Below are 288,358 nucleotides of genomic sequence, written 5' to 3'. Positions count from 1 at the left end.
CAGTCCAAAAGAGGCCTCTGACCTCTCATCCCATGGTACTGCCTTCACACCTGGATACATTCAATTAAATTGCTCAACAGTCAGAGGAAGGCACCCACTATGTGCCAATGTATTGAGGGCTCTGAGCATCTTGTATTAAATAAGACTAGCCTCTGCTCTCAGAAAGGCAGTGTAATTAAAGAACAGAAAAGTAAATCAAAGGTTTTCACAAGATCTGACAAACAGAATGATAGTAATAATAACAAGAATGATGAGAGTCACTAAAATTTTTTGAATTTTTACTACATAGTAGTCAGGCATTCTGTTTTATGTATTAACTCAAGCCCTGATTTGAACCCAGACAATCTTACTCATATCCTGGGCATTTAAATTAGACTGAGTGACCCAGGATCCCGTTCCTTAACTCTACCCTAGATTGATAGATCCATCCGGCAACCTCTGCTCTTGACTTGTTGGCAATCACTTCTGTGGCACACAAACTACTCACTGTGTGCCACACACAAAGCCTGCCTAAAACATTCACAATTGAAGGGGAGTAGAGAGTCATGTAAAGACATAATACTAAAATGGTGCACTTTGCCCATAAAGAAAGGTATAAATAAGGTAGAAAAGAGGCAGAGGGCAGCAAGTAGACATGTATCTGTGATCAGGATTACAGAGGACATCACAAGGGAGGAGTTTGCCTAACCACAAGCAGGAAGGACTTTTGGGAAGACATTCAGGGCAGATTTGAAATCTGATGATTACTTAAAGTTACAAAGCAAAGTTCTGGTTCAAATCCAGGATGTCTGATCCTCATTCAAAGGTGCGGCTTCTCCCTTCACCTGTAGCCAGATCTTGCTGCCAGAAGCAGGGCTGAAGCTGGGGAGGGAGAGTGTGGTTGGCTCCTCCCTTCCTCTCTCATTTTCTCCCTCAACAGCCAGCTGCTCTTACTGATGCCTCTAGCTTTGCAAATACAGGTGTGGGGAGTGAGAGGGAGAAAACAGAAGGAAGACATCAAAGTTCTCATCTGACTGGCCTGATGATAAGCTGGCCTAGAGCATTCAGAGCCTGGAAGATCAGAGCTGGCTTTTCCTTTGTTGGGCACATTCACTGATTGTTCAGAAAACTTCCATTACCAGGATGGTCTCCCTGAAGTTTTATTGATATTAGAGGTTACATCTCTAGTCCACTTAGTCACTTAGATCCTAGGAATTTGACCATATCTTCTGCATTTTTTTCAAAAAATCTGAGGCCTGTTTAGTCAGTGGGGGGTCTTCTGGACCTAAGACAACTCTAGTCCTGCAATTTTTCTGCATGTGGTGCACATCTGAAGCAAAGGAAACACATGGGCATGTTTCAGAGCAACCCTGTTGTAGCAGGCCAATTCTAGAACACTGATCCATCAGCTCATCCATCAGCAGCTAGACTTTTGCTCACTGTATTTTCAGGCAAAGTCCCTAAATAGTAACTGTGAACCACTGAAACTACCAGTGACTCATAGTAATCTTGATAGACTCTCAGTGATCTCTTTAGAGCACATGTGTTCATCTATCCAGGCTGCTATAGCAAAATACCACAGACTGGGTAACTTATAAAAAAGAAATTTATTTCTCCCTCTTCTGGAGGCTGGGAAGTCTAAGATCAAGGTGCTGAAAGATTCAATGTCTGGTGAGGGCCTGCTTCTGCACAGAGGGACATCTCACTCTAACTTCACATGGCAGAAGAGCAAGAGGTCTCTCTTGGGTCTCTTTTATAAGGGCACTGATCCTATCATAAGGGTGACCTTAATCACCTCCCAAAGGCCCCATTTCCCAATACTATCACCTTGGGGGCTAGAACTTTAACATATGAATTCGGGTGAACATAAACATTCAGTCCATTGCAATACCTCCCTTGCATTGAAATGAAAGGGAAAACCCCATCCATCCTTCTTCTTTGGAGGAAGGTAGGGCTCACAACACATAAACAGTTATCTCCCAAAAGTGCTTTCGTCCCTCAAATCCTCTTTTATCTGGCCATATGTCAACTAGTTCTCGGCCACCTACATTTTTCAAATTCAATCACTGTTCTCTTTCACAAGTCACTTAGTTATCTGATGCTTCTATTTCAATATCCTGTTATGCAACCATTACATAGCTAGATCCAGCTTTAATGAATAGCTCAGCTGAGTTTGGCCTTAATGAACAGATAAGAGTGACCGTAGTTACCTTATCCAAACATCACAGATTCAGAGCTTATACTGGCATTTTTACTAAATACTTCATCAAATCTTACTTATAGTCATTGCTCTTCCATGCTCATGAGCTTAATAAATGCCTATAACTTGTAATTCTTCAAACTCAAAATTAGATTAGATCATGTCAATGAGGATATTCAAACAGACCTCCATATGGCAAGCTGGCTCCTTCCATGAAAACACAGTGGGAAAGTAAACTTCTGTTTCTCAGAGATTGTCTGAGTTTACCATGGAATCCTTTAGTGCTACTTGATTTCTCATCAATCAAAGCACAAGGAGATAAACACAAGAAAAGATATTAGGAGGCAGGTAAAATAATATCTGTGTTCTTAGTTATCCTCTAAGCAAGTCATTCTCAAACTTCATTGTGCATATGAACCTCCTGGGGAATTTGTTTAAGATGCATAGGCCAAGACTGATCTCAGAGCTTCTGCATCAGTAGGTCTCAGGTGGGGCTGAAGAAGAATGGTGACAAGTACCTAGGTGATGCTAATGCAGGTGTTTGATTCTCAGATCACAGTAGGAAAGCTCTCTATGCACTCCTATTTCTCCTTTCCTAAGCAGGAATTCTAAACATACAACATAGTGTGTGGCATAATTATCCTGTTACATTTTCTCTGGTTCAGGAATAGTGTTCATTGGGGTTCTAATTGTCCCCATACTATAGTCACACCACTAGGATGACAATGTAAGGATGCTTCCTCAACCCCCTGCTTTGTATCTTTCCTCTTATTTCTGTTGTTCCCCTGAACTTTTTTTCTCACATTATTTTATCTCATTTCTCCCCATTTCTGTTTATGAAGCAGAGTGCTGATTCTGGGACTATAGCTGTGAAGAAGAGAGTGTAGGGATTTCCTTTCATCTTTAAATGCCTTTAGTGCCTACTGATGTTCTGAAGACCCAAAGCCATTACCCAGACCTCTCTCTTTTCTTTTCTTTTCTTTTCTTTTCTTTTTTTTTTTTTTTGAGACGGAGTCTCACTCTGTTGCCCAGGCTGGAGTGCAGTGGCACAATCTCGGCTCACTGCAACCTCTGCCTCCCGGGTTCAAGGGATTCTCCTGCCTCAGCCTCATGAGTAGCTGGGAATACAGGTGCGTGCCACCACACCCAGCTAATTTTTGGTATTTCTAGTAGAGACGGGATTTCACTATGTTAGTCAGGATGGTCTCCATTTCTGACCTTGTGGTCTGCCCGCCTTGGCCTCCCAAAGTGCTGGGATTACAGGTGTGAGCCACTGCGTCCAGCCAACCTCTGATTTTTATTATTAAAGGTCTTTCAAAAGGACATTAGGACTGATGAGACCATATTTCTCTTGACCAATTGATTGAAAAGATTTCACATCATTAGGAATCTTAGCCTGAAGTAAGGCAAGGGAGAAAGCCAAGAGGGGTCAAAGTTTCATAAAGCAGTGGTTATACCCTCTTAATGAATCTGACTGGGCTTTAGCTAAAAAATAAGTAAAATTCTGATTTGTCCATTAAAGTAAATTGGCTGACATTTGCCCTTTAAGTTAAAGAAATTTTGAGTCTGAATATCTGCAGTTCCAAAAGTGAGCTTCCCATGACTACTGATGTAGAGATAGCTCTCAATGCCACCTTTGTTATTATGTTCCAAACCCTATACTCACATCTGCTTTTTTTTTTCACTTTGAAATTCTAAGACAGACAAATGCTCATCCATCATCATTTTGTATATATGTGCATTTTATTTTTACTTACTCCTTCAAGGTATCTCCTCATCATCATTTTCTTTTCATTATTTCTAGCTTTGTTCCATACCCACCTTTTCTTAATTCTCTGTCTTTCTCTCTCTCTCTCTCTCACAGACACACACACACAGACACAGACACACACACGCGCGCGCACACACACACACACAGGTGCCCCCAAAACAATCCTTTTCAGCCTCTGCCCTCCAGAGATGAAGCCCGATGTCTCTGCATAGGCAGCAGTGATCACACGGGAGAGCACGACCTGACAGATTCGTGTGGGAAGCTACCAGAAGCAGAAGAGTGGACACACAGCTAAATTTGTGAAAAACCAGGAAGTGCTTACAGGAATAGAGGGAGATGAAAAGGAAGAACTGCAGATAAATTGAATTTAGGGGTTCTGTAGTGATGAAATAGGTTCTAGTCAACTGGACTTAAAAATTCATAGGCCCAAGGCAAAAGTAAAAATGGAGACTCATACATTGTATGTCCAATTATTATGAAAATAGAACTCAAGCCAAAATGCTATCAAATATAATATGTTCTATCCTCCTATCTCAATAAATATGGATTCAAAACAACAAAATAAAAAATGTGTGTGAAGCTATGTCTAGAATATGACTGAAGATGACTGAATTTAATTGTTATAGCACAAATCTGGGTGTTCTGTAGATGGTGGCTCAGTCTGAGTGAGTCAGTGATGTGCGATTGGGTAATAAAATAAAGACAAAATTTTTATGTTATTAATATCTGCTCTTTAAAATTGTTTATACTTATTTGCTTTGTTTCAGCAAAATCATTATGTTGTTATAGTCAAGATTATCTATATAATTTGGGTTCTATTAACGGTGACCATCTAAAAGTGTTATGGAGTAAAAGGCGCTCACTGCCCAATGCATTAGAAGTCAATATTATATCTCTGGGAAGCAGAAGCTGGCAGATCACAAAGTCAGGAGATCAAGACCATCCTGGCTAACACGGTGAACTCCCGTCTCTACCAAAAAATACAAAAAAAAAAAAAAATTAGTCAGGTGTGGTGGTGCCTACAGTCCCAGGTATTCAGGAGGCTAAGGCAGGAGAATGGCATGAACCTGGGAGGCAGAGCTTGCAGTGAGGTGAGATCGTGCCACTGCACTCCAGCCTGGGTGACAGAGTGAGACTCTGTCTCAAAAAAAAAAAAAAAAAAGAGGTCAATACTATGACATCAGGTTTTTGAGAAAAGAAAAGCTTTATATTGAAAGTCGAACTTCCCCAATCTAGCAAAACAGGCCAACATTCAAATTCAGGAAAAACAAAGAACACCACAAAGATAATCCTCGAGAAGAACAACCCCAAGACATACAATCGTCAGATTCACCAAGGTTGAAATGAAGAAAAAAATGTTAAGGGCAGCCAGAGAGAAAGGTCGGGTTACCCCCAAAGGGAACCCCATCAGACCAACAGCAGATCTCTCTGCAGAAACCCTATAAGCCAGAAGAGAGTGGGGGCCAATAATCCACATTCTTAAAGAAAATAAATTTCAAACCAGAATTTCATATCCAGCCAAACTAAGCTTCATAAGTGAAGGAGAAATAAAATCCTTTACCGACAAGCAAATACTGAGAAATTTTTGTCAACACCGGGCCTGCCTTACAAGAGCTCCTGAAGGAAGCACTAAACATGGAAAGGAAAAACCGGTACCTTTTGGTATGCTTTCCCAAAAACATACCAAATTGTAAAGACCATCAACAATTGGTCTTATGAAGAAACTAAATCAACTAACAGGCAAAATAACCAACTAGCATCATAAAGACAGGATCAAATTCACATATAACAATATTAACCTTAAATGTAAATGGGCTAAATGCCCCAATTAAAAGACACAGACTGGCAAATTAAATACAGAGTCAAGACTCAATGGTGTGCTGTATTCAGGAGACCCATCTCACGTGCAAAGGCACAATTAGGCTAAAAATAAAGAGATAGAGGATTATTTACCAAGCAAAGGGAAAGCAAACAAACAAACAAACAAAAAAACAGGGGTTGCAATCCTAGCCTCTGATAAAAGCGACTTTAAACCAACAAAGATCAAAAAAGACAAAGAAAGGCCATTACATAATGGTAAAGGGATCAATGCAACATGAAGAGCTAACTATCATAAATATATATGATATATGCACCCAATACAGGAGCACCCAGATTCATAAAGCAAGTTCTTAGAGACCTACAAAGAAATTTAGACTCCCACACAATATTAGTGGGAGACTTTAACACACCATTGTCAATATTAGACAGAACAACCAGACAGAAAATTAACAAGGATATCCAGGACTTGAACTCAGCTCTGGACCAAGCGGACCTAATAGACATCTACAGAACTCTCCACCCAAATCAACAGAATATACATTCTTCTCAGCACCACATCGCACTTATTTTAAAATTGACCACAAAACTGGAAGTAAAACACTCCTCAGCAAATGCAAAAGAATGGAAATTGTAACAAACAGTCTCTCAGACCACAGTGCAATCAAATTAGAACTCAGGATCAAGAAACCCACTCAAAACCGCACAACTGCATGGAAACTGAACAACCTGCTCCTGAATGACTACCGGGTACGTAAGGAAATTGAGGCAGAAATAAATACATTCTTTGAAACCAATGAAGACAAAGATACAATGCACCAGAATCTCTGGGACACATTTAAAGCAGTGTTTAGAGGGAAATTTATAGCATTAAATACCCATAGGAGAAAGTAGGAAAGATCTAAAATTGACACCCTAACATCACAATTAAAAGAACTAGAGAAGCAAGAGCAAACACATTCAAAAGCTAGCAGAAGGCAAGGAATAACTAAGATTAGAGCAGAACTTAAGGAGATAGAGACACCAAAAACCCTTCAAAAAATCAATGAGGCCAGGAGCTGTTTTTTTGAAAAGATTAACAAAGTAGATAGACCACTAGCCAGACTAAAAAAGAATAAAAGAAGAATCAAATATACACAATAAACAATGATAAAGGGGATATGACCACTGATCCCACAGAAATACAAAGTACCATCAGAGAATACGATAAACACCTCTACACAAATAAACTAGGAAATCTAGAAGGAATGGATAAATTCCTGAACACATACACTCTCCCAGACTAAATCAGGAAGAAGTCGAATCCCTGAATAGACCAATAACAAGTTCTGAAATTGAGGCAGTAATTAATAGTCCACCAATGAACAAAAGCCCAAGACCAGACAGATTCACAGCCAAATTCTACCAGAGGTACAAAGAAGAGCTGGTATCATTCCTTCTGAAACTATTCCAAACAATAGAAACAGAGTGACTCCTCCCTAATTCATTTTATGAGGCCAGTATCATCCTGATACCAAAATCTGACAGAGATACAACAACAAAAAAAGAAAATTTCAGGGCAATTTCCCTGATGAACATTGATGCGAAAATCCTCAATAAAATACTGGCAAACCGAATCCAGCAGCACATCAAAAAGCTTATCCACCACGATCAAGTTGGCTTCATCCCTGGGATGCAAGGCTGCTTCAACATATGCAAATCAATAAACGTAATACATCACATAAACAGAACCAATAACAAAAACCACATAATTATCTCAATAGGTGCAGAAAAGGCCTTTGATAAAATTCAACACCCCTTCATGCTGAAAACTCTTAATAAACTATGTATTGATGGAAATGTATCTCAAAACAATAAGAGTTATTTATGACAAACCCACAGCCAATGTTATACTGAATGGGCAAAAACTGGAAGCATTCCCTTTGAAACTCAGCATAAGACAAGATGCCCTCTCACCACTCCTATTCAACATAGTATTGGACATTCTGGCTAGGCCAATCAGGCAAGAGAAAGAAATACAGGGTATTCAATTAGGAAAAGAGGAAGTCAAATTGTCTCTGTTTGCAGATGATATGATTATATATTTAGAAAACCCCATCGTCTCAGCCCAAAATCAATGCTACCCCCATCAAGCTACCATTGACTTTCTTCAAATAATTAGAAAACACTACTTTAAATTTCATATGGAACCAAAAAAGAGCCTATATACCCAAGACAATTCTAAGCAAAAAGAACAAGCTGGAAGTATCATGCTACCTGACTTCAAACTATACTACAAGGCTACAGTAACCAAAACAGCATGGCATTGCTACCAAACCATATATATAAACCAATGGAACAGAACAGAGGCCTCAGAAATAACGCCACACATCTACAACCATCTGATCTTTTGACAAACCTGACAAAAACCAGCAATTGGGAAAGGATTCCCTATTTAATAAATGATGTTGGGAAAACAGCCATATGCAGAAAACTGAAACTGGATCCCTTCCTTACACCTTATACAAAAATTAACTCAAGGTGGATTAAAGACTTAAATATAAGACCTACAACCATAAAAATTCTAGAAGAAAACCTAGGCAATACCATTCAGGACACAGGCATGGGCAAAGACTTCATGACTAAAACACCAAAAGCAATGGTAACAAAAGCCAAAATTGACAAATGTGATCTAATTAAACTAAAGAACTTCTGCATAGGAAAAGAAACTATCATCAGAGTGAACAGACAACCTATAGAATAGGAGAAAATCTTTGCAATCTACCCATCTGACAAAGGGCTAATATCCAGAATATGCTGAAAAGGATGTGGAGAAATAGTAATGCTTTTACATTGTTGGTGGGAGTGTAAATTAGTTCAACCGTTGTGGAAGACAGTGTGTCAATTCCTCGAGAATCTAGAACTAGAAATACCATTTGACCCAGCAATCCCATTACTGGGTATATACCCAAAAGATTATAAATCATTCTACTATAAAAACACATGCTCACGTATATTTATTGCAGTACTATTCACAATATCAAAGACTTGGAACCAATCCAAATGCCCATCAGTGCCTCCAGCCTGGGTGACAGAGCGAGACTCTGTCTCAAAAAAAAAAAAAAAAAAAAAAAAAAGAAGTGTGGCACATATACATCATGGAATACTATGCAGCTATAAAATAGGACAAGTTCACGTCCTTTGCAGGAACATGGATGAAGCTGGAAACCATCTCTCTCAGCAAACTGACACAGGAACAGAAAACCAAACACCTCATGTTCTCACTCATAAGTCGGAGTTGAACAGTGAGGAAACACGGACCCAGGGAGGGGAACATCACACACTGGGGCTGGTCAGGGTGTAGCAGGGTAGGGGAGGGATAGCATTAGGAGAAATAGCTAATGTAGATGACAGGTTGATGGGTGCAGTAAACCACCATGGCACGTGTAAACCTATGTAACACACCTACACATTCTGCACATGTATCCCAGAACTTAAAGTATAATTTAAAAAAAAGAAAAAAAAGAATTTCAGCAAATGTTTACAGTTTCCTTCATATAGGTCTCACACATCTTTGTTTTATTCCTACAATAAATGATTTAAAAAAAAAAAGTATGGCTCAAAAGAAAAGAAAGAAAGGCAACTCTCAAGTTGACAGGAGTCAAGCTCAAATCTGTCTCCCTCTGCTGGCTTTAAGGCAGTATTTTTAATGGAAAAGGTTAGAGGGTGGATTCTGAGATTAGTGGGTAATTAGTGGGAACAAAGGAGAAGTACGGAAAGTCCTTGAGTGTGCACAGTTATTTCTTCATGTTACTTCCTGGGTTTCATGTGCAAATGTGAGGGGAGTTAGTATAAAACATGCGGTGTAAATACAGGCTCTGACATCAACAAGCTCCTTCTGCCCAAACTCCAGGTGGCCATCTTGGTTCAATTTCAGCAAGTTCTTTTATTTCACAAGTGGAGGGAGTTTCAGTGTTACAGCGAGTTGTTTCTTCTCTTATTTGCCATCCTGCAAACTCAAGAATTTCTGTTAGTCATAGATTTCTTCAATTATTTGAGACATGGTTTCAAAAGTCTAAAAATTAAAGCATAATTATATTTTCAGTGGAAACAATGTGCCTCTCTAATAGTTGTCGCAAAAGGCCATGGTTTGATGCTTATTGACCTGACTTGGGTCATATGATTACCCTTGAACCTACCTCTGTGGCTGGGGGATGGAACACTCTGATTTATCAGTCCTGTATCACCTCACAAGCACAGAGTCAAGGAAGAGGTGTGCTCCCTCCCTATCTCCTTCCCTCTCCCTCTCCAGCTTCATCATCCCTCCACCCCCTGCAACACACACACCCCACGGACTTGATGAGTCCATAGTTGCAACGAGAAACATTCAGCATTGCTATTGCTTTTTTTTCCTTCAAATTTACACTTAATAGAAGCAGAAGAAAAGAACATTTTCTGAAATGAGATGTCTTTGAAGTTTTCTAAAAATTATGTTTGTGGTAACACTTTGAAATGGGACATGGAATCATAGTAAACAGCTAAAAAAAATCTTGTTTCCTATTTTTATGTAGTTCAAAAACATGTAAAACTAAAAGTATATGATTTAGTATACATACTTATGCAGTAAAACCTATGAAGAAAAACAAGGAGATTTTAAAAACACAAAATTCTGGGCAGTGATTACTTTTGGGGAGAGAACAAAGGAGGGATTGGATCAGGAAGGGCACATAAGAAGTGTCAAAATGATATTGATACTCCATTTTTCAAACAGGGTCTATGGATATTCATTTTATTCTTATTCTTTATGTTTTATATATGTTATTATACAAATATCATTGTAGGTGTATTTAATTTTAATTTTTGAAATTAAAGAAAAAGAAAATTTAACATGTTTAATTTGAGAATTTTGTAACTAGGAGTTATAGAGTTTAAAAGGAGTGTGACTTGGCTAGAATATCATATAATTTGCAGGAGCTATTTGAGAGGCCCAGCGCTCTGCATTTTCTTCACCTTTTCCCTTCTATTTAGCTGCTAGAACCTGCCCAATTCCATGAATAAAGCTGGAACTGAATTAGACAGTCATGCCACCACCTTCTCTCCAGTGGTCTCCTCACCACCCATGGCAATGGGACTGCTTATGAAATATTCATGAAAGGCCTACACTAAATACAGCACAATTTCAGAATCTATGGCACTGTGCAGTTGCTTTGGATTTAGAAAGAAGAAACAAGAAAGTTTGAAGGGCATTCTGTTCTGCAGGCTTTTTCCCAACACCCCTGTGAACTCTGGGTGCCATGTGTAAAACAGATACTCTAAAATCTCAGGTGTTTCATCAGAGATGAGACCATGTGTTGCAGACGAAATGTTTGTAACACCCAAAATTCACATGTTGAAGCCCTGTGCCCCAGTGTGATGATAGTTGGAGACAGGGCCTTTGCAATAGAATTAGGGTCAGATGAGGCCGTGACGGTGAGTCCTCTATGGTGGCATTAGTGCCCTCATAAGAAGAATCATCGGTGAGCTTGCTTGTGCATTCTCTCTCTCTCTCTCTCTTTCTCTCCCTTTCTCTCTCTCTTTTTCTCCCTCTTTCTCTCCACGTGCACCAAGAAAAGGCCATATGAGCACATAGCAAGAAGGCAACTGCCTATAGATTAAGAAGAGCACCTTCACCAGAAGCTGAATTCTGCTGGAACTTGATCTTAGACTTTCCTGCCTCCAGAACTGTAAGAAAATAAATTTCTGTTGTTAAAGCCACCCAATCTATTGTATTTTGTTATGGCAGCTTGGGCTGACTAATATAATGACTGATTATATACTAATATGCTAAAATATTAATATAATGACAAACTTTATGTTGGTATACTGACTAATGATAACGAAGTCGTTATCATTAGTTACACAGAAACAGGATATGTTTCCATGGATTTCATAGTACTGAATATATGCAAATCTCTCCTCAAAAAAAAAAAAAAAAAAAAAGCTGAGTTTTTTGGCTGGGTACAGTGGCTCAAGTTTGTAATCCCAGCACATAGGGAGGCTGAGGTGGATAGATCACCTGAGGTCAGGAGTTCGAGACCTGCCTGGCCAACATGGTCAAATTCCGTCTCTACTAAAAACACAAAAAATTAGGCAGGCATGGTGACCCATGCCTAGAGTCCCAGCTATTCTGGAGACTGAGACAGGAGAATCTCTTGAACCCACGAGGCTGCAGTGAGCCGAGATTGCGCCACTGCACTCTACCCTGGGCAACAGAGTGAGACTCCATTTCAAAAGAAAAAAAAAAAAAGTTAGTTTTTAAATGATAAATTTCAGCTATTGTTTTTGTTTCATTCTACATATGGCCAACCTTACTTGGAGTAAAATGAGGCAGTTTTGTGCACAGCCTGATCTCAGGGAGTTCAACCTCCTTGAAAGAACTCACGGAGGACTCTGAAGCTCTGCAAATCCTGTTTCTGCCACTCTCCAGCTGTGTTGATTTATCTTCTCTGAGCCTGAATTTTCTCATCTGTGGAAATAAAATAACAATTCTCACCTTGGAGGCTAAGGTATGGCACCCTTATATAGGTAATATATGTAAAGCATTGAGAGCAGTGCCAGACATATAATCAGTATGTAATACATGGCAGCTCCTATCTCAGCCAGACTTTTCTAGCCAGCAGTATACAGTCCATCTCAAATCACTAGTGTCTAGCAGTCTCCAGCACAAAGGAGGTGCTCAGAAAATGTTTGTGGGATGAATAAATGAATAAATGAACAAATGAATGGATACAGGAGACATAGTAATTTCTTAGATAAATTATACTGTTTTCAATGTCCTCTAGGCAAAGACCACAAAGAACACACCTGTAGCTGAACAAATTGGATTTCTTATCTCCATGGTCGGGAGGAATGTATGCCATGGGGAACAGTGGGGCATCTCAGTAAGAGTGTTAGAAAGAACTTATAGGATTCAGGCTTTGGGTTAGGAGACTTTGGAGAAAGGCTTAAGAAAGTGGGGATTTGATCTGAATTGGGTGTTTTCAGAAAGTGGATATAAATCTGTGATTGGCTTTCTTAATAAACCTTTATCTATAGTGAGGTAAGACTAGAACAAGGTTAATACTGTAATTAGTGAAAAAGTAACCATTGCTTGTATTAGGCAGGATAGAGGGACATGAAATCCAGCAGGCATACTCTTTAGTCACTAGAAAGGAATATCAGTTTGGGTTCTGCAGGTAGCAGACACCGAGACAGATTTAGAAACGCAAGAGGTTCATTGGGAAGCTGGTGGAGGGAAAGAATACCCTAGAAACACAGCGCAAAGAAGCAGGAATGGCAGAAAAAACCTTTCAGCCCTGATGCTTACCAGTCCTCTGTGAAAAGAAAGGGACGAGAAAGCAGGATTGGACTGCGGCAGCCTTAGGCCATGATGCAGATCTGACAAGCCTCTGCCAACCCAATGAGTCACTCAGAACCACTGGGCAGAAGCAACCTGGCCCTATGGACTCCATTCTGCCAATGCTTTCAGTATTGTCCAGAAAAAGCTTGACCTCAGCTGAAAAGCTTTGGTGGATCCTCAGTGTGCTGCAACTGGAGGCTGTCAGATAACTGCCCTCTCTGGAGTTGGAAGCAAAATATTTCATGAAAGGAGACCCAAGTGGGACAGCCCTTAGCTGTCTCAGAAGGTGTATTCGGCAAGGAGTAGGAGCTCTTCCTCAGGATCTGCTGCATCCAAGGGGAAGTATCTCCAAGTAATTCCGTTTAGTCCTGGATTCATGTGCATCGAGCAGCATTCAGATGGCTCTCTTTGTTTAGTAGGTGCCCTAATACTAGAAAACAAGTAACCAAGAAAGCCAATTCAAAGAATAACATCACTAGGGAAAGAGACAGCTCATTGAAATGAGCAAATAGACCATCCCAGCAGCATGGCTACTGGGTCACTTCCTGATTATATGTCTGACGAAACCCATTCACAGTGAGGTTAACTCACTTACCTAAAATCACAGAATCATGGAGCTAGAGAAGAACTGAGGTTCATTCTGCCTACGCACTCTCCTTAAGAAGCATCGGCACACAATAGATCCATCACCCCTGCATAACCAAATGAAAATTGTTTCTAAGCATGAAAAGCTAAGTACTTGTTTTGGATGCTGTTTAGCATATCACAGCTTAACAGCCCATGAAATCTCTACAGAAACAATCTGTTAAGTACTACTCACACATATCACACCTTGCATTATACCAGACGTTTTTAATGACTTTGGATTTTCAGTCCATTAATGTTGCTGCAATTGAAAAAGATTTACAGAGGTTAAGATAAAATTCTGTGCTCCTAAATGGAATATGGGTATCTTACACACTTTAGTGTTTGCCTCTACTTTGAGATTATGACCACAGGTCATGTATATTTTATAGAAAATTTCCATAAAGTATACAGTGAAGAGATAGAAAAATATTTAAATTATAAATCAGTTATTATTACTTTAAATCAGTCTCCTTACGAAATGTTTTTTGTTATTGTTGTTGTTGTTTGTTTGTCTGTAATTTTTTTGTTTTTTGTTTTTGAGATGGAGTCTAGCTCTGTTGCCCAGGCTGGAGTGCAGTGGCATGATCTTGGCTCACTGTAACCTCTACCTCCTGAGTTCAAGTGATTCTCCTGCATCAGCCTCCCAAGTAGCTGGGACTGCATGCGTACACCACCACACTCAGTTAATTTTTGTATTTTTAGTAGAGATGGGGTTTCACCATGTTGGCCAGGATGGCCTCGATCTCTTGACCTTGTGATCTGCCCCGCCTTGGCCTCCCAAAGTGCTGGGATTACAGGCATGAGCCACCGCACCCAGCCAAGAATTTTTTAAAAGTTCACTGTGGGCCGGGTGCAGTGGCTCACGCCTGTAATCCCAGCACTTTGGGAGGCTGAGGCAGGTGGATCACAAGGTCAGGAGATAGAGACCATCCTGGCTAACACAGTGAAACCCCATCTCTACTAAAAATGCAAAAAATTAGCCGGGCGTGGCTGAGGCAGGAGAATGACGTGAACCCGGGAGGCAGAGCTTGCAGTGAGCCGAGATCATGCCACTGCACTCCAGCCTGGGCGACTGAGCCAGACTCCATCTCAAAAAAAAAAAAAAGTTCACTGTGAGTCTATATTTATCAAATATAGACAATGGAGAGACAATCTCCATTTAAATGAGATAGTATCTCTACTGTCACACCCTCCTTGCTCACTCCCAACCTCAAATTAAAATCAAATCATTTTGTCATATTGGCAAAATTCATAGGCAGATATCTAACTATTGTCTAAAACAAAATACATAGAAATCCCATTTGGCAAGAGATGGCTCAAGTTTTAATACCCTGTAGTTAGAATTATTCGGCCTCTTCTGCTGTACAAATAACACTCCTAAGCTCATTCCTACATTTCTGGCCATTTCCCAGATCACCTACCTTACTCTTCTATTCTGTAGATCTATCTATTCCAGGTCTACTGAAGAAGCAGGCACAGGTTGACATTTTCTCTCCCTCCCTCTTATTCCACTGCAACCTGTATCTTTTTGCTATCTCATTTATCAGAATGTTAATTCATTATTATTTGGGCTCTTATTTGTAAAATGTCTGTCTCTCTACAAGACTATTAAGTCTCTGAGGGCAGAGGCTGTGTCTTCCTTGTTTTATGTTGTATTTCAGAGCTTGGTGTTCATAGTGTTTTGATAAATACAGTTTTCTTCCTTCAGACTCAGGTACACACAATTGGATCAATTATTTCTCTCTGCTCATGAAGCACAATCAATGCTGGCCCATGCAGGCCTTCCTTTAGTGTATCCTCCTCATGTTTCCCACTCAATTAGTTTATTCCTACTCACATTTCCCCCACACCGACCTGCCTTCTTCTAATTACTGGCAAGACATAAACTTTGCTGTATTTTGTATGTAATCTGCTACTTGACATCACTGGAAATTATCACTATTTTCTAATTCTCTAACTAGGCAATGGTTACTTAGACTGAAATGTATACTTGAAGATTATGTAATGGTATTTTATATATGTAATTATTTTTAATATAAATTTTATTCATGTGCGACATACATACTGAAAAGTATGCAAATCTTAGATGTACAGCTTAGTGAAGTCTCCAAAATGAGTACAGGCATATCAGCATCTGTGGAAGGAGCACCACCAGCTCCTCCAAGAGGCCCTCTGTACCTCCTTCCAGACACCTCTTTCTCAAGCAAGAGTAACCACTATCCTGATCTTTAAAACCATCGATTAAGTTTACCTAGTGTTGGGCCTTTTTTTCACTGAATCATATAGTGTATACTCTCTTGGGTCTGGCTTCCTTCACGTGATATTTGTGAGATTCCTCCTTACTATTGTCTGTACTTGTAGTTTATGTATTCTTATAGCTTTATCATATTCTATTATATAAATATATATCATTATTTATTTACATACTATAATTGGAAATATATATTATCTTCAGCTATTATTTATAGTGTCTATATAAACATTCTTGAACAAAGCTTTTGGTGAACCCACGTACACATTTTTGCTGTTTACTTACCTACGAGGGGAATTATAGATCTGTCTGATGTGAAGGTTTCTTTTTGAAACATACACTCAGATGTGGGATTGCTTGCTTAGAGAGTATTTTCATAGAGTTGTACTACATTGGTCTCCAGAGTGAATGTACCAGTTGTCACTCCCAGCACTATGCATGAGGGCTGCATATCCTACATACCTTTGCTAGCACTTAGTATTAGCTAACTTTCTAATTCTTGACAAAATGGTGTGTGGCAAGTGATATCTCTTTCTCATTTAATTAATATTTTCTTGATTAATAGTCAAGTGAAGCTTTTTGCGGTAGAGGGAGCACTTAAGTATTTATCAGTCATTTGGTTTTCTACTTCATGAATTGCCTTTCATGTCTTCTGCCATTTTTGTTTTGCATGTCTTTCCCTCATGTTGATTTGCATAAGTGTATTATATATACTAAATATGAATCACCTGTTAGTATTGAAAATATTCCCTTCCAAATATAAACTGTCTATGGGCGTCCCTTATTACACATACACACAAAAATATTTAATTTGACTTTATGTAGTAAACTTCTTCTTTTTTTTATCTTTTTTCTTTCATCTTTAGTGTTTGAACTTGTGAGGTCTTATGTAAGAATGCTTAACCGGTCATTAGATCAACAAAAGCTTTGCAGTTTTATCTTTTATCATTAAATCTTAAATCCATTTTTTCAGTATTGTGTAAGGAATCCAACTTTAATTCTCTCCATATAGTGAACTAATTTTTCCTCATATGTGATGCTCTCTGACATGTAATAAATATTCAAATAAATATAAATCTGTTCCTGGACTCTCTATTCCTGCACTAGTGCCACTTTAAGTATAAAATATAACTAGAAGTGAGAATTTCTACTCTTTGATTTTTCTTAGCTATTTATAGACTTTTACTCACCCATATAAATTTAAAAAACTGGTCAGCTTTCTTCCAAACAGCTCCTACTAGTACTGTTATTGAAATTATATTGAATTTATAGAATAATTTTAGCCAGACTGACATATTTACAGTATAAATTGTTCAATCCATGAATACGGTCTTTCTCTACATTATATTTTCTAAGATCTATCTGAAGACATTTTATAATAGTATGTTAAATTGTTATCGTACCTACTGTTATACACAGGAGTAAATAAAATGTTTTATGGGAAAGATACAAACATAAATGTATTATATTGTCACCCTTTTTCTTTGTAAACTGTACACAGGGATTGTGCTTGTTTATGGCTTAGAGAGCATAAAGATAGTGGGATAAAAAAACATGGACTAGAAAGTTATGAAGACAGGCAGACAAGGAGTTGAATTCCGGACTCTACTCACAGGCTATGAAATGTTGAGCAAATTACTTAATCTCTTGTGCCTGAATTTCCTAATCTCCCAAATAGAAGCAATGTCCATGCATAAGTGAGATGACGTATAAAATGCTTGGGGCATGGTAGGTGTACAGAAAATGCAGCTTTCCTTCCCTTTTCTCCATTTTTCTCCTAGGAATCGGTCCTATGCAAATGCTTTAAGTCTGTCATTCCCCAGCACCTTTGATACAGATAGACTCATTTTCAACACCCACCCACCCCCACCTCCACAGTCAGCTCTCTTGTTCCCAGGGTGACAAAACAAAATTCATTTTCATCCCAGAAGAAACTGCAGATAGACGTCTCCCCTTCCTTGTGTACTGTATCATTCAACTACTAAATCATCAGGCCCTGAACACAAATGATTATGACTTTAGCCAGGCGTGTATCACTGAAGTACAGATACAAAAGTGCCCTTCTTCTCCATTCTAGACATAAATCTCTGTGTATGCTCTATTTTTAGTCATACATGTAATTGCATTTGATATTTCACGTACATTTGAGTAGCCTTCTAGCTATCCTTTACCACTTTGCCCTGTGTAATTCCTGCGTGCATTTTTCCAGTTGCAATTATACCTTCATGTTAGTTTACACAATGTTTTCTCTCTCTTCCTTTATAGCATAAGCTCATGAAAACAGTAACTCTAATTGTTTCATTCATCAATGTATGCCCAGGACCTGCACCCAGGACAGCGTGTTCAATAAATACATGTTGAATGACTGAATTAGTTTCTTGATTAACTGAATGTCTAGGTTCGAGGGGCAATTTATTATCAACCAGATGAAGAATTTTCTTTAAAGACTTTAAACACTGATATACATTGTTTCTGCATATCCATGTTACTAAATTAGACCCTTTGATTTTTCAAGGTACTTAGAGATTTTCAATGATGAAACTACACAAGAAAACACTAGATATCACATCTTCAATAGAAATTAATTCTTCTCTTTCCATACCATTTTTTCATAAAGGAGGTATGACCATAAAGTATAATTCCATACACAGAGTAGGTATTCAATGATTTTTGTAAAACACACCAATTAAATTAGGATGAGTTCATGTCCTTTGCAGGGACATGGATGAAGCTGGAAACCATCACTCTCAGCAAACTAACACAGTAACAGAAAACCAAACACCACATGTTTTCACTCATAAGTGGGAGTTAAACAATGAGAACACATGGACAGAAGGAGGGGAACATCACACACCAGAGCCTGTCGGGGGGTTGGGGGCTAGGGTAGGGATAGCCTTAGGAGAAATACCTAATGTAGATGACAGGTTGATGGGTGCAGCAACCACCATGACACGTGTATACCTATGTAACAAATCTGCACATTATGCACAAGTATCCCAGAACTTAAAGTATTATTTAAAAAATTTAGACACTAAAGCTGAGATTGTTGCAAGACAGTTACATCAGAGTGTAAAGAGAATAAAACTTTAGACTTCTAGTGATTAATGATATATCAAGGAAACTTATAATTCTAGGAAAAGTAAATAAGATGGGGTACATGGGTCATGTTCTGCCTTGTAAGACATTAGTACAAATACTAGAAAATTCCCATCACATTTTCATAACACACACACAAGCTCCTCCATTAAAGTTTACATGGCTTTTACATATAAATAGCAAGGGACCAGATTTTTAGGGATCTTAATTGGTACAGCTTGTATTTGAGGGCTTGTGAATGCCAGGTTACAGAGTTTGGTGTGAGAAAATACAGTATTCCCCCTGGGAATCCCCAGATTCTCACACCCTCTGAGTTATGGAAGTCACCATAGCAACATCTGTGTACATCACTGCTCTGGTGCAGATAGGCCACAGCTGCTAAGCTTTACCAGGGATCTATCATGCCCTGTCTGGCTGCGACTAAGTCACAGTCTTAGTCTAAGCTTTCTGAGAATCTATGAGCCCTTGAACTCATCCCAGGAGAAATAATTAAAGTCACGCTGATTCGCGTAGCATACGGGGCAGCAGTATGTCATTAGCTATGTTATGGTTCTAGACTGACAGTCCTTGCAGAAGGCAGCTGACTGCATCCGAGAGTTGTGGCCCCTGAGTGGCCACAGAGTGGCCAAGAGGGAAATGCACTAAGCAATGAATTTTCTCAGACTGAATTATCTCGGCCAAGGAAACTGGACTAAACTTCATGATTCCAGGTCACTAACCACACTTTTTGTTAGGGGTCATAGGCCTTTTCTGATCACTGTGCCTTATATTAAGAAATCCAGGCTATTACTCATCTACCTCGGTAAATGCCTCTGGGATTGTCAAGTTCTGAAAATGTCTGAACACGATGGAGAAAATGTACACTATAAAGATATCCGAGTGGAGAAAAAGAGTCCACGTGTGCTTCTCATGGGCTGCTAGGTCTAATCTGTCACATGATCTGTCATCACTGAAAAGATGGATATTAGAATAATTTTTATTTCTCAGAAACTAGTAGTTATACGCTAAGTATCAGACCTAATATACCCCAAAGCCTACTTTGTTAGGACCCCCTACTCAGATATGTTAAAAATCCACTCTCCTTCCAGTACATATGTTCAGATTGTGCACTGTTCAGGTGTTATGTTCAGGTATGCCACAACTATGGGAGCACCATTCACATCATGGACACGTGATAACATTTGAGGGCATGTAGGCCAATGTAGAGATTTAACCTAATAGCCAAATCCTGGATCAGCAGGTGTATTAGCCAGGGTTCTCTAGAGGGACAGAACTAATAAGATAGATAGATAGATATATTAAGGGGAGTTTATTAAGGAGTATTAAACTCACATGATCACATGGTCCCACAATAGACTGTCTGCAAGCTGAGGAGCAAGGAAGCCAGCCCAAGCCCCAAAGCTGAAGAACTTGAAGTCTGATGTTTGAGGGCAGGAAGCATCCATCATGGGAGAAAGATGTAGGCTGGGATGCTAAGCCAGTCTAGGCTTTTCACGTTCTTCGGCCTGCTTTTACCCCAGCCATGCTGACAGCTGATTAGATTATGCCCACCCAGATTAAGGGTGGTCTGCCTTTCCCAGCCCACTGATTCAAATGTTAATCTCCTTTGGCAATTCCCTCACAGACACACCCAGGATCAATACTTTGCATCCTTCAATCTAATCACGGTGACAGTATTAACCATCGTAGCAGGCAAGACATCCTTTTACATAAACCCACACTCACACATGTGGTCATGCACATATCTGGGGGAATATGCATGCACACACGCTGTAGCACACACATATGTGTATGACTGTGCCTTATTATGAGCTCACTCTGGGTGTTCCCTGAAGTTACATTTCTTGCTCACTACTCTAAGAGGCTTCATTCCTACCCAACACCATGCCAACCTGCCCTGGTCATCTCACAGTTGGTGCAGAAAAAGTGTGCAAGTTTCTGGTGTCCAGGATGTGGCACTGAGTGTCCAGAATTCTACGAATCTCTCGGAGAGTGGGTACAAGTGCAAACAACAGTCAAAGATGTTTAGAGAAGCCAGATGTTCCAAAGGGTAACATCAAAAAATAAACTCTAAGAAACAAAATTCTAAGCATTTAATTACAAATAATCCATATGAAGAAAGAAAAGGAAGGCTTAGTAGGAAACTCCTGTTGCTCAAATAGTATGTCAGTGAGCCTGGGTTTAAAGAAAGGAGAGACATGAGGGATGCTCAGGATTGAGGGTGAATATCAGACAATAAGGAAACTTGTACCAACAGTATAAGGAAGGCAAACAGAAGCTTGAAAAAAAATCAAGTAAGTGAACAAGAAAGGGATGAGCCACTGAGGCATATGGAGAGAGGGTAAAGCTACTTGTCTAAGGTTACCTAGACACAGAGCATAAATGGCAGAGCCAGAGTTTGGACCCAGGTCCCTGCCAAACTATTGTAATACTGCTCCTCATGTTCAGTCCATCAGTGAGTCCTGCTGGTGTTACCTCTGGCCTTGTTCAGGCTCTCATCTAGATAATTACAATTTCCCCAGATCAATCTCTGCTGAAATCCATTCCCCAGGGTCTGCGTAGACTAATCTTCCATCTGACCATGTCATTCTTTTTCCGAAACCCCTTCTAGGGCTTTCCATTTTTTTCCTAAATATGATGGCTGGCTCTCCTTGATTTGACCCCCATATCCTCTGGAATTCCAACCCCTGGCCCTCCTCTTCCAATACTCAGCAGTGAGACTGCACATCTAAAGGGTCTGTAAACTTCATGTTTCCCTGCCTTTACTCACGTTGCTTCCTCTGCTAGGAATATCTTCTTCTCACCCTCTCATCACAGCATCTTTCAAAGCTTCGTATAAGCTCTACCTCCAACCTCAGGATACCTTTTCCGAACTGCCAGCCTCAGAGAGGCACCCTGTGTGAATTCCGACCATGGTACCTTGACCCTCTTATAATGCTTACATGGCACTGAAACTTCCTCAGTTACTTGTGGATCTTTCTCCCTCACTAGAGTTTGAACTTTTTAGGACACTAAACATGCCTGATTCATTTCCCCCCCAACATCTACACAAGCACATTGGTTGCTCAAAAAAATGTTTGTTCAACTCTATATTACATTGAGCATCATTTCCTCTGTGGCCCATAGAGCTGGGTTCCCTAAGCCCGAGGCCAGTACCGGTCTGTGGCCTATTAGGAACCAGGCCAACAGAGCAGGAATTGAGTGGTAGGCAAGTGAGCAAAGCTTCATCTGCATTTATAGCCACTCCCCATTGCTCTTATTACTGCCTGAGCTCCGCCTCCTGTCAGATCAGCAGTGGCATCAGATTCTCATAGTAGCGTGAACCCTATTGTGAACAGTGTATGTGAGGGATCTAGGTTGTGCACTCATTATGAGAATCTAATGCCTGATGATCTGTCACTGTCTCCCATCACCCCCAGATGGGACCATCTACTTGCAGGAAAACAAACTCATGATTCCTACTGATTCTACATTATGGTGAGTTGTATAATTATCTCATTGTATGTTACAATGTAACAATAATAGAAATAAAATGCACAATAAATGTAATGCACTTGAAACATCCTGAAACCATCCTCACCCTTCACCCCCACCCCCACTCCTGGTCTGTGGAAAAATTGTCTTCCATGAAACCGGTCCCTGGTGCCAAAAAGGTTGGGGACTGTTGCCATAGAGCCTTTCATTTATTTTTTTTTCATTTTAATATTTTATTTTATTTTATTTTATTTTATTTTATTTTATTTTTTGAGACAGCCTTGCTCTCTTGCCAAGGCTGGAGTGCAGTAATGCGATCTCGACTCACTGCAACTTCCACCTCCTGGGCTCAAGTGATCTTTCCACCTAGCCTCCTGGGTAGCTGGGACTGTAGGGGCACACCACCACATCCAGGTAATTTTTGTATTTTTTTTTTATTTTGTAGAGACAGGATTTCACCATGTTGCCCAAGCTGATCTTGAACTCCTAGACTCAAACAACCCACTCCCTCAGCCTCCCAAAGTGCTGGGATTACACGCATGAGCCACTATGCCCAGCCCCCATAGAGCCTTTTATTGTTTGGCCATCCAAACCAATCCAAAGTTTCCCCCGCTCCTCCCTTTTCTATGGAATGCACCTTACAGCTCTAGGCTCTCTGTTCTCCTCATAGTCCTAACTGCACACCCTTTCATTCCCATGGCTCCCTCTCCCTGAAACACCCTCTTATTGACTGTGGAGATTCCAATAAGATGCCATCTATCCTCCTTCATCCAGACCAAGGATAAACTTCTTCATAAATCCATTCATGACAGCACTGGTCTACTTTGTTCCTTTCCATACAGCAACAACACTCAATAACAGCCAAGTAGAGACTCTCTATGCTCAGGTAGGACTTAATGACTATTTAAGCTAACTCTAGGATAATCGGACAGTGGGTGGGCTTGTTGGTCAAGGGTTCTCAAATGTCAGCAGTATCTGCAGGTCTTCTCAGGCATGGAAGTTTCTTTCAGAAACTAACCTTTCACACTTCTGGCTGGAGGAGTACATCTGGCTGCAGCTTTTTGAAAGCAGAATTGGGAAAAGAGGATTGTGGAACTCACCACTCAGCAGGTAGACATTTATTTAATTTCCAGTTTTCACACTTGCTTTCTGACATGACCAATGTCCTCAGGTTTAATTTCTCTAGAAAGTAAACTCATGCTTTCCTTTCAGGGTAAAGGAAGGAATCTAAGGATCCACTTGTTCCATATAGAGTGTTTCAATCAATTCTCCTACTTCCAATCCTATCCCTTGCCATAACGTCTGAAATAACAGCTACTCCAACTCCTAAGCCCTTCTGGGGCTCTCTGGAGTGAATAGGTTTCCTGGTCTTTATCCTCCCCTGAAAGATGCCAACTTGCAAGATTCGTATTAAGTTTCAGGATCTGATCTGTATTTATTTTTTTTAAAAATTTATTTTCCACCTTCCTTCAAAATATAAGTCAATGGAAACTAGCAGAAATTCTGTTTTGTTTACTGCTAAGAAGAGTGGCTGGTAGTACTTTGTATGTGCTTTCCATTAAAGCCATGGGACTCATGATGTTTCAGTCAACAATGGGCTGTATATACAACAGTGGTCCCATAAGATTATAATGGAGATGAAAATTTTTTATTTCATCCATTTCTGTATGCTTTTTGTGATCAGATATATTTAGAAATACACTTACTATTGTATTACCAATTGCCTACAGTGTTCAGTACAGTAACATGCTGTACAGGTTTGTAGCATACGAACAATAGGCTATACCATATAGCCTAGGTGAGTAGTAGGTTATGCCATCTAGGTTTGTGTAAGTATATGCTAGGGTGTTTGCACAATGAAGAAATTGCCTAATGACATGTCTCAGAACGTGTACCTGTTAGTCATAAGACTCTGTATATATGTGTGTGTCTATATAATCTATCTAACTATGCATCTTGACTGCTGAAGTAGTTTCTCTCTCCCCACCTCTTTGTCTCCTGATGGGTTTATAATAGTTTTATTTATATACTACTATTTTAGTGGAATTTCAGGGGACACACAAGATAAATGCATGTATTCAGTCCACTGGGGTTAATGAGAAGTCTGTTCTTTCTCTTTTTTTTCCTACATCCTCTTGCAGTTTATTTTCCACAAGAATCCATGTAATTCTGTTGAAACTTAGGTATGACTGTATCTTTCTGTGCTCAGCACCATTCAGTAGCTTCCCAATTCACTCTGAGTAGAATCCAAATCCCTATCACGTTTACACAGCCCCACAATTTGGCTCCCTACTACGTCCCCACTGCCTCTTCACTCACAGCTCATGCTACTCCTCCCCTTCACTCTGCTCCAGCCACCTGGTCTCCTTGCTCTTCTAACAATACATAAAGCACATTCACACCTCAGAGGTTTTTTTTTTTTAATCTCTGTTCCCTCTTCCCAGAATGTTTTCCCTAGATAGTTACATTACTGACTCTCTCAACCTCGTCAAGCATTTCATTGAACAACCCTTTCTCAAAGAGTCTTGCATTGACTACCCTGTTTAAAACAGCAGCTATTGCTGTCCCCATCTCCTCCCCGACACTTGCTTTATTATCCTCCTTAGAACTTATGACAACCTAATGTTCTATGCATTCAATTTTTTAATAGTTTTTTTCCATCTTCCCTCAAAATACGAGTTGATGAAGACAGAATCTCTTTTGTAATCTGCTAATAATAGCGCTTAGAACACAATAAATGCAAAATTGATATTTGTTTCATGAGTGAATGAACAACTTCTACTCTTTGAGATTTCTAGTTAGGAAAAGCTGTCAGATAGCACAAGGTGGCCCTAACCAAAGTCTACTGCTAGAACATAACCCAAACGAGAAGTGAGAACTCCCCAAAAGGAAAGGGCAAGTCCACGATCAACATAAGACCCTAAGATTTTATGGGAGAAGCTGATTCCAGCACGACGTATGCCTGAGACTGAAAATATCTCCAGATCAACTACCTAGCATCCCTTACATGGCATCATAACAAAAAGAACACTAGCCAACCATGTGAATACGAACTGTGAAATAAGCATGGGATAAGACCACAGGTTTAGAAATACACTTACTATTGTATTACCAATTGCCTACAGTATTCAGTACAGTATTCAGTACATGGGGTAAGTTTGAAAACCTTCTGGAAAGGATTCACCACTCAGGATCCATTCAGAACCATTCACTCAAGCTTCAGCAAGAGTGTGGCTGCAGAGCAAGTGCCTACACGTGGGACCACTCAGAACCAATAGTCAACAATGTAGACACTATAGGGTTGAAAGCAAAACAACAATAGTGCTTGTGAACTGACAAGGCTCTGCAAGTTCCTCTTTCTGCTTGGCCTATGGGAGCTGAACTGACCTTCTTAAAACCAAATAAGCCCTCAGAATTCTGGAACAATCAAAAGAGAACTTCTTTATACCTGGGTGCTACAGTGATTAAGCTGGAAATAAAAGCGATTAGGCCAGTTATTTATATAAAGCTGGTGAAACAAGCCATGATGACTAGAGTATTATGTATTTAATAGAATGATAAAGATTATTAACTGTCTTTTAGACTTACTCTGATAACACAGGCACATATTCTTTTCTTGCACTTCACTTTATTGTGCTTCACAAATAATGTGGGTTTCTTAAACAAATTAAAAGTTGGTGACACCATTGTGTCTAGCAAGTCTATTGGCACAATTTTCCAACAACATGTGCTCACTTTGTGTCTCTGTGTCACATTTTGGTAATTCTTACAATATTTCTAACTTTTTATGTCTCCTATATCTGCTATGGTGATCTATATAATCAGTGATCTTCAATGTTACAATTAAAATTGTTTTGGGGCGCCATGAATCAAGCCTATATAAGACAGCAAACTTAATCAGTAAATGTTGTATATGTTCTGACTGCTCCACCAACCAGCTCTCTCTCCAACTTATCAGAAGCCTCTATTGTTTGACACACAATAACACTGAAATTAGGTCAATTAATAACTTTAGAGTGTCTTTTAAGTGTTCAAGTGAAAGGAGGGGTCACACGTTTTGCTATAAATCAGTGACTAGAAATGATTAAGCTTAGCGAGAAAGACATATCAAAAGTCAAAGTAGGCTGAAAACTATGCCTCTTGCAACACACAGGCAAGTTATTAATGCAAAGGAAAAATGTTTGAGAAAATTTAAAAAGTGCTACTTCAGTGAAGACACGAATGATAAGAAAGCAAAAATGCCTTATTGCTGATAAGGAGAAAGTTTTAGAGGTCGGAATAGAAGATCAAACCAGCCACAACATCTCCTTAGGCAAAAACCTAATCCAGAGCAAGGATAACTCTGCTCAATTCTGTGAAGACTGAGATAGGGGAGGAAGATGGAAAAGAAAAGTGGTAAGCTGGCAGAGATTCATTCATGAGGTTTAAGAAAAGAAGCCATCTCCATGACATAACAGTGCAAGGTAAAGCAGAAAGTGCTCATGTAGAAGCTGCTGCAAGTTATCCAGAAAATCTAGCTAAAATAGCAGATGAAGATGACTGTACTATAGAACAGATTTTCCTTTTTTTTCTTTTTGTTTTTTTAACTCTCTGTTTAGGTTCAGGGGCACATATGCAGGTTTGTTATATAGGGAAACTCCCGTCATGGGTGCTGTTGTGCAGATTATTTTGCCACTGAAGCACTAAGCCTAGTACCCAGTTGTTATTTTTTCTGATTCTTTTCCTCCTCCTGCTCTCCACCCTCAAGTAGGCCCCAGTGTTTGTTGTTCCCCTCTTTGCGTCCCTGTGTTCTCATTATTTAGCTCCCAGGTATAAGTGAGAACATGTGGTATTTGGTTTTCTGTTCCTGTGCTAGTTTGCTAAGGATAATGGCCTCCAGTTCCATCCATGCTCCCTCAAAGGACGTGATCTTGTTCTTTTTTATGGCTGCATAGTATTCCATGTTGTATATATACCACATCTTCTTTGTCCAATATGGCACTGATGGATATTTAGGGTGATTCCATGTCTTTGCAATTGTGAATAGTGCTTCAGTGAACATACGTGTGCATGTATATGGTAGAATGATTTATATTCCTTGGGATATACACCCAGTAATGGGATTGCTGGGTCAAATGGTAGTTCTGCTTTTAGCTCTTTGAGAAATTGCCGCAGTTCTTTGCACAATTTTAAACTAATTTACACTCCCACCAACAGTGTATAAGCATTCCATTTCTCCACAATCTTGCCAGCATCTGTTGTTTTTTGACTTTTTAGTAATATCCATTCTGACTAGTGTGAGATGGTATCTCATTATGGTTTTGATTTGCATTTCTCTAATGATCAGTGATATTGAACTTTTTCTCATATGCTTGTTTGACACATGTATGTCTGCTTTTGAAAAGTATCCGTTCATCTCTTTTGCCACTTTTTAATGGAGTTGTTTGGATTTTTCTTGTAAATTTGTTTAAGTTCCTTGTAGACTCTGGATATTAGACCTTGTTAGACAAATAGATTGCAAAAAAATTCTCCCATTCTATAGATTGTCTGCTCACTCTGATGATAGTTTCTTTTGCTGTGCAGAAGCTCTTTAGTTTAATTAGATCCCATTTGTCAATATTTGCTTTTGTTGCAATTGCTTTTGGTATTTTCATCATGAAATCTTTGCCCTTGCCTATGTCCTGAATGGTATTGCCTATACTACCTTTGTCGGATGCATAGTTTGCAAATATCTTCTTCCATTCTGCAGATTGTCTGTTTACCCTGTTGATAGTTTCTTTTGCTGTGCAGAAGTTCTTAAGTTTAATTAGATCTCATTTGTCAATTATTTCTCTTGTTGGAATTGCTTTTGGCATCTTTGACATGAAATCTTTGCCAGTTCCTATATCCAAAATGGTATTGCTTAGGTTGTTCTCCAGGGTTTTTGTTTTTTCGTTTTTGTTTTTGTTTGTGTTTTGAGATGGAGTCTTGCTCTGTCATCCAGGCTGGAGTGCAGCGGCACAATCTTGGTTCACTGCAAGCTCTGCCTCCTGGGTTTACGCCATTCTCCTGCCTTAGCCTCCCAAGTAGCTGGGACTACAGGCACCCGCCACCATGCCCGGCTAATTTTTTGTATTTTTAGTAAAGATGGGGTTTCACTGTGTTAGCCAGGAGGTCTCAATCTCCTGACCTCGTGATCTGCCCACCTCGGACTCCAGGGTTTTTATAATTTTGGGTTTTACACTTAAGTCTTTAATCTACCTTGAGTTGATTTTTGTATATGGTGTAATGAAGGTGTCCAGTTATAATCTTTTGCACATGGCTAACCAGTTATCCCAGCACCATTTACGGAATAGGGAGTTCTTTCTCTATTGTTTGCTTTTGTCAGCTTTGTCAAAGATCGGATGGTTATATGTGTGCAGCTTTACTTCTGGGCTCTCTATTCTGTTCCATTGGTCTATGTGTCTGTTTCTGTACCTGTACCATGCCAAACAACAGATTTTCAGTATAGACAAAACAACCTTCTATTGGAAGAAGACGTCATCCAGGATTTTTACCATTAAAGAGAACAAGTCAATGTCTGGCTTTGAAGCTTCAAAGTATAGGCTGACTCTCTTAGAGGATAATGCAATTAGTGACTTTAAAGTTAAAGCCAATGCTCATTTAACATTCTGAAAATCCTAGGGCTCTTAAGAATTATGCTAAATCTATTGTGTCTGTGCTTGATAAATGAAACAACAAAACCTGGATGACAGCTCATCTGTTTACAACATAACTTACTGAATATTTTAAGCATACTGCTGAGACCTACTACTCAGAAAAAGTCATTTAAAATTACTGCATATTGGCAATGCACCTGGTCACCCAAAAGCTCTGATGGAGATATACAAGAATATTCATGTTGCTTTTTTGCCTGCAAACATGGCTTTCATTCTGCACCCCATGCATCCAGGAGTAATTTTGACTTTCAAGTCTTGTTATTTAAGAAACACATTTTGTAAGGCTACAGCTGCCATAGATAGTGATTCCTCTGATGGATATTGGTGAAGTAAATTGAAAACCTTCTGGAAAGAATTCACCACTCGGGATCCATTCAGAACATCTGTGACTCCTCAAAAGAGGTCAAAATATTAATATTAACAGAAGTTGGTAAGAAGTTGATTTCAACCCTCATGGATGACTTGGAGGGGTTCAAGACTTAAGTGGAGGAAGTAACTATCGATGTGGTGGAAATAGCAAGAGAACTAGAATTAGAAGTGGAGCCTGAAGATGGGAGTGAATTGCTGCAATGCCGTGATTAAGCTCGAGTGGATGAGGAATTACTATTGCTTCTTATGGATGAACAAAGAAAGTGATTTCTTGACATGAAATTTAGTCCTAGTAAAGACACTGTGAACATTGTTGAAATAACAACAAATAACTTAGAACATTACCTAAGCTTAGTTGATAAAGAAATGTCAGAATTTGAAAAGATTGACACTCCAGTTTTGAAAGAAGTTCTAGTATGGATAAAATGTCTGGAAACAGCATCTCATGCTAAGAAAGAAACATTTAAAAAAGTCAGTTGATGCAGCAAACTTTAGCGCTGTGCAATTTTAAGAAACTGCCACAGCCAGCCGAGCCTTCAACAACTACCACCCTAATCAGTCAGCAGCCATGAACATTGGGCTAAAACACTACCAGCAAAAAGCATTACAATTTGCTGAAGGCTCATACGATCATTAGCATTTTTTAGCAATAAAGTATATTTAAATTAAGGTATGTACATTTTTTTTTTTTTTGAGACGGAGTTTCGCTCTGTCGCCCAGGCTGGAGTGCAGTGGCCGGATCTCGACTCACTGCAAGCTCCGCCTCCCGGGTTCACGCCATTCTCTTGCCTCAGCCTCCTGAGTAGCTGGGACTACAGGCGCCCGCCACCTCGCCCGGCTAGATTTTTTTTTATTTTTAGTAGAGACGGGGTTTCACCGTGTTAGCCAGGATGGTCTCGATCTCCTGACCTCGTGATCCGCCCGTCTCGGCCTCCCAAAGTGCTGGGATTACAGGCTTGAGCCACCGCGCCCGGCCTGTACATTGTTTTCTTAGGCATAATGCTATTGCACACTTAATAGACTACACTATAGTGTAAACACACATTTAATTTGCATTAGGAAACCAAACAATTCGCATGACTTGCTTTATTATCAATCACATTTGGTTTATTGTGATGGTCAGGAACCTAACTCTCAATGTCTCCCAGGAAAGCCTGTAATCACAAAGTACCTAGCAGTGTCCAGCACACGGAAGTGTTCAAAAACTAGGCAATACTATTAGAGCACCTGAAAAATATTAGTTACATTTAAATGACCATAGTGTTAAACACTATGACAATACAATGTTCTCAGTTACTCCTCATTGACAAATTAAAAAGTTGGACATCTTCCATCAAGGCACTCAAGTTGTGTCACTAGTATTATATGGGGGAAAGGTTACATCAGCTTCAAGGAAATTAGTATACATGACTTAATTGCAAACCCTAACAAAATAATACAGGCCTTTATTCAAGTGACCTTTTAACTATATTACTCTCATTTTTAATTCAATTCCCTCCTCTGTAAAAAGGAGGGAAGTACTACCTCACAAGCATTTTATGAGGATCAAATGAGATAATGTCTGTTGGCAACATACAAATGTAAGATTTACTGTTGTGATTGCTGATTCACTTCAGAGTGCACACTCACTGTATGCTTTCAAAAGGTACTCTTTGCACAATCCATGAAGCGATGTGTTTGGAAGCCTCCGAAAGATGGATTAAGCCAGACTTCTGGGCTCCCCTTCTGACTTCCTGGCATCTGTAACATGGGGACAATTTATGTGAATGTTCCATTTATAAAGTTCTGGAATGGTTTAATACAAAAGACACTGTATGGTAGCATAAGGACATCTTTACTTTCATCCTAGGGACAACTTGGAATTACAGACATTACTAAATCTGAATTGGTTGTGTAGTGCAAAAAACCATGTTGACAATGCAATCCCCAACATTTCTTCCATGTGTTACTCAGGTGTACATGAATAAAAGTGTGCTATATATATAATTCAATATAAATATTAAACTCATTATGAGTAATTCAGAAATCAAATAATCATGGATTCTTTGGGATTGGAATTTTATAATACATTTATGTAGTTTTTTTATTTTTTATTTTGTTTTTGAAGGAACTTTGAAGCATTTCCTGCTTTTGCCTTCAGAGTAGAGTTGCCAGATTTCACAAATGAAAATACAGCTGTGGCTCATGCCTGTAATCCTAACACTTTGGGAAGCCGAGGCAGGTGGATCACGAGGTCAGGGGTTCAAGACCAGCCTGACCAATATGGTGAAACCCCATCTCTATTAAAAATACAAAAAATTAGCTGGGCGTGGTGGTGGGCATCTGTAATCCCTGCTACTCAGGAGGCTGAGGCAGGAGAATTGCTTGAACCTGGGAGGCAGAGGTTGCAGGGAGCCAAGATCATGCCACTGCACTCCAGCCTGGGTGAAAGAGCGAGACTCCATCTCAAACAAAAAAAAAAAAAAAGAGAGAGAGAGAGAAAATACAGCCAATAAAATTTGAGTTTCAGACAAACAACAAATAATTATTTGCCTTTTATAGCGAGTTGATCACTGATTTTTGTTTTAATCCAAAGGAAATAGTTGTCTATAGTTATATTTGGGAAATCAAAAATGACTCATATTTTAAGGCAACAACAAACTTACACTTTCTACATAGATTTTTTCTTAGTATAGCCTGCAACTGGAAGAAACTGAATGTTTTAAATATGAGAGTCATATAATCAGAACTTTAGGACAAGCGTCCTGGCACATAGTGCATACAACAGATGAGGATAAGCAAACCCATTTAAGATTTTCTTGTTCAAGGAAAGACAGAAGTCTGAAACTCAAGCGATAGAAAGAGAAATAGAAAAGAAAAGAAACAGTGTGTGAGAGACATTGTGGGTGATGAGTCCACATGGCCAACCATTATTAAATGAGGAAGAAAAGAGAAAATTAAATGTCAAATGTAACTCTAGAGTTCTAAGAAGAATATGTCCCACTTGAGAAAAGTAGGGAAAATCAGAAGAAAAGGCTGAATTTGATGAAAAGAATTATATCTTTAGATCTTGCAAAGTTTAAAATGTCTTACTGATTAAGCATATCTAAAGCAAAAGGCATCTAAGTCTAGATGTGAATTTAGAATGCATGAAAGTGACCTTCCAATAAAAGTAGAAAACATACGTACTTGACCACATGTGCATGTATACATACAGAGAGCTTTAAACATAAAAATTTATGTACTCTTCCTGGCATGACACGTTCTGATTGTAATTTCATCAATTCAATTAATCTTCTTTCCAAGAAAAGCAATCATAGTATTGCTTCATTTGCTTAATCCAACCAATATTTATTAAAAGTATTGGCTTGGGTGCTGCAATGTCCCACATGCTGAAAATACAGAGGTGGACACAGACAGGCTTCTGCCTTCTAAAAGGAACACCAAAGACAAGAGTGATACCTAAATACACCATACCCTTTCATGGGGAGGTAAGCATCAGGAAGAAAAATAAAGCAGGATATATACTAGAGAATTACTGGGTTTCTGGGAATCTATCTCAGAGGGAGGTCAGGGAAGAATTTCTGATAAGATAATATTTGAACAAGAACCTAGATAAAACAAAAGAGAGAGAGAGAGACAGATGGGAGAAAGAGGACCAGGAAGAATAAATAGCAGCAGCAAAGTCCCTGAGGCCAATGGGGTAGAGAGTATTACTTATTCACAACTCTCCCCTCTGCTCCTGTTCATGACTCACTCCGGGCAGAGTTACGTCCCACCAACTTTAGGCTTGGGTGTGTGTTTTGCTTTGAGTCAAATGGTATGGGAGTGAATATAATAAAATCACATATGTCTAGAAGACTTGAATATTCTTGTGTGGTTTAGCCTTGCCTCCAATGCTCCTGCCACCTGCCATAAGAAGAGTATGCCCTGAGAGGTTGCTGCTCCCAGAAACACATGGACCCATCTGACTCTGACATAAATCAGAGATACCCCAATCAACACACAAAGCCATGAGCAAGAAAAAGGTTTTTGTTATAAGCCGCTGAGAATTGACGTAGTGAGGTGGTGTTACACAGAATTAGTATAGCAGAAACATGACAAGTACAACAGAAATGAGCTCGAATATCTTTGGAATGAGAAAAGGCCAGCATGGCTACAGCAGAGAACATAGCACGAAGAATGCATGGAGAAAAAGTTGGCAAAAAACAAAACAAACAAACAAAAAAACAATGGACTTTTGATGCCACTAGAAGGGGCTCAAGTTTGAAAGGTTCTCTAAGTGTGATAGAGGAGACTGTAAGGCTTATGCTTTAAAAAAAAACTTCTGGATGTTGTGTGAAGAATAGATTTAGAAGGAACAAGAAAGGGAAGAGCTACCATTAGGAGGTGTTGCAAATTGTCTAGGCAAGAGATGATGATGATTAGACCCAGAATGTAGCAGTGGAGAAGAGAAGAAGTGATTCTATTTGACACAATTTGAAGATTGAGATGGCAGGACTGACTAGGTTTTGGAGGTGGAATTGCAGGTCAGGAGGCATCAAGTGGTCCAGAGGTCCCTAAAGTTTGGGCCTGAGTAACTTCCTGGTATTTTTCCAAAACTGCCACATGCTCTAAGGGAGACAAAAGAAACAAAAGACATGGTTCCCATATACTGAAATCTTATAAAATAACCCATGAATTTTAAATTAAAATAGCCTTTGGTTTGGACAAAATAAAATTCAAATCCTATATTAAATGCTGAAGATGTCAAAGAACATGTTATATAAGAAATTGCATTGTTTACATGTATATGTAGATTTGTACACCTGTATTCACACACACACAATTGTAACTGCAATTTATATCTACCTTAAGGATTACATACACTGAGTTCTGTGTGATTTGCTGGCAACTCTAATTTAAATTACAATATTAATATCAGACTAATGAGAAGGGAAAGTGAGAAATGAGAAAGACATTACCTGGAATTCTTACATAGGAGAAAAAAAGTGCATCTTTTAGGTTTTAAGTATGGATGTCTTGGAGAGACATCAGTTCAAAAGTAGCAAAGCTGGGCTAATAGAGTCAGTCAATCTGATTCTAGAGCAGTGCTATACAGGCCAGAAGTTGGGGGAGTGTGTACAGAGCTTTATGAAGTCAGTGCATCTTTGGCTTCCCCTTTAGTCACACTTAGACTGGTTATCATTGGAACTGCTGCAGGTTATCTGCTTCTGGCTTGGTTTTCCTTTCCATCCTGGTTTTAAGCTCCTGGAGAAATTCCATATTCTAATTAATCTTTCGGAATGCTTAGCAAAATGTTAGACATGATTCATTCCTTCACGCATGCATCCATGAAACAAATATTTACTGGGCTCCAATGATGGAGCAGGGACTATGCTCGGAGAAGGAGAAGATACAAAGGATAACCTAAAGTCTTCACTTGTGAAAGGACAGGATGTAGTGGAAAAGCCAGAGATAGAAGTTCACCATTACAGTGTGCTGGGATGACAGATGTATAGAAGTGAAGTGCTGTGACTCACAGCAGGTGCTCAGAAAAGTAAGACATGCTTTTGTTCCCTTTGACCAGATATTAGAAGAGTGTATGGACATCCGAGGACTGACATCTTACAATTACTATGCGCTGGGTAGCTTAAAACAACAGAAGTGCTGTGACTCACAGCAGGTGCTCAGAAAAGTAAGACATGCTTTTGTTCTCTTTGACCAGATACTAGAAGCATTCTTCTAGTATGGATGTATGGACATCCAAGGACTCAGATCATAAAATTATCATGCACTAGGTACCTTAAAACAACAGAAATGTATCCTGTTCACAGTTCAGGAGCCTGAAGTATAAAACCAAGGTCTTAACAAGGCCACTTGCACTCCAAATGCTCTAAAGGAGAATCCTTCCTTGCCTCTTCCAGCTTCTGGTGGCTCCTGGTGTTCTTTGGCTTATGGAACCATGACACCAATCTCTGCCTCTGTCTTCACAAGGCCTTGTTCTGTGTGTGTGTCTCTCTGTCCTCTTCTTTTCTTATAAGGACATCAGTTGCTGGATGACTAGGCCCACCCTAAGTCCAGGATGATTTCTTTTTGAAATCCTAAACTAATTGTATCTGCAAATACCCTATTTCTAAATAAGATCACATTCTAGGTTCTGAAGTTCTTATTCTGAGAAAAATGAAAGCTCTTCTTAGGAACAACTTTGGTAGCAAGTGAGAAAAATTCAACACAAGATAACCAAAGCCAAGGGGAAATTTGGAACTCACATAAGCAAAAAGGGCTGTTTCACAAAGCAGGGGTTCAATACTGCCAAATCATTTCTCCTAATTTGCTGCTTATTCATCCTGGCTTATCTCAATGTCAGCTTCATTCTCTCTCCCCATAGACAGCCTCTCCATAAGGCTGGAGACAGGGCCACTAATATGATTTGGCTGTGTCCCCATCCATATATCACTTTGAACTATAATAATCCCCAAGTGTCAAGGGTAGGGCCAGGTGGAGATAATTGAATCATGGGAATGGTTTCCCCCATATTTTACTTGTGTTAGTGAATAAGTCTCACAAGAGCTGATGGTTTTATAAATAGGGGCTCCCCTGTACAATTTCTCTTGCCTGCTGCCATGTAAGATGTGACTTTGTGCCTCATTCACCTTCCACTATGATTGTGAGGCCTCCCTAACCATGTAGAACTGTGAGTCAATTTAACCTCTTTCCCTTATAAATTACCCCGTCTTCAGTGTGCCTTTATTAGTAGTGTGAGAACAGACTAATACAGCCACTGACTGCATCGGCACTCATGCCCTTCATCTACATGCTCAGAAGAGAAAGGGGCAGGTTACCAGCTCCAGCACAAAAAAAATCTCAGGGAAGAACTGACTGTGTAGGCTTTTCCCCCTAATAAATAGCCATGCTATATAAATCTTTAAAAAGAAAAAGAAAGTTCTCCTCAGATGGTCAAAAAGGAATAGAAAGGGCTGCACCTACTGCCAATCTAAAGAGTCAAACAGAAATGTTAATACTTAAAATTTTTGAAAATGATTTGTGAGTTTTTAACTGTCATTCTTCTAATAAAATAACAATTTAAGAATTTTTAAAACATTCGGAAGAAAATAAAAGGAACAATTCATTTAACTGATGGGACAATATGACAGGCATCCATCCATCTTGGAGAGAAGGGTAGAAAAGAACCTCTCTTTGGTAACGAAAGGTCACCATGAGATTTTTATTTTGAACTCTCTCTGTAGGATGTGAATAGTATGGGAGTAAACACATTTTTCTATGGAAAGTCAGATGTAAATAGATTAGGATTTTCAGCCTAAAAGAAGAAAAATTTGAGGTACTATGGAGGTATTTATATAACCATCTTTAATATAGTTATTTAAAACTATATTAAAGAGAAAAAATATCCTTAGCTTACAGATCATACAAAAGCAGGTGCCACGCTGGGTTTGCTCTACAAGGCCATGGCTTGCCAACCCTTGGTGTAGGCCATCAGGCAGCAAACCTTCAAAGTCTCCCATTGAGGCATAATCTTGGTTTTCTTTAAATTCATATCCAAATAACATTAAAGATGATTAAGACTCTAACAGCCATTTTTTTTTTTTTTTGAAATAGAGTCTCTTTCTGTCATCCATGCCGGAGTGCAGTGGCATGATCTCTGCTCACTGCAACCTCTGCCTCCTGGGTTCAAGCGGTTCTCCTGCCTCAGCCTCCTGAGTAGCTAGGATTACAGGCACCTGCCACCACACCTGGCTAATTTTTGTATTTTTAGTGGAGATAGGGTTTCACCATGTTGGCCAGGCTGGTCTGGAACTCCTGACCTCAAGTGATCCACCTGCCTCAGCCTCCCCAAGTGCTGGGATTACAGGTATGCGCCACCACGCCCAGGCTCCACCAGCCATCTTAGTTTGATTTTTTCATTTCACCCATAAGGAAACTAAGACCCAGGGATGTGAAGTAACATGTCTGTGGTCCTTGGGCTCATCTAGAGGAGAACCCGTACAAGAACTCAGGTTCTAACTTCTGGGTTCCAGGACTTTGTACTCTATACCAGGATGCCTCTTACAGGTTCATTCATCTCAAATAACCCAAACCAATGTACTCAAGCTTGAATACTCAAGTGTCTCTGCCTCAGCTAGGCTTGATCACATAGTTGGTCTCAACTCAAAGATTAATGCAAATGACATGGCAAACGAGTCAAACGACATGACAGTTGTGGGAAGGGAGATGTCCCTTTTGTGAAGTGCACTTTATCAAGTCTGCAAGGCATCTAGTGCTGCATGCAGCTTAGGCCACCAACCTCCCCACACTTTCACACACTGCAGTGACAATACCATTAACAATAACGAATAACATTTTTGAACACTTACTCTGTGCCAAGCACTTTTGTTACATTTTATAAGCATTGATTTATTGTTTTAAGATTCCAAAAGAAAAAATTCATCTTAGATTTTCTTTTGCATACTTTCAGGAGACATATACAGCCTGAACATATTAATAATGCACATGGCATGACTCAATTTATTTGTCATTATTGAGGCTGGTTTTTAAGGCTTGTAATTTATGGCTCTGACATTACACTATAAATTTAAAAAGGGTGGATGTCTAATATAACTCACAGGAATGACGTTCCACCCATGAAGCACAAATGCTCAAAGATGGAAAGCAGCCAGCATGACATGTAAAACCTTATGTATGATAACTTCTTATGTTCTTTGGCATGCAGCAGATTTACTTCACAATAGACACCTCTACCACCCTCTTCCATAGGTGATTTGCTCTCATCTGTTTTGGATTTTCAAGGCATTTCATCAAATCCCACACGTGGCACCAGAGATACTTACACTGAGACCACCATGGAAACAGAAAATATTGCGAAATGAATTTTGAAAATTCGACCTTGTTTACTGGCAGAAAAGACAAGGATGAATAAAAAGTTTATTTTGCACAATAAATACAGAAAAGTTCAGTTTAAAGTGTCTACATAAACACAATTATTCTAATAGCAATAAAATAAGCATTCACAGTTCTAACATCAGATGCCTAACTGCCTCTTCAGCCTGCCCTTCAGTCAATCCAGACTACTTGGGGGGATCTGGAACAGGAATAGGAACAGCTCCGGTCCACAGCTCCCAGTGAGACCAGTGCAGAAGGCAGGTGATTTCTGCATTTCTAACTGAGGTATCCTGTTCATCTCACTGGGACTGGTTAGGCAATGGGTGCGGCCCACAGAGAGCAAGCAGAAGCAGGGCATGGCATCACCTCACCTAGGAAGTGCAAGGAGTAAGGGGCCTCCCTTTCCCAGCCAAGGGAAGCCACGAGCAACTGTGCTATCCAGCCCAGATACTATGCTTTTCCCACAGTTTTTGCGATCCGCAGACCAGGAGATTCCCTCATGTGTCTATACCACCTGGGCCCTGGGTTTCAAGCACAAAACTGGGAAGCTGTTTGGGCAGACATTGAGCTGGCTGCAGGAGGGTATTTTTAATTATTATTTGTACCCTAGTGATACTTGAAACTCCAGCGAGGCAGAACCATTCATTCCCCTGGGAAGGGGGCTGAAGCAGGGGAGCCCAGAATGCTAAGAATCACTGGCTTGAAATTACCACTGACAGCAGAGAAGTCTGAAGTCAATCTGGAATAATAGAGCTTGGTGGGGGAAGGGACATCCGCCATTACTGAGGCTTCAGTAGGCAGCTTTCCTCTGACAGTGCTAAGGATTGGATGGAACTCAACACATCGCGGCACAGTGGATGTGGCCAGACTGCCTCTCTAGATTCCTCTTCACTGGGCACGGAATCACTGAAAGAAAGGCAGCAGCCCCAGTCTGGGGCTCATAGATAAAGCCCCTGGGACAGAGCACCTGGGGGAAAAGGCAGCTGTGGGCACAACTTCAGTGAACTTAAACATTCCTGCCTGCTGGCTCTGAAGGGAGCAGTAGATCCTGACAAGGAGTATTCTCCCAGCACTGCGCTCAAGCTCTGCTAAGGGGCAGACTGCCTCTTCAAGTGGGTCCCTGACCCCTGTGCCCCCTGACTGGAAGAGACCTCCCAACAGGTGTTGACAAATACCTCATACAGAAGAGCTCTGGCTGGCATCAGGCCAGCACCCCTCTGGGATGAAGCTTCCAGAGGAAGGAGCAGGCAGCAATATTTGCTGTTCTGCAGCTTCCATCAGACAAAAAAGCAAATAGGGTCTGGAGCAGACCTCCAGCAAACTTCAGCAGACCTACAGAAGAGGGGCCTGATTGTTAGAAAAAAAATTAACAAACAGAAAGGAATAACATCAATATCCACAAAAAGGAACCCCATACAAAAACAATTCCCATCCAAAGGTTGTCAGCCTCAAACATCAAAGGTAGAGAAATCCATGAAAATGGTCGGGGCGGGGGGGAGGGGGCGGGGAGGAACAGTACAAAAATGGCTAAAAATTCCAAAAACCAGAATGCCTCTTCTCCTCCAAATGATTGCAACTCCTCTCCAGCAAGGGCACAAAACTGGACAGAGAATCAGTGTGATGAACTAACAGAAGTAGGCTTCAGAAGGTGGGTAATAACAAACTCCTCTGAGCTAAAGGAGCATATTCTAACCCAAAGCAAGGAAGCTAAGAACCATGACAAAAGGTTACAGGAACTGCTAACTAGAATAACAAGTTTACAGAATAATATAAATGACCTGATGGAGTTGAAAAACAAAGCATGAGAACTTTGTGAAGCATCCACAAGTATCAATAGCCAAATAGATCAAGTGAAAGAAAGGATATCAGAGATTGAAGATCAACTTAATGAAATAAAGCATGAAGACAAGATTAGAGAAAAAAGGATGAAAAGGAATGAACAAAGCCTCCAAGAAATACAGGACTATGTGAAAAGACCAAACCTATGATTGATTAGGGTCCTTAAAAGTGACAGAGAGAATGGAACCAAGTTGGAAAACACACTTCAGGATATTATACAGGAGAACTTCCAACCTAGCAAGACAGGCCAACATTCAAATTCAAATATTCCCTATTTAATAAATGGTGCTGGGAACACTGGCTAGCCATATGCAGAAATTTGGAACTGGACCCCTTCCTTACACTTTATACAGCAGCATATCAAAAAGCTTGTCCACGACAATCAAGTCAACCCTGGAATGCAAAGATGGTTGAACATATGCAAATCAATAAACATAACACATCACATAAACAGAACCAATGACAATACAGAGAGCACCACTGAGACACTCCTCAAGAAGAGCAACCCTAAGACACACAATCATCAGATTCTCCAAGGTTGAAATGAAGGAGAAAAATGTTAAGGGCAGCCAGAGAGAAAGGTCAGGTTATCTGCAAAGGAAAGCCCGTCAGACTAATAGCAGATCTCTCTGCAGAAATCCTACAAGCCAAAAGAGACTGGGGTTCAATATTCAACTTTCTTAAATAAAAGAATTTTCAACCCAGAATTTCATATCCAGCCAAACTAAGTTTCACAGGTGAAGGAGAAATAAAATCCTTCACAGACAAGCAAATGCTGAGGGATTTTGTCACTACCAGGCCTGTCTTACAAGAGTGCCTGAAGAAAGCACTAAATATGGAAAGGAAAAAACAGTAACAGCCACTGGAAAAGCACACTAAAATATAAAGACCAAAGATACTATAAAAAAACCACATCAACTAATGTGCAAAATAAACAGCTAGCATCATGATGGCAGTATCAGAATCACAAATAACAGCATTAACCTTAAATGTAAATGGGCTAAATGCCCTAATTAAAGACACAGACTGGCAAATTGTATAAAGAGTCAAGACTAATTGGTGTGCTGTATTCAGGAGTCCCATCTCACATACAAAGACACACATAGACTCAAAGTAAAGGGATGGAGGAATATTTACCAAGCAAATGGAAAGCAAAAAAAAGAAAAAAGCAGCAGTTGTAATCCTGGTTTTAGATAAATCAGACTTTAAACCAACAAAGATCAGAAAAGACAAAAAGGGTGTTATGTAATGGTCAAGGGATCAATGCAACAAGAAGAGCTAACTATCCTAAATATATATGCATCAATACAAGATGACCCAGATTCATAAAACAAGTTCTTAGAGACCTATGAAGAGACTTAGACTCCCACACAAAAATAGTGGGAGATTTTAACATCCCACTGTCAGCGTTAGACAGATCAATGGAACAGAAAGTTAACAAGGATATTCAGGACTTGAACTAAGCTCTGAACCAAGTGAACCTAGTAGATATCTACAGAAATCTCCACCCCAAATCAACAGAATATACATTCTGCTTAGCACCACATAGCACTTATTCTAAAATCAACCACATAATTGGAAGTAAAACACTCCTCAGCAAGTGCAAATGAACAGATATTATAACAAACAGTCTCTCAGGCCATAGTACAATCAAATTAGAACTAAGGATTAAGAAACTCACTCGAAAGAACACAACTGCATGGAAACTGAACAATCTGCTCCTGAATGACTACTGGGTAAATAAGGAAATTAAGGCAGAAATAACAAAGTTTTTGAAAGTAATGAGAACAGAGGCATAATGTACCAGAATCTCTGGGACACAGCTAACGCAATGTTTAGAGGGAAATTTGCAGCACTAAATGCCCACATCAGAAAGTGGGAAATATGTAAAATCGACCTCCTAGCATCATAATTAAAAGGGGTGAGTGACAATTTCACTATCAGTGATAATTTCAAATCAGTGGTTCTTAGCTTTCTGGGCTCACTTGCTTCAGCCCCTTTCCCAGGAGAATGAATGGTTGTACCTCGCTGAAGTTCCAAGCATCACTAGGGTACAAATAATAATTAAAAATACCCTAAAATCACAATTAAAAGAGAAGCAAGAGCAAACAAATTCAAAAGCCAGCAGAAGACAAGAAATAACTAAGATCACAGCAGAGCTGAATGAGATAGAGATACAAAAAACAAAATCAAAACAAAAAAAAAAGTCAATGAATCCAGGAGCTGTTTTTTGAAAAAGTTAACATATGCATAGACCACTAGCCAGACTAATAAAGAAGAAAAGAGAAGAGAATCAAATAGACACAATACAAAAATGATAAAGGGGATATCACCATTGATCCCACAGAAATACAAACTACCATCAGAGAATATTATAAACACCACTACGCAAATAAACTAGAAAATCTAGAAGAAATAGATAAATTGCTAGACACATACACCCTGCCAAGACTAAACCAGGAAGGAGTCAAATCCCTGAGTAGACCAATAACAAGTTCTAAAATTGAGGCAGTAATTAATAGCCTGCCAACCAAAAAAAGCCCAGGACAAGATGGATTCACAGCCAAATTCTACCATAGGTACAAAAAGGAGCTGGCACTATTCCATCTGAAATTATTCAAAACAATAGAAAAAGAGGGACTCCACTCTAACTCATTTTATGGGGCCAGCATCATCCTGATTCCAAAACCTGGCAGAAACACAACAAAAAAAGAAAATTTCAGGCCAATATCCCTGAGGAATATCGATGAGAAAATCCTCAATAAAATACTGGCAAACCGAATCCAGCAATATATCAAAAAGCTTGTCCACGACGATCAAGTCATCCCTGGGATGCAAAGATGGTTGAACATATGCAAATCAATAAACATAATACATCACATAAACAGAACCTATGACAAAAACCACACGATTATGTCAATACATGCAGAAAAGGTCTTCAACAAAATTCAACACCCCTTCATGCTAAAAAATCTCAATAAACTAGGTATTGATGGAACATATCAGAAAATAATAACAGCTATTTATGACAAACATATAGCCAATATCATACTGAATGGGCAAGAGCTGGAAGCATTCCCTTTGAAAACCGGCACATGACAAGGATGCCCTCTGTCACCACTCCTATTCAACATAGTATTGGAAGTTCTGGCCAGAACAATCAGGCAAGAGAAAGGAATAGAGGGTATTCAAATAGGAAGACAGGAGGTCAAATGTCTATGTTTGCAGATGACATGATTGTATATTTAGAAAACGCCATTGTCTCACCCCATAAAATCCTTAAGCTATAAACAACTTCAGCAAAGTCTCAGGATACAAAATCAGTATGTAAAAATCACAATCATTCCTATATACCAATAACTGACAAACAGAGAGCCGAATCATGAGTGAACTCCCATTCACAATTGCTACAAAGAAAATAAAAAACCTAGGAATACAATTTATAAGGGACGTGAAGGACCTCTTCAAGGAGAGCTACAAACCACTGCTCAAGGAAGTAAGAGAGGACGCAAACAAATTGAAAAACATTCCATGCTCATGGATAGGAAGAATCAGTATTACCAAAATGGCCATAGTGCCCAAAGTAATTTATAGATTCAACACTATTCTCATCCTTGTACCATTGACTTTCTTCACAGAACTAGAAAAAAAACTACTTTAAATTTCATTAAGAAAGGCTGTATATTGTGATAAAAGATAACCCTAAGCAAAAAGAACAAAGCTGGAGGCATCATGCTACCTGACTTCAAACTATATTACAAGGCTACAGTAACCCAAACAGATGGTACTTGTACCAAAACAGAGATATAGACGAATGGAACAGAACAAAGACCACAGAAATAACACCACACATCTACAACCATTTGATCTTTGACAAACCTGACAGAAACAAGCAATGGGGAAAGATTCCTTATTTAATAAATGGTGCTGGGAACACTGGCTAGCCATATGCAGAAAATTGAAACTGGACCCCTTCCTTACACTTCATACAAAAATTAACTCAAGATAAATTAAAGACTTAAATGTAAAACCTAAAGCCATAGAAACCCTAAAAGAAAACCTAGGCAGTACCATTCAGGACATAGGCATGGACAAAGACTTCATGACTAAAACACCAAAAGCAATGGCAACAAAAGCCAAAATTGACAAATGGCATCTAATTGAGCTAAAGAGCTTCTGCTCAGCAAAAGAAACTATCATCAGAGTAAACAGGCAACCTACAGAATAGGAGAAAATTTTTGCAATCTATCCATTTGACAAAGGTCTAATATCCAGAATCTACAAAAAACTTAAACAAATTTACAAGAAAAAAAATCAAAAAGTAGGCAAAGGATATAACAGACACTTCTCAAAATAAGAGATTTATGTGACCAAAAAACATATGAAAAAAACTCATCATCACTGGTCATTAGAGAAATGCAAATCAAAACCACAATGAGATACTATCTTACACCACTTAGAATGGCGATCATTAAAAAGTCAGGAAACGACAGATGCTGGCAAAGATGCAGAGAAATAGGAATGCTTGTACACTGTTAGTGGGAGCGTAAATTAGTTCAACCATTGTGGAAGACAGTGTGGTAATTTCTCAAGGATCCATAACCAGAAACATCATTTGACCCAGCAATCCCATTACTGGGTATGCACCCAAAGAATTATAAATCATTCTCTTGGCGTGATCCCAGGAGGCGGAGCTTGCAGTGAGCCGAGATCGCGCCACTGCACTCCAGCCAGCAGGACAGAGCGAGACTCTGTCTCAAAAAAAAAAAAAAAGAATTATAAATCATTCTCTTATAAAGACACATGCACATGTATGTTTATTGGAGCACTATTTACAATATCAAAACTTGGAACCAACCCAAATGCCCATCAATGATAGACTGGATAAAGAAAATGTGGCACATATACACTATGGAATATGAGGCAGTCATAAGAAAAGATGAGTTCATGTCCTTTGCAGGGACATGGATGGTTTCCATGAAGCTGGAAACCATCATCCTCAGTAAGCTAACACAGGAACAGAAAGCCAAACACCACATGTTCTCACTCATAAGTGGGAGTTGAACAGTGAGAACACATGGACACAGGAAGGGGAACATCACACACCCAGGTCTGTTGTGGGCTGGGGGCCTAGGGGAAGGATAGCATTAGGAGAAATACCTAATGCATGTGGGACTTAAAACCTAAATGATGAGTTGATAGGTGGAGCAAACCACCATGGCTCATGTATACCTATGTAACAAACCTGCATGTTCAGCACAGGTATCCCAGAACTTAAAGTAAAATTAAAAACAAACAAACAACAAAAAAATCCAGGCTACCTTCTCTTCTACTATGTCTCCATGTTTTCTAGCCTTTGTCTCTTCCCTCAAGGGCTTCAATACTCATCTCAGATGATGCTGACTCACGTTAGTAGTGTGAGTGATAGAGGCACATCTCTAAAGGATCATATGCCATTAGAAAACTTTCCCCAGACTTGGGGAACGGTCAGGGAAGCTCCTAACTTAGAATCATTAGTCCACATAATTGCTTCTCAACTCTGCCTGCACAAGAGGATAACCTGAAGAGTTGAAAAAAAAAAAAAAAATAGCACCCAGTCCCAAACCCAGATCCATTGAATAAGTATCTTAAAGGTGATACAAGGCACTGCTGGATTTTAAGAGCTTTATGGGTGATTCAATCAGGTTTGAGAACCACTGACCTAAATTCTAAATTCTACCTTGTCCCCTAAGACCTCAGCTCTCTTAAACCCCCATTAATAAATACTGTTCTACAGTATCTCCTCTGAAGTTCTAGGATCAGATGTGTTTCAGAATTCGGATTTTTTTTTCATTCTGTGTGTGTGTAAATATGTAATACCTTCAGAAGAGTCTAGGGCAGCACCCCATAATCAAACATTAACCTTCTGCAGTGAAACAAACATCCATACTAAATGGAATCAATTAAGACTATAAATAGCCTTATCTTAGTTGAGGTCAATTTTTATTTCCAAACGAGTAAAGAAACATTTTCCATTTCAGAGCTTTGGAATTTTGGAATTGCAGGTAATAGACTGTAGACCTGGGCTAACACAGTAGCTCCCTTACCCAAAATACGTTTATTTATCACAAAGACTATCTCTTCTTTGACAATCTTACAATCTAACTGGGGGAATGGGGTAACAGGTATGTAAGCAGTCAATTATAATCAGGTCAACTTTTCTTAAAGCATGCTTACTATAATGGTTCTCCATCCTTGCTGCAAGTAAAAGTCACCCAGGAACTTGTAAAAATATTAATGCCACAGCCACACCCCAGATATAATTAAATCAAGTTTGGGAGTATAGGCACACTTAAGTTTGAATAGTAAAATTAAAAATAGTTATGAGACTGGGCGAATTGGCTCACACGTGTAATCCCAGCACTTTGGGTGGCCAAGGTGGACAGATCATGAGGTCAGGAGTTCGAGACCAGCCTGGCCAATATGATGAAACCCTGTCTCTACTAAAAAAATACAAAAATTAGTTGGGCGTGGTGGTGCGTGCCTGTAGTCCCAGCTACCCAGGAGGCTGAGGCAAAAGAATCGCCTGAGCTGGGAGGCACCTGAACCAGGGAGGCAGATGTTGCAGTGAGCCGAGATGGCACCACTGCACTCCAGCCTGGGTAACAGAGTGAGACTCCATCTCAAAAAATAAAATAAAATAAAATAAAATGCGAACAAAATATCATTAGAAGAAAGCAAGTAGATTGAGTGAGACTCCATCTCAAAAAATAAAATAAAATAAAATAAAATGTGAACAAAATATCATTAGAAGAAAGCAAGTAGATTGATGCTCTATTACTGAATATAAGTGAATGTGGTTTTGAAACTTGAAGTCTTTGGAGTTTGGACAGTTGGAAAGAAACTCAAGATAAAGGAGAAAGCTATTGAGAGATATGGAACAAAGATGAGGCATAATAGAATAGGAGATATTTGGTTTTGCTGAAAAAAATTAATATGCTTTCCTTTTAACCAGTGCTTTTCAGTCAGCTGGGGGATAGAAGATGGCAATGAAGAGCTTGAAGAAGTTTCTTCGCTTATTCTCCTATATCACCCTCTGTTCTCATATCCATATTCCCAACACCAGTTGAAAACAACATCTCTAAATCTTCTGCTGTAATGTGGCAATTCATCTTATGTCATTGTGTAACATCTCATTAATTTTTGTAGCTATAATTTAGGTATTTTGCTATGAATTAGATTGTTGCATATTTATGCCTTATTTTTCCTAACTAGATTATAAACTAGAGAACAGAGATTTTTAAAACAATTTCCTATATTTCCCCACAGTACTTACTCCTATGTCTTACATAATTTAGATTTTCAACCAATATGATTTTATTTTATACCCAAACCATGGACCTCCACTGGGGCTGATAAGGCTGGAAACAAGATAAATCAAAGAAAGTAAGAAATACATGAATGGCTATTTTTCCATATCTCAAATTTTGAATGGTCACTCTTGACCTAAGCAATGGAGTGAGAAATATAAAACCCAAACATGAACAGAAGTAGTATAAATCACTTAGCAAAAAGAGAAAGCTAATTAATAGGCAGATACATCTTTTCAATGCTCATTCTGAATCCAGATGACCTATGTATTCAGTGGTTTCAAAGGTAGCTGAATAAACAATCCCTAAGAAATGAAGAAGAAACTTTAACTAAGAGAACATCTTAATTAGACTAACTTCAAGCAAAAAGAGGAACTATCAGCTCAGCACACAAAACTGAAAAATGTAAGTACAGATTGATATCAATGAAATGGCACTTCAAAAAGATAATATAGGCCGGGCGCGGTGGCTCAAGCCTGTAATCCCAGCACTTTGGGAGGCCGAGACGGGCGGATCACGAGGTCAGGAGATCGAGACCATCCTGGCTAACACAGTGAAACCCCGTCTCTACTAAAAAATACAAAAAAACTAGCCGGGCGAGGTGGCGGGCGCCTGTAGTCCCAGCTACTCGGGAGGCTGAGGCAGGAGAATGGTGTAAACCTGGGAGGCGGAGCTTGCAGTGAGCTGAGATCTGGCCACTGCGCTCCAGCCTGGGCGACAGAGCGAGACTCCGTCTCAAAAAAAAAAAAAAAAAAAAAGATAATATAAACAATATTAGCCTTTATCCTCTTTTCTAAATCATATGAATTCACTCAGCACAGTGAGAAACATGTTGGACAATGTTTAGGAATATGCACAGAAAGAAAAAACTATATGGATGCACCACACTAGTAGCTGTAGGTCTCTCTGGAGAAAAGCCTAGAATTGGTGAAGGAGGACTCTCTCAAGATTTAGTCAGACAACTAGACCACTAGAGAAAGAATAAAGTATATGTAGAAAATCTATACATGTATATACATACACAAACATATATATGAATTTTCTTTCTACAAGAATGTTACCTGGCAGTTGGGAATGAAAGATGGCTGGAAAAGGGGGAACAGTAAAAACATTCTGGAATCTACAGACACAGCCAGAAGCAAAAGCATAAAGGAAAGCAAATTTTGGGAAATGTAATTTAGCCTAATCACATTACAAATGTGACACATTACAAAGCCACCACAGGGGCTTTAATTTATATTATTAAATACATTTTTGGAGGGCAAAGGTATTTTAAAAGTTCAAAATGACTTTTTTAGAGTTTTTAAAAATAAATCAAATCTAAACCATTAAACTATGTGATATAAACAAAAAATCAATAATTTATTTTTAAGGCTATTATGACACTGATAACATTCACTCTAATGATTTATGTAAACAATCAAAAACAAACAAAATGTATACAAGCTAGATGCTTTGAGAATATCTCTTCAGATATTGAGTGAGTTTTCTCAGCTGAGGGATCGTGTAATAGTGGCATGCCCTTTACAATGTCCAATATTCTTACATAGTCAAGGATGCAAAAGTTCTGAAGTGTAACATCAAGCATAACATCTTTTTCCCCTTAATTAACCACAGATAATTCTCAACATTCAGCAAATGGCTCATCACATTTTTGCTGGATTCCTTTTCTACTAATTCTATTCTTTTAAGTCATAAACTTCTTAAAGTAAATGAAAGTGAAAAAATAGCAATTGTCTGAAAGGGAGAGACCCTATATTTCCCCCAGCCGTTTTCTATGAAAAATCAGCTTTTTGTGGAATTTGAAATAAAATATTGGCATATCTGAAAACCTTTTAATTGTGACCTTGATAATATGGTGTTGCTGTTGTTTTTATGCAACTCAAATAAATGTTCAGACTGCATTAAGGTGGGGCAGTAGGAAAAACAACTCCAATAATGAGATGTTATTGTAGCCCTAGGAATCATAAGTCTCTTGTACATTTGTATAGCACTGACATACCAGCCTGAAGAACTTTGAAAATGAGGTTTTCCAAGCCATGGATCAACACACATTGGCTTTTGCCAAGTTGTAAAGTGTTGATCTAATTCTTTACATTTAAGCCCGTCCACCCTATGGCTGACAGCCAATGAAATCAGGCCACGGGCCTTTCATTCACGGATCTTTAGGCCTGTAACAAGAAGTGAAGTGTTAAGCATTTTATATACATTATTTAACTTCACCTTCACAGCAGACCAGTGAGGTAATTATTATCTCTGTTTTGCTAATAAAAGAAGAACTGAGTAACTTTTCCAAGATATGTCTGATTCCAAGCACATATGTAACTATTACATTAGCCTAGATTCATCTGGTTCTGTTCATGATGACAGCCCAGAATCTTCCTTGCCTTAGTAATAACAGCCAATATTTATGGAGTACCAACCTGTAACAGATGCTGGGCTAAATGATTTATGACATTTTAATCATTTGATCTTCACAGTCTGCCTATGAGATGGAGACTACTATTATCAGCAAAAGGAAAGTGAGTCTCAACAAGGTTTCTACAGTGAGAAATGGAAGGATTTGAATCCTATAGTGAGAAGAGGAGGAAGGGTTTAAATTATCAGATTGGTTCAAATCTAAGTGCTGCCAATTGCTACATCTTTATTTCAATTAAAATGAAACACCCCCAGCTCATGCACAATCTACTTTGTTTCTAGGCTTGCTCTCATTTCGATAAGTTGCCACTTTCAGCTCTCTCCAGTTTTTGAGACTGCTCTGACCTTTGATGTTATCAAATTTGGTTTCTCTTGCTTGACTCTTTATGCACTCTAAGAACTTTGGCTGACACTCAGCCTCCAAACTGAAAAGCCCTCCTGATGACCATGTGCAAGATATTCCACTTTAGCAACCAATGACTCTAACCCCGGATCTGGTTCTTGCCCCCTCATGAGAAGGATTAGGACTTGAGCCAGGCCAAACCTTCCTCAGTGCCCTTAGCATCCCAGACCCCCACCAGGAAATGTCAAAGACAATATATGTCAAGTCAAAGCATCAATATTTTTATATTTTTGTTATTTTTTAAATGAAAATACATTTTATGTCATATATATATATATGTATGGTTGTGTATATATATATACTGCTTAGTATTAGAAATGCTGTTGCCATATCAGAGCATTTGTCAGATCTAGCCTTATGCCTATCCTGTATTTTGTTTCCAATACAACATTCTATGAAAACCTTATTTTGCACCGGTATACGATAGCAAAGATAACATAAAACAAAGGTTTCTCAATATTTAGGTGGTTCTACATTTTGCCATGGACAAGATCTATTTCATATTGAAAAGCACAGTTCTCACCTTTTAAGAAAGCAAAGGCTACAATTGTTCACTTTATCAAGACTTGAGTTGTTTATTTAAATAAACTTGAATGCTCTTTAAAGCTTCTGAAAGGGCTTACACCTCATAAGGAATACATTTGGATAGTATGAGTGTTTAGCTCATTACATTGTGATAATATCACAAATTTGTTGAAAGTTCACCACTCCAGGCAACATAGACAAGAAATCTTAATTGGATTGCCTACATTAACCTAAAGAGGTATTTGTAAGTCCTCATTCTGCATCAGTGCATAAATCAAACCTCAGGGGTTTCTACAGGTAGCTTCCTAAAACTTTTGGCACACTTTTTTTTTAAGCAGATAATCTAAAAATAACGAGAACAGCCAAGAAAAATGTATGTAATTTGTTTTTTACATATACATTGTAAATACATTTTAGAAAAAACATTTTCAGAACTTCTCTCTTCCTAGAAGAGCAATTCACTATATCTTAAGGAGCACTAAAATTCTTTTTCTTCTTATTAAATTGATACAGAGTCTCTGTCTCCCAGGCTGGAGCGCAGTGGCACGATCATAGCTTACTGCAACCTTGAAATCCTGGGCTCTCAAGTGATCCTCCCACCTCAGGCTCCCAAGTGGCTGGGACTACAGGCGTGTGCCACCATGCCTGAAAGAGCACTAGAATTCTTAAGTATTATGAACAATCTGGGAAATTGTAGGTTAAAGTATTATTCCTTGACAGTAATATGTGTACATTCAAACTTCTGGGAGAATGCCTTAACTCAATGGCTTGAAAGATTCCTGCCCAGAATGCTAGCAACCAAAGTGGATCAGGGAACTTCTAGTCCGCTTTGGGTATTAATCCCACTAAAACAGCTTCCATTCTTGGGGCTTAGTTATCAGGAGTCTGAAGTGCAGTCATGGGTGTAGTTATGGCCAACTAGTAGAATGGAAGGATTCGGAGCTTGAGTCAAATAGTCCTGGGTTTGAATCCCTGTCATCTTTTAAAAGTCGTTCCCTCTTTGTTCCTCACCAGCTGTAGCATATACATAATAATAATACATGTGTGCATTTTAAATAAATAACATGAGTATCTATTACATGCCACGCTGTGTCCTAGATTATAATAATAGAGCTGTGAAAAAGACAGACCAGGTCCTTTTGGGAGTTTATAGCCTAGCAAGGAGAAGACAGATAATTAGGAAACAAGAAAACTAAAAAGATTATCATAGTTTGTGCCTAGTACTCTGAAGATAATAAAGCCAGCTAAGGCATTAAAGCTGTGCTATCAGATGTAGTAGCCATTGGCTACATGTGGCTATTTAAGTTGAAATTGATTAAAATTAAATAAAACTAAAAATTCAGTTTCTCAGTTGCAGTAGTCACATTTTAAGTCCTCAATGACCATATGTAACTAGATATAAAATTGTTCTATCATCACAGAAAGTTTTATTGGATAGCACTGTTAACGAGATAAGGAGAGGCTGAGGCAAGGGAATACTTTAAATGATATTTATTTATATAAATAGCTAGTTCAATGCAGGAAACAATCTGTAGTGGGATCCAATATATTGGAACTATTATTATGTTAAACATACCTTATGAGTCTCTACACTTTTTCCCACTTTATTCATCAATTTATAAGGCCTTGGAATAAATCCATTTAAATGTAGCTAATTTGTTATTTCCAATTTGTGGACTACTAATATCTAAAGTTCTAGGTTAATAGTTTAAGCTCAAGACACTTATGAAAAGTATTTTTTTCTGCATAGATTTCTTGATCCAAAAAAAAGAAAATTATTTACTTAAAATTGTGATGAATGATAAGCCTCAGAAAGTAGCCAAGTGCAGTAGGCAGAAAGGATAATGGAAACAATTTCTTAAAGGTTGAAATTATATTTGAAGTCAAAATAGATAAGGCTTACTAACAAGGGTCTAAATTCAAAAAGCAAATTATTCTGTCTCTGATTTTCTGTAACTCTGACACTGATGTACTCCACCTACCACAACTAAAAGATCTTTATGACAATCACAGAACTGGTATTATCGTCCCCAAAAGCGATGTGTATAGCAGTATTTGTGCATTGAATCATATTTCCCAGTGCATGTTACTTTGAGAATATGTTTTACTTAGATAAAAGAAAGTAGCACCAATACAGAAAAACAGCCTTTGAGGACGTACTGAATTCCTGAAACATGCCCAATGAAACATGCCAAAGAGAAACAACTACTTATAACTAAAAGTTTGTAATACTCACTTTAACACAGTGTGCTATGTAAATTATATTTTAATATGCTAAGATAATAGTCTGATTAATGTTTGAGCCCATTTGTATTTGTACATTTATTTAAGAAGTACACACAGGTTAATGTACACCAGCCAGATTTCATTTCTATTTCTTTGAAAATGACTAAGCAGAAACATTAACTATGTTTGACTGTAGAATTTAGCAGAATTAATTCAGTGAAAAATCTCTATGGAGATATATTTCCAGCTAAAGCTGGAGGATTAGTTGAATCTCTGTTTCCCAATCTAATAGTAATGGTGTTAATGTCTGTAAGTGTGAAAATTATAAACTACTCTATAACAGCCATTAAAATTTTGTTGACCAAATGGCTAAATGAAAAAAACAGGTTAACCATCTCATTAGGAGAACTGAAAAGTGTTGATTGAGCCAGCAGGGAGCTCTGAAAATGATTTCCTCTTCTTGGAGTTACCACCTGGTGCCCTTAGGGTAGACAGAAGTGACATGTTAACCATGTATATGGAAATCATGTCCAAATGTATTAAGTGAACAAATGTGAAACAGAAAGCTCTGTAGGAGGAATACCTTCTAGCTAGGTTTGGCTAGCCACACAGCTGCTCCTAGGACCCAAGGGCAGCTGCTCCTAGCTACATTTAAAGAAACCAGTGAAAGCGCCTTCAATCTTCTCTTTGTGGGCTAATTACCCAGTGAAGCAAGCAAAGCAGTCTATGTGTACCTTTTCATTGTACAAAGAAAAATCTCAAAGCTATGTCTTCAAAAAGCTTTAAGAAATGGACTGTGTCCAATTACAAAATAGAGCTCTGGTTACAGCACACACTGCACAGTGATTTGAATTGCATCATCTTCCACATCCCCACCAACAACTCTTGGAAGCAAAATATAAGCCTTAGAACAAATTAATAACTCTTTAGGGTCATGCAACAAATAACATGCTTTTTGTCTCAGCCACAAGACTCATTAGCAAATCTGAAGTGGCAGCTGCATGCTCTGGCTTCATGGATTATTCCTGATCCCAAGAACACTAAAGCAATTGTTCACGATCTTTTGCACCAATATTCTATAGGAGTATGTTTTTAAAAGATTTCTAGGATAGATATCCTAAAAGACGTGTTACTTTAAAAAAAAAAAAAGTTGGTACTAATACTCTGCTATGCAGGTAACCGTATGTATAAAATATTTATGGTGGCATTGCTTTCTGGTTCCCAAAGTATTATATGTTCATGCCTTTGAAAGGAGGAAATACACAGAAAGCCAAAATGGAGATTGTGAAGTTTTACTTGCTTTTTAACTGTTTTTGTTCACTTCATAATATAAACATTTTCCCATGTCATTAAATGTTCTTCTAAAGCATAAGTGAATGCGTAAGTGAATAGTGGTACAGAACACTCCAATTTTAACAATTCCTATTTTTGAACATTTGTGGGAGTTCCAAATTTGCTGTTATAAATAACACTTTGAGAAACATGTTCATACATAAATCTGTCTGCATATGTTTCTTTGAGATTATAAAAGTGGAAGCACTGGGTCAAAATATTTTAACAATTTTTAAAGATTTTGATAAGGGTGGTTAGGTTCAAAGAGCCACTCTGATTTATGAATAAGAGAAAAGGAAAAACAAATAATCATGCCGTAGAGTATTTACTGGAAAGAGCTGAACACAAAATGGCCAAGCCTTCGCTTTTATAGAGTTCTTCACTGCAAGGGCAGTGATTGATCCTTCTTGACCACCAGATGGCAGTCTAGAACACAGCAAACTGAACAAGACCTAGAGGGGAAGAAGAGGAATCCACTCTTACTTAGCCTTATATACTTAGCCATTGGTTTTTCCTTAGGCAGCTAGGAAGATTGGGCCTATCATATAAACAAAAAAAAAAAAATACTATCAATCAGATCAAGCACAAAGACGTTGGAGGAACAGATGCCTTTCATTGGACCTGGGATTAAGAGCCACTAATCTGTTTTGCTTTATGTTTTCTTAAAATTCTCTTCACACATAGGTCTCACTGCTGATCTTTTTCTGAAGTAGGTTTTGGTTTCTCTGGAAGCAGCCAAACATTTTATGTAAACCCCTGTACTTGCTCACTAGCTCACAATGAGGCAAAGTCTGGGTAAAATGAAATACTTTCATTAATGTCTTTGGGTTTGCTTGTTCAGTAGCTAAACAGGAAGTCACCAAGCAAAGAAGAGTAGTTGCTGTGAGATACCCCTCCACATTGACCTTAGACGGTCATTATTATTTATTCTGACTTTAGCGGAAAGAATACTTCTTTGCCTCCTTTTCCTGTCTCTGAGGGAAGGATATTCCAGACTGTAATGTATTTGGAGTTTCCAAAGATATGGTAGAGCTGTTCTCAAGATGCTTGAGACATGCAGAAAGCTTCATGATTGCTAGCACAGTGATGCCACAGCTGCACGAGTCAAATGCAGTTGGAGTCTCTATTCAGTTTACTAGTGCAGCTACCTGAGCAAAGGATAGAAAAAAAGGAAGTAACAACACAAGGGTGCCTCGTACTTCTGTCACCATTACGAAATTGAACTGAGACTTTAGTCTAGAATATGCAAAGGCCAATTAGAAGGAATTTTAAAAAATATTAGTGCTCTTATCATAAAAACATCTTTATGTATAACAAAAATATAAACAAAAAATGAGTAGTCTACTATTTAAGGGTAAGGATACTAACATCTGTTGAATAATAACCCCTTCTTAAAACACCTAATAAGGAAGTATTAAAGAAAAAAACGGAGATCAGGAAAAAGTCCTGAACCTACAATCAAAAATTAAATTGTACAATACATGAGGTTCATTAAGCCAAGTACTTTACATGACTTCAAGTTTCCCTTTAAACAATTGGGCAATGCAGCTAGCAGAATAGAAAAAGTGAGTGTTCTTTTGGCCTGCACTCATAGAAATACAGTGAGTGTAGTTACAGGAAACTTCTACCTCACAATCAGAACACATTTGAAATATTTCACTCAATTCAGAGGAGCAATGACAAACTGGACTCCATCTAGAACAGAGCAGTAGAGTATCAAAATCATGTCCTTTCTACAAGGAATGAAGGTTTCCCGGAAGAGAAGACTTAGGTAACAATATGATAGTTCTCTTTGAATACTGAATGACTCTTACATTAAAAAATGGAATTTATCCCTCCCTCTGTAGTTCACAGAACTAGATTCAATGAGTGAAAGTCATAACTTACCAGAATTTGCATATACCCAAAGGGAGTGCCTGTTTCCAATTCCCACAAAGGTACACTGCGGGCTAGTCAAGGCTATATTCAAAAATTACCATGAGATTCAATCAACAACGGAAGGGTTGCCTGGAATGCAATGAGCTCATGAAAGGCTTTGAGCAACCTGAGTAATTATTTTGGCAAGAATATTCTGAAAGGGGCTCTTAAACTTCAGGGTTTAAGACTTTCGTGGAGAAAGATGATCCATTTAAGTTCTTCCAACTCTAAGATTCTGTGATTCCTTAAAAGCCAGAAATAAATCAGGAATTGCAAAAATAAGCTAACATATTCAAAGGAAGTTTTCTTTTCAACTTTTATTTTAGGTTCAGGGGATATATGTGCAGGCCTTTCACCTGTGTTTATTGCAAGATGCTGAGGTATGGAGTAAAAATGATCCCATCACGCAGACACTGAGCATAGTATCCAATAGTTAGCTTTTTAACCCTTGTCCCTCTTCCTACCTCCCCCGTCTAGTAGTCCTTATTTTGTATTGTTTGCCATCTTTATGTCTGTGAGTACCAATGCTTAGTTCCCACCTGTAAGTGAGAACATGTGGATTTGGTTTTCTGTTCCTACATTAATTATCTTAGGATAATGGCCTCCAGCTGCATCCATGTTGCTGCAAAGAACATGGTTTCATTCTTTTTTATGGCTGCATAGCATTCCATGGTTTATATATACCACATTTTCTTTATCCAATCCATGGTTGATGGGCACTTAGGTTGATTCTGTCTTTGCTATTGTGAATAGTGTTGCCATAAACTTGCAAGTAAATGTATCTTTTTGGTAGGAAAATTTGTTTCCTTTTGGATATACACCCAATGATGAGATTACTGGGTCAAATGGTAGTTCTGTTTTAGGGTTCCCTGAGAAATTTCCAAACTACTTTCCACATCAGCTGAACTAATTTACATTCCCATTGACAGTGTATAAGCATTTCCTTTTCTCCACAGCCCCACCAGCGTCTATCGCGTTTTTACTTTGTAATAACAGCCATTCTGACTGATGTGAGATGATATCTCATTGTGGTTTTATTTGCATTTCTCTGATGATTAGTAATGTGAAACATTTCTTCATATGTTTGTTGGCTACTTGTATGTCTCAAGGGAAGATTTTTTAAATGAAGTTTTAAAATGTGATTTGGGAGTCAGTAGGGAGAACATTATTATTACATTGGCTTAGGTTAAGATACCAGATTCTTGAATTCCTAATGCAAGACCAAATCTTAAGCCAAGAGTTTCAGGAGTAAAGATGACGATAGGGACCTTGTGCAGCTTGAAGAAAACAGTATTGATTGACTTTCTCAGAGGCAGGAAGGGCCACACTGAAGTCAAGTAGAATCAAGTTTTTGGGGGCTGTTTTTTGTTTGTTTGTTTTGAGACAAAATTTCGCTCTTGTTGCCCAGGCTGGAGTGCGATGACATGATCTCAGCTCACTGCAACCTCCGCCTCCCAGGTTCAAGTGAGTTTCCTGCCTCAGCCTCCCAAGCAGCTGGGACTACAGGTGCATACCACCACACCCGGCTAATTTTTGTATTTTTAGTAGAGATGGGGTTTCATTGTGTTGGCCAACCTGGTCTCAAACTCCTGACCTCAGGTGATTTGCCCACCTTGGTCTCCCAACGTGCTGGGATTGCAGGCATGAGCCACTATGCCCAGCCAGAATCAGGTTTTAAGAGCCAAGAATGAAGAAGGATACCAAGCCATCTCCACAATGTGACTTGGGAACACTAGGAAAAGCCATATACATTTTAAAAACTTCTTTATATCACTGTTGATAACTGAATGTCAATAATTGAAGCTTTTAAAAAGAGCTGCACCCTCTCCATTTTGAAACTTTCTTTGTCCATTTTCTTTTCATGATTGTGCACTTACCCAGATCTCTTACAATTGTGCTGTATCTGTTTCCTAGGCTCCTATTTCACTGGCCATTCCCCAAATACTCATGTCCCACTAAGTTCCATCTTCTGCCTGCGGCTCTTTCTTCTCACAAGCAACCCCTGGGTGAAAAACAAAAAACAAAACAACAACAACAAAAAAAAAACTGCTCTTAGGTGTTACTAACCTTTGAATGGTGGTAATTTCCCAACTCTAAATCCCCAGGCCAGACTGATATAAACAAGCACCTGTTGGACAGCTCCACTACGGTGTCCCATGGGCCCAGCAAAAGTCAACATGTCCCTAAACAAAGGCAGAATATCCTTCCTCGCACTTCACTATCGCACCTGCTCTTCTTTCTATAGTGACCATTTCCATTAAGGACATCAGAATGCAACTAACCACTCAAGCTAACAATCTAAACATCCTAATTTTCCTCCATCTTTCTCATCTCCTATATCCAAGCATCAAGTTCCATGAATTCTAGGTTCTCTAAATTTTTCAGATTCATTTCAAATAAATTTTATCTGCTGTGTCCTCACATAGTCTTTTCTGTTTGCTCGCATCCCTAGCATCTGCTTTTGTGTGCAAATTTCCTCTTCTTCTTCTTTTTTTTTTTATTATTATACTTTAAGTTCTAGGATACATGTGCACAACGTGCAGGTTTGTTACATAAGTATACTTGTGCCACGTTGGTGTGCTGCACCCATCAACTCGTCAGCACCCATCAACTCATCATTTACATCAGGTATAACTCCAATGCCATCCTTCCCCCCTCCCCCTCCCCATAATAGGTGCCGGTGTGTGATGCTCCCCTTCCAGAGTCCAAGTGATCTCATTGTTCAGTTCCCACCTATGAGTGAGAACATGCGGTGTTTGGTTTTCTGTTCTTGTGATAGTTTGCTGAGAATGATGGTTTCCAGCTGCATCCATGTCCCTACAAAGGACACAAACTCATCCTTTTTTATGGTTGCATAGTATTCCATGGTGTATATGTGCCACATTTTCTTAATCCAGTCTGTCACTGATGGACATTTGGGTTGATTCCAAGTCTTTGCTATTGTGAATAGTGCAATAAACATACGTGTGCATGTGTCTTTATAGCAGCATGATTTATACTCCTTTGGGTATATACCCAGTAATGGGATGGCTGGGTCATATGGTATTTCTAGTTCTAAATCCTTGAGGAATCACCATACTGTTTTCCACAATGGTTGAACCAGTTTATAATCCCACCAACAGTATAAAAGTGTTCCTATTTCTCCACATCCTCTCCAGCACCTGTTGTTTCCTGACTTTTTAATGATTGCCATTCTAACTGGTGTGAGATGGTATCTCACTGTGGTTTTGATTTGCATTTCTGCAGAACCTACAAAGAACTCAAACAAATTTACTAGAAAAAAAAACAAACAACCCCATCAAAAACTGGGCAAAGGATATGAACAGACATTTCTCAAAAGAAGACACGCATACAGCCAACAGATATATGAAAAAATGCTCATCATCACTGGCCATCAGAGAAATTTACTCTTCTTATAAGGAAACTTGTCAGAGTGAATTTGGGGCCACCCTAACAGCCTCATTTTAACTTAGCCACCTCTTTAAATATATTTTCTCCAAATATAGTCACATTCCAAGGTACCACGGGTTAGGGCTACAACAAATGAATTTTGGGACAACACAGTTCAGCTCTTAACAAAAAACTGCACACTTATTATCTCCTCTGCTTGATAAAGGCTTTGCTAAAGAGGGCAGAGAGTGAGGATACAGAGGGCTTGGTCAGTGGAAGCGGGTGTGGTAGGGCAGAGTAGTAGAAGAAACATCAACACAGAAAGGAATGAAAATTACCAGGCCTCAGTAAATTCTACCAACACCCTCCCCCACCCCACACAAGCTTGCTAAAAAGAATATTCAAGAATACTTTCTACTTTGAATTATCAAAAAGGATATGAAGAGAGAATATCACAATCTCATGAGCAAAGGAAACAGGAGAACATAAAATAGGCAGGAAAGCAGCTTCTCCAACTAGACTGGGATTATGGCACACAGGCCAGAATGTTAACAGGGTGGCCCTAAGCCTGATACATGAACAAAACACCATACAAAATATGTAAAGATACATACTCATGGCCAGTATCAATGTTACCCCAGGTTGGCTTTGATAAAGTATGTCTGTTCAAATGAGTTAAGAGACATAAGAAACAATTTTTGCACACTTCCAAAAAGAGAACCTAAATGTAATTTAGCATTTCAAGAGTATTCTCAATGCTTTTAATCTATTGTTATTCTAGACAGAAAACTAAAAAATATGCCAGCCTGCTCAGGCATTAACAAAAAGCGAGACTTTTTATATATTAATCTTGAGTTTCAAACACTACTTAGCTGATGGATAAATGCATGTCATTGTTCCCAATTATAGCAAATGTACATTGTTGCCTGAAAGTCACTCATCAGTGCTCTTATTTTCATCAATGTTTGCTAATATCTAAGCATTGACCACAGTAATAATACCAGCCAACATTTGGATACATTTTAACAGCTTACAATGTGCTTTCCAATACATGTGAGGCTGAGGCTCACCACAGAGGGGTAGGACAGGGAGACCCTCTGCTTAAATGCACAGGTTAGTACATGATAAGAGTTTTAAAATACTCATATAAAATTAAGAATCACAAAGGTCAAATGACTTACCCAAAGTCACATAGCTGATAAAAGGTGGAGTTAACACCTAAGCCTCATCTTCTAAATTTAAATTCAGTGTTTTTGCACTCCACTAAACAGGAATTCACATATACATCCCTACAACTGCATGCCAAGCTTTATAGATGCTGTGAACTCACAGATGCATGAGGTTCAATCCCTACCTCCAATCCTTCAATCGCATTAGAGTCTAAAAGGGAGAGACAGACATATAAATAAGAAACTGCAATAAAGTGTGGAGAAACTTTGACATAAGTATATGGAAGTAGCACAAAAGAGGATAGACATTTTTCTCCAAAGAATGGGGAAGGGGTGAGGAATGTCTCTATAAAAGAAGGACTTCAGATAGGTAGGTAATCGTCAAATGATAGCAGAGGATATTGCTGGCCAAGGTGGCTATATTACCAAAGGCATATATATTTGAAAAAGACTGGATATATAGAAAACATTACAAATATTTTGATATAGCTAAAGCATAGGGTTATTGGAGATGAGAAAAGCAACAAGAGATAAGGCCTGAGAGACAGGGGCTTGACTATGCGGGGCCTTCATAGCAAACCAAAGACTGGAAGCTGTGTCCTGTTAATAGGAGTTTTCTGAAGCATGGATGTATATGAATTGATGGGCATTGTGATGTTAGTAATGTAGAAGATTGGAAAATGGATTGTATGGGTGTAAGACAAGAGATAGGGACATCAATTTGACCTGTTCCTCTAGACCAGGCAAAAAATCATATGAACCACAAGGAGCAATGGAAATGAAGGAAATTCAGCTTTAGAAACTCTTCAAAACATGGTGACCTCTCAGTGGGGGGAAAAAAAAGAACAGTGTCTGGGATGATGTAGGATTCATTTTTACTAGTGTAGGGATAAAGGAAAGAGAGAAAGAGAGAAAGAAAGAGAAAGAAAGAAAGAAAGAAGAAAGAAGGAAAGCAAGCAAGCAAGCAAGAAAGAAAGAAAGAAAGAAAAGAAAGAAAGAAAGAAAGAAAGAAAGAAAGAGACAGGAAGGAAAGCAGGTAATAAATTTTCTTTTGAGTAAGTTGAGTTTAAGATCCCTGTGGAATACCAGGAACCAGCATTCAGTGGGTAGTTTTGACACAATAATCAGAACTCAGGGGAGAGCTGGGTAGAGATTTGAGTCATGGTGAAAACAGGGAAGTAGACGCCCAGAGAGAGAATGAAGAACAAACAGAGAAGGAAGCCAAGAACAACCTCCAAGGAGAACACAACATTCAAGGTACATGTAAAAGAATAGAAGCCAGTGAAGTAGAGAAAGAAGGACAAATCGGAGAGGAGGAGAGCCAGGAGATACCACTCAGAAGCCATGGTATTAAACATTTCCAGTGCCCAAATTAAGTCAAATAAGGTGGGAAGTGGAAACTAAAGAAGTTTGTTGGACTTGATGCTTTGGAAGTCACTGGAAATTACCACCACAGAAATTTCGGTAGATTAGCAAGGTGTTGACTAGGGTACCATTAAGAGTGATTGAAAGGTAAAGAGATGAAGACAACAAATAAAGGCTATTCTTCTAAGAAGTTTATCATGAAGATAAGAAGAAAAGGTAAGAATGGTAGCCAGAGAATAACGTGTATATGTGTTGATAAAAGGATTTATATATTTGTTTGTTTGTTGGTGGAAGAAATTTGAATATACTTAAGGCTGAAAGAGGTAGTAGAGAAGGAAAGGATGAAAACAGGATAATGGAGTCCTCCATACAGCAGAATCCCAGGAGAGGCAGAGGAAACAAGATGAAGCGCTTATATTAGGGAATCACATTTGAACAAATGAAATGGGATAGAAGGAAGGTGAAAAACAGTGGAGTAAGAGAAAGGGTAGTTGAAACTGTTCACAATTAATTACCACAAGTTTTATAGTAAGAGTATGGGTAGCAGGCAGCAAGAGAAAAAGACGGTGAACGTTTGGAGTCGCCATGGCCGACAGATGAGGGAGCTGATCAGAGGTATGTAAAACTGTTTCAAAATAATGCTAAGGACCCCTTCAGGTGGAAACCATGATGTAGCAGTGGTTCCAGTTTGGAAGATGGTTTTTTTTCCTGGAGCTTTCACCAGTCCTGGGTCCTATAATAGGAAAGGCAGACATAAACCAAGGTTGGGGGCAACCAAAGTAGATGCAGCAGATAGAGTTGTGGTGAGGACACTAGGGGGCTTGTTATGAAGTGGCTGAAGATGGTGTGGTAGACAATATAGGCAGACTTAATTCAACACCCAGGCCCACCCCTCTTCTCCTTTGTCTTCCCCTCCTACTGAAGCTAGAAATACTTATTTCCCAGTTTTTATTTCAACTGAAGATGACCTCATGACAGGTTTTGCTTTCCTGATGAAAAGGAGCAGGTGTGGATGATATACAGCCCATTTTTGCTTCCTCCTGCTCCTAGTCTGGAGTATGGAGCAATCCTAGAGGTGTAGCAGCTACCTGTTACACCTGAGCAAAAACCATGAGAATCAAAGTCAACAGGGTGAGAGTGGTGAGAAGAAAGGTAGAAAGTGCCTGGGGCCATGTCGACATTATGGAATATCTTATGGGCTGAGTTGTGTCCCCTCAAAATTTAAATGGCGAAGCCCTAACCCTCAGTGCCTCACAAAGTGACCTTATTTGCAAATAGGGATTTTACATAGCTAAGCAAGTTAAAATGAGGTCATTGAGGTGAGTCCTCATCCAATCTGACTGTTGTTCTTAAAAAAGGGGAAATTTAGGGACAGACACACATGCAGGGAATGCCATGTGAGGATGTAGAGACTAGGGTGATGCTTCTATAAGCCAGAGAATGACAAAGATTGCCTGAAAACCACCAGAAGTTAACGGAGAGACATAGAACAGTTTCTTCCCCACAAAGCTCAGAAAGGACCAACCCTATCTACACCTTGTTTTTTTGTTTTTTGTTTTTGTTTTTGTTTTTTTTGCCCTAAAGCAATGAAATGCAGCTTGACATCTTGATTTTGGACATCCAGTCTCTAGAACTCTGGGGCAATAAATTTCTGTTGATTATATCCCTCAGACTGTGGTACTTTGTTACAGAATCTCTAACAAAACACTCCAGAGCATCTAAAACCCCTAAAGTAAACTTCTACCTCTAAATGTTCTATTACATGAGAAAAATAAGCAACTATTTATTTAAACTAAACTACTGGTTGAATTTTCTATTTCTTATAGTGGAATGCAATCTCAGCTAGATATAAATAGGCAAAAGAGATCTAAATAGGAGGGAATTTTGAGTTATTAAGGGGGTGAAAGCTAGGATGAAATGATTGGGTCAAGAATGTCAACGAGGTCAAAGGCAAATATAAATTAGGTTTAGAGGTTAGACTAAAATGGAATTCAGAATTCCAGAAGTGGAACAGTTGTATGTAACAATAAGATAACAGGTGTGCCCATGGATATAGATTGCTGTCATCAGATGATAATTAGTGAAGTTAAGGGTATCAGGAAACTCTAAAGCCAGGTTGGTATATTATTAAAAGCCAAGGGGCCTGACATCACACATGATGATGATAATGTGAAGAGATGAGTCTAAGACTATAAAGAAAGACCAGGAGTGAGCTAACTTGAATGATACCAAGGAAGATGATATAATCTGAAGGTAGGAGCCTCATGAAGAGAGAAGAATTTTGCTTGAAGGATGAAAAGTAATAATTTAGAAGGAATCATAGTGTTTGATGATTGATAGTATTCCAACACCATCACCAGACTCCATGGTAGATGAAATATGGAAAATAAAGTTCATTCATCTCAAGAAAGCTACCAGTAAAAGAGTGGCCTTGAACTTGGATAATACATACACCTTATCACCTGAATTTTTCAAATAATTCATGCCAAAGAAAATTTAAGAGCGTAAATTATATAAGTGAGTTTCAAATTTGGAAGGGATTTTGTGGGTATTCAGTTCAATCTCATACAACTGCAAGGGTACTCGTCCTCAAGTTTTCATCTCAAGTTGCAGGTACAGTCCTGGCCACACAGTTTCTCTTGATTATATAACCATACGTTAGAGAATAGAATGAGAGAAAGAATGGTTGATGACACATTGTTCCAAGTATGTTGGTTCAGCAGTTTATATTTAAATACACCCAATTTACACTCCCATTTTTTTCCTTCAGATTCCAGTACAAAGGGATCTCTCTCTAAAGAAAGAGCTCTTGTAACTATAAATATCAGCTGACAAATTGCATACCGAATGCTTCAGCAAATAGGTCAGAATATCAGAGCTACCATTATACAAATTGCAAAAGATAGTAATAAATGTATGTTTACTACACATCATTTTACTCCTTACACTTTTGAAATATTATTATCGTCCTTCAGGAGATAAAGAAAGAAAAAATTTGTACCTTTAAAATGAGGCATGATTCCTTGATGTGCTCAATGTGCTCCCTGACCTTTCAGAAATCTAACCAGACCTGGAGCTATAAAGGGAATAACATCTCTTTGCATTAGGGAAAACTATTGACTTAGAACTAAGTGACTGAACAAAGTGCATTACTATCGTTACCCCCTCCCCCTTCTCTCTCTTCCATTAGAAACAAGGGAAAAAACACTTAAAAGCAAAATGATCTGAAAAGTGCTCACTGCTGGGAGGAGAAGCTGCCCTGGATTTGGCAATTTGTCACCCTGACATTTACTGCCTGATGAACAGCCACTCGCTAAATTTTGCAGAGAGCTAGACTGAGTGAGACAGACCTCTCTGGCTATTAGGAGAGCTCATAAACACTGACATTCATAGGGATTGGATTTTTTTAATAATAAAAGTAAGATCCTGATTAAGTACATGCAAATTATGTGGTGGAGAGGCATACCTGAAACTATAAACACTTTTTAAAAATTACTAAAGTGAGAAAGCTTTACAGTAAGAAAACTTCCAGAAATAACAAAATTTGAGCAGCTCTCTTGACTCTCCTTGAAGCACAGAGGGTTAATGTGATAAGGGAAATATCTCTGTTAATACACATTAATCATTTTCTGCAAAAGGTACATTTTATTTTTCTGGAGTTAAAAAAATCAAATTACCCTAAAGGCAATAGTTTTTAGAAATATATGATTCTTAAATGAAGTAAAGTAGCTGAGATATACCAAACCATACAACTTTACTTTGCTAAATCCGGACTTACCAGCCCCAATTTTTACTGTAAATGGAAATGCTTAGTTGTACCATTTCAAGATAACTTAGTTCTTGTGGTTTACTTCTCTGGCTTTTTTGGTTAATTTCTCTTTGGTTCAGAGTTTTGTTTCTCCCTTACTTTCAGGCAGCATCTGGATGTAAGGGAAACTTACATAGCATCCCAGCCCTAGTTGGTGGGTAAAGAGGGTGCATGGGGTCTGTGTGCCCTCCCTTGTCCTACTAAAGAAAAAAATTATTCTCACACTTGTTAAAATAGTAAGGAAGACTTTATTCAAGACTATTGCAATAGAGGTTTGCAATAAAGGAAAAAGACTGGGCTCAACTCTGAATATAGCAAGGACAAGTACTTACAGCCAATGGGCAGAGTGAAGGAGTCATTAGACAGAAAATTATTAAGAGGAGAGATCAAGAGTAGGGGCCTTCTTGCTAAGCTAACATAACAGAATTCTTACTCTGAAGTCAGTCCAAGGACTTATACATCAAAGATGAGGGATAAAGTGTTTGATCAGATATCAAGGGTGGAGAGATGACTTAGCAGGATTCCTCACTAAGACTGAGCTAGGCAGACCAAAGACAGGATGGTTCTATGGTCAAGGCCTAGTCAAAAAGAGGGTTCAGAGGAGCCTAAGTTTGGTCAAGGAGGGAGTCTTTGTCAGTCCTTGCCAGTCTCCACTGAGGCACAGTTCATCTTAACTGGTCTTGGGCCTCAGTCATTTTCCTCTTAACACGTGATGCTGAGGACCTCAGCCCACCTTTTCCTCCACGTATCAGTCCACTCATTCTCATTCTGTCTTTCTAATTCCACTGTTGAGATCTTTCCTGACTAGCCACTTCTGCACCCTCCTTAGGAACTCAAGAATTCTAATCTGCATTTCCATACAATATTGGGATGCCTTGAACATAATCCACCTAGACATTTTTCATAGCTTCTGTTACTCTACAATGGGAAAGTCTTTGGGTTTATCTTCAAGACTAGCATTCTTTTTGACTAATTTTAGAAGGCTAAAAGTTGTCCATTTTATTTGAAAATCCCCATAATTTAACAGGAGCTTCCACTCATCTAGACTAATAATAAAGAAAACAATCAATCCCAATCTGCCAAGTTTTACCTCAGATTTGAAGAAACTACTGGGAAAATCCATACTGTAATTGAAGTATAAAGAAAAAAAAAGAAAGAAAGGGGGAAAAAAGAGTGAATCTTCTCTTCTGTAATTTTTTTTCAATTGACAACATTACCATCTAGAACTGGCAGACATTCCACATATATAGGATTGTCCTGAATTAAACTCTGCTGCCTCTTTTTAACACATGGGATATATAATGTTACTTGATTCCGAAACCAGAAAGTAGTTTTCTGAATATGATACTTTCTATATATAATTTCAGTATATCCTCATCTGGTAAAGACAGACAGAACTCTGAAGTGGAAAGAGCACTTGTCAAGATATCAGGAGATGAGGGCTTTGTCTGAGTTCTGTCACTAACCAGTGTATGTTCTTGACCAAATAATTTTACCTCTCTCAACTTTGGTTGCTCCATCCGCCAAACGATAGACATCTGAATACATCAGCTTTTTTTCTGTTACGACACTTGATTACTTCATCACCAGAAGCTGAGATCCCAGCTTGAGTATGCAACATGTCTAGACATGTTTGGCTAACTACTGTGGCAACCAGCCTGCTGGCCATTGCAGAATGACCCAGATGCTTCCTGAGAGAACTCAGGTTTAAGGAAGAGAAAAACAAACTCCAGGAGTCCGACAGCAACAAAGCCTTAGTTGACAGAAAGGTAGTTATTTTGGATGCATAACAGTGTTTATTATTCTTATTTGCCTCCTAACTCCATGTCTAAGTTCAAAGAAGAGCAAATTAATTAATAAAAACTGAAAGACTGGGTTTGCTGAACAACTTTTTAAAAATATAGGGTCAAAACTGTTTTGTACACTAATGAAAGAAATTATACATGACACAAACAGAAAAACATTTCATGCTTATGAATCAGAATTAATAGTGTAAAAATGACCATTGTACCCAAAGCAATCTAAAGATTCAGTGCTTTATCATTATCAAAATGCCAATGTTGTTTTTCACAGAATTAGAAAAATCAATCCTAAAATTTATGTGGAATCAAAGAAGAGCCCAAATAGCCAAAGCAATCCTATGCAAAAAGAACAAAGCTGGAAGCATCACATTACCTGACTTAAAATTATATTACAAGACTGTAGTAACCCAAACAGCATAGTACTGTTATAAAAATAGACACATAAATCAACAGAACAGAATAGAGAACCCAAAAATAAAGGCACATATTTATAGCCAACTGATCTTTGATAAAGTCAACAAGAAGATACATTAGGGAAAGGACACTCTTTTCAATAAATGGTGCTGGGAAAATTGGATAGTCACATGCAAAAGAATTAAATTGGACTCCTATCTCTCACAATATACAAAAATCAACTCAAGATGAATTGACAACTAAAACATAAAACCCAAAACTATAAAAATACTAGAAGAAAACCTAGTGAAAACTCTCCTGGACATTGATCTAGTCAAAGAATGTGTAATTAAGACCTCAAAAACACATACAACAAAGGCAAAAATAGACAAATGAGATGAATTAAAATGTTTCTGCACAACAAAAAAATAATAACAATCAATAGACTGAACCTATAACCTTCAGAATAAGAGAAAATATTTACAAACTATTCATTTGATGAAGGACTAATATACAGAATATATAAGGAACTCAACTCCAAAAAATAATCCCAGAAATAATCCAATTAAAAAGTGAGCAAAGAGGCCAAGCATAGTGGCTCATGCCTGCGATCCCAGCACTTCGGAAGGCTAAGGTGGGAGGATTGCTTAAGCCCAGAAGTGTAAGACCAGCCTGGGCAACATAGCAAGACCACCCACCTTCCCCCACATCACTGCAAAACATAAAAAACTAAGCAGGCATGGTGGTGCACACTATAGTCCCAGCTATTCAGGAGGCTGAGGGTGGAGGATATTTTGAGCCTGGGAAGTTGAGGCTTCAGTGAGCCATGATTGTGTTACTGTGCTCCTGTACTCTAGCCTGGGCAACAGAATGAGACCCTGTCAAAAAAAAAGAAAAAAAAAAAGGTGGGCAAAGAATGTGAATAGAAATTTTTTAAAAGAAGACATACAAATGGCCAATAGGTATATGAAAAAAATGCTTAACATCACTAATCATCACAGAAATGCAAATTAAGTCAGAATGGCTATTAATAAAAAATCAAGAAACAAGAAATACTGATGATGAGGCAGATAAAAGGGAATTCCTATACACTGTTGTTAGGAATGTAAATTAGTACAACCTCTATGAGAAATAGTATGGAGACTTCTCAAAGAGCTAAAAATAGAACTACCATTTGATCTACCAATCTCACTACTGGGTATCTACCCAAAGGAAAATAAATCAATATAACAAACAGATTCTTGTACTCACATTTATCAAAGTACCATTCACAATAGCAAAGTCATGGAATCAACATAAGTATTCATCAACAGGTAATTGGATAAAGAAAATATGGTATGTATACATAATGGAATGCTATTTGGCCATGTAAAGAATAAAATTCTGTTTTTTGTAGCAACACGGATGGAACTGAAAGTCATTATTTTAAGGGAAACAAGTTATACAGAGAAAGTCAAATATCACATCTTCTCATAAGTGGGAGATAAACAAAATGTATACACATAGACATAGAGAGTAGAAAGACAGACAACAGAGACTTGAAAAGATGAGGGAATACCAGGAGGACGGATGATGAGAAATTACCTAATGGGTACAATGTACACTGTTTAGGTGACAGATACCTGAAAAGCCCTGACTTGACCATTATACAATCTATGCATGTAACACAATTTAGTTTGTACCCATAAATCTAGAAATTAAAAAAACAAAAAACAAAAAAATAGTATTTTGTGATCCTTCTAACAAACTCTGACACAAAAGGAGAGAGGGCATTTCTTCACTTTGCCTCAGTCATAGCAGAATCCTGGCATCAAAAGGCCTCCTATGTTTTTGCAATGGTCATTGATGGAGGCCCAAAATTACACACAAAGAAGTTGGGATGCCCATAGAGCAACAGTTGTACCAAGTAAGACAAGGCGATATCAAGTAAATGGCCACCAGAATTTGGCAGTGTGTGGCCTCAGCACAGTAGTTTTGATGAGATATCTCTGATAGAGAAGTGAGGGTGTGGTAGCTCCAATGGGATTGTCCTGTGTTCCCAGGATTTCAGGGTGAAGAAAGCATTGGTATTTCCTGTGGATTATGCATGAGAAAGCTGGTGTGAAGCTTCTAAGATGCTGTCTAAGAAAACACCTGAAGGTCCGAGGGGACCTCAGCAGAAGGAACCTAGAAAGTTTCCACTGGGTTCTTGGGGATAAAGGAAGGAGTCATAACAACCAGATGGAATCATTGCTTCTCTTGTGCCAAATGGACTTCAGGCAAAAGATCCTAGTAAGAGAATCATTTAATTCTTCAGTCTCCTCAGTTGATTTGGACGTATTAGGTCTTGAATTGAAACTGCATTTTGGAACCAAGCAGGGTAACCAAAAAAGAGCTACCCCTACAAACGTCAAAGTGGGCTTGATGAGGTACACAGAAGGTAAAGTTGTTTTCTCATCACACTCCATGAGTCCTGCTTGGCCAACATAATCATTACATATTCATGAAGTCTTTATATTTTCTTGATCATTTAATGAAGGTATTCCCTGTGAGTTAAATGTTTCTGAAATCAGAACACACACCTTGCAATTAATACATACGTTTAACATTATGGAAATAGTGTGACTTTTTTCTTTCTAAAAATGAGTTATTAAGTTGATAGTGAGCCTTGGAATAAAAGAAATATGGTAATACAGAGAAGACACTACAGTCCATTAGCACTCCATCCCCACCACCAAGTCAGAAACTGCATGGGCCATATTTGTATAATAAAACATGACCGCCTGATCAGGAAGCAGTGGGCTTTCAGCCCCTATGTGGGCTACCCTCACTTTTCTAAAATCCTAAGAGCTGCATTAGCATGTACACAGTCATGAGATGAAGTGACAAACTTGTGATTGACCAAACTGTCCAGCTGAACAGACTTGAGAGACTGGCAGACTCCCTAATCTGCATCACTGATTTTGGCAGCATCACTGTCAGGGAACCCAAATGTCAGCACCAGCCTCATGTCCCCAGGCTCAAGGAACAGGGCAGGACAGAGTAGCAGAGAATGTCTGGGCCATGGAGGTTTCTTCAAAACAGAGGAATAGATTGTCAGTGACAGGTGGCCAGAAAGCTAACTGAACAGATCAGCTTTATTAAATTTTGAGAGCAACAAATGATTAAAATTTATTTCACAGCTATTTACATTTCTAAAGAAATTCTTTTTCTGGGTGAGGTAAACAGTGATGGCAAAGCATGCTGTTTTATGTCCCTTCCCCTGCATGTGTGCCTCTCTCCAGTCGAGCCAAGTATCTCTTTCCTCTTGGAGTGAGCCTCTCTGAGAAACTGATTAGCCAGCGGCCAAGGCTTCTTTCTCTCCATCTGCTCCACCTGGCCTGAGTGCCTTTCTCTGACACTAGGCTTCAGTCAGAGACATCCCTTTCACTTTGACAAATATGATGTCTGTAACGTTGAATTCAGGCTGAAAGGATTGGGTCTCAGTCCTTTCTCTGCTGGAATTTCACCAGGACCCTTTGCAAATTTGTCAATATCCTGCCCACAAAACTTCTATATATCAATAAATTTTGTGACAACAGGGATAATACTTTAAATGAGTTAAATTCATTTGGACTTTGCTCCACCCAGGAAGCATGTTTCTGGTAACTATTCCACCATTATACCTTTGGGGAAGGGTGAGGGCATTGCATGCCACTATGAAAATGAATCCAATATAATGTGAAGGAAATCCCTCTAAGAATAGGAATAAGGATGAGAAGGGATGTAAGAGAAAATCTGTTCAGTCCCAGCCCAGGAATATCTGTGAAGGAGAATGAACAGAGAGGAACAGACGCAGGAGTCAGCCCAGCATGTCTTGTGGAGACCCTGCACTGCCCCAGGCAGAAAATCTCTCTGTTACAGCATGTAAGTTAATAGGGGTGAAGGTTAAATAATTTTTGTGACATGTACTGGTTGAAATCCTGAAGGAGACGAAAGTGCAGTTTAGCCTCGTGGTAACAGCAACATGATACCAAAAAAGCACAGTGAAAATGATAGCACCACATATTTAAAGAGATAAACCATCTAAGCCAGCATGCCAAAGTGCTTGGTTCTCATGTAGAAGAGCGCTAAGACAGAACTCAGCAGCACTGCTGCACAAAACAACCTGACGGCCATGGGTGAATGGAGGTGCAACTTCACTGGCCACAACCTCTCCATCCAAGAAACCAGTCACAATAGCTTTCTAACCTGAGTTCCCTGCATTGCCTAATTTATTCATCCACCAAAGCTGTCATTTACAATGGAAGACTAATAAGTCACACAAGACTAACTTCTTACTTTATCTTTCCAACAGGAGACAGGGTAGTTAGTCTTACTGGGCAGAGTTATCACAATATTAGTCTTTTGTGACTCTTTCTGCTCCCCATCAATGGGAAGAGTGAGGAAGGGAATGGGCAGAAAGAAGACTTATAGGCATCTGCAATTTGGGGGTTTAGGGGAAAAGAAACAAGTCAACTTTTAAAGTTCATGACGGATTTATGCACATATATCTAAGTGTTAGCTCTCATTCCTTCTGATCTAACATAGAAAATAAAGCAAGTCTGTTTTTGTTTTGCATACCTGAATAGTAGAGCAAAAAAGCTTTATGATTTCATTTTACAACTGCTGAGAAAAGCAAAATGAGCTCTGTGTAACCAAAACTCTTACCACAACTAGATTGGTTATTATTGTTATTATTAATTTATTGTTGGTTTTCCTTGTCAAGGAATGGTCATCGTTGTCAAGGAATGGTCATTAGCATATTTATTAACTGAGATGAAAAATATAAGAGAAAGATCAGATCTGGGACAAGAAAGAAAGATCATGAAAAAGGTCAAAGTATTAAGTTCAGGGTTCATTCTTATCACGATTTTATGCCTGTAATTCATATGAGGTTAGAACTGGAAACACTAATTGGTAAAATTATCTGCATAAAGACCATTGTTGAAACTGTAGAACTGAATGAGACTGGCCTCATGAAAAGGTAAAAAGAAAAGATAATCTTGTGTGACAAGCTCATTTCAAGGACAAATGGCTGAAGATGAATAAGAAAGAGAAAAGTCAGTGAGGTCACCACCCCAGGAGCTATAGACACCAATAGAGAGCTTAAGAATAGCTCTACATTGAAACTTTATATAGCTCATTTCCTATTTTTTTAGGATAGGGAAGAGAGAATGAAGTTAGAGCATATGCTGAAATTGAGGGATATAGTGTTGCTATTGACACCTGGAGGAGAAAAGTTTTACAAAGACTATTATTTAATAGATGAGAATGAAAGAATTGCAGAGCAGTGGGAAGGATAAAGCTGAAATTACAGTTGGAGCTATAGGAGATCAAATGAGAATGATTCTTGTGGATCCCCTAAAAGACACCAGGAAAATGTAGCAAGCAAAACTAAGTTTATTAGACTTTCCTCAGTGACAGAGAAGAGCCTTTTGATACAGTCTTAGTAGCATCCTGGAAGAAGGAAATCAGAAGGGGATATGTATAGGCTTTAAGATCTGACTGGGTGGTTTTTAGGCAGGTCTTGCAAGGCAGGTCACTGGTTGGGATTATGGAGCATTATGACCCAGCAGCTTTAGAATAATGTGCACAGTAAGGCAAGGATCTCAAAGCAAATCTTGATGATTAAGCTGTTGGTTTAGTTGATTCAGAGTCTTATTTTGAGGAGTAAATATTTCCTGTGACAAGTAGCTAAGTTATTCTTGTTCTCGGCATTATTTGACATGAGACAGGAAAGCCAACAGTTATTGTTTAGCATAGAGACAGGAGATCGTTTTACTTTCAGTTCTCATTTTATAATTTTATCTGGGGATAGTAAGAAAGGAGCCAGAGGAAAAGGGAAATGTGGGGATTATCTAGCATTAATAATTGACAAGCTGAATTAGATAATGGTGAAAGAGGGAACAGTCAAGCCAGATCCAGAGGACATAGTTGAAATAGTGGATTGCAGGGTAGGAAAGCAGGAGCAGAGGTTGATAACATGTTGTAGCTTCAGAGAAAGAAAGGATCTGAAAATATTAAATAATAGACAATTAGGCTGAGAAAGAGTAACAACATTTTAATATATAAAGTGAAAAATGATTTATTATATTTTTTGCTAATTACAAATAATAGATTTACTTAATTATACCAGTATTTATACAGTACGCTAAAATAAAACATTCATCCTTTCCCCCAATTTTTTGACAGGTAAATTCATCCTCATACTTTAAAACCAGTTCAGATCTCATCTCTGGGAAGCTTTCCTGACTTTCTGAAGTACCTTCTCTGACTCCCACAGCACATAGCATGACCTAAGATCTCCACAGTGATTCCCAGCACAGTATATAGTTCACACATGTAAGGGAGGGGAAAACTGCATCACTGTTTAAAACCAACACTGACTGCAGCCACTTCAGCCCCTAAGGAAGTGTAAAAATTTTTCCGTAGAGTGGAAAGTCTTCTACTTAACAAAATTGGTTCCCAGTCCACTGTGGCTGTAAAAGGAGAGACCTCCAGAGTATGATTTGGAATGGTTCAGTGAAACAAAGAATAAAATTGCCTTGCATTCAAAATGAGCAAGAATTTAGGGAATTGGAAGCAAATTCCAAATGTAAGGACCCTATAGAGGGAGCAAAGGATCAGACAACACCCACATATGAGAGGTCATTAGATCAAAATTGGCCAGCTCCTGATAGTAGAATTGACCTAAGGAATTCTAAAAAGAGAGTAACACTCATGTTTAATTATTTTCCATGTGTCCTTTGTCATCACATCACCTGAAACCTTTAACAATGCATAGTACATGCATTAATGCCTTATGTTTTACAGGAAATCAAGAAAGGGGGCTGAATTCCACATATGGTCTGTGCATGGCATAGAAAATAGGATAGCCATGGAAGGCGAAAAACAAGTAAAATCAATTGTAGAATGAGATGACCATAGGACTATAAACCCATAGAGTCGGAAACAACAACCAAACCTTGCCAAGGGCCATGGGCTTCCTCTGGGATAAGCAATAAGTATCCGAACAATGTGTCTTAAATGTCCAAGGAAAGGAGTTGTCAGGTACCATCTGGTGTCCACTAGCTGACCTTGTGTTCCCCACTACAAGAGTGAGTCCTTCAGGGTAGGGAAATGTATCTTAAACGTCATTGCACCCTCAGTGCCTAGCAGAGTGTATGACATATGTAAGTAGTCAATAAGTACTTGTTAAATAAATGGATAAAAATATAAAGAAATCAATTCTTTTTTATTAGGGCAAGATGAGATAGTGTCTTGGTGGTATGAGAAAAGTATCAAAATGAAAAAAGGAGTGTGGGAGCAGGAGAGCAGTAAATTCATATTCAAAGACCTGTAATAGGAAAGGGCTCATGTCATGTTCTGCTCTTGGAAAGTATGAGTAATAAAACTGGAAGTGCAACACTGCAGTCATTAAAAAGAGATGGTAAAATGTAGAGGAACATGAAGTCCTCATGAAAGACTACAGAGATGTGCAAAGACTATAGAAAAAATTAACGATCAAGTTCAAAGCTTAGCCTCAACATTACAGTGTTACATAGGTGATCATTTCTTATATCATCTCTGCGAGCAGACAGCAGCAACAGTTATACAAACAAGAGACAAGAGGCAAAAGAAAAGAAAACAAAACAAAACAAAAAAACAGAATTGAATTAGTCTGTGACATTCTCAAAACCCGGTTTCCTATTCCACATTGGCAGTGAGGAAACCAAGACCTCAAAGGAAAGACCACTCCCCAGAATAAGGAGATTCTCTGCCAACCTCCCCGGAATTATAAAGCCCTGTGGGAATTTTATTTCACTCCCCATCTCTCTGCTGAAAGAACCACGCCTTCCCTACACTTGCTATTATTTTGAATAATAACCTTTTAGAATTTTTAGATAACACTGGAGGCATTTTAGAAAGTTAAGAATCACTATATTTGTGGTAAGTAGTGATTTTAAAATAATGTATTGCAACTTGAATTTCATACACCTAAGTCATTTTTTCCAAAATAAGCAGAAAAAGTACCATTCTGATAGGTCTAAAACAATAAATTTGGCTTCGAAGAATTAGATTTACAGGCCATATTTATAATATTAAGGCACTCTTCCATACTAAAGCAGAAGAACAAAGAGTATGGTACAGTTTTTCTTTTTATAAAATCAAGACAAGGGGACTAAATTCAATATGATAGAAAGTACTGCCAACAGGACTTGGGGGCTGGTGTGAGGATTACTTCAAGCCATAAAATTACTCCATAGAAATATGTAACCTTGGTAGTAGCTTTCTTTACATTGTAGGGAAAAACAGTCTAAATTTAAAATTCAGTAACTATTTATTGGGATTTGTTTTTATTGCTAGGAGTTGACATAGCATACACAGTATATAAAAACCTGTCATACAGACTAGCCAGAATAATTATCATACTATTTAATGAGAAAATACAAATCTTTCTTCTATTCTCCTAGAAAAACCAACAATGCTTGCACTTCTCATTTTTGAAAAAGACTTTATAATATTTGATACCAAATGACTTTTTCAAAGTGCTTTTAGAACCTATGTAAGAAGATCGCTCTCAGATACAAAGCACTGAACCTTTTCTTCTTTCTTTACTTGTAAAAAATAAAGACTCCATCTAGCTCATCAAGTCATTGTACAAAGCCAAACAAATCACTTATTTTCCTCTCCTTTATGCTTTTCAGAAGATTCCTAGGCAATTTTCCAAAACTATTTTTCCTTTATTTTAAACAAAAGAACCTTTTCTCACTATCCCCTCACAGTTACCTTTCATGTCTGAAACCGACTTGATATTTTACTACCTTTATAAGCATTGTTATAGATATTCTAAAACAAAGCTAAATCACAATGATTAGAAGCTGTAGAAATAAATGACGACTGCTGAAATGAGAACAAACAGAGGCAATTTATTTAGAGTTTGCTCTAGCAAGGAAGTCAGCCACCATCACTTGCATTTAGCAGAAATTCAAAACTGGACAACGAAGTGGGAAAGTGAACAAATTAGAAGGTTTTTTAATAGTGAATAAAAAAGAAGGCTTCAGGTATGATGTGATTGGAGACTCTTGCACTGGGAAGCTGGAACAGGGATAACTAAAATAAGGACATTATATATATGATATGCATCATATGCCTTACAGAATATAGTGTTTGGCTTTCTCTGGTTGCTCCTGAGTTGGAAGCAAAAGCAAACATAGGGAAGCTAGCAATGATTAACCACGTCCTGATCACTGCAGGACAGTTGCTGCAGAGCTGTGGCTTAGCTTCCTCGGCTGTTTGCTGCAGAGATTGGGGGTCAGAGTTCTATTGTGATATATGGTATGCCCACCATCTAATTTTATAGTCAGTTTCTCAATCTTCAGTTTTGATCAGTATCTCACTTGTAAAAGGTTGACTGCTTCACAAAAGGCTATATAGTAAACCTTCATTTTCAGGGATTGTTCACCCACTTCTACAATCAACTGCATAGCAAGCCTGTCTTGCCCTTTTTGTTATATCATCATGGCAATCACATAAGAAGAGAGAAGTTTATCTGGGCAGAATGGAATGAACTAGTATAATGACCACTATGGGAGAATCAAGAATAATTAATCGTCCCTGTAAGATGCACGGAACTGGAAACACCATCCAATTACCCAACCAAGGCCAAGAACAAATTTCATAGACCTGAGAATCAGCCTTAGAGAAACAAGTAGCTTTTTCATTATGGTGAGGTATGGCCTGTACTACCCTGTCTGTTTCACTGATACAAGTACAGTAAGAATTAACAATGGCACAGTTGCTACCACTACTAGGCAATAAGAGATCTAGAGCAATGTGATTGTCCATCACTACTCATGGCAATGAGTTGAGACTGGTCTGTATTTCATCTAAAGCAAAGGTGATATCATTAATAACTTTTGCCAGTCTTGATGATCAGTTTTTTACAGTGTTTCATGTCTGTATGATTCCCATGCATGGGAACACTACTCTGATTGTTTGCATAAACAATGAGTCAATAATTTCCCCAGCTAGGAAATCTGAATAATCAAAGGTGGCATTGTTTTGAAGCTTGTGTGTGAATCAGAATTTACAGTCTTGGTGATTTATAGAATCAGAGTCTCTAGGTTTGGAGACAAACAAGTCTCCAAATACTGTTCCTAAAGTGTATGAGGTGGTAGTCTGAGGCAAACAGGATCAGGCATCCTTAGCACAATGGAAGTGGTATTCAGTTAGGGACACAGGAAAAACCAGGAAAACAGAGTCATTTTGACATGAGGTCAGAACCAGGCCTTATGTTAATTGTATTACACATTTGGGTCCCTTTTGTCTCATAAGGTGGCCAAGCATTTGGCCCACTGCCCTGTGGCCCACACCCTGTGAAGGTTGTTAAATTAAAGTTTAGAATAACCTAGATTTTATCAGTAGATTATAATAATTAGTCATTTTTCTTAAAGAAAGGGACTCAGCAAAGTCATAGGTTGATTTGTTTAAAGTTATCTGTGCATGGCAGTGTAGGTGGAAACACCATCAGCTAAAATTCCCTCTGATTTCATTTCATGAAGCCAGAAATTATCCCAGAGGTTTTATTGTGCGGATTCAGTGATGAATGGGATGTCCAGCAATCAACAAGGGGGCAATGACTACTCTTTGGGGTAAACCTAATAAATGAATTAAAATGATTACATTCTGATCTGACAATTATCATAAAAAAGAAAGAAAAGTGAAAAGAGGCTATTATGAGTGGATGACAATCAGAGATCTGTAGAAAATGAGAAGAAGAATGATTGTAAGCAAGCAGTGACAAAACAAGTTATTCAGGGGTTCTGGTTCAAGGTCTTGTTTGGAATCTGTCTACTAGGAGGTCACTGACTTCTTCTGAAAGTCTTATGTCAGCAGTCAGCTTCTAAAGATGCTGAAGATGAACAGCTTCTAGAGGATCTCTGAAAACCCTCATTATTGAGATCCCCTGTTGGAGTAGACTTCTTATTGTGTGGAATTCTGGTTGCTTATTTAGTTATGAAATATAAACCTAAAGATTGGCTCCCTATCATTTCACTGCTGTGGTTGTTGCTAACAATACCTGATAATGTTCAATTCAATAAGTTTTGAGGGCAGTTTTTCTCTCATATCTCTTCCAATGGAAAAACACCTACTGATTGAAGATCACAAAGAGACTCTTTAGGAAGATGTGGGAAGGTGACCTTAACCTATTAACGACAGGATTGAATAAAGCATAGGCACTCCTTTCAATATTTTGTCATCTCTATGTGAAGCAGGGTGGGGTCTAGTACTGGAGGTGAAATTCCTCAATGTATGGGCCTTCTACTTACCAGTTCACAGAGGGAAAACCAATGTGTCCCTCCAGGAGTCAGTCATATGCCTGTAAGGGCCATTGAAGGTATTTTGGCCATGGGAGCGCCAGGATTTTTTCTGAAAGGTTTAGTAATTTTAATTTACAGATGACACTGGTTTTTTGAACCTTTCTAGAATATCATGGGTAGTAAAAGCAGTGTAGTTTCTGAGTAAGGGGTAAAACGTTACTGAGTTATTTTATAACAGTTCTCATAAAACGTGTAGGTTGGTCATTTGATATATACTTGGTATCTCCAAGTTGAAAGCATTAGCAGCTTTTTAACAACTGCAAGTGCTATAACTTTTTGGCAAGGAAATGCTGTTTTGTCCTATATTGAAAATAAACTTATAACAATAATAAGGTATTTGAATCCTAAAAAGGAGGAGAGTTGGATAAAATCCATCTGCTGGAGTTCAAAGGGCCATTAAAGTTCTATTCCTGACCATGTCTCACCTTTAGAGCTTTCCCAGGTTATGTTACTGACAGATGACAAATGACCTTCAGCTATCTTCTTAAAGCTTCCCAATTAATGTTGATTTAAGATGCTAGTAACCAACTTGTTCACATCAAGATGAGCAGTCTCATGGAGAAATTTAACAGTATAGATCTGAAATCATCTAATGCTACCAAACAGCGAACTCAAGAGCATCAGAGATCACCTAGCGAAAGGTATAACCATGTATTTTCCACTCTTCCTCTTACAAACCAGGAACTAAACACTGATATTTTATAATGATCTCTGATTTCCTCCAGAAGTTTCCTTTGAGGATTTGGTTAATATCATAACCTTGGTTAAGATTGCCTGTTTGGCATAATAATCTTCTTGAGCATTTCCTTTCGCTTCTCTGTGATCACTTTTGGCCCGGGTCTCAACCTTTTTAATAGGCACCTCTCTAGGAAGTAGGACTGCATTTACAGTTCCTTAACCTGGTGTTCATTTTTGATAGAGGTTCTAGCAGTGGTGAGAAATCCTTTCTGTTTCCAAAGCATCCCAAAGTCATATACCACTTCAAAGGTATACCTGTTCTCTGTGTATATATATACACAGAGAACTCTGCATATATATATACAGACAATCTCTGTATATATATATTACATATATGTTTACTCTCTAGTTTTTGACTAATTGACAGGTTCTAAAAAGTACAATAATTTCTGCCAGCCCGGTTTTACTTCAGGAGACTATATTCTAAAGGATAACTTAAATTAATAACATACCCTGTTTGATAACTTCCAGTTTTAGTTTTAATTTTGAGGTAGAATCTATCAACAAATAATATTAGATTGGGGTTCTCAGTGAGAGTCTCTAGTAAAGCTTAGTGAGGCACAGAAAGTTTTCTAACTAAGGTTATAAAAAGGAAAAGGACTGTGAGATTCCACTTCTTCTGGTAGAGATAGTAGAGTGGCAGGATTCAGGGTAATATAACAGTGAATTGTAACATAAGAGAGTGACAGTAACAAAATCTCAGTCAGTAGAAATGTCTATACTGTCTGAGGAACCAAGTAGAGAACAGAGGACTAGTTCACCAGAAGCATCAACAAATTTGGCAGTTTGCAGCTATCGTCCTGAGACAAGAGGGCCTTTGCAACAAGGTCAGGATTGAGGCTGTAAGGAATGGTTTTCATGGTTTACATGAAGTTTAGTTAAAGCCATAAGGGTTCATCTATTTTGTTTATGTACAAATAGACAAAGGAGTTTTGTCTGTTTGTTTGTTTGTTTTTAAGACAGGGTCTCACCCTGTCATTCAGGCTGGAATGCAGTGGCATAGTCAAAACTCACTGCAGCCTCAGCCTCACAGGCTCAGGTGATCCTCCCACCTCAGCCTCCCAAGTACCTGAGACTACAGGTGTTCCACCATCACATCTGGCTAATTTTTTGTATTTTTAGTAGAAATAGGGTTTTGCCATGTTGCCCAGGCTGGTCTCAAACTTCCAGGCTCAAGGAATGTGCCTGCCTCAGCCTCACAACGTGCTAGTATTACAGGTGTGAGCAACCTTGCCCAGCAGACAAAGGAGATTTCTGTAGTTAGGAATGCTGATAGGGGTACAATTGCTCTCACCATCACCAAAAGATATGTTGAAACTTTTACCTCTCTATCTCAGAACATGACCTTACTTTGAAATACAGTGGCTGCAGATGTAATCAGTTAAATTAAAATGAGGTCATACTGGGATACAGTGGGCTTTTAATCCAACCTGACTAAAGCCCTTATAAGATAAGGAGATGCTACAGGGAGAATATGGCCATATGACATCAGAGGCAGAGATTGGAGTGATGCATCTACAAGCCTATGAATGCCGAGGATTGCTAGAAAATACCAGAAGTTAGGAATAAGCAAAGAAAGGGTCTCTCTACAGGTTTCAGAGAGCATATTGTCTTGATGCCTTGATTTGACACTTCTGGCCTGCAGACAAGAGGCTGAAATAATAAATTTCTGTTGTTTTAAGCCATCCAAAGTATTTTGTGGTACTATTGTTATGGAATATTTAGGAAACTAACAAAGATGCCTAGGAAAGGACACTGTTGAAGAGTTCTCAGGTTACAGAAGACCTGTTCCTATTTGGGCTCCCAGAGGACAGAGTCTCTTACTAAGGATTCAGTCACTTCACAAAGAAGTGTCAAAATTTCGGAAAATCTTTGCACCCATTGTCTGCAATATCCAGTTAAACCTAGTAGTCCTCCAATTGTCATTTTGTGAGCAATCTATGATACATTTGGATAGTCTTTATCAGGAGAGGATGTTTTTCCATCCTTAGAGAGATCATGCCCTATATGTTGTTACATAATAATAAAAAATACTGCACATTGTACCTGAATAATCTTATTTCCTTTCCTTTCTAAGTTACTCCTTAAATAAGCAATTTTGTTCAGAACAAATATTCCCCCGAGTGGTCATTGAAGGTTCAAAGGATCCTTGATGAAGTTATACAACTTAGAGATGTGGTAGCATAAATAATGAGAGTACATGTAAGACACAGAAATTTTTCCTATAAGAGCAAAGGATTTAAACCTAGCAACTCAATGACAGCTAGCAACAGTCAGGCAAAAATGATGCTTATGTGCTTTGTGTCTCAGCTTTCCAACCTGATGTTGTCCCACTTGTATTTTTAAGGTTCTTTGGAGAAACAGAACAAATAGGATATACTATATATAAATATGTATGTGGAGACTTAGTGTAGAAATTAGTTCACACAATTATGGAGGCTGAGAAGTCCTGTGATCTGCTATCTTTAAGCAGGAGAACAGGAACAGCAGTGGTGTTATTCAGACTGAGGCCAAAGGCCTAAGAACTGATGGGTAGAGGAAAGGAGCTACTGGTGTAAGCTGTGGAGTACAAAGGCCTGAGAACCATAAACTCCAGTGTCTAGTAGCAAGAATAGATGGATGGCCCAACTCAGGAAAGGAACATGAATTCATCCTTCCTCCACTTTTTTTTTGTACTCAGTTACCCAATGGATGGGACAGTATCCAGTCACATTGGTGAGGGAAATCTTTACTCTCAGTCTACCATTCAAATGCTAATTTATTCTAGCAACAGCTTCACAGACACACTCAGAAATATTTTACCAGCTATCTGGACATCCCTTAGTCCAATCATTTTGACACATAAAATGACCCATCATACCACCTTTAAATGCAGATCCAACAACTTACCTTCCCCGTTCCTCTCACTGGCAGGTGGAAAGCTAGCGAGAGTGCTTTCTCTGAATCAAAGCCAAGTTCTCCAAACAGAAATCAAGGCAAAAGAAAAACTTTACCCAGTTTTATTGGAGACTCATAGCATAGTATGTCCAAACAGATGCCAGTGCCATGAAAATTTCAAGCTCACCAATCTGTAAGGCCAACTGGAACAACAGGCCTGGAGCTCCTATGCCAGTATTCTACTGTTTGATTCTCCTTATGGCAGACAACACTATTAGATCGCACAATACAAACAGGAAGCACAAAAAGAGCAAAAACAGATAAAAAGGAATGACTTGATTCTACCGAAGATGTCAAACAGAAAACAATAAGACAACTTGGCATCAAACTGTGAATAAATATGCAAGTAACACAATGCATAGGAAACAGAGTTCAGGTCTGTGCAGACTTACAGAGTCAGAATGGATTGGACAAGCCACGAGCAGCAAAGCACAGAGGCCTCTGTGAGCACTGCACTTGGTCAGAGCCTTGGGTCCACAGCATTAAGCGGTGCATACTGAATCTTGGTGGGATTTCAAAGAAAACACAAATAAACAGAGACTGCCGAGATGAGAACAAGCAGAGAGTATATATTCAAAGCTTATAGCAAAGGACTCAGCATCATCACGTGTTTGGGACACACTAAAAGACAGAGGGGGGAATATGGAAGTTTTGTAGTAAAATAGTAAAGAGATGGCTTCAGCTATGATTTGTTTGAAGGCTGTTTGGATGGGGAAACTGGAGAAAGGATAACTGGACGTGAGACATTTTATGTGATCGTTTTTGGGAGTACATTGTCTTTCCTTGTTTGGTCCAGATTTGGAAGCAGGGACAAAAAATAGAGAAGCTGGCAGTGACTGACCAGGTCCTGACTATTCTGGACTGGTCGCTGCAGAGGTCAGTGTTCTGCTGTCATATATGACTTGGTCATTGTTCCTTCAAACATTCAGTGTCTCAAAGCTAAAGTATCTATTTTCTTGTATCATTTTCTGTCTTTTCATAAAAAGTGTGTTATTGTACCACAGATATCAAAATTCAAGCAGTGAAGATGTCTTGTTAAAATAGTTGAAGAGAGAGTTAAATGGGATTTAAAAAAAACTTCATCTTTAAGAGGTTTATTTCTAGTTGTTCCAGTTAAAACTAGGTTGGTTGGCCTTTCAGACTATAAGATATAATTTTCGTGTAACACGATATTTACTAAACCAAGCTCTTGATAGTTAAATTTCTTGTTATGTTTGCTGAAATTCAGAGTAGCCACAGCACAAAGAAATTTAAGAATATATAATAAAACTTTATTAACTGACTTATTAAATTCAGAATATATGATAATTTGAATAAGTAAAATACTGAAGCTTTTAAATCCACAAAGAAATGTGTTGCTAAGTAATTCATAATGTATACCAGTAAGTCAAAGTAAGTTCAAAAAATTTTTTATTTCTTTTTAAATAAGTCATTAACCAGAATTTTCACTAATGCGGATCAGCTCCCAACCTCACTAGTTTAAATAAAGAGGACTTATAAATATGACATATTCTGCTTTAAGTAAAATAATGCGTGAATGTGAAAAACCATGTGATTTTAATAATGGTGTAAGTAAAGAAGTAGTTTCTATTGAGGTAGCTGAATCTTACTGCATTTAGTGTAAACGTAAGTCTCACAATTTGGTATGACATTTTCCCTATGAAACTCTACACTATTCAACAATACAGACGTTTTCTTACTATAATTACTAACTGAAAATAGAGAAGTAAGGGTTGTAGTTAGATCTGCATAAATAATAGTTCCCAGTATAATAAAACAGAGTTGAACTTGGTTACCTCAGAGATCTCTTTTAGACCCTGGGGTTTGATTGATAGCTCACCTTTGGGTAAAGTTTATTATGTGCCAAGCTCAGTGTTAATCACCTTAAAAATGTGAACTCTTTTAATGTGATTCTAACAATAATAGTTATTTATTGAGTGCCTGCTATATGCTGAATCCATGTAAAATTATTGTCTATTTAATCCTCATAATAATCTAGTAAACTGGGTATTATTATTTTCTTTTTATAAATAGAAGTGGAATTCCAGAAAGATTAAATACTTTGACTACAAGTCCATTCTCTTTCTATTTTACCAGTCTGTTCTTGCTCCCTCCTCTGGCAAATCCAGGGAAGGAAAAAAGGGGGCCTTGGGGTCTAGGATGGTGGACAGGAGACAGTGACCTGGGACTGGGAGTCTTGTCTCCATGTTCTGGGATGAGACAAGCCCTCCCAAGCCACAAATGGGGAATCCAAAATCAAATCCAAAGCAATCACACCATGGGTTAGAGAGCCAAGAAGCTAAGGCAGAAGCTACATTGCCAAATCCCAGCTAAAGAAACCTAAAGTAGCCAAGTTGAAAAGGTTATTTGACTTAAAATCCCAGACTGTAAGGTCATGGAGTGCAGCAAAGGAGCCCAGAGAAGACAGAAATAACTCCAGAGCAGGCAGCTGCCCTGGTTCATCCCAGCTCCTGCAGTTCCAGATGAGGAGGAATTAAATCAGATTGCATAGGTATGGAGCACATAACAGAGGGAGAGTGGTACCTTGATAAATGGTGGCCCTTGAAAATGGCAGCTGCAGGAAGCAGAACTGCTGGAGGAAAGAGCAAGGACTTAGGAACTATATTATTCTGTTCTCACACTACTGGGTACGTGATACTCGGTACTTTATAAAGAAAAGAGTTTTGATTGGCTCATAGCTCTGCAGGCTGTACAGGAAGCATGGTTGGGGAGACCTCAGGAAACTTACAATCGTGGGAGAAGGCGAAGGCCAAGCAGGCACGTCCTATATGGCTGGATCAGAAGGAAGAGGAAGAAGTGGGGAGGTCCTACACACGTTTAAACGACCAGGTCTCATGAGAACTCACTCACTATCACAAGAACAGCAAGGGGGGAAGTCTGCCCCCATGATCCAATCACCTCCCACCAGGCCCCTCCTCCAACACTGGGGATTACAATTCAACATGAGATTTGGGTGGGGACACAGAGCCAAACCATATCAGGAACTTTCTGGGCTCTGTTACTCACTAGGTGAGGGACTTTGGGGAAAGCCATTTAATTTTTCAGAGCCTTAGTTTCTTCATCTATAAAATGGAAATAATAAAACCAAAAAGCATTTTTTATGCAACCAAAAATAGCAACAGTGACTGAAAGTAGCTAGAGCAGAAGATGTCTTCCTATTACTGGGCTTCAGCCTATTCCTGACCCAAGATGCATCAAAACAGTGCTGTCTAAACAACCTGCTTTGTTGGAGAAATTCAATGCAATGGGTTCTGGAACGTAACAGGAATGTAATCACTGGTAGCTGTTACAATTATTGTTTTTGTTGTTATGTACAAAGCTAGAAGGAAACAGAAGAGATCTCTCTGGTAAGTAGTTCTCACTTAGGCTGGCAGGAGGTATTCAACTGGTGTCTCTTCATTACCTAAACCTAATCCAGATCTAGTAAAATTCATCTTGACTATCTTATTAGAGACAAATCTTTCAGCTACTTTGTGCTTCCATAGGTTGCAAATACTATATACTAAATACTATAGTACAGTATTCAGTAGAGACGTTTGCCAAATGGACTCACTTCCACTTTGAGTTCTATGCCTGTTTTGTACATGAGGAAACCAATGCCCAAAAAGATAATGTGTCATTGAAGAGAAAGAAGTCTCAAGAAGGAGTATTTTTTTATTACTATATCTGATATACAATCATACGAGTCTCCTAGATACTAGGTGAAATAAGGACTTCTTTGGTTCATTGTTTACTATATTTTTGTTCGTCATGAGTTTCTATTTATGTACAATACAGTATTACAATGTATTTTTGGCCTATAGTAATTTTTTCTCAAAGAAATCTTTCCAGAAGAAGGAGGAAGAGAAAGGAGAGAAGGAGGAGGAGCAAAGAATGGGAAAGGGGAAGAAGAAAGTAAAATCAACATGACCAATTTGGCTTCTGATTTGGAGGTGCATTTATATGAAAAAATAATAGGATAAAATACTTAAAACAGATACTTCTGAGGAATCAGAGATGCAACATTGCCACACCAGTAAAAGACAGCTGCTAAAAGTCTGTTCATAATTAGCTGGCTTGTTCCTAGCCTGACACAGCAATAGGATGGCTTACAGAAGAAAGATGCAGCTAATCAGTCCATACCAGTTTCTCTCATTAGTTTCACATTTTGGATAGCACTGAAACCAGCGTCTGACTGGAAAGAGCCATTATGCCAAACAACTTTGAAACTGTTGGTGCTTTAATTTGCTTGTTTACTAAAGAATGCTGTAAATGATTTTTAGCCAGTATATTCTTTTGGTTGCTGACTCATATATTTTTTCCCTAGTTGAAGGGCTTTTACACATGCTGCTCACTCTCCTTAGAATTCTCTGGCTCCCCACATCTACTCCCACCCCCTCAATTCTCAGCTCCTGTCTGGCTCATTCCTACTCAAATGCCTAATTCACAGAAACGCCTTTCTGACTCCCTAAGTTGAATGAGATTCCTGTACTCCTCTTTTTACTCATCATATTTACAAAGGATGTCTTGGGGTATCTGTCTTCTCATGCCCCTTCCTCCCATTCATTCCAATTAATCCAACCCCTACTCTACAAACAAAAGAGGATCCTGCTCATCTTTCATTGCCGATGCCTAGCATAGTTGCCTGGAACATTAAAAAAAAAAAACCTCAAAATAAATATTTGTTGAATGAATAGATGGATAGACAAATAGATGGATATAGAGACAGACTGAAAGATCACACACATATCTTGCTAAACATGCTATATTAATCAGAGTAACACTAGTTTTGATAACAAATCCCAAGATTCAGAGGCTTAACACAACAGATGTTGGTTGCTTGGTCGTATGATAATTTACTACAGGTTTTCTTAGTTGGGGAGAGACACTATCTTCTCCATGGAAAAGAGAGCCAAGACTCCTCCTATATTGGGGAGAGAGGGTGAGAACAAAGTAGAGAAGTCTCTTGTGCTTCTTACAAGTCTCAGTCTGGGAGGGACCCAGATAGACAAATTCTGGTTACATTCCCTTCAAAAGCACTAATCATTATCTGGAGGCAAAGAGGAGGTGCTGAAAAATGGAGTATTTTTCTGGACATCCTCCTTCCAGTGACAATACCATATGTGAAAAGGAGAGTTCAAACTTTTACTGGACAGCTTACATAAAACTGGCCACAAATATGTATAATGAACCAATCCAGATAACTCAAACTAAAGCACACTCCAGTCCCCTGATCTGTACATCACTTGTTAATTATGCAGACTTCTACTTCATTTTGCCTATCAAATTATGGCCCTAATAAGACCTTTCTTGCACTGATTTGAATTATTAAAAGTAAAGTCTACAAACCCCTTCTTAAATTTCTTGAAGTTTTTATAGCTTTCTTACATTATTATATAGCTTTATTAAATAGTATGTCAAAATTTTACATATAACAAAATGATCTAAGTATTTTTAATGTTGCCCTGACTGCCAAAATTCTCTTCTAATCACCAAGCCTACTCTTATTTAATTATAAGTATTATAATCTAAGGTAGCATGACTGCATACTCAGAAATAGCTTTGAAATAGTATTTTTAAATATAAATAATTTAAAATAGAACAATGCTGGGCTTTAAACTATAGATTAGTGTGTTTTTTTTTAATTAGCATCAAAGGGAAGAAATAATACAAGGATCTCTAATTGATTTTAAGGAATTCTTGCCACATCTAAAGACAAGGATTACTAGTTAATCTCTTTGGATGTTTTATAAGCACAGAATATTACCTGAATAATTGCAAGCATATACTCAAGTGACAGATGGAATAAACAGAAAAAAATTTTGCATGTAACCGTCAAAACAAATTCACAGAAGATCATAATCTTTACTTGGAAGTACTATAGGGAAATGGATTCCTATTTTAATGCAAATGCCAGTAGAATTATATTTCCACAAGATAATATTCTTGTGAGGGCACACTGATTTAATAAGTTGAACTTGTACTGGGGATGCTGATCCTGTGATGGTGACTACTATGTTGACTATTTCTGCTCTCCTGAATAATCAATATGCTCTGCTCCCATCTAATGGCTGTTGATGCAATGAAGAAACATTTATTCATTTCACCACCAGTGACCTCTTGCACCCTGATTGCTTCAGGCTGCAGATTTATTGTGCTCATCGCACAGATGGGTTGACCCAATAATTTACGTGGCCTTATTTTCCTTCCAGACAAGTGACTTGTTACTAATTTAAGGATTAAGTGATGTGGGAGTCAATTTTAGTAGAAAAGTTACACCGCTATAACTTTGCTTTCTACCATAAGATCTGTCTAGGATGAAAATAACATCAAAATTGGTTACATACTGAGATTGGGTTTACAACACTACTGGCATCCAGTGATTACCCAAAAGGGTATATTTTCATTAGTTTGAAGGCAACAAAGATATGCAAACAATTTCCATCCCAGGAAGGCTCTTTGGCCTCATCAGTTTCTTATTGGTCTAATATTGGCATCTGTTTTCCTTTGGGGACCTCCTTGGGTAAGGGGTGGCACTTAAGACAAGTTAAGCCAATCAGACTCATTTGCTCAAGATTTTTAATCTTATGTGGATAATTTAGCAACTAAAATGGATGATGATAATTCTTGAATATTCTGACAGGACTCATTAAAAAATAAAATGGTCCTTTCGCTCCTGCTGTCCTTTTTCTGGAGGGTTGCTAGTTCCTGAGGCTTGATGTTTCACTTTTCTTTCCATTTTGAACTATCTGTCAAATGAACACTTTTTTTTTTTGCTTAAATTAACTGGAATCAGTTTCTGTGGCTTGAAACTCAGGAATCTGGCAATAGAAAGACTTTAACATTTGTGATTAAATAGTCATTCAAAGTCATGATTTTCAGGATTCAACTGGATGTCACTTTTTACAGGTGAACACTTTTGCCACGTAGACAAATATGAAAGAAGGCCTCTCAAGTGTAAAGGATTTACAGCCATTTTAACTGCCAAAGAAGAGCTAAATTCAGGAGCCCTCTTCAGTGGGAATAGAGACATCCAAGAGCAAAGCAGGGAAGTGAACTGCATGGACTAGGAGACTAAGATTTATATTATGAAATCCTTCAGATAACTGAAGTTTCATCAGTATTGCAGACAAGAATCCAGTCATTACCTCAGCTAATATCTTTTAGTCATTACATATGTGAGGAAATATCCCCAAAATGTCTTGGAATTTGGTAAATGTTTTTGTGGTGGGTAAGCATATTTTAAAACCAGGAAGATTTAAAATTAAGTATAAAAATACTTCAGAGAACCAAAACTATAAAAAAACCATAATAAACATATTTTTGTGATTTAGTAATCTCTTCATATTTTGTAATTTATGTACTTCTAACACTTCAGAAAATGTGACCTGTTAGTAAAATAATTCTTATAATTTTATTTTAAAATACAAAGATTTGTAATTTACATTGGTGATTTTAAATGGAAAGATTTTAGTTTATATATTATATATTTTAAAAAACAAAAATTTTTCTGAGTTCTTGAATAAGTCTAATTTAATTTATTATATTTAAAGGAATTATTCAAGAATTCATGGAGGTTTTTTGTTTTCAGTAAGCCTGAAAACAGAAATACCTAAAAGAAAAAGAAAAATATTAAGCTTGTAATATTACAGTTTTTTAAATATATATTTTAAGTTCTGGGATAAATGTGCAGAATGTGCAAGTTTGTTACATAGGTATACACATGCCATGGTGGTTTGCTGCACACATCAATCCGTTATCTACATTAGGTATTTCTCCTAATGCTACCCCTACTCTAGCGCCCCAACTGCTGACAGGCCCCAGCATGTAATGTTCCCCTCCCTGTGTCCATGTGTTCTCATTGTTCAACTCCCACTTATGAGTGAGAACAAGCAGTGTTTGGTTTTCTGTTCCTGTGTTAATTTGCTGAGAATGATGGTTTCCAGCTTCATCCATGTACCTGGAAAGGACATGAACTCATCCTTTTTTATGGCTGCATAATATTCCATGGTGTATATGTACCACATTTTCTTTATCCAATCTATCATTGATGGGCATTTGGGTTGATTCCAAGTTTTTGCTATTGTGAACAGTGCTGCAATAAACATACATGTGCATGTTCTTTGTAGTAGAATGATTTATAATCCATTGGGTACCTACCCAGTAATGGGATTTCTGGGTCAAATGGTATTTCTGGTTCTAGATCCTTGAGGAATCACCACACTATTTTCTACAATGGTTGAACTAATTTACACTCCCAAAAAACAATGTAAAAACATTCTTTTTTCTCCACATCCTCTCCAGATCTGTTGTTTACTGACTTTTTAATGATTGCCATTTTAACTGGTGTGAGATGGTATCACATTGTGGTTTTGATTTCCATTTCTCTAATGATCAGTGACGATGAGCTTTTTTTTTATATGTTTTTTGGTCACATAAATGTCTTCTTTTGAGAAATGTCTGTTCATATCCTTCACCCACTCTTTGATTGGGTTGTTTGTATTTTCTTGTAAATTTGTTTAAGTTCTTTGTAGATTCTGGATATTAGCCCTTTGTCAGATGAATATACTGCAAAAATTTTCTCCCATTCTGTAAGTTGCCTGTTCACTCTGATGATAGTTTATTTTGCTGTGGAGAAGTTCTTTAGTTTAATTAGATCCCATTTGTCAGTTTTGGCTTTTGTTGCCATTACTTTTGGTGTTTTAGTCATGAAGTCTTTGCCCATGCCTATGTCCTGAATGGTATTGCCTAGGTATTCTTCTAGGGTTTTTATGGTCTTAGGTCTTATGTTTAAGTCTTTAATCCATTTTGAGTTAATTTTTGTATAAGGTGTAAGGAAGGGGTCCAGTTTCAGTTTTCTGCATGTGACTAGCCAGTTTTCATAACATTTATTAGATAGGGAATCCTTTCCCCATTGCTTTTTTTTTGTCAGGTTTGTCAAAGATCAGATGGTTGTAGATGTGTGGCATTATTTCTGAGGCCTCTTTTCTGTTCCATTGGTCTATATATCTGTTTTGGTACCAGTACCATGCTGTTTTGGTTACTGTAGCCTTGTAGTATAGTTTGAAGTGAGGTAGCTTGATGTCTCCAGCTTTGTTCTTTTTGCTTAGGATTGTCTTGGTTATATGGGCTTTTTGTTCCATATGAAATGTAAAGTAGTTTTTTCTAATTCTTTGAAGAAAGTCAATGGTAGATTGATGGGAATAGCATTAATATATAAATTACTTTGGGCACTATGGCCATGTTCACAGTATTGATTCTTCCTACCCGTGAGCATGGAAGTTTTTTCATTTTTTGTGTCCTCTCTTATTTCGTTGAGTAATGACTTGTAGTTATCCTTGAAGAGGTCCTTCACATCCCTTCTAAGTTGTATTCCTAGGTATTTTATTCTCTTTGTAGCAATTGTGAATGGGAGTTGACTCTTGAGTTGGCTGTCTGTTTGTCTATCATTGGTGTATAGGAAGGCTTGTGAGTTTTGCACATTGATTTTGTAACCTGAGACTTTGCTGAAGATGCTTATCAGCTTAAGGATATTTTGGGCTGAGATGATGGAGTTTTCTAAATGTACAATGATGTCATCTGCAAACAGAGACAACTTGACTTCCTCTCTTCCTCTTTGAATACGCTTTATTTGTTATTCTTGCCTGACTGCCCTGGCCAGAAATTTCATTACTATGTTGAATAGGAGTGGTGAGAGAGGTCATCCTTGTCTTGTGCCAGTTTTGAAATGGAATGCTTCCAGTTTTTGCTCATTCAGCATGATATTGGCTGTGGGTTTGCCATAAATATCTCTTACTATTTTGAGATATGTTCCATCAATACCTAGTTTATTGAGAGATTTTAGCATGAAGGAATGTTGAATTTTGTCAATGGCCTTTTATGCATCTATTGAGAGAATCATGTGGTTTTTGTCATTGTTTTTGTTTATGTGATGGATTAAATTTATTGATTTGCACATGTAGAATGAGATTTGCATCCCAGGGATGAAGCCAACTTGGTCATGGTGGATAAGCTTTTTGATATGCTGCTGGCTGGATTTGGTTTGCCAGTATTTCATTGAGGATTTTTGCATCAAAGTTCATCAGGGATATTGGCCTGAAATTTTCTTTTTTCATTGTGACTCTGCCAGGTTTTGGCATCAGGATGATGCTGACCTCATAAAATGAGTTAGAGAGGAGTCCCTCTTTTTCTGTTGTTTGGAATAATTTCAGAAGGAATGGTACCAGCTCCTCTTTGTATATCTGGTAGAATTTGGCTGTGAATCCATCTGGTCATGGACTTTTTTTGGTTGGTAGGCTATTAATTACTGGCTCAATTCCAGAACTTGTTATTGGTCTCTTCAGGGATTCAACTTCTTCCCTGATTTAGTCTTGGGAAGGTTTATGAGCCAAGGAATTTATCCATTTCTTCTAGATTTTCCAGTTTATTTGCATAGAGCTGTTTATAGTACTCTCTGATGGTAGTTTGTATTTCTGTGGGGATCGTTGGTGATATCCCCTTTATCATTTTTTATTGTATCTATTTGATTCTTCTATCTTTTCTTCTTTATTAGTCTGGCTGGAGGTCTATGTATTTTGATAATCTTTACAAAAAACAGCTCCTGGATTCAATGATTTTTTGAAGGGTTTTCTGTGTCACTATCTCCTTCAATTCTGCTCTGATCTTAGTTATTTTTTGTCTTCCAGTTTTTGAATTTGTTTACTCTTTCTTCTCTAGTTCTTTTAATTGGGATGCTAGGGTGTTGATTTTAGAACCTTCCCACTTTCTCCTGTGGATATTTAGTGCTATAAATTTACCTCTAAACACTGCTTTAGCTGTGTCCCAGACATTCTAATACATTGTATCTTTGTTCTCAGTGGTTTCAAATAAATTATTTATTTCTGCCTTCATTTCATTATTTACCCAGTAGTCTTTCAGGAGCAGGTTGTTCAGTTGCCATGTAGTTGTGAGATTTTGAGTGAGTTTCTTGATCCTGAGTTCTAATTTAATTGCACTGTCATCTGAGAGACAGTTTTTGTTATGATTTCTGTTCTTTCACATTTTCTGAGGAGTATTTTACTTCCAATTATGCTGGCAATTGTAGAATAAGTGTTATGTGTTGCTGATAAGAGTATATATTCTGTTGATTTGGGGTGGAGAGTTCTGTAGACGTCTATTAGGTCCACTTGGTCCAGAACTGAGTTCAAGTCCTCAATATCCTTGTTAATTTTCTGTCTCATTGATCTGTCTAATATTGACAGTGGGATGTTAATGTCTCCCACTATTATTGTGTGGGAGTCTAAGTCTCTTTGTAGGTCTCTAAGAACTTGCTTTATAAATCTGAGCGCTCCTGGATTGGATGCATATATATTTAGGATAGTGAGCTCTTCTTGTTCCATTGATCCTTTTATCATTATATAATGGACTTGTCTCTTTTGATCTTGGTTAAGTTTAAAGTCAGTTTTATCAGAGGCTAGGATTGCAAACTCTGCTTTTTACTCCTTTCCATTTGCTTGTTAAATGCTCCCCCATCCCTTTATTTTGAGCTTATGTGTGTCTTTGCATGTGAGATGGGTCTCCTGAATACAGCACGCTGATGGGTCTTGACTCTTTATCCAATTTGCCAGTCTGTGTCTTTTAGTTGGAGCATCTAGCCCATTTATATATAAAGTTAATATTGTTATGTGTGAATTTGATCCTGTCATTATGATACTAGCTGGTTATTTTGCTCGTTAGTTGATGCAGTTTCTTCATAGTGCCTATGGTCTTTACAATTTGGTATGTTTTTGTAGTGGGTGGTACTGGTTTTGCCTTTTCATATTTAGTGTTTCCTTCAGGATCTCTTGTAAGGCAGGCCAGTGGTAACAAAATCCCTCAGCATTTGCTTGTCTGAAGAGGATTTAATTTCCCTTTCGCTTAAGAAGCTTAGTTTGGCTGGATATGAAATTATTGGTTGAATATTCTTTTTTTTTTAAGAATGTTGAATATTGGCCCTCACTCTTCTGGCTTGTAGGGTTTCTGCAGAGAGATCCGCTGTTAGTCTGATGGGCTTCCCTTTGTGGGTAATTCAACCTTTCTCTCTGGCTGACTTAAAAATTTTTCCCTCATTTCAACCCTGATGAAATTGATGATTATGTGTCTCGGGGTTGCTCTTCTTGGGGAGTATCTTTGTGTTGTTCTCTGTATTTCCTGAATTTGAATGTTGGCCTGTCTTGCTAGGTTGGGGAAGCTCTCCTGGATAATACCCTGAAGAGTGTTTTCCAGCTTGGTTCCATTTCCCTGTCACTCTCAGGTACACCGATCAAACGTAGGTTTGGTCTTTTCATATAGTCCCATATTTCTTGGAGGCTTTGTTTGTCCCTTTTCATTCTTTTTTCTCTAATCTTGTCTTCATGCTTTATTTCTTTAAGTTGATCTTCAATCTCTGATATCCTTTCTTCAGCTTGATCGATTCAGCTATTGATTCTTGTGTATGCTTCATGAAGTTCTTGTGCTGTGTTTTTCAGCTCCATCAGGTCATTTATGTTATTTTCTAAACTGGTTACTTTAGTTAGCAATTCCTCTAACTTTTTTTCAAGGTTCTTAACTTTCTTGCATTGGGTTAGAACATGCTCCTTTAGCTCGGAGAAGCTTGTTATTATTCACCCTCTGAAGCCTACTTCTGTCAATTTGTCAAATTCGTTCTCCATCCAGTGCCTTTGCTGGTAAGGAGTTGTAATCCTTTGGAACTATTTTGCTATTGTTTTTCCTCATCTTTGTGGGTTTATCTACCTTTGGTCTTTGATGTTGGTGACCTTCGGATGTGGTCTTTGTGTGGACATCCTTTTTGTTGATGTTGATGCTATTCCTTTCTGTTTGTTTTCCTTCTAACAGTCAGGCCTCTCTGCTGCAGGTCTGCTGGAATTTGCTGGATGTCCACTCCAGACCCCATTTACCTGGGTATCACCAGCCAAGGCTTCAGAACAGCAATGATTGCTGTCTGTGCCTTCCTCTGGAAGCATCTTCCCAGATAGGCACCTGCCAGATGTCAGCCATGGTTCTGTCTCACTGGTGTTCCAGGCTCCTGTGTGAGGTGTCTGTTGACACCTGCTTGGAGGTATCTCCCAGTCAGGAGACATGGGGATCAGGGACCCACTTGAGGAGGCAGACTGTCTCTTAGCAGAACTCAAGTGCTGTGCTAGGGAGATCCGCTGCTCTCTTCAGAGCCGGCAGACAGGAATAGTTAAGTCTGCTGAAGCCTTATGTGCCCATAGCCACTCCCTCCCTCACGTGCTCTGTCCCAGGGAGATGGGAGTTTTATCTATAAGGCCCTGACTGGGGCTGCTGCCTTTCTTTCAGAGATGCCCTGTCCAGAGAGGAGGAATCTAGAGAGGCAGTCTGGCTACTCCAGCTTTGCCTAGCTGCAGTGGGCTCCACCAAGTTCGAACTTTCCAGCAGCTTTGTTTACATCATGAGGGGAAAACTGCCTACTTAAGCCTCAGTAATGGTGGACCCTTCTGCCCCCACCAAGCTTGAGCATCACAGGCCAACTTCAGAACACTGTGTTGACAGTGAGAATTTCAAGCCTATGGATTTTAGCTTGCTGGGCTCCATGGGGGTGGGATCTGCTGAACTAGACCACTTGGCTCCCTGGCTTCGGCCCCCTTCCAGTGGCATGAATGGTTCTGTCTCGCTGGTGTTCCAAGTGCCACTGGGGTATGAAAAAAAAACCTCCCACAGCTAGCTCAGTGTCTGCCCAAACAGTCGCCCAGTTTTGTGCTTGAAACCCAGTGTCCTGGTCATGTAGGCACCCATGGGAATCTCCTGGTCTGCAGGTTGCAAAGACAGTGGGAAAAGTATAGTATCTGGGCCAGAATGCACTGTTCCTCATGGCACAGTCCCTCATGGCTTCCCTTGGCTAGGGGAGGCAGTTCCCTAACCCCTTGTGCTTCCCAGGTGAGGTGACGCTACACCCTGCTTCAGCTCCCCCTCCATGGGTTGCACCCACTGTCTAATCAGTCCCAATGAGATGAGCCAGGTATCTCAGTTGGAAATGCAGAAAACACGCACCTTCTGCATTGATCTCGCTGGGAGCTGCAGACTGGAGCTGTTCCTATTCAGCCATCTTCTCTTTTCCAATATTACAGTTTTAAATGTCCTAAAATGTTTGACTTGCTCTGTATATGGGTCTAAGTATTATCCAAAAACTTTAAAAATTAATGAAATTTGACTAACAAATAGAATAAAATTTGTAAGTCAACTATAAAAATGTCAGCATTTATAACTCTAGTAGATTTTTTTTTTGCTCAAAAACAACCAACAAAAAGGTCACATTGAGAGAATTCAGAGTCTCTAAACCTGTTGTGTTAGCCATGTTAACAGTAAGTGTTTTCCTACAATGAAAATATATTATTTGATCTGCTGGTTTGGTTTTGTTTTTCTCAGCCTCAAAGTGAAACTTTTCCTGTGCTTTTCAAATACATAATTTGTCCTGAAGACACACACATAAAGTTATTAGAGCTTAAATTTATTTTTCTGAAGGAACTGGTCTACTACATTTTTTTTTTTTTTTTTGACACGGGGTCTCACTTTGTCACCCAGGCTGGAGTGCAGTGGCAGAGTCTCGGCTCACTGCTACCTCCATCTCCCAGGTTCAAGCAACTCCCTTGCCTCAGCCTCCCAAGTAGCTGGGACTACAGGTGTGTGCCACCATGCCTGGCTAATTTTTGTATTTTTAGTAGAGACAGGGTTTCATCATATTGGCCATACTAGTCTCAAACTCCTGACCTCAGGTGATCCACCTGCCTCAGCCTCCCAATATTCTGGGATTATAGGGGTGAGCCACCACGCCTGGTTTACTACTTCTTTATGTATTACCTAAACTCACAAAGGCAAGGAGAAGGAATTACATTAAATTAAAGAGTATAATGAAAAGAGTACTGAACTAGTCAGTTTGAGTTAACTATGAATTTTAATCTGAACATGGTTAACTACAATTTTGGATATATCACTTAACCACTCTGTGAAATGAGAAATTAAACGATAAAAACTTTTACAATTTTTACCCACCCTAATATAAAATTCTATTGTTCTAAATGGAATTTAGACCGAAGATACTAATATCTTAAACTATGATTGATCTGTCAAAAAACAGTTTTTAAAGAAAAAAATCATGATTCAAAAATTGAATTCATTTCAGAGGGCAGGGCTGGCTGGCCTTTTTACCTGTCCCAAGGACCTGACTTCAAATCTTTTCTTGCAGCTGCAGTAGGAATGTAGAGTATGAGCTTTGGTGCAGGAGTCTTGGCAGAACAAACATTTACAAAGTTGATTTCCCTGTCTGACCGAGTATTGGTTTAAAGAACTGTAGCTGAAACTGTAGCCAAAAGAGGCATGATGCTTCCAGAACAAATGTCAAAGAAAAGTATTACCTGCAGCAGTAGTAGCTGTTAGATTGGTCTCTAAAAGAAAGGGTGGAGAGATTCAACCAGTTAGCATCCAAGTTGGAGATAAAGTTATTTTCCCAGAATATGGAGGCATCAACGTGCTTTAGACAAGGATTATTTCTTATTTAGAGATAGTTTAGAGATGGTGACATTCTTGGAAAGTATGCAGACTGAAATAAATCACTATTGAAATGGCATAATCATGAAGCTGCCCATTCCAATAAAGTTCTGAAGTCTTTCATTATGTAAATAATTTCTATGTCTCTCTTTTGTAATAAACTAATAATAGCTAAACTAAAAGGAAAATGAATACAGTCCAGGAAGATCACTTGAGTTGGGGTTCAAACCCAGCCTGAGCAACATGGTGAGGCCTCATCTTTACAAAAGTGTTTTTAAAAATTAGCCAGTGTGGTGGCCCACAACTGTGGTCCCTGCTACTTGAGAGGCTGAGAAAGGAGAATCTCTTGAGCCTGGAAGGTCACAGCTGCAGTGAGCCATAATCGCATGAACACACTCCAGCCTGAGCAACAGAGTAAGACCCTGTCTCAGAAAAATAATAATAATACATGTCAAGGGTTTTATTTAACTCCTTGGTTAAATGGGCAACCAGTGAGATATTACAAGTGCTTCAAAGAACATGCAATATCATACATTTATAGGCAGAGAAGAAATGCTGAAATAAACTTACAAATGGATGCAAAATTGGCAAAAACTAGTCAGTATCCACAGGGTGATAATTAATTGTACTCCACTGCACAAAATTTGCATATCTGTAGACTAAGACAATTTATATTACTATGAATCTTGTACAGGTTTACAACTCTACAAAGTTGTAAAATAGTTTAAGTAGTTCACTCAAAAGCAAAAGTGCATACTGGCATGTCTTCAGTTAAAGGATATTTAGTAATTTCTTTCATCCATTTCAAAATCTTCGAGAGTTGAAATACAAACTGAGTGCTCAATGGAATTTTGTAGAGGATCAACGATGGCATAAGGTAGGAATAAAGGTCAGTTATTTACATCTTTAACTGTTATTCACTCTATTTATTGAATCATTTAGAATATGACCCTAATTTAAGTAGGAAAATGGATATAAAAGGGTTCTCAAAATACTTTATTTCTACAGAATTCCACAGCTCAATAAACAAGGCTCCAGAATTGGTCCAGCATGATCTGGAAGTCATACTTGATTCTTGCCTCTCCCTCAACTGCACATTGTGCCATTAGTTAGTAGTCCTGTTGTTTTTATCCTTAAAATGTATCTCAAATCTGTTTTTTCCTTTCTATCTTGACTGCCACTGGCTTAATCCAACCACCCTCAACTTTTGTCAGAATGATTATTATTACCTTTCAAATGTGTGGCAGAAAAATATTTTAAGCTAAAATACCTTTTTAAATATTTCTGTACTTTTTTCTTATCCTGTCTCCATTCAAACAAATTGATTCAGTTCTCACTGCCAGCCTGGAGGAGAGGGGCATGGAGGAAAGAGTTGTGGAAGAGCAAAACATCAGAAATTGCTTGGAAATCTTCCAGGCCTTTGTTTCTAAACAGCTAATTCTTAAAGCTGGGAGAAGATTAGGGTATAGACGGCATATTTAAGCAAGAATCATGATAGGAATATGATTTCCCCAAAACAAGAAGCCCCTGATGTTAGAAGGATAGGTTGAATAGTGAGAACAGAGAGTTCTGAGTGTGTAAATGCAGAGGAGACCCATGATCTACTTTGTAAGCATAACCCCTATAGCAGCTGGAATACTTCAGTAATAAAATGACTGTTTGGTGGGAATCTAGGCAACTTTGCAAAGAATTCTATACTTGAACCCTAGCAGAGAGCCCTTGGATCTGAAGAGCCATATTACAGAGAATAACTGATTCTTAGAAGTACACGGGGTTTCAGAATGAACAGACAACTCGATAACCAAATGCTCTCACTTAAACTCCAAATTTTAGCATTGCATAAGATTCTGCACCTACAGTTAATAAAAAATCCAGAAAGATAGGAGTAACTTATAATAACTAAGGTTAAAGTTTTCAACCAGCGTAATGATATGGGAAGCTTAAATTAGAAACTGAGTTAGAGAAAGTAAACAAAAAATAAAAAAAAGAAAGAAAAAACAGGGCTAAGAAAATACAAGGGACTTTTGCTTCTATGAATATAGAGGCGTGGCTATTCTGAAAAATCATATCTACTGCTATAAAAGATCTTTAAAGTGCTGGATAAACTATCCGTTTTTATAAACATACAGAAACACTTGAAAACAATCAAGGGAAATTTTTAGGACTACCAAAAAGAGGGAGAATGGAGCTGTAATTAGAGTGCCCAGCAGTAGTTAAAGCAGTAGATGCCCTAGGTTTAATGGCCACATGAGATACAAAAGATAAGCACTTACTTGGCTTCAATAAGCTGGAATAATGGAACTGAACTTGCATAAAGTCAGGGCCTTTGAAAAGTAGCTAGAGCTTAAATGAAAAGCTATGTTAGGAAAAAAATATGCCTCATGGTAAAAGGAGACACAGAAGATAATTTGTAAAAATGTCAACTAAGCTCCATAGTGAAAAAGGAAATAAAACAAATAAGGAAAATAGTCTATCTCATGAATCAGAATCATAGCCCTAATCTCACATGGATTTGGAGTTTGAATATACACTAACTAGCTCAAGAAACCCCAAGCTAATAATTTGAAGTTGTTACAGGATTGAACTAATCCAGGATATGTAGCAAAATCAAATGGAAATCTCTAGAGCATGGGTTGATAAACTATGGCCAGCAGGCCAAATCTCTTTTTGTACAACATGTGACCTCAGAATGTTTGGAAAAATGCCAAAGAATATTTAATGACATCTGAAAATGATTTGAAATTCAAATTTCAGATTCTATAACAAAAATTGTATTGAAACAGAGCTACAGTCATGTCTTTATTGCTTGTGGCAAATTTCATACAACAACAGCAGTGTTAGTGCTGAGTAGTTGTGACAGAGACTGTGGCACTTTCAGGGCTTTGCACTACTTTTTGGTGCACTCCAAATCACAGTGAAAAATTCATAGGTTGGAAGCATTTTGAGTGTCACACGTATTCCCTGTCTTTGTTTTGTGCTACTATAACAAAATACCAGACACTGCGTAAATTGTAGTGAGCATGAATTTATTAGCACATGTTTCTGGAGACTTAGGCCAAGCTCAAGGGGCTAGCATTGTGTGAAGGCCTTCTTGTTGTGTCATCTCATGGCTAAGGGCAAACGAGGGCATGACAGAGAGAAGGGGTTTGATCTTTTATATCAAACCCACTCTCATGATAATAATATTAATTCATTCACTTTACCCCCATGGTCTAATCATCTCTCATTAGGCCCCATCTCCCAATACAATGTACTAGGAATTGAAATTTCAATACATGCTCTTTGGAGGACACATTCAGCACACACCACTGCATTTTATCTTATTTTTTTTTTATTATTATTGCATACTCATCCTGCCAAAATAAAACAAACAAGAAAATGAAGAGAAAAACAGATTTTGAATATCACATTTTAAAAATAGAATGGAAAGTAGATTATTTTGGATCTAAATCAATGGTAAGCATTGTGTTTTATACATGTTATTACATCACTGCTACATTAAAAGAATACAACATAGGTCTACAGTACCAGACTAAATAATTGCCACACTATCTTTGATGTACATACTCCCTGAGTCAGAAAAATTTGAAACTTTAAAACAAAATATCTCAGTAGATTTTCCCCACAAAAGTCTGAAATAAATCTTCAACCAAAGTAAGTTTCCAAGTAATTTAGTTTTTAGTCAAGCAAGAACAGCCATTTACCAGATGTAAGTTAATTAAATTTTATTCAATTACAGCAACAACAACAAAAATAAGATGTCCAAAGAAAATAAACTTGTTTAGATTATTAATCTTTCTATGAGAACAGTTGCTTAATAAGTTGAGGATGTTGGGAGTCAATTTTGGATAAATTAAGAAACAAGGAAAATAATTTTGAATGTTTTTCTTTGACTCTTGATGAGTTGACAGTTGCTATCAAATACTATTCAGTTGCTGATGCTTATTTGATAATTTAATACCGACTTTGAAGTGAATAACATGAATTCATAGCCTCTGTGAATGGTCAGAGTAAAACTGTAGTCAGGAATATTTTCAAAGTTGAAAAAACTCAAATTCAGTGTAATCTGAAGTGGAATCTACTAAAATGTGTAACAACTGATGCTAGTAAAAATGTTCAGAAAAAAAGACAGTTGGACAAATTCATAAAGATTGTGAAAATATAAAGTGTTTAGAGGCAAGGGAAATTTATCAAAATGCTCACAGAGTAGCAGGAAGGGCAAGAGTGTGGCCAGGCCTCAGGGACAAGTGGAACCAGGAACTGGAATGCTACCAAGCCTTCTCCCATTTCTGATTCTCTCTGAGAGATGGGCTTCTTTATCTTATTTTAGCCTAGCTTTTTCTACATTTGGGTAATTCACCAAAATGCCAGAACTTCATAACTTTGTTCTCAGAAAGCAACTATTAGTGGCATTTTCTGGTTCCAAGTTTAAGAATTCTGAGAAAGTATACTGAATATACAGAGTCTGGTGTCTACCCTATAAGAGTCACCCATAGGGTAGGAGGCAACCTCCACAGGAAAATAGCCACCACCATTGAAACTAGTTGCTTAAAGCAGAGGAAAGAACACTTACCTGAAGAAAGGGATATTTTAGGCAGATAAAACAGTTAATGTCCTTCACAATTTGCTAACATATTTCTCTAAGCCAGCAGTTCTCAAAGTGTGGTTCACAAACTCCTAGGAGTCTGATCCTTTATATCTGCAAAGTCCGAGCTATTTTCATATTACTAAGATGTTATTTATCTTTTGTTCTGCATTTTGATTTTTCCATTGATACTACAAAAGCAATTCTGGATGAAACTTCTGGTGCTTTAACACAAATGTAGGCAGTGGCACCAAACTATACTAGTAGTCATTGTATTACTCACCACCATTCAGGTCTTTATGAATGTCCTTGATGAAGCAGAAAAAATTCTTAATTTTTATAAAATCTTGATCTTGAACACACATCTTTTTCATATAAATGAATGAAAAGTATGCATAAAACATTTTTGCTGAATACCAACGCAAGTGGTTGTTCCAAGGAAATGTATGTGTGTGATGATTTGAATTGAAAGCTAAACTAGCCATTTTTTTTATGAAACACTATTTTCACTTGAAAACATTACAACAGACAAACTATGATTATTTAGGCTTCAGTATTTTTGACACGTTTTCTCTATGAAGTTAGCATGTTGTGTCAAACAAAACAAGTGTGGCCAGGTGCAGTGACTCATACCTGTAATCTCAGCACTTTGGGAGGCTGAGTCTGAAGGATGGCTTGAGTTCAGGAGTTCAAGACCAGCCTGGGCAGCACACAGAGACCCCATCCCTACAAAACATTAAAAAAAAATTAGCTAGGCATGATGATGCACACCTGTAGTTCCAGCTACTCAGGAGACGGAAGCAGGAAGTTCAAGGTTACAGTGAGCCATGATCATGCCACTACACTCCATCCTGGATCTTGGGAGACAGGGCAAGACCCTGTCTCAAAAAAAAGAAGAAAAAAAAAGAAAAGAAAACAGAGAAAAATAAATGAAAGAAAGGAAGAAGGGAAGGAAAGAAGGAAGGAAGGAAGGAAGGAAGGAAGGAAATAATCTAATTGATGTCGTTTGGTATCAATAAGATTCAAGCTTTCAAGGGAATATTAGAATTCTGGGAAACTTGTATTTTTTACTATTAGTTTGACAGTTTCCAATGATTAAAGATTTTTCTGATGATATAGGTGAAGATGTTAACAAACGTGACTTTTTGACATTGTATAATGAAATATGTTAAAATTTGAATGAACTTGGTGAACCAATATTTTCTATGTGACTAATGCATTATGATACAAAATCATGCATGGATAAAAGATATATTCAATATATAAGATAGATCAATGGATTTTAATTTGACAGAATATGAAAATTACATTGAAATGCTTTTGGATTCTGTATTGCAACAAACTTTTAAGAAACTACTGCTTGTTGAGTGTTCATGTAGTATAAAAGAAGACAGATTCCAATTATCTGAAGGGGATCTTAAAATGTTCCTTCAACCTAAATAAACAGTTTGGCCAGGAGTCAGGGGCAAATTCTTAATAAGTGTTAGGGGTATAAAGGTTTTTTGGTCCTAAGACCAAAAAGTTTGAGAAATGCTACTCCAAACTATGCATATGTAAATTTCTAAGGATAAGGGATATTGTCAGTGTCTTTGAGTAGTAAGGAATCTAATTCTTCAAAATATTATAGAAATATTTGGCATGATTTTACTATTTTTATTTTTTATTTACTAAATGTATTTATTTGTTTTGAGACAGGTACTCACTCTGTTGTCAAGGCTAGAGTGCAGTAGCACTATCACAGGTCACTGCAGCCTCAGCCTCCTGGACTCAAGGGATTCTCTCATCTCAGCCTTCTGAGTAACTAGGACCATAGCATATACCACCACACCTGACTAATTTTTTTGTGTTTTGTAGAGTCAGGGTCTCCCTATGTTGCCCAGGCTGGTCTTGAACTCCTGGATTCAAGTGGTCCTCCCACCTTGGCCTCCCAAAGGGCTGGGTTTACAGACATGAGCCACCACACCCAGTCTGATTTTACTATTAATTACAATTTCTCAACATCATCATAATCATTTCTACCAAAAATAACAGCAAATATTTGTTAAGAGTCTACTCTGTTTAGGCTCAATTCCAAATAACTTCCATGCATTTAATACTTAAAACAATGCTTTGAAGTACTGGATTATTAATATCATCTCCATTTCACAAATGGAGAAACTGGGGGTTACAGGGGTTAATTAAATTGCCTCAGGCCATGCAGGTCAGCAAGTTTCAAGCTTTCAACTACTATAAAGTACTGTCAGCTGAGAAAGCCTCAGTAGCACTGTTTCTTACTTTTATAGAACATATTCAGAGGCATGGCAAAAGACTAGGTCCAGGTTCTAAAACTGCACTGTCCATTATGATTATTAGCCACGTTTGGCTTTTGAACACTCAAAATTGAGATGAATTCATGTCTGAATTGCAATTTCCTACAAGTATAAAATATACACTAGAATTTGAAGATTTTGAACTTTTTCAATGTAAAATATCCCAATTTTTTATATTTATTACCTGTCAAAATAATATTTTAGATATATTGAATTAAAGCATATTGTTAAAATTAATATAACTTAGTTTTACTTTTTTAAAATGTGTCTACTAGAAATGTTTAAATTTCTATGTGGCTTGTAATTTATTTCTATTGGATAGTACTGTATCAACTCAATTAAGTTTTACACTAGTTTAAATAAAGATTTCATTATGTGCATCACATCTAAGAAGGAGTTTCTTCCTTCCTGAAATATTGTCAGGGCTGTAAACCAAAAAGTATTTGAGACAGATCTTCATCAGTTTAGAAGTTTATTTTGCCAAGGTTAGGGACATGTCTATGACACAGCCTCAGGAGATCCTGAGAACATGTGCCCAAAGTGGTTCAGGCCATGACTTGGTTTTATACGTTTTAGGGAGACAGAAGACATCAGTCAATACATGTAAGATGTACATTGGTTTGGTCCAGAAAAGCAGGACAACTTGAACTAGGAGCTTCCAGGTCATAGGTGAATTCAAAGATTTTCCAATTGGCAATTGGTTGAAAGAATTGATCCAAAGACCTGGAATCAATAGAAGGGAGTGTCTGGGTTAAGATAAGGGGCTGTGGAGACCAAGGTTCTTATTATACAGATGAAGCCTCCGTGTAGCAGGCTTCAGAGAAAATAGATTATAAATGTTTCTTATCAGACTTAAAGAGTCTATTCTGTCAGTCTGAAGGTCTCCATTTTAATGTTAATGATGATCATCTATGCCTGAATTCCAAAGGGAGGAGGATTAATGAGGCATGTCTGACCTCCACTTCCCATCATGGCCTGAACTAGTTTTTCCGGTTAACTGTGGAATCCCCTTGGCCAAGAGGAAGGGTTCACTGGGTTGGTTGGGGGGCTTAGAATTTTATTTTTGGTTTAGAGGGCTTTATTCTTAGTTAAAATAAAAATTACTGACACATGGTTTATTGTCCTCAAGTACCTCATGCAGCTTCAAACAATGAACAATGTTATTTAAATCAGGGAAATTATCATGTTTCATCATGCTCTTTTAAAACTGCCCCATTCAAGCAGATATGTCTTAATTGAGTTCCAAATTTTCCCTTTTGCACATATTCCACTACTTCCTTTCATCTTTTTTGCCATTAAAATTAAAAATTGGAGTTAAGAAGAGAAAAGCAAAGTAATGGGGAGAAGTATGGCAGACCCAAAGAAAGTATTTTGCAATGCAGCTTGGAGAGAGAGAAATAAAGCCAAGACAAAATATATGAGGGTCTTGAGGCTGCTGCATTTTTGCCTTTCGGGAGGAGAGTGAGGTGGGGAAGGGGCTGACAGAGATAGTTTAGAACTTTCCACTGCAGCTCAGTTGTAGCAGGAGACTGATTACTAGAGGTAGACCCCAAGACACATAGTTCTGTGTGTCAAGAAATAGCCACAGCAGGTATTAATGTTTTCTTCTTGTATTTTTATTTTTTCTAAGACAGAGTTTCTCTCTTGTTGCCCAGGCTGGAGTGCAAAGGCACGATCTCAGCTCACTGCAACCTCTACCTCCTGGGTTCAAGCGAGTCTCCCACCTCAGTCTCCCAAGTACCTGAGATTACAGGCATGCGCCACCACGCCCAGCTAATTTTTGTATTTTTAGTAGACACGGGGTTTCACCATGTTGGCCAGGCTGATCTTGAACTCCCAACTTAAGGTGATCTGCCCACCTCAGCCTCCCAAAGCACTGGAATTACAGGCATAAGGCACCATGCCCAGCCATTTTCTCCTTGTATTTTAGAGCTTGTAATGCTTTAATGTACTCCAAAGCTTCTCCTCTAATAATGGCTGACATTCATTGGTACTTAGAACACACCAAGCCTATCACATATATAATCCTTTCAATCTTCCCTATAATGCCAGGAGGAAACTATCCTATGCTTGTACCACTATTATATTTTGGAAGCACAAAACTTGTCTGATTTCACAGGTTCACTGCTAGAGAGGAATTTTGCCTCACAATGATTATACCTCAAGTCTCACCCATACCTGATTTTTACAGTATTTCAATGAGACTTTGGATTTTAGATGCTGGAATGGGTTAAGGCTTTTGAGGCTGTTGGGGTGGATGGAGTGAATGTATTTTGCATGTGAGAGGACATGAATTTCGAGGGGGCCAAAGGGTGAAATGTTATGAATTGAATGTGTCCCCCAAAATTTACATGCTGAAGCCCTAACCCCCAATAGACTATAGTTGAAGATAGGGCTTTAAGTAAGTAATTATGGTTAAATGAGGTTATATAGACGGGACTCTAATCCAACAGGACAGGTATCCTTATAAGAAAAGGAAGAGATACCAGGAGTGTGCACATACAGAGAAAAGGTCAAATGAGAACATAGTGAGAAGAGAGCCACCTGTAAGACAAGGAGAGAGGTCTTACCAGAAACCAATACTGCCAGCACCTTTGAGACAGGAATAATACAGGGTGGTCGCAGGAGATTAGAAAATTCCAGACAGCAGTTTTGCCTGACTAGCAAAAGAAAACTGTTGAAATAGCTGCAGAAGCTAGGAACTGATAAGACCCTGAATACCCGAGGTATGGACCCAGCTGGCTAAGACCAACTGGACCCAACATGGCACTGGATTTGACCTAGATTTCTCCTAGGACCTCATTATATTATTGTTAACATTATTAATTACATACCCACTAGTGCCATGACAGTCTGAGAACACCCATATGTGGTGTAAAAAACAGGTGGTACCACAGTTCTGAGAAATTCCTAACTTTTTCCACGAATTTTAATGAATATTCCACCCCTTGGTTAAAGAAGCCCATAAAGATAGAAACTCCAAACTCCATTGAACAACTCTGTCTTAAGTACCCCCACAATCCCCTTATTGCAAAGTGCTTTTCACTTTGCAATAAATCTCCTACTGTCACTATTTCCTGACTCATCCTTGAATTCCTTCTTGCAATAGTGTCAAGAGCCTGAACACTGGTATTGCCTTGGCCTTAGACATCCAACTTCCATAACATGGAAAAAATACATTTATGTTGTTTAAGCCACCTAGTTGGTGATGTTCTGTTATGGCAGCCCTAGCAGACTGATATGGAAACAAAGAAATAGAGGTGCCAAATAATTAATTAGAATCACTCAGTTAGTAGATGGCAGAGGGGATTAGGACCCAACCTCTAACCACTGCAGCTCTCTCAGCCAAGTTATTCTCTCACTTAAGCCAAGAGACCAGATGAAACCATCTCATGATATCAAGAATCCAGAAATAATACTTCTATATTATCTAAAATTATAAAGGATAATATATTCAGGATGTAAAAATCTAAGTCAGCCAAGAGCAATTATTTTTGGTAAAATATTAAAAGTCCACAACACTAAAAATTCATTTTATCAATGATCAAAAAAGAGTCAAAGTCAGTAAAAGGTAGATTTATCTGAGATTTTATCCCAGTGGAGTATTATAAAAGAACTAAGAATTTTACTAAAAAAAATGGCTTTTGCTGTAAGTCAATGGGTTATATGCAAATTCCATCCCCGACTGCACTGAGGAATACTAGTTCCCCTGCTATTATATCTCATTGCATCCCTTAGTTTCCTTCAAAGTTTTATTCCGTATAAGTATTTCTCAGTCTTACTTTGTAAAATTTGGATAATAATAGTATTTGGGGGGAGAAAAGATAATTTTTCTCTCTACCCTTTATGAGTTCTAAGTTGGGACCCCCTATAACAAAAGACAGATTAACAACAACAACAAAAACCCCACAGATGTATTAACATGTGTATTTCATATATTTATATATACACATATATATCTATGAGATAGTCAGGGAATTAGTAATTTTCAAAGAGGTGGCTTTGAATTCAAACTTAAATATCATCTTCAGCTGAAACAAAGAAAGAGGAGTATGGGGGTAGGGGTGCAGTTATGAGGAAGTGACCAGGTAAAGCATGGTAAACAAAGTATGTTATGCAGATTTAAGTCAGTGCCCTCTCCATTAATGAGAGTTTCTAGTAATTTAGTGCCATCCTTTTCTTCCTAGTACTCAGAGGAAGACATTCTTACAAATGAAAATTCCCTTTATCGATTTAAATTCACCCTACAAAAAGGTAATTCCACTCTGTTCTCAGAGTTGCTCCTATAGCTGCTGTTTCTCAAACAAATACTTATACCAAAAAGACATATTTTGAAGTGCCATATTCCGGTCTTCTACAGTATCTGTCTCACAAAGTTAGAGTGTAGAAATTTAAACACATGACTGTACATAAAATGCTTGGAACAATTAATAAATTTTCATCATTATTATTATTGTGGCATTTAATATAATGCTATTGCATATGTCTTTGTGATTATTCATTCAATGTTTAACTCCCCACTACTAGAAAATAAGTTTCCTGGTGCAGAGACAATTAGCCCCTGTGGCACACATCACAGTGTTCCCTGCTATAGGTTCTCGTCTCTATCTGAGCACACAAAAATAACATGCTTTCTTGCTTTCCTGAAGTTGGGCATGACCATTGACTTGCCTTAACCCATAAAATACGAACAGAAGTGTCACTTTTAGATGGAAGATTTGAATACTTAATTCTCCACTTCTCTCTTCCCCTAACTCAGTGGATATGAAACTGTTAGCGGTGGAAGCTATCCAAGTCACTGGCGGGGAATCAGTACAGGTCTGCAGCAACCTCAATTCTTGCCTCAAAAGAAAAAATACAACTGAGGGGTGTAAGGCAGAAAAAGAGACTGAGGCAAGTTTCAGAGCAAGAGTGGAAGTTAATTAAAAACCTTTAGAGCATCAAGAAAGGAAAGTACAGTTGGAAGTGGCCCAAGCGGGCATCTTGGCGGTCAAGTGCCCCATTTGACCTTGGACTTAGAGTTTTACATGCTGGCCTACTTCTGGCATCTTGCATTCCTTTAATGCCCCACGAAGGTCATATCCCAGTTAAACTCCACCATGTTGCATCTTAATGCACATGCTTGAATTCAGTCGCCCAACTCCTGAGATTTTTTTTTTTTTTTTTTTTTTTTGAGGCAGAGTCTTGCTCTGTCGCCCAGGCTGGAGTGCAGTGGCCGGATCTCAGCTCACGGCAAGCTCCGCCTCCGGGGTTCCCGCCATTCTCCTGCCTCAGCCTCCCGAGTAGCTGGGACTACAGGCGCCCGCCACCTCGCCCAGCTAGTTTTTTGTATTTTTAGTAGAGACGGGGTTTCACTGTGTTCGCCAGGATGGTCTCGATCTCCTGACCTTGTGATCCGCCCGTCTCGGCCTCCCAAAGTGCTGGGATTACAGGCTTGAGCCACCGCGCCCGGCCCCAACTCCTGAGATCTTATCGGAAGCTGCTGATTACCAGTTTCAGGTGTTCCCTATTTATGGGGAGATGGCCATTCCCTCGTGCCAGCTGTAACCAATTATTATTTTAGAGAGATAGTTAATAACTGCCTGGCCACCACATGATGGTTTCCTGATTTTCCTGGTGGGGTGTGGGGGGAGCCCTCTCCTGCCCCACTCATGCCTGGCTAGCTACCTATTGTAACAAAAGCAGGTTTCGATATGGTGGTACAACACTGAATCCTGAGGACAGCTACTCTGAGGAGTAACCTGGATCCATAGCAGATTTTGATGAGCAAAAAATAAACCATTATTGCTTAAGCTTGGGAGACTTTGGGCTGGTTTATTACAGCAGCAAAACCTACACTACCCTGGCTATTACAACCATTATATTCCCATTGTCTAGCATAAGGGCTGGCTGGCATAAAATAAGTGATTAAATATGCTCTGACTAAATTAATAAATTAAAATTTTTAATCAGCAATTAAAATGAACTATTTTAATCAAACAAATTATTTCAACTCTATCCTGCGTACAATAGAAAAGTATTGGAAATTTTCACTGATTAGTGTGTCGGAGTCATGATTCTTTGAGCACCAAACCAGTATCTTAGATATCAAGGTTAGAGTTGCACATGCTTTGCACTCCAGAAAGACTCCTTAAAGTTTTGCTGAATTTCAATTGAATAAATTTTTCTTGTGAAGTGGTCTTCAGAAATCTTTATTTCTGCCATAGAGTCACTTACTTAACCTGCCCTATTTAAAGCGGCCAGTGCCTGATAGAATGTCACTACATAACTCCATCTGTGTGTGGTCCCTGCATCCATGACAACCAAAACCCAGATGCAGAAATTGTTCATAATCACATAGATTATCCTAGAAACCAGAAGAACCTTGAAGTCAAAAGCATTCAGAGAACATGTTGAACAAATTGAATTTGCAGTTTATCTGGCCAGGGAGGACGGAGAGGGGATGGGCACTTGGTTTGAGTATTTTTTGTTTCTCATTCCAACAGAAATTAATAGATTTACCAACACAAAGAGAAAAAAATTTGATCCAAATTTAATCTGGTTCTGGAAGTGTGAGCAAAATCTACAAGTGGTAGTGTGATAGAGTCAGGCAGAGGAATTGACCATAGACAAGGTGCTCAGGCCTCCTAGAGTCAGCTTCTGGTATGTGAGAAAGAAGTGAGAACAGAGCCCATGGCATATGAAGAAGATATCACAGAAAAAAGAAAGCTGTCTTCCACACAAATAATTTATTTACAAAGGCTTGTTAACTCCTTCAGTGCCCTAGCTCTGGTGACTAGGGGACCAACAGGTTCATTAATAACAGAATTGGGAGAGAACCTGGCATCTGCTTTGATCGAAGTGTGAGAATTAAGCAAGCCTAAAGTGTAGCAGGAGCAGGGAGGGAACTGAATGAAAGGTCAGTTCTAATCTGTAGGCTTTGGAGAAGCTTTGGGCTCTGGAGAGGGAGTAGAGTACAGAGGTTGAGCAGGGTGCCCGGGCAGGCATCTTATCACTACTTGCGAGTTGTTTGAACTCGGGCAAGTTAAACTTCTCTGTGCCTCCACTTTCTCCCCTGAAAACGAGGAAATAATCTCCAAGGATTGTTGTGAGAACTAAATTACTTGGTTGATTCTTGAACAGCCCGTTGTCCAGAGCCTAGCACATAGCAACCACTCAGGAAATGTCAGCCTTTGTTATTATGGGCCCAGTGCACAAACTATTCTTACCAGTTATGCGACCTTGAGAACATTGTCTTCTCTGTGCCTTCATTTTCTCATCTGTAAAATGAAATAATAATAATTCTTGGAAGGATTCATGAAACAACGCCTAGTAAGGTGTCTGGCTTAGTTATTCCACCATCAGTTACCTGACATTAGTATTTTCTTCTAGTAAGAAGCTGAATACAGCGGCAGACATCCTGGTTCAGGCCCCAGGAAACTCAGCCGGGTTGAATGTGGATGAGGGTTTAATATGTACACGCAGAAGTGTTTGGACAAATGAAGAAGGTCCTTATTCTTGGAACATGTGTCAGTTCTCCGAGGGAACACCTAAAATGACATAAGGTCACCTCTCTAAAGGCTGTAAGCTCATGTAAGAAAAGCTGAGCTAGATTCCTAAGGGTAGAGATGTGCTCACACTTCTTTTCATCCCTAGTTCCCAGCACAAAGCAAGGTGCTGCAAACATTTGCCGAACCCAGGGTCTCGGGTCCTGACTGTCCAGCAGAGGCCGCTCTGGGCCGGGGCTCTCGGGACCTGAGGGCTGAGAGAAGGAAGGCCAGGGGGTGGCCCTGTCATTGCCGCGGGGCCCGGGTGGGAGGGGTTTGGCAGCGGCAGGCGCGGCGGCGGCGGCGGAGGCGGCCCCGGGCTCGGGCGGCTGGGATGGAGCAGAAGCGCGCGGAGCACTGGAGGGAACGCAGTTGACGGAGCTGCGCTGCGTTCGCCTCGTCTGCCTCGCGCCTTCCACTGGAGCTGTCCGCGCCTCCCAGCTCCCACCACAGCCCACCCGGCAGAGGAGTCACTACCAGCGCCCAGTGCGCTCTGTCAGTCCGCCACGTCCCTGCTGCCCGCTCCGGGCTTGGCACCAAACACCAGGCTACCATGGTCTGCAAGACTCTCTTCGCTCTTTGCATCTTAACGTCAGGTAATTGGCGCCATCCTCCCGGAAGGGCAGGTCGCGGGGTGGGCCCCAGTGGCGAGCGCGGGGTCAGAGCTGAAGCTAGGAGACCCGGCAGCGAGTCGCCGCGCGCCGGCGCCTGGAGTGGTGCGAGTCTCCGGGTTGAGTGCGCAGGTGTGTGCGCACTTAGATTTGAGGTGATGTGCGCCTTTGGCGGTTCCGAACCGTGCCGAGGGAGGGGACGATGGGGTCCTTCCTGCCGCAGCCCGCGCCTGCACCCGCACAAACTCCAGCTTTGTGGAACAGGTGGCTGGCTGAGCTGCGCGTTCGAGCCCAGGGTGGGCAACACGGACTGCGCCTCAAGGCTTCTCTTTCTTCACCAGGGTTTTGGAGCGCACTCTGCCAGAGTACGGGACCAGACTTCTTGTTGCGGTTCGGCACTGGAAGGGATGAAAAAGCAGGGGAAGTGGGGGTGGGAGGTTCGCATCTGGGAAGGCTTCAGCAGCTGCTGCGCGCCTGGCGGGGCAGGTTTGCTTTCTGGAGTCTTGGCGGTCTCTGATCTCCGGCGTCCATTCCTAGTTACGCTTAGGATGATGTGGCACTAACAGCAGCGGCCCGGCCTTGGTCAGGCTCGCAATCGTCACTGGGGGTTGCAAGGCTACCTTCTGCCCCAGAGATCCCCAAAAACGTATCCCATGGAAGAAGCTATTAACTTAGATAAACTAGCATCCTCTCCCCTCCCCCTACACCACCTCTGAAAGGCTTCCTAGGAGCCACTCTCGGGTTTCGGGACCACAGACGGCGACGACCTCTGGCAGCGGGGATGGGGAAAAGGGGAGCCAGACGACTGAGCTCGGCTTGGCGGGGACCGGGGAGAGATTCAGAAAGACGCTTTGAATCTGGAGTTCAGGTACCCATTTTTTCGAGAAAATGTCTCCCGAAAAGGGACGACTGGCTGTGGATATGGTGCTGGTGGAAAAGGTAGCCCTACTGCGCGGCCACTGGCATTTTCAGTTAAATGTGACCCAAAGTCACATAGCGCAAACCGATTCTACTCGTGCTTGAGTCTGTATTTTCTCCCTCTGAGTTCGTCGGATTCCTGCAATTGTGGACACGAGTCGTCGCAATCCCTTGAAAAGAAGCTAGCGGTTTTCTGGCAGCTCACAATGGGTAATGCAGTTATAAGGAAAAGTTTCCCAATTTGAAACTATAGCGTATTTTCTCTACTTACTGAACGTCCGTCTGAGAAAAACTCTTTCGCGCTGGTATCTCGGCACGGTTTGGAGACGCGTCCGCGGACAGTTCCCGAATACTCGGAGGCGACTTTGGCTGCCCAGCCTCGGGCTGGGCTCAGAGAGCCTGGGTCAGGCAGATGTAATAGGCAGCGGAGCTCCTGGCTGGCTGCCGGTGGTAATCCCGTAATCCTCAAAGCAGGAGGTGCTTACGTAATGACACGGAAGGTACCTTTACTTCTCCTCACTCAAAAATCTTTTCTTGAGGTTCAGAAACCCTTGAGTGAGTCAGTAGAGGGGTTCGTTTGCTAATTTAATTTAGTGGCTTGTCTTATTTATTTAATCATTTCCTTTTCTAAACAGCTCTGGCAGTTGTCAAAACCGGGATTAACCCGAACAAGCTATGTATTGTAGCTTCCCCACCCCCACCCCCACCCCCAAGACCCTTTTCTCTTTCTTTCTTTTTTTTTTGGTTCAGCGTTACAGTTTAGTTTAACTCCGCTATTGCGGGAGGAATATCACCCTTGACCCACCGCCAGAGTGAGGAGACTGGTGGGCCAGGGACCAGCTGAGCACCACACCTACCCCCATACATTAATTAGGATCAGAGTCCAGATGGTCACAGCCTTCCACCTGTGAGGCTTGAGACTCAGGAAGACATACTGCCTCATTTCCCTAGTTATGTTTCGATGTGCATATCCCAAGCGGACAATGATGAAACTAATGGACGCTGCATTTTCGCTGAAGTTTGTGCCTCTGAAGGAATCTCTTTAAGACGTCAGTTGTTAGGGCTACTTTGCAATAAATTTCATGAAAAAATATGAAAACTGGCATAAATACCTCATGAGATTCTTTGCACCTTAATTTTAAGGTGTTTTCAGAATGTAAAATATAATTTTTAAAGAAAAAAATAGACGTGTTGGTAAAGAAGAAAAAGATGAGGGTTCTTGAAGTGAAAGTGGCACATGGGTTTTGGGGGCTTATCCCAGAACTCCCTAGCAAATCTCTAGTTAGTTTCACCAGGCCTTATTTCTTTTCTGTTTCCTTTTCTTTTTCCCCTTCTAGCCATAGGCTTCAAAAATATTTCTGTAAAATTCTTAAGGTGATACTTTCTTGAGCCAGGAAAAGCGTTACACAGGGGCTTATTTTTTGGCTCAATAAATCCTCTCAAAATATACATAATATTTCCTCCAGCACATATAATGAACACTTGCAAATATGTGTGCATTGTCAACAAGCCAGCAAGGGTAGATCTCCACATTTATTCACTCGGGTATATATAAACATATTTATATATTTATGGAGAAAGGGCCTAGCTCTGTCACCCAGACTGGAGTGCAATGGCGCGATTCCAGCTCCACTGCAACCTCGGCCTCCCCATCCTCTCACCTCAAGCTTTGGAGTAGGTGGGACTACAGGTTCACACCACCATAGACAGCTTTTTTTTTTTTTTTTTTTGTAGATATGAGGGGTATTCCTATGTTGCCCAGGTTGGTCTTGAACTCCTGAATGTAAGTGATCCTCCCACCTTGGTCTCTCAAAGTACGGGGATTACAGATGTGAGCCACTGTGCCCAGCCTCATTTGTATTTCTAAAAGGAGAGAGAAATCTTAGATGGTCTTCAGTTCTCTCAAGGTTGATTATAGTAGAAAACTAGCATGTCTATTGTACAAACCATTATCAAACACTTCTTATGCCAGTATAAGGCATATTGCAGTACTGATTCCAGATTAAAACACAAACCAGAGCCTCCAACGTTTGTCCCCAAAAACAAGAAGGGAATGAGAATGGCAGGCCACTGGTAGCTTCCACCTTTATCCCTCTCTTGCTCCCCATCTGGATTCTCTTCCTTTCTTCTTGCCACCATGGTTGTTACAGTCAAGTTTTTTATGGCCCTATTTATTTAAAAACTCCCTCAGTGAAGTATGAGATACATTAGAACTTTCAAAGGCATTTTCTGAATACTCAAGAAGGACAAAAAGGAAAGACACTAGGTAAGAGAGGCACAAACCTCATGGTCCTATTTCTCCTGCACTGGGTCTGCTCTGTTTGCCCCTGTCTCCTCTCGGGACCTTCCACCCGTTACCCAGCCACCTTGCGCAGACATATTGGTCCCTTGGTGATTAAGACGTAGATCACCAGAGAGCTAGATTCCCAGTCTGCCACACAGCTAGGGATCCTATTTGAATTCTGGTTCTGGTAGGTACCTCTTCTCCAGGTAACTAACACCTAGAATGTCCTTATCCTTGAAGGAAGACTTACTTCACCCTGCACATTTATGACTCTGTACTTGATATATGTCAGCTTAGTTGCCTTATCACACATATATTAAAATATACAAAATTGTGCACACATTTAAAGGAAACAGGAAGGCTGATTATGGTTTGTTGGGGGTGGTTGTGAAGAGTCACTTGCTTTCCTTAGCCTGAGAAACTCCTATTCCCCTGAAATCTGTGGTCACAGTCAAAGATGTGACATTTCCTTCACATGAAAACTGACCTGAGAAGGTGGATGAACACTCTTTGTTGTTCTCTTTGTTGTTAACTGATGCATTTACAGAGGTAGTGTTTCAAGATGGTAGGTGCGTAGATTCTGCAGCTAGATTGCCTAGGTAAAAATCTAAGCTTTACTACTTACTAATTGTGTGATTGAGGGCAAGTACATTAACCACTCTGCATTTTCTTATCTACAATATTTGGAGAATAAAAAATTGGAGTTATTGAAAGTGTTCAATAACTGAATATACCTATAGGTATACAGTGCTGGAGACATAGCAAATGCTCAATACGTGTTAGCTGTTGTTGTTGCTATTACTCTTATTAATGAAGTGTACTATATTCTACACTAATTAGGTCATCCTCTCCAAAAGCAGAGTTTATATGTTTGTACTTGGACTATGTAAATCTAAGATCTCAACTAATATTCCAGTGCAGTGCCAGCTGTTCCAGCAAACCAATGTGCAAATTAAGAAAATATTCAGCTGAGCCTACTAAATGCCTAATTTGAAAAGGTTAATAATATGCCAACTCAGATTTAGCACAAGAGTCCAAAAAATTCTCAGTAACAAATAGATGTAAAGTCTCACCAAGGAGTTTATTTCTTCCATAGAAACTTTTGCAAACTGGTGTGTTTCAAAAATTCAACTCAGCTAAACCTCAAAGGTCAGTTTCCCAGAGCTACAAACTTGAGATAATTCAGATTAACAACTTAGGAAAGACAGGTCATTTTGTCCGAATGCTCCAAAACAATAGCAATCATCAATAATTGCTGCATCTCTAATTTAACTTCAGCATTTGACCCCAGTCTAATTGTGCTTGTGTTTTTATGAGAAAAACATTGGCCAAATATTATACTGTTTAAGCAGACTTTCTTAAGCAATAATTTACCCTAAGGGGGTTATAACACCCCACCGGAAGCAATGGACAACAACATTTTTTAAGTGTTTTCAAAACGAATTTGACTGTCTTAAATCTAAATGAAGGAATCCTGCAATAGCAGTTAAGACAGTTTGCTTCCCTTTGGAAGTGTCTATCACTAAAATTGGGCACATTAGTTTAGAAATTAAACTTATTTGTCTTGTTCATAAGATATCAAGCGAAGCAGTTTCCTTGGAAAAATTGATGTTTTATGTAGAAGACAGTGGTAATTCTGAGAAGAGGTGGGCAGATATTGAATGTCTGCTTTATCCAATGTTTGCTTTTTACTTAGACATACAGAGCTATTAGGTTGTCATCTAGTTAATGTGCAAGCCGGGCAACTATTCAGTAAGACTGATTTGTGTATGTAGTTCATGACATTTATTTTTTTAGTTACAGCTTAAATTATTTAAATGACAGGATTGATGTAACATTGTATTTTCTAATGTGTGAATCTTTAAATGTTCCTCATAACCCTTTACGCCAGCATAACCAATTTCTTTCACCTGTTTTAACATGGCTTATAGATGTTGGGAACTTTGCCATTGGGTAAGTAATAGAAATCATTAAAATGAAATAGACAATTATAGAATTCATCTCATCTGTGCTTTTCATTGGTACAGGATGGTATAATGTCAGTTGAAAATAGTCTTAATTTTCCTTTGGCTAGTATTGCCGAATTTAGCAAATAAAAAACAAAGGTTGTCTGGTCAAATTTGAATGTAAAATGAACAGTGAATTCTAAGTACGTTCCATGCAATATTTGGGACGTACTTAGACCAAATCTTTCTTTTTTGTTTATCTTAAATTCAAATTCAACTGGTTGTCTTGTGTTTTAACTGCCAACCATACTTTTGGCCTTTCATCTGCAGTTCATTTATGCAGAGACTTTGATACAGGATTAGCTTTATTTTGAAGCCTGCCTCATGGGGCTTTAGTTACCCTGCACCATTTCATTAGAAATAATCTATTCATGGGAAAACATGGAGATTTAAGAGCAGCTCTCTGGGTTAGCAACTATATGGATTAGGATTTAGAGGCAGCACTCACACCAATGAGATATTTTGATTCTGATTATATATCCATTAACTGTGTATTTCTGAACATTGATGGGATTTATATAGCCCCTCTAAACGACTTTAACCCCTTTTGACTCTTCCTCTATATAAAAAAGTATATTTTTAATGGTAGCAATGGTCTTGCTATAGGGGCTGGGACTCGAAGCCTTCCGGACTCTAACTGGCATTTAATTTAAAAGGAAAGTTATGATTAAAACTGAAAACTTTGAATTTCAGTGCCGTCTTTTGTGCCAGGATCTTAAGAAATCTCACAAATATTAATTATATAAGGTTTACATAATCCCTGCTGGGTAAGTCTATTGGTATCACTTGGAAGCTGTGGCTATATAGAGCCTGAAGCACCATATTAGATAGAATTTTAAGACAGATGTTTAAAAAAAATCCATTGATCAATTGAACTGTGGTGGATATTTGTACCTTTTATACCTAAGGCAAAAATCTGTGAATACCTTACTGTTAAGTGGAAAAAGTATTAAGATAAATTACCAGGTGTGATATTTAGAAAACATGTCTATTCAATACAAAATAAGGTGAGTGGTGGAATACACCTTTGATGATAACATCTTCCACTTACATTTCAAATTCCAACATTTGATTTTCTTTTCAATGAACAAGGAAATAAGGACCTGGGAACTTCAGTGCAGGTGTTGAACATGAAAGGAATTAGATGACAGAGGGTTTTGTTTATTTGTTCTTTTTGTTGTTGTTGTTTTGGCCATGGTTATAAACTTGTAGCTACCATTCGGAATTCCCAGAGGTTAGAACACCTTATATTTCCTAATACGAAGTTAACAAAATACACGTTACCTTTTACGTTGTGATATTTTTACCAGGGGTAGTACACAAGCATAACTTCATTACTTACAGGGTTCATTCACCCACTATTGTATCCATAATGGATAGTTATTGGTCCTCTATTCTTTATGACATGGTTTTAGTTTTGTTGGAAAAGCTTTTGTGATCTGTCTTAGTTTGTCCAGGCCACTATAACAAAACACCATAAACAGGGAGGCTTATAAACAGTATTTATTTATTCCAGTTCTAGAGACTGGGAAGTCCAAGATCAGGGCATCTGCACGTTCTGTGTCTGGAGGGGGCTGTATTTCTGGTTCATTAGCTGTGTCCTCCTCATGTGGTGGAAGGGGTAAGGCAGCCCTCTGGGGCCTCTTTTATAAGGCACTATCCTCATGGTCTAATCACTGCCTAAAGTCCCTACCTCCTAATACCATCTTTACCTTGGAGATTAGGATTTCAACATATGAATTTTTTCAGAATGCAAATATTGAAGCCGTAGCATGATCCCACAGATAGACAGCAGATAGATACCATAACTAACTGGTGTTGACAATTATTTGATTGTTAGAACACTCCATACTATAGGACTCTTGCTTTGTGCTGTAATTGGATTCTTCAGGAAGAACAGTAACAATTATTGTAAAGGTTAAAGGCTGTCTGTTTATTTAGTATGTTAGTTACAATGCACTGACTATATGTATTTAGGACGATGTTTAAGATCCCAGTCATTCTATTGAATTAATGTAATGTGTCATATTAGGAGAGGATTTCAGTGTATCTTAGAATTACATGAGGTGACCTCACTGCCACTTGTTCATCAGAGGGTCCTAAAGAAAATCTGGTGGATTGAAGATGTCTTTCTTGGCCTTGAAAAGAGGCAAGTTATTGGTAGATCACACACTCCACTGATCATGGGAATTCTTGCTATTAATGAGCATTGCCGCCTGAAGGGCAACATCAAGACATACACTTTTACCACATTCAACTAGTGGGGAACCCTGGATGTTTTATCTTAAAAATTACAATGTTGATGGAAATGACATTCAGGAGGAGAGCCCAGATAGTCTCCTTTTTGGGGACCTATTCAGATAGGTTAGACCAGAAGTAAAAATATTCATCATTTACATGATAGGAAGTGTTGCTGGGGGCAGGAAGTGTGATATCAAATTACGTGCAGAAACGTGGTAAGAAATGCGCAGTAGGAAGGGGCAGTGACTGTTTCAGAATTTCTGCACAGATTACGGAGGAGAAGCTGGGGGCATAATGTTTCATGAGACCAAGAAAACATCAAATGGCTGAATCAGGGGAGGAGGAGGATTAAAATGATTTTGGAGTACTAAGTCTCAAATCAACACTAGATGCTACTTCTAGATATGAAAAATTCATTTGATTTCATTTTTAAAGGAATAAGGGATACCTCTTCAAATTTATATGAATATAATATTTGTTTTAGTATGCCTCCTTAGTTCTGTGAAAAGTTACAAAGTGAGCCTTTCAGATGAAATAATGTGTTAGACTTTATGGTGGGTAATTAAGATAACTTTGGCATCATGAAAGGAAGTGAAGAATAAGAAAATGCCCTGTGATGTAAAGATGAAAGCAGCTACATGGTTTGACTCAGTTAAGGAGGGCAAAGTGGTCTAGGGTTGCCTACTTCCAGGCGTCCTTCCTAAAACTGCTCTTCAAAAACAAACTGATTATGAGAAGACTCTCCTTTAGATGCTCATACGAAGAGAAACATAGCCCTGATATTTGTCAGGTGATGAAGGGATTTGTGTTATTTTATATGAGAAGCAATATGGTGTGGTAACAGAGGCTTTAGAGTAAGATAGACCAGCAAGCAATGCCAACTCTGTGCTCTCAGTTTCCTTCCTTGTAGGGTTATGACAATAGACATAGAGTGCCATGGGAGTAGACATTCAACCAGTCTCTATCAAGTATGTACACCAACAAGAAAAGGATTTATTTTATTTTACTTCATTTGCTTTCTCTGTCTCCCACTACGAGATTGTAAAGTGCATGAGAACAGAAATGATGGTGGGTTTTTTTTCCACTGTTGTATCCCCAGCATGTAGAACAGAGCAAGAAACATAGTGTGTGCTTTATAAATTTTCATTCAGTTAATTTTTAGTTGAGAATCAACATGTGCTAAACCCTGTCCAAGGCTCTGGATATACATTAACGAACAATGACAAAACTCTGCCCTCAGGGAATTTACATTCTTTGAGGATGATAAATTTTGACTTAGTCAAAAGGAAATCAGTAGTTGAATATCTAATAGTCATCTCAAACTCAACATGTCCAAAACTAGCTCCTAGGCTTTCTTCCCCTAAGGGGCTTACGTAAAGCCTTCTGCATATCAATGAATGGAAATGCCACTTTTCTAGCAGCTCAGACTAAAAATCACGAGTCATCCTTGAGTCCTCTTTTTCTCTCAACACTCCGCATTCCAACCTTCAAGAAAGTCTGTCTACTCTTGTTTTAAAATATGTACAGAATCCAACCACGTTTTGCCTCCTCAGTTTCTCCCACTCTGGTTCAAGCTACTACTGTCTTTCTCTAAGAGCACTGCAGTGGCCTCCTCTCAGATCTACTTGCTTTCAACCCTCCCCTCTCAGGTCTGTTTTCTGCATAGCATAGCAACAGCGAATTCATTGGAACTATGTCAGTCACTCCTCTGTTCAGAGCCCTGTAATGGCTCCTCATTGTTTTTAGAGTAAAGGCCAAAACCCTTAGAGTGACCATCAAGACCTCCGTGAGCTGGGGCTTTGTTGGTTCTTGAATTGGATCTTCTACACTCTTCTTTGCTCACTCTGCACCAGCCACAGGACTACCTAGTAGCACATAGTAACCAAGTCCTCTGTCTGGAATGTACTTTCTCCAGATATCCACATGACTAATTCCCTCACTTCCTTAAAACTTTTGTCAAATGTCACCTTCTCAATGAGACTTAACCCTGACCGACCTCTTAAAATTGTAGTCTGTTCCACTTGCCAACACCATATTCCTGGTGCCCCTTATCTGACTCTTGCCTCTACTTTTTCTTTAAAGTCTATCTCCCTCCATCCCTCCTTAACCCTCACTAAAACATAGCTCTAGGAGGACAGAGATTTTTGTCCCTCTTGTTTGCTGTGGTATCCCACTGTGTTAGAACACTGTGTGGGCACATGAGGATACTAAAAATCTATTTGTTGAATTGGATGATTAAAATACATTTCTGAGGGCTGGCAAAATGAAGACTTAATTCAGATTTTGCCTTAAATGACCCAAAAATGAGACACTGGCAAACTTGCTTACTATCAGGTGCTTATGTCTAGTGCTTCCAAAAAGCTTTTTAAAAAAATGAGTCAGGCCTTTAGTCTTCATTGAGGATTACAGAAGCTAAACTTTGAAAATCAGCTATTTTTGAACTATACACACACAAAATTCTTCTTCTTAAAATGTAAGCTTTATTTGGTGCCATAGCCATCATTTAAAAATAACTGAAACTTTGTAAACTCCCTGGACAATTAAGAAAATGTCACCTTTGAGCTCAGCTAGGGAAGATAAAGATACTTTCACCATTTGAGCATTTTTGAGAATTCCATATAACTAAAAATAACCTGGTGATGAAAAGTGATTTGAGTCTAAGGGAAGCACGATTGAAAGTTACCCAGTTACATCTGAGAAATTTAAGTAAATTAAGATGATGAGTGGTAAAGTTATAAGTTAGTCACTAATAAGCTGAAGAACAGAATGGGAGCTTTGTTGACCTTAGAGACCCTGTGCTACCATCTTTGGTTATTCTGAAATACGAATTGTGTTTTATACTAAGCAATGGATAGAAGGGATGCAGAAGTCTTGCCTCAAATAAAACCTGTACCTTAGCTGAGATTGGAGAAGGAAGCACTTGTCATCTACCCAGCAGGGCTGACACCTCTTAATGTGGCTGGTGTTAAAGTCCCCAAGGTTGGCATATCCCCCAGCTTCATCATGAAACAGATCCTCATGGTATACACTGACTTACTCAAAATAAGAATGTTTAATTATTTTTTGGCTGACAAAAAGAATATGAGCTTAAAAAATAACATGCTTGCCTTGCAGCCTTAGTAATCATGGTAAAATTTAAGATTATATCAACTTGAAGAGCAACCTATAAACAAACCAAAGAAGAGGATGACACTTTGTGTTTATTTAAAATATTTGCCTTGCTTGTTCCATGATATGTCCATTTGTCCATTCTTGAGAAGGGCAGGCTCTCAGCCATCTTGACATCAGCAGCCCTGACTGTAAACAGGGGTGTGTCCCCAGAGAGTAGCTCTGACCTGTGCTGGCGGCCCAGCAGGGAGCTGTGTCTGGTCTTGTGCTTGTGGCACTGGAAGACAGGTGACCATGGCCCCACCTCTTCTCCCATGGGAGTCACCATGTTCTCCGAGTGAAATGAAAAGCAGGGCCTAATTTCTCACCAGAAGGAAAAGAATTGCACATCAGCAAGAGCAGGCAGGCTTTCAATGCCTCCAATCTCAAAGACAAGTGTGGCTGCTCAGGAAGTGAAAATGGTTCCATCACTGAGAATAGAGTTTCAGATTGGAGGGGTAACAGAAAAGAGGAAAGTGTGGTTTTTGAGATTCAGAAATTTACAGCCAAGATTTTGGTTAAAAAAAATTAATGTCATAAGAAACAGCTGTCTCTTGTTTTATAATGGTTTTTTAAAGCCACATTACACAGAAATAGATAAGAATGTATCTGTCACCTACCCATACCTGATTCAAAGTCCTGTTTGTTTGCCTGTTTGGGTTAAGAACTGTTTTTAATAAAAAATAAGTTAGAAACAATGTAAATGTCTAACAATAATGTGCTGGTTAGATCAACCAACATAAATTAAACATTCATACTGGGCAATATTAGGCAACTGCTTAAAATAATGAAATGGTCCATGATGTACTGACATGCAAAAATGAATATAATATATTGGCATAATATATTGTAGCTTTATATTTCACAGTACATTGGAAAAGCAAACTACAAAATAAATGTACATTGTGTGTGCCTGTGGAGAAAGGGTTTAGAAGGATACAGTGGTATCTGATAAGGGAACCTTGGGTCACTTTTACTTTCTCTCCCTGTCTCTTTCATTGCCTGAACTTTCAAAAAACAGTCTGTATTTCCTTTACAATTTTAAAAGTTGAGATATTATGAATATTGTTAATCCCTCTTTACCAAAAGTTAATGTGGTTATAGTGACTGCTAGATGGCTACTTTGATGTTTAAAATCTTGATTCAAAATTCATTCTGCTGGAGCCCTCAAAAATAAGATTTTAGAGAAGCAAATAACCTCAAAAACGTTTACCAGGCATCACTGATGTAATGGTCAGAGGAGGTTCTGGGAAGGAATGGACTTAAAGAAATATTCCATTTTCTAAAACCAGATGCTGCATAAATCATTGATCAGGATAACCATATTGCATAGTATTTTAAGGGACTCTGTCCTAACTGATCAGTATTTAATATACTTTGTTAATTTTTTTGGTCTCCTCTCTTCATCATATATGGGAGCAATTTCTTAAAACATTATTCTGAGCTCTTCTAAAATGAAAGTGGCCAATACAGGTATCAAAAAAGAAAAACAGCCCTCAGAAGAATATACAATTTATTTTTCTTTTGGCAACGTTAAATTTGTTATATAATCTTTTCAATAAAATAATTGATAAAATGTGGTGTAGGCAAATTACGCTAGAGGATACGTTATTAATACTCTGTGACATTATCAGAGAGCAGCACAGGTGTGACTGGGGAGAGAGCCGGAGCAGAACTGACTGGAAGTTTTAGGGGTGATCTAGGCCAACCTCTCACGTTATAGATAAAACTAGATATTTGGGAGTGTCACATTTTTAAATTTTTAGTTTTACTAGGCATCACACATTGTGCTACATTCATTTCATCTGCCACTTCATCTAATCCTCTCAGCACCCTAGAAAGTAGGCTATTCCCATTTTGCCGTTCAGGTCACTGAGGTTCAGAAGTCAAGTAATGAGCCACAGATCACACAGTAGATAAGTAACAGAACTGGACTGGACGTTGAACCCAGGTCTCTAATTGTTTACCCACCTCTGCCCCATTCCCTTGAACTACCAAATCAGTTGCTAAATTCTCTTGCATAAATATAGTCTCTAGAAATTTTGCCAACTCTGCTTCTCTTCCCCATCCCCACAGCCTTGTTTGAGAGCCTTATCATCTCTTATCAGTAACTCCTAAACGGTCACCCCTTTTCCTCCCACAGTCTCTTGCCAGTCTTGGGACTCATTTAGGCCATGCCAAATTGCCTGCTCTCTTCCAAAGGAAGAGGATAATGTTATAGGTGCTCAGATTATGGTTTGTAAATTTTATTTCCGCTAAAAAGAATGAAGGCTCCTTGGAGAAGTGGCTAATTCCAGGTCTGGGTTAGGAAATACGTAAGATGAATCTGGAATATCTTGTTAGACCGGATAGTAAACATAGTCTCAAAGAATACTAGGATCCTGTCAGAAGGACTCAAAACCACTTAATGAGGCACTAACTGGCCAAAGGTGGGACGATTTGAGCATTGATGATGATTATAATTGTAATAGATTGAAACACATTAAATACGTTTAAACTCGTAAGTTCACAATAATACCAAAAGCCAAACAATAATAATACAAAATTCATTGATTCATTGGAGAATGCTAATAAGCAACACGTTATTTTGAAAACATAATAGATGACTAGAAAAACAGTCAAGTATTTTATTGATTTATTTATCTAAGCCTGCTTTTATTTTGTGAAGTGTACCATTGAGTGACCAAATATTAGATGATGGGATAATTTTCTCTATAAGATTATTCCAGCTAATAAATGAAGAAGACATGGAAAAAATAGAATATCACCATATTGTATGACCTACTGAGTTAGTGGGCTTGGGTACTAATCATCAGTGACTGCCAACACCATGGAGTGTGATGCTCTTGGGTACTATATCTCCTAATGGAGGAATGCACTATCCCCTATGAAGCAGTCTTGCCAAATTGAAAGAAACCTACATCTGATCAAGCTTCTACTTCCAACAATAAAGTCACAGGAAATACAGAGGACTGGGGAAGATGTTAAATCACACTGTGGGGATGATATCAGCAAACTCCAGACTCTGGAAAACTCTATGGGAAAAATAACCAGGTTTCTTCAATAAATAAATTGCAAGAAAAAAAAGAGATTGAGAGAAAGATTGACAGAGGTAGGAGGAATTTATAGACTAAAAAGAGACTTAAGAGATATAGCAGCCAATCACAATTATGAACCTATTTGAATCCTGAATCAAACCAAAATTGTAAAAATAAATGATGACATTTATGAGACAATTGTGAATTTGAACACTGACTAGATATATGATAACATTAAGGTATTGTTAATATTTTCAATATGATAATATAACCCTTATGTTTTCAACAACCCTTATCTTTTAGAGATACATACTATTTTATTTATAGAAGAAATGCTATGATGCTTGGGATTTACTTCAAAATAATATGGGAGTGGGAATATTATAGGAAAAATGACTGTGAGTTAATAATTGCTGAAACTGACTGAAAGGAACATGGGGATTCATTATACTCTTCTCTCCTACTTTGCAGATGATTACGTTCTTCCATTATAAGTAGTTTTGAAACAAGTCCTCTAGACCTCCTAATTGCTTGCAAAACCAGTCCACAGTGTTTAGCAAGTGACTTGGGATTTGAACTAGAGGTGGAACAAAAGAAGGGAGGTGCCTCTTGTCATGATGTGAAAGGCCAGAGAAGCAGAGGTCATTCTCGTTTGGAAAGTCTTCCCCAAGAAGACTGCTGGACGCTTTCAGGCCTCTCTGCCTTTGCTCATACCATTTCCTCATTCTAGAATGCCACAGTCCTCCATTCTCTGCCAACCAAAAGTCTCTTCATTTTGCAGGCTCAAATTTTTCCCTATGTTCTTCACATGTCAGCCCTACTAGTCTTTCAGCTTTTAGAGAATAGAGATCATGTCTCAGCTTCATATCCCTTCCTCCCAGGTATGAGCACATATGTGGTAAGTGCTCTGTGCTTGTCAAATTGAACTGCAGAAACTGGGGCTCAAAATGTGGACTCCAAGGTCTCACAGCTAGTTAGTGAAAGAACTTAACTAAAAATCTCATGTAAATGTTAGTCCCTTGACTTTAGGACCTCCAAAGCCTCTTCAAGCTTGTTCACCAGCATTCCTTTCCTTGGGAGTTAAGATTTAAAGGCTTTATGATCTCTGAGAGAAGTAACACATTAACTTAGAGTAGCTGAAAGTTATTATCCATCACCATGTACTGGCATGTAGAAAAGGAAGGCCCCGGGTGAGTGGCCTATAAGACAAATACATCTTATAGGGAAGAAGGAAGTAGGAAGTAGGCTGGAACCTGCAACACCACTTGGATCAGGAATTGCACAGTGAGAGGCATGGTGAATCCACTGGACATCAAAAAGACACAGAGGAAACACGGGAGAGATGACAGGTTCCAAGAGATCCAGTTGGCTGGTTTCCTGTGATTACACATCAGCAAATGGAATTTGAAAGGGCATTATAGGCCAGGCACCATGGCTCATGCCTGTAATCCCAGCATTTGGGGAGACTAAAGTGGGTGGATCACGAGGTCAGAAGTTCGAGACCAGCCTGGCCAACATAGTGAAACCCTGTCTCTACTAAAAATACAAAAAGTTAGCCAGACATGGTGGCAGGTGCCTGTAATCCCAGCTACTTGGGAGGCTGAGGCAGGAGAATTGCTTGAACCCAGGAGGTGGAGGTTGCAGTGACCCAAGATCATGCCACTGCACTCCAGCCTGGGCGACAGAGCGAGACCTTGTCAAAAAGAGAGAGAGAGAGAGAGAGAGGAAGAAAAAGAGGAATAAGAAGAAGGAGGAGGAAGAGGAGGAGGAGGAGGAGTGGAAGGAAGGAAGGAAGGGAAAGAAAGAAAGAAAAAGAAGAAGGAAGGAAGGAAAGGAAGGAAGGAAGGGAAAGAAAGAAAGAAAAAGAAAAAGGAAGGAAGGAAGGGAAAGAAAGAAAGAAGAAGGAAGGAAGGAAAGAAGGAAGGAAGGAAGGAAGGAGAAAGCAAAGGTATTATAATACATGTGCCATGGTGGTTTGCTGCATCCATCAACCCGTCATCTACATTAGGTATTTCTTCTAATGCTATCCCTCCCCTAGTCCCCTACCCCATGACAGACCCCAATGTGTGATGTTCCCCTGCTTACATCCATGTGTTCTCATTGTTCAACTCCCACTTATGAGTGAGAACATGCAGTGTTTGGTTTACTGTTCTGGTGTTAGTTTGCTGAGGATGATGGCTTCCAGATTCCTCCATGTCCCTGCAAAAGGACATGAACTCATCCTTTTTTTAAGGCTTCATAGTATTCCATGGTGTATGTGCCACATTTTCTTTATTCAGTCTATCATGGATGGGCATTTGGGTTGATTCCAAGTCTTTGCTATTGTGAATAGTGCCGCAATAAACATACGTGTGCATGTGACTTTATAGTAGAATAAGTTAAAATCCTTTGGCTATATACCCAGTAATGGGCTTTCTGGGTCAAATGGTATTTCTAGTTCTAGATCCTTGAGGAATTGCCACACTGTCTTCCACAATAGTTGAACTAATTTACACTCCCACCAACAGTGTAAAAGCGTTCCTGTTTTTCCACATCCTCTCCAGCATCTGTTGTTTCCTAACTTTTTTTTTTTTTTTTTTGAGACGGAGTCTCGCTCTGCCGCCCAGACTGGAGTGCAGTGGCCAGATCTCAGCTCACTGCAAGCTCCGCCTCCCGGGTTCACGCCATTCTCCTGCCTCAGCCTCCGGAGTAGCTGGGACTACAGGCGCCCGCCACGTCGCCCGGCTAGTTTTTTTTTTTTTTTTTTTTTTTTTGTATTTTTTTTAGTAGAGACGGGGTTTCACCATGTTAGCCAGGATGGTCTCGATCTCCTGACCTCGTGATCCACCCGTCTCGGCCTCCCAAAGTGCTGGGATTACAGGCTTGAGCCACCGCGCCCGGCCGTTTCCTAACTTTTTAATGATCACCATTCTAACTGGCATGGGTTGGTATGTAATTGTGGTTTTGATTTGCATTTCTCCAATGACCAGTAATGATGAACTTTTTTTCATATGTTTGTTGGCCACATAAATGTCTTCTTTTGAGCAGTGTCTGTTCATATCCTTTGCCCACTTTTTCATGGGGTTGTTTTTTCTTGTAAATTTGTTTAAGTTCCTTGTAGATTCTGGATATTAGTCCTTTGTCAGGTGGATAGATTGCAAAAATTTTCTCCAATTCTGTAAGTTGCCTGTTCACTCTGATGATAGTTTCATTTGCTGTGCAGAAACTCTTTAGTTTAATTAGATCCAGTTGGTCAATTTTGGCTTTTGTTGCCATCGCTTTTGGTGTTTTAGCCATGAAATCTTTGCCCGTGCCTATGTCCTGAATGGTACTGCCTGGATTTTATTCTAGGGTTTTTATGGTTGTAGGTCTTACATTTAAGTCTTTAATCCATCTTGAGTTAATTTTTGTGTAAGGTGTAAGGAAGGGGTCCAGTTTCAGTTTTCTGCATATGGCTAGCCAGTTTTCCCAACACCATTAAAAATATCTTCTTCTCAGTTCTGTGTAAGTATTACTGGATATGGGAACATAAGAAGTTACAAGAATCTTTCACTAAAAAATATAGAAAATGTGACCTTCTAGGACAGTGGTTTTCTGTTTGCCAGTGTGAAAAGTGTGTGTTTATGTGTGTGCGTATGCAAAATGTGTATATGCATATATTTGTGAGTGAGATATATGTTTTCCTCTTTCCTTACCTGCTTCATTCCTTACTAAAGTAATTAGAAGTCTTTAAAAGAAGGAGACCAAATAGCATTGAAATGATTTCTTAAGAGAAAATTAATATTCAATAGATTAATACATTTTCTGGAGCATCTAAAATTCACTTTCCCTCCCCACAAAAATAAGATAGTCTATATATTGAAGAGCCATAATCATATACATCCATTTCTTCTAATTAGTAACTACAATGTTTATTAGGTAAGCATGGACATTTGTTTGGCTCTGTAGCTACCTATTTCATGTTCTTTTGGAATCACAGCTTTCCTTATACGTCATAGTGAAAATCAATATTTGAAACTTCTTCCTCTGGAAAAAAATGTAATTTCCCTTATAGGAGATTTAACTGCTTAAATAGTTCTGCTTATATAGGCAAGAGAAATATTCTATGAAAAAATGAGAGATCTGCTGTCTAAAGCCTTTATTGATAAGAGTTATTATTTAAGGAATAAAAAAAATTAAAGCTCTGATGCTGCAAACAAAGCTCCTTGATGAGAACTGAGTTCATGCTGAGATAAAAAGTTACAAAGCAAGAGAACAACCTCATTATATTTTTAAAATTCCAGGGAAAATCATTGTTTTGCTAAAGCAATGTGGCAAGACAGCCTGGGACCCAACATTGGTGCCCAGGAGGGTAGGAGTAAAGAGCTTTAGAAGCTTTGAATCTTTTTCTAAAACAATTAAGATTAAAGGACTTAATCAGGAAATCTGAGGTTATGTAAGAGGTGAACAGGTCAACCAGCTCATATATCTGGTTTGGGGCACATGCTTTGGATGACCAAACTTTTCCATGGAAGATTGTACTTTATGATAATTCTCCAGAATGAAAGAACTGACAAGAAACATTAAAGTTTGAAAAGCGATCCCCACCTCCACTGACATCTGAGAACATCCTGGCCTCTCCAGAGACACCTGACTGAGGGAAACAGGTGAGCCAGCTTGGGCTCCAACCCCAGGAAGAGGAAGGGAAGTGGGTCACGCCTGGTGAAGTGGCCTGTCTCTCTTGGCAAGTCAAGCTGAGTGATTTGGAGACTACAGACTCTATCTTGGCTGGCCTGGCCACCTCACAACCTCCTCTCCAAAGGTGACATGTACTGCAGCTTAAGACATTACACGGCACCTGAAGCAAAAACTAAGAGTAGATATGGAATAAATCTTCTGAAGCTGTAAGGCTTGATATCCACAGTAAATTATTCTTAAGTTAGTGAGAAGAGAAAATTCACTATTTCAACAAGAACTACCCAGGAAGAACCAAAAGCCTTCTGAGATGGTGTGTTCAGGGACAGGAATTTAGGGAATAGACCCAATTTTTCTTTTACTTAATCAACATTAGGTTTTGGTGTTTCTAGGAGGGCACAGAAAACTTGAACTGGAGAAGCAAGGTTCATTGGCATGTGCCAGTTGATACTTCACTAAGTCTTTACTAGTAAAAATGATGACATTTATCTTCCTTCTTAAGCCATGTCTATTCTGTTCCAATTTTACCAAGAATGACAGCTAGGATTTGAAAGTGTGCCTGTGTTCTTTGCTGAGCACTTACTGCAAGGTTTCTAACAATGTAAACTTGACCTGTGTTTGACTCACAATGCCCAACAAAAAAATACTGCTGTTTTGAAATTATAGAGATAGCAAAGTGTAGATTGAATCTTGCTGTACACTCAGTGATTCTACCTGCCCGTTTTCTTTTCACTTATGATGCTGATGGCCCATTCTAGCATCGTGCCGCATCATGTTAAGAAAACACCAATCAATCCTGCACCTGTGGGAGAGCAATTTCTGCTGGTTTCAATGACAGTGGAAAAGTAATAGGTCTCAAATCCCATCTGCAATGAGAATGTTGGCCCTCTTCACCAAGGCTTCTAAATGTGCAAATTATATTGTTTATGCATTTTCTTGGTCTTATTGTTATAAAACTGCATTTTTCTTAGCATCAGACTTCAGTAACACTTGATTTTTCTTTTTAATGAGGAATTTGGCAGAACCTAGGCAATTATCTGGGAGCTGTGTAAATTCAGGAAACCTGATTAACAGATCATAATTCACCTAAGAATTTAGGCTTAAGCCATGGTGGATAAAGTTTCCTTCTAAAAGTATTTGGCAACTTGGCTTTAAAAGGAGCACTAGATTAATTCAGTCTGTGCTTTCTTGCCATACGACATCATTTCAAGATATAAATTCCATGTATATCGTTGAAAATGTATAAGATATGCATAAGTTTATTTTGATTTAACAGAGAGGATAAATGAAATGTTCTGCTAATAAACATATTCCAAATAACTAAGCTTACTCTATATAATGTAGGCTGCAGATTTTGAAAGATGAAAAAAAAAACTAATTAAAGCTATATTTAGCAGTGGTAAGGTCACTGATAAGCTCCATACCTCCAGTTATCATCTGTTAAATAAGAGGATGAAATGAGATGATCATTAGTGTCTGCTCTTCTTTATGATCTGAAACGGATTCTTAACCTGAGGTCTGTCTAAATATAAATGAACCACAAATGAGCAACAGAAAGCCCACAAAACACCTGAAATTGTATAAAACATTATGTGTATGTACTTATTTGCATTTTTTCTTGGATGATCCATAGATTTTATCCAAGACCTGAACTTTGTGCCCCTAGTAAGTTTAAGAGTATCTAACATTCATTCTGTGATTAATTTAACTGTTAAGTGATGTAGCCTTTCTTTGAAAATTCATAAGGCTTCTCAGGATATTCTAGTATTGGCTTTAGTTTTTTGTGGTCATAGCTTCCATCACGTAGATGACTCTTGCATGAATTCATCTCACCCTCAGATCACCCTTGAAGACAGACATTGTCCTCTCAAGTTACAGATGAAGAAATGGAGGGGCAGAATGTTCAGGTATGTCAGTAAACATAGGAGTCAGTTACAGATGTTTTGGTTTCCTGGTCTGGTGCTTTTCCCATTACAGTCCATTATGTAGAGTACCATAAAACTTACATTATAACGCACAAAGCTCAGTATTTTGGAAGCTACTTATGTATGCAAAGGTCTCCAAAGTTTAGGCCTCAAAAAGAAAAAAAAACTAATTCAAAAGAAATCAGACTAGTAGCAAGTATGAATTTTAATTTAAAAATGGAAAATACCAGCTGAACATACAGTTCTTCAGTTTCTGCTCTCTAAATTCTGATTTTTAAAATTTATATAACACAATGTGATTTCTTTTACAGAGCTTTCAGGTGGAACACTCAGTCATCAAAAGCTCTTGGTAGTCAGCTAATATCCCCGTTATAGAGATGACTAAAGTCAAGACTCATAGATTTGAGGTGACATGTACAAAGTCAGAGAGAAAAGTGCAGACCTAGAACTTGATGCTGATCTCATTACTCCAAGTCTGCACTTTTTCATTGCACCCACAGCTGTCTCTGCAGTGTCCTTAGGGCATCAGGGATAGGGGAGGGGTGCATGGGCTGGGAAATTGCCAGGTGAGACCATTTGTATAGACTCATGTGTTGGAGAGGGAACTGTCTGCAAAATAAATGCCATAGTAAGATAAACTACATTTTCTGGAGTCTAGATTTGAAAGTTTTTTCTGAAAGTTCAGAATCTTTCTCCATACCAAGCAAAGGACAAATGTATCTGTGAACAGCAAGAAAACAACTGAGACTGAAATCTTCCCCATTGTAAATGCAGCTTACAACTTTTTACAAGACCAATTTTTGTGAACTTGCATTTCTTTTCTTTCCAGGGGATGACATGGCCTGATTCAAAACAGGGGGACTGTGGGAGAGATTTAGCACAAGAAAGGCTATTGGTGTTCCCTGTGTCTTATTGGCTTTTTGTGAATTCCCTAGAACCTGAAGCCCAGTAATTACTCTTTAATCTTTTGCCAATGTTAAACTTTTTTTCTGAGTAGGTCTATGACTTTAAGTAGCTGGTATATATTTTTATGATCAGGCTGTACTGCAGGCACATTAGAATGCACTGGGAGATGCATGATTTATATATTTTGATTTTGACTTCTACAAGATTTACATCTGGGCTGAATACATAAAATAATAGTGGTTTGCCAGTATAAAGGAAAGAATCATTCAAGTTCAGCCAATCTGATTGTATCACCAGAGTGGTGGAGGAGGAACTCAGACAAGTTCTCATTACAGATGTGCCAGGAACTTGGGTTTGGAGACTCACCTCCCTGCTTTTAAATTACATCTCTGCCATATAGTGGGCAAGGGAAGAGGGAATGAACATTTAGTAAATCTAATAAGATGTCAACCATTGTGTTAGGCACTTTACAGACATTTTAATTTCTACTCTATACCAGCCCTGGAAAGTTGGTACTACTGGTCTCAATCTCCAGATGAGAAAACAGAGATTTAATGAGGTTTAATAATTTGTCCAAAGCCACAGAGTTACTGACACCCACATTGGAACTCAGGTGTTTCTGCCAATAAATTCATATTGTTTCTATTATTCAGCACTTCTTATCTGGGCTTTAATGTCTCCATTTGTAAAATAAGATTAGTAAGCATACCTTTTAAGACTGCTGGATTATAAGAGATTAATTTATCAACAACAATCCTAATATACAGGAGGTCTTGGATGAATAGTATTTCTCTCCCTACACTTTGTTCTGGTAATAGCTCTGATTTTGCTGTTTGATTTGTTTGTTTGCTAGCTTGATTGATTAGGGGTTTTTGTTCTTTTTAAAGATTTGGGCCTACCTCAGCTTTTTCTAAGATGCAGAAGCAAAATGATGATTCAATATAGAGGTGCCTATATGACATTAGAAGACAAGGAGAACCAGAATAACATTTTGTTCTTCTGTCACTTGTCTAGAGTAAAGAGCTGCAGGCAGGGAATGGGGTGGTGCTGTTCTGCACCCTGGGAGAGTGTGTGGGGTTTCCAGGTGTCTTCTTAACTGTGCACCAAGACCTTTGTGCACAACTTTAATATTCCTTCCTTAAGAAGCTGCAGTCTGTCACTTCAGGGAGGGGTTGAAGCTAGACAATGGCCAGGCTGCACCTTAATAGGCCTACAGTGTTCCAAATGGCCTCTCATTGCAGGCAGGTAGCCCAGAGTGCTGCCCATGCCTGGTGCATGGTAGGGAATGTGAACAGAACTTCACGAGAATTGGTAGGGAATGGCAATATTTTCTTGCCTGTAAATGACAGACGACTACTCATAGAGAGGCTTGGGAATAACTACTTATCTCAGAAATAATGATTATTTATTTATTTATACCTTGCTCCTGGCATGAAGGTGCTGGAGCTCTCTGCTTACAGATAATAATCTAAAACTGCATGTTCCAAGAATAATGGAAAGCATCTATATAAACCAGAGGGGTTGAAAGGGATGATGATGCTTAATCCTAGGAAGATATTTTGATATTTTTTTCAGCTAACCTTGACCCAGCACTTTCCTTGAACTAGGGATATACAAAAATAATTAAGACATAGCCTTCATCTTTAATGTACTAACAGTCTGGTAGGGGACCAGACATGTGTACTGAGACTATAAGGCAGCCTAGTAGGCTCTGTGCTGGAGGTATGAATGGAATATAGCAGGAACTCAAAGCAGACAGGGTGACTATTTTACTTGATGAAGAAGTAATATTTGAGTTACTTTTTAAAGGATAAATAGGAACTTGCCAAGCAAAGAAAATGAAAAGTGGGGGGTAGAGGAGTACTTTGACAAAGTATATACAAAGGTCCAGTGTCCACAAGAAAGATTGTGAGGAATTTATGAGGCTCGGCCATAGGACAGTAAGACCAGAGACCAAGGTTGGGGCCAAAGTGAAATATCTGGTACTCTGAGAAATGAGAGTTAACGGGATTAAGCCCTAGCACTGCCATTTCTAGAATGTGGCTCTGAAGAACTTACTAAGTCACTCTGAATCTTGTTTTTCTCATTTGTGAAATGGGCCTAATAATAGTTCCTATCTCCAAGAGTTATGAAGATTAAGTCAAAATACCCCTCTGGACAATTCTAGCACATGGTCATGCTCAATAAATGCCAACTCTTTGTAGTATTTTTAGTAGCAATAGTCAATTTTTATAATAAAATCAATAGCACTATCTAAGAACATAAATAATGTCCACATTAGGCTTCTCAAGAGTCTTTTTAAAGGAAAAGATCTGTAATAGGGCTATCCAATACAAAACTCTCTGTAATGATGAAAATGTTCTCTATCAATGTTGTCCAACTTATTAGTCATTATCTGACTACTGTATCTAACTACTGAGCATTTGAAATATGGCTAGTGCAATTGAGGAACTGAAGTTTTCATTTTATTTAATTTAAATAGCCATGTATCTTAGTGGCTGTTGTATTAGACACTAGAGACCTAGGTTTATAAAATCATAAAATGTTTTATCTGTCAAAGACCTTAGAAATTGATATAAAGCTCTTATCCTCCCCCCATCACCATTTTACAAATGTCTCTCAGAGGGAAATTGATTTGCACAGGGTTGCATAACTAATGACAAACCTGGTGCTAAACCCAGCAGCTCTTCTTGCATCCTAGGCAAAGTTCTCATTATCCTGAAGTCTGGTTGGATTATTCTTTCCACCTTAGAAAGTGTCTGTTGCAAATGCATCATGGGTTCTGATGTTCCACTCAGCCACCTTTCCTCCCCTCACCATGTTCATTTCTACTTCTTTTTTTAATAATATAATATGCATGCTACATCCAGTAAATCCCAAGTAATCCATAAGTCACTGATAGATATTTTAGCTTCCGCTCATGGGAACATTTTATATCAGCAGCAGCTCATTTAGTACAAAATTCTCGGCACCATTATTTTCATAACTAGTGTTTTGTTCTTTTTGTTGTTATACTATTATTAATTTTTGTTACTTTGCCTAAGTATTAAACTTGTGTCAACAAAAATATTGATCTTTTTTAGCATTTACAAAACATAAGTTCGGATTATTCATCATTAAGAAATTAGGATGATCAAACCATTTAGCAGAGTCATCGGTTAAGAAGGATTGATCAGAGCGCTATGGGAATATGGCAGAATAGGAAGCACCAGTTTCCCCATCTAAACAAAATTGCAGTTGCAGAATCTGTCTGGTCTATTTTGGAATTCTGGAATCTATTAGAATGATTGTAACTTCCAGGGGAATGATTGGTAATAGTAAATTTTGGTTAATTTCAGCTTGCAACATGGCAGCAGCTGTTCATTTTCCAGCCCCATGGCAGGCAGTCGTGCACATGTTTCATATGTAACTTGCAGGCAGTTTGTAGGCACCAGGGTGAGCAAAAAGGATCCTACAAAAACTGGAGCTATATATTCTGATTGCTGATTGCTGTGTCTAATCTTTGAGGTACACATATATAGGAGGAAGCCATTGTTGCACCCCTTTCTTCACTGTTGCAAGCCCTTCTCCCTTTGGCTAAAGCAAGTTCCATAAGATCTAAAGGACCAGTGCACTTTTATTTTATTTTTTCTTCTCCTCCTCTCACTTTATTTTTCTCTTCTTCCCCTTTTGGGAGACAGACATTTAAAGTCTAAGACTTCTAAAAACAACCACGTATATGGGGCATTCAGAAAGTCACAACATATGCCCAGGGAAAGACACAGTCTTAAAAACTAACCGAGAAGACCTTAAGTTTACATATTGGGCTTATCACCAGCACTGACACAGCCTATAGCAATTAAAAAAAAAAAAAAAAAATTAGCAAACCCCGGGGAAGGGGAAGAATCTAATTTTCAAAATCACTACATTATTATATTCAAAAGTCCAGCATTCAACAACAACAAAAATCACAAGACATAAAAACATAGGAAAGTATGTGGGGCCCATTCAAAAGGAAAAATAACCCAATAGGAACATACCTAAAAAATACCCAATGGAAGATCTGTGGTACAAAGACTTTAAAACAACTGTCTTAAAGATGCTCAAAAACCTGAAAAATGATGTGGAGAAAGTCAAGGAAACAATGTATGAACAAAACAGAAAGATTAATAAAGAGAGAAAAAAAAAAACTAAAACAAAACCAAAAGGCAGTTCTGGAGCTGTAAAGTACAATAACTGAAATAAAAAATTTGCCAGTAAGATTCAAAGACAGATTTGAGCAGACTGAAGAATCTGTGAACTTGAAGATAGGACAATGGAAATTGTCAATTCTGGAGAAAACAGAAAAAAATATCAAAGAAAAGTGAGCAGAGTGTAAAGAATCTGTGGGATATCATCGAGCAGACAAATATACACATAATGAAAGTCTTGGAAGGAGAAGAGGGATAGAGAAAAGGGAAGCCAGATTATTCAAAGAAATAATGACTGAAAACTTTCCAAATTTGATGAAAGACATGAATATAAACATTCAAGAAGTTCAACAAACTGTAACTAAAATGGACTCAAAGAGACCCACACCAAAGCACATTATAATCAGACTGTTGAAAGACAAAGACAAAGAGAGAACCTTGAAAGCAGCAAGGGAGAAGCAACTTGTCACATATAAGGGATCCTCAATAAGATTATCAGCGTATTTTTCATTCTAAACTTTAGAGGCCAGAAAGCAGAGGGCTGATATATACAAAGTGCTGAAAGAAAACACACAAACAAACCTGTCAACCAAGCATCCTGTATCTGTCAAAACTGGCTTTCAAAAGAGAAAGAGAAATTAAGACATTTCCTGAAAAACAAAATCTGAAAAAGTATATTACCACTAGACTGTCCCTAAAGAAATGCTGAAAGAAGTCCTTTCGGTTGAAATGAAAGAACACTAGGCAGTAATTTGAAGACATGTGAATAAATAATAAAGATCTCAATAAAGGTAAATACACGAACAATTATAAAATCTGGTAACTTTAACACTTTGGTTTGTAACTCCACTTTATGCATTTTATGTGATTTAAGAGACTAATGCTTATTTTTAAAACTATTATCAGTTTTAAAATCTAGTCTTATTTTAACTTTGGTTTTTAATTCTACATTTTGTTTTCTACATTATTTAAGAGATTAATGCATAAAAATTAGTTTATACCTTTAGACCCACAATGGGTAAAGATACAGTTTTGTAATATCAGTAACTAAAGAGAGGTGGGAGTGGAGCTGTATTGGAGCAGAGTTTTTGTATGTTATTGAAGTTAAGATGTATAAATTCAAATTAAAATGTGATAACATTAAGATGTTTAATATAATACCATAAAAACCACAAAGAAAATAGCTAAAGAATATACAGGTACACAGAAAAAGGCAGAAAAGAATTAATACATTTAACTGCAAAAAAAATCAACTAAGCAGAAAGGAAGACAGCAATGCAGGCAATTAGGAACAAAAAAAGCTGTAAGGAATATAGAACAGAAATAAAATTGCAGAAGTAAGTCTCTTCTTATCTGTGATTATTTTAAATCTAAATAGATTAAACTGCCCAATCAAAAAACAGAATGAGAGAATGGATTTTATAACAGTATGATCCACCTATATACTATCTACCAGAGACACTTCAGATCTAAAGACACAGATAGGTTAAAAGTGAAAACAGAGAAAAAAGTATGCCATGCAAATAAGAGAGCAGGGGTGAATAGGTAGGCCAGTCACAAAAAGAAAAATACTGTTTAATTCCATTTATTTGAGGTACCTAAAGTAGTCAAATTCATAGAAACAGAAAGTAGAATGGTGGTTGCTAAGGGTTGGGAAGAGAAAGAATGAGGCGTTATTCTTTAATGGGTATAGCGTTTCAGTTTTGCAAAATGAAAAGAGTTCTGGAAATGGATGGTGGTGATGATTGCTCAGAAATGTGAATATACTTAATGCCATAGATCTGTACACTTAAGAACAATTAAGACATTTTAAATTGCAATCCCCACATGTCAAGGGTGGGACAGGTGAAGGTAATCAGATCATGGGGGCAGTTTCCCCCACGCTGTTCTCATAAAATGAGTGAGTCTCACCAGATCTGATGGTTTTATAAGCATCTGGCATTTCCTCTGCTTGCACTCACTCCATCCTGTCATGCTGTGAAGAAGGTGCCTGTTTCTCCTTTGCCTTCTGCTATGATTGTCAGTTTTCTGAGGCTTCCCCAGCAATGCGGATCTGTGAGTCAATCAAACCTCTTTCCTTTATAAATTACCCAGTGTCAGATATTTCTTCATAGCAGTGTGAAAACGGATTAATACAGAAGGTAAATTTTATCTTATGCACATTTTACTTCAATTTTTAAAAATGTGTTATTTCTTGAAAAGGTACATTAAACCGAAAAGAATTGAACATATAATTCAAACAGATACTTTTAGCTAATGTTCTTAACAGCATTAGTCACAATAGCCAAAATATGGAAATAACCCATGTTCATTAGCAGATAAAGAGATAATCAAATATGGTATATACATGCAGTGAAATATTATCTAATCACAAAAGGGAATATAGTTCTGATCCATGCTACAATGTGGATGAACTTTGAAAACATTTTGCCGAGTGAATGAAGTCAGACATAAAAGGTCACATATTATATGATTTCATTTATATGAAATATCTAGAATAGGCAAGTCAAAGAAACAAAGTAGATAAGTGGTTGTCAAGGGCTAGGGAGAGGAAATAAATGGGAGTGATTGCTTAATGGTACAGAGTTTCTATTTGGGATGATTGAGAAGTTTTGGAAATAGATAATGGCAATGGTTGAACAACATTGTGAATATAATTAATGCCACCCAATTAAGCACTTAAAAATGTTTAAAATGGCACATTTTGTAATAATGTTTACATATTATAAAATTTACAAATCTTTCTATGTGCCAAAAAATAAAAATAAAAATGGGATAATCAAGTGTAGACAAAGACAAGATCTTTGCAGCAATCACTGTAGTTAGTTATCCTTGACCTGAGAGTCAGATGTGCTAATGGGACTGTTGTACCTGAGCTACACAAGTGTATCTCTTCCCTTCTGCAAAGAGAAATATCACTCTTTAGCTGTAAATGACCCTCGTTAGGGAATGGCGCATGGTGTCAGGGAGTTTAAGTAGACTTTGAAAGTTTGCTGCCTTCTCCTTAAGACATGGGCATGGTTGTGTAGGAGCAGGGCGGGATAGCTAAGGAAGAGAGGGACACGTCAATTAATATTATACTCACAGTTCAAATAATACTCTTCTTTTATGTGAAGGAGCTGTTATTAATACTTAGCTCTTGCCTTCCTGAGCAGTTACCAGTGAGCTCTACCTGGAGAACAGCATTCACAATGTTAATCTTGGTTTTAGGCTGGCCCGTGTGATTGATGAGGTCACATTAGTCCCCCCACTTCAGACATACTGTCATCTTAAGTTCCTAGAACAGGCCGGGCGCGGTGGCTCAAGCCTGTAATCCCAGCACTTTGGGAGGCCGAGACGGGCGGATCACGAGGTCAGGAGATCGAGACCATCCTGGCTAACACGGTGAAACCCCGTCTCTACTAAAAAATACAAAAAACTAGCCGGGCGACGTGGCGGGCGCCTGTAGTCCCAGCTACTCGGGAGGCTGAGGCAGGAGAATGGCGTGAACCCGGGAGGCGGAGCTTGCAGTGAGCTGAGATCCGGCCACTGCACTCCAGCCCGGGCGACAGAGCGAGACTTCGTCTCAAAAAAAAAAAAAAAAAAAAAAAAAAAAGTTCCTAGAACATTCCCGCAGGTCCTGCTTTCAGTATTGGTCTGTAATTTTCCTCCTATTAGCCAGTTTAGCTAATGCTTACTCAAGTCTTCAGATCATTTGCAAATATTGCTCCCTCAGATAAGCCTTCCTGACCCCTACTCTTAAAAAGTAAATCAACTCCTTCCACACCTGGCAAAACACACACACACACACACTCACTCACTCATTGCATCCTTCCTTGATCTTTTGTTTATGATTCTCTTCACAGCTTTTAATATACTTCATTTTTATTATTATTTGTTTAATATCTATCTCCTCCTTACACTATAGATTCTATGAGGGTAGAGACCCTATCTCTAGGGTCTAGTCTGTTCTCAGACATTCAGTAGGAGCTTAGTAAGTATCTGTTGAATTAAAACATAGGTAAATAAAAGAAAAACTCTATTAATGGGTAGTGACTAGCAACTAAACACAGTGAACTAAGTGAGTAAATGGATAAATTACCTGTCCTTATGAGAAATCTAGGTTAGTTTCTACTTCTCTTGAAAGTTTAGAAATAGAGTTGCTTAAAGACCAAGAACTAGAAAGAGACTGAGACTCAAACTACTAAAGCAAAATAATAAGTGAATTTGTGATACTTTGTGAATATGACTGTTAAGAAAGCCCAATGTTTAACACTTGATCAAAGTAAGCTCCTGTTCACTCATTCCACCCCCTAGATTCCAGCAGCAAGACAATTTGCTTCAACCTTCTAATTCGCTTCAACCTTCCAATTCATCATGGATGAGGGGCATTGTTCAGAACTCAGTTCTCACTGATAAATTGTGGAGTAAAAATGTTCTTAATAAACTTTTTTTTGTATAAATGAAAAAAGTTATTTGAGGTTGAAAAACTATATCTTAGTTATTAATACTATCTTCAGGTGTCTTCTGTACAGATAGTCTTCAGAAGGTCTTTTGCTGAACTAGATGATGGCATGCAGATGCATAGCAAGAAGAAGTGGGGATCTGGGGTACAGATGGGCTAGAGCAGGTGGATTCCAGAAACTTCCTGGGCAAGTGGAGGATACAGGTGCTGTCCTTCCTTTGTAAAAGGGCAAAACTGATATTAGAAGGGATTTTCATTAGCTTGTGCTCTGTTATATGTGGTGTAACTTTCTCCTCTTTTCCTTTTCCCACCTTCCAGTATGAAATCTTTAGTAAAATTCTTCACTAAAGCCTTGAGAGGTGGGTTTCACTTTGGTTAGCAATGAGGTATGAAGTATCCTGCTGTAAGGTTAATGAACAAAAATTGCCACATCAAAAAGTCATCTCAAAAACATGACCATGTGATTAGAAAAATACTTCACTTCTATGGTATTCTTTTCAAAAAATCATGGCCCATCTAATCATGGGAAAAGCATCAGACTCACCTAGACTGGGGACAGTCTCCCCAGTACCTGACCAGTGATTCTCAAGGGTGTCAAGGTGACGAAAACAAGGAAAGGCTAAGACATCACTATATAACAGAGTAGACTGGGAAAACCTTCCAACTGAATGCAATGGAGTTCCTGGATGAAATCCTGGAACAGAATGAAGGCATTAATTTTAAAAACTAGTGAAATTCAAATAAAATCTAGATTTAGTTAATAGCCATGTACCAATGTTGGTTTCTTAGTTTCGACAAAAGTAAGATGTTAACAATGGGAGTAAGTGGGTGAGGGGCACATAACAACTTTTCTATAAATCTAAAATCATTCAAAAATAAATAGTTTGTCTACAGGTAAAGCCTCAAAACTAAAATAGTCAATTTTGGCTTCTTGCTGAACTTAAGCTCTTTGCTAAGTGGACAGTGGTTGTCACCAAAGTCCCTTGACCTTTGGCTCCTATTAAACATAGTTATCATGTTTAAAAAAATGTTTTAATTCTTAAAATGGCAAGAAAGACTTTATTCAGGACTATTGCAATATGTGTGAAGACTATTTTAAGAGGGAAAAGCAATCAGGCTCAACTCTAAATACAATAACAACAAATGGGGGTTTATAATCAATGAGTAGAGTGAGGGATGAATGGACGACAGATCACTGACAGGAGACATCCAGGGTAAGAGGAAGTTGCTAAACCAACTGAAGAGGTTTTTTGAAGGCAAGCCAAGGACTTATACATCAAAAGTGTGGGGTGAGGAACTTGATCAGATATCAAGGGTGGGGGAATTCTCACTAAAATGACTTGGCAGAATTCTTGCTGAGACTGGGCTAGGCAAGCCACAGACAGGAGAGGCGCCAAGGTCGAGGCCTAGTCAAGAAGAGGGCTGAGGGTAACCCAACTGAAGTTCAGTCAAGGAGAGGGTCTTTGTCATCATCAGTCACACTGTTTGAATTTGAGTGGTGACTATCCTACCCACATTCACCTCATAGCTTGACTTGTATCCAGATGATTTGGTTGTATTAATTTTCTTGGCCTGGGAGCAGATTCCACCTAAGATTTCACATTCACCATCCAGAGTGTGGCCATTGGCATTACCAGTGTTGATGTTATTTGAGCCAATTTCCTCCCAAATTGATTGGTTTGTAGTCCTGGAGACAGTAAACCTTTGGGATTTGGCATGTGATTTTACAGATGGTTTGGTACCTGGAATCCACCAAGCCATTCTTTCACAGAGCCAAAGCCCTTGAAATATGTTGAACTTTCCAGTCAAAAGATCCTTATCCAGGTGTAAGAACTGTAAGAACTTTACATGTAATGAGAACATGAATTCCACAAATCTGCCAATTTAGGTATAAAAGATAAACTACAGAAGGACTTTATTTTCCTCAGGGCCAGTCCAGCACATTAATTCACATTAACATATTCAGGTATGGAAGGCTTTGAAAAATTAATAAGCTCAGTTTCCACTTTGCATTATTTATTCTTGAGAATGGGTGTTTGTTTGTTTGTTTGTTTGTTTTGGTCATTTGGGTAATTCCTGAAGCAATGTCTCTCCATGTAAAACCAAGTGACAAAATGAGTGCAGTCAGACAGTTTCAAACGGAACCAGTTTTGTTTTTTTGGCCTGTATTCTGACCTAAAATAATCTGCACAGTAACCCCATTTCTTCACCTGACTTTGGCTCTGGAGACGCTTTAGAGTTCTGTCTGCAGAGACACAGATTGCGTCATGGAGAGCACCAAAGCAGAAGCCTTGTTGGGGTAAGGCCAATGGAGGCTGATAGTGGCACATGGGCTGGGCTAGTGAAAACAAGTTCAAAGTTGGTTGGATTTTTTTGTTTTGTTTTGTTTCAGTTCCAAAAAAAATTTTCGTAGGCAAATGCATTCTGACTTTCCCAATTCCATAAATAAACTCTGAAAAGACATGAAAGAAGGTCACAAAATCCAACCAAATACACACCTACTTGTAACGTCTTGTTCTGCTGTTATTAAACTTGTGGTTTTTCCTTGGCAGATCTTTTAATATAGGGAGAAGGTGAAACCGTGGTTAAAATATTGAGCAAAATGTAACCATTATTAATAAGCAACACATAGATGGATTGTTAGCCAATACCTCACTGCTTTGGTGGGTTACTTAAGTATCCCACCAGCACAGTGGTAAAGTGGCAAACACAGAATTCTGTTGCCTTTAAAGAAACTGACCAGAAAATATAAGTGTTTCATTATTTCTGAAGTGTTTGCAGGTTCCTCCCCTTTTCATTTTCCTTCTTGCAAAACTTTTTAATTTTAACACCATCTCTTAGCCAGCTTTTAAAATAAAATTAATATATGTTTATGACTTCATTTCTTTTCAACAGTTTATGATATTTAAGGACAAGCCAACCACTATTTATTTATAGAACTTGATCCTATTTCTGTTTCTCTATTTTGTCTCCTGGAAAGCAGAGGAAAAGAACTCTAAATTTATCAGAGAAATTAGACATTGAACTTTACTTTCCCCAACTTCTACAAATAAACTTGAGCATTTGTTTCCAGATAAAATTAAGAGAAAAAAATTATATCATTTGAAAATAAGATTACTAAAACATTAAGTCTAGACAATTAAATCTGTATAGGTCAGGAAATATAAAAGTTGATTATTCTGATTTTAAGCATTATTGTTTATAAGGATGCTGTAATGCTAATAAGACTTCAGCACTTCCTGAATTCTATACCATTTCAACTTCAAATGAGATTTAAAATTTTTGCATGTCATGCCCTGATTATTTGTCAGTGTGCATAGAAGAAGAACGAGGAAGGGAAAATAATTCTGGAACTTAATTAATTGTGAAACCAGCCTCAGCCCCTGGACGTAGTCTTGTTGACTGCAGAGATAAGGCATTTTGGGGTCAGTTGTCCACTGTGCTTTCTTTTGCCAATGATTGTTCTATTCATTAACTCATTCATTGCATTTTTTATTCATTCATTCAAAACAAATGAAAGAACTTTTCCTTTTGGCCATTTACTTCTGTTCCCCTTTGCTCAAAGGTAGCAAAATACATGATGAAACTTCTTTGAACAGAATTAAAACAAGCCTGAGTTTGGGAAAGTGTCAAAATTAAATTCTAGAAATACGGGTAGATCTGTAGGATTTTTGGTTTCCAGGTTTTCTGAGAATAATAGTGATTTCCCATATTTAAGAAATGTTTTGAAAAACAGGCTTTGAAAGTTAGGCTATGGGCTGGTTTGCCAGAGTAGTTTAAGTTCAAAAATGGAAATAACCTTCTGACAGAGAAGCAAAATGGACTAACTACAAGCACATGGTAAACCAAGTTTTGGCTGCTTCTCTCTCCTTGCAGGTGGACATTGTGAAGGCAGGTGATGGTGTGTACATAGGGCTTCTCCTGATGATGAGGGAGAGGGTGCAGAAGGGCAGCTGACATCCCCTGCTGCTCTTTCTCATTTACAGAAGTACCCAGAGAGAGCCAAGCTCATGGGTCCCTTGTCATTGTGTTGGGGGGCAGGTGTCCAAGGCCCTTTTATGGCTGTGGTAAGCTGTTTAAGGAGGGTTTGTTGGCACTTAGAGGGAAAGCATGAACCCAAATTTCTATTTAACATGTAAGAAGGGACTTAAATGCCAGAATATATAGTACAGCACTCAGAATGTTGTATCACCCAAGTTGCAGACAACCAAGTCTGAATGTAGTTGCCACTCCATTGTACCCAGTGCTAGGACATGTGTCGTGCCTTCCTGACTCACCCAGTGGTCCCCTGCAGTCAGAGGAAGGCAGAGAGGGCACACAGCCTCACATTTCATGAGGAGAGCTAAAGGGCCCATCTTGCTGTGAAAACAGTCAGTGTTGCAAGACGAATGATGTGTTTCTCAAGCACCTGGTCTGGAGGCAGAGCTCTGGGGCTGTCTCCTTTCTTCATCAGGCAGGGAAGCCAGAGAAAATAAAAGTTAAAAGACTGAGTAGTGTTGCGATGAAACTGAATACCTAGTGAGAAAGCAGATGTCTTTGTTCCCCTCCCAGCATGGTCAGCTGGGCTGTTCCTTCTTTTCTGGGTGCCCTCAACACCTTACTATCAGCTGTCACCCAGTGGATAAGAATAAAGTAGCCGAGGAGCAGTAGGGGTTTTGTTTTTCACTGTTTTTGAGGTTGTAGAAATTGATAGCGCACTACACTCTCATCTTGAGATCTGTGGGCTGAGCTCCCAGGGTTCTTAACATGGGCCAAGTTAGTCTGGATGCAACCTTTTGTTATTGTCTAAGTCACTGGCAGACTTAAAAATCACAGCGGTTCACAGCCAGATGACCAGCCTAGGGATGGAGGCGGGACAGGGGGCAGTCAGTATCTCCACTCACATGTCATCTAGTCACGATGCAGAGGTTGAAACACTGAGTTAAAGGAAGCTTATCTTCATATGAAGAATTAGAGGCCACACCTCCTTAAGCTAAATTTAGAAGTGTTAGTATGTGAACAGGAGATATACAGTATCTCAGGTTTCCTGGGGCAGCAGCCTGATAAGACATTCCAGATAATTCTCTTCCTTGCCTAAATTGGGCCTCACCAGACAGGTCAGAGCAGGCACTGCAGAAGGAGCTATCCTCTTGTGTGGCTCTATCCTTCTCTTCAAGTTTGAGGGGTTTGTGGACCACATGAGGCTGGACGGCTCACATATCAGCTGCCAGGCTCTTAGTCACAGACATGGCAAACTTCCGTCATTTAAGCAGTGGCACAGGTGTTGTGGAGAAGTCCTAGAGCTCCAGCTGTGTGGCAGAGGGAAGGGTCAGGTCGGTGAGAAAATAAAATTATTCTCAGCCTCTCTCCCATATTCCAGTAAGTCTAGATAGAGCAAAATGTCTAATCTAACTGGATAAATAGCTATTCAATTGCCTGGCATGTGGATTACCTGCTTTATAGATTTTACTGAGCACGTTTCAAATCCAGAGACCCTGTCTTACCCTGGCAAACGTCTACCCAAGCTGCTTCCAGCCTGCCTGCATGTGTTCAGGGCAGCAATTTAATTTTTATGTTATCATAAGCTAAACCTAATCAGGAGGCAAATGTTCTGCTGACTAATTTAGCTCTGTTTTCCAGAGCAAGAGATAAATACCTTAGAGTGAGAAGCAATACAGAGTTGTGGGAGCCAGCACAAAGGAATCAGGGGTCTAGTGTCAGTCCTGGCTCTGCTCCTTCCTCACTCAGTGACTTTGGGATAGTTTCCCCATGCCTGGATTTTAGGTTTCTCATCGGAAATGAAGCTGCATGAGCATAGTGGGGAACAACAAGAGACCTAAGGACTGAGAAGTGAACATTTGGAGACAAGTTGCTTACTATGTCTCATCAAGATATCCCTTCTAAGACACTGTATTAGTTTGTTCTCACAGGGCAAATAAAGACATATCTAAGACTGGGTAATGTATAAAGAGAAAGAGGTTTAATGGACTCACAGTTCCACATGGCTGGGGAGGCCTCAAAATCATGGCAGAAGGTGAAGGAGCAAAGACATGTCTTACATGATGGTAAGCAAGAGAGTGTGTGCGGGGATGGGGGGCTGCCCTTTATTAAGCCATGAGATCTTGTGAGATTTATTCACTATCACGAGAACAGCACAGGAAAAAGCTGACCCCGTGATTCGATTACCTCTCACCCGGTCCCTCTACAACACATGGGGATTATGGGAGTTACAATTCAACATGAGTTTTGAGTGGGGATACAGCCAAACCATAGCAGATGTTTGGTTTTTTTTTTTTCAGCTTTTGTTTTGTTCTTTTGTTTTTGCTTTTACCACTTTAAAAATGAAATGTGTTTCACAATCAATGGCATATCCTATTTTATTAACAGCATTTTGTGTCACTCTTAACACTACATAAAATAACAATGTTTCTGATAGTTGGCACTTTTTAAATTTGATGAAATACGGTTATGTTTATGTTTCTGAGCTGAGTTTGCTTATCTGAAAATAAAGCATGTGGGCGAGGCACGTCCTCAGATCTCCTTCCTGTCTGAGATTCTGAGTCTTGCTTTGCTGAATTGCACATTCTGTCACCTACTTGGTACACTAGTGGGGTTAATGAAGAGTTGGCTTAACCTTTTAATATCTTACCTTTGATCCTAATCTTTTCCCAGCCTAGTCTAGACTATTCTTTCTAGAAGAAAGTTTTCAAGGTTTCTGAGAAGTTCAAGGTCTTGGGACTCATTCTTCCTGCAGCACTGATTAGCTGGATGGTGTCTGCTCCTAACAAGACCAGAAGACATCTTTCACAGCCACAAGCATAATAATTTTCTATCACACATACTTATTATTCATATGTAGCTCCTTGAAGTTGCTGGTAGTGAGGGTATGGCTGGAAGTCTGCAAGGATGAGCAAGGATATTGACAACAAGCATGCCCTGTCTCAGAGACAGGGAAGGGGTGAAAACACTGAAATTCCTGAGAATGCTCAGCGGAGCAGTGCTGCCCACGTCACCTTCCCATGAAACTACAGGGACAGAGGGAACATGAGCTGAAAACAGGGCCACATGGCTCTGGGATTGCCTAGGCATCTGCAAGATTGTGGTGTACTGTTGGAAAGCCCTCATTTTTGCCCTAAACATTGGATTTGCTTTGTTGTTTATAATGCAAAAAGAAAACACCTGTGGTAATACTTACCTTTCACTCATATTCATTCACTTACTTTTGAAACCTCTTTCTGTTTCTTTCAGAATCCCTTTATCTGGCACTGAGTTAAGTGTTTGTATGCTTCGTACAATAAAATAACTTCAGAAAGAAGCACAAATCTAAGTCAACACGTTTCTGATATCTTTACCTTTTTGAACATCTGCAGATGGATCTGAATGTTCTCAAAATTGTGTATTTTAGTGCAGCTCTTCGGTAGTAATATGTGAGTTTTGACATTCTGCTGTAAATAGCTTCTTGGAATCAAAAGTTATATTTGAGAGACTTGTTTCTTAGCACGCTTATGAAAATTCTTCTGGTAAATACACAAACTAGTACTTCATGATTTCTTTTTCTGGTCAGCAGAAAGTAACATAAGCTCAATCTGAGCCTAGTAACAGGTGAGCCTCTAAATTATTTGGGTTATTTTATTTTAAATGTTAAGTCCTTGACGGTGTCATCTTGCTGATGCCTCAATGTGTCCAGGCAGTAAGAGGAAATGAAGACTTACACTGTGGGGACAGGAGGCTTGAGGACATCTGCAAGCTGGTACAGTGCCGTGGAGAAGGCAAGGCTTTGCTTTTGAGTAGATGACAGTTGAAAACATTGGCTCTGCCCCTTATCTACCATGTGATGTTTAGTTCTCTGAGCATCATTGTCCTCACTTGCACATAATGAGTCAATCACACCTCACAATGTTATTCTGAAGATTAAACAAAATAACGTAAGAATGGATTTTCTACAACCCCATCACATGGGAGGTATTTAGATTTACTCCTCTTTCTCATGTCCACAATGCCTTTAGGAGCCTTGTTTAACATTTTTTGGGTTTGAATTTTGATTTTTGATTTTGTTTTTCCATCAATGAAATATAAAATCTGAATATTTTCACAGTGGTACACATATGTAATATAAACTTAAAATAGAAAAATTAGTGAAACTTGTCATCTGAAGATACTGGACAGTACATATGAATATATAAAAAAAGGTCCAATAAACATGAACAGACTTTTAAGGTGTTTAAAAGAGTAAATGATCTCAGAATATAAAATGCTTTTATTTCCTAAAAGTAATTTTATTTTCCCCATAAAGGTCTCAGCAACTTGTAAACAAGAAACTCTCCCTCCCAACCACCCCCCTGCCTGCCCCCAGTTGTATATCACAGTCCAGGGATAGAACTGGAGACATTCGTCTTCCGGAGGCCACTGGAGGATCCGGTCTCCTCATCTGCATCTGACTCCTGGAAGGCAGTACAAGTTGAATACAAAGTCCTGTCCGGAGGAATCCTTCCCAGGACCCTCTTGCAGTGGCACAAGCCTTAAGATGGCCATAAAGTTAAATAGACCATTTTTTTTAGGTAGATAAAACCCATACTTTCCACACTCTGTAGATTCTGGTTGTCTTCTCTCTCTTGACACAAGTTCCTGCAGAGGAACCCAGGACACCACCCTCAGATTTTAGGACACTGGGATCCTATATTGATCATGATTAGAGAATCAAATAATAAAATATGTTCCGCGTGTGTGTGTGTGTGTGTGTGTATGTGTGCGTGCGCGCGCGCACATAGAGAAAGAGAGAGATTTATTATAAAGAATTGGCTCGGATGAGTAATTACAGTGGCTGGGAAGTTCCACTATCTTCTGTCTGCAAGCTGGAGACTCAAGAAAGCCAGTAGTGTAATTTAGTTCAAATCTGAGGGCCTTAGAACCAGGGTTGTTGGCAGCGTAATTTAGTTTAAGGACCAGAGAAGATGAGGTGAGATGTCCCACATTATTCCATGAGGCAGAAAAAGAAGAGGCAAATCCCTCCTTCCTCTGTGTGTGCTCTGTTCAGGCTTGCCACAGATGGGATAATGCCCACACACTTTGAGGAGGGCAGTCTACTTTACTGAGTCCATGGATTCACATGCTAGTCTCATCCAGAAACACCCTCACAGACCTTACCCAGAAATAATGTTTAATCTGGGCACCCTTTGTCCCAGTCAAGTTGACACAAAGAATTACCCATCATGGGTCCCCAGGTCTCCACTGTCATAGCAATGACACCCTAGGAGGATGGGCCACTGGGAGTTGTTAAATAGCTTTCAACAGAAGACTTGTCCAGGTTTTCAGACTCCTGTATCTTTGTCAATATAATTTGGCTCATTCAAGCTCAGGAGGCATGGAGACATAAAGGCTTTTATTCCCAGCAATACTTCTGACTAGCCTGTCAGAAGTTTTCTATTCTCTACTATGGTTTGTTACTATAGAATGTAGAGGTGATTGCAGTCATAGTATAGAAAGGTAAATGTGAATGCAAATGTTATTGTGACCTCCTAAAATTTGGCCTGAGGGGGTGACTTTCAGGGGCAGTGCTATGGACTGAATTGTGTTCCCTTAAAATTCAGATATTGAGGCCCTTAACCTTCTATGTGATGGTATTTGGAGATAGGGCTTTAAGAAGTAATTAGGTTTAGATGAGGTCATGAGGATGGGGCCCTTGTAATGAGAGTAGTGCCCTTCTAAGAAGAAACACCAGAGAGCCTGCTCTCTGTCTCTCTCCATCATGTGAGGACACAGGCAAAAAGTGGTCATTAGCAACCCAGGAAGGGGAATCTCCCCAGAACCTGACCATTTGAGACCCTGATCTCAGACTTCCAGCCTCCAGAAATGTGGGCAAATAAATTTTTGTTGTTTAAGCCACATAGTCTGTGGCATTTTGTTATGGCAGCCAAAGCAAGTAATATGGACAGCATCAGACACTACATCAGACATTTGCACATTCCCTCTTTCACCTAACCTTTGGATATCAGTGCAGTCTCTGCAAAGCTAAAACAGGTGGACTTTGGCATCCAGTTTTTGGAACATTCCATCCCCTGTTAGATGTATTACACATTCTGATGTATCACTCTTTAAAAACCAAAGTATCTTTAGCCTGGCTTTAGAATTAAATGAACTCTAGTTAGTCATAACCAGACACTGCAGTTAATGAGAGTTTTGCTTTTCCCAATCATGTTAGAATGTGGTATTATTTTTTCTGTAAAACAAAACAAAAGCATAGGATGTGAAGCTCCACCTAGAAGTAGTTCAGTGATTTCAACTTCTGTAATTGACTTTGTGTGAGTTTTTGAGTAGTTGAAAGACGTAACCATGGCTGTGAATAGAAGGGAAGGCATATTCTTTACTAAGTTTTGGCATTTGCCAGAAATTTTACCAGAACATGCACACCAGAGAAGTTTATAAAATACATGTATTTCATGAACATGAAGTCACAGGTATATTTTATAAACATGTAGTTGCCTTTGACTACATTTGTTATATTAATTATATGCATGGGGCTAGGAGAGACAAGTAAATTGGTAGTTCAACAACTTCTGCATAATTATATAATCAACCTCACAATGGCTTGAGTATAATTTTTAATTAAGCTTTGCATTATTATAGTTGCAATATATAGCTATTGTAGAAAATTAGAACATTGAAGCAATAGGGAGGAGGGGCCAAGATGGCTGACTAGAAGCAGCTGCCATCAGTGGCTCTCATGGAGAAGGATGAAAATGGCAAGTAAATCCTGCACCTTCAGCACAGGTATCCAGGTTTTTCTCATTGAGGCCAACTAGACCGTTGGTACAACACCCAGAGAGTGAGAAAAAGCAAGGTGGAGCCACGGCCCACCTGAGAGCCACATAGGGTAAGGGGAATTCCTACCCCCAGCCAAGGGAGGTGGTGAGTGATTGTGCTACCTCATCAGGGAAACCATGCTTTTTCTGTGGATCAGGAAATCCCCCTGTGAGCCCATGGCACCAGGGCCTTGGGTCCCAAGCACAGAATCGTATAAACTCTTTGTGGCTGTTTGAGTTGTAGCCATTGGCAGCAGGCTAGAGACTGCCTAAGATGACCAAGTTCCTAGAGAGAGGGGTGACGGCCATCACTGTGGCTCCAGTCTGCCATTTTCCCCTGCTGATGCCAGGGAAGCTGGGCCGTTTGGACTGGGAGGAATTCCCACAGTTCTGTACAGCAGCTGTGGCAGATCATGGCCAGGCTGCTTCTTTAGGTAGGACCTGAATCCATTCCTCCTCACAGTGGGGGGCCTCCCTGGGAATTTCACCAATTCCAGCCAGGGCTTTACAGACAGAACTCTGAACTCTCTAGGATGGAGACCCTGGGGGCAGGGGTGGCCACAGTTTCCACAGTCTAGTGGACTTTGTCTTTCCTGCCTGCTTGCTCTGAAGAGGCTGGGCAGTCCAGATGAGGAGGACTTCCCCCAGTGCAGGGCACCTGCCCTGCCAAGGGGCAGCCAGAGTATATTATTAAGTGGGTCACTGATCTGGTGCCTCCTGACTAGGTGAGACATGCCAACAGGGATTGCCAGACACCTTATACAGGAGTGTTCCTGCCGGCATCAGATGGGTGCCCTTCTGTGACAGGATTCCAAGAGGAAGGAGCAGCCAGCCATATTTGCTGTTCTGCAGCCTCCACTGATGACACCTCCAGGTGCAGGAGGGACTCAAGTGAATAGGGTCTGGAGTGAACCCCCAGAAAAGCACAGCAGCCCTATGGAAGAGGGGCCTGACTGTTAAAAGAGAAACAAACAAATATAAAGTAACAACAACAATATCAAGAAGAAGACCCCACAAAAACCCTAACTGAACTAACTGAAGGTCATCAGCCTCAAAGATCAAAGGTAGATAACCTCACAAACATGGGGAAAAAATCAATGCAAGAATGCCAAAAACTCAAAAACCCTGAGTGCCTCTTTTCCTCCAAATTATTTCAGTACCACTCCAGTAAGGGAACAGAACTGGGCTGAGGATGACATGGATGAATTGACAGAAGTAGGCTTCAGAAGTGAGTAATAACAAACTTTACTGAGCTACCAGAGCATGTTCTAACCCAATGTAAACAAGCTAAGAACCATGATAAAACATTACAGGAGCTGTTAACCAGAATAACCAGTTTAGAGAGGAATATAAATGATCTGATGGAGCTGAAAAACACTACAAGAAAACTTCACAATGCAACCACAAGTATCAGTAGCCAAATAGACCAAGCATAAGAAAGAATCTCAGAGCTTGAAGACTATCTTCTGAAATAAGACAGGCAGACAAGATTAGAGAAAAAGAATGAAAAGGAATGAACAAAACCTCTGATAACTATGGAATTATGTAAAAAGACTGAACCTACGACTAATGGGAGTACATGAAAGAGACAAGGAGAATGGACCCAAGTTGGAAAACATTCATCAGGATATCATGCAGGAGAACTTCCCTAACCTAGCAAGACAGGCTGACATTCAAATGTAGAAAATTCTGAGAATCCCAGTAAAATACTCCATGAGAAAAATAAACTCCAAGACACATAATCATCAGATTCTCCAAAGTTGAAATGAAGGAAAAAATGTTAGGGGCAACCAGAGAGAAAGGCCAGGTCACCTACAAAGGGAAGTCCATCAGACGAACAGCAAATCTCTCAGCAGAAACCCTGCAAGCAAAAAGGAATTGGGGGCCAACATCAACATTCTTAAAGGAAAGAATTTCCGGCTGGGCGCGGTGGCTCAAGCCAGTAATCCCAGCACTTTGGGAGGCCGAGACAGGCGGATCACGAGGTCAGGAGATCGAGACCATCCCGGCTAACACTGTGAAACGCCGTCTCCACTAAAAAATACAAAAAACTAGCCGGGCGAGGTGGCGGGCGCCTGTAGTCCCAGCTACTCGGGAGGCTGAGGCAGGAGAATGGCATGAACCCGAGAGGTGAGCTGAGATCCGGCCACTGCACTCCAGCCCCGGCGACAGAGTGAGACTCCGTCTCAAAAAAAAAAAAAAGAATTTCCAACCCAGAATTTCATATCAGGCCAAACTAAGCTTCATAAGTGAAGGAGAAATAAAATCCTCTTCAGCCAAACAAATGTTGAGGGAATGAGTTACCACCAGGCTTGCCTTGCAAGAGCTCCTGAAGGAAGCACTAAATATGGAAAGGAAAAACCATTACAATCACTATAAGAACACACTGAAGTACACAGACCAATGACACTATGAAGCAACTACATTAACAAGTCTGCAAAATAACTGGCTAGATTCATGATAACAGGATCAAATTCACACATAACATCATTATCCTTAAAAGCAAGTGGGCTAAATGCCCCCAATTAAAAGACACAGAATGGCAAGCTGGATAAAGAGTCAAGAAATATCAGTGTGCTGTATTCAAGAGACCCATCTCATGTTCAAAGGGACACACATAGGCTCAAAATAAAGGGATGGAGGGAAATTTACCAAGCACATGGAAGCAGAAAAAATCAAGGGCTACAAGCGTCGTTTCAAACAAAATGGACTTTAAACCAACAAAGATCAAAAAATACAAAGAAGGTCATTACATAATGGTAAAGGGTTCCATTCAACATGAACAGCTAACTATCCTAAATATATATGCACCCAATACAGGAACACCCAGATTTATAAAACAAGTGCTTAGAGACTTACAAAGAGAATTATACTCCCACACATAATAGTGGGAGAGATTAACACCCTACTGTCAATATGAGACAGATCATCAAGACAGAAAATTAACAAAGATATTCAGGACTTGAACTCAGCTCTGGATCAAGTGGAGCTAATAGATATCTACAAAACTTTCTACCCCAAAATAATGGTGTATACATTCTTCTCAGAATTGCCTGACACTTTACTCTAAAATTGATCACATAATTGATAGTAAAACACTCCTCAGCAAATGCAAAAGAACTGACATCATAACAGTCTCTCAGACCATAGCACAATCAAATTAGAACTCAAGATTAAGAAACTCACTCAAAACCACACAGTTTCATCAAAATTGAACAACCTGCTCCTGAATGACTCCTGGGTAAATAATAAAATTAAGGCAGAAATCAAGAAGTTATTTGAAGCTAATGAGAACAAAGAGACAATGTACCAGAATCTTCGAGATGCAGCTAAAGCAGTGTTAGGAGGGAAATTTATAGCACTAAAATGCTCATATCAAAAATCTAGAAACATCTTAAATAGACACCCTAACATCACAACGAAAAGAACTAGAGAACCAAGAGCAAACAACCCTGAAAACTAACAGAAATAAGAAACAACCAAGATCAGAGAGGAACAGAAGGAGATAGAGACACAAAAACCCTTTGAAAAATCAATGAATCCAGGATCTGGTTTTTTGAAAAAAATGTTAAACTAGGCAGACCACTCACTAGACTAATATAGAAGAACAGAGAGAAGAATCAAATAAACACAATAAAAAGTGATAAAGGAGATATCACCACCGACCCCACTGAAGTACAAACAACCATCAGAGAATACTGTAAACACCTCTATGCAAACAAACTAGAAAATCTAGAAGAAAAGGATAAATTCCTGGACACATACACTCTCCCAAGACTGAACCAGAAAGAAGTTGAATCCCTGAATAGACCAATAACCAGCTGTGAAATTGAGGCAGAAATAAATAGCCTACCAACCAAATAAAGCCCAGGATCAGACAGATTCATGGCTAAATTCTACCAGAGGTACAAAGAAGAGCTGGTACCATTTCTACTGAAACTATACCAAAAATTTGAAAAGGAAGAACTTCTCCCTGACTCATTTTATGAGGCCAGCATCATCTTGATACCAAAACCAGGCAGAGACACAACAACAACACAAAAGAAAACTTCAGACCAATATCCCTGATGAACATCAATGCAAAAATCCTCAATAAAATACTAGCAAACCAAATCCATCTGCACATCAAAAAGCTTATCTGCTATGATCAAGTTGGCTTCATCCCCAGGATGCAAGGCTGGTTCAACATACACAAATTGATAAATGTTAAGTCATCACATAAACAGAACTAAAGACAAAAACCACATGATTATCTCAATAGATGGAGAAAAAGCCTTTGATAAAATTCAACGTCCCTTAATGTTAAAAACTCTCAGTAAACTAGCTATTGTAAGAACATACCTCAAAATAATAAGTGCCATTTATGACAAACCCACACCAACATCATACTAAATGGGTAAAAGCTGGAAGCATTCCCCTTGAGAACTGGCACAAGACAAAATGCCCTCTGTAACCACTTCTATTCAACATAGTGTTGGATTTTCTGGCCAGGGCAATCAGGCGAGAGAAAGAAATAAAGTGTTTCAAATTGGAAGAGAAAAAGTCAGACTGCCTCTGTTTGCAGATGACATCATCCTATATCTAGAAAACCTCATCATCTCCACCCCAAAGCTTCTTCAGCTGATGAGCAACTTCAGCAAAGTCTCAGGGTACAAAATCAGTTTGCAAAAATCACAAGCATCCCTATACACCAACAACACACAAGCAGAGAGCCAAATCATAAACGAACTTCTATTCACAATTGCTACAAAGAGAATAAAATACCTCAGAATACAGTTAATAAGGGAAGTGAAGGGCCTCTGAAAGCAGAGCTACAAACCACTTCTCAAGGAAATTAGAGAGGACACAAGCAAATGGAAAAACATTCTATGCTCATGGATAGGAAGAATCAGTGTCATGAAATTGACCGTACTGCCCAAAGTAATTTATAGATTCAATGCTATTCCCACCAAACTACCATTGACATTTTTCACAGAATTATAAAAAAACTATTTTAAAATTCATATGGAATCAAAAAATAGCCCATATAGCCAAGACAATCCTAATCAAAAAGAACAAAACTGGAGGTATCACACTACCTGACTTCAAACTATGGTACAAGGTGACAGTAACCAAAATGACTGGTACCAAAACAGTACTGGTACAAAAGCAGACACATAAACCAATAGAACAAAATAGAGAACTCAGAAATAAGACCACACATCTACAACCATCTGATCTTCGGCAAACCTGACAAAAACAAGCAATGGGGGAAAGGATTCCCTATTTAATAAATGGTGCTGGGAAAACTAACTAGCCATATGCAGAAAATTGAAACTTCCTTACATCTTATATAAAAATTAACTCAAGATGGATTAGATTTACATGTAAAACCCAAAACTATAAACACCCTAGAAGAAAGTCTAGGCAATACCATTCAGAACATAGGCACAGACAAAGATTTCATGATGAAAATATCAAAAGCAATTGCAACAAAAGCAAAAATTGAAAAATGGGATCTAATTAAACTAAAGAGCTTCTGCACAGCAAAAGAAACTATCATCAGAATGAACAGACAACCTAGAGAAAATTTTTGCAATCTATCCATCTGACAAAAGTCTAATATCCAGAATCTACAAGGAACTTAAACAAATTTACAAGAAGAAAACAAACAACCTCATTAAAAAGTGGGCAAAGGACATGAGCAGATACTTCTTTAAGACATTTATGTGGCCAAGAAACATGTGGAAAAAAAGCTCAACATCAACATCACTGATCGTTAGAGAAATGCAAATCAAAACCGCAATGAGATACCATCTCACGCCGTTCAGAATGGCAGTTATTAAAAGGACAAGAAACAACAGATGCTAGTGAGACTGGGAAGAAATAGGAATGCTTTTACACTGTTGGTGGGAATGTAAATTAGTTCAACCACTATGGAAGACAATGTATCTATTCCTCAAACACCTAGAACCAGGGCTAGTTGTGATGGCTCATGCCTGTAATCCCAGCACTTTGGGAGGCTAAGGCAGGTGGATCATGAGGTCAGGTGTTCAAGACCAGCCTGGCCAAGATGATGAAACCCCGTCTCTACTAAAACTACAAAAATTAGCTGGGTGCGGTGGAAGGCATCTGTAATCCCAGCTACTCAGGAGGCTGAAACAGGAGAATCGCTTGAACCTGGGCAGCAGTGAGCCGAAACCATGCCACTGAACAACAGTCTGAGCAACAAAGTGAGAGTCTATCTCAAAAAAAAAAAAAAAAAAACACCTAAAACCAGAAATATCATTTGACCCAGCAATCCCATTACTGGGTATACATTCAAAGGAATATAAATCATTCTATTATAAGATGCATGCACTCATATGTTTATTGCAGCACTATTCACAATAGCAAAGGCATGGAATCAACCCAAATGCCCATCAATGATAGACTGGATAATGAAAATATGGTACATATACACGATGGAATACTATGCAGTCATAAAAAGGAACAAGATCATGTCCTTTGCTGGGACATGGATGGAGCTGGAAGCCATTATTTTCTGCAAACTAATGCACGAACAGAAAACCAAACACCACATATTCTCACTTATAAATGGGAGCTGAACAATGTGAATACATAGACACAGGGAGGGGAACAACACACACTGGGGCCTGTCAGGGTCAGGAGTGAAGAGGGAGGGACAGCATCAGGAAAAGTAGCTAATACACGCTGGACTTAATACCTAGGTAATGGGTTGGTAGGTCCAGCAAATCATCATGGCACATGTTTACTTGTGTAACAAACCTGTACATCCTGCACATGTACCCCAGAACTTAAAATAAATAAAATTAAAATTAAGAAAATAAAATAATAAACACATTCACGTAACTTTTTTAAAAAGGAAAATTCAAGCAACAAACTTTTTTTAGTAGCAACTTCCTCTTCTCACCACCCAAAGATCACCACTGTACAACCTTAGTTCTTGAGTATATCTTTAAAATGAAGTCAGAGACTCCTAAGATTAGAGTTTGAAACTGTGCCACCATTGTTGAATATGAATGTATGCCAGAGGCAGGGCTCTTTATTTCCAGGGTAACTTTCAGAAACAGTTCCCTCCGGGAACATATTCAGAGAAGTTCTTTAAAAGAAAACATTCTAAAGCAATCTCCTTAGTGATATGCTTGAATTAAGTTGTCACTATTCCATGACACGTACCGTTTAGTCCTAATTCAGTTTATACACAAAATCATTATCACTCCTTCAGTCCATCAGCTCACTATTCAGAGGACAGCTCTCTGACCCCATGAAGTACACTTCCTAGTTTCTTGCGTCCTTCCGTACTTTTCTGTTAACACTGCAATAGGAAAAAAAAAAATTGAATCTCTACGGCCTTACCTCACCACTGACATCATTTGAAAAATTGTTCCAGGGACCAGATATTGCCTTGTATCTATAGTGACAACTCAGAGTCTTATACTAAGTTAGAGGGAAATTAGAGGAACTGATTACAACTCACGACCAGGACAGGTCTTACAAGGAGACACTAGAGCATTCATCTGACCCGTCCCTCATGTACTATGAGAGTCATTATATATCTCAATAGATAGTAGATTGTTGTGGCTTCAGTCACTGAATATGGTCTGGGAATAGGTTTTTCAGAAAACTAAAATACCCTTTAATGGAGAGAATGTCTGAAATCTTATAACTATTTTAAGGGGGAGATCTTTTAAATGTATGCTTTTCTGACTCAGGAGACCAAACAGACTGTGCATCATTCTTGCATCTGTGGATGACTCAAGGTCATTGTCACAGAACTTCAGTGATGTAGTGATGTCATAGGATGCTGGTACAGTGGATAGCACTACCAGTTATAAGACTTCAGTAGGAGTTTCTCCTCCTATCTGCAAAGCTGGCTATTCTGGTCACCATGACTGGACCTGATTTATATCATCCCTGTCAATGCTTCTCTCTTCTCTATCTTCTGCAGCCCATGGCTCTCTTCCTTCAACTTCTCCTCCTGCTCCCATGTACTTTATTCCACTACTTTTCCTCTCTTCTTAGATTTGGCCCTGGAGAGTTTACCTTTTTAACCAGAACGAGTGCTTGGACAGTTTTTGACACTCAATTATTATTGTAGTTCCTTTTAGCTTCCCTTTCCACCTCACCCCTTCACCTTCCAGTTCAGCAGTCCTTCAAAACTTCTTGTTGTCTTTATTCTTTGTATCATTGGTGCATTCTTGGCTGGTTTTTAAAGTTTATTTTTAGAGATGAGGTTCTCGCTATGTTGCCAGGCTGGACTTGAACTCCTGAGCTCAAGTGATCAATCACCTGAAATATTTCAGGAATTCAAGTCTAGCCTGGAAACATAGCAAGACCCCATCTCTAAAAATTGCCTCAACCTTCCAAGTAGCTGGAACTACAGGTGTGTGCCACCACACTTGGCTTTCTTGGCTATTTTTATCATCTTTTTCCTTAGAGGGTGTCTGGACCATTAAGAGTTAACCAATTAGTGTGACTTACTATCTCCTGTCCTGTGAGGAGAAATCATTCTGCAGTCACCTAGAATCAGTAAAGGAAACTGCATGCTCCTCTGAATTCCACACCAACCACACTCTAGTTGAAAATAGTGGTCTAAAAATTGAAAACTGTTCTGTTATACACCAAACCTGTACTTCACTAAGCGATAACTTAATGACCTGAAACAGGGTTTAACAACCTTTTTCACGCCTTGACCCACCTAGAAAATGATAATATTTGCACAGTGCTCTGGAATAAACAGATGAAGGTGACCATCTGCCCTGAAGGTGGAGGAGTTCAATATCTACACACATACCTGTAACCTATTCTTGGCACCATGTCGGGAAGCCTGACATAAGGAGTTGCCCTGTTTCCAAAGACACAGAATTTACTTAAAGGAGTGAGAATAACTAGTCACTGTGCACTGCATGTTTTCCAAAAGGTTCTTTATTGTTTTCTAATGTTATTTGGAGTACCAGGAGGGTTTCCTTAGGCTTAGAGATTAACAAAATAAAAAAGCATTAGGTGTAAGAATAGCTAATGTTTTTTTGAAATGTTGTTAACATAGCATAGACTGTTTTAAGTGTTTTACATGGATATCAGGGAAGATGCCAGCCTCCTAAGAGTTGAAGTCAAATCCAGCCCTCAGCCTATTTTTGTTCAACCTGTGAATTAAACTTTTTTTTTAATTTTTAAAAGGTTGTTAAAGAAAAAATACACTAAGAAGAATATGCAGTAGAAACTATGTGTGGCCCCAAAGCTTAAAATATTTACCTTCTGGCCCTTTAGAGAAAAAGTTTGCCAACCCTTGTCACAGAGGATGGCAGGGAGTGACAAAGCTCCAAAAAAGATCCAAAGGACATGAGTAAGCAATCAGGAAGGCTGGCTTTCCACAGCCCCATAGATTCCAAAAGTAGACAATGAGATTCAATGGATCTGAGCAAGACCATTTTTATTTACAGACAGAAAGCAGCAGGAACATCACATGATACTGCCAGTTCCTCTGCCATTACATCCCACATAACACAAAGGGCCCAGGTGGCAGCTATGCAGGCAGTTGTGCTGCAGCTGAGGAATCTAGGACCAAGCCCTCAGTACCTTTTACGGCAAGTAATGAACAAGCCAGAATCTTTCCCCTGAGGAGTTAGTAGTCATATGATTGTTCGTCTGTGTCACCATGACCTACTTAATTGGCTACGTGATTAGCTACAGAAATGGCTCAGCATCATAGGACAGCTAGGCCTTGCATTTTGGCATACTCAGCAAGGATGGGTGCAGATGCTGGGACCCATGACAGACTGCCTTTTCCAACAATGGGTTGTCCATTTCTTCCTTATGGCAATCCTGAGAAGATACTACTATTATCCAATTTCACAATGGAAGAAATTGAGGTTCAGTGAAAGGGAAGTAACAAAGCAACTTGCTTAAGGTCATAAGCAACTTGCCCAAGGTCAAAAGTAACTTTCCCAAGGTTGCAAAGCTGGTAGAGAGTGAGCAGTGATTTAACCCTACTCTGTCTGAATGCAGGGCCCAGACAACATACAACTGCCTCATTCCATTTGGCAGGAAATTGAGAACCACAAGGAACAGACTTAAATTATGTATCTGAGAGGATAATTCATTGGGGTTTTTTGTTTTGTTTTGTTTTGTCTTGTTTTTGAGTTGGAGTCTCACTCTGTCACCCAGGCTGGAGTGCAATGGCATGGTCTCGGCTCACTGCAGCCTCCACCTCCCAGGTTCAAGTAATTCTCCAACCTCGGCCTCCTGAGTAGCTGGGACTACAGGCATGTGCCACCATGCCTGGCTAATTTTTATATTTTTAGTAGAGACGGGGTTTCACTATGTTGGCCAGGCTGGTCTCAAACTCCTGACCTCACGATCCACCCGCTTTGGCCTCCCAAAGTGCTGGGATTACAGGCATGAGTCACCGCACCCAGCCCTAGAATAATTCATTGTTTTGTTTTTCTCTTTTAATGATAGTAATGCTGAGAGATGACATTTTGACAATACATGGAGTCTTTGGTGCATAAGAATTTTAAGATTTATATATGTTCAGATACTAGCAAAAGCTTGCTAAAATCTTTCCTGATTAACAAAGAAAAGGATTTGGCTAGATTTTACCTTTGCCAGTTGTTTGGAAAAGTTTCCTTTGCAGTATGAAAGGCAAAACACAGATTTAATTATCTTTCTCTAGCTAATGTTTGAACTGCCTGATTATACTCAAAGTGCCAATTACAGATATTACAAATTGCAACTCACAATAAAATATTTCTTCATGACTTAACCAGGCCCATCAATTAAATGAAGTCCCAGACATCTTCCTCCATACCCTTTGTGTTACTCTCTCTACATTTCCACAAACCAGTAACTGATTTGTATGGATAGTATAGAAACAGGTGCAGAGAGGCGTTGTGCATATGTGTCTATCTGTGAAAAACTAACACAAACAGCAGAAGAGGTTGCTGAAAACAAGAATGACAGAACATACACGTGAAACTTAGTGGCAATGCTAGGTCCAACACAAGGGGGTGGAAATGAAGGGGGCAGGGCTGTTGCAGGGGACTTTGGGGTTTCAGGTAACTGAAACCTCTGAAATTGTTTAAGCAAAGGAAAAAAAACGGAAAAAAAATGGCCTTCCTTGTAATATCCAGGGCAGAAAGTTCAGACAAGTCTTAGACAAGATCAGGAAACCTCTTGCTAAGGAAGCCTACCAACTCTCTGTGATCCCGTGGTCCCTCACACCTGCTCTACTGCTCCAGGGTAGTAGAATGTCAGTCAAAAGCTGGGCTCTGGAGTCAGACAGCTAGATTCACACCCCTGCTGTGCACTTCCATTAATCTCTCTTTGTGTCAGTTTCTTTGACTGTAAGCACTTGAGTTTAATTGAGTTCTATGAGAATTAATTGAGCTAGGACCTAACACATACTAAATGTTCAATATTATTAGTGCTTCTCTTTTATATTTGCTTTATCCTTTTCCATCATCAAATTGGCTTCCCCTTCTTTTTATGCATGTGATAAGATGTCTTCCTAATTTAATCATTGATTCTAACAGACTACCTAGTGCCTCAGTCACAAATACAATTTCCTAGAGGAAAGAATCTGGTCCGGCACTGGTAAGGTTCTATTCCTGGTCCAATCAGCTGTGGTTGAAGGACAGGATCACAGGGTTCAAGTGTGACTACAGAGACCCATTTCTTTGTTAACTAGGGGCATGAGGAGAGACAGAGAACTTCCATAGTACTTTTGAATTCGGTATAGATATTAATAGTTATTGATATTGAATGTTCTACTGTTTATAAATGGCAGAACATCTTAATATATAAGGAAAGATGCATGTAAATCAAAACCGGTTCTAAATGGTGTCTAAGAAGATCATCAAGTAAAATTATTTGTAAAAACTTCTTTTAAATTTGAAATAACATGCTGAATATTTATTTTGTATATTAAAAATGAAAATATTCAAGGTGTTTGTGAAGACAGGTTATGTCAACATCAAGAGATGAAACTGTGAAGTTTTAAAGTTTGCCATGCAATTTGCTTTATCTCCTTTTAAAGAAACTAAACTCGACAGATCCTGTGTTGTTTGTTATATTTTCTTATGGTTGATCAAGAAGGACAGAATTCTGTTCTTTTTTTGAAAGAGATTAAAATCAGATGTCAAGAAGCAAGTTGGCACCTACTTCCTCTGAGGATACTACGTGATCTTTGTTCTCCTTTCGATTATTTGAGATACAAGCAAATAGATCATGAGTATCCTTCTGATTCTTGATTGTGTTATTTCATTTATTCAGAAAAGTTTATTTCTGCTCAATTTTACATTTACTGTGTGTCATGTGAGGCTCTGGGCTAGTAGGCTTGTGAGTGAGGTCAGGAGGAATGAAATGTGCTCTTTTCCCTTGGGGACTTCATTATGGGAGAGATGGCTGTGTATGCAGGGGATACATTTATTTACACAGCTATGGTAGGCATGGCTGTGTATACAATCAGTACCTTTATGTAACTGTTGGAGAGATGGCTGTGTGTATGGTGGACACATTTACACAACTGTAGGAGAGACAGCCATGTACACAGTGGATAATTTACACAACTGTGGGAGATGGTCATGTGCACGGTATACATATTTACCCAGTGTGGAAGACATGGCTGTGTATACAGTAGACCTTTTTGCAACTATAGGATAAATGGTTGTTTATACAATGGACACATTTACACAACTGTAGGAGAGATGGCCATGTATAGAGTAGACACATTTACATAATGGTGGGAGAGATGGCAGGTATGCAGTATACATAGTTATGCTGCTGTGTAAATATGGGAGAGATGACGATTAGTGGGAGAGATAAGAGAGACATGGGAAAGATGACCATAATTCGATAAACTCTGTAGCATGGAACTTTCCACATCATTGGTGCTCAGTTCTTGTTGAATGAATAAACTAACTGGTGCATCAGGCAGGATGATAAAAGTTTTATTGGACAAGCAAAAAATACTATAAAAGTGCAAAAGAGAGCCATTCACTCATTAAATAAACACTTCTTGTATGCCTACTATATATCAGGTGCTGTTTGAAGCATAACTTATATGGCTATTACTTCTGGTTAGAAACTTTTAGAAAATGACAAAGGAGTTGGCATGCTAGAGTTGGTATGCTAGACCTTAAAATCCCAATTCATAAATTTAAACAGGCAAAATGGGCCTGAGAGAATTCTAAGATCAAAGTTAAGTTTGGCTGGAGATGGCAGATGTAAAGTGAGGCACAATGGTTAAGATTACAAAGGTAGCATAAGCCAAAACCACTGAGGAAAGGGCATTTGGTGCTGAAGGGTTAGTTTGGACTTAGTTTTGTGCACAGTGAAGAGTTGTTGAAACTTAGAAGTCCTATAAGCAGTTTGTCTTTGAGGGTGTCCAAAGACAGAGAGGAAAAAACTGAAGTATTTTTTCCTATTCTCTCTTATGTCTTAATACAACACAGCACCTCTGGTCACCAAAATGTGCAGGCATTTCTCCCCATTAGCAACCAACCCTCCTGCAGATACCAGCTGGGTCTCCTCTAATTCAATTTAATTCTTATACTATCTACCTGAAGATAGTGTCAGATCCCACAGCTTAAGGGCTCAGTCCCACAAGACTGCCCCTACTTCAGACAGCAATCCCAGGAAATAGGTTGTTATTTATATTTCTGACCCATTGGCTATACATCAAGATTCCTATACCCCCTCCTTGTGTTCAATTAATTTGCTAGAGCTGCCCACAGAATCCAGGAAAACACTTACATTTACCAGCCTATGTTCAAGGATATTACAAAGGATACAGATGAACAGCCAAATAAAGAGATGAATAGGACAAGGTGCTTAGGAAGGGATGTGGAATTCCCATGCCCTCTCTGGCAGCCACCCTCCAGGGACCTCCCTGTGTTCAGCTGTCAGGAAGCTCCTCAAACCTGTTCCTTTTGGGTTTTTATGGAGACTTCATTAGGTAGGCATAATTGATTAAATCAGTGGCCGTTGATGATCAACTCCACCTCCAGCCCTTCTACCCTCTGTAGAAGTTTTAGAGTAGGACTGAAAGTCCCAACCCTCTAATCCTGCCTTGGTCTTTTGGTGACCAGCCCCATCCTGACTGCTGTCTAGAGTTGCCAGCCACCAGTCATCTCGTGAGCATACAAAAGACACTGTTATCACTCTAGAGATTCAAAGTGTTTTAGGAGATATATGTCAGAAAATGGGATAAAGAGCAAGTATATATATCACAATATCACAGAGGAATTAACCTAGCAATGCCATGTGGATTGCATTGGTTGCCTCATCAGGAATGAGGCCTTGCAGCAAGGGAGTGATCATGGGAATGTAGAAAAAAATATGAATATGATAAACACTGGAGGGTTAGAAACTGTAACATACAAGAGACATTTCCATGTAAAACTTATGGAACTAGAAGACATATCAAGTAATAATAAGAGACCAAGGCATCATAGATGATTCCTGAGCTTCACAGTTACCTGTTTAGGAGATTGAAGGCACCACTAATGAAAATAAGGATCACAGGGAAGGATCAGATTGGCAGGGAAGATGCATTTTGGACATACTAGGCTTGAAATGAGAGCAGAGTATGCACATGGAAATGTGTAGTACATTCATTGCACAGGGTTATTTATTCAAACAAGCAAGGCCTGGGAACAACAGCAGTAGGTCCTTGAAGGAGTGACTTTCACCTATTAGATAGTAATCTCATTGATATCTTCATCTACAATATCAGTGTTTCCAGCTGGAAGGAGGAAGAGTTTTGCAGCTGCAATGTAAATAGGGATTAGTGAGCTCCTCCAAAATATTGTTGGCTTCAGCACAACACAGAGCTGGCCAGAGATGAAACTTAGATATGCAGGCACAGTACCAGAAACAGCAAATGGACTTCAGGCTCTGTCTGTGATCCGAGAGACAAGAACTTAGGACCATCCAGGGAAAGTCTTGGAAAGTCACAGTTGCTACTGGCTGAGTTGGGAAGATACCAAAAATCCCAGCAGAGAGTGGGATGTGAGGATCAGAAAATAGGGAGTTGGCCAAAATAATGTGTGTCAACCAAGCATAGTAAATTAGGATAATCAGACTAATTTTGCCAGATGGCAAAATTTTTCACTTAAGTTCACCTTTAAAACACTGTATTTGGCACATAAATGCCAGTTGGAGGCCCTCCAGTGTTATAAAGTCGCTGGTAAGTATTTGACAAAGATAATAGCTTAAACTGTCAGATTGGATGACATTTCAAAGGTGTTTTCTCGTATTTATGGAATGGTAAGAGGAGCTAGACGTGAAGAAGACAGAGATAAGAGAAAGACCAAAAGGATGTAGTGTTTTTGAAGCAAAGGAAACAGACTTCACAGCCAACTTTTCCAAGAGAACAAGTAAAGATAAATATATATTTTCAACATGTACATAGCACTGTGTTAAGTGTAAAAGAAGTCAGATAACATGGGTTCTGCCCTGCAGAAGCACTTTTTCTTGAGCATAAAGGATATATAAAAAGTTTGGGGGGTAAGTTGTGTTACAGGTTATTAAAGCAAATGGGAAAGATTTCCACCTCTGAACATGATGGAGTAATGGAAACCAGATTCAACTTTCTACCTTAAACAACTAAACAAAAAACAAATCACAGACAAAATATATGAATCAGTGGTTTTCCAATATTGGTCAACAGGCAGTAATTTCTAACAAGAAAAACAAAGTGAGCCCTACAATTGCCTCAACTTGATACCTAGACAGTTTCCAGGCTAGCGTTTCAGGGAAAAGGAATCTAGGCAGAGCCAGGCAAGCTTCCTGAGTTGAGAGGCACAGTTGAGAATGTTAAGGTAGGCTAAAGCAGCTAGGATTCCTGAGGCAGAATACCAGAGATGCAGAGATAGCGAGCTCTAGAACCTGAAGGGGATTCCTTTTAAGTCCAAAGGTGAGTACTGATTAGCACATGCTTATGTAGAAACATCACCAGAAAAAAATTAACAGAACAATTCCTGACAGTAATTCAGGGCTGGAAATAATTCACATTTCCAGCAGCCAGAGGAAAGAACCCTTGTAATACAGGGGGCATTAGGTTGAGTCCTCAAAAGGGTGTTACGTAAGTAGAGGGGCCAAATTAATGAAAGCTGCTGTGGTCTCCACATAACAAAATTTAACTGCAAGCTAAGAGAATCAAAATGTTTCTAAGTAACTTAAGCATGTCCCAGAACAAAGTTCAAAAACAGTAAAAGTAATGCAAAAACAACAAAAAAAATTAACACCAAGCAGCATTGTCACAATGTCTCTCACCTAATAAAAAATGAGTAAATTTGAAGGCAAAGTAATAGAATGTTTTCAAAATAAAACAAAGAAAACAAAAAATAAACAAAATAACAGAGCAGCAATGAGTTGTTGAACAACTTCAAGAGGCTTAGGACACATGTCCTCAAAGAAAGAGGCAGTGCAGAAAAAATATTTGAAGACCTAATGGCTTACATTGTTTCAAATTTGATGGAAACTATAAATTTAGAAATCCAAGAAACTCAACAAAGTCAAATAAAAGAAACATGAAGAAAACTGCATCAAGGCACATTTTAATGATATTTTTTAAGGTCAGTGGGGCAGGGGAAGTCTTTACCTCAGCCAGAGGGGAAATAAAACCACAGTATAGAGCAACAAAGAACAGTAACAGCAGAGTTCTCAATGGAAACAATGCAAGTGAGAAGAAAGTGAAGCAACAGCTTTAAAGTACTGAAAGAAAACAAACATTCAATTTAGAATTCTATACCCAGCAAGAATATGTTTTTTAAAATAAAGGCAAAGTCTCTTTCAGACATACACAATCTGAAAGAATGCACTGTTATCAGATAAGCAATGCAAGAAATTCTTCAGGTAGAGGGAATGTGACGCCAGATGAAAACCTGGATATAAACAAAGGAATGAAGTGCTCCAGAAAGTGTATTTTTAAAATAAAAATAATAATAGCGTGTTGTAAACTTTATAACATATATACAAATAAAACATAGTAGCAGACAGTTTCTAAATAGCTTCTAATTATCCCCACCTCCTGATGTAATGCCCTTCCCTGGTATGTGAGATAGACTAGAGATTTATTTCTAATGAATAGAATATGCCAAGAGTATTAAGATGTCAGTTCTGAGATTAGGTTATAAAAGACTGTGACTTTCATTTTGCTTAAACTCTTTCCCTGTTTCTTCTGGCTTGCTTGCTTGGATGAAGCAATCTACCATTTTGTGTACTGCCCTATACGGAAGCCCATGTGGCAAAGAACTGAGGGTAGCCTCTGGCCAGTAGCCATGAAGAAACTGAGGTCTTCCATTCCAAGGTCACCAGGACCTGAATTCTGCCAACCACCATATCAATGAGCTTAGTAGCAGTTTCTTCCCCAGTTGAGCCTAAAGATGACTGAAGCCCTGGCTACACCTTGTTTGCAGCTTTATGCAAGGCCCTAAGAGAGGATCCATCTGAACTGCTCCCAAATTCCTGATCCACAAAAAACTGTGAAATAATAAATGTTGTTTTAAGCTACTAAGATTTGGGATAATTTGTTATGCAGCCATATATAACTGATAACACCAGGAGAAGTGAAATAAAAGTATATATGAGGATCAAAATAAAATATTTTCCCTTATTTTTTACCTGTCTTTAAAAGATAATTGAGTGTTTAAGATAAAAATAATAACAATGGATTATGATTTTATAACAAATGAAGAAGTGAAATGTATGACCATTTTTTATTTTTGATGACAGAAAGCAGATAACTGGTTGTTTGAGACAAGGCTAGGCATGAAGAGTGGAATTGCAAAGGGGTATGAGAAAACCTTTGTAGGTGATGGGTCTGTTCATTATTGATTGTGGTGATGTTTTCATAGGTAGGTACATATGTCAAATCCCATCTATTTTGTACACTCCAAATATGTACTTTATTATACATCAATTATACCTCAAAAATATAAATAAAAGTCTAAGGAACAGACAATAGAAGTTTACAAAAGAGAGAAGTTGATGTAGGTGTAATTATTACAAAAGACTTCACAGAGGACACACCAATAGAATCAGGCTTTGATAAAATGGCAGAAGAAATGTAAGGAAGGAATTAAAGTGGAGGACAGCAGACTAACAGGGCCAAGAAGGAGGAATTGGTGTGATATGTAGAGGGAAAGAACATTGAGCAAAGCATGCCTTCTGAAGAAAACCAGCTTGCAAGGGTAATTTTTTCCTGAAAACTCCCAAGAGGCAAATTCTTATAAATCAAAAACATAATTACTATTAGTTTCAAGAGATGTTGATGCATCCTGAGACCCCAAATTAAGCCACTCATATTAAAACAACACCAAATTGCCTTAAAATGGGCACTGTTGCTTCAGCAGATAACATTCATCAGCATGGCATGGCCTTCCCAAGCAATTTCCCTTCATTAATTATCTTGTAATAAGGCTGAATGTATTTGCTCAGCTCATTTATGGCTACTGCATAACATAAACTTAAACCTTTGCTGTCCTTTTTTAGGCCACAAAAAGCTAAATAAATCAATTAAAAAACAATGCTGGCCAGGCACGGTGACTCACACCTGTAATCCCAGCACTTTAGGAGGCCGAGGCAAGTGGATCACCTGAGGTCAGTACTTCAAGACCAGCCTGGGCAACATGGTGAAACCCCATCTCTACTAAAAATACAAACACTTGCCAAGTATGGTGACACATGCCTACAGTCCTAAGGCAGGAGAATTGCTTGAATCCAGGAAGCAAAGGTTGCAGTCAGCTGAGATCGCACCACTGCACTCTAGCCTGGGTGACAGAGCAAGACTCCATATCAAAAAATATGAATAAATAAATAGCAATGTAAATGATGCATAAGATTGTCACTACAATAAACTTAAAAACCAAAAATACTGGGAACACTTCAGAACTGGGAAGATGACCTCATAAGGGCTGTTGTTTCCTGGCGCTCAGCTACTTGGGAGGTACACACAATCCAAAACAGCTCTCATAAATGTGGGTGCATGCATCATAGGCCAAAGCAGATATTATATAAAACTCCTCGCAAATTTAAATTTTTGTAAACTAAAGGGCATATCCTGGGATATAACTGTAAAGTGAAATACACTTAGAGAAGATTAAATATGACCAGTCTGGGGAAGTGTTTGTAAGGTTGGATTAAGGATTTGGAGCTTAATTGGGAGCCTTATAACATCTGAATAAAGAGAGTGACATGATGAAAGATGTCTTTAAGATTAATCTAGAAGTCATGTGCAGAGTAGAATTAGGCAGAGTACAAATAGAAGGAAAGGTGATTTAAGAGGCCATCATGGGGTAGATTGAGTGAGATGTGGTGAGATTGTGGATAAAGGAAATGACAGTACAATCCTGAACACATTTACTACTAATTAACACTTATTGAGTATTTTCATGTGCCTGGCACTGTTCTACGTGTTTACATGTATTAACTGCCCATTTACTAAGTGTTTACTATGGAATGTATACCATTATTATCCCTACTTCACTTTTGAGAAAACTGAGACACAAGAGAGAGCTAGTGAGGAACCCGGTCAGGGTTTGAATGGGGTAGTCTGGCTCCAGAGTTTCACACATACTCTGTGCCCTCTTAAGGATCTATTCACTCTGCATGGGTCCTATGAGAAGTACTCAGAGTGCCATTAAAGAAGGAGCCAAGGCCAAGAGAGATCCTAAGTGCATTCACTTTTCTCCATGGCTACTACCTTAGGCCAGGACAATGTCTTCTCTCAGCGTCAGCCACTAGCAGCTTTTCCTGCCTCCAGATGTATCCTCCTCCATCAATCAGTTGTCTGCCCTCACCAGAGTGATCTTCCAAAAGCATCACGCTTATCACATCATCGCTTGGTTCAAAATCACTGAGATGAAGTTCAGAGCTCATATGTGTCTTACAAGGTCATACATGATTTGGTCCTGGATGATTTTTTTAGCCTTGTCTCTCATCCCTCTCCATTTTGCATCCTGAGTCCCAGATATAAGACTTCATATGCAATTATATCTGGAATTTTTGACATAATGCTTTTAAAGCTGGAAATATTATTCCCCCTTCCATCCACACCACTGTTCTTCCTGGACTGACTCTTACTCACCTTTTCCATCCAATCTGAGAGGTCACGTCCCTTAGAAAGTCTACTCTGACACCCTGACCTGCATCTGTTGTAGGCCTGCCCCGCGATGTGCTTGGACAGGCCCCTGTGTTGTCACTAATTATACCACATTCTAACTTCATACTCTGCAGTGGCTCACTCCACTGAATATTGGTGCTGTGAGGGCAGTGACTCTGTGCATTATTTTATTCCCAACACTTAGCATGGTACCTGGTACCTAGTGGGCTCTAAATAATTTTTTAAATTGAAGAATAAATGAGGATTGAGTTTGACAGTACATAGAAAAGAAAAGCAAGAAACAAATCAAACTTTCTTCAAATACATTAAACCTGACCAGTGCTATTGGCAGAATCAGGGAGCATTTAGGAAAATTGTTTTGGAGGTGGGCAGTGGGGAACTGCTTAGTGTAGATTGATGTATTGAATTTGATGATAAAATGTCATCCAAGAAGAAATGAATGCCCTGTGTGCAGCTGGAATGATGGCATCAGGGACTCATTTGAAAATGAGCCTGGAGATTCAGACTTGCTAATTCCTGGAGATTTTACTTTTCTCTTAGGGAATTTTGCTGTTCTCCCTTTGCTCTGTAGTTTTTATGGGATTGATTGATTGTTTTATTACAGTGAAACAGAAATCAAAATTATTACCAGACCCACTCCTTCCCAGATTGTGTGGGGAGTCATACATAGAAAGGAGAATTAATTTTCTCTACATCTTTCAGAAAGTTTGCTTGTAGTTTTTATATGATGCTCATACTTGCTTAGCTAGTGAACAAAAGGATAGATTTCAGAGAGAAGAACCAAAGCTGAAATGCTTTTGATTCAATTACATAGGAAATAGAAATGCTATTTCTGATTTTCCAAAAAATAATTTTGGCTTTTCTATATGTGACTATTTGATAAGGACTTAATAAAAGGTAGATTTTCTGGATGAAGACTAGTGAATGCAATTACAGCCCCCTAGCTACACCAGGCTGACATGCTTGTGTTTCCAGCTGCAGAGACCTGACTCTCAGCTGATAAGTGCCTTTAGGATGAGATAGGAACCCATCATGTTAAAAGCAGCCTCTGAGCTAGAGAGAAGGTGTATCCATAGTCTGACTGGCAGGTAGTTTCTACCAAGCGACATGTTGGCATCTATCCTACGGTCTGAAGAGTGGCACACCCATTTCCTTCTGGGTGGCTATATGAAGAATGTGCACATTTGGCTGGACAGAAAAAGTTCTCTCTCTCTCTGATGGATCATTTAGAAGGGTATAGGTGTGGATAATATTTCACCCCACTGAAAATGAAGTGCTTTCCTTAATGGAAAAGGATCCTCCATTTTTATAGAAGTTTATAGAAGTTTATAGAAGTAGGATCCTCCTTCAAAAAGACCTGAGGGATTACTGGAATTGTCAGACACATCTGAGCTCAAATCCCAGCTCTGCCTCTTGTGAGCTGTTTGACTTTGAATTAGAACTTGGATAAGGTGCAGGATAATGACAGAAATAAGGGAGCTGGTGTGATGAGGGAAAGATAAGCTAGATATGTTAGATTTACTGACTTTGAATGTAAAGCCCAAAAGACAGAGGACTGGAATACAGGAGAGAGCACAAAGCTGGATATCCAGATTTGAGACTCACCTTTAAAGTAAAGTCAGGCAGCAGAGGTGACTCTGCCTCAGATGAAGCATGTGTATATTTGGGGTGTCACTGTATAATCCCAACATTGCCAGAGGGAACATAGGAATATATTAAAAAGTGGTTTATAAGGTTTAAAATGGGCAGAGTTATTTTTTGAATATTTTTTCTAAGCAGCGACACATATAGATTTATTCTAAATAAGTGCACCAAAAGTAAAATTATTCTTTGAGTTGAGCTCAACAGAGCCAATTTTTATACAGCTTCCGCAATTCACCCAAGTTAGCTCATGTCGCCAGATTCTGTCCTTCCAGATTGATGTGTTTAATAGCATCTGTCAGCAATGGTTGCAGAGTACCATTTTAATAGTTCCCACAGATTTTCATCAGAATGTGCTGTACTCCAATCACAGTGCCAATGACAACTCCCCAGTTGGCGTTGCAAACACTTTCTTTAGCAGAGGTGGCCATGCTGCAGGCGTTTGAGAGATACTGACGGTTGCAGCAGTTGGAGGTTGGTTAACAAATGAAACACCGAAGATGGTGTTTATGTGTCTATGTGTACCCAAGTAGTGATTTATGTTATTTTCAGCAGAGATGCAAACTCTGTAAGAGCAAGCTGCCTCTTTCTGGAATAGTGAATGTGTTAGGTAACAAAAGCATAAGAGAGTCTGGACTTTTAGGCAAATTAAAAGTCTAAAAGCTTCTTGCACAAGAGACAAATTGGAAGGTAATTAATTACACGAAATGAGGATTCACCATGGAGTTTCTTCAAACGTCCAGTTTCCCTTGTCACTTAAAGTATTTGATTAAAATTCATTACCCACAACATCTCTTACATAAAGTATGGCTCCCCACATTGATTTCAACTGATTTAATTCATTATGAGGAATATTTTTGCAGAGGGTATTCATTCCTACAAAATTAATAGGTTACCTTAATAACATCTGAACTGGAAATCAGATTTGTTCCAGCTTAGCTTTATGCTATTCATATTTTGGTGTGAGCTACAAGCATGCATGCATTACAGTACTCTCCCAATAATTGACTTCCATTCTCTAGCCCCCCTTTCTTTATTCAGAGAAAGAATGAATACATGGTTCCTACTCCCCTCGGATTGCCTGCCTATCTTTGATGATATATCAGGACTTAGGAAATATTCCACAAGAAAGTAAAACCCAAAGGCTCTCCTGGAGTCTCTGGTGATAAGTTAGGTCCTGCTGTACGTTGTGGCTCCATCAACAGCCTCCTTCCTCCACTCAGTCCTAGTTTTTAAAATGACCACACAGCATAGAGTGTCCGTGATGGGAAAGAGTATTAATTATCAGGGGCGCTGGGTCTCATAGACGAGAAGCTGCTTACCTAAAGATCCACAAAGCCAGATGGAGACTTCAGAGATCCAAACTCTGCCTCAGTACATCCAGCCTGGTACCCTCAAGGGAGCAACCAACTTCATTCTTATTTAGATGTCTATAGAGGACAGTGACTCTCGGATTCTAAGAACCGCATCCCAACACTGTAAGTTTTAAAAGCTGCTGTTTAGAAGACAGTTTAGGAGGAAGAAAAAGAGCTGAATGGCAGATATCATAATTAATGAAAACTTTACATTGGTGCATTACTTAATTACTTACCAATCCCTTCCTCTCAGCATGCTTGACGAAACAGACCATCTGTGGGGAGAATAGGTGGTAGAAGAGAAAACATGACTATTCCACTATCAGAGACCTTTATTCAGAGAGGTCAGGTGCAGGAGACATTAAGCATCAAAATCCATGAGGGGTAAATAGGGCCAAATTGCAACAATCATGGAAAGATTGTATGAAATATATTAATAAAACAAATGCATATGTTTTTCCAGTATGCCTTCCTCCATATAATTTAGATGCCTGGGTTCCCTGTGTACAGCAGGCACTGTATACACAGTTGTTGAACTTAAACACATAAAAATCTAAAAGAATATTTAAAAAGTAAACTAAACAATGCATGAAATAAATAGTATAATAGGATGCCATTCTAATCAGTGTGTGCAAGCTTATGCCTCACAGCACTGATAAATTCAAGCCAGGTTTTCTAAAAACAAAGTGTGGTTCCTGATTGTTGTTGAGTGCTGTTTCCTCTGCTTCTTCAGCCTCCGGGAGCCATTCAGCCTGATGCATGTCATACCATGACTCATTTTGAAAACTGCCCCAGAAGTTTCTGAACTTTTTTTTAATAAGGTGGAAAACCACAATCATATTTATCTGGGTTTTTGTCTTTTTTTTCCTGGATGCATCTGCGGGTGTGTGCAGCAGCTTGGCTTTCCTGGGCATCAGCTTGGAGAGTACCTCTGGGACACTGATGGATCCAGCTGCCTCTTGCTTTGTTGAAGGATGTGGGAAGCACTCCATTCCTGACGCTCACAGCTGATACCATGAGGAGTAATCATGTCCCTCTGATAGTGGCCGCAAAGCACTTTTAGAAAAGCATTAGCAGATTACAAGAGGTGAGAGCCTTTGGGCCCAGGTTCCAATTAGACAGAGGTTAACATAGTAACCTCATATTTATTGAGCTCTTTGTGTCAGGCATTGTGATTAGCTCTTTACATGGCCTAACATTTATTTATATTGCAAATAATGAGAAACCTAATGAACCATGCCTTAGCTCCCAAGGTATATAGCATTTATTTAACAGGAAGTCTGGAGATAGACATCCCACGCCTGGCCGAGCAACAATATCATCAAGGAGAAAGTCTCTTTCTGTCTTTCATTCTCATCATTCTTAGTGGGTTTACTGGCATCCTTGGCTTCACAGAATGGCTGCCACTGTGCTAGACATGGTTGCGAGAAGGAGGAAGAAAGAATAGTCACCAAGACTATTCTTAGTTGTCCTTTCTTATACATTGCTTTTATAAAGAGGCAAACACTTTTCCAGATGTCTCATAGCATATGTTCCATCAATCTCATTTTACAGAACTGGGGCACGTAGACGCCCTTAGTTGCAAAGAAGGCCACAAAGAGAGCATTTAGCTTGGAAATGGATTGGAAGTGGCTGTCGGATTACCCAAGCAATAGTATCTGCCTTAGCATTTATTTAATTCCTAAAGTATCCCTTTGACTGGAGATATTGTTGTTATTTCATGTTTGTAGATGAGGAAGCAGAATGATTAATGAACTTGTCCAAGATCACAAAGCTAATAAGTGGTTTGACCTATAGTTTTAACCATTGCAGGTAGCTATATGGCTTGGTGGTTGAGGGGGCAAGAGATAATTCAAGGTATACTACTACTTAGTCCAAGGTGTACTATTTTCTAGCTGTATATCTTGGGATGTTATTTAACCTCTTTGTGCCTCAGTTGGTTCTTGTAAGATGGAGATATAATAATACTTCCCATAGGTTTATTGTAAAGATTAAGTGACTTATTACTTGTAAAATACACAGAACATGGCATGTAATAAGCATTAGAAAAGAGTTACTAAGAAGCCATGAAGCAAGCAGCTTGGTTTGTAATAACCCTGAATCAAAAACAGCCTAAATGCTCATCATTTGTAGAATGTGAAAAAAATGAGGCATATTCATACAACCGAGTACAATGTATCAATGATAAATGATGAGTTAGTAATACACATAGCAACACAGGTGAGTCTCACAGTGAGTGAAAGAATTGAGACGAAAGAGAATACACTGTATAATTCCATTTATGTGAAGTTCAGATACAGAAAAACCTAATCTATTGTATTAAAAGTCATAATGTTCCATCAGAATAAGCATTACCTTTGGAGAATTAAGTGTTGAGAGGACATGATGGGGTGTTCTGGGGTGCTGAAAAGGTTCTGTATCTTGATCTTGGTGCTGGTAGCATAGGTGTACACATGTAAAAATTCATTGTTTTGTACAGTTAAGACGTGTGCATTTCACTGCATGCAAGTTATATTTTATTTTTAATAGTAAATAAAAATAAAGAAAAGAAACCATGAAGTATACCCATTCATGCTGACTGGCATCTTCAGTGAAAACCCTTAGAAGAAAATGGTGGCAGAGAGAAGAGAAAGGGGCACATCAATATTACAGATTATTTGCCTTCTCTCAGAAAATCCCTAGTTTCCTCTCTCCCATCAGAGGAAACACCCTGTAAGTTTGAGCCGTTTTCCCAGTTGTGGAGATGTGTTTGCACTGGAATCATCTCTGTCCCCTTCCCTGTTCCCTGGATGGTCAGCAATGAACTTTGGCAGTGAAGCCAACATGAATACAAAGCCTGCTTGCATTTTCTGAACATTATCCTGTAATCAGTCAAATTGCCTACTGATTCACCAAAAAGGAGGCCAGGATGCATTAGCCTGGGATGCCGCTGAGAACCGTCCTTTCAAAGGCAAATTGCCATGGAGCTGACCACTTAAAGGGCTCCAGCTCTCTGGGGAACAAGGAGTCATGGATGGTGCAATTAGCTGAGGTAGAGACATCAGGAAAAGAAGTGGACAAGTGGCTACAAGAGCATTAGGCTACAAGAGCAGCCTCAGTCATTTGGGCAATTCTAAGCCTAGAAAAGATCCTCTGAAGGAAGAGGTTCAGAATCAAAACAAGGCAACATGTGGGCTTTGTTAAATTCTGGTTGTTGCCAGGGGCTATAGGGCTTGAGAAATGACTTGATAGCAGTTTGTGCTTATAAGAGGTGGGTTTCTAGAAGGGTATGCCACCCCTCGACTAGGCAACAGATGCCTGAATTTTACAAACACCCAAATTCAAAGAATTTTTATCTTTTTGAACCCATGAGAATTTTTTTTTTAATTTCAGTGAATGATTGAGCAAACAAGAGAAGTATACAGGGAGTAAACAGGTCCCCCAGGCCAGTGTGTGTGACCTGCAGGCACAGGAGTGAGGGTAGGAAGGAGAAAATCACCACCATGGCTCTAGAGAATCAGAGGGCCTGTCTTTGTTTAAAGCTGGTCACTGGCAAAGCATTCAAAGTGCTGCCTGAGTTCTCTCCCTCCCTTCTGCTTGAAAATGCCTGAAAATTCTGCCAGAAAAGTGAGGCATAGAGAAGGGAAACTGCCCACCAAAGCTGCCCAGGAAGCATGTCCAGGTCAGTCTCCATCTTGGCTCCTGGTGGACCCAGCCGCAGCTTTGGCCTACACTGCCCCAGCAGATCCCTTGTCCCATTAGCCTTGGGTCTGCAGAGGGTTACCCTGGGAGCAGGCTGCAGGGCCCAGGATGGAGCGCAGGCTGAGCCATGGGCACATCTTAATTTGTAAGTTACATATTTAGACATGCTTTGTGTGGGCCTTTGTTTGTACTCTTGCCCTGGGCCCCACAAATGTTGGGGCCGGGCCTATGAAAGGAAAGAACCAGAGAACCTGATGTTGTCCTTCAGAAAATCTCCTTTCCACTCCCCACCACCATGTCCATATCCACCTTCAGCCACAAAGTGATGGAAGAGAAGCTACTTGCCCTCCTGCATTGTCTCTCTTTATCTCCTTCGCCCCACCATGAGAAACCCCAATATGGGGATTGCAGGCATTCGTTGGCATCCTTGCTCCGCTCGGCTTCCTTCTGACGTGACCACCATAGTCCCTCCCAACCTAGAAGCAGTAAGTTTAAGGGACTGAGAAAGACAGATGTTACATCTAAGGAAAAAAAAGAAAGAAAGAAAGAAAAATGGCATATTTTTCTCCCAGGAAGTACAGCATTCTTCACAAATGTTATTCTTTCATTAGAATTCACAGCACCACGGGGAGCCTGCTGATATCATTAGAACTGATTTTATGGATGGAGAAATTGAGTCATTCACCAGGTCTGCAGGTTGTGATTCAGTGGCTAGAAAACAGAAGCTCTTTCCTCTTTTTGGATTGAATTATGTCTCATTTCCATAAGCAAAATACTCAGGAGAATATGGCTTTCCTACTTCAAACAAGTATCTTCTTAGACACAGTTTGATGGCTTTGGGGCATACGCATTCTGTTTTGACATATGATAGCTTTCAAATACCATATGGTTGGACCACACTCTAATTAGGAATGGTTTTGCAGATGTTAGATGAGCCTTCTGGAGCACTGGCTGCCCTCAGCAGACCCCACCAAAGACAACATGGGAAACTTTGTAGGTGCGAAACTTTTGTAGGTCCCTAATAGTGGTTCAACCTAAAACACACTAAAACCTAGCTTTGAAATGTAAATAAATAATTATCGTTTTAACATTCTCTCTCTCTCTTAAATACCTGCTGAAATTCAATTCATTCAATGTGAAGATGTTAAAACTAGCCTGGGTTTGGCCCAACTGATAGGTGGTCACCAAAAGCTGCTGACTTTGGTCTAGATCATGCATAAAGAAAGGAAATCCATGCAGTCTCCAAAGTAAAAACAAGCAAACAAATATAACAAAAGTCTGTCTGGAGGCCCATCCACAATTTTGTGTTAACAGGTCATTTTCATGGAGCTTACAGACAACTCAAAGGGAGGATACATTTCTGCTATCATTACTCAGCATATAAGCCAGAGAACATTTCTGTTTTCAAAGGGTAGAAAATCCATGTTGCTACTCAATGAATATTTATTGAGCGCTTTCTCTGTGCCACGCACTAAGACACAAAGAACAAGTTTAGTTTTTATTATCGGGGCTCCCAGCCTGAATGGGGACAAGCGTGGAGAAAGACTATGGCTCAATATGATGTGTGCTGCCATTAGAGTCTGTGGGAAGTGAGGTGGCTGCACACAGGGGGAAGGGTCTATCAAGTTGGAGAATATTTCATAGAGAAGGCAAGGCTCTGGATTTCTCAGAACTGGGATGGCAAGAGGGGAGACATGGAGAGCGGAGTCAGGGTAGAAAGAGCAGCGGTGCAAAGGCAGAGAGGCAGATGGTCATGGGATACTTCAGGAGCTTACGGTGATTCAGACTGACAAGACCGCAGGCTCATGAGGGGTAAACTGGAGAGACTATGAAAGGTGGCATGTCTTGTGCCAAGGAGCTCAGGTTTTATCCCAAAGACAGTAGGAATTCTGTGATCAGATTAAAGGGGAGGGGAAGGGTTCATACAGTCTAATAACTTTTTAAAAGTCACTTATTTGCCCACACTAGGGAATGTACTAGGGAAGATAGAAGCAAACTGGTTACTGACTGCCTCACAAACATGGAGCCCAGACTTCGAAAACACCTTTGCATTTCCCAATTCAATTCTATAGAATCATTAAAAAGCTGATGGTTAAAAGTCAAATGGTGTTATATTCAAGCTTCAGCTGTACCGTGTACTAGCAGTGTGACCTTAGGAAAATTACTGAACTTTTCTGAGCCTCTGTCTTATCATCTGTGAAACTGAGATAAAAACAGTGCCTACCTAGCAGAGGTTATATTTCGACTAAATGAGATGATGCATGTAAAGTGCTCAGTACACTTGTTAATATATATGTTAAACAGTCCCGCTGGCCTTTTCAGCAGTTCACTATGGTGGCCGTAACAGGTGGAGAAACTGGTAGCAATTACTCAGCACACAGACCTTCAGCAGCTGTGGGGCCTCTGCCAGGCGACCACAGGCAATGCTCCCGGCTAACTTGGCAGCAGCAGGAAAGGGCTTGACTGCATTTTGATCAGGTTTCACCAAGTTTGCCAAAGCTTTGTCACATGTTTTCTCACGTGCTTGACAAGCTAAGAGCAGGGAAAGACATGGCCGGGGCAAAAAAAAAAAAAAAAAAGAATAGGTGAGCAACACAGAAAATCAGTCTGTCTGCAACTCTGCCACTGACCCAAGTTGTTGCTCATGGAATCCAGGAAAAGGTGGCAGAGTTCAGAGCACTCACTGCCCATATTCCTGACACCCAGTCAGGTCAGGAGGCACAGAAGGTAGACTCTGTACGCTACAATGCCTTTAACTCCTCTCAGCACCATAAGAACTCGCCTGCATATCCCAACAATCAGCCCCTACATCCCTCCTAGCAGGTCTAGAAACTGAGGACCAAGCCACATACTAGCTCTTTTAAATATCGAAGAGATGTAAACTATAATAGTGGTCTCCCCATAGAGGACAATACACGTGGAAACAAATAATTTTCTATCCAACTAAGAATCTGGTTTTCTTCAGAGCAACAATCTGTCAGCTATTCTTGCCACAAAATGCTTGAACCTGACCAAACTTCAGGAACCACTGCTAATTGTAAGCTTACAAGGAGGAATTCCAGATTGAACTGGTCATGAAGCTTTTCGGCTGCACACATGGGCTAAGTCTAAGAGATGCCCTTCCCTGAATCTGTCCCTTCCACGTGTGTGGGCCTGTCACCCAGCCCCGGCAGGGCATACCATCCCTGGCAATGTCACTGTGTTCTGAAACAATGCTCATTCACCTCTAACTGAGAAATTAATGGGTTCAGTTTCTTCATCCTATCTTCTCAAGGAAATACTAAAACTAATTCTTTTCTTCCAAGAAAAGTGGCTGTGCTTTGGGTGGGAAGATGTATGGAGGCATGACTTTTTAATTTTTTTTTAATTATACTTTAAGTTCTAGGGTACATGTGCACAACGTGCAGGTTTGTTACATATGTATACGTGTGCCATGTTGGTGTACTGCACCCATTAACTCATCATTTACATTAGGTATATCTCCTAATACTATCCCTCCCCACTCCCTGCACCCCACAACAGGCCCCGGTGTGTGATGGCCCCCATCCCGTGTCCAAGTGTTCTCATTGTTCAATTCCCACCTATGAGTGAGAACATGCAGTGTTTGGTTTTCTGGCTTTGTGATAGTTTGCTCAGAATGATGGTTTCCAGCTTCATCCGTGTCCCTACAAAGGACATGAACCCATCCTTTTTTATGGCTGCATAGTATTCCATCGTGTATATGTGCCACATTTTCTTAATCCAGTCTATCATTGATGGACATTTGGGTTGGTTCCAAGTCTTTGCTATTGTGAATAGTGCCACAGTAAACATACGTGTGCATGTGTCTTTATAGCAGCATGATTTACATTCCTTTGGGTATATACCCAGTAATGGGATGGCTGGGTCAAATGGTATTTCTAGTTCTAGATCCTTGAGGAATCGCCACACTGTCTTCCACAATGGTTGAACTTAAATGTTAGACCTAAAACCATAAAAACCCTAGAAAAAAACCTAGGCAATACCATTCAGTATGTAGGCATGGGCAAGGACTTCATGTCTAAAACACCAAAAGCAATGGCAACAAAAGCCAAAATTGACAAATGGGATCTAATTAAACTAAAGAGCTTCTGCACAGCAAAAGAAACTACTATCAGAGTGAACAGGCAATCTACAGAATGGGAGAAAATGTTTACAATCTACCCATCTGACAAAGGGCTAATATGCAGAATCTACAAAGAACTTAAACAAATTTACAAGAAAATATCAAACAACCCCATCAAAAAGTGGGTGAAGTATATGAACAGACACTTCTCAAAAGAAGACATTTATGCAGCCAACAGACACATGAAAAAATACTCATTGTCACTAGCCATCAGAGAAATGCAAATCAAAACCACAGTAAGATACCATCTCACACCTGTTAGAATGATGATCATTAAAAAGTCAGGAAACAACAGGTGCTGGAGAGAATATGGAGAAATAGGAACACTTTTACACTGTTGGTAGGACTGTAGACATTTTTTTAACTTCTTCAGCTGCCCAATCTCACATGGGCTCCTCGTTGCATTCTCTGTAATAGTGGTTGCTAAAGTAAGTTCCACTAGCGTTTTTGAGGCTGGGACACAGGGTATCAGTGGGGGTCAGAGGGCAGGAGTTCTAGTTCTGACTCTGTCCCTGCACAGTTCTTTCCAAGTAGACACTGTCCAATTCTTCTTCTTAGTGTAAGGTCAGTTGCACCACTTCCTCTCTCTGTGTCTGCTCCTTCATTTATCAAATGAAGGGTTATACTCACTCATTAGTTAGGCCCTCTCTAGCTCTAAAATTTCCTTGAAATCCTGAGAAAGAGTACATTCTTGCTGGTTTGACTTATGCAGTTTGTTATTCCTGCAGAGACACAAGTTCTACAGTGATTCTGAATGTTGAAGCTTTAGCCCCCAGTGTGATAAATTTGAGGATGGGGCCTCTAGGTAGTAATTAAAGTTAGATGGGATCATGTGGGCGAGGCCCTTATGGCGGGATTAGTGCCCTTATAATAAGAAACATTAAAGAACTTGCTCTCTGTCTTCACTCGCATGCTATGTGAGGAAAGGTCATGTGAGGACACAGAAGGCGATCATCTGTAAGCCAAGGGGTTGGCCCTCATCAGAAACTGAATCAGACAGCACTATGATCTTGAGCTTCCCAGCCTTTACAACTGTGAAAAATAAATTTCTGTTATTAAAGCCACCCAATCTGGTATTTAGTTATAGCAGCCCAAGCAGACTAAGACAGAAAGCATTCTCTAGGATCGTCGTGGTGCCTTAGCCTTGGCTATCTTTACATTGGAAAAAGACCTACCCCAGGAGTCAGTGCATTATGGAATGTACCATCAAATAAGGCAAAGCAGAGGCTTCTAAAGCCTCGTTCAAATGAAGATAACCAACATTGTCACACAATTTCACGCATTGTTAGTTTTATAGGAGCAGAAATTGCCTGAACTAGGCTGTAAAGTTCTTTAAATAAGTACTCAGTAGATAGCTATGGGAAATGAATGACCACTTCCAGTCTTCTTTGGAAGCAGGCAAGGTAGGAATTATAAAAGTGTATTAGTAAAATTAAACAAGAAAATGAATATTTCCAGCAACAAAACCAATTCCCAGAGCTTGTCATTTTCAGCACTGTAATGATTTCCATGGTACAGCTTTTAGCTCCAGTGGAAACGACAATGCAAGTGTCATTCTGAACATCACATATCTTAAGTGGTATCTTGTGCATTCTTATTCTTTCAGGACAAATTCAAATATCATCTCTTCTGTGACTTTTCTAAATGTCATTCGAAAAATGACATTTGTATATTTTTACATTCCATGGTATCAGTACAGAATTTATTAATCTTTCCTCAGGGTTTCCATTACAACTTGGTTTTACTTTTATATAGCACTTATATCATATTACAGGAAGCTGAGTATGAGCTCTCTGAGGGAAAAGCTCAATAAATACTTGAATGAATGAATGAGTGAATTGGTTCTCCTTTATAGATGACTGATTTCTCATTTATCTCAGGCTTGACAAGACTTTTTGACTCGACTAACAGACTGAGGCTCTCTCTACCTCCATCTGCCTATCTATATATGATGCTATGCATGGTAAATGGTGTCTTTTTTTTTTTTTTTTTTTGCCCTTAGAATCTTCAATCAGCCATGACAGCTGCCAGGATGCAAAGCCAGTAAGCTCCAAAGGTCATAGACAAGATCCCATGTTTTAATAATATTTATCCCAACTGTTGTTTTGTCCGTATTTCAAAGATTTCTTGATCTGGATTCATTCTAAAACTGTTGACAGTTCACAGCTGCCAAAAGACCACTATAACAGCATGGAATAGCATGTGGCCTAAGTTAGGAGGTCTGTCCTCCTCTTTACCAGGAAATAAACTCTCCTGAAGCTTATGGCCTTGATGAACTCCTTTTAAATAAAATAAAGCCAATGATTTTGATGACAATCCAAATGTTAAATTCAGAATAAACTCTGTAGCACAGCCTTCCATCAGCTCCTGAGTCAGCCGAGTGGCAAATGCTGATGTAAACAGATTTTACCCTAGTACCTGAATGTTTCCCTTTTGATCTTTTCTCCCTTCCTCTGACTGGCATCTAGGCAGTGTTCTATTCCTTTTGAATATTGATTATGATTGGCCTTTACCTATTTGACACCTTCAAGGAAGTATCCTCAGGGTACGTAGAGTTAAATAGTTGAAGACCTAACTAGACATCAGTCATAGGCATATGTCATGTTGGAATTAAAATGAGTGAAGCTGATCTTTAAGCAAGAATCTTGCCCTCAAATAGTACCAGGTAGGCAGCCCTCCCTGAGGAAGCCATGATGGATGTGGCCATAACTAAAGTGATATGTGGAAAAGAGTGGAGAGATGTTGGAGTATTCATGAATAAGGTTCTTGGGTTAATTCATTTTTCTACTCTTCCTTCATTTCTCCCACAAGTCCTTATTAAGCACTTACTGTGACCTAATGCTGTCCTAGGCTCAGGGGAAACAACCATGAGTAAGACCAGGTCACTGTGCCCTCATTGAGCTTCTATTCTAGTAGAAGAGAGAGACAATACATAAGTGAATAAATAAATATGTAATTTCAGGAAAACCCTTCTCTTATTGTGAAAAACAAAAATGAGCAAAGGGTATGGCATTTCCTCAAAAAATTAAGCAAAAAATTACCATATGATTCATTAATTCCACTTCTGGGAATATGCCCCAAAGAACAGACAGCAAGAACTCAAACAGATATTTGTTCATCCACGTTCATGGCTGCAATATTCACAGTAGCCCAAAGATGGAAACAGCCCAAGTGTCCATCAATGTATGAATGGATAAGCAAAATGTGACACATACATACAGTGGAATATTATTCAGCCTTAAAAAGGAAGTTTTAAGTCATTATGCTAAGTGAAATAAGCTAGTCATAAAAGGACAAATATTCTATGATTCTACTTCTGTGAGGTACTTAGACCAGTCCAATTCATACAGACAGTAGAGTGTAGAATGGTTGGTTGTTTTTATGCCATTCCCATGTGGAAAGGGAGTTGTTTAATAGGCACAGAGTTTGAGTTTGGGAAAATGAAAAAGTTCTGCAGATGAATAATGGTGGTTGCACAATATGTATATAGTTCCTGCCATTGAACTGTACACTTAAAATTCATTGTAATAGTAAAGTGTTAGGTATACTTTACCACAATAAAAAATTTAAAAAAAATTTAAATGGACAATGGGCTAGAGGAGAAAAGAATTAGTTAGACTTGTCTGGGATGATTACTTTGAGGAAGAGGTGACATTTGATTAGAGACCAATCAAATTGATGACGAGAACATGAGATTACATAGGGAAGCAATTCTGGATTTTGTTCTAAGTATAACAGAAGACCTTTGGAGGGTTTTGATCAGTGAAAGGACATGAGCTGATTTACTGCTATAAAAGATCATGCTGGCTGCTCAGTGGAAAACACACTAAAAGGGAGGAAACCTGGGGGCTAGAAGACCAATTAAGAGACTGTTGCAGTTGTGTTAGGCTATTCTTCGCATTGCTATAAAGGAATACCTGAGGTCGGGTAATTTACAAAGAAAAGAGATTTGATTGGCTCATGGTTCTGCAGGCTGTACAAACATAGCAACAAGTCTACTCAGCTTCTGGTGATGCCCTCAGGGAGCTTTACTTATGGTGGAAGGGGAAGTGGGAGCAGGAACATCTCATGATGAGAGTAGGAGCAAGGGAGTGTAGGTGGGAGGTGCCACATGCTTTTAAACAGCCAGATCCTGATAGAACTCACTCACTACCATGAGGACAGCACCAAACCATGAGGGATCAGCCCCCATGACAAAAAAAAACACTCCCCACCAGGCCCCACCTCCAACGCTGATGATCTCAACCTGAGATTTGGAGGGCACATCCAAACTAATCAGCAGTCATCTAGGCTAGTGACTACAATGGCTCAGGGGATGGGAAATAATAAGAGAGATAGTGAAAAGTGGTTGAATCAGGATTGTATTTGCAAGGGAGACTCATCCTGACTCACTAACGGAATTGATGTGGGATGTGAGGGAAAGACATGCCTGAAGGGTGACATCTTGGTTTTTAACTGAGCAACATAGTGAATAGGGTTCCCATCTACTGAGATGCAAATGACTGGGGGAAATACTAGTCAGGGAATGACAAGGGGGTGTGGGGAGGCAATCAAGAGATGTGTTACCTAAAAGTGAAACCATAAACCCCATGTCCAGGAAAGTACTGGTACATAAAAGCCCTTTATTAAATAATCATTGAATGAGTCAATGGATGAAACCAAATGAGTAAGCGTGGGGAAGGAGAAAGGAAGAATGGAAACTAGTTCTAAATTTTACTACATATGAAGGAGTGCATTTGGCAAATGATGTGATGGTAAGGACCCTGGGCTAGAATTTCAGACAACTGGGTTCTCAGAAAATATTTCCAAAGCTCAGATTTCTCTTTCTAGCTTTTATTCTGGGACCTCTCCCTTTTTCTTTCTCTGCAGGAAATATGTTCACATATTTATTCATCACAGCCAGCAGGTCCATATCGCTTACTTTCCTGTGCGTAAGTGCAGAATGGGTAGCCCCCAAGACATGGAACAGCCAATCAGTGAGTTCCTCAGCTGTGGGATGGAACGAGACTGAAGCCCCCTCCTGCCAGCGACCACACTCATCACCAACCACTCCTTCCCCATTCCCAATGTCCACACTCCCAGCGTTCCTACTGGAGCTATGGAGTTGGCTGCTCGACAGACCAGACAAATTCCCATAAATCAATTCCCCAGAGGGTCTTACTCTCTAAGGACATGATTTTAAGCAAGTTAGGGACAAGATTAGTTCATACCATGCATTGGCTAGTCTTGAATTGACAGTCCTACTAATTGTTCTTATGGAGTTTTGGGTGGGTTCCTACTGAGACTTGCAGAGCAATTGGTGGGAAGAAAATCCATTAAAAGTTGCCTTCACTACTGCGGCGGGCACAATGCAAAATGAGAAATACCTGTGAAAATGCTGCAAAACAGCTGTGGAGTAAGAGCCTTGCCTCTATTTCACATATTACCGTGTTTCACGTATTAACCACTTTTGTACTGGCTCTTCCACAGGATGGAGGGTACAGAGTCTGCCGACATCAGCTCCTTTGCCCGTTTCTCTTCTGGCAAACACTATGCCACCGATCACCATCTGGACTAGCTCTCCACAAAACACTGATGCAGACACTGCCTCCCCATCCAATGGCACTCACAGCAACTCAGTGCTCCCAGTTACAGCATCAGCCCCAACATCTCTGTTTCCTAAGAACATTTCCACAGAGTCCAGAGAAGAGGAGATCACCAGCCCAGGTTCGAATTGGGAAGGCACAAACACAGACCCCTCACCTCCTGGGTTCTCGTCAACAAGCGGTGGAGTCCACTTAACAACCACTTCGGAGGAACACAGCTCGGGCACTCCTGAAGCAGGCGTGGCAGCTACAGTGTCGCATTCCTCTGCTGAGCCTCCCACACTCATCTCCCCTCAAGCTCCAGCCTCATCACCCTCATCCCTATCAACCTCACCACCTGAGGTTTTTTCTGCCTCCGTTACTACCAACCACAGCTCCACTGTGACCAGCACCCAACCCACTGGAGCTCCAACTGCATCAGAGTCATCGACAGAGGAGTCCAACTCTGACCACACACCCACCTCACATGCCACAGCTGAGCCAGTGCCCCAGGAGAAAACATCCCCAACAACTGTGTCAGGCAAAGTGATGTGTGAGCTTATAGACATGGAGACCACCACCACCTTTCCCAGGGTGATCATGCAGGAAGTAGAACATGCATTAAGTTCAGGTGAGTCTCTGTCCAGTCTACTAGTTTTCTTTACTACATCCACACGTTAAGAATGCAGTTCAGTGAACCAAATACAATGGAAAATTTGAATTTTGCAGTGTAACACCTAAGTTGAATTATAATTCACAAGAATTTCCACAAGAGTGCAAACTTTTAGTCACTTAACAATTTTCATGATTCACTGTGGCCAATTGCACCTTTATGGCCTGTTTTCACAAGTCATAATGATGCTACCGGGAATGTAAGCACATGAGACCAGATAGCAAAGGGATTAGCATGGCTTTGGCCAAGCTTCCTAGGTTTCAACTCTGGCTCCTGACCTTAGATAAGTTACTTCACCTCTTTGTGCCTTTATTTTTCCACATCTGTAAAATGGGATAAAACAGGTTCTACTGCATACAGTTCTTGTGGAGATTAACTGAAATGACATAAAGCACTTACAACAGTTTCTGGCAGGGAGTAAATGCTCAGGAAATGTCATTTGTATTATTCTGCTCAGCGTTTTAAAGTAGTGTCTCCCTTTTGGAAACCAGTCAAAGTAGAGTAGGAGTGGAGAAAACTTACTTATTCTTTATAGTCACTGATGTATTTCAAGGGGAAGACAATAAATTTTACAAGATGTCACATCTGCTTTTATTTTCCCAGTAATTCAATGAAGTTAGTATTATTTTTATCTTTGTTTTGTAATCTTGGAAATTGTGGTGGAGAGAAATCGAGGGATCTTTCTAAGGTCACCCGCATCTGACATTGATGAGAAGACTATACAATTTAGGGTGTTGGGCAGGAAGAGGCTTTCATGGGAGCATTTGGCCACTTAGCTGAGAAAGAGTGAGATGAGCTCATTTTAGATGAGCCAGAAGTTAGAGGGGGAAATGGAGCTGCAGCCCCTCCACTGGGTGGTCTTGTGAGAGATATGGACTGAGAAGGTCATTTCCAGACAGCACCCTGCATGGTCAGTTGGGGTCAAAGGAATGGCCATCACTGAGGAGAGAATCACAACTTTTAACAAACAATTGATGTACATCCATCATGAATGGAAACTGTGCTTGACAGCAGAGGTAGAAAGAGACAGAACTAAGATTAAAACTAAGATTAACTACGATGTGATTCCTCATGGAAGAGCTCACAATTTAGTAAGGGAAGAAGTCCCAAAGAATTGCACATTTTTATTTCAAAGGTCCAGTATATCATAGAGGGTCTCGACAAGAAAAAGAGAGACACTCAGATTGGGATAAGGGAACTAATGACAAAGGTCTGGCTGGGGAATGGGAGAACCACAGGGGGTCACGATAACAGGGCTGTTACAGGCCAGACCTAGGAGGAAAGGAGAGAGTAGTAACCAGAACCCAGAAGGAGAGGCCCAGTAGAGTTGACCACGCCAACAGGAGCAGTGACTCTTGGCTGACGAATACAACGATCTCAAGGTTAACCTCCCTGGAGTGAAAGGAATGACTACTCTGCCCTCCCTCTCCCAGCTCCTCTGATACGCAGCCAGAAGCCAACAACAAGGAGACGCACTGGTGTGGTCCATGCAGGTTGGCCTCCTAGAGGGCTGGTCAGAGAACCACACAGAGAAGGGTGGAGAGTGGATCTGCAGAGGTGAAGGAGGGAAATCTGTTGACTCCTCTGTGCAGCCCATTAGCACCCTTTTTATACCTCCAGGCCAGCACTTAAAACATTGAGCTTGAATGTATATCTTCAGTCTGTCTCTGTCCCAACCCCTGCACCCCAGGCTCCCAGCATGAAGATAACATCTCTGACACTGGTACCTGGAGCAGAGTGGGTGTTGACTTTGATGCGATATCTTAAGAACCATCTTAAACAAAGGGAGCATCAAAATACAGTGACCCCATCTCTTTTCTTTCCTAGTTCAGGCCCTCACCACCACTTGCCTGTACAACTTTTTCAGTTTTTAACCGGCCACCCTCTCTTCACTTTCTGTCCCCTTCAGGATACCTTAGACATAGCAGATTGATATTCCTGAGCACAAAATCTAAGCTTAGCATACATGAATCTCTAAACTGACACATCTACTCCTTTCTACAAGTACCCTAGTTTTATGGGCTGGATTATTCAAGGCAGTTCTGCTCTAGTATCTTGGCTTGATTTTAGGCTCTATATCTTGATTTCCTCAACTCTAGGCCAGCAGGGTCAAGAGGCCCCAAATTGGTGACAGTTGGCTCATAAACCTGGAAGTTCATGGGAATATCACATACAGCAGAAACTCAGAATAAATGACAGAATGTTGAAATGGCTGGGGAAGAGACGTGTGGCAGATTAGAGGGACATCACTGACCAGTGCACATTTCACAGACCAAAGAGTGTTTATCCCTATGATCTACTAAATCAAAAAATATTTAGATTGCATCTACCAAGACCCTCTTCTTCATGCAAACAAGTACAAGACCTATCCTTTGAGATTTTATAGTTTAAGTAGAGAGAAAGGACACAGGACAAGTAACTCTTAATATCACTACTTAGTTTCTAATATGAGAATGAACCCTGGTAGGCAGAAGGATCTTTGGGATGATGTGATAGAACCTGCTCACTTCAAAGGTGAAGAAACTATGTCCCAGAAGTTTGAAGTGCCTCACCCAAGATCACACGGCTCAGTGGCAGCATTGGGCCCTGTGCCCAGGGCCCAGATCTCTAAGCCAAGTCAAGTCCTCTCTCACCACTCTGAATTGCTGCACTGCTCCTTTATTAGCTAACAGACCAAGCAGCATTCTGTGGGTTTGCGCTTCAGGTTACTATTTTGGGATGCTCTTATTTAGAGATTCTTTATGTTGCCTTTAGTAGTGGCAGTAATAACACCACATTTTGCATAGCATCTTGTCTTATCCTGTGTGGGTTCACATAGTATGTTTCTATTAATCCAAGGATTCACCCACTCAACAAATATCTAAACATAGTCACCAATGAATAATTCTGAAACAAGGTGAATATTGTGGGAGTTAAATCTAACTATAGATGTTAAGGAAGGGCTGCATGATGGAGAGAGCAGGGAGCTGAGTTGCAGAAAATAAAGCAAATTTGGGCCTAAAGGGAGATGAAGGAGATTGGGGCAAAGGGAGTTTCAGGTGCTCATTTACAAAGGCAAGGAACCAAGAGCACGATCGTTAAGGCTGGACACACTTGCATTCAGAATCCACCCAGAAGCTGTAAGCACTTAAGCTGCTCTTGTTGAATAATCCAGTGCCCTCCACATTACCAGGTCTAATGGTAAATTCTTAGACCTATTTTATTTGTTTATCATTTCAACTTTTATTTTAGATCAGTGGGTACATGCCCAGCTTTGTTACTTGGGTTTATTGCATTGATGCTGAGGTCTGTGGTACAATTGATCCCGTCACCCAGCTGGCAAGCACGGTACCCAGTAGGTAGTTTTTCAGCCCTTCCCCCATTCTGCCTCCCTGCTCTTGTATTCTCTGGTGCTTCGACCTGGTTTGACCTGACCTGGAGCAGTGTCTGACTCAGATGATCACTGCCTTCATCTTTAAAGCACTGGCTCTGCTCGACGTTCAGGGTGTGCATCTTCACTACCTTCTGTCTCTGCTGCTTTGCTTCACTTCCTCATTTTCCTTCACTATCCAGGTCAAGCACCTCAGGCCTCCTCTCTCCCTGATCTCTCCACTGTCACTCCTGAGTGGATGACTCATGACTTTCAGTGTCATCTGTGTGCTGATAACACTGAGATGTAAAATTCTCCCCGTTTTACTTCACTGAACTATAGACATGTATAGCCAGCTGTCAGCCAATTCATCGTCTCCACTGGGTGGCTCATAAGCATCTCACACTTAATATGTCTAAGGCGAATTATTGATTTCCTTAACTCTCAGCCTGTGCCCCTTGATCATTTCCTGTCTTCTGTCAATTCTTCAGGCCAAAACCCTTGAAGCAATCCTAGACTCCTTTCTTTCTCATTTACTCTATATCCAGTCCATGAGATCGGGGCTGATTGCCTCTCGTCCCTCTGTCATCTTTCACACGTGTCACTTTAATATTCCTGCAACTGATCTCACTATTCACTGCACCCTTGTCGGGCAGATCTTTTCAAAACTCAGAACAGACTCCACTGTTCATCTGCTCTCACATTCCAGTCGCTCCCCGCTCTGAATCAGAGTAAAAGCCAAAGTCTCTACCATGCCTACAAAGCTCAGCAGGATCTGACCATAGGACCTCTACCCTCACCTCTTCCACTCTCACCCTCAGACACACTGGCAGTCTTACTGCTTCAACATACCAGAGATACTCCTGTCTCAGGGATTTTGCACTTAGCATCCTCCCTGTCTAGAACATTCTCCCTCCAGATCTTCAGTGGCTCCCTCCTTTTCATCAGTCAGGATTCTGTTTACCTGTCACCCCTGAGCAAGCCTTTATTCACTCCCCCATCTGAAATAGTAACCCCCATCACTACGGATCCCTTTCCGTATTTAATTTTTCTTTTTATCACTTAACCATTTTCTGACATCGTATGATTTATTTGATAAGTTAGTGTCTGTTTTCTGCCACTAGACAGAGTCAGTGTCTGTTTTCATGCCACCATGAAAGCGAAGACCTTGTTTGCAAATAGGAAGATATGAGCTACACCCCCAACCCCTAGAACAGAGCCCAACACGTGGTAGACCCTCAATAACATCTGTTGAATACATGAATAAAACAATCAATCAACTGATATTAGGGAAGTTATTAGATCTCCCTGAGCCTTGATCCTATCATCAGTAAAATGGGATAGGGATAGTATTCACATGATGGGGTTATTGGTCGGTTCAGGTAAGATAATAAATTTATAGCATATGGCTATTGAGCAATAGCTCAATCAATGGCTATGGTTGCTACTTTACTATTATTTACTGTTATTACTATTCTGCTGGTGTGATTATCATTGTTATTATTTTATTTATCATGTTGAAGAATGCCCACCATCTTCAACAAATATTTATTGAGCTTCTACTATGAGCCAGGCATCTGGTTAAATACTAGGGATACAGCCATGAGTAACACAGTCACTTCACTCATGGACATTACAATGTAGTGGGCACATGGTGCACGGCATAGTGAGTAACCTAGTTTGGGTCCCAAGCTACACAGAGGGAGACACTGCAGATGTAGGAAGGATGCCTTCAGGACAAGCATTAGAGAACCCTAGGGAGCAGCCTAAGACAATTGGTTATACTTTCTAGGCCATTTATAGTCACCAAAGGCTTTTGATCAGGGGAAGAACATATTGAGAATCATATATTAAAAGTATTCAACTGATGGGAATATGTATGTCAAGTTGCAGGGAGTTCAGAATTGGAACCATGTATGCCAGTTTATAACTGTTTTCTGGTTTGTCATTGTCGTGCACTGATAGTAGGCACATCACTTAACTACTCTAACTTAAAAGGGCTTGGTTGTAAACTGAATACAGGAGAAGCAATCTCTCAGGTCCTTTTGGCTTTTTATACTATGGTAATTATTTATTACAATTATTCTTTACAGAAGACATGAGGTTCATGGTCATATGAAGCATACTGAGAATATATATGTTCCAAGAATTGGGCTAGCGACTGACACAGGTAGCCCTCATCTGATTCCAGTGGCGTGAACGCAGCAGTATCTGTTCTACAGGTGACAAAACAAGTCCAGAGAGACTAAGTTCTCACTTGAGTGACCAGACAGGATTGAAATCCAGTTCTGCTGACTGACCCTAAGTCAAGTGTTCCTTTCACAATGCCCATCCTACCTGAATTAGTAGAAACACAGAGTTGGGGAAGAACTGATGGGCTTCAGCATTACTGCAGAAATGACCTAGATGGGCTAGTTGCCAGATGTTGCCAGCTGGGTCCCAGGGGTGGAGGTGCCCAGTGGGAAGAGAAGCAGATGGTGGCAGCAGCCATGCAAAATTGGCTGTGCAGAAGAAGAGTTTTGATGGATTTTCATTTTTTAGCTTTTGTTTGGCTCTTAAAGGAAGAGAGAAAGATGTGATGTGTTAAATTTGGGTCACTTTGTTTTATTAAATCAGAGCTCTTCAAGGATGAAAACTATGACTACAGTGTGTTTTTGACTCCCTGAACAAAATTGAATGGTGCTATGAACAATTTGGTGCTCAGTACATGCTTGAGGAATTAACTGACATTGCAAAACATTTATATTCAAAACATCATCAGTTCTTGCATATGCAAACTTTAAAATTATAATCACTGTGCTTGTTGCAAAGTGGATATTCTCTTTTGTCTGTAAAATCCACATGTACACTGGTCTTTCACTATCCTATTATTTTCATTATGAAGAGAAGCACACACAACCGTGAAAATTGGTGAAGACCATTGAACATTAAATGGCTGATCTGAACCCCAGTATTTACTCAGTGTGAGCTATGCCAATAAATACCTTTAAATAAAGGGCACTAAGCAGGCACAGACATCTAGACATCTCTATGTCCATACCTGCAAGGGACTTTCAGCTCTACAAGACACCCATAAACCTTAGATTTGAAAAAAGACTCAACTTGTAGAAACGATGAAACAATAATTTTAAAAGGATACCTAGAAAATTTCAGAAGTGAAAAAATGTATATTGTAGTATGTTAATGACCATCATGTTTAACTGACATATTAAAAATAGGTTAAAGGGGAAAACAATTATTTAATTAAAAAAAACAAAACAAAACATAGGTGTGAGAAGACCATGGTAAGCATTTCCTGGTCAGATTATTTTAAAATGGCCAGAATGTATCAGAAAGCAATAATCTAACAAGTATAGTATCTTAGGCTCAACTTTACAAATATTAGATCATTGTACATGCCCAGGCCTGGTCCTCTTATGGTGAGTGCTGCCACCATCTTTTCAGTTCTCTCTCTCTCACTCCCTAGCTCTACTCTGTCACTGAGTACTGTTGATTTTGAACTCTTGGTAGCTCTCAAATTCATCTACTTCTCTTCATTTTTATCTCAGAGCTCCCATAATCCCACTGCAATAGCCTCCCAACTGCCCCTCATTTCCCCCCATCCACCCATCTCCCTACTCCCTGTTGTCCACACAGCGGCTAGAGTGACAATTAAACACAAATCTGATCAAGTCTCACATAACCTTACTACCACCACCATCTCAGCCCCTGGGGGCACTCCACTGCTTTTAGGGTGAAGTTCCAGACACCTTCACTTTATGTGGGCTCCACTTGTCACCCCAGTGTCATCCCACAACCCTCCCCTCGCTCTCTGCACCACCCACACTGGCTGTCTCTCAGTTCCGTGAGTGCCTACATCTCCCTCTTGATTTAGGGCCTTCACTCACTTGGACGCTACCTGGGACTTTCTCACAACCCATCACTTCACCTGGTTAATTCTAGCTCATTCCTCAGGTCTCAGCTCAAATAGCACCTGGTCAGAAGGTCTCTTATGGGGCCCCCTGTCCAGTGTTGGCCTCCCAGTTACAAGTTTTCACAAGTCAATCATATCTCTTCTTCACAGCATATGGAGAACATATTTTTCTTGTGTTTCATTGCCTTCACTGCTTTTAAAGTACCTGAGAGTGGGTCCTTGTCTATTTTGGCTCACAAATATATTCCCAGCACCTAACAGTGTCTGGCTCAGTGTAGGTTTTCAATAAATGTCCAATGAATCAATCAAATCAATCAGTGATTTTTGGTGACAATATCAATCTTTAGACAATAAATTCACATATTGTGTTAGCCTCATTAATCCTGTGCTTTGAAATGAGAATGAAGAAAAATTGAACATCCTCACTGTGTCTGCAGAGACATCCCTTCGGATGCCTTTAAGCATTGTAGATGTCTAAAGGACTTTCTGCTGCCCACCCCAAGCCCACCCCACCTCTCTTCTCACCATTCTGACTCCCTTCTTTGGCTTTCCCATAGACTCCAGGGCTGCCAACGCTGTGGGCTGTTATAAACTCTCACTCATATTTTTTCTTTTGTGCCCAGTTCTTTTTTTTTTTTCTTTCCAACTTTTATTCCAGTTTTGGAGGGTACATGTGCAGGTCTGTCACATGGGTAAATTGTGTGCCATGCAGGTTTGTTGTACAGATTTTGTTATTGAGGTAATAAGCATAGTGCCCTATAGATTTTTTATCTTCACCCTACTCCCACCCTCCACCCACAAGTAGGTCCCTGCATCTGTTGTTCCCTTCTTTGTGTCCATGTGTACTCAAGGTTAACCTTCCTCCTAAGTCAGAACATGCAGTGTTTGGTTTTCTGTTCCTGCATTAATTTGCTTAGGTTAATGGCCTTCGGCTCCATCCATGTTGCCGCAAAGGACAGGACTTCATTCTTTTTATGGGTGAATAGTATTCCATGGTGTATATACACATTGTGTTTATCTAATCCACCATTGGTGGGCATTTAGGTTGATTCCATGTCTTTGCTATTGTGAATAGTGCTGTGATGAACATACATGTGCAAGTGTCTTCATGGTGGAACTATTTATATTTCTTTGGGTATATACTCAATAATGAGATTACTGGGTCAAATGGTAACTCTGTTTCAAGCTCTTTGAGAAATCTCCAAACTGCTTTCCACAGTGGCTGAACTAATTTGAATTTCCACCAGCAGTGTATAAGCATTCCCTTTTCTCTGCAACCTCACCAGCATCTATCTTCAACTTTTTAATAATAGCCATTCTGACTGGTGTGAGACGGTATCTCATTGTGGTTTTGATTTGCATTTCTCTAATGATGAGTGGTGTTGAGCACTTCTTCATATACTTGTTGTTTTCCTATTCTTTAAACTTAGTTTAAACCTCAAAGTTTCCTAAAGCCAGATAAACTCCCATAAGGGGCTCCAACTGTCAGATTTTATTTTAAGTAAAAATTATTCCGAATTATTGTCTCTTCTTATATTTCTCCTTTGGCTCAGTTATATTACCTAAATCTTAATCTGGTTTTGAAATATTTCCAAAATATCTTTTGAGATATATATGTCAAGGTAATAAAATCAGCTATTTACTATCTATTTAGTCATGTAGTAGCAATATAACTCTATCACATATTTTAATTGTCCCAACATCACCTTTTATTACATTTGGAAAGTTTTTGTCTTTACAGAGCAATTTTCTTTTTCTGTTTCAAATGCTTTCACCAATCGCATATGATGAAAGTGGCTGTGGAAATGGTTTACTGAGAAGGTGGGATTTAACTTATAAACACAGCTGATACCATTAATATGTCAGATATGGATATGCTTGATTCCATACCCTGACTGAACCCTTACTCTAATCTTCCAACTCAAAAAAGCATGTCTTTTTAGTTATAAAATAATTTGGCAGGGAAATGAGAATGGATCAATACCCTCCCATGATCTTTATCAGAAAGGTTCTAAAAATCTCATTTCAGAGAGTCAAGTCAGGAATATTGCATTAGGAGTGCATAAAATGGATGCTAACTTAATATTGTCCTCAGCATGCTTTGTTCCCCCTCGGGTCCTAGGATACAAAAATATTGGCCAAAAAGAGATGATATTTTATTTAACAGTATAATGCTTTTATTGTCAGACTCATGGCCTTCAAGGGGTAGACCAGAGGATCAAAGATGAAGGCAAATGTTAAAATTATAAAATCTCAGTAGGTCCATGGATATGGGCCATCAAAAACACTTTGCCATATTTCCATGTGGAGAAATCATGGAATCATTTCAAAGACAGGCTCTAGGAAGGCAAGAATGTTAGTAACAGCACAAGCTTTGGCATCAGACTGCCTGGTTAAAATCTCACCTGTACTATTTGCTAAATGGGAGAAATGAGCAAGTTTGTTTATCACAGGTGTTCCATTTTCCTCATCTAGATGATGAGGGTAATTATAGTACTGTACCTGTTTTACAGGATTCTTATTAGCGTTAAATGAGACAAGTATATTAAGTGCCTCTTACATGTTAGCACTGTGTAAAAGTTAGCTATTATTATTACAGTTGGGTCCTTAATTCTCAGTGTGGATACCAACCAGCAAGAGTTTTGACTCTTCTAGACTTTGATTTTCTTAACTTGAAGAATTAGAATGTTTGTAAAAACACTTTAAGATTCCCAAAGGGATTATTACCATGACTATTAGATAATAAAAGTCCACTTAAGTACCCGCCTACACCATAATACAGAAAAGCATAATTCAAAAAGTGTAAAGGAGAAAAATAGCTATGTTCACATTTGAAACAATAACAGTTTCAGAAAACTTGGAAAATCCAAAGAAAAGTGGAGTCCAAACAACTGAAGATTTCTAGCTAAAAGAAGGCAATCTTGGGGCGTTGGGGGAAACAAAAGCTGAGCTGCAGGATTTAGCCTGGGTCCCATCTGTCCCCAAGGTTGGACAATTGAGACCTAGAAGTTGTACTCTTCCCTTAACTGCATCAAAGTTTGGAAATTATTTTTCTTTCCAGTGTTTTTAACTCCAAAACTTTGAATTCCTGAGTCTGGGAGAAATTAACACTTGGTAAATATAGTATTCAAAAGCAAGATCCTGCATGGCCTTGCTGATTAATGACATGGAGTGAGGCTAAATTTAGCTAGTGGTTCCTAGGAGATCCCTGAGTCCTTGGGACTGTAGTAATTATATTGATGTCACTGCCCTTGGCCAAGGTGTCAGGATAGGTAACCTGAAACTATGACTCTCTGTTCCCTGCCCATATTCTGTGATAAAAAAGATAAACTTGCACACTGCTTGGCAACCAGGGTTAGGACTTTGTCTTGGGCTCTTAGAAGTTCTTCCTTCTTGCTTATGTCCTCTGAACCAAGAAAATACCAGTGTGGAAGCTCTCACCTGTCAAGATTGGTGAACTCCACAAGAATCTGAGCCTTTACCTTAGCAGACTGGATGATTTTTGCAAAGAACATACGCCAACTTTTCTCATTTATTTTTCCCTTTAGTTTTTTGTTTGTTTGTTTGTTTGTTTTCTTTGAGACTGAGTTTTGCTCGCTCTCATTGCCCAGGCTGGAGTGCAGTGGCACAATTTAGACTCACTGCAAACTCCACCTCCCGGGTTCAGGCGATTCTCCTGCCTCAGCCTCCCAAGTAGCTGGAATTACAGGTGCCCACCACCATACACCGCTAATTATTGTATTTTTAGTACAGACAAAGTTTCACCACATTGGCCAGGCTGGTCTCAAACTCCTGAACTCAGGTGATCCACCCGCCTTGGCCTTCCAAAGTGCTGGGATTGCAGGCGTGAGCCACTGCTCCCAGCCCCTTTAGTATTATTTTATCCATAGTCATGCCTTGTTTTCATCACTGAAATACTAAAGAGATAGAGGAGACAGTAACAACAACAGCAACAACAAAAAGCTCTTCTCTCTCATTGTTCACGGAGATGCTGGCACCTACTGAGCAAGATGGTGGCATGCTTCCTGCAGTCCATATTCACCCCTCTAAGCTTCCTTCACAGAGATGACCTAGGAGTTGAGATTCCCCAGCCTGGCCTCTGATGTTCCTCATTCCTGACACACTCGTTTTGATCTGGGGAGCACCATTAGCACAACTGAATGAGGGGATTGATCCCGGACACTTAGCTGGAGTTGCTGTGTGTTAATCGGTTCTTCTAAGGTAGAAGATCCCTGCTTTGCCTTGAGAAAAGGCAATGAAGAATATCTCTCATTATTCTTAGAAAACCAGTATAGTTCACATTACAGGTGTCAAAAGAGAGCTGAGATTGAACAACCTGAACACACAGTTAAAATAAATTCCAAGTGGAAAAGAGGCTTCATTCGCGTGGGAAAAGATTGTAATTCTAAGTGAAGTGAAGAAACCTTAAAACCATGGTAACCAAGAACTGTGCCGACATGCGTGCCTGGTTTGCATTAATTGCAAACGTGCGCTTCCCAGGTCCTTAAAATACAGCTGATGTGCTCCTATGAGAGAGGAATGAAGAAAGAGGAAACAAGCACTGGGCTTGTGCAAGAGCAAGTATTTTATTATCTCAACCAAGATTAATATTTCTAGCACACATTTTTAACTACAGGTTTTAGGTAGGTAACATCCTTTTAGATAAAAGTGAAGCCAGTCTCTAAACCAGGTCTTCTGAAGACATGAAGTGGAAACATAGATGTTGGGATCCTACCCCACAGTTCGAATCCCAATTCTGCCCACTAACTAGCATGTAGATAACAGTACAAACATGAGGTAAAACATTCCAGCTGTGATAATACTTGGCTAATTTTGATAAAGTTTATCTCTGCCACTCTGTGTAAACAAATGACTAGTAACTTAATGATGTCAAGATTTTGAGAGAGGAGTAATGGGGAAAAGGGCTAATTTACTTATTTACAGGGACAAGCTTAGGTTGTGTTCATTAAAAACACTTCTGTAGCATACTTTTATGCAAGCTGTTTTCTTTATAAAGATGCTTTCTTTTTGCAATGTAACTACTAATAAAGTTTAGGTTTTTTAAAGTAGCTGTGCTTCAGAAGAAATCAGAGTGATTTTGTGAATCACTTACTTTGGGCCTAGAAAAATAATAAAGTATAATGTGGTATACCTGGCTTTAAGAGACTTTCAGTCTAGAGAGTAGGCAGAACGTATTCTCATAAAACCACTGGTATTACAGTGTATTTCATACATCTACGTCTTATATGTATAATATGCATAACCACCCACAGCTACATATGGCAGTATGAGTTACATACTAAAATAAATTTACTAAATTGTCCCATACACAATAAGACAGCAAATGTCTAGGAAAAGAGGACTCAAGATAGTGACTGTCATCAGGGATGAGTTCCAAGAGAAAGTTGGACTTGAGAAGGATTTTGCATAAAAGGTGCATCCTTCTTCCCAAAGCATTTCCATGGTCCCTGCTCCCCAAACTATCAAGCCAAACACCATGATCCCTGGCTTTCAGAGTTTTTATGATTTGGTCCTGAGTACTCAACCATTTACATGATCTCTGTTAATTTCCATTATGCCTTCTTATATAGCCTGTGGTCCTCGTTTTGTCACTTAGTCAGTCCTGCAGCCTTTCAGTCTCCTAATCCATAAAATGAAGGCACTGGCCTCTACAAAGATCTCAACAGCCCTCTTTGTTCATGCTAATTTACAAAGCATTTCATCTCATTTGATCCTTTCAGTAGCCCTGTGAGGTGGAGAGGACAGGGATTAGTCCATTTTTTAGATAAGAACACCAGTCAAGGTGCTCTGTCTTTAAGCCCAGTGCAAACCCTTCAGGCCCATAAATGTTGGGTGTCTGCTCTCCTCCGAGGTGGTTCCTGCCTCGATCCTCCATTGCTGTCTGTCCAAGTCCTGCCCCATCCATCAGAGAACAGCTTCATTCCCAACTCTTTCCAAGACTGCTCCAGACTTTACAGGCCCACCCACCTTAGTTACAGGCAGAAATACAGAGGCTGGCACTACTCACCTCTCTTACCTCCCTGCCTGTCTATCCATCCAATCCTGCACACCCCAGTATGGTTCCTGGGGCCTGACACTTGTCTCTGCCATGGAGTGGTGACACCTCAGGGCCCTGGCCTATTGAGTCTCTACACCCCACACTGTCCTGGCTTAAAGTGAGCCCATGGAGTTCATTCAGGAGAAGCTTGTAGGGTGGATTTGGGGTAAGAGGGAGGAGACAAGATGTGCTTCCCCTGGCATGGGGTAGAATGGAAAGAAGAATAGAATGAAATCCAAGCAGGCAAGGCCAGAAGACAAAGAGACTTTCAGTAATGGTAAAATTAGGATCTACCTAGGTTGCAGTGTCTAAGATCTGAGAGCTGAAGTTTTCTTTTCTAACTTTCTCTCCATATCACAAACTATACCCTACTCCCACTACCGCCCCACTAGAAGCAAATTGCAGTTGCCATATACCCTGGGTTATTTAATACACTGAAATGAACAGCATTTGGCAGCATTCTGAGCAGTTATTTTGCACCACAACACACACTAGAAACCAATGACCTGAACGATCTAAGGCTGCTGTTCTAGAACTGTTGTCTGCTTCTAACTAGCCCTCTTCCCAATTAATTTGAATTACTGAGCTTCAATCTTCCTTCACCAGTATGTACAAGAGGACCCACGCCATCACACAGCCTAAGGTAGGCCCTGATTCCAGGGCAGCTAAGAGAAAGCAGACAGAGGATGCATGAAAGCTGTAGGTTTTATTTTAAAACAGTTGAAGATTTAGTACTAGAGCCCAGGGTGGCAGGAGAGCCTAGTGGGTAACACATGGACTCTCGAACCTGTGCTTGTATCCCGGTTCTTCTACTTAGCAGTTCTATGGTTTGGGTCCTTAGCATCTCTGTGACTCAGTTATCCCAACTGTAAAATGGAGATAAGAAGAATATCTGCTTTATGGAGTTCTCATGAGGATTAAATGAACTGAAATAAGTGAAGCTCATAGAACAGTCCCTGGCACACAGTAAGTAACAGGAAAATGTTAGTTGCTTTCATTTTTGTTGTTGTTTATTTCTCTTGCTATTACTGTTGTTCTTTGGAGGAAGGAGACATGATCTGATACTCTTGCTGTGAAAATGAAGAGCCTAGCATAATATATAGAGATTCGGCAGGCACAGAGTTCTAACTGTCAAGCCCTCGCCAGTCACCCACTTCCCTCCTCCAGCATATCCACAGACACATGCTTTTAAAGAGAAAGAATTCCTCTGACACAAAATGTTCCTTCCCTCTTGGTGACCTTGACTGAAGGAGCCGCCACACACTCTGAAGTGGCCACCTGCTCCTCTTCTCCGATTCTTACCTAATCTCTGGACCAGGAAGTGGAAAGAAAAGAGCAAGAATATTGAAAAACAGTCAAGAGGTTTGTGAAAGACTCTTCTCAAAATAGATCAGAGGCAGGCACACATACTCAGGAACTTGGTCAAGTATTTACACGCACCTTCTGAATAAGCTGACTGGTGAATTTTCAAGGAGAATGTGGCTCAGGAGTCATCTATGGATAGCAGTGAGACACTCACCTCTTTTTCACCTCTGGAAACTTTCCACCATCACCTCCTCCACCCCCAGCTCTCTCAGAGCAACAAAAACTTCTTTAAAGAGCCCAGCAAAGTTCTTTCTTCAGAGGTTATTTGGGTTCATCCCATCATGTCCTAATATTTACGTTTTTGATACAATTGGCGAATACTAATCTTTCTTCCAAAGAGCTCAAATAAAATGTTTATTTCATGTTTAAAGTGAAATAAGAAGAAAATCTCTCAATGAGAAGAGTCCCTAGAGGAACATTTGAGGTTTGAGAATATTGCTAAGCCCAGGAATATAGAAAGACCGTTTTGGTCAAGTGAGAGGCAGGAGGCTTAGACGTGAACAGAACCCCTTCTGAGTATGTGAGAAAGAAAAGGGGCCCATGTGTGTGGCGTGCGGGCCCATGGGGATGTGTGAGTGTGGGGAGAGAGACTCTTAAATGATGCCACACATTCCTGGACTGCCTCAGGAGATAGAACAGAGCTAAAGCAGGGAAAGGAATAACCCCGAAGGCAGCCTCCTTCCTCAGGGTTGTGGGGGAGTGGAGTAGTGGCCAACCAGGCTGACCAGGAGTTTGCTCTGGCTGCTTCAAGGATGTTATCTGACTCTGTTTAGACAGTTATTCCTTGATATGGTTTGGCTGTGTGTCCCCACCCAAATCTCACCTTGAATTGTAATAATCCCCATGCATCATGGGAGGGACCCAGTGGGAGATACTTGAATCATGGGGGTGAGTTTTACCCATGCTGTTCTCATGATAGTGAAGATCTGATGGTTTTATAAAAGGGAGTTACCCTACCCATGCTCTCTTGCCTGCCGCCATGTAAGATGTGCCTTTCACCTTCCATCATGATTGTGAGGCCTCACCATCCATGTGGAACTGTGAGTCCATTAAACCTTTATATATATATATATATATGCTGGGGAGGTGGGACCACAGATGTAGTCGTAGGAGTAGGTACTCAAGTAAGAACTGGAGCAGGTGATTCCAAGGTGAATATGTGGTGAGTCAGCTGTGTGGAAACTTTCTTAGCACATCTATTAAGGTAAAAAAAAATTTTCCAGTAATCTTTTTTAAGCTAAAATTATATTTGTTTATTCAACATTAAATATATCAGTTAAGTATCCACTGTGGGCCAAAGATGGTGCCTTAAGCTAACAGTGCACAAAGAAATGGGAAGAGATGCAAGATGGCCACGAATAGAATTGACCTAGGGAAGCATGTGAACATAACACAGAATGCTTGAAAGAAGTCAATGCTGAGATCTGAGAACACACAACAACACTGTAATTTATTCAGGGGTGTCAAGGAAAATGGCTCAGAAGAGTTGATATTTAGCTAGATGATGAAGAAGAATAGGAGCTGGCCAAGCTAAGAAAAGTTAATGATTAAAAATGCAAAACCTGGATTAAATAGTACTGGGTCCAATTGCTAGTTCAATCATTTACCACATGTAAAACCTTAATCTCTCTGAGCCTTAACTTCCTCATCTATAAAATGGGAACAATTCTTCCACCTTGTAAAGAGAATTAAACAAGATGATAGCTATACAGTTTTGCGCACAGTCTCAGCCCAACGTAATCACCTGCAAATGGTAGCTATGGTTATTCTTTAGCCCGTCTATTCTGGTCCTGGGCCATTAAAAAAAAAAGTGACAAAACGCAACCCTGAGGAATTCCAGACTTCAGGGAGACCAAAAATCAAAGAGGCTTTGGTTCACAAGCCTTCACCAACCCTTTGGATAGGCAGAACATGTTGGTAGAGTGAAATGTGCTAACACAGTGGAATATTCTTGTATCTTGGATTATAAAACATATAGATAAGTTTCCTCCAGTTATTAATTTCTGCCCATTCCAGGGCTTTATCACATGAGTCACACCCACTCTCTAACTTACAAATCCCAATGAGGAAGAAATGAAATGCGAGCCACCTTCCCGGTGTCTCCACTCCCAGTGCACTGCCCGTCAGTGTCCCGCACCTTCCTCATAAGGCAGAGGCTCCCCTGCCCCCAGCCACACCTTCCTCATTTTTTCTCTCCCTTCCTCATATTGAAAAATGTAAGAGGAGGAGGAGGGGAATTCCAGTTTAGTTTAAACAGAACTCAGGGGGAAATGGCATTTGTTTTCACAAGGAGGAAATAAAGCCTTTTCACTCGCCCTATAAAGTTGTGCTAACATGGGCTTAGCAACCCCTTTATGTTCCCAAACTGTAATGCCCTCAGGTGTGGAACTTCCCAGGGCTGATGTTACCAGCTGCTTCTGAAAGCAGCCACTGCTGTGGAGGTAACAGCAAGCTCAGGATACAAGATCTTCTAGGCTCAGGGCCAGATAAAGGTTTTCTGCTTCTGGAGGACTCTTGTTCCCATGGCTGGCATCCACTGAGAAGAGTCAGTGGGTAGCAGAATAGTTAATACAGTGGTTCAAATATTTAAGTACTATCTATTTTATCTTATACCATTTGGCCTTATATTGGGCTGTACAAACTCTCAGAAGTGCCCCTTTGCCCAGCTGCCCTCAAGGGCCCATCAGGAGGAAAATAACTGGCTAATTCCAGCTCTGGTCATATAGGCTGTCTTCTATGGACATGGTAGGGTGACGTGGAAGAGCTCCATTTGAAGATTGGGGGTAAACTTGGAGCTAGAGAGCCACCCATTACATGGAGGAGAAGTGGTCACTCTATCACTTACAATCCAAAAAAAAAAAAAAAAAAGAATGCACTTTAGTTGGAGAACCTGCCTGATTTATCTTTAGAAAGAGGTGGTATATAAATAAATTCAGTAAATCACAAAGTTGGAGGGGACCCAACTGCTAAAGTTAGAGAAGAATCTCTGAAAAAGGCGAAACCTGTGATTTTCTGTATTAAGCTATCCCTGGAGCAAGAAAGAAGAGTCTTGCGGATAAATCAGCTATATTCCTTCTTTTTTCTTCCATTTTCAAAAAAGAGAAATTAAATGAAAAGGTCAGTTTTTTACACTGCTCTTAATTGCAATGACTGTATCTTTTTGAATCTTAAAATACTCCTATCACCTTACCCTGTGATTATAACCCTCCTTTCATAAGCTTTTCAAAGAGCTATTACGAGGCTTCAGTGAACTTTGAATTGTTCTAATTTCAACACAGTTTAGAGGCCAAGAAGCCAAGAGGAGTCTTTCAAAATAGGAGTGGAGGTTTTCCAAAAGGGAAACTGACCTTGGATGTTCTCTGCTTGACCCAGTCTGCACAGTTGATCATTCAGTGCCATAATTCTGTCTTTACAATAGAAAAAAGGGAAAGAGAATTATTCTGATAATTACATTAATCTGGCTCAAAATGATTCCAGGATTAAAGAAATGGATCTGTGAGTGTTCAGAAGCTTGTAAGCTCTGAAATGGTTAAATATGATAAGTCTTCGTAGACACGACAAGCAAGCTCTGGTCTCAGTCTTAATGTTAGCAATGTTTTTTTTTATCTCTCTTTTAGAAATTATAACTAGCAGGAGCATGGATGTCTGATGTAGCATTCTTTCATCCAAAGCTTTTGAGAAGTTACTAAAGAATTAACAAGTGGACTGACTGGCTTCTTAACTGTGCTATAATTCTTTTGGTGGGAAGGCTAATAAAGCGAACAGTAACAGGAGCCATTCATAACTAGCAGACAAAAATAAATAAATAAAAGAAGAGATACTAAAATAATCTACAGTGATAAATCTCCAAAAATGTGGCGGAGAGTCATCACTTTTGAGACGTAGCACACAAGAGATGAGAATTGGTCCAGGATCATATATTTGCATAGTGCTTTAGACTGGTGCACCTGGCATCTCATTTAATCCCCTTAAAATCATGCAAGATGGGTAGAACACTCCTATTCCTCTGTCTCAGCAGGTAAGTAGTATAAGAGTCATCAGGGTTAAGTAAATAGTTCATGGTCACACAGCTACTAATGAACCACACTTGAATCCACATATTCAGACTCCAAATCTCTTGTGCTCTTTGCAGTGTGTTTAAAAGAGTCCAATTCATTTGTTGAAGTACTAGTAAATAATTTCCCAGTTGCCTAAAAGAGTAAATGAGGTCCCTAACACCAGCTTTAGTGCCAAAAACTCACTTTAAGTATTAGGGCACAAGAGCCCAATTGATTCTTGCCATTTTTAAGGTGAAATAAAACTAAAGTATATTCATTATTAATGCAAAGCTCACACAAAAAGCATGTTGTGCTTCAAAGTAGTATTTGGAGGAGTTATGGTTATTCTTACATGGGTACATGCTCAAAGAGTTTTTTTAAACTGTCCATTAATAGTTGCTTTTGGAACCAGATTTCAAACTACAGAATAAAACATTCACGTTACTTTATATCGCACCAGGATATTTCTACAAACACAAAGTAGTGTTGCCTATCAGACCTGACCTTATTCTATATATCAAACTTTGCTTTATCCTCTATAAAACCAAATTTACTATTCAAGAATGAAAACTGAACATATTTCCCACAGAGGAATGTTTTAAAATGCTTTGACTTGATTGCCTTATGAAAATCAGTGTATTTCCTACCAAGGAGACCCTTTTAAAGTGGATACTGCTGATATTTTTATGAAAAAACCAACCACATTACTTTGTAGTGACCCTTGAATAAAACATCCTAAGTCTCTCAATATTTCACAAGTAGTAGAAAGAAGAGGCAGAGCCCATAAAAGAAGAAAATAGGACAAAACGAAATGTAAAACCCACTACCCCTGCAAACAACAGCAGCAGCAACAACAACAGATTGATGTCATTCTTAAAAAGATAATCAAAATATGACTAAGTGCTCCTCTCTGAATTCCAGGTCAGCCAAAAAATCTTGATAAATATTGACCATTTACCCAATTTCACCTGCATAAAAAGTGTTTTGGTAACAGAGTTAAGATCCTGGGTTTTATTCTAACTGTGAATGTCATACAGAATGATCTGAAGTAGCTTTTTCCCCTTTCAGAGAAAAGATGGGATTAGGCAGAAGGTGGATACTACCTATGCACGCCAAAGTCACGTGATGCCCCATATCCTCATGTATCTTCTTTTTTGTGCCCTTCCTCCCCCACAGGCAGCATCGCCGCCATTACCGTGACAGTCATTGCCGTGGTGCTGCTGGTGTTTGGAGTTGCAGCCTACCTAAAGATCAGGTGAGGTGCAGCTTACTCTTCTCTATAAAGAAAAGGATTCTGTGTTGTTGGGCTCTGGTTCTGAGCGCTGTTTTGCTGGATACTTGTTCCTTAATAGGTATCTGAGCCCTCAGAAATATTGGCAGAGAAGTGAAAAATGGCAGGTGTTCTCCTACTTCGCACAACACAGGTGTAGATGTACCTTGGCAAAGTAGAAGTAAGCTGAGATATACAGCATGATGATGCCATGGAAGAAGAATTAACGTGGAGTTGGGAGACTGAAGCCTAGGCTCTCTGTCCTGAATGTACCTCATTACCCTGGGAAAGCCACGTGCCTCCTAAAGCTCACCTATTCTCATCTGTGAAAGAGGGTAGAAGGGTGGGATCAATGGTTCCTAAATTCTGATGTTCTGAATACCGAACTGTGGATTTGTACCCAATCTGTTAATGGAGGTTTCCACTGATTCTAATGCAAAACGTAAAAAAATATAAGGAAGGTGTGGCTTTTCCTATAAAACTATATTTTTCCCCTGTGATTATGTCTTTATATTTTTGGTTTTAAAATATCTTTTCTCCTATGACATTAAGTGATAGTAGCTGAGATTTTACTTTCTTTAGCCTAATAGGAAGTTGCAATACTCTGTGAGTCCTCCATTTATGTCTTCTATTGCTCTGTGAAATCAAGTCTCAATACCACATTACTCACAGTCTCTGAGTGTCCTTCCAGCTGTAATATGCCAGATGGCAAGTGACAGTCTTATTTCCCAGTCTGTGCGGTGCCCATAACAAAGGACAGAAAGACACAGGCTGCATGGTGAGGACACTCACCCTTGACCTCCAATTCGTTCTCCTCTCAGCAGCCAGAACTATTTCTATGTAAGCTCCTCTGCCCTGTCACTCCCTTCCTGAAAAACCCCGGTGGCTCCCCTTGCACTGAGAATTAACTTGTAACTCCTCAGCATGGCCCTCAGTTATCCTGGACCATGCCTACCTCCCTCTTTCCAATCGTCACATCCCCCTCTCCCTCGGAAGCCCTGAGCTCCAGTAACTCCAGCTCCCTCCAACTCTTAGGACACATCAGGTTCTGTCCTTCCTTCCCCAGGCCCTGGGATCTTGCTACTCCCTGAGATGCTTTTCTTCTAGCTCCTTCTCATGCTGTGTACATGGACTTTCATCTCACTTCCTTTGAGAGATGTCCTTTCCAGTTTAGGGCCCCTGTTATTTACTCTCTTAGTGCCTTGTTAAGTCCATCCTGGCTATGACCGCTGTCTATTATTTTATTTTCTAGCTATCATTTTGTTTTTGCATATGTGTTGCTTGTTTATTGTCTCTTTTCCCCACAAAAAATGTAAGGTCCTTGAGGACCTGGATTTGTCTGTGAGGACAGTTCTAGGGACCAAGACGGTGCTTGATATATTGAACAAATAAGCAATGAAACATAAGGACACACAATCCCATGGGCACTGTGGCACACACACACAGACACCCCTGACTTGTCCCCCCAGCAGCCATGCTTCTTCCTCAAGAAGCTGCGCCACCCTGTCCTTCCCTCCTGTCCTTGTTCCCATGTAGAGCTCATGGATATGATTCCTCATCTCAGAGCACACATCCACTCTGCTGCTGCCTCGTCTCATCCCCACTCATCGCCCAGCCCCACCCAGTGCCCACTGGGAGCGCTTCCCTCCTCCTTCCCTTTTATCTCCCTCCATCTTGTGTTCTAAATGTGCACCAAATCAATCTTGATAATGTCAAGTATGAGAGTGCCTTGCAATATCACCTGCATCAATGATACAAAGAACAGGAAAGCCAGGTTTTGAAGAGAAATTGGAATGAAAGGGCCCGCATGATCTGTTTCTAATAAAATATTTTATAAAAGCATCCAGAAGTTTCCCCCAGATTTAAAAAAATATTTCTCTTCATTAAGTCTGCATGTCCTTGAGCACTCAACTTAATTTTATAAATTATGTCTTACTGAATGGTACCTTTTTCCATCTGGTTTAATTATTAGTTTATTGCTGCAGGTACACCATATTTTAATTACGAGTTAAATTGGCTTTTATGAACTACTCTGGGAACCTCGTTTCCATTTTATAACAAAGTATCTGTTGAAAAATATGTTCTGCCCCTCCTCCCCAAAAAGGAACTTACACATAAATTTTAGAGTCATTTTAGAATCACCAATGGTGAGTTCCTAACGGGCTACAGTATCAAAAATATGACCTTCACTGACGTGTGGAGTGAAATAGAAACACTTCCTTCTTGCTACACACTTCCCCAAAATGGTGCAGAAATAACTGGAAGGACTCTTCCTCTTCACTTTGGCAAGAATTCAAGTTTACCACCTCTAAACTCACACTGCTATACGCAGGCAGTCTAAAACAGTGATTAACAATTCAGACTCCAGAAGCAGGGAGACCTCAGTTCAAATCCTAGCTCTACTGCTTCCAGCACTGTGACCTAGGCATGTCATAGAGCACCACTCACCCTCATTTCCCTCACCTATAAAATAAAGGCAGTAGTTTCTACCTTGTAGCTTTGTTTGGAAGCAAGTACATAGCACTGCCAACATCATCATCATCATCAAAGTGGTAGACTGGAAGGAGGCCCGGGAAGACAGTCCTTGATAGACAGCTGTAGAGCGTCAGCCATGTGCCAGCCCATATCAGTGATGTGACACAGTTCTGCCATCACAGAACTTACCATGCTTGGAAAATTTTGTTAGCAGGCCATTGCAATTTGCTCTGATGAGTGCTGATTAAAATTTTATTTTAAGCCATATTTTCCCCAGGCCTTCAGAGCACCAGATAAATTAAGTAAATGATTAAATTGAATAAATCATGATTATTCTTCCCCATTCAGCTTCTGTCTCCTAAATATAGTAAGATCCACAGTGGCATAAATATAAGGTTGCTATTTATCTATTATGCTACTTAAGTTTAAGCACTATAAACTTAAGAATGAATGGATACAGTTATTAGACCCTTAACGGGTTTCAGAAACCCCCTAAGGAAAGCCCCTTTCTGCTTCTCTGTTAATTATTTCGGTAAAATGATGACATAAAGAAATTAATCGTTGTTATGAATCTTAAGGCTATGCTAAAACCCCTTCAACTGTTATTTTGCCAGATTGTCGGAAAGCCCCATTAATCATTCGTCAAAAATACTTCAATTGACATGTGTGTGTGCATGTATGTTCCTAAGGATAGGCTTTGCTTTGGTTGGGAACTTACTCTTCTTTCTTCATTCCAGATTTCTAAAAACAATAACATAACAAAAAGTCTGTTTTCTGTGGTCTTTTAGCTGGTTTGGCTGGAGCGGCAAGTGACTAAAATCACAACCCATAGGGAGCCATTAGCTTCTGACCTGCAACCATAGGATATGGCCCTGGCCCAGCCAAGTTCTCTGCAAATGCAAGGGGAGAATCTGCTTGAAAAGGCAGCCTCATGACCAGAAAAATAGAATGCTTGGCAAGCTCTGCTAACAGTGGGTTGGGACTTTTCACCTTTCTTCCCAAATCCTCATTTCCTCTAAAGACATTGTAAACTTAAGAGCCATCTGCTTTTCACACTACCTTTCTCCAGGGACCCATGACCCCTAGTTTTGTCACAGTGACCCCTGCCTGGAGAACCACATCTTTTTGTAACCTGAGCCACTTTTGGATGTGACTTGTGAAATGAACTGCCCTGAACCCAGGGTCCTTCTTGGTTTATGACCCCAGCTTTTCCTGCAGCAGTGTGGTGTGGAGGGAAAAATGTGAGCTTTGCAGTCAAGTTTAATGCTGACTCTTCTACTTACTATTTAGGTGGCCTTGAGCAAATTATTAACTCCTTGATCCTCAATTTCTTCAATGTGCAAAAAATAGAGCTAATAATATGTATCTTTCAAGGTTGTTTTAAAGATGAAATGAAGTAATGAATGCAGAGTAACTGGAGTGACTGTAGCATGGTGACTAAGAACATGCACTCTGGGACAAGTTTATTTTATTTTATTTTTTTTGAGATGGAGTCTCGCTCTGTGGCCCAGGCTGCTGGAGTGCAGTGGTGTGATCTTGGCTCACTGCAACCTTCGCCTCCCGGATTCAAGCAATTCTCCTGCCTCAGCCTCCTGAGTAACTGGGACTACAGGCACACGCCACCACATCTGGCTAATTTTTGTATTGTTAGTAGAGACAGTGTTTCACCATATTGGCCAGAACGGTCTCAATCTTCTAACCTGGTGATCCACCTGCTTTGGCCTCCCAAAGTGCCAGGATTACAGGCATGGGCCACCGCGCCCAGCCTGGGGCAAGGTTTTTAACCACTCTGTGCTCAGTTTCTTCATGTAAAATGAGACTATAATAATAATAGTACCTAACTCAAGATTGTTACAAAGATTAAATGATGATACATATAAACGTTCAGTGCCTGGTATGAGGTGAGAATGATGGAAGGGCAATTACCATTCCTGCTGTGGTCATTGTTAGAATAGTGCTTAGTAAATAGGGACTCAGTAAACTGGTAACCACCAACACATAGGCTGTGAGGTTGGGAGCGCAGTGTCCATCCTACCATTTCCATTCAGTAGGCGTAGGAATTCAAAGGAGAGGGGAGTGGAGGAGGAGAAAGATGGCACAACAGCTCATTTCCTAATTGAATATTGATATGGCGGTCTTCCATGTTCCAGTCTGGCAGTTTCGTTAGTGCTGTTCTGAAACGCCTGTGAAGTTGCATCCATGTTACACATTTATAAATGGAAACTATCTCTGAGCAGTCTTTATGCCAGGATTTGTTTGCAACTTTAAAAGAAAGCAAAGGCCCTGCCTGCCTTTTGCAGAAGTGTCTTTAATTAGTGATGATTGAAGAATAAGATAAGTCTGTTTTGATTTGTTTAAGTTGACTCAAAACTGTTCAACCAAGAGATAATCTCCCTACACAGGAGACCATATCTGCTAAGACCGGTGATGTGGATGTTGCTATAATTAGGTGTGCTAGTGACCCAGACAGACTACATGGGGTGTTCTCTTCACAAAAATAAATGCAATCTTAGTTTATAGACACAATAGGACCTGTCTTTTAAGACGTCTTGTTAGACGTCACCTATTTTGCTCTATGTCTTCTAGTGATTGCATGTTGTACAATTGGATACCTTCTGGTTGTTAGTTAGAGTAGGCCCAGCCAGCCAAAAAGACCGAGATCTTCTAGAATTTGTTATACACAGTTGACTTTTTCAAGTCACCTTTTGGAGTTCTTTAGGTCTTGTTTACTCCATTTTCTCCCTCAGTGGTTCTTAAACTTTAATGTGCATAAGAATCAATGGAAGAGCTTATTAAAAACACAATTTTCTGGGTCTCATCCCCATAGATTCTGATTCAGTAGGTCCAGGTGGGGCCCTTGCATTTACTTTTCTAACTAGCTCAAAGGTGATGCCAGTGCTGCTGGTCCAAGGATCACACTTTGAGTGTTTTACCCACTCCAAACACACTCTCTGCTGTAGAGTTTCTCAGAGAGATTGCCTTGTTGTTTCATATATATTTCAGATATGTTGTCCTGTTTCAGATATATTGCCTTTGTAATTTTGAACATGCTGATCCTTCTGTGAGAGGTGTTTGGTTCACCCCTTTCTCATCTGGCTAATTTCAAGTTGTCCAACTCGAGAGAGACCTTCTCTGGGAAGCCTTCTCCCACCTCTCCATACTGAGTTCCTTGCTGTGCATGCTTCCCTCATACCATGTGCTTCCCTGTACTGGAATCAGTGCATTCTCTACCAATTTCCTCCACTAGAACAATGTCAAGTCCCTGTCATAGTAGTTGCTTAATGAACATTTATTGGATGAGTTAATGAGTCTGAATAGGAAAGTTTGCGGGTGCAGCAATAACATTTTTGTTTACTCCTAATCAAGAAGAACCAGGGTTTGGGGAAGGGGAAGCCATGGGAATCTGTTAAACCACACAGACTTTTACTAGCTACCTCATGGCACTGAACTAGTTTACAGATAACATATGTGCCAATGTGTAGACCATTTCTGTGATGATTGTCTGCCAATAGTAGGCCATCTGACCTAGAGAGAAAGTTTAACATGCTCACTAATTATTGTCCTCTTATCACACATACAAAAAAAAAATGTGTTTGTCTTACTCTTACTACAATAGTATCCAATTTATCCAAACCTGGCTGGAATCCCTACACACCCAATTTTTCCTGTTTAAGCTCATTAAGGTGGTAAATAAGCCCTATGGGTTCAGTACATTCCCAATTTTGGTTCATCCATATCTCTTGTATATCTTTCCTCACTTATCAGCATTTTACTCAACTCACTGTTTCTTCAATGGGAAGGCAAAAAAAACAACAACAACAACAACAACAACAACAACAACAAAAATGGAAAGTAAAGGCCAGTCTTTTTCCTTTATTTTACTAGTGTTTGTATAGATGTGTCTTACAATATAGGAGATTCAGATATAGCATTAACCAAATAGTCTTGCCTAAGATAACCATAGCCAGTGAAACCTGACAGCCCAAAGATTTTTAAACCTCTAATCCCCATTCCAACATATTAATAAATTTTAAAAATTCAAATACAATAACAATCATGTAAGAAACTGGTTTTATAACTATGCCTGGGATATAGTTTCAAGAGTTCCTAGTGGGAGGGAGGTTCACTTTTCATTCAATGACATTTTTAACTATTTGGCAGATTCACCATGTGCTTGTATAAGATTTATCATATTAAAAATTAAAAACAATATTGGCCAACATTCAGTGTGCATTTACTATGTGGCAAGCCTTTTATATTCATTACCTTATTTAATCCTCCTAACAACCATAAAGCAATTTTTTAAAAAGTTTCTCCATTTTATAGATGAAGAAATAGGGGGTTAAAAACTTATTCAAGGACATACATTTATTGACCAAACTTACATTTTATGGGAATAAAATTATATGATAGATATAAAAATTCTGTGAGAAGTTCAATTACCATACAAAGGTGAAGCAGGAGTACCCTATCAATAAAGGAGCATGTTTATTAAGTAGATGTTTGCCAGGCTTGCAGTAGTAAGTTATGCTGAAATTTAGGCAGGGCTCCAGGGCTTTAGTTACAAGGTTTTAACTTGTTCATTCTATAGCTTCCATTTCTCAACTATCCTGCTAAAGGACTTGTTTGGAACTGGAGGTTTTACATTTGGGCCATAGACAGCCCATGACCTTTGTTTACCAAAACGACCTCCCTTATTTCTATAGATCAAAGAAGCAGTAGTGTTTCTGGGTTTCTATTTGTGGTCTCTTTCATTCCCACACCCACAGAAATGAATGTGAGCCTTTATGGAAAGCAAAGTAAATTGTGGAACATCTTCAGGTTTTCAGGTACATAGATTAGGTCAGCTGAGTCAGCCTTCAGGACATAAATCAGAATTTTGAAGGCTAAGAGTTTGAAATGAGCACAGCCAAGGTCTAGTTCTTAACAAAAAAAAAAAAAAAAAAATCATCTTTTTACAAATACCTGGCAGATGTAAATAAGCTTCAGAAGTGCAATAGCATTTATTTTAGCACAGATAAAAGTATACCAAATGCTTTTTGCACCTTCAAATTGTGTTTTCATTTTGTTTAATTTTCACACCTAGTTGAGATAAAAAATAGTGGGAGTGGTCATTTTTTGCACTGCATCTAGCATACATGATTTCCAGTGGCAAGGTATAATAATTCATATGCTAGCATGAGCCTTAGAGATAACAAATGCTCATTTTGTGATGTTTTTCTAATCCTGCCATTAGTTTTAGTCTTAAAATGACCATATTCCTTTCCAGGAAGCTCCCGTCTTATGAACAGATCAGTTTTGAAGGGAACTCTGGATTTATCCTTTCCAATCACTGTTTCTTTCATAAACACATATTGAGGACTTACTATGTGTCAGATATTCTTCTGGGTGCTGGAGTTAGAGCTAAGAATAAACACAACAGGCAAATAATCCATACCTACATGGAGGTTATAGTCTAGGTAGGGAAGAGAAGCAATAACAAGTGAATTATATCACGTGTTAGAAGGTGATGAGTACTATGAGAAATATTAAGCTTGGAGTCTGGGGTGGGAGTTGAAAACTTGAATTGTGTTTTAGTCTGTTTTCACACTTATGATAAACATACTCGAGACTGAGCAATTTACAAAAGAAAGAGGTTGAATTGGACTTAACAGTTCCATGTGGCTGGGGAAGCCTCAAAATCATGGCGGAAAGCAAAGAGGCACAAGTCACATCGTATGTGGATGGCAGCAGTCAAAAAAAGAGAAAGCTTGTTCAGGGAAACTCCCGCTTATAGAACCATCTGATCTCACGAGACTCATTGACTATCATGAGAACAGCACAGGAAAGACCCGCCCCCATAATTTGATCACCTCCCACAGGGTTCCGCCCACAACATGTGGGAACTGTGGGAGTTGCAATTCAAGATGAGATTTGGGTGGGGACGCAGCCAAACCATATCAAGTTGTTAAGGAAGGCCTCACTGAAAAGGTGACATTTGAGCAAAGACTTGAAGGAAATGAGAGAATGAGCTGTGTGGAGAACTGGAGGACAATTGTTCCAAGCCAAGGGAATAGTCAGTGCAGAGGTCCTGAGGCAAAGTTGTGTCAGGCATGAGAGTGAGGAGAAGGAGACAAGTATGGTTGTAGCAGACGGAGCAAGGGTCTTTTAATAAGGGCTGGTATGTTCAGAAAAGTAGCTGGGGCCAGACCCCATAGGGCTTTGCAAGGCATTTTAATGACTTGGCTTTTACTCTGAAAGGAGGATCCATTCAAAGGTTTTGAACAGAGGAGTGATAACAATCTGATTTCATTTCTTATAGATGTATTATTAATTATGAGAGAGGGTCTCACAATTAATTATCCACCAAATTCTGCTTAACCCATATTGGCATTCAACTAAGGTGCTAATGAGACTCTGGGAACTTGAACTCTGACTGCTGGATTCAGATACAGGAGATAGGGATTTGGCTGACAGCTTAGTTGGATGACTTTGGGCACTTCAATTAACATCTCTGAGCCCCATGTTCCTTGTCAGAGAAATAAGTATAAACTATACCTGCCCCATGGCTTTATTCTGAGGATCAAGTAAAAACTAAATATAGAAGCATTTCATAAATTATAAGACAATATAAATGTCAGGAGAGGTGGTGATAGCAACAGTGGTTGTGGTTGTGTCACCATTATTTCAGGGAAAATTAAGCCCAGAACCCAAGTCAGAATGTTAGGAATGCAAGCTTCCCTTTCTCATCTCTTCTTATTAAATTACTATGGAAATGGAGCCTCCTCTTCCTTCCCCAGCACTGGTGATCCAGAAGACAACAAGGACTCAGATGATCCCAACAGAACGTGCCAGTCGGGATCCTAGCAGGAAGAGTTGTCACTGACAGGGTGTTTGGTAGACCGGGGCCTTCATAGTGGGTGGGTCTGTTGTCCTAGTGACAGCATCACACCTTTCCCTCTCTTTTGCCCCGTAAGCATCCCCAGTTCAGTGCAGGGCATTACGCTGTCCTCAGATGGGTGATTTTCCAAGTAATCACCACCCTCTTCTGTTTCTCCACCAGGCATTCCTCCTATGGAAGGCTTTTGGACGACCACGACTACGGGTCCTGGGGAAACTACAACAACCCCCTGTACGACGACTCCTAACAACGGAATATGGCCTGGGATGAGGATTAACTGTTCTTTATTTATAAGTGCTTATCCAGTAGAATTAATAAGTACCTGATGCGCATTGAACGACAATCTTAAGTCCTGTTTTGTTGGTATGGTTGTTTTTGTTTTCCTCCCTCTCCTCTGGCTGCTACAACTTCCCCTTTCTGGTACAAAAAACCATTCTTTAAAGGTGAGTGGAGGCTGATTTGCAGCTGAAGTGGGCCAGCCTTGCACCAGCCAGGCCAGACCACCATGGTGGAGGCTTCTTTCCCCACTGCAGGACCCACTTTGAGAAGGACCGAGGAGGAGGATTTGGGTTGTTTTGTCAGGGGTTACTTTCAGGGGAACATTTCATTTGTGTTGTTTCTTAAACTTCTATTTAGGAAATTACATTAAATATTAATGAGGGAAAAGGAAATGAGCTCTATGAGGATTTCACCCTGCATGGGAGAGAGCAGGGTTTTCTCAGATTCCTTTTTAATCTCTATTTATCTGGTTGTTTCTGACAGGATGCTGCCTGCTTGGCTCTACAAGCTGGAAAGCAGCTTCTTAGCTGCCTAATTAATGAAAGATGAAAATAGGAAGTGCCCTGGAGGAGGCCAGCAGGTCACGGGGCAGAATCTCGCAGGTTGCTGTGGGATCTCAGTGTGTCCCTACCTGTTCTCCCCTCCAGGCCAGCTGTCTCTGTAAAGGATGTCTGCTCTGTTCAAAAGGCAGCTGGGATCCCAGCCCACAAATGATCAGCAGAGTTGCATTTCCAGAGAAAAAGGCTATGAGATGAGCTGAGTTATAGAGAGAAAGGGAGAGGCATGTACAGTGTGGGGAAGTGGAAGAGAAGCTGGCGGGGGAGAAGGAGGCTAACCTGCACTGAGTACCTCATTAGGACTAGTGAGAATCAGCTGTCGATAATGGCCGGAGACATCCACAGCCTGGAGGAGCCCAGAAACTCTGCTTTATACCCACACAGCAACTGGTCCACTGCTTTACTGTCTGTTGGATAATGGCTGTAAACTGCTTAAAACCAAAACAAAACAAAAAAGAGGCACTAGTCTATCTGCAATTACTCAATGAGGCATTTTCATAGGAAACAGACTATGATTAATCCGTTTATTCTTCCCACACACTTACCTTACTAATTCTTCCCTTTAATAAATGAGCAACTCTGGGTATAGTCTTAAAGTTCTGCACAATAAATTTTGAGAAAGAATTGTTCCTCTTTGTTGGCATCCGTGTATTGCAATCATTCTCAGCCAGGAGGTGATTTCGCCCCCTGCCTCCGCCCTAGGGACTTTCAAAAATGTCTGGTGGCACTTTTCGTTGTCATGACTTGGGGGTGTTACTAGAGACCAGGAATGCTGCCAAACATTCTACCATGCACAGCATAACCTGCAACAGCAAAGAATCATCCACCCCAGAATATCAATAGTGCTGAGACTGAGAAGCCCTGATTTATCACAGTGCCCACTGTGACAGAACAAGACACTCACAGATTAGTGATATGTTTTACTGTTAATGAAGTGAAATGATCTGTTAAGTTTTTATCTCCAAAGTGTTTAGTTGATTGGCTGATGGGTTGTTCTTGGTATGCATGGTGACCTTTTTATTTCTGTGTGCTTCCTAGAGAGCTTTATTTCGTGGCTACAACTCTGTCTTCTTGTAACAGCTGACATTAGCAAGCAGCATCTATGTCCTGATTTCATGTAGTAGAAAACAAACATTGGGTCCGACTTCAAAATGTGTTATATTGTCCTACAGTGTTATAAAAAACCTGAAAATGGACTTTTGTTTCTAAAGTTGGACCTTGCTGTCATGACTGTTTAGTTTACAGAAACTTGACCCCGGCTTGTCCTGTCTCTGGCTGTGGCCCGGCAAAGCACTGACATGAAAACCACCGTTGCTTTTCTAAACCCCTCTGGTCTCAGAGACAGTAGGGGCAGTGCCACTTTCTACAACCTGCCAACCCATGCACTGGAGTAATTGTGAAAAAAAATTATTCCTAAACTCTCTAAGTGCAGACGGAGAATGAGCAAGCCCCAGCAGTGTTTTACAACCAGGGTGGGTAATGAGGAGGGGCTTACTGGAGTTGTGATATCTCTGAATATTGAAAACAACAACCAAAAAAGTTACCTTCTCAGAAAAAAAGGGCAGCAAATGACCAAGGGCGCCCCTTCTGGCCGTGCTTGGCTTAAGTAACTGTCTCTCTTTCCCCACCCCCATCATAGGGCTTTCAGTTTGGCAAAGGAAAAGCAGATAAAAATAGGACATTCCATATGTTGTTTTCTCCATTGGCCAAAAACATTTTGACACAGTGTTTGTGAAACACCTTTGGAGAGGTGCACTTCTGATTGCTGCCTCTGCCGTAAATGCTGGGGCAAGCCTATTCCCAGGAACCATGGCCTTCTATAAACCGTGAACTCAAGCAGGCATTTTTTTTCTTACTGAAGGCTGCTACTGTGCAAGGGCACATAATGGGTTTGTTGCTCTTATTGGCTTCCAAATGTGTGTGGCAAAGAGAGAGATGTGGGCCTAGAGCAGATGTATTCAGCAAGGCGACAGTTTCCCATAACAGTTCTAACACTTCTTAAGTTATATGAGTGTAAAATACGTAAGGGTTGAACCTTATTTTGCCAAATGTACCTTTTCTGCTTTTGAATTGGCCAAAGGATTTTAGCAACTATATTCTACAAATGTTACTTAAAACACACACACACACACACACACATCTGAAATATATACCGAAAATTGACGTCCTTGACCTCAGGGAGAGCACCTGTTCAGGTCTACTTAAGGGAAATGGCTCCAGTGGGTCTATACAACCATGTCCCATCCGTGGATAGGTCTAGTCGTAACACTTTAGAGAGAATGTCAGAGCAGGAGGGAGGCAAGCTGCCTCTTTTCGACCATCGACTGCAGATGATGAAAGAGCAGGATTCTACTTTGTTTTCTTTTTCTGTGGCCACAGTGAAATTTCCTGCCCTCCCTGCATGTCTGTGTCTTCATTTCTAAAATGGGGGTGATGCTTTCATATTGACCTCACCCCATACTACCTCACAGATGTGTTGTGAGGATTAATAAAATTACGTCTACGGTATTTTCAGTTTCTGGAGAAAAATACTTATAGACAGTTTGACTATTATAAGTGATCCCAGTTTCTTGTTTGCTATGATACTAGTGTGTTGTTTTTACTTATTCTATAACATGACAGTTGTGTCCTAGCCACATCAGACAGCTATCTAAGCTCTGGACTACCCCTTTGTGCAGCTGAATCACTGCAGGGTTGACCATGCCTGGGGTCACAGCAATGGTTTCCATTTCTAGATGAAAGGATGGCCTAGGACATAGGTCTCCAAGACTCTTGAATCAGAATCAGGAGATTAGGGAAAACAGGATGGACACCTGAGCACTAACAGCAGTAGACGTAGACCTCTGGCCTTTACCATCTGAGGTCTTCTGGATTATTTGTGGGGTTGATTTTGGTTTGATGTCATCTGTTTGCCCTTCATCTTGCTTGCAAGTGTGCATGGTTCAATCCCTCGCATTCAGGAAATGAATTTTGCAATAGGGCCAGATGCTAATTTGCACGTTGATTCACCTTCTTTGCCTTTAACCCTTTTTTTTTTTTTTTTTTTTTTTTTTTTGGCGAATGAATGTACCATTTCATCTTTGATTTTAATAGTGCTAGTTGATGTTGGTAATAATGCTAACCAGGAGATCAATGCAGATTTCTCTCTTGGGGTGAGTTAGCTGAAGTCATTTAAAGATGGAAAGATGGGAAACTTCTTTGATATTTGATGTCATTGTATCCACATTTGTTGTAAGACATATTGCATACCAATTATAATTATATCAATTAAAGTTGATTAAAGCTTCCATCTGGCTGTGGGTGATTCACATTTTGATATATTTTGTTATTTAAACCACTTGATTGATATGCTCAACACTGCTCATATTAAGTAGTTCTGACTTGTTCTTAAAGAAAATGTATCCCACACCAGTAAATATTTTCTGCATAGCAGAAAGGGTTCTCTGACCTTGAAACAGAATTGAAGAAACTTTTCAAGCAGTGATTTTACTCCCAAATATACTCTGGGCCTTATAAAATAGATGTAAAAACAAACACTTTGATTCAATGAGTTGATAGCAATACATAATCAAGTTATATTAAGGCATATTGGCACTAGTGACACATATGACACTTGCTTCACTCCCCTTTAAAAATTAAATTCAGCATACTCATCCTTATCTGACAGTTAAATAGCAGGCAATTTCAGTCATCCAAAATGTAATTTCAACCCCCAAAAGCTAACTGAAGATGATTCTGATTCCAAAGAAAAGAACAGCAGCAAATCCCATTCATTTTGTTCCATAAGAAAGAAATGGATCACCTACAAACTAGAACTTGTTGATTAGATGATGGGTATAAACTTGAGGTCAGGTTTAACAGGTTTAGTTACTTGGTCAGATTTCATAAGTTTAGTTACTCGCTTTCAGTGACATAGCATGGAGGATTGACTGGAAAGAGTCAAGATAGGGAATGAGGATTGAGCATGAAACAGGCCCTTTCCATTAATTATTTGGTCATTTCTTGAGGGCCATTTCATGGGCACAAAAGCAACTAAAAACCCAATTATTCCAAGCTTGCCTGAATGAGGATTGGTCAGAAAGTTACCTTAAATAGGCATAGAAAGCAAAGGCTTAATAAGAATGTGTAGTGTTTACATATTATGAATTTTTGTGTCCAAATCTAATTTTTCCTATAGTATAGGTTTTCTAGGTCAGACAATAATCTATTTAGATTATTTAGTAACATATCTGTGATCTTTTACTCCCCCAAAATTCGATAGCACTCTACAATAGCTGGCTACGTTTTGAGTTTTGTCAGAAAGCACTGAATCATAAATGACTTTTAAAAGCACTGATCATATTGGGAAAAACCTATAAGAGGCATGATCACTTCCTTTAAAGGATCTAGTCTTTGGCAGATGTAGACTACATTTACTGCACCAAAACACCATTAATCAGTTTGACTCAACAAATGTACTGAATTTTTATCCTAAGCAAGGTATTCAATAATTACTACAAAAAAAGGAGTATAATATTCTTTAGGGAACTTGGGTGTCTGTGAGAATTATCTAGTATAATCCTTGCATCTGCTTTAGTGGTCATTACATTATCTCCATGTTACAGATGGGGAGACTGAAGTTCCAGAATGTTAGATTTATTCATCCACATACTAAATCCTTCTATGTACTCTGTAATGAACAAGATAGTCCCTACCCTCCAAGTATTTACAGTTTAGTAAGTGGCAGAGGTGGGGTTCAAACCATGTCCATCTGGTACCAGAGCCCTTGGTCTTTTATCACCCAAAGGACCAGTGTCCAATGTAAATCTTATCTGGGTATTAAGACCCTCAAACCTCCTGCTCATATGAGACCTTCCACCCCTTGCAGAAATTGCTGAAGTCCCTCTCAGCTATTTCAGACAGCCTCAAGGGTGCCTAGCATGCAGTCCAGAGCAAGCCCAGTCAGCTCTTAAAGCACATATCCCCTACCAGACACTGTCGCTTTCTGCTGACTCCCACATCTATGGCTGTGTTCTTTGCCAAGGGGGAGACTGCCTTCCCTCCTGTCAGGACACCAGCACAGAGCCCCATTGTCTCACAGAATTTGGTGAAAACCTCTCTTAATTTCAACTTACAGCCTCCCTGCTCTTCCCAGGAATCAGATGTGAATTCATGGCAGCCTAGGCTAGAGATGCTGCCCTCGGAATCACTCCCTGATCTTACCCTGAGATTCCATCACCGGGCCAACTTGTCTTTCCTCAGGGTAATAATAATAATGACAACTTATTCTTACATATCACTTACTATGAATTAGATACTGCCGTAGGAACTTTACCTGGGTTAACATCCCTGTGAAATAGATATTATTAACATCTCCATTGTACAGAAGAGAAAACTAAGGGCCAAAGAGGTGGAGAAAATTGCCCAAGGTCACACAGCAGTGGGACAGAATTGAAATGGGGACCAGGGGTCTCCAGGGTCCATGCTCTGGACCACTCCCAAGCCAAATTCTCACTCCATGCCAGAGATTATTGACATGTACGTGCTACTGCCCATCAAACATGCCCAGCCATGTGAGACAACCTGAAGCCAAAATTGGGCACCCAATGCAGAAGCAGCTTTATCCCTGAAGAAAGGTTTCTAGAGTGGCCCAAAGGGCCTATTTTAAGGGCACCCACAACTGGGCAGCTCTGTGGTTGAGCCTTTACACATTCATGTTTGTCAGGATGGTGGCTTGGGATTTTCTGAAAACAGTGGCACCCTCAGAACCGATGACCTGGCAGATTCTGACTTGTCTCTGTCTACACCATGGCACTTCCAGTGAAAGTCACTGATCCGATAACCACCAGCTCAACAGCAGGGCACTCCAGGCTGACCCTTCCCTTGTGACCAGATCCATACAGCAGCTGTAATGAGACGGTCTAGACTACTCTCTTATTCTCCCACTAGCCATTTCTCCCTTGGCATTTGGACAGAATTTGCTGCCACAAACACCACTGAGAAGAGTGTTGAAAAGTTCACATCGGTCATAAGCCAAGTGTTGTCAGGTGGTAAGAGACAAATGCTCACTGCCAGCCCCTGTGCCAGGACATTCAGAGGTTTGACATGAGAAATCAAGACACTGCTCTGTGTATTTCTGGAATATATGTTAAAGTATTGACACAAAGTTGTGGATTTCATATAAAACTTAGTTTCTTATACAGACTTTGAGAGAGCAGGAGAAAAGGTTAGGGAAACCACCAGTAGGTAATTGCTAAAATGCCAGGGTTTCTGGAAAACGGCCACCATCTCAGGCTACAACAGTAAAGTGAATGGTTCTCAAGAGCTCACTGGAAAGTTACACCTGCCCACACACCTGATGGCAACTGTTTCTGAAGAAGAATGGCTTTGCCTTTTTTCCATCTTCCATATCTTGCCTGAGAACCTCTCATAGACAAACTCTAGCCAGAGCCATAAGGGAAAGAGCATTCTGAGAAACGTAATTTCTGGCTTCTCCTCTGTGTTACAAAGATCTTAGAAAGGTGATAATGCTGAACTAAAAGTAAGCAAATGATCACAGGCCACCTCTGTTACCACAAATAAGAACTTGGCAAAAAGTCAATAACAACAATATGTTATCTGTAACATTATGCAACTGTTCCTTACACAACTGAGGATGCACACACCTTCTCCCTAAAAAGAAAGACACATCATTCCATCTGTTGCTTTATCTCTGGGAATATTCATGCCTTTCCCAGTTCAGATGCAATCTTCCTTTGATACCAAATTATAGGGTTAGCCACTTTAACTCACTTTATATTGGACAGAGGGGGATAAGAAAGGACAGAAAAAAGAACTGATTTATATACACACACATATACATATCAAAACAAGCAAGAGAATATGCATAGTTACTAAAAATTCCCTTTTACCCCTAGTCATATGACCATATTGGTATTTATAACTTTCTTCTTCCACTAATCATTGCGTGTTCCTCTTGTCCTCAGTCGACATTTCATTTGGTCCTGGTTCTTTATGTGGCAGGGTGACTCAAACCTGTCTTCAAAATACAGCTAACACTTGGGTACTAGGAAAGGAAAAGGGAGTTAGTGAACTGAATAATGTTTCTACCACTGAAAAGAAAGGCCAGCTCACATTGCATGTAATGTTCCAAATATATTCCCCTTCTTATTTTCATTGTTTTTTTTCTCTCTCTCCTCTCCCATCCTTCCAGCCCACCTCACCTACCCTTATCAAAAAGGTAAAGAAAAAGTGGGGGAGAAAATAGAGAAGGGATTCAGAACCATTCTCAGGCCTTAGCTTGCTGCCTGAAGAGCCATGAACCATTGCATGCCCCCATCTGCCCACTAACTCCCCCCAGCTCTCCCATCTCTGTCTGAGCTCTTCTGAGAAGACCTATGCATCCTTCAAACAGGGAGGAGTTGATAAAAGACAAGCCAGGAAGTGTGGGGGAGAGAAAGAACAAGGTTTTCTTTTTTTTTTTTTTTTTTTTTTTTTTTTTGAGACGGAGTCTCGCTCTGTCGCCCAGGCTGGAGTGCAGTGGCCGGATCTCAGCTCACTGCAAGCTCCGCCTCCCGGGAAGAACAAGGTTTTCTTAAATGTATTCACTTTCAACTTAGAAGTGCCATGAGCCATTTCATACCCATGTCAGGCTGCAGATGCTTTTACTGAGCCACTGATGACAAGCTCTGGAGCTGATAAGCAATGAAATGAAATACACTTAACTTTTATAGGATGAGTTATCCTCGATGACAATTAATCTCATGTCCTTAGGCCCAGGGACTGTCTGAGGGGTTGTCCCATCCTCCTTCCGAACATCCAGTTCTAGAAAGAAGTCAAGTTCATCAAGCAGCTCTACTCAAGGGAACACAACCTGAGGCCTTTACCTGTCACGTTCTAAGGGTTTCCAGAGTAACCTGGCTGCTGGCTTCTCCTCCAAAGGGTGGAGAGGCTGGATTTCATGTCTGTCTCCTATAGGCCAGTTTCAATGCTTCATCTATCAGAGTTCAGGTAAATCCCTGAGCAAGAATTTGGGGCACTATTTGAGCAATCCCAAGGGGCTGGCAGGTGGCTTTTCAGTAAAGAACAGCACAATCATTCTTTCCTAGCCTCCTTGATCTCCTAGAAACTTAGGCAGCTGGTCCTTGAAAAGTAACAGACTCTAAATCTAACCATAGCCAAAACCACGAGCAAAGAAAAACTGGTAGACTGAAAATTCTGACAACTTTATATCCTTTTTCCCTTGGTTTCTCCTCTAGAGAAGCATAGGCTTGAGACACTAGATGCAAGAAGTCAGGGGGCGGTGGGAAATCCAGGCTGCTACCTGATTACAGGCAAATGCGAGTTGAAACCAACAAGGATGCGTTTGTTCACAGAGAGTCTCAGTGTTTACTCTCCTAAAAGCCCCATGGATTTCTCTAAGGAACGGCCTGTGATGGAAATTACAGTGTTGGAAGCAAAACATTCATTCACTCATCCATTCAATCACTTAACAAACAGTATTATTTTACACATTCTAGATACTTTCTTAGACATTGCATACAATATTTAGGTGAAACAATAAAACAAGACATGACCTCTCAAAAACTCATCCTCAAAATGCTTTGAATCTGTTAATGAAACAGTCCAATCTACAATTCTGTAGTGTATAATGGGCACCTTGGTAGAGCAATGTGCAGGGTACACAAGGAGCAAGAAGAGGATAAGGCCAAAGGATGTGAAAGCGTCCTGATAAGTGTTTCCTCTCTTCCTTTTTTCCAGATGTCTCTCTGATACTCGTGCCCCACCATCTCCCTGACTTCCTGGGCCTAAATTTGTTCTCTGGGCTCTCCCTGTGAAGATCTATCCTTTGCCATCAGTCCCAGATTTCATCTGGGAAATTTGATTTGCTCCTCCTAACTGACCTGTTTGAACCAGGTGTACTGGCCTTTTCTAACCCTGGTCACAGCTAGAAGAACCCCTCTTCCAGTGTCGGCCATGCCCAGCAATGCCACAACTGGAACTTGATATATAGTATGTCTTCGTGGAAAACGAGAGAAAGTAGTCATCTTTCTTTATCTTGCCACACTATCCTATGGTAGTAATTCCCTAATGATATCCAAAGAGCTAGAGTGGTTTTCTTGACTATGTTTTCTGATGAAAGGTTGAAGAGAAGAGAAATGACATTTGTTGAATGCCTGTTACATGCCTACACATGAAGAATTAAGATCTTTTCAGAGAGCAGAAAACTGAGGCTTAGAAAGTTTAAGTGACATTCCCATGGTTACACAGCTAGTGAGAGTCAGAGACTGAATTTTAACCCTGGACCTTCTTACTCCAAAATCTATGTTCTACCTAGTATGGAAATGTTTCTCAAACTCTAATGCACATGCAAATTACTGGAGATCTTGTTAAAATGCAGATTCTAATTCATAGTTTTCAGGTGGAGTCTGAGATTTGCATTTGTAATAACCTCCCATGTGGTGCTAATGCTGGGATACTGCACCCAATTTTGAGAAGGGAGATAATACTGAAGATGCAACCTTCTACACATAAGCCTAGGTAAACCCAAAAGACCCCACAGGATTCAGTTCTCAATAGGGGTGATAACACCATATCTTCCCCCAGGGCAACAAAGTGTGGCAGCTTCTCTTAGTTGTGTTTTTTAGTTGTTACTATGACTGATGTAGTTACTGGCATTTAGTATCTGGGAGTCAAGGATGCTGCAAATGCTACAGTGAAAGAAACAGTCCAGGTTGATTTGCTCAGGACAGTCCTGCACAACCCAGAACTGTACCACCTACAATTTTTATAGCATCCCCATCAAGAAACCCAGAACAGTAATGTGGGGAGGTGCACACCACTGTCAGCCACGAGCCCTTTGGCTGCCTTATTTCCATGACTTGTTCTCAGTCATTAGAAACTCAGGTCTGCCCTCCAGCTGTTCTGTTTCAAACTGTCATCATTGACAGCTGCTCTCCAGGATATCACTGCACACACATGAGTGCATGTTGATGTCTTGCTAACTGAAACTCCTAAGTGTCAACAGAAAAGATGATCCAAAGTGAGCCTAATCAGAGAGAAGTGTGTTCACATATTTCTGTGTGCCTTCCAAGAGTACAGGGAAGTCACTATTACTTAAAATCGGACATTTTAGTAAATCATGTAGGCCAGCTGAAACATTTATATCATTTTGCATTCCATGAGAATTTCAAAGGGTATTTATTGAAAAGATAGGCAAAGAGCTCGCATCTACTAAGCTTCTTCTCTATGTCAGGAACTGGGCAGGTTCTTTACAAATGTTATTTCATTAGATCCATAGCATAGTGTAGTCATCATAGACTTAGACTACTGTGGAGCTACTGTGTCTGGGTTTGAATCTTGGCTGAGCTAATTACCAGTTGTGTAACCCTGAAAAATTTGTTTAACCTCTTGTTTCCTCAGTTTCTTCATCTGTAAAATGGGGGTCAGAATGGCATCTGCCTTATTAGGCTGTTATGAAATGAATAGAATAGTACCCGGCACAGAGCAAATGTACAAATGTTGTTTCAGTAGATCCACAGCATAATAAAATATTTTATTTAGAAATAATAAAAGCATATTATTGCCAAATAAAATTACCATGTAAGGTAAATGATGTTCCTCATTTTACAGATGAGGAAACTGAGACATTCAAGTTGAACACAGCCACAGTGTAGTAAAATCTGATTAATCATAACGATAAAAGCTAATATTCACTGAGCACTTTTATGTGCCACATACTATTGTAAGTGTTTTATCAGGATCAACTCAATCCTCACAACTACCCTAAAAGACAGGTATTTTATCCCCATTCTACTGATGGCGGCTCTGGCCTGTCTGGAGCAGCAGCCCCTGTGGGGATGCTAACTGCAGCCTGGGAGGCATGGCCCGGGCTGTGCACCGCGGAGCTGGCAGGGCTGGGAACGGGCGGGAGCCCCGCCCCTTATCCAGTTGGTGGGACAGGAGCCCCGCAATCCCTGGCACAGCTGCAACCGCCCAGCCAGGGTTCTGGACCCAGGCATCACTGCGCTTTCCGGAATTCAGGAAGTTCCCTCCCCCCACAGGCTTGAAAGTGCCTGCTCCCGCTCCTGGTACCCATTCTGGGCTGGAGCAAAGTTGTGGCCAAGCCCAGGCACTACTGCAACCTGGCTGGGTGTGCACATGCTCAGGGCACCACTGAAACACTAGCCCCCTGCCACCTCAGCCCCCTCTGGACTTTGGGCATTAACCAACATGGGAGGGAGGATGACGGGGTGCTGAGGGCTGCTTGGGGTGGGCCTGCACCCTTTGGCAGGAACAGCCTGGGCACCATGGATGGCGCATTGGTGGCAGGAGGCAGATAGGTTCCTGGGCTGAAAAGGGTGGGTCCCTTGTGAAACCCCACCTTCAAGCCAGGGATGGCCTGAAGCCTGAGGGCCGGCCAGTTCCAGGTGAAGTCCCTGGCCAGGAGTGAGAATTTATACTTTTTCCAGGCCCACCCATGGCCGTCCATGAACCAATCAGCATGTATTTCCTCCCTTCTGAGCCTATAAAAACCCTGGATTCACCAGCATCCAACAGGTATGGGGACAACCTGCCTGCGGAAAGGAGCTACCCACTGCAGGTCTCCTCTCTACTGAGAACTGGACACTCAATGGGACGACCTGTCTGTGGAAAGGAGTTACTCCCTGTGGGTCTCCTGAGAGCTGTTCTGCCTCTGAATGAAGTTCCTTTCTGCCTTTTTCACCCTCCAGTTTTCTACATAGCTCTTTCTTCCTGGATGCAGGACAAGAACTCAGGACCTGCCAAATGGCAGGACTGAAAGAGTCATAACACAAACAGGACTGAAATATCCCTGCCACTTCGCCATGCTGTGGGCAACAAGAAGGAGAGAAAAGCTGGGGCCCTTCAGGGAGCCCAGACCTAGGGGCTCCATGAGTCAGGACTGCGACACTCCCTTTTAGGCCCTGCAGTTCCTGGCATTTCCAAGCTTCTGGTCATCAACACATCCCCCTCGTCCAGATGCAGGTGTCCACAGCAGAGGCTGCATGGGGTCCCTCTCCAGCCGCAGTCTTGCACGGGGCTGGCACCTGTCCTGGCGCAAGGAGCAGCCTACCCTGCCGCAACAGCCAGCATGCCTGGCTGTGCATAGTGGCCAGACCACGCACTCACTCACCCACACACTCTTTGCAGCTCCATGCCTGGCTCACCCTTGGCAGGTGTGGGATCTGGGCCAATAGCATGAGCCAAGCGCAGCCCACTAGGCTAAATGGGTGGAACAAGCCCAGCAGGCATGAGCAATGCTCAAGCAGAAGGTGCCACCAGCCACAGAGGTTTCCAGCTGGCAAAACAACACCCCAAGGATCCCATGACATTACTATGTGAGGAAACTGAGGCACAACTAGGAAGTAAAAGTTACTCACCCAAGGTAACCTGTTTGGTTAGTGGTGAATCAAGGATTTCAGCCCAAGGATTTGACTCTGGAGCCTGAGTGCTATAGTTCCCAAGTCCATGCTTTATCCATCTCCTCACCTTCCTATTGTTCATCTATTATGTATCTAGCCCTAAGCTAGGAATATTGTAGGATAAAACAAAGTAAAACTCACAATGTTTTTTGTTTGTTTGTTTGTTTTGAGACGAAGTCTCATTCTGTCCCCCAGGGTGGAGTGCAAGGGCGCCATCTCGGCTCACCGCAACCTCCGCCTCCCAGTTCAAGGGATTCTCCTGCCTCAGCCGCGAGTAGCTGGGATTACAGGCGCCCGCCATCACGCCCGGCTAATTTTCTTGTATTTTTAGTAGGGACGGGGCTTTACCACGTTGGTCAGGCAGGTCGCAAATTCCTGGCCTGGGGTAATCCACCCGCCTCGGCCTCCCAAAGTGCTGGGATTACAGGCGTGAGCCACCGTGTCCAGCCTAGACTCACAATGTTTACTTTCAAACTAATAACTTCATGCCACACCTTTATCTTCTTGTTGGATAGATCATTGGCTAATTGGCGTGTGAACATAAAACCGCAGTTAAGTCTCAGTTCTGCAAGTTACTGTCTTTAATGACCTTGGGCACATAACTCAATCTCCCATAGCCTCCAGTTCCTCACCTAAAAAACCACAGATAACAAGTCTTATTTGGCAGTGTTGTTTATAAGGACTAAATAAGATCCTTTGTGCATAGTGCTCAACAAACATTAACCGTCATTTTTCTTTTCCTTTCTCTGTGCCTCAGAAGGAATGACAAATTGAAATTAGAAATGCAGATCTTGTTGACAAATTATTTACAATAAAGTTCCTGGATGGCAGTTAAATTAGTTGAAGTTTTATAAATTTGAGTTTTGTTCCTAAAATCCCATTTCGCTTAATTAAAATGCCAAATAATCATGAAAAGAAAAAACCCCACACTTTGTATACACGCTTTCATAAAAATATATTTAGTATGTAAAACCAAACACATGATATAAATCTACATTTGAAAATGTCTGTGATGAGGGAAGATATAGGCTAATTGTTTAATTCCTGAAAATGAGAGTCCAGTGGACTAAAGAGGCCTTTTCCCGCTAGGTTTCTAAGTAGTCAGAATCAGCAATTCTCTTTGCTCCAGGGACCTAGAAATGTTCAATATTTGGATTGCCTGGGGCAAAATTTTCCACTGATAAGCTAGCGAAGATGAATGGTCAATTCTAAGGGAGGAGTTTTCCAGGTGACTTCTCTTACAGAGATCTCCTGTTTCCTTTTCAAAAATTAAACACACATCTTGAACAGTAGCGCATTTCCAAAGACTTCAGCTAACTTCTCTACATCAACCCTTTCAGCTTGCACTAAAATCTGATAATTTGATAATATCAGTTTTCTTTTGGAATATTCAAACCATCTATTACTCCATTTATCATGTTTCTGTGATGTTTTCACAAGCTCTGTTTGTAAGAGTTTTAAAAAGAGATAATTACTACCCTTGCCAAAATGTATAGCTTAGTTCAAGGGCATGTTCTTTAGCCAATCATGAATCCATATCATCACAATTTTTCCACCTCTCAAATTAGCACATCACATTGTCTTATCACTAATTATTTGCGTTGACTTTATTCTGAGAGCACATCAGTTTCAACTGTTAGGTAATCATAAATAAAAATTTGTTCTTTATGATTAAAGCCCACTTATGATAAGCCTATAAAGATGAAAGTTCTCAAGTTAAACCATCCTAAGTCAAGTGATGCCTGTTTCCAAATATACCATTAATCACCTATGATGTCTTTGCTCAAAAGGGGTATTCTGGCCTGTTAACTAATCCTACTAACATCACTTCTCTGAGAGCTAGGAAAAGATTCTAGGTCTCAATTGAGTTATTTTTGGCATTTGGTAATTCCTGTCCTAGAGATGAAGTTCTTTGCATAATCAAGTTTTTAAATGTCAATAGTAGTTTGGAGTGATATAAAAGTGTTTCTGACTTTTGAAAAGACTTCCAAATATCCTTAAGTCTGTGTAGTCTTTTCTATGAAGTCAGATGAAAGCTGAAGTTTTTTGTCAGTCTAAAGAGGGTCCCAATACAGGGTTATGAATACTGAGTGTTATGTCTGCACATTTAGTCCTGAAATATGTAGTCCTACATCCAGAGTAAATAGCCCAGCCTTGGAAAAGTTGAAGTCACAAGCTCCAAAAGCTTAAACAAGCAAAAGAAGTAATGAAGTATGTTTATTGCTCTTTAATAAAAAACCTATTTACATTTAGCATATTTTCAACCCAGTGTTCTACCCAATTTTATTAATAGGTCCTTCTAGGAATTTGGGAGATTGAAGAATGGAATAGTGTCTTAAACCCTGACAGTAAACAAGATCAGCATGCTTCAAAATCCTCTGCTGTGCACCATGTAAAAGAAGTAGGAAAGGTGGAAAAGAAATAGTTATTGGTCTGGATGATGTTAAAAGGCCAGGTTCAGAAATATTCATGCCTATAGACATTTTATGAAAGAAAAATGATAACTGGTCAATGAATATGTAAGAATATTTTCAACCTTTGTAATTTTTAAAATTCTAGATAAAACTGACATGCCATTTTGCATAATAAAGTTAGACAACAAAAAATACATTTCCAACTTTAAAAATCAAGGTATCCAATGCCAGACATACTTTAATAAAATAATTACTTTATTTTTTCTAGTGGGATACAAGTTGGGAAAAACCTCTCACAGATCAGAAACCTGAGGATCATTCTCCAAAATGGAGATTTGTGTGCAGGAGGCTTATTGGAAAGTGAATTTGGGATCAGCACCTGAAAGGGAGAGAAAGAAGTAGGATTGGGCAGGGGACAAGTTGGAACTGCAGTACAGTTGCAGCAAAGGTCTCAGCCAATCCTGTGAGGACCTCTGAGTCTGAGGTGCCCCTTCAGCTTTGTCTTAAGTTGGTGATATTACAGGTTCACCTGTCTCCTCACCCTCACCCCACAGGGACATAAATTCAGGCAAGACAGCTCTCTCCACTCCATGGCAAGTCCCAGAAAGGAAGCTCAACTGAGACTATCTGCCACCAACACTCCCGCCAGCTGGGGGGATTAACAAACAGACCTGGAAGGGGATCTGGTTGGCACACCATGACCTTCACTGTAGACAACTTTTGGCACCATTTAGATCCACTTGTTTCATGTAATAAATTCTGGGAAAACTCCAGTATTCTGGAGGACTCTTACAAGAGAAAGGTTAATGAGAGAAACTACCATTCCTGTCATTGCAGCTATCTCAAGGAACAGACAGTCATCTTCCCTGTCCTCCACCATCAATTCTAGAGTCTCTTTTCCCTCAACTAGCATCTCTGCTGGTCTAGGTAGCTAGGCTGCTGATGTGATAGACTCCTAGGGTTGCCATTGGCAACTCACTGGTCACCATGACCTTCTCAGGCCATGATTGCTGTATTTGTTCATTTACCATCAAAACAGGGCAAAGGGTTGCCAAGAGCAAACCAAGTGGATCACCTTGGTGCCAAATATATCATTCTCTGTTCCTATATTGCTCAACAGCAGCTGATGATTAGGGTCAATTATTCCTGCCAGTATGGCAATTCCTTTCTTTGCCTACTGGTCTCTTGAGACAAGGTCTTCGAAGTAACTAAGCAGCAGTTCTTACCTTAAATAATCTTTCTCTGTTCCTTGGTGAAACGATTTACCCTCTAAAAACCAAGGCCACTAAAATGTCAGAACCCAGAGTTGTAGAGAAGGGAAGCACACAGTTTCCCTAAGGGGTCCCCTAGGGCTGACTGTAACAGGGTCACTGCTACTTTCACCTCTTGCTCTCCAGATCTATATATTCTACGTTTTGAAAACACGATATGTGTAACATGATATGTGTATGGATTTGGGGTGTATACTACATCCTAGAGGATGGTGTCCCATCTGCACAAGGCACCCTTTCCCAGACAGTATGTCAGCTGGGCCTTTGACAGACTGCTTTACTCTCAGTTCAGTAGCCTCTAGGTGGTGGGGTATTTGATAGGACCAGTGGATACCATGGCCATGTGCCCCCCGCTGCACTCCTTTGCTATATAATGGGTGTCTTAGACTATTGCAGTGTTATGTGGGATCCCATGCTACAGCTCAAACTCTCTCTCAGCCCTTGGTTGATGGTGCTGGATGAAGCTCTGCAGACAGAAAAGGCAAACCTATATTTGGAATAGGTGCCAATTCCAGTGCAGAAAGGATCTCACAGCCTAGACTTACCACAGATCCTTTTATGTCCTGAGCCCCACACAAAGTTGGAAGTCTTAGGTGTCACCCAGTGTATGGGTTGAAGCAATATTCTAAAGTACATAATATGCTGCCTCTATAAATCAAAGATGCCTGCCGGGCATTGTGTATCTCCCTAGGAATGAGAAGTATAAGACGCAATAATATTCCCCTAACTTTGGAGAGAACGTTCAGTGTGTCTCACACTATTAGGCCAAAAATCTCATTAATCTTGTGAGCCCCTGAATTTTCTTAGTGTTTATCTCCCACCCTCTAGTACATCTTGTGTTAAATTTTCTTTCTTTTTTTTTTTTTTTTTGAGACGGAGTCTCTCTCTGTCGTCCAGGCTGGAGTGCAGTGACTGGATCTCAGCTCACTGCAAGCTCCGCCTCTCGGGTTTACGCCATTCTCCCGCCTCAGCCTCCCGAGTAGCTGGAACTACAGGCGCCCGCCACCTCGCGCGGCTATTTTTTGTATTTTTTAGTAGAGACGGGGTTTCACCGTGTTCGCCAGGATGGTCTCCATCTCCAGACCTCGTGATCCGCCCGTCTCGGCCTCCCAAAGTGCTGGGATTACAGGCTTGAGCCACCGCGCCCGGCCGTGTTAAATTTTCTGTTGTTACATAAAGAATCACCACAAACTCAGCAGCTTAAAACAACACCCATATATTACTTCAGAGTTCTGTAGGTCAGAAGTCCAGGCAGGCTCAACTGGATTCTCTGTTTAAGATCACACCAGGCCAAAGTCAAGGTATTGGATGCATATCATCTAATTCACCACCATTAAGATGTTCAACAACTGCACCACCATCGCATGTCTCGGGCTATCTGTGTTCTACCTTCCATCAGTAGATTTCACTTGCTGCTCAACTTTTTAAATAATTCATTGAACAGAAAACGCTAGATAACCACTATGTATATTTACAACTTTCACTATTCTCTCTAAAATTAAAACCTGTGGCCTATTTGACCACCAACTATCCCGTGTAAATAAAACAGTGAGTGATTTCACATTTCAGTAGAATCTCTTTGACCTGATGTAAACATGGCTGGTTCTTCTTCAGTACTAATCTCCATGTATGTTTCCTATATACATCATGATTTACAAAGTTATTCCTAACTAAAAGAACACAAATCCCCTATATCATGGGTTTTCAGGAATAGATAACACAAAAAATTATCAAGCAGTTTTCCTTCATATATAACTTGACAAATGTCAAGAGCTAATTTAAAACTCTGAATCTCTGTGGTTTTATACAACTGCCAAGTAAAATATTTACCATTATAATGCTATCATAATAGTAGTTGCTTCTTCACATTACATTTTATTGATACTGAGCAATGCACAATGGTGCCAATTCATAAAAGAATTTTACCAATAATCTTCAAACATATTTATCTTTAACTTTGTGACCAATTTTATAAGATTCTTATGATTTGTGTAATAAGTACTAATTTTTTGTCATAAGTAGTACTACTTTATTCTTGCATTTTGGTCTCTTCGCCTTTAGCAATAAAATTTATTGCTATTATACTAGAAATCATCATTTTGTGCTTATCCTTGGGAAACAAATTAGTTTGCTATGGAGGTCATTTGTGGAAGAAACTGTTAGTTGACTGTAAATATTCACCTTCCTCCTTAGTATCAGAACTTCAAATTTAGGATGGACACTGTGATGCTCAGATGGAAAACTACCAGCCCACCTTCCTTACAGCTAGGATTGTCATGTGACTACATCCTGGTTTGAGATATAAATAGATGTGTTTGTGTTAGGACTTACAGGAAGCCTTCTTGAAGGAGAATGGGTGCACCCATCCTTACTTCTTTCTGCTGGCTAGAGTAAGATTGTGTTGCCTGGAACTTCAGCAGCCATCTTTGACCATGAATTAAAGGTAAGAAAGAAGCTACACACTAAGAAGGTAGAATAAAAAGTAAAGAGCCTGGGCTCTGATGACAACATAGGGCCACTATACCAACCCCAGACTGCCTAACCCCAGACTTCTTTGAGAAAGAGAAATGAATCCCAAGTCATTTTTAATTTGGAGTTATTTCTTATATGCAGCTGAAATTATCCCCAGTGGGTGTATTATTAAACTTTGTTTGAAAAAGACTACAATGACTCCATGCTATTTTTCCCAAAGAACAATACACTATAAGGGAAAATTAAATTGTCAGTCCAGAAACACTCAAATTCAGGTATTTATGGTTGCGCTTTCTAATAATATATTTTTTCTTGTGTAAAATCATTATTCCCATGGATTTACTTGTCCCAGTTTGTGGAATTTCACAGTGCCTACTATTATAATTATGTTTATACATCAATAAACCCTTTTAAGGCTTTGAATCACTTTGACAACATCAGGATATCATGCAACAACCAAAATAAAAAATAACAAATATAAATAATAACATCAATGGTAAAACACAGTGCTGGTGAGGAGCTGAGAAAAAAATACTCAACTTGTTGGATTTTCTCTGCAAAATTGTGAAGACCTCATCTCCAGTTTAGGTGCAACTAGAGATGGTTTAGTTTCTCTGGATAAAGAGCTTGTGAGTGTCACAACTGTAAAGCAGAGAGTTATTAATATGAGCATTCAAATGTGTCATGCATGTGGTATGAATGACATTGATTAAGATGTTGGGCATAAATTGGGGCACTGAGATAACATCCATATATTTTTAAATCAGTAATATCAGGTAATGACCATTTCTTAAGTTTTGGTATGAATTGACTGTGGGGTTAAAGTTCAGAGAAAACAGTTGTGGACAGATAGAGGAAGCCAGAATGGCCATCTGGCCAAGGAGATGACAGCAAGGACTGGAGGGTTAGACTCCCACACCCCACAGACCCTACTTCCTTCTGACTTTCAAAACCATCCTCAAACAAAGTTGCTTTACAGGCAGCTTTCATGTAAGAGTTTGTGAGGAGCATCTGTTACTTGTACATTCATTTGCCCTAAGCCCTGAAAAGCTACTCAAATGTATTGTGTTATCTCTGTGGCTCTCCATGTTTCCCGCCAAGATCTGAAGAAAATGTCACCTGCTCCTGCATTCCTTACTTGTCAAATTGAGATTTGGGAAGGGGGAAATGCCTAAATGTTTAAAGAAACCTTGCTCTTCCCATTTATTCTTGTTCCTTATGAGGCCTGAGACAAAATCTGTGTGGTCTGGGGCAGTGATTCCAAACTTTTTGAAATTCAAACGTAACATGAACATAGTAATGAAGATGAACCAGATGTCAGTAGAAATAGTTGACCCACATGGTGTTTTGACAGAAGCAATACTTTTAGAACATTTTGGTTTGTTAAGAATGTAATAGAATTTCTCCAAAGCCTATAATTAATCTTGTATTGCAAATATGTGAAATAAATTTGGAGAAAATGGTCATTGCTCTTTCCTGTAAAATCATCACACTTTCTGAGGACGTCTTGATAAACTGCTAGGACAACCAAAGGTATCAGGAGTCCTTGCAGAACTCCTGGGCCCCTGAAGCAGAAACATTACAGAGAGTTTAGATCAGAAGAACCAAGAAGTTCTGAAAACACCATTTTGATGTGAAAGATTGATAAGAAGGGGCCCTGGCTATTATTAAAAATTCAAATAATAATAGATTCTGGCAAGGCTGTGGAGAAAAGGGAATTCTTATGCACGCTGGTGGGAATGTAAGTTGGTTCAGCCACTGTGGAAAGCGTTTTGGAGATTTCTCAAAGAGCTTAAAACAGAACTACCTTTTTGTTTGACCCAGCAATCCCATCATTGGGTATATACGCAAAGAAATATAAATCATTCTACCAAAAAGATACAAGCACTCGAATGCTCATCGCAGCACTATTCACAACAGCAAAGACATGGAAACAACCCAGGTGCCCATCAACTGAGGATTGGATAAAGAAAATGTGGTACATACAAACCATGGAATACTACACAGCCATTAAAAGAACAAAATCATGTCTATCCGCAACATGGATGTTGGAGATTGTAATTCTAAGTAAATTAACACAGGAACAGAAAACCAAATACTGCATGTCCTTGCTTATAGGTGGGAGCAAAACATTGAGTACACAGGGACATAAAGATGGAAACAATAGACATCAGGGACTACTGGAGGGGAAGGGATGGAGAGAAAGGGGACATGAGTTGAAACTGCCTATTTGGTACTATGTTTACTATCTGGGTGACCAGATTCATATCCCAAATATCAGCATCACCCAATATACCCATGTAACAAACCTGCACATGTACCTCCTGTATCTAAAATAAAAGTTAAAAATATTTAAAAGAAAATATAAGCAGCAGCTGGTAACATTAATTGAGCACAAACCACGTGCCAGGAACTGTTCTAAGCACTCCACATTGGTTAATGTAGATAATATTCAGAATAAGCCTTTGAAGTGAAGACTATCATTATCCCCATTTAGTAGGTGAGGAGACAGAAGCAAAGAAGTAGAACTTCACACAGTGAGAGACAGTGCTGAGATATGCATGCAGATGCTGTGACTGAGGGCCCAGAGCCTAACCCACTCTGCTTTATTGCTTTTGCTTTTTAAATGCATGTTCAAGGTAAGCACCAGCCGTAGGAAAGAAGGGAAGACTTCTGCAGTCCCCAAATCTTGCCTACACACCTTTTTCCTTCTGTACCCCTCAAATTTACATCCACCAGAGCCTCAGAATGGAAATATAATCTACTTGGAAATAGGATCTTTGAAGATGTAATTAGTTAAGGTGAGGTCACACTGGATCAGTGTGAGCCCTTATAAGAAGGAAATTTGAACACAGATAGACAGGGGAGAAGGCCATGTGAGACGGGCCATCAAGAAGCCCAGGAAAGCCAAGGATTGCCAGCGAGCTACCAAGGTGGTAGGAAAGTGGCATGGAGCAGATTCTGCCTCGAGCTCACAGGAGCAAGCAACTTTGCTGGCATCTTGGTTTGAGACTCTGGCCTCCGGATCTGTAAGAAAATTAATTTCTGTTGTTTTAAGCCAGAGAAAAGAAAGAAAGAAAGAAAGGAAAGAAACAAAGAAGAAAGTCAGAAAGAAAGAAAGAAAGAAAGAAAGAAAGAAAGAAAGAAAGAAGGGAGGGAGGGAGGGAGGGAGGGAGGGAGGGAAAGAAGGGCACCTGACATCCTGTGCTTGGCACTCAAACAAACTATGTCTAAAGCTAGAGTATCATGTGCAAATTCATCTGAAGATCGCAGCAGCCTGTGTGCAAGTCCTAGGCAACATGAGCATAGTAACCGAGCTGTAAATGACAGCTGCCTAGGAGAGAGGAGTACATATTTTTAAAAATAAAGCCTGTTGACAGAGCGAGACTCCGTCTCAAAAAAAAATAAAAATAAAAATAAAAAATAAAGCCTGTTAGTCAGGCACATGGGCTCACGCCTGTAGTCCCAGCATTTTGGGAGGCTGAGGTGGGCGGAACACAAGGTCAGGAGATCGAGACCATCCTGACCAACATGGTGAAACCCTGTCTCTACTAAAAATATAAAAATTAGCCAGACGTGGTGGCACACACCTGTAATCCCAGCTACTCGGGAGGCTGAGTCTGGAGAATTGCTTGAACCTGGGAGGCCGAGGGTACAGTGAGCCAAGATCAAGCCATTGCACTTCAGCCTGGCGACAGAGTGAGACTGTGTATAATAAATAAATAAATAAATAAATAAAAAGCCTGTTGTGCTTTGTGTACTTTTATTATCTCTGACCTTTGGTTTATTCCCAGCTCCAAGGAGATTTACTCTGAATGTTTAGAAAAAAACATTTCTGTGGAGCATAACTTTATGACTGCCCCTGGGCTAAGGGAAGAAGGATGTGTTGTGGGGCCTTCAGTTATTCCATCTTGGGAAGTATAAGGGTCAGGATCGCCTCCACCCAACCCCTACCCCAAACCATTGCTGGCTAGAAGGTTTAAGCCATCTTGGGCACGGGCAGCAGAACCAGGGCGGTGAATTAAAGGCCACAAACAAAGCTGCTGCATCTGGCCACTCAAAGGCAGTGCCCTGCACAGCTGCCAGATACTCTTCCCAGTGTCCACAGTGTAAACAGCACTCTCTGGGGTTGTGCAGTATGGTGACCCTGGCCCAAAAGTCCCCTCTGCCTTAAGATATCTTTCCCACCAGTCTACCCCAGTGCTCAATTTTCAATACTATAGAGCCTTTTCAATAACAGTTGTCACACTTAGTCAAGTATAATGAACTCTGCAAATCTAAGATATTTGGGGGAGTATGGTACTATTTCCAGTAGTTAATGTATCAATACCTAGGGGGACTAACTTATTAAGATATTAACTCATTTTAATAAGTTGATCAAATGACATGATATACTTAAAAGCACTTAGCAAACTTTAAAGAAACTCTACAAATGTAAGACACTCTAATGACGATAGTAATTGTCTGGGTAAAAATATGATTTAATAAACAAAAGAGCCCAGAAGAATAAGATGAAGATAGGAAGTATAATCTAAATGTTTGTGTCTTTCCCAAATTCCTGTGTTGAAATCCTCACCTGCAAGGTGGTACTATTAGGAGGTGGGGTCTTTGGGAGGTTAGTAGGTTATGGGGGTGGAGCCTTCAGGAATGGGATTAGTGATGTTTTAAAAAGAGACCTCAGAAAGATCCTTCATTTCTTCCACCATGTGAGGACACAGACAAGACTGACACCTATGAGGAGGTGAGCCCACACTAGACACCAAATTTGCCGGTGCCTTGAGCTGAAACTTCCCAGCCTTCAGAACTATGAAAAATAAATTTCTGTTGATTATAAGCCATCTGGTCTATGGTATTTTGTATAGCAGTCTGAACTGACTAAGACAGCAGGTAAGATTCAATGGGAGAAAGAGTCCTGCTGAGCCATGGTGTAGCATGAAAGCCAGGGGAGCAACCACAGATGGCATAAGGTCCCATGCGCCTGGGTGCAAAGGGGTGAGAGGGCCCCCAGGGGATCAATGGAGATGCCAAAAATAGACTCGCAACCTTAGCGATTTACCTGTTTGTTATCACAGACATTCTATTTTGGTTGCTCTCTATCTTCTCCTTTATCTATTCTTGTTAGGTTTCAGTTTGTTAAAATAAGAACTAAGCTTCTCAGTTCACTCAACCAGAACTGTTACAAGATTAATTCAGTCCTCAGATCTCCTCGAGTTTCCTCCATTGGGAATAAACACACACTGCCCACTTTCTTTGCTTAATGAAGTCTTAGAAGGCTGACCACTGACCTCTAGTTTTCTTCTCGTGATTTTTGTTCTCACCTCCCCAAGAATTGGCTATGTTCTCCTCCAGAGACCAAAGTCATCTTACAATTGTTCTCTTCCCTTTCCCGAAACCCGCTAGATTTTAAATTCTTTGAGAGCAATGCCAGCATCTCCTTCCTCTTTCCTTCCCACGTGCCTAATAAGGCAGACGATTAATGCTTTTAACCTACACTAAAATATTGAAGTAAGCGGTGTCACAGTTGTGCTATTAGCCTCAAGTAAGGAAGCAAATTTTATTAAGAAAAATGTAAGGATCAACCCTTAAAAGAACCGAGAACCATAGCACTTAATTTCTCCTTAACAAGCGGGAAATGGTACTCATTACTTCAGTTCTTTGCCCATGGTGCTCTGGGTCCACCATAGACACAGAGACACAGGTTGAAAAGAGTCCAGGCCTCTCATGCCAGAGTCCCAAGGGGTTCCCAAGAAAAGATGGCAAGAGAGACAATGTTTCTATTATCACAAAACTTTAAAATCTAATGGGAGAAGACAAATAATTAATCAATGAATAAACCATAAAGAACCTGACAAGTAATACTGGGAATTTAAACCCAAATTATGATCAATAAGACTCCCTTTCTTATTTGTAAGGAAACTAATATATAATTACATTAAAATCCTTCTCTTATGTAAGATTGCATTTTAAGTGTGAAGTGGGATCCTGAGCCTCTTTAGACTAATACGTCATATAACTCTGTAAACTTAAGTCACAGTTAAAGGGTAATCTTCAGAATACCTTACTGGGGGTGGGGAGTAGTTTAAATCAAAGCCAAAAGAAGTTAGCTCTAAACTGGAAAATATTGGTATGGTGGTCTGTTCTGTGTCAACCTGGAAAAGCTGAAACTACATTTCCTAGAATGCTTATACCTATGCTGTATATTATACAGAGTTATATTGGTCAAAAGTGGAATTTGCATAGATTTGGAAGATGGAAATGAAACAGTAGCCATTATCCTCTGAACATCATCATCCTTGGATGTGGTGTCAGACAGATGAAGGTGCCAGAGAGGTCCACATTGTTGTCACCCTCCTCCACCCAAGGTCAAGCTTTTCTGCCTGGCCATTCCCTCTGCTGTTTAAGAGATCCCAGGTCCATTAACAAACATGGCGGTGGATCCAAACAGGCAATAGTTGCCTCCACAGTCCTCTCTATCAGCTCTCCCTTGGTCTCACTTTGGTGGCTGGATGTGCTTGGGTTTCAAATTTATGTATTTTCTGATCCCCCAGTCACCCTTCATTTCACTTTTCCCACCTTCCCACAGTTGTATAAGGGTCTCATTCCTATAATAAATCTCTTATCCATAGCTCAGAAAGATCAGCTTCCTGGCTGAACTCTTGATGTGACAATTGGCTAAAAAGGATTATTTCATTCCATTAACATTTGTTGAACATTGATCTGGGCCGAATGTCTTCCACACACACTAATACTGTTTTACTCTTATGATCTCTATGTGAGGTTGACATCATAACCTCCACTTACAGATAGGAAAACAAAAGCTGAAAGAGATTAACTGGCTTGTCCAAGAGAACCCAGCTAGAAGAGGATGATAAGTGCAGCAAAGCATTCTCCTTGGCCTGCCAGCCCCTGCCCACGTACTTTACATTATATATACACACCCAACAAAGAAAACGCTGCCTTGGCACACTCTCAAGACCAAAGGAGAAATAAATTCCTTAGCCACAACATGACTAAGGAAATTCAAGTAATCAGGTTATTAGTGAAGCAGGTCTAGGGCTAAATCAGAATAGTAAGGGAGAAGAAGAATTAAGCATGCTAAACACAATCCACAAATTCTCATAGCCTCTAGATAAGCACTACTTCTATCCTTTTGCAGACAAAAAAACAAGGTATAAAGCCTCCAAGTGACCACATCAAGATAAAGCAAATCTTCAAACATCCTAATTCTTCAAAAGCAGAATATATGGCCAAAATTCTTTAAAAGCCACATGAGTTTCCCACACAAATAAAAAAAGAAAGGGATGGCGGGGAATCACAAGAGACAGAGAAAAAAAGAAAGAAGAGTGATAGAAGAAAATGAGAAGCAAAGGGAGAATTGAGAAGCAAAGAAGTGAGGATGTCAGAGGATCCCCATGTATTCCAAAAATATTTCTTGCTCACCTGCTCCAGGTCTGGAACTATGCAGAAACTGGATATGTGATGTGAATAAATCGCCTCCCCCTCCAGGGGGCTTGCATTTCAGCCAGTAAGTCAGACAATAACTTGCAAATTTAACAACTGCTACATTGTCTGCAATTAACTTTAAATACTTCATAGACTGTGTTTATCAATAGGTGGGCATTTTAATTTATGTCTTAGAGGTGGTTGGTTAATATCAGAGCTACCCTAATCGAAAATACACACTCCAGGATGATAACTTAGCATTTGAAAGACTAATCAAAATCCACACTCAGGAGGCAGCTATCAGAAGGCTGGTTACCTTACTATCTGATTAACAGCAGGTTTGTTACTTAGTACAATGGATATTATAGATGATTTTTCTTTGGTCAAATAAAAGATCTGCCAGTTGTATGGAATGACTAAAAATATTCTACAGGCACTCCCAACTTTGCAATAAACACATATAAAAATCTAATATTTAAGATAAGATATAATAGCCTTACATCTTTTGAAATAATGCCCTAGACCTTGGTATTTCTTTGGTTCCTACCATTTAGTCAGTACTTGATCCTGATTAGAAGTTTAGTTGATTCTTGTTACTGAATATTTTCACATCTGCCTCAAATGAACCCTTTAATTAAGGGCTAGCTTGGGTGCTTAAAAAGACAAAAAGCTCCCAGTACTTTGGGAGGCCAAGGCAGGCAGATCATGAGGTCAGGAGATGGAGACCATCCTGGCTAATGCGGTGAAACCCATCTCTACTAAAAATACAAAAAATTAGCCAGGCGTGGTGGTAGGCACCTGTAGTCCCAGCTACTTGGGAGGCTGAGGCAGGAGAATGATGTGAACCCAGGAGGCAGAGCTTGCAATGAGCCGAGATCGTGCCACTGCACTCCAGCCTGGATTACAGAGTGAGACTACATCTCAAAAAAAAAAAAAAAAAAAAGAAAGAAAAGAAAAAGAAAAAAGAAAGAAAACAGAAAAAAGACAGAAAGCGAGGATTCACTGTGCCAACAGAACAAGCTGTGTGACAGTTTTTGCGCCTGCTTGGTATTTGTTGTGCAGAATCTGTTTTGAAACCTGCCTTCAGTGTAATATCCTCACTGGTTATGTGTTCTGGAGAAAACATGATAATTGCAAATGACTAAGGTGGCTTAGGTCATTTTACAACAGCAATGAATTTCAAATACAGATGTCCTGAGAGAAAAACACAGGGTAACATGGAAGCATAGGATATCTATTCCTGACCTGATCTAATAAAACAGAATTAGGGGTCACATGGTGGGGTGAAGATAGGGTGACAATGAGAGCTGACCTGAGTTAAGGTATGAAGGAGCCAACTCACACACGAGATGCCTAGGTAAAGATTTTAACTAGATTGAATTAAAATAGACAAAATGAATAAATGAGTGAGACTTTCCAAAGGAGAGACAAAGTAAAATAATACTAGGTTCAACACACAAATTATTCCCATTTGGCAACAACAAAGACAAAACTAAAAAGATATTTCTAGAAGAAGCTTCACCTTGGTCAACTGAGATAAGACTTCAGCCTTAGCAAAAAAATCCTGGCCTTATCTGAGTTCTCAGGGCATTTTATCTTATTGGACATTTATGCTGTAGGCACTGATGTACTTAATTTGAAATAGGGATTGGTGGGAATCTTTTTGGCAGCACTGTATTTGGCAATGGTATTTTTGTAGCAGTGCCCAATTAGCCCACAACTCCTCAGTGAACAATACACCTCAGTCATTTGCATAATTGTTTCCTTTGCTGCTTCCTTTATGAAAAATAATGAGGCATTATGCACATAATTAAAACAAGCTTAACAAATGAGGACCAAGCTGACACGAATCACATGAGAAGGTCAAGAGAAATTAGCATTAAGGCCTGTCTGCTAAGCATAAGGCCAATCTAATATGTACTGTCTCCAGGGAGCAGAAGGACTCCTATGGGGCCTCTGCCTTTGGATCTTCACTGAAGTCAGACCTCCTGGAGGAAACAAGATTTGACTTCATCCAACCCTCTCCTTCTTCTTTCCTTTTCCTCCTGTCCTTCTCAGTGAGAAGATTCTGGCATGATTGTTATTAGAGCACTGTGAAATAAATTCTAAATAATTTTTCCTTCTTCTGAGTCAAACAGATATTTTTCCCAATTAATCTTACTAGAAAACTAATAGAAATAAGCCAAGTTCTTCTTCTTATTATTATTATTATACCTTAAGTTCTAGGGTATACGTGCACAACATGCAGGTTTGATACATACGTATACATGTGCCATGGTGGTTTGCTGCACCCAATCAACTCATCATTTACATTAGGTATTTCTCCTAATGCTATCCCTCCCCCAACCCCCAACCCTATGACAGGCCCCAGTGTGTGATGTTTCCCGCCCTGTGTCCAAGTGATCTCATTGTTCAGTTCCCACCAACGACTGAGAACATGCGGTGTTTGGTTTTCTGTCCTTGTGATAGTTGGCTAAGAATGATGGTTTCCAGCTTCACCCATGTCGCTACAAAGGACATTAACTCATCCATTTTTATGGCTGCATAGTATTCCATGGTGTATATGTGTCACATTTTCTTAATCCAGTCTATCATTGATGGACATTTGGGTTGGTTCCAAGTCTTTGCTATTGTGAGTAGTACTGCAATAAACATACTTGTGCATGTGTCTTTATAGTAGCATGATTTGTAATCCTTTGGGTATATACCCAGTAATGGGATTGCTGGATCAGATGGTATTTCTAGTTCTAGATCCCTGAGGAATCGCCACACTGTCTTCCACAATGGTTGAACTAATTTACTCTCCCACCAACAGTGTAAAAGCATACCTATTTCTCCACATCCTCTTCGGCGTCTGTTGTTTTCTGACTTTTTAATGATTGCCTTTCTAACTGGTGTGAGATGGTATCTCATTGTGGTTTTGATTTGCATATCTCTAATGACCAGTGATGATGAGCATTTTTTCATGTGTCTGTTGGCTGCGTAGATGTCTTCTTTTGAGAAGTGTCCTTCATATCCTTTGCCCACTTTTTGATGGGGTTGTTGTTTTATTCTTGTAAATTTGTTTGAGTTTTGAGTTCTTTGTAGATTCTGGATAATTAGTCCTTTGTCACATGGGTAGATCACAAAAGTTTTCTCCCATTCTCTAGGTTGCTTACTCACTCTGATGGTAGTTTTGTTTGTTTGTTTGTTTTACCGTGAAGAAGCTCTTTAGTTTAATAAGATCCTACTTGTCAATTTTGGCTTTTGTTGCCATTGCTTTTGGTGTTTTAGTCATGAAGTCCTTGCCCATGCCTATTTCCTGAGTGGTATTGCCTAGGCTTTCTTCTAGGGTTTTTGTGGTTTGGGGTCTAATGTTTAAGTCTTTAATCCATCTTAAGTTAATTTTTGCATAATGTGTAAGGAAGGGATCCAGCTTCAACTTTCTGCCTATGGCTAACCTGTTTTCCCAGCACCATTTATTAAACAGGAAATCCTTTCCCCATTTCTTGTTTTTCTCAGGTTTGTCAAAGATCAGATGGCTGTAGATGTGTGGTATTATTTCTGAGGGCTCTGTTCTGTTCCATTGGTCTATATCTCTGTTTTGGTACCAGTACCATGCTGTTTTGGTTACTGTAGCCTTATAGCATAGTTTGAAGACAGGTAGCATGATGCCTCCAGTTTTGTTCTTTTTGCTTAGGATTGTCTTAGCAAAGTGGGCTCTTTTTTGGTTCTGTATGAAATTTAAAGTAGCTTTTTTCCAGTTCTGAGAAGAAAGTCATTGGTAGCCTGATGGGAATGGCATTGAATCTATAAATTACTTTGGGCAGTATGGCCATCTTCACAATATTGATTCTTCCTATCCATGAACATGGAATATTCTTCCATTTGTTTGTGTCCTCTTTTATTTCCTTGAGCAGTGGTTTGTAGTTTTCCTTGAAGAGGTCCTTCACATCCCTTGTAAGTTTTATTTCTAGGTATTTTATTCTCTTTGAAGCAATTGTGAATAGGAATTCACTCATGATTTGGCTCTCTGTTTGTCTGTTAATGGTGTATAGCAATGCTTGTGATTTTTGCACATTGATTTTGTATCATGAGACTTTGCTGAAGTTGCTTATCAGCTTAAGGAGATTTGGGGCTGAGGCAATGGGGTTTTCTAAATAAACAATCATGTCATCTGCAAACAGGGACAATTTGACTTCCTCTTTTCCTAATTAAATACCCTTTATTTCTTTCTCTTACCTGATTGCCCTGGCCAGAACTTCCAACACTATGTTGAGTAGGAGTGGTGAGAGAGGGAATCCTTGTCTTGTGCCAGTTTTCAAAGGGAATGCTTCCCATTTTTGCCCATTCAGTATGAAATTGGCTGTGGGTTTGTCATAAATGGTTCTTATTATTTTGAGATACTTTCCATCAATACCTAGCTTATTGAGTTTTCAGCATGAAGGGCTGTTGAATTTTGTCGAGGGACTTTTCTGCATCTATTGAGATAATCATGTGGCTTTTGTCATTGGTTCTGTTTATGTGATAGATTACATTTATTGATTTCTGCATGTTGAACTAGCCTTGCAACCTAGGGATGAACCTGACTTGATCATGGTGGATAAGCTTTTTGATGTGCTGCTGGATTCATTTTGCCAGTATTTTATTGAGGAATTTCACACTGCTGTTCATCAGGGATATTGGTCTAAAATTTTCCTTTTTTGTTGTGTCTCTACCAGACTTTGGTATCAGGATGATGTTGGCCTCATGAGTTAGAGGAGATTCCCTCTTTTTCTATTGATTGGAATAGTTTCAGAAGGAATGGTACCAGCTCCTCCTTGTACCTCTGGTAGAATTCGGCTGTGAATCCATCTGGTCCTGGACTTTTTTTGTTGGTAGGCTATTAAATATTGCCTCAATTTCAGAGTCTGTTATTGGTCTATTCAGAGATTCCACTACTTCCTGGTTTAGTCATGGCAGGGTGTATGTGTCCAGGAATTTATCCATTTCTTCTAGATTTCTAGTTTATTTGATTAGAGGTGTTTATAGTATTCTCTGATGGTAGCTTGTATTTCTGTGGGATCGTGGTTCTATCCCCTTTCTCGTTTTTTATTGCATCTATTTGTTTCTTCTCTCTTTTCTTCTTTATTATTCTTGCTAGCAGTCTATCAATTGTGTTGATCTTTTCAAAAAAAAAAAAAAAACAGCTCCTGGATTCGTTGATTTTTTGAAGGGTTTTTGGTGTCTCTATCTCTTTCAGTTCTGCTCTGATCTTAGTTATTTCTTGCCTTCTGTTAGCTTTTGAATTTGTTTGCTCTTGCTTCTCTAGTTCTTTTCATTGTGATTTAAGGGTGTTGATTTTAGATCTTTACTGCTTTCGCTTGTGGGCATTTAGTGCTATAAATTTCCCTCTACACACTGCTTTAAATGTGTCCCAGAGATTGTGGTACATGTGTCTTTGTTGTCATTGGTTTCAAAGAATATCTTTATTTCTGCCTTCATTTCGTTATTTACCCGGTAGTCATTCAGGAGCAAGTTGCTCAGTTTTCATGTAGTTGTGCAATTTTGAGTGAGTTTCTTAATCCTGAGTTCTAATTTGATTGCACTGTGGTCTGAGAGATAGTTTGTTGTGATTTCTGCTCTTTTACACTTGCTGAGGAGTGCTTTACTTCCAATTATGTGGTCAGTTTTAGAATAAGTGTCATGTGGTGCTGAGAAGAATGTATATTCTATTGATTTGGGGTGGAGAATTCTGTAGATGTCTATTAGGTTGGCTTCTTGTAGAGCTGAGTTCAGTTCCTGAATATCCTTGTTAACCTTCTGTCTTGTTGGTCTAATATTGACAGTAGGATGTTAAATTCTCCCATTATTATTATGTGAGAGTCTAAGAGTCTTTGTAGGTCTCTAAGGACTTGCTTTATGAATCTGGGTGCTCTTGTGTTGGGTTCATATATATTTAGGATAGTTAGTTCTTCTTGTTCCATTGATCCCTTTACCATTATGTAATGGCCTTCTTTGACTCTTTTGATCTTTGTCAGTTTAAAGCCTGTTTTATCAGAGACTAGGATTGCAACTCTTGTTTTTCTTTGTTTTCCATTTGCTTGGTAGGTCTTCCTCCATCCTTTTATTTTGAGTTTAAGTGCATCTTTGCACATGAGATGGGTCTCTTGAGGTCATTACACTGATGGGTCTTGACTCTTTATCCAATTTGCCAGTCTGTGTCTTTTAATTGGGGCATTTAGTCCATTTACATTTAAGGTTAATATTCTTATGTGTGAATTCGATCCTGTCATTATTATGTTCACTGGTTATTTTGACCATTAGTTGATGCAGTTTCTTCATAGCATTGATGGTCTTTACAATTTGGCATGTTTTTGTAGTGACTGGTACCGATTGTTTCTTTCCATGTTTAGTGCTTCCTTCAGAAGCTCTTGTAAGGCAGGCCTGGTGGTGACCAAATCTCTCAGCATTTGCTTGTCTGTAAATACTTTTATTTCTCCTTCATTTATGAAGCTTAGTTTGGCTGGATATGAGATTCTGGGTTGAAAATTCTTTTCTTTAAGAATGTTGAATATGGGCCTCCACTCTCCTACGGCTTGTAGGGTGTCTGCCAAGAGATCCACTGTTACTCTAATAGGCTTCCCTTTGTGGGTAACTCGACCTTTCTCTCTGTCTGCCCTTAACACTTTTTCCTTCATTTCAACCTTGGTGAATCTGACAATTATGTGTCTTGGGGTTGCTCTTCTCGAGGAGTGTCTTTGTGGTGTTCTCTGTATTTCCTGAATTTGAATGTTGACCTGCCTTACTATGTTCCGGAAGTTCTCCTGGATAATATCCTGAAGAGTGTTTTCCAACTTGGTTCCATTCTCCCCATCACTTTAAGGTACACCAATCAAACATAGATTCAGTCTTTTCACATAGTCCCATATTTCTTGGAGGTTTTGTTTGTTTCTTTTTACTCTTTTTTCTCTAACCTTGTCTCCTCACTTTATTTCATTAATTTGATCCTCCATCACTGATACCCTTTCTTTCACTCGATCAAATTGGCTATTTAAGTTTGTGCATATGTCACGAAGTTCTCATGCCATGGTTTTCAGCTCCATCAGGTCATTTAAGGTCTACTCTACACTGTTTATTCTAGGTAGCCATTAGTGTAATCTTTTTTTCAGGGTTTTTAGCTGCCTTGCCATGGGTTTTAACATCCTCCTTTAGCTCAGGGAAGTTTGTTATTACCAACCTTCTGAAGCCTACTTCTGTCAACTTGTCTAAGTCATTCTCCATCCAGCTTTGTTCCATTGCTGGTGAGGAGCTGTGATCCTTTGGAGAAGAGGTGCTCTGATTTTTAGAATTTTCAGTTTTTCTGCTCTGGTTTCTTCCTATCTTTATGGTTTTAGCTACCATTGGTCTTTGATGTTGGTGACCTACAGATGGGGTTTTGGTGTGGATGTTCTTTTTGTTGATGTTGATTCTATTCCTTTCTGTCTGTCAGTTTTCCTTCTAACCGTCAGGTCCCTCAGCTGCAGATCTGTTGGAATTTCCTGGAGTTCCACTCCAGACCCTGTTTGCCTGGGTATCACCAGTGGAGGTTGCAGAACAGCAAATATTGCTGCCCGATCCTTCCTCTGGAAGTTTCGTCCCAGAGGGGCAGCCACCGACATGAGGTGTCTGTTGGCCCCTACTGGGAAGTGTCTCCCAGTTGGGCTACACAGGGTTCAGGGACCCACTTTAGGAGGCAATCTGTCCGTTCTCAGAGCTCAAATGCCATGCTGGGAGAACCACTGCTCTCTTCAGAGCTGTCAGACAGGGACATTGAAGTCTGTAGAAGTTGTCTGCTGTCTTTTGTTCAGCTATGCCCTGCCCATAGAAGTGGAGTCCAGAGGCAATAGGCCTTATTGAGCTGTGGTGGGCTCCTCCCAGTTCGAGCTTCTGGGCCACTTTGTTTACCTACTTAAGCCTCAGCAATGGCAGACGCCCCTCCCCCAGTCAGGCTGCAAACTCACAGATCTATTTCAGACTGCTGCACTAGCAGTGAGAAAGGCTCCATGGGTGTGAGAGCTGCCGAGCCAGGCACAGGCCCAGGAGAGAATCACCTTGTCTGCCAGTTGCTAAGACCTTGGGAGAAGCACGGTATTTGGGCAGAAGCATCCTGTTTTTCCAGGTAGTCGGTCACGGCTTCCCTTGGCTAGGAAAGGGAAATCCTCAGACCACTTGCACTTCCCAGGTGAGGCAATGCCCCACCCTGCTTCAGCTTGCCCTCCGTGGGCTGCACCCAGTGTCCAACCAGTCCCAATGAGATGACCCAGGAACCTCAGTTGAAATGCAGAAATCACATGTCTTCTGCGTCGATCACACAGGGAGCTGCAGACTGGAGCTGTTCCTATTCGGCCATCTTGGAACACCCTCTTAAGCCAAGTTCTTTAATGCTAAGAAGTCCAATGATAAGTTTTATGAGCACTAATATGTACTTCTTTAAAATGGTAATGCTCTTTGATCACAGAGTGTCAGAGATTAATAAGTACATTTTCCCCTACCTTCATATGACTTCTAAGCATTTTCTTTCTTCTAGTACCATTTCTATCTTAGTGTCTTACACAGATCCTGGTGAGTTTTTTATTTCTCAGGCTGAATGTCCCAGATACTGGTGGGTGCTACCAACCATTCTGCAAGCTGCAGATTCTTAGATGATTGGATTGTCATTAATGAGTGACACAGTGAATGTTCCATTCTCCTTTGGCTAGAATCTATCTCTTAGAGCCTTGTTAGTCAATATGCAGTCCGAGGAACAACTGCATCACCTGGGAACTTGTTAGAAATACAGAATGTCAGACCCCACTGCAGACCTACTGAGTCAGATGGGCATTTTAACTGGATCCTCAGGTAATGGGTTTCCACATTAAAGTTTGGGAAGCAATAATCTTGGGAATTCAGTGGGACTCCTTCAGTTCAATTTCTTCTCCTAGGGTGTTTGACAGCCTTCTATTTCACCTTGTTGTTTAAAGGATTCTCAGCCTAGAGTTATGAGGATGGCCAAACACACAACACCTGAAACTGAACTGATTCGATCACAGCTGTTTGTTAGTACATATACTTATAGCACACAGTGGCATAAGAAACACTGCACACTTCACTGGGCCATGGAGAGATTGCACTCAGGAATAAAGTCAATAACTGAGGGCAATGGGAGGCAGACATTTTAGTTTCAAGAGGGTGAGCTACCCCCTATTTCCTGTGGAAAAATATAAGTGATTTTTAAAAATCAATCTACAGACTGTCAGGGACTGAAATACCTATTCAAGGATAAGTAGGAACTGCCCCTGGTCCCTTTGATTAAGAGAATCATCTCGTTGGAGACCTTATCTACTAGAGCGGTGTGGGGAGAACTTGTGATTGGGACATTCAAGACCCTCCAGATCCCTGATTTCACCAGATGTAAAGGCAGCGCAAAATGTTGGAACTTAATTTTGGGCCTTATACCTCATAGGCAAGTAATCTTATAAAAATACTTACTAATTCCATGATATAAAACTATATGCATGTAACCACCAGGTATAGTGCCTGGACTATGGAGAGTATTCAGTTCATATATAAAACTCCTGCTCTCCTCTTACAGTCTTGGCCATATAATAACCATAGCCTACAATGATTTAGATTCAACTAACATTGCATGAAGACCTACCCCATGCCAGGCACCATTAATTGCTCCCACATACATCATCTTATTTAATCTAATATTCACCCCAATGCTATGAGTCAGTTGTTCTCACCTCTGCTTTATAGACCAGGAAATTGAAGACAAGTTTTACCCAGTCACAATGGACCCTGTTTCATCATGTCTCATCATAGCCTTCATCAATGCAATCTGTGATCTCTGATAATTATATAATGATAATCCAGCAATGCAGTAGAACCTTCACAGATATACAGATGCCAGTCATAATTTGTGAGAAACCAACAGTAGAAAAAAAATTGAATTTATTTGACTAACTAATAATATGAACAGCAGAAAAGATAGACATGTATGTATAAAATGTTTTGGACTTGGTTTGCTAGGCTGATACAGATAAAATATAACAGTAAGTAGAAGATTACTTGAGAAACTGTTAATTGAACGAGACAGTCTGCATATAGTAACTATCAATTTTTCCAGGCTGTGTAAGTTAGATTATTAGGTGCCATGCACCTGAACTGTATCTTTTTAGTAACCAGAAAAGAAATGCCCCTGCTTGCTCATAGTTAGAGGCAGTGTAGCATAGCGCGTAGGGGTGCAGACTGTGGATCCAGACATCCTAAGTTGAAATCCTAGCTCTTCTGCTTTCTGCTAGTAGTATCTGAGGTCTGTCACTGAACTTCTCTGTGCTTCATTTTCCACCTACAAAACATAGACAACAACAGCTTCTATTCAGAGTGGTTGCGAAGATGGAATGAGTCAATATATATAACACATTTTGAAAATTGCCTGGGACAAAGTAATGCTATGTAAGTAGAAGCTTTTATTATTATGAGCCAGTATTATGTCTTTGACTTACAGGAAGGATCAATAAAATAAAGTGATCCCATGAGACTTACCCAAACAAATAGAACAAAATAAATAGCCCAAGAACAGACGTTAGTATATAAAATAATTTAGTTTATGGTAAAGAAGACTATTTCAATCAGTAAAGAAACATTTAAAATGTTAAATATAAAATAATTAATTGGGTTATTCAACAAAGGATGCTGGGAGAATTAGACAGCTTTATCTCCTAACCCCTCACCCTCCACCCGCACTCCATTCTATGCTACTAGTGATGATACTTGAGTAATCATGATAACACCACATACCATGGATTATCAGTGTCCCAGCCAAAAAAAAAAAAAAGATTATTTATCTTTGCATCAAATAAGTGAGACACTCAATCCCAAAATCCCATTTTAATAGCTTATTTCTGAGACCCTTCTTGGTACCAATTATGTAATCCATTAGGGTGCTTGTAGCACATAGATGACACATTGAGATAGGGTAATGGACAAAAGTTTAGCTAAATGATTATTGAAACAAATGTGGTGGCAACCAACAATAACGGCAAAGAACCCCAGGGCTAGCAACAAGAGGTCAGATACCATATCTAGGTCTAAAGGGGCATTTATCAGAATGCAGTAAAACCTGGAGCTGTCAGGTGGTCCCCTGACAGGAGCTGTGGCTTTGGGTGGGGGATCACAGCCACGGCCAACCTGAAGCCTGACATATAGAAAGACAGGGGAACAAATACTTCACCCCTCTCTTCTCTGTCACCCTCTGAACCTCTGGAAGCCAGAAGACAAGAGAGCCTGGTTGATCTGGTTGTTACAGATAAGCTTCCTGGGGACTCAGAGGAGAGTAGAGAGGGAAAGAGAGTGAATCTTAAGGAGTAAACAGCAAATAAGAGAATACCTAGCATACTCACTAAGGAAGTAAATATGTCATCCCAAATAATTGAGAGGAGGGCATTGTCTTCTTAGTTTGCTGAAGTTTCCCAATAACCAAAGGATATCAGTATAGGATGGTACTAGATCCTTGTCTGTTACACTGATGGAAAGGGTCTATTTATAGCTGTATCGATTGGTCCAAAATTTAAAGGAGAAAGCCACATAACTCGCATACCCTAGATTTGCTCATGTTATTGCTAATCTTCAAGTTACATTAGAATCTGGGGCCTCTATCCAATTGACTTCAATCTTTGGATTTTAAGAAATGCAAATGTGTTTCCATATAACTATAAAGCCCTCTGAATTTGATGGATTTCTATTCTTTCATTTTCTGTTTCATAGGACCAAAAAACTCTTACAAATATTAAAGTGACATCCGATTGAATTCTCGATACATCTCAAGTCTTTGGCTTTGCAATCTAAAGTAATTCTATTGTGAATAGTGCCACGATAAACATACGTGTGCATGTGTCTTTGTAGTAGAATAATTTATAATCCTTTGGGTATATACCCAGTAGTGGGATGGCTGGGTCATATGGTACATCTAGTTCTAGATCCTTGAGGAATCGCCATACTGTTTTCCATAATGGTTGAACTAGTTTACAATCCCACCAACAGTGTAAAAGTGTTCCTATTTCTCCACATCCTCTCCAACATCTATTGTTTCCTGACTTCTTAATGATTGCCATTCTAACTGGTGTGAGATGGTATCTCATTGTGGTTTTGATTTGCATTTCTCTGATGGCCAGTGATGATGAGCATTTTTTCATGTGTCTGTTGGCTGTATGGATGTCTTCTTTTGAGAAATGTCTGTTCATATCCTTTGCCCACTTTTTGATGGGGTTGTTTGTTTTTTTCTTGTATATTTGTTTGAGTTCTTTGTAGATTCTGGATATTAGCCCTTTGTCAGATGAGTAGGTTGCAAAAATTTTCTCCCATTCTGTAGGTTGCCTGTTCACTCTGATGGTAGTTTCTTTTGCTGTGCAAAAGCTCTTTAGTTTAATTAGATCCCATTTGTCAATTTTGGCTTTTGTTGCTGTTGCTTTTGGTGTTTTAGACATGAAGTCCTTGCCCATGCCTATGTCCTGAATGGTACTACCTAGATTTTCTTCTAGGGTTTTTATGGTATTAGGTCTAACATTTAAGTCTCTAATCCATCTTGAATTAATTTTCGTATAAGGGGTAAGGAAAGGATCCAGTTTCAGCTTTCTACTTCTGGCTAGCCAATTTTCCCAGCACCATTTATTAAATAGGGAATCCTTTCCCCATTTCTTGTTTTTGTCAGGTTTGTCAAAGATCAGATGGCTGTAGATGTGTGGTATTATTTCTGAGGACTCTGTTCTGTTCCATTGGTCTATTTCTCTGTTGTGGTACCAGTACCATGCTGTTTTGGTTACTGTAGCCTTGGAATCAACCCAAATGTCCATCTGTGACAGACTGGATTAAGAAAATGTGGCACATATACACCATGGAATACTATGCAGCCATAAAAAAGGATGAGTTTGCGTCCTTTGTAGAGACATGGATGCAGCTGGAAACCATCATTCTTAGCAAACTATCACAAGAAGAGAAAACCAAACACCGCATGTTCTCACTCATAGGTGGGAACTGAACAATGAGATCACTTGGACTCGGGAAGGGCAACATCACACACTGGGGCCTATCAGGGGGAGGGGGGAGGAGGGAGGGATTGCATTGGGGAGTTATACATGATATAAACGTTATGCACATATACCCTAGAACTTAAAGTATAATAAAAAAAAATAAATAAATAAATAAAGATACTGGAGACAATAGGGGCACATATGACTGCACATAATTACATTTTTCATATATACTTAAACAGTCATGTGTTGCTCAAAAGGTGGCTTATTAAAGTAAAACTGAATTAAAAATAAATAAATAAATAAAGTAATTCTACATCTAGTGTTACTCTATTGTTCACCCTCAACAGCGGATGACCTTGCACCTTTCCATTCTATTTCTACACTCCTGGTGCTATCGAAAAGCTAGCTACTTTATATTCTCTGTTTTATAGTTTCTGTTTACTCATATCTTCTGCTTACTAATGGTTTTCTCTGTCTCGTGGGAATTTTGCATGCATTTTCCCATCATATCCTTTTGTTACTAACCAGCTATATCTTTATTTACAATCCCAAGGCAAGTTATGAAAGAAATTTCTTTGTCTAGTCATTCTCATTTGGACAGAGCTATCATGCAAGGCCACCTCATAGTCCCTTAGCTGGTGACTTGTGAAATTGGTTCCCTGCAGATTGGTTCTCTTGGGATATGTGCACACCTCTGGCTCATTCAGTGGCAGCCAGAGTAGATAAGTGGAATCACATGGTAGAGCATATGGAAATCTGCACAAGAAGCTAAATAGAACTCTTCGTTCAGAAGGTGTCAGTGGTAATGACGGATACCTGGCTTGGTCTTTCCATACAATAATTGAATAAAATAGACAAAAAAATTTTAATTTTAGAACTGTAAGAAAAAATAGGTGGGTATATATGTAATTTCAGTGCAGGAAAAGTTTTTAAAGCATAAATAGAAAGGAAAAAAACATAAAGAAATGTATTAATATATACATTAAAAATGAATTAACTTTTTATGTTTAAATATTATAAGGTTAAAAAGAAAGTTGCTAGGTGTAGTACCATGTGCCTATAGTCCTGGCTATTTGGGAGGCTGAGGCAAGAAGATTTCTTGAGCCCAGAAGTTCCAGTCCACGTTAGGCAACATAGTGATATCCTGTCTCAATTGAAAATAAATGTATATATAATAGCAACTACCTGGACAAGTATATTTGCAACATATTGACAGGTATTTACATTACTATTCCTATGTTAAGAAGAACCCTGATAAAATAATTGGCACAGACCTTGAATGGAGAATCTGCAAAAACACGCAGAGGAAGGAAGGAAGGAAAAAGGAAGGAAAGAAGGAAGGGAGGAAGGAAAGAAGGAAGGAAGGAAGGAAAGAAGGAAGGAAGGAAGGAAGAAAGGAAGGAAGGAAGCGAGGGAGGGAGGGAGGGAGGATCAACTTTGCCAATAATCAGAGAGATAAAAACCAATTTAGCAATGTTTTGACAGACATAGCTTATGCTTCTCAGGTTAGGGGTATTATTACAGTAGAAAATTCACTCTCCAGAGTTTTTGGAGGGTCATTCAGGAATACACAGGAAAGCCTTAAAACTATGCTCACAAAAAATACTTTAACTTCTAGGAATTAATCCTAGGTAAATGTTAAGTAAAAATTTAAGAATAGAGATGAACCATTTACATACATGGTTTTTCATAATAGTATTATGTATTATGAAGAAAACAAGCAAAGACGAACATTTTTAAAGGAAACAACTTTATGGTATATGATAGGGGATTAGTTAAATTGTGGATGGTGGACTACCATGCAGCCACTACAATTTATGTTATAAATAAAATTAATAGCATGAGAACATGTTCACAAAATGTTGGTGAAAAAAGTAATTACAAAAAGAATGAAGAATACGATCATTGTGTTTATTAAAATGTATATATTTATATGACATATGAACATAGTCATAAACAATTGCTACTGAGAGGTGACAGTAGATTAACCTTAGATGTAGAATGACCTTAGATTGTTAATCCACAGCCACAAGAAATATCGAGATTTTAATCAGATATCACTTTAGTATCTTTAAGAATTGTCTGTCCCTACCACACAGGAATGATGTATATCAAAATGTTTACTATGGCCTGGATGATGATGAGAAATGTGCTTTTCATTTTCTAAGTTTTTAATGCTGTGTTTTAAGTTTTTCAGAGTTTCTAAATGGAATTATAACTGAAGTTTTGACTGAGTCACCAAGATGAAGTAGAATTACATAAGGTAAAACATGAGGCAAAGATGCAAATATTCAAAGGGAATATCTAGACAATCTAAGAGTTTATAACTCCTAAGCCTCTCACCCATAAGAAGGCTAAAGAACAGTTGGGTTTAGTGATTGAGAAAGAATCTGAAAAGGGATTTTTAAGGAAAATTTCTATGCAGAGAACTGTTCTGTTCTAGTGCTTGGCCCTCACATCAAGCCTATAGAGAGGGCAATCAATTCAGTTTGCTACATGCTACTTACAGTTCAAGGGGAATAATGAACTTGTGTCTGATTCTCACCAGGAAGGCACTGGCAAGCCCCCTCAATAATGGGATCAAAGGTGAGTTTGTTGCACTAGGTGACCCAAAAGTCTGAAGTTTGTTGGGACAAAGGATGTATGAGTATTTCTTTCAGACTAGATGTGTTACTTGAGAAAAGCCAGGTTGAAGCCATTTTAAACCTTGTCCAATGGAGTATCCTGAAAAGGTGATGGGACTTACCAGAAATACTCTATGTGATGGTTAACTTTATGTTTCAATTTGGCTAGGCTATGGTATCCAGTTGTTTGATCAAACACTAATTTAGATGTTGCTGTGAAGGTACTTTTTAGACCTTGAAACCGTGGTTGTAACTATAACATTATTTTTTATTGTTATTATGTAAAAGTAAACCAGGGCGGGGAAACACTTTCTCCACTGAATGTATTTATACAGACAGTGGGAGATTTAAATAAATAAATAAATATGCTTTTCTAATACATCCCAAGAGTCCTACATGTTCAATGTGCCACTTACACAAATATTACTTTTTATGATTGAAAAAAAGCCAGTATTATATTTTCAATATTAATTTAATGAATATTTGCATATCTCACATAAATTCTAGTTTAATATATTATGACACACTATCTAATAACGTCTTTTATATGAGAACTTCTGTGATAAATTCTTCCAAAAATAAATTTAGTCTCCCCCAAAATTAGACTTTCCAGAAATATGTATTTTTTAATTTACAATAAAAATTATAATATCTTTATTCCAACAAATATTTATTGCCAACAAACTACATGTTATCCATATACTAACAATAACAAAGTGGAGCCTCATGAGGCTCGCTTGCTGGTAGAGGAAACAGTCATTACATAAATAAACATAGAATTACAAATTTTGGTAAGCACTTAAGGAAAAGTATTATGTGAGAATAAATACAGAATAATAATTTAGATCAATATATTTGGAAAGTGTCCCTCTGAGGAAGTGACATTGGAGCCTAGATTTGGATGACTCACAGATGCTAATTAGGTAGAGAGAATCAGAACCTAGGAGAAAAGCTTCCAGGTAGAGAGAAGAGTGTGCCCCAAGGTCATGATGTGGAAAGCCCTGGGTATACACAAGAAAGCATGCTGAATTGTAAAGAGTAGAAGGGAGTGTTATGGTAGAGGAGGCTGGAGAATCAGTCAGATCATGCATGCCTTTGTAGGACACATTATAACTTTGGATTTCATCATAAGTTCCCTGAGAAGCCATCAAAGGATTTTTGAGAAAAGAAGAGACATCTGGTCATATGTTGTTTTATTGCACTTCACTTTACTGTATTTCTCAAATATCACATTTTTTTTACAAATTGAAGTTTATGGCAACCCTGCATTGAGCAAGTCTATTGGTGCCATTTGTCCAACAACATATGCCCACTTTGTGCCTGTGTCACATTTTGGTAATTCTTGCAATACTTCCAGCTTTTTTTATGATTATTATATCTGTTATAGTGATCTGTGATCAGTGATCTTTGACGTTACTATCACAATTGTTTTGGGATGTCATGAACTGTACCTATATAAGATAACAAACTTAATCAATAAATATTGTGTGTGTGTTGACGGCTCCACTATCAGCCTTTACCTCATTTTTCTCTCTATTCTCTGGTCTACCTAATTCCTGAGACATAACAATATTGAAATCAGGCCAACCAATAATCCTACAATGATCTCTTAGCATTCAAGTGAAAGAAGAGTCTTATATCTCTCAACTTAAGCCAAACTCTAAAAGTGATTAAGCTTAGTGAAGATGGCATGTTCAAACCAGAGATAAGCCAAAAGTTAGGCCTCTTGTACCAGTTAGCCAAGTTGTGGGTGCAAAGGAAAAGTTATTGAGGAATTAAAAGTGTTACTTCAATGAACATGTGAATGATAAGAAAGCAAAACAGCCTTATTCCGGATATGGAGAAAGTTTTAGTGGTCTAGACAGATCAAAACAGACAAAACATTCCCTTAGACCTAAGCCTAATCCAGAGCAAGGCTCTAACTCTTTTCAATTCTGTGAAGGCTGAGAGAGGAGAGGACGCTACAGAACAAAAGTTGGAAGCTATCAGAAGTTGGTTCATGACGTTGAAGGAAATAAGTCATCTCCATAAGTGAAGCACAAGTGAAGCAGCAAGGTGCTGATGTAGAAGCTACAACAAAAGGTGCTGATGTAGAAGCTACAATAAATTATCCACAAGATCTAGCTTAGATCATTGATGAAGGTGGCTACATAGATTTTCGATGTAGATAAAACAGACTGATCCCGGGAGAAGAGGCCATCTAGGACTTTCATAGTTGAAGAGGACAAGCCAATATCTGATTTCAAAGTTTCAAAGGACAGGCTGACTCTCTTGTTAGGGATTAATTCAGCTTGTGTCTTTACATTGAAGCCAATGCTCATTTACCATTTTGAAAATTCTAGGGCCCTTAAGAATGATGCTATTAATAAATCTACTCTGTCCATACTCTGCAAATGGAACAACAGAGCCTAGATGACAGCACATCTGTCTATAGCATGGCTTACTGAATATTATGACCACTCTTGAGACCTACTGCTCTGGGGAAAAAAAAAAAAATCTTTTCTGAAATATCACTGCTCATTGACTATTCACCTGGTCAAGAAAAAGCTCTGATGGAGATGTACAAGGAAGTTATTGTTAATTGTCTGCTTGCTAACACAACATCCATTCTGTAGCTTATGGATCAAGGGGTAATTTCTAATTTCAAGTCTTATTATTTAAGAAATACATTTTAGTTTGCTGTATTCAGGAGATCCATCTCACACGCAGAGACACACATAGGCTCAAAATAAAGGGATGGAGGAAGATCTACCAAGCAAACAGAAAACAAAAAAAAGGCAGAGGTTGCAATCTTCATCTCTGATAAAACAGACTTTAAACCAACAAAGATCAAAAGAGATAAAGAAGGCCATTACATAATGGTAAAGGGATCAATTCGAAAAGAAGAGCTAACTATCGTAAATATATATGCACCCAATACAGGAGCACCCAGATTCATAAAGCAAGTCCTTAGAGACTTACAAAGAGACTTAGACTCCCATACAATAATAATGGGAGACTTCAACACCCCACTGTCAACATTAGACAGATCAACGAGACAGACAGTTAACAAGGATATCCAGGAACTGAACTCAACTCTGCACCAAGCGGACCTAATAGACATCTACAGAACTCTCCATCCCAAATCAACAGAATATACATTCTTCTCAGCACCATATCGCACTTATTTCAAAATTGACCACATAGTTAGAAGTAAAGCACTCCTCAGCAAATGTAAAAGAACAGAAATTATAACAAACTGTCTCTCAGACCACACTGCAATCAAACTAGAACTCAGGACTAAGAAACTCAATCAAAATCGCTCAACTACATGGAAACTGAACAACCTGCTCCTGAATGACTACTGGGTACATAATGAAATGAAGGAAGAAATAAAGATGTTCTTTGAAACCAATGGGAACAAAGATACAACATACCAGAATCTCTGGGACACATTTAAAGCAGTGTGTAGAGGGAAATTTATAGTGCTAAATGCCCACAAGTGAAAGCAGGAAAGATCTAAAATTGACACCCTAACATAACAATGAAAAGAACTAGAGAAGCAAGAGCAAACACATTCAAAAGCAAGAAATAACTAAGATCAGAGCAGAACTGAAGGAGATAGAGACACAAAAACCCTTCAAAAAAATCAATGAATCCAGGAGTTGGTTTTTTGAAAAGATCAACAAAATTGATAGACCACTAGCAAGACTAATAAAGAAGGAAAGAGACAAGAATCAAATAGATGCAATAAAAAATAATAAAGGGATATCAGCACCGACCCCAAAGAAATACAAACTACCATCAGAGAATACTATAAACACCTCTATGCAAATAAACTAGAAAACCTAGAAGAAATGGATAAATTCCTGGACACACACACTCTCCCAAGACTAAACCAGGAAGAAGTTGAATCCCTGAATAGACCAATAGCAGGCTCTGAAATTGAGGCAATAATTAATAGCCTACCAACCAAAAAAAATCCAGGACCAGACGGATTCACAGCCGAATTCTACCAGAGGTACAAGGAGGAGCTGGTACCATTCCTTCTGAAACTATTCCAATCAATAGAAAAAGAGGGAATTCTCCCTAACTCTTTTTATGAGGCCAACATCATCCTGATACCAAAGCCTGGTAGAGACACAACAAAAAAAGAGAATTTTAGACCAATATCCCTGATGAACATCAATGCAAAAATCCTCAATAAAATACCGGCAAACCGAATCCAGCAGCACATCAAAAAGCTTATCCACCATGATCAAGTGGGCTTCATCCCTGGGATGCAAGGCTGGTTCAACATATGGAAATCAATAAACGTAATCCAGCATATAAATAGAACCAAAGACAAAAACCACATGATTATCTCAATAGATGCAGAAAAGGCCCTCGACAAAATTCAACAGCCTTCATGGTAAAAGCTCCCCAAAAATTTGGTATTGATGGAACGTATCTCAAAATAATAAGAGCTGTTTATGACAAACCCACAGCCAATATCATACTGAATGGGCAAAAACTGGAAGCATTCCCATTGAAAACTGGCACAAGACAGGGATGCCCTCTCTCACCACTCCTATTCAACATAGTGTTGGAAGGTCTGACTAGGGCAATCAGGCAGGAGAAAGAAATAAAGGGTATTCAATTAGGAAAAGAGGAAGTCAAATTGTCCCTGTTTGCAGATGACATGATTGTATATTTAGAAAACTCCATCGTCTCAGCCCCAAATCTCCTTAAGCTGATAAGCAACTTCAGCAAAGTCTCATGATACAAAATCATTATGCAAAAATCACAAGCATTCTTATACACCAATAGCAGACAGTTAGCCAAATAATGAATGAATTCCCATTCACAATTGCTACAAGGAGAATAAAATACCTAGGAATAAAACTTACAAGAGATGTAAAGGACCTCTTCAAGGAGAACTAAAAACCACTGCCCAGTGAAATAAAAGAGGACACCAAAAAATAGAAGAACATACCATGCTCATAGTTAGGATAAGAATCAATATTGTGAAAATGGCCATACTGCCCAAGGTAATTTATAGATTCAATGCCATCCCCATTAAGCTACCAATGACTTTCTTCACAGAATTGGAAAAAAACTGCTTTAAAGTTCATGTGGAACCAAAAAAGATCCCACATTGCCAAGACAATCCTAAGCCAAAAGAACAAAGCTGGAGGCATCACGCTACCTCACTTCAAACTATACTACAAGGCTACAGTAACCAAAACAGCATGGTACTGGTACCAAAACAGAGATATAGACCAATGGAACAGAACAGAGCCCTCAGAAATAATACCACACACCTACAGCCATCTGATCTTTGACAAACCTGACAAAAACAAGAAATCGGGAAAGGATTCCCTATTTAATAAATGGTGCTGGGAAAATTGGCTAGCCATAAGTACAAAGCTGAAACTGGATCCTTTCCTTATTCCTTATATGAAAATTAAGTCAAGATGGATTAGAGACTTAAATGTTCAACCTATAACCATAAAAACCTAGAAGAAAACCTAGGTAATACCATTCATGACATAGGCATGGGCAAGGACTTCATGTCTAAAACACCAAAACCAATGGCAACAAAAGTCAAAATCGACAAATGGGATCTAATTAAACTAAAGAGCTTCTGTACAGCTAAAGAAACTACCGTCAGAGTGAACAGACAACCTACAGAATGGGAGAAAATTTCTGCAATCTTCTCATCTGACAAAGGGCTAATATCCAGAACCTACAAAGAACTTAAACAAATTTACAAGAAAAAAACAAATAACCCCATCAAAAAGTGGGCAAAGGATATGAACAGACACTTCTCAAAAGAAGACATTTATACAGCCAACAGACACATGAAAAAATGCTCATCATCACTTGCCATCAGAGAAATGCAAATCAAAACAACAATGAGATACCATCTCACACCAGTTAAAATGGCAATCATTAAAAAGTCAAGAAACAACAAGTGCTGGAGAGAATGTGGAGAAATAGGAATGCTTTTAGACGGTTGGTGGGACTGTAAACTAGTTCAACCATTGTGGAATACAGTGTGGCCATTCCTCAAGGATCTAGAACTAGAAATACCATTTGACCCAGCCATCCCATTACTGGATATATACCCAAAGGATTATAAATCATGCTGCTATAAAAATACATGCACATGTATGTTTACTGCAGTACTATTCACAATAGCAAAGACTTGGAATCAACCCAAATGTCCATCAGTGATAGACTGGATTAAGAAAATGTGGCACATATACACCATGGAATACTATGCAGCCATAAAAAAGGATGAGTTTGTGTCCTTTGTAGGGACATGGATGCAGCCGGAAACCATCATTCTCAGCAAACTATCGCAAGAACAGAAAACCAAACACCGCATGTTCTCACTCATAGGTAGGAATTGAACAATGAGATCACTTGGACACAGGGCGGGGAACATCACACACTGGGGCCTATTGTGGGGAGGGGGAAGAGGGGAAGGATAGCATTAGGAGATATACCTAATGTAAATGACGAGTTAATGGGTGCAGCACACCAACATGGCACATGTATACATATGTAACAAACCTGCATGTTGTGCACATGTGTACCCTAGAACTTAAAGTATAAAAAAAAGAAATACATTTTATAATGCCATAGCTGCCATAGAGGGTGATTTCTCTGATGGACTTGGACAACGTAAATTGAAAACCTTTGGAAAAAAAGTTCACCATCTAGAAGTCATCCATAACATTTGTGATTCATGGGGAAAGGTCAAAATATCAACGATGATAGGGGCTTGAAACAAGTTAATTCCAACCCTCATCAATGAGTTGGAGAGGTTCAAGACTTCAGTGATGAAGTAACTATAGATATGGGGGAAATAGCAAGAAAACTAGAATAAGAAGTGGAGCCTGAAGGTGGGATTGAATTGCTCAAATCTCATGATCAAACTTTAACAGATGAGGAGTTGCCTCTGACAGATGAGCAAAGCAAGCAGTTTTTTGAGATTAAATATACCCCTGGTGAAGATACTGTAAGCATTGTTGGAATGATAACAAATGATTAAGAATATACTTATAACTTTATAAGTAATAAGCTTTATAAATTTATACTTCATTGATAAATCAGAAGCAGAGTGTAAGAAGATTGACCTCAATTTGAAAAAATTTCTACTGTAAGTAAAATAGTATTTAACAAAATACTAACAATATCACAAAGCTACAGAGAAAACTTTCATGAAAGGAAAAGTCAATCAATGCTGCAAACTTCTTTGTTGTTTTAAGAAATTGCCATACCGAGTCCAACTTTCATAAATCACCACCATGATCAGTCAGCAGCCATCAACACTGAGGCAAGATCCTCTACCAGCAAAAAGGTTGTGACTTGCTGAAGGTTCAAAGGGTTGTTAGCAGTTTTTAGCAAAAAAAGGTTTTTTTGTTTTTGTTGTTTTTATTGTTTTCGAGACGGAGTCTCGCTCTGCCACCCAGGCTGGAGTGCAGTGGTATGATCTCGGCTCACTGCTAACTCTGCCTCCCAGGTTCATGCCATTCTCCTGCCTCAGCCTCCCAAGTAGTAGCTGGGACTACAGGCGCCCACCACCACGCCTGGCTAATTTTTTTTCTTGTATATTTTTGTATTTTTAGAGAGACTGGGTTTCACCATGTTAGCTAGGATGGTCTCCATCTCCTGATCTTGAGATCCACCCACCTCGGCCTCCCAAAGTGCTAGGATTACAGGCATGAGCCACCACGCCCTGCCAAAAAAAAAAAAAGTTTTTTAACTAAGGTATGTATGTACATTTTTTAAGACATTATTCTATTGCACATTTAATAGACTATAGGATTGTGTAAACAATTTTTATATGCAATGGGAAACCAAAAATTCGTGTGAATCACTTTATTGCTTTATTGCAGTGGGCCGAAACTGAACTCATAATACCTCCAAAATATACCTATATTTTTATTTAGTCTCACTTTTTTAAGTTTTATTTTTAATTTCTGTAGGTACACAGTATATATGTGTGTGTGTGTATATATATATATATATATACACATATGGTACATGAGATGTTTTAATACATGCATGCAATGTGAAGTAAGCACATTATGAAGAATGGGGTATCCATACCCTCAAGCATTCATCCAATGAGTTGCAAACAATCCAATTACACTCTTTAAGTTATTTTAAAATGTACAGTTAACATAGTCACCCTGTTGTGCTATCAAATAGTATATCTTATTCATTCTTTCTATTTATTTTGTATGCATTAACCATCCCTACCTCCCTTCAAAATCCCTTACTACCCTTCCCAGCCTTTGGTAACCATGCTTCTACTCTCTATGTCCATGATTTCAATTATTTTGATTTTTAGATCCCACAAATAAGTGAGAACATGTGATGTTTGTCTTTCTGTGCCTGACTTATTTCATTTAATGTAATGATCTCCAGTTCCATCCATATTGTTGCAAATAACAGGATCTCATTCCTTTTATAGTTGAATAATACTCCATTGTGTATGTACCACATTTTCTTTATTCATTCATCTGTTGATGGACACTTAGGTTGCTTTCAAATTTTAGCTTTTGTAAACAGTGCTGCAACAAACATGGGAGTGCAGATATCTCTTCATTATACTTATTTCCTTTTTATGGGGTATATACCCAGCAGTTAGATTGCTGGATCATATAGTAACTGAATTATTAGTTTTGTGAGGAACCTCCAAACTGTTCTCCATAGTGGTTGCACTAACTTACATTCCCACAAAGAACGTACAAGGGTTCCCTTTACTCCACATACCCTCCAGCATAAGTTATTGCCCATTTTTTGGATAGAAGCCATTTTAACTAGGGTGAGATGATATCTCATTGTAGTTTTGGTTTGCATTTCTCTGATGATCAATAATGTTGAGAACCTTTTCATAAGCCTGCTTGCCATTTGTATATCTTCTTTTGAGAATTATCTACTCAAATCTTTAGCCCGTTTTTTTTATCAGATCATTAGATTTTTTCCTATAGAGTTGTTTGAGCTCCTTATATATTCTAGTTATTAATCCCTTGACAGATAGATAGTTTGCAAACATGTTCCCCCATCCTGTTAGTTGTCTCTTCATTTTATTTATTGTATCCTTTGCTGTGCAGAAGCTTTTTAACTTGATGTGATCCCATTGGTTAATTTTTGCATTCGTTGCCTGTGTTTGTATGATATTGCTCAAGAAATTTTTGCCCAGACCAATGTCCTGAAGATTTTCTCAAATGTTTTCTCATAGTAACTTCATGGTTTGAGATCTTATGTGTAAGCCTTTAACCCATTTTGATTTGACTTTTGTATATGGCAAGAGATAGGGGTCTAGTTTCATTCTTCTGCATATGCATATTCAGTTTTCCCCACACCATTTATTAAAGAGACTGTCTTTTTCCCAGTGTATGTTCTTGGCAACTTTGTGGAAAATGAGTTCACTGTAGATGTGTGTGGATTCTTTCTGAGTTTTCTTTTCTGTTTCATTGCTCTATGTGTCTGTTTTTATGCCAGTACCATGCTGTTTTGGTTACTACAACTCTGTGGTATGATTTGAAGTCAGGTAATGATGATTTTTTTCCCTTTTGCTCTTTTTACTTAGGATAGCTTCGGTTATTCTGGGTCTTTTGTGGTTTCATATAAATTTTAGAATTATTTTTTCTATTTCTGTGAAGAATGTTATTGGTGTTTTGATAGAGATTGCATTGAGTCTATAGTTTGCTATGGGTAGTATGGATATTTTAACAATATAGACTCTTCTTATCCATAAAGACGGAATATTTTCCATTTTTTGGTGTCCTCTTTAATTATTTTCATCACTGTTTTATAGTTTTTATTGTAGAGTTCTTTTATTTATTTGGTTGTTTTCTAGATATTTAATTTTATGTGTGGCTGCTATAAGTGGGATTACTTTTTGGTTTCTTTCTCACATTTTTCACTGTTGGCATAAAAAATGCTACTGATTTTTGTGTGTTGATTTTGTATCCTGCAACTTTATTGAATTTATCAGGTCTGATAGTTTTCTTGTAGCATCTTGAGGGTTTTCCAAATATAAAATCATATCATCTACAATCAAGAATAATTTGACTTCTTCCTTTCCAATTTGGGATGTCCTTTGTATCTTTCTCTTGTCTTATTGCTCTAGCTAGGACTTCTAGTAGTATGTTGAATAACAGTGGTAACAGTGAGTATCCTTGTCATGTTCCAGATCTTAGAGGAAAGGTTTTCAGTTTTTCTCCATTCAGTATGATACGAGTTGTGGGTCTGTTATGTGTGACTTTTAATATATTTAGCTATGTTCCTTCTAATCCCAGGTTTTTGGGGGATGGGGGTTAACATTAAGGGATGTTGATGTTTATCTAATTCTTTTCATCATCAGTTTAAATGATTTTTATCCTTTATTCTGTTGATATAATGTATCACAATGATTGATTTGCATGTGTCTAACTATCCTTGTATTTCAGGGATAAATCCCACTTGGTCATGATGAATGATCTTTCTAATGTATTGCCAAATTAGGTTTGCTAGCATTTTTTCTGTTGAGGATTTTTTTTATTATACTTTAAGTTCTAGGGTACATGTGCAGAACGTGCAGTTTTGTTACACAAGTATACATGTGCCATAGTGGTTTGCTGCACCCATCAACCCATCACATTAGGTATTTCTCCTAATTTTATCCCTTCCCTAGCCCCCAACTCCTGCCAGGCCCCAGTGTGTGATGTTCCCCTCCCTATGTCCATGTGTTCTCATTGTTCAACTCCCACTTATGAGTGAGAACATGTGGTGTTTGGTTTTCTCTTCTTGTGATAGTTTGCTGAGAATGATGGTTTCCAGCTTCATCCATGGCCCTGCAAAGGACATGAATTAATCTTTTTATGGCTGCATAGTATTCCATGGTGTATATGTGCCACATTTTCTTTATCCAATCTATCATTGATGGGCATTTGGGTTGGTTCCAAGTCTTTGCTATTGTGAATAGTGCTGCAATAAACATATGTGTGTATGCCTCTTTAGAGTAGAATGATTTTAATCTGTCGGGTATATACCCAGTAATGGGATTGCTAGGTCAAATGGTAATTCTAGTTCTAGATCCCTGCGGAATCGCCACACTGTCTTCCCAATGGTTGAACTAATTTACACTCCCACCAACAGTGTTCTGGCCCAGGGTGTGTCTAGAAGTGTTGTCTGGGAGTTAGGGCCTGGAATGGGGACCTCATGACTCTAACTGGTGCTCTATCCTGCTGTGGCTGAGCGAGTATCCAAGATGCAAGACAAAGGCCTCCCCACTTCTCCCTCTCCTCTCTTCTAGTGGAAGGAAGGGTCTCCTTTGGAGCCATGAGCTGTGCAGCAGGTTTACGGGAGAGGTAAGGCCAGCACTCACTTGGCTGCCCCAGCTGATGTCTCAGTATGCTGCTTGCCCCCTAGTCCACTGTCCCTGGGCCTAGTTCTGTCCTAGGATTCATCTAAGAGTTGCAGTCCTTACTGCCTAGACTGTCTTTCAAGTTTACTTAGAGATGCAGAGTCCTTTGGCCCTCAGTGGTGACTTTTGCAGGCACTTAAGTTCTGACTGCTGGGATCAGTGATTTCCCTGTGGCTAGAGTTGGTTTAAATGCTCCCTCTGTGGGCGGGCATCAGCTAAGTCTGATCTTAGTTTTACTGTCTGCTCTAACAGAGCAGCACTGAGTTCAGTACCTCACAATTGCTGTGTTCTTCCCCAAGTGCCCAGAAACACTCTCTGCCCCACTCTGCTGCTACCAAAGGGGAGGGAAGGGTTTGTGGCAGCGATTCAGGACTGTTTTGTCTATCTCTTTAGAGCCTATTTCAGCAAAACCAGGTATATAAGTGCTCACCTGATTTTTGGTTCTTATGAAGGTGTTTTATCCGTGTAGATAGTTGTTAACTTGGTGTCCTTGCATGGAAGATGATCAGTGGAGCGCTCTATTCCACCATCTTGCTCCACCTTTCTCTGATTTATGCTCACTTTGGCTGTGGTGTAGAGAATGGGTTCAAGGTGGGAAAGACTGAAAGAGGGAAGACCCCCCCTAGATAGCTATTAATGATGGTTAACATGGTTAAGCTATTAACGATGGAAAAGATCATGGAGGCTAGTGGAGTAGAGAGACCAGGTGTGTTTGAGTTTTCTTTTGTCAGGGTGAGTGATTGGTTGGATGTGGAGAGTGAGCTGAGGGAGAAAAAGTTTCAGATGACTCCCAGAGTATCCTTTACTTCCCCTCTACTGCTCTGAGCTCTGACCCACCCCTCTCAAACTGCCATCCATTTAGTACTTGTGTTCAGCAAAGATGATATGAGGCAAAAGGACACTCTTTCCACTACCCTGGAGTTTGGTCAGACATCCACACTGGGAAGATGAAAAATCAGAGAAAAAGTATGGATCATAGCACTAAAGCCACTGATAAGGAACTTAAACATTTGGCCTGTTACAGATTAGCAAACCACAATTATAGGCCCTAATGACAGCCCTTATCAAGGCAGTATATTCTTTTTGACACAATATTGCATTATAACTGGAATTCATCATCCAAATATTAGCATAATGTTAAATTTTAAATAATATTTAAATGTGAATGATTCTAATGTATCACTCAAACATTAAATAATAATGGGAGCATTCATCTTAGAATCACAGTGTTCTCTTGCTTTTATTGTTTCTAAAGTTATTCTACTCATTTTATCACTGCTATATGGCCCAAACTCAGATGATGTCCTAGTGCCAGAAATTTCATAGATCCATAAATCAGACAGATGAGTACAACAGAATATCTTAGCAATGGACTCTGAAGCATGCCAGAGAAGCATGCATTATAGCTAGAATAAACTTTAAATTACTGACTTAAAAGAGGAAATAAATAAAAAGAATGACTCCTGGGATTCTGGCACAAGCAACTAGATGGATAGAGTTAGCATTTATTAACATAGCACAAACCAAAGGGGGCTGATTAAAATTTCAAACGTGTTGAGTTTAAGATGCTTGTGAGGTATCTGGGTAGGGCTATCAAGTCAGCAGTTGTATATACGGATCTGAAACTCAACGTAGAGATAGAAAAAAAATGCTTAACTTGTTGGAATAAAAATGATATGTAAAAGTTTGTTAGAAGGCAAGATTTTCTAATAAAGTAAATATAAAACAAATTGGAAAAAAATAAGTCCAGGCCAAAGTCCTAAGAGCTCCTACATTTAGAGGCCAGATTAAGAGGAAGAATGCAAAGATAACAAGAAGTAGTGGCCTGAGAGACAAATGAAAAACAGGACAGTGGTGTCATGACATCCAAGAAGAAAACAAGTTTTCCCTATTTGCTTTTAGGAAACTAACCTGGTTCTCAATTGTGGTAGCCAACTCACTCCCATGTTTGGTATATTTTGAATACTAATATTTCTCCACTCTCTACTGTTCTGTATATCTCCATGTTTTATAAACTTTGCCTGCCCGTTTGTTGGTGTGTTACAGACAGCATGAGTTATGTTGGGCAATTGCTTGGGAAAGCAAAGGAAAATTAGCTGAGAGGCTGCCAGTTGGTCTAAGAGAAAGCTCATATTCATAAAATCTGCCTTCATATAACTTCCCCATTAAGATCTCATACTCAACTTTCGTGACTTATTTAAATGAGCAGTTGGTGTGGGAGAGGAACTAAAAGAGACCTATTGGAAAGCAAAGAATGAAAGATTTTAAAAGTGAGTAAGTTTAGAAGGATGTCTCTTCTACTAGATTCTCATCATTTAAATCTTCAGCCAGACCTTCAAACCTTTAGATGGTCAATCACTATTTTGGAAAAGAATGATCTCAACACGGAGCACAATTTAGGGTCAAGCAAACAACTTAGAGGGCCTCTGCTTGCTAGAGGAAAATTTATAAAGCTAAAGGGAAAGTGTCAGCTTAGAATTCCCCAGACTACTTTTAAAACAGTACTGGATCACTCAAATCATTTCCAAAAAAAGGCCTTAACATATTTTCAAAAGTGAGCAAAATTATTGTGACTCAAATGTTCAACTGACATTCACCAGAGTTAGTGGGTTGATGACAGGTTAAATATATTGTGAAGTTGAATTATTATGTGAAATATGTACCTTTAATGATATGTTGGAGACTTATGTGTACAACATAAACATATTTCCGAGAACACAAAATATATAATATTTTCAGTTATTTTAGATGTCTTTGCTGTTGTATTTTTATGTTTTGGCAAAAAAAGATTATATCCATGGCTATTTAATTCTAAATCTTAAGTCAGGAATGCAGCTCCCAATTATAATACTGTTGCTTTTTTCTTTTTTCTTTTTTTTAAAAAAAAGGTAGTTAATAATAGAGGTAAGAATTAGATCTGCATTTAAAACTAGACTCTACAACTTAAAATTACATTGTATGACCTTAAGCAAGATAACCTAGCCTGTTTAAGCATTAAAGGATGTGTCTGTAAAATGGGGAAAATAACAGTATGAACCTGAGGATTAAACGACCTAAGATATATGATGCACTTAGCTACTTAGCTTATGTTCCTTACTGCCTTTCTAGGATACTCTCCTAATGCAATCCTCCATGCAGTTGTAGATGCCCTTGTAGACTTCACAGTGGACCAAACAAAGATGTCACTGTCAATATTAAATAGTATTCTGATGTTAGCTATTGGAGGTACAAAGGAAAAGCACTAGTTATTCCAGTAAAGAAAATCCTTCATATTTCTGGGGGAGAGCATGAGCCAGAAAAAAATTAATATGGTGTTGATAGTCATTCCCAAGACCAAGAGAGAAATGCTCCCACCTACCCAGGTTTGCATTATTGGACACTACATCACTGGAGAAGAATTCCACCTCATTCACTTTTCCTTTTTTGTCAGGAACATATCTTTGAAAGGTGATAGAGGCAATCCGGAGCAGCATAAAAGGTGTGCATGGGCATCATTGCAAGAATGTGATGACAGCAGACATATGGCCATCCATACAGAATAGGAAAAAGAAAAAGGATGACTTAAAGTCCCAAAAGTTTTACTAACATCATATGAACATTTCATTATTCCAGTTGCAGAGATGAACAAATGAAGATTCAGAAAGATTAAGCAACCAATCTGACACATTTAATTAGAAACAATACGGCTAAAATTCATATCCACATCTCTGTCATCCCTGCACAGTGAGAGAGACAGCATTAATACCCCACCCCCACAAGTCTTTACCCTCCCTTGTATCTATAACTTTTGCATATAACTGTAGGTCTCTTCACTACATAGAGGAAACCTATTTCCACACTTTTTCACTTTGGGTTTAGCCATGTGGCTTAAATTGTCACTAGTACAATGAGTGGGGAAGTTATGATCTGCTAAAGCCCTCAGAGGCCATGTATGTCTTCCTCTTGCCTTGTTGGCCCTTTACCATGACCACAAAACATGTTTATGGAGGCTAGCTCACTGGTCCCAAGGGGAGGATTAGAGACACGTGGAACAGAGCCATCCCAGGCAAACCCCACCTAAAGCACCCAACCCGGAGTTGATCTGTAGCTATAGAGCTATAATAATAAATTATTATTGCTGTTAACCACTGAATTTGGGGGTAGTTTGCTTTGTAGCAATGGCTAACCAGTGTACATGCTATCAACAGATTCAGCTTGACGTTATTGTTAATCTCATTAAAAATTTTTGTTTTTGCAATTATGCGGATAGTGACCCAGAAGATCAGCTTTAATTGACATTTTTGAGAAAGTTATTAAAGCTATTACTAAGAAGTTAAAAAGAGTCATTAGGGTATTTGATATCTTATATCTAAGGAGGAGCTGTACCATGTTATCTACTTTTTTTCTTAAGAGACAAGGTCTCACTCTGTCACCCAGGCTGGATTACAATGCCATGATCATAGCTCACTGCAGATTTGAACTCCTGGACTCAGGCAATCCTCTTGCCTCAGCCTCCTGAGTAGCTGGGATTACAGTTGCAAGCCACCACACCTGGCTAATCTACTTATTTAATTTCTTTTCTACTGACATGGGCCCTGCTAAACAACTCTAGAAAGAGATGTTAAGTAAAAGGAAATGATTTTCTTTTCTATTTCAAATCAGTATCATCTGAGGGGGGTAAATTCCACTCTGCTGACTTCTTAAACTCCTGCTCTAACTTCATGCAAATACAATATCAAGTTTTAATAAATTAGAGGATTATTTTGTTTCATTTTTTTCAAAAAGTGAGTTTTATATTATATTTGTACAATGTCAAAAGGCACAAGTTTCTCTTCTATTTCTGATTTTCCTAGCCTGACATTTTGCCTTAGTTTCCCAGCCACAATCTAAACTTTATGTTTGGCCTATTGTTTTCTATATTATGCTTCATCAGTGTTTCCCGAATTACAGTCCATCCAAAAATAGGTTTCTTGAATGTTCCATCTTTTATTTTCTCTTACTCTTAGCCACTTACAGTCATATTGCAGTTTTCAATTTCAATTTCTGAAGCAGACCATGTCTTTGTTATTTATGAGAGCCTGTTTCTATGAAGCAGTCTCTTGAACATAGATGTCATCTCCAAAATATTAAATAATTGTGACCTTCCATTGGTAACAATCTGAGCTACATGCAGAGGATTTATACAATGTAAAGGCTAAGTCATTCATCAGTAAATTCCCAAGTGGCTATCTCCCTCTGTGTTCGTTCTTCTATATTATCCCTTGTGTAGTCTTTTTTTTCAGGTTTTCAATAAAACTGCAATAAAAAATTAGGATAATGATCTCCAGAGGCAGGAGGAGCACTGGCTCCTCCATCAAAACATTATAACAAAATGGTATATAATTAATCTTCAAGTGTATGATTACTTTTCTTTCTTAATTGAACTTGCAATACAATGTTTTCATGTATGTGTATAGATAAACGAATGTATTTGTTTTGCTGTTTCTAAATGAATGTGGCTTTCTTAAGGATAAGAACTATGACTTTTCATTTCCTGTGGTCTTTGTGCTCATCAGCACCACGATCATAATAGATGCTCAATACACATTTGGTAAACAAATGAATAAATCTTCATTCTGCATTGCTCAATATTCAATTCTCTGGATTGATATCTCTCATTTTAATTCTCTTCAGTTGTAATGACCATGGAAAGTAACCTATAAAACCACCCAGCACAGTGCCTGCATGGGGGCTGCTTTTGTTCATTAAATACGTTTCTCATTCTTGAGGCACCACGGTACTCTCACACAGGTAAGTGCCAACAGTTACTTTAAAATTAATAAACCTCAAGCAAAAGTAAAAGAAAACATTCCTTCCCACATGCACAATCTAATAGTATAATCAGCAGCTCTCCAATAGTGCAGGAACCCCTTCTTTTATTACCTTTTGTTCTTCCTTTCCCCCTCTCCTGACACAACCACACACAGAAATCAGGACTTGTTTGAGTAATATTTATATTATATAACTCTCACTCAACAATTTGGCTCCATTAGGTTGTCCTCAGAAAATAAATGAAGAAAATGCAAGTCAGTTTTACCTGATTCATTGTTATCTGAGTCCAGGTTTCTAAGTCCATCCTGAAAGAATGACTCTCTACAGCCCTGTTCAACCTTTGCTGGGACTACCTCATGGTCTCCTATCTTTTGTGGCATCCTCATTCCATTTTATTTCTCATATTGCACCACAGTGATCTTCTTAAAATAAATTTTCCTTCTATTTGAGAAACAAATAGAACAGTAGTTGTTAACCTCTTTTGGAGGAATTGCCCCACTCCCATCCCAAATATCCAAAGGCATAAATTCTCTAAACATTATGTACAACCTTAGATGTTTCTTAGATCCCTGGCTTAAGGCCTTGAAGCCCAGAGAGATGTTTCTACTCCCATATCTAGTATTTAAGGTCCTCCATAATCTTCTCAAACTTTATTTCCAAACAATCTCATCTCCCCAAATTCCCCAAACTAAATTCCAGATAAATTTAATCACCCAGAAAGCTTTTCCCATCTGCATTTCTATGAGTTAGGAAACTGGACTGGAATTCAGGAGTTCTGGCTTACACCTAGCCAAGGAACTTTATAAAGTCACTTGTACTTTCTGAATCTCATTTTATGCATGTACAAATTCATGGAGCTGATTTAAACCAGGATTCTCCAAAGTATGATATGTGAACAACTGAGTTTAGATGGTGCACAAACTGTTTCTTTTTATTTTAAAGATTGTGTGTTTATTTTAATGTGATTTGTGAAAATATATATATTTATAAATGTTATATTTTAATGTATAATGTGAAAGTAATATAATATATGTGACACATCTAAGCTGTAATTTACAGATATTTTCATGTAGACAAAGTATTAAAAGTGAGTCAATCTAGAATTTATTTAAGTATATATTAAGTAAATAATAAGCAATATAAAGATACAGCAAGATTTATCAAGGTCATAGGCAAACATGAAGATTGAGGAGAACTGGACCAACTGATCTCCAAGGCCTGTTCCAGTCCTAGGACACCACAGTTCCTTAACTTAGACTCTCTCTTCAAGAGGAACATTCTTCCTAGAGCTCAACATAAGCAGCTCGCCCAGAGACAATAAGGAAGGAGATCAAAGAGCTGCTGCTTCATTCTCAAAAAGGAAAAAAGGTGAGTTTAAAAAAAAAAAATAGTTCCCATTTTTAGATGAAGACAAATAGAAAAGATTTTATATAAGCTGCCCAAGATCCACCAGGAGCCCACTGCTGGGAACAGATCCCAGACTTGCTCCCATGGGATTGGCATTGACAGTTTTGTTGGGACCAACTGATGGCATAGTTATGACTCAAAACATAAAGGAGCACAAATTTTTTTCTTAATGACTAACAGATACACACTCAGATTTAGATAGAAACTGCAGCTGCTCCTTCCAACTACAAGTTTGATGAACAGATGGCAGGCTTCGTCTGGGAATGGAAAGATTTAGGGCTAGAATTGCATGAAGTTAGAAGACCAGAAAGAGAGGGTGCTGTAACTACAAATGCATTTAAGAATTGCCACAAGAAAGGTCTGGGTCTTGTGTGCTGCACATCACTCACGGCTACGGTTGTTTTGTGTTTTAAATATTGATGAGTCAGAGAACAAATGTCATTCAAGCTGTGTGTGTGTTTGTGTGAGATGACTATTGCATCCAAAGAGATGACTGCTTCTTCTAAAAGAGTTTTCCCCACTAATTTTGAGACATCCATCCTAGTATCCACATCTTTACATAAAACTAGATCCTAGGAATTGGGAGCTGATTCCTTCCCTGATTGCAGTCCAGAGAATTATCTTGTTGTATGTTCTTATTCTTCCTAACGTAAAATCAAGCCCAAGGGTAAAAGAGGAAGTTGTTTAGTGGGTACACAGTCTCAATCTGCAAAACAAAAAAGTACTGGAGATCTGTTGTACAACAGTGTGAACACACTTAAAACTGCTGAACTGTACATTTAAAACTGGTTAAGATTGTTTTAAAAAATCAGACAAACTGGAAAGCATTCAATGTTCAATCTGAAGAGCTTCCGATAATCTAGGATTGAAAGCAAATCTGAAAAAGCAAAAGAAAAAAGGGAAATAAAGCATATGGCTTATATTCAAGGATGCATCCAGCTAATGCCCTCTGGAGAGAAACCCATTAAGAGGAACATAAGGCAGCTCAGACTGAGCAGTGAGAGAAATTATCAGGGGAAACAAAGGGACTCCTTATAAGGGAAGTAAAGACATCATATAAAGTCACTTATTTCAGAGGATAGCTCTGATAGCAAAATTTAGACCAGGCAATATAGGCTTAATTATGAGATGATGATCAAGAAGGAGAGGTGCACACAGGTAATTTAACCATGGCTTGGATATAGTATGTAGGGGGCTCATTGGGAAGGCCTTTCCGAACCTTACTATCTCCTTCTTCTTCACCCAATGCTTCATCATTTATGATTTTAATTTTTAAGAAAAAACTACGACACAATTTTTAAACAGTAAATTGAGAGTTAGGAGGCTTACATTCTGGTCTTTGAAATGTGATTAACCAGCAGTTCCTCCTTGAAAACTCTTTCCTTCTATCTCCTCATTTCTAAAGCAAGAGCTGGACACCCTGGTATCTAATATCTCTTCACGTACCAGTAGTCATTGATTGATATTAGGAAAGTTTGTTGTCATATTTGGTTCTCTGCCTCTTCTGTCCCACCTGTGTAACATGTTACCTGTCACTTCACAGGGAAGAGATCTTAAAATTGTACTTGAGGATCATTCAGCCTATCAGGTTATCTTGTCATCTGTGTTGTCTGGGTCTTAGGCATTGAGGAAAAATAAAGTTTATGAAGTATTATGTCTTAGACCTTACAGATAATGTGATAAAGAGGGAGCAATACAAAAATATATATATTTGAAAATGGAAGAGGATAAGAGCTACAATATGGTTCTGAAATAAAAGGAATTAGTCCTTCAACAGAAATGCCAGAATAAGGTGGAGGAAGATGGCAGAATAGAAGGCTCTACTGTTTATCTCCCACACTGCAAGGATACAAATTTAACAACTTTCTACACACACATACACACACAAAAACAAAAACAAACAAACACAAAAAACACCTTCATAAGAAGCAAAATCTAGTGAGCACTCATAGTACCTAGTTTTAACTTCATATTACTTAAAAAAAAAAAAAAAAACTCCACAGCGTGCCTATAGTCCCAGCTACTTGGGAGGCTGAGGAAGGAGAATGGCATAAACCCAGGAGGTGGAGCTTGCAGTAAGCCAAGATCATGCCACTGCACTCCAGCCTTGGCTACCGAGTGAGACTCCATCTGAAAAAAAAAAAAAAGGGCATTCCAGGATGGCCGCAAAAGAACAGCTCCAGACTGCAGCTCCCAACATGATCGGCAAAGAAGACAGGTGATTTCTGCATTTCCAACTGAGGTATGTGGTTCATCTCACTGGGACTGGTTGGACAGTGGGTGCAGCCCACAGAAGGTGAGCCAAAGCAGGGTAGGGCGTTGCATCACCTGGGAAGTGCAGGTGTCAGGGGATTTCCCTTTCCTAACCAAGGAAAACTGTGACAGACTACCTGGAAAAACAGGACACTCCTGTCCAAATACTATGCTTTTCCCAAGGTCTTAGCAACCAGCAGACAAGGTGATTCTCTCCCATGCCTGACTCAGGGGGTCTCACGTCCATGAAGCCTTGCTCACTGCTAGTGCAGCAGTTTCAGATCAATCTGTGAGGTGGCAGCTTGACTGAGGGAGGGGCGTCTACCACTGATGAGGCTTGAGTAGGTAAACAAAGCGACCGGGAAGCTCAAACTGAGTGGAGTCCACCACAGTCAACAAGGACTACTGCCTCTAGACTCCACTTCTGTGGGCAGGGCACAGCTGAACAAAAGGAAACAGACAACTTCTGCAGACTTCAATGTCCCTGTCTGACAGCTCTGAAGAGAGCAGTAGTTCTCCTAACAAGGCATTTGAGCTCTAAGAATGGACAGACTGCCTCCTCAAGTGGGTCCCTGACCCTCATGTAGCCTAACTGGGAGACATCTCCCAGTATGAGCCAACAGACACCTCAAAAAGGCAGCTGCCCCTCTGGGATGAAGCTTCCAGAGGAAGGATCAGGCAGCAATATGTGCTGTTCTGCAACCTCCACTGGTGATACCCAGGCAAATAGGGTCTCGAGTGGAATTCCAGCAAACTCCACCAGACCTGCAGCTGAGGGACCTGATGGCTAGAAGAAAAACCAACAAACAGAAAGGAATAGCATCAACATCAACAAAAGGTCATCTACAGCAAAACTCCATCTGTAGGTCACCAACATCAAAGACCAAAGGTAGCTAAAACCACAAAGATGGGGAGAAACCAGAGCAGAAAACCTGAAAATTCTAAAAGTCAAAGTGCCTCTTCTCCAAAGGATCACAGCTCCTTGCCAGCAATGGAACAAAGCTGGATGGAGAATGACTTTGATGAGTTGACAGAATTAGGCTTCAGAAAGTCGATAATAACAAACTTCTCCGAGCTAAAGCAGAATGTTCGAAACCATTTCAAGGAAGTTAAAAACCTTGAGAAAAGATTACACATATGGCTACCTAGAATAAACAGTGTAGAGAAGACCTTAAATGACCTGACAGAGCTGAAAACCATGGCACAAGAACTTCATGATGCATGCACAACCTTCAATAGCAGATTTGATCAAGTGGAAGAAAGGGTATCAGTGATGGAAGATCAAATTAATGAAATAAAGTGAGAAGACAAGGTTAGAGAAAAAAAGATAAACAGAAATGAACAAAACCTCCTAGAAATATGGGACTATGTGAAAAGACCAAATCTACATTTGATTTGTGTACCTGAAAGTGATGGGGAGAATGGAGCCAAGCTAGAAAACACTCTGCAGGATATTATCCAGGAGAACTTCCCCAACATAGCAAGGGAGGCCAACACTCAAATTCAGGAAATACAGAGAACACCACAAAGATACTCTTGAGAAGGGCAACTCCAAGACACATAATTGTCAGATTCACCAAGGCTGAAATGAAGGAAAAAGTGTTAACAGCAGCCAGAGAAAAAGGATGAGTTACCCACAAAAGGAAGCCCATCAGGCTAACAGCAGATCTCTCAGCAGAAACCCTACAAGCCAGAAGAGAGTGGCGGCCAATAATCATCATTCTTAAAGAAAAGAATCCAGAATTTCATATCCAGCCAAACTAAGCTTCATAAGCGAAGGAGAAATAAAATTCTTCACAGACAAGCAAATGCTGAGAGATTCTGTCACCACCATGCCTGCCTTATAAGAGCTGCTGAAGGAAGCACTAAACATGCAAAGAAACAATTGGTACCAGTCACTGCAAAAACAGGCCAAATTGTAAAGACCATCGATGCTATCAAGAAACTGCATCAATTAATAGGCAAAATTACCAGCGAACATCATAATGACAGGACCAAATTCAGAAATAACAAGATTAACCTTAAATGTAAATGAGCTAAATGCCCCAATTAAAAGACACAGACTGGCAAATAGGATAAAGAGTCAAGACCCATCAGTGTGCTATATTCAGGAAACCCATCTCATGTGCAAAGATGCACATAGGCTCAAAATAATGGGATGGAGGAAGATCTACCAAGCAAATGGAAAACAAAAAAAGGCAGGGGTTGCAATCCTAGTTTCTGATAAAACAGACTTTAAACCAACAAAGATCAAAAGAGACAGAGAAGGCCATTACATAATGGTAAAGGGATCAATTCAACAATAGGAGCTAACTATCCTAAATATATATGCACCCAATAAAGGAGCACCCAGATTCATAAAGCAAGTTCTTACAGACCTAAAAAGAGACTTAGAGTACCACACAATAATAATGGGAGACTTTAACAGCCCACTGTCAATATCAGGCAGATCAACAAGACAGAAGTTTAACAAGGATATCCAGGACCTGAACTCAACTCTGCAACAAGTGGACCTAACAGACATCTACAGAACTCTCAGCCCCAAATCAACAGAATATACACTTTCTTAGCATCACATCACACTTATTCTGAAATTGACCACGTAATTGGAAGTAAAGCACTCCTCAGCAAATGTAAAAGAACAGAAATCACAACAAACTGCCCTCAGACCACAGTGCAATCAAATTAGAACTCAGGATTAAGGAATTCACTCAAAACCACACAACTAAATGGAAACTGAACAACTTGCTCCTGAATGACTACTAGGTAAACAATGAAATGAAGGCAGAAATAAAGATGTTCTTTGAAACCAATGACAACAAAGACACAACATACCAGAATCTCTGGGACACATTTAAAGCAGTGTGTAGAGGGAAATTTATAGCACTAAATGCCCACGAAAGAAAGCAGGAAAGATCTAAAATTGACATGCTAACATCACAATTGAAAGAACTAGAGAAGCAAGAGCAAACAAATTCAAAAGCTAGTATCACCACCAATGTCACAGAAATACAAACTACCATCAGAGAATACAACAAACAACTCTATGCAAATAAACTAGAAAATCTAGAAGAGATGGATAAATTCCTGGACACATACACCCTCCCATGACTAAACCAGGATGTAGTGGAATCTCTGAACAAAACATAACGGGCTCTGAAATTGAGACAATAATTAATAGCCTACCAACTAAAAAAAGACCAGGACCAGATGGATTCACAGCCGAATTCTACCAGAGGTACAAAGAGAAGCTAGTACCATTCCTTCTGAAACTATTCCAATGAAAAGAAAAAGAAGGAATTGTCCCTAACTCATTTTATGAGACCAACATCATCCTGATACCAAATCCTAGCAGAGACACAACAAAAAAAAGAGAATTTTAGACCAGTATCCCTGATGAACATCGATGCAAAAATCCTCAATAGAATACTGGCAAACCAAATCCAGTAGCACATCAAAAAGCTTATCCACCACAATCAAGTCGGGTTCATCCCTGAGATGCAAGGCTGGTTCAACATATGCAAATCAATAAATGTAATCGATCACATAAACGGAACCCATGACAAAAACCACATTATTATCTCAACAGAGGCGGAAGAGGCCTTCAACAAAATTCAACAGCCCTTCATGCTAAAAACGCTCTATAAACTAGGTATTGATGGAACGTATCTCAGAATAATAAGAGCTATTTGTGACACACCCACAACCAATGTTATACTGAATGGGCAAAAACTGGAAGCATTCTCTTTGAAAACTGGCACAGGACAAGGATGTTCTCTCTCACCACTCCTATTCAACATAGTGATGGAAGTTCTGGCCAGGGCAATCAGGCAAGAGAAAGAAATAAAGGGTATTCAATTAGGAAATGAGGAAGTCAAATTGTTCCTGTTTGCAGATGACAAAATTGCAGATGACAAGAAAGGGAAAACCCCATTGTCTCAGCCACAAATCTCCTTAAGCTGATAAGCAACTTCAGT

The 288,358-nt window shown here is 39.4% G+C and overlaps 1 protein-coding gene and 1 long non-coding RNA gene across 6 annotated transcripts; one reads left to right on the top strand and one right to left on the bottom strand.

Annotated features, from left to right (window-relative positions):
- Positions 1 to 62,348: 62,348 nt before the first annotated feature.
- PARM1 (prostate androgen-regulated mucin-like protein 1) lies at positions 62,349 to 225,170 on the top strand. 5 transcript variants are annotated; one of them, XM_033214427.1, is made up of 5 exons: positions 113,661 to 113,990; positions 134,132 to 134,199; positions 190,933 to 191,658; positions 211,599 to 211,677; positions 221,210 to 221,403. In XM_033214427.1, exons 3-5 carry the CDS (start codon positions 190,995 to 190,997, stop codon positions 221,292 to 221,294), a joined length of 828 nt encoding a protein of 275 aa, XP_033070318.1. In that variant the 5' UTR covers positions 113,661 to 113,990; positions 134,132 to 134,199; positions 190,933 to 190,994; the 3' UTR covers positions 221,295 to 221,403. The 5 variants fall into 5 exon arrangements, with proteins under 5 accessions (XP_033070320.1, XP_033070316.1, XP_033070318.1 ...); XM_033214425.1 differs by lacking the exons at positions 113,661 to 113,990; positions 134,132 to 134,199 and adding an exon at positions 62,514 to 62,627 and having other exon boundaries at positions 221,210 to 225,170; XM_033214426.1 differs by lacking the exon at positions 134,132 to 134,199 and having other exon boundaries at positions 113,665 to 113,990; positions 221,210 to 224,933.
- LOC117085478 lies at positions 143,695 to 148,663 on the bottom strand. The gene is made up of 3 exons (XR_004437969.1): positions 148,014 to 148,663; positions 146,239 to 146,290; positions 143,695 to 143,952 (listed from the first exon to the last, which is right to left on the bottom strand). It is a non-coding gene; the product is annotated as an uncharacterized LOC117085478 (long non-coding RNA).
- Positions 225,171 to 288,358: the final 63,188 nt, after the last annotated feature.

Source organism: Trachypithecus francoisi, unplaced genomic scaffold (assembly GCF_009764315.1).
Source record: "Trachypithecus francoisi isolate TF-2019V2 unplaced genomic scaffold, Tfra_2.0 Lachesis_group1, whole genome shotgun sequence".
Lineage (NCBI taxonomy): Eukaryota > Metazoa > Chordata > Mammalia > Primates > Cercopithecidae > Trachypithecus > Trachypithecus francoisi.
The sequence above is the reverse complement of the archived record's forward strand: the minus strand, read 5'-3'. Positions and strand labels throughout refer to the sequence as shown.

Excerpts from the sequence above, each read along its gene's own strand:
- PARM1 (XM_033214425.1), top strand. The coding sequence starts at position 62,567 with ATGAAGACAACAAATAAAGGCTATTCTTCTAAGAAGTTTATCATGAAG. Across the intron at positions 191,659-211,598 it reads AGAACATGCATTAAGTTCAG|GCAGCATCGCCGCCATTACC; the intron begins GTGAGTCTCTGT and ends CCTCCCCCACAG. Across the intron at positions 211,678-221,209 it reads GCAGCCTACCTAAAGATCAG|GCATTCCTCCTATGGAAGGC; the intron begins GTGAGGTGCAGC and ends TTTCTCCACCAG.